General features: G+C 37.5%; 1 protein-coding gene and 1 long non-coding RNA gene across 4 annotated transcripts; one reads left to right on the top strand and one right to left on the bottom strand.

Annotated features, from left to right (window-relative positions):
- Positions 1–70846: 70846 nt before the first annotated feature.
- Positions 70847–71915, bottom strand: LOC116184493 (uncharacterized). The gene is made up of 2 exons (XR_004149249.2): positions 71801–71915; positions 70847–71080 (listed from the first exon to the last, which is right to left on the bottom strand). It is a non-coding gene; the product is annotated as an uncharacterized LOC116184493 (long non-coding RNA).
- A 36149-nt stretch (positions 71916–108064) lies between these two features.
- Positions 108065–272326, top strand: SEMA3A (semaphorin 3A). Of its 3 annotated transcripts, none has more exons than XM_031506947.2 (18): positions 108065–108101; positions 108618–108815; positions 156048–156205; positions 158708–158770; positions 175144–175263; positions 205493–205586; positions 212422–212541; positions 235131–235273; positions 236418–236532; positions 236630–236699; positions 237763–237907; positions 243664–243883; positions 248993–249084; positions 251936–251977; positions 257380–257537; positions 260744–260811; positions 266354–266496; positions 268018–272326. In XM_031506947.2, exons 2-18 carry the CDS (start codon positions 108704–108706, stop codon positions 268471–268473), a joined length of 2319 nt encoding a protein of 772 aa, XP_031362807.1. In that variant the 5' UTR covers positions 108065–108101; positions 108618–108703; the 3' UTR covers positions 268474–272326. The 3 variants fall into 3 exon arrangements, with proteins under 3 accessions (XP_031362807.1, XP_077639794.1, XP_031362806.1); XM_077783668.1 differs by lacking the exon at positions 108065–108101 and adding an exon at positions 138801–138909 and having other exon boundaries at positions 108603–108823; XM_031506946.2 differs by lacking the exon at positions 108065–108101 and having other exon boundaries at positions 108605–108815.
- The last annotated feature ends 16032 nt before the right edge of the window (positions 272327–288358 follow it).

Below are 288358 nucleotides of genomic sequence, written 5' to 3'. Positions count from 1 at the left end.
ATAAACTAGCAACACTGAATCACTAAGTTAATGCATGCTATAAATAAAATCATCCTGATAATTCATCCTGAAGGAATTTTTTTTCCTTATCAATTCTTAGAATGATAGTATAATCAAGGATGAAAAAGACCTCTAAGATCATTAAGTCCAATCATTAACCCTTTTCTGTCATGTTCACCACTAAACTGTGCCCCCAAGTGCCACAACCACACACTTTTTGTACACTTCCAGGGATCACCATTTCCCTGGGCAGCCTATCCCAATGCCTTACCATCCTTCCAGTGAATACATTTTTCCTAATATCCATTCTAAACCTCCCCTGGCACAATCTGAGTCCACTTCCTCTCTTTCTGTCACTTGTATCCTGGGGGAAGAGACTGATACCCATAGGTAGGGTTTTCTCACTCCTAAAAGAAATGGGAAAATGACCCTACCTTTTTGTATCAGGCATGGTGAGACTGGAGATGTCTGGCTAAACTTTCTGCCTGGTTTGTTCACAGCTACATTTTGAGGAGCTGAATCCAAGCTTAGATGAAAGAACAATCTGAATGATCCCGGATGCATATCATTAAGTTATGGACAAATGGGAATTCAAATTTACTTGGGAAGAGAAAAATTATTTCAGTTATTAATCTTACTCACCAATTATCTTCCTATTTTTCAGTATTTTAATTATACTTTTTATGGAATTATTGTGCTATTTATTGACGTTATAATCTTGGTTTTAGTTTGACTTACATATTTGTTATTATAACTAAAGAACTGTACAATAAGTCAATTCATATTGCAAGGATACCCATAGACCATAATCAAAACTTGGACCAAATATAATCATGTAAAATGCAGCAATTATACTGGAATTGACAGCATGCATCTAATTTGAAATGCAGGAGAAGATCTACTAGCTTGAGATAAGGTTGACTGGTATCAAATATTTTCTGAACTATGCAAAAATACATTGTTTGCTACTTCTCCCCCTTAAATTCAGCAGAAAATAACCACAAAGGTTATAAAGTGTACATCTGAGCCATTTGTTCACATCTGGGCCTTGTCCTGCAGAGTGTTTTGGGTATACACAACTGCCCAGGCTTGTTTTCATGATATTTATTTTGGAAAACCAATCCTCCATCGTAGCAATGTTACAGGAAAATCAGAACAGTAATTCCACCCTGAGCTCAATATTCTGGAAACCAGGTGGTTCAGAACTTCTATAAGTTCAAAGTTGTGCTGCCATTAGTTTGATCATATTCTACACTGACATGTCTTTGTTTTCTCTATTTCTGTCTCAGTAAATGCTGACATCACTCATCATTTGTGAAACTCCTTGGTGAACACATTATGTTTTACCAATAGCCTGCCATGTGGACTCTAAGTAGTAAATAACAAAAAGGAGTGATGTTTTCTGTTGCCCAGTACATCTGGCACTCATGTATTCACAGCACCTTTAAACATATCGGTCTGATTTTTTCTGAAGCTTGCAAAGATATTTACAGTTTCAAATTTTTGCAATACTTTCCAAATGGATCATATATATGTATTTAGTAATTGATAGGAATGGCATTTGGGGTCCTTTTCTTGGACAAGCAAAGATGCAGAGACTTTAAAAATAAATTCAGGCTGCAGAAAAATGCTGTGAATGTGGAATACTTGGAAATATCTTTCTAAAGTAGATTTAGCTATTAAATTTCAGAGATGGCATGTTGGAATGTCACATGGGAAAAGTGGTTTCATCATCATCCTACAAGGGTGGGCAGTGCAATGTAGACTACTAATATTAACCAGATTTACTTTTTGTGGAGGTTAGTCTCCTGGAGCATTGCCTAGAATGGTTTGCTTTGCTGACTGAGTGAAACAGGACAAAAGCAAATTTCACACCTCAGCCTTACTACAAAAAAACATGAGCTACATGGTAAGTGTGAACAAAAGATATGAAACAGGATGATTTCTTTCAGGATTTGCTTTGTGGGTTTTTTTCCTCTCATGAAAATCTAAGCACCATTGAGAAGGGAAAGAGTGTTAGAAAGTAGTTGTGCATAAAAGCTGGAAGGTTTTTGGAAAATAAAACTACACACAGGAGGTATGGTTTTCTTAGTGTTTCTCAGTCCACTTCCATTATAACATTTTGGGCATAGGGTTACTAATGTTTAAAATATTTTTTATTGCTCCTTTTACTTTTAAATATCTCCCTGGTTTGTTCCCTTTGTTATCTGAGACAATTAATTGAATAGGAAGATACAATGAGCAAATATTCTTCGAACTCTAAACTGAGGAATATGAGTTAATCTCACCAATGCTAGAAAGATTTGCTGCTTTTTTTAAGAAAAGTTGAGATGCTCAAGAAAATTCATGTAGTTATTTTTCTCATCAAGAAAAACTATTAATAACAGTTACTTTAAGGTCAGAAATTTTTTCTTTCATCAATCTAAAAATGGTTTTCATAGAATGTTTATCTTAAAATATTGTCTAAAATATTAATACAGTTTTGTGTTAAAAGAGGGTGGTTCTTTGGGTGTTTGTTTTTCTTTTTTTTTTATATTACTTTTGTCAAGTTGCTCTGTATTTTTAACAAAGTTACAAAGGAGGAAATAAATTTGCAATAGGAGTGCTGAATCCAATAGCAATATGTATTGCTAAGATATGGAGATTTTCCAGAAATTTCCTCAAATCAAGGGTTAATTGGTGGCAAGTAATATGAAGAAAATATTGTAAAAATTATTTTATGCATTGTACTTTTCTTTCATGAAAATATATGTTGAATAGATCTTTATTATGCAATGATGTGGTTTTCTTTCAAGGAATCATATTTACATTCACCTATTGAGACTTTGGTGACTTGCTTGGGAAAATGAGAAAACACATTTTAGAAAGTGTCATCAAATATGACTTTCCTTGTTTGAATAGAAAACTTCCTTGTATGCAAGTTCCTCTTCATCAAGCTGCTGGTGGCTTAAGATGAAATTTTTTTGTGCAGTCTATATTCAGGACTATTCACATATCTTACACTTAGTAAAAATATATATTATCAAATCCTCTGGAAGAAATAGAACATGTATGACCGCTATTATTCCTCCTGTTTAATCAAAACAAAATTAAGTAGAGTAACCAAAACTCAGAATGTTTTCTTGCAAGGAAAAGAGGTTGAATCTTATGCTGTTTTTTTTCCAGACTCTAAATTAAAGCTCATCTTGGATTGGTGCCAGTTCCCTAAAGAATCAAAGTAATTCAGATATATTCTCAATTAAATGCTTCTTATTTTCTCATTTGAATGGATTTCTCAGTATACAAAGTCTTGGTTATCTGGTTTTATATGTGGGTTTCTTTAAGGAATCTTTCTTCCTGTGACACACTTTGGATAATTATCAGAAAGACATTATTGTCTGCTCTTTAGCCAAACTTTGTGTAAAAATATCCTGCATAGGTGACCCAGTCTTTGCCATAGACATTATTCAGTCAGTTGATTTTTGAACATTTCCAGTCTTGCACTGGGTACTGCAAATCTCCAGGTTTCTTTTCTTTCTTGCCTAGCGTCAGTAAATAATATTGCTGCTAAGGAATGCACACACACACACACACATACACACACACAGATATGTGTATATAAAATAGTACTACAACATACAAATGTTAATAGTACTGTTACTTGTTTGTTTCTGTTCATGTGTTACCTTGTTCTAAGAAAAACCACTGGTCAGTTGAAGCTCTCTGGGCAGAAAAATTTTTCCTTCCTTGGAAATTATTTAGTTCAATCAGAAGGTACAAGATTTCAGAGACTGCAAGCTGGCCAGCAAGGAGTCAAATATCATAGAAATGTCCCCACACAACTGAGTGGGAGAGCTTGCTGAGAGGAGCAACAGGCAGAGACAACCAGGAATCAGAAATGAGGAAAGAAAACATCCCCAGGGGCAGAAAGAGCTGTGCCAATTTTGCTGCAACTCAAAGCTACTGAGCTGGCCAGAAGTGCCTCCCTGCAGAGGCGCTGTGAAGAGCTGTATATAAACTCTTTTTTTCTGCACTGAGTTGTGATGAGCTGTATTTACAGAGTTGTCCTAACATGCAATCTAATTAAATCTGGCTTTCTTCAGGTTAAAAGTCTTCCATACTGTCTATGCAGATCTGTCTCAAAGCATTTCCTGACTCCAAGTACTTTCAAAATATCAGAGGCTCTTATTGTAAAGCTCTGTCAGAGTTTTTTTGTGCAAGAATGAACTTTAGGCGGTACAGGCTTGTATATATGTGTTTATTTATGTATATATGTGTGTATGTCAGACATTCAGCCTAACTTTGGTGAGTTCCCTTGGTTGCAGTTTTTCTGCAACAACAGAAACTTCAGTGCAGATCAGCTTACTCTGCTTTTTTTAAAGACCTGCCTTATCTGCCCAGCTATGATTTAAATGCACCCATACACCTTTTTTAACACACACAGCTACAGATGAGAAGACACTATCATTGTGTTAGAAATACTGTCTGTTGATGTGCTATGTTTTCACTCTAAGCAATACAAAGACAGTTTCATACATAATGGAGTTTGGGGTTTTTTTTAAGTTTTTGGATGGTTTTACAAGAAAACACCCTGTGGAACTGCACTCACAAAACTGAGCCACATGTAACCATGTACAGAATTTTCAATGCAGTTAATCTTCACAATTCCATTTCCATAATGATATTTTGCATTCATTATGTCGTAGTAGCAGGAGGTGGTAGTAATGAGTGACTATTACATAAATAATCTGTTTATCTGGTTTGAATTTTGCTTTAACTATTTATTCACAGTAAATCAAGGATTCTTAACCAACCTCATTCAATATGCTTTGGAGGAGAGCCAGATTTGACCATGCTTACTCACTGGGAAGTAAGAACAGCCCAGTTAACTCTTCGAAAACAGTGTTATTAGTTGTCCAGGAAGGGGTTGCCTTAGGAGTGGCAGAGGTCTGTAGAATCCACCTCTATAAGAATAATGAGAACTAGGAATGGGATTTAAGGGTATGAAAAAAAGCTGATTTGGGATTAAATCACCTAAATTCCTTTCATATTAATCAAAAAAACCCAAGCACTGGTTCACCTTTATCAAAAATAGAAATCTATGTCTGAAAAATATTGCTTTGCTGTAAAGGAAGGATAACCAGCTCATACTTAAACATCATACCTCAAATGGTTAAAATTTGAAGGGTATCCTACCCTAAGATACACATCCATGAGACTGATGGATTAATTGGAGATTTGAAAGTTGGCTGACAAACAGGGCAGCAAGAGCTACAAGAGGACATATATATATAATTGTTACGTCCTCCCTGTTTTGTATTGATATTTTTAGTTAATGAACATTCATAACATTGAAATGCTGTACCGATATAGCAGATCAAATCTTTTGAAAACAAAAAAAAAAAGCCTGCAGTCACTTCTGTGCCCTTGCCTCTAAATTAGCATCTGTGACCCAGCTGCATAAGCAGTTTTTCTGGCCAGGATTGAAGGCTCCTTCCCACTACCCCATTGTAATTTTTGTGGAGCATAGCCATTTAGCATGGGCTGTACTTGTTCTGCAAGGGTTGGACCCAAGGCCTTTGACAAATTTTGCATTTGCAATTGATTTGCTCCCTCCTGGGCTTGAGAATAAAAAGCAATGGATGATGCCTCAAAATCAGACTTTTCATGATGAAATAATAAGGATTGGATGAACAGACAGCTTTTCTTTATAATGCTCATTAAGTCAGACATTGTTTTAATTTTTTATTGAAAAAAACTAATTTGCAAGGACTGTAGTCAGAAGAAAAAGAATTGGATGAGATACATAAGTATAGTCAAATTTTTGCATTAGGATTAGATGAAGGAACATCTCTCCCAAGCAACACAGAAAATTCATTTTTATAATGGTGATAGAAGTCCTTTTTCATTGAAACTCCAGCTGTTTTATTGGATTCATGCTCTAGAAAATATCAGTTAAACTTTGTTCTTTCTTTTGGAAGTGAAATTAAAGTTACTTTCAATCTCAATATTTCACAGCCTTTTGAAATGAAACAAACAATAACTCTAATGTCCCATGGACCAATTGTGAAATGAAAACCCCATGGCACTTTTAGGAAGAATAGGTGAGTTAGTTCCAGAGTGGTTTTGACAATTATATGCACTCTGGTTTCAGCTAACTTAATATTCAGCTCTAAAAAATATTTTCTTCACTTTCTTCAAGCTGCCATGCCATGGTTCTGCTCACTACTGAACAATCTGTGCTAAGGCCAGACAAGATGGAAGAAATAAGATAAGCAAAATTTTCTGAAATATCCATGCTGCTAAAAACTCAAATTCTGCAATTTTCACTTCCTTTTAGTAAGTTTGAATATTGTTTGTATAATATAAGTTTATAATCAAAGTATTTGGACATTAGTATGAGGATCATCTGGTGCTTATGAGCAAGGAAAAAAACTGACTAAAAACTAGATTTTTATCTACTCTAGTTCTTTATAAAGGTAGGAGCCTTAAGGGATTAGTTTATCAGAAGTGTTATGTAGTTCAATAGCCTGTGTCTAAGAAAGAACCAATCAGTCTAGTTCTAAGGGAGGCATAAGTAAATATTTTATACATGAATATCAATTAGATAGGTATAAGATATTATTTTAAAAGATATTGATATTATTTTTAATTTTCTTTCTGTAGGTTTCAGTTGTCTCAGATGAATATATATATATAAAAAAAAGGCATTACATAAAGAAGAAATATTAGCTAAGTTAATCTGGCAAAAAATTCAACTGAATGGGAAGAGTGTCTGAGTTAAGCCCTTTCAAGGAAATATTGTGACCTGCATCATAGGTGGGGTGGTAAAATCTGCTGGAAGACACATGCTGCAGATATACTCTGCATTCCTTTCAGAGCCATGGACTCTAGAGAATTTGTTACTACATCATTACAAGTCATATTTTATGTTTGAAATATTTATAATTTTATTTTATTGAAGCTTAATCTTCAGGTAGGACACTGGGACATTTTTATACGCCTCCATTTTCACAGCCTTGTGTACACAGACTACGCCTTCAGGGCAAGTTTTATTGTGCCAGTGTAACATATGTTCCCAATAGGTAAGTGACACATGAAAGGAAAGGAATGTGATTTAATGTTTCAATTTTACTGCTTGCAATTTAACATATGGCAGTGAAGAAGATACAATCAATAAAGCTACATGAATGTGAAAGCACACAATAAAAGATACCTCAGAAGGAAAGTATGATTTAAAGATCTATTGAATCTAACTAGTCAAATAATTCAACACAAAAATTGTATTTATGGTCTTGGGCTCATTTGTTGTTGGCGGCTTGCTAGTGCACAGTTAATGATTTTGCAAACTTCTTCCAGAAATTGGGTGCACATTTTGTACTTCCCCTATTTCCATTTCACATGCATAAAGAAATTGTAACACAAATCAACAGTGCACTACCACAATTGATTTTGTTCCTGCAGGAAGTTAAAATTTTCATTTTCTCATTTTGTAGCCTCTTTCAACATTCATTGATTTTCCTGATTTTCTCTTTTTTCTCCTCTATATCTCCCTCACACTATCCAAGAATTCTTTCATCAGGTTTGGCCAAACAATGTCCTGGAAAATCCTGCTTGTTTTTCTACCTTAGTTATAAATCACAAAGACCTTTTGGAAATAAAACAAAACAAGTTGATATATAGAAGCAGATATAAGAAATAACCCTCCCCCCACCCTTGTTCAAACAAAGAACAAATAAAAAAATTAATCTGATTTTTAAAATATCTCTGGTTTTACTGAAAAAATACAATGAAAATTTAAGTTTCTAAAGAGTTTTATAAAAAAAAATCTAAATTTTTTTTCGAAAGTAGAATATTCTTTTTTTCAGAATAAGCACTTTGGTGAGAAACAGTTTTATTAATAAGGGAAAAAGAAAAAACATCTTGAATTTTTCTTCTTTATGTTGCAGAGAAGTTAGATGTCGATTCTGAATCTCTTGTTTGCTTTCACTCATAATTTTACTAAGTTTTACTAAGGACAGCATTTACTGTATGTTATTAAAGCACATTCAGAAGTTACATCTCCTATAATGTTCCACACAATTAATCTGGTTACAATGAACTGAACATAAAATGATTGTGATGGGGAAATGTTAAGAGAGGATATTTTTGAAGGCAACCAAAAATTTCACTGTGCTTTCCCTTCTGTACTAAATTTTTATTTGGTGGAAGGAGAGATATTTTCTGCTCCATTTTCTCCTCTATTTATTTTATTAATCTTATTTTAGCATGCCTATATGAATGTTTGGTACACACTGTTTCTCATGTTTGGAGGACACACATAGGTGGTTCAATGAGCATATTCTAGCCATACCTGAACAGGTAACAGCATTTCATGGGAAACCAACAAAGTGTCAGCCAGATTTCAGATTTATGGGTCTATGTCTCCAGCTGCCTCAGTTTATAGGAGGTTTATATGCCTACATTGCCTGTCTCTCGGTGCTGAACATAGCTTGAGGCCAGCCTTAATTGTCTTTCTCTCTAACATCAGTCTCCATGAATCTTCTTCATTAACATTTTCCCCAGTCCACTTCCAAAAGCCTAGAAACTGCTAGTTTTCCGCCTTTCAGTCACGTAACCATTAGAAAAAACTGTTCCTAAATCACATTAGGTTCTTGGCATATGTGGAACTTATATATGAAATAGGCATTGAAAATGCACATAACTATTCTAAAAATTCTAGAGTTTCTTCATGCTTGGTATAACCTGAATCCATGCAGGTATATCACTGTGATCCCTGAGTGCCTGTAAATGTCTCTCCCATGACTGTGTAGAGCACATGGTACCTATTTGCTTTGTTGTCACATTTTATGGTTCATGAAGCTCCTTAGGATATGTCTTGCAATAAAATTTCTGTTTAAGAGATGATTGTAATTTTATATGTATGAATGTGCATATGTACACACACACAGGAAGAGAGAGGAAAGACATTTGTTAGACATCATCTGCATTCATGTGTACAGTCCCTGTCATAATGGCACTAAGGATTATCCAAAACATTTGTAAAATCTGTGGGAGAATGGCATAACTGTCAGGAATTTCCATGAGGTTCCTGTTGCTATATATCACTTCCTCTCTATCTTCTGGCTTTGGCTGACAAAAAGCCTGCTGGATTCATTCATCCTCTTCTATCTTTTAAATCCTGCTTTGTTTACCTTTGCCACAGTGGTGGGAGGTAAGACATGAAATATGTTCAGCACCAAGAGACAGTCGTAGGCACATACACCTCCCATAAACTGATGCAGCTGGAGAGCTAGACCCATAAAATTGCACTGTGTGGGTGCCATATGGAAAAAGATTCCATAATCTGTGAATCATTTGATTTGTATTAAAATTGTCAATATATATCTTCTACACTATCTGTGGAAATGAAAATTCCTTACAATGTAGCAATATTTCCTTTTAAATTTGTTTTCAAGTTGGCCACTCATGTTTCGGGCAACCACAGAAGACCAAAATGAAACTTTAATCAAATAAAAGCAATTTACATTTGCACAAAAAAAAAAGATGTCCAGTAGATTTCTGGACAAATCCCATCTGACAAGTTTTCTGTCACCATATATCAGCATCATCCTCTGCCAAGCTTAATCATTCAGCTATTGGCTAAAAATAAGTCCAATGCACCATGGTAACTGCCTAGAATTGCAAATAATGTTGCTTTTGAGATCTGAAAAGGTCAGCTGCAAAAAACACTGGGCCTTCTTCACCATGATATAATTAAAACAAAGTTATTGGCTTATTTGGGATAAGAAAAGAACCTTCTCTGTCTCTCTTACTCTAAATAAATTGGGAAGTCTCCTTTCAGCAGCTTAAATGTACTTACCCACATGTCTTTGAATAGTGCTTTCCCCAAAATTATAAGTTTGACTGAAAGACTTACCCAGTCTCACGTGCTGGGAACCTGAAACAGCAAATGTAAAGAATAAATATTTGATTACAAACATTCTTCCATGCCTGACCTTATAAGACATAACAAGGAAAATGGCTGAAAAACAAACCCCTCAACAGTTTAATCACCAGCTCTGAAATGATGCCTGCCTGATAGTTGCCATGAAAATGCCCAGCCTGCCCAACCAAAAAGCACCTCAACTATTCACCACATGTGACCAAAGCTATGGAAATTCTTTTCAGTACCTTCTCTTTTCCACAGCCCTTGCCAGCCTTCTACACAGTAGGATCCCTGGAAACAAGCGCCAAACCCTCTCCTTCTTGACACATCCCTGATGAACAGCTGTAACTCCTTAGGCACTGATTGCAGCTGCCTTGAGCTGCGCCATTGAAATAATCCAAAAAGGCAGCAAAAACTGGAAACATGTTATTGAGTACATGGTTAGTGGTCTTCGTGCATTGGCTAGATGAATAGATTCCAATTTGTCTTGCTGAGGCTGCTGGAAATCATGCACGGAACTCAAGTTCAATTCTTTTTTCACTGTTTTCACTCCAGAGTTATTTCTGGGCAAGGAAAAAGGGAAGAGATCAAACAAGAGTGTAATGCTCCCTTCTCTTCCTTCTTGGTTAAATTCTTTATTGATATTATTCCTAAAATTTTACTGTCTTCAAGGGAGCTCTGACTGCATCCAGGAGCTCAGGTGGTGGACACACTTATAAGAGTTCTGTGGTGTTTCATGATATTCAAGGAAGTTAAGATACAGAGAATAAAAGAGGCCCATTAACATTGTTTTCTGGTTAGGCTAACTGGTAGGCAGGTGAGAAATTGGTTATATCAGCTGAGAAGAGAACTTTATGAGCAACACCTGTATTCTTTCCAGCTCCTGAGGTAGCTCAAAGAGGATGATGCACTGCTGTGTTGGTACATCCCACATCACATTATGTTCTGATTTGAATTACTGGTGAAAAGGAGCTTGGCTGTAGGTAACACAGCTGCCCTGAGCTCAGCTTAGCAGTGTATGCAGGCAGGCTTAAGCCTGTACACAGAGTTTTATGAAACTCTGACTTGGCTGGTTGTTCACTGTGAGGCCTACAGCAACTCCTACCACCAACATTGTGAGGAAATAAAAGACAACTGTGTGAAAAAAAAAAAAAAAAAAAAAAAAAAAAAAAAGGATAAAAGCTATTTGTAAAAAACAATGCCCCACAGTGTTCTATTCATGACACAAAATGATCCATCTGGGAAACCTTTGCATGATTATTGCTTGAAAACATTCTTCCTATCTGATCAAGTGTTTCTTAGGAATTTCTTCATAGACTGGGGTCATAAGACAGTTTCAGAGAGATGTGATGCTGCCTGGTGCTCAGCATGGCAGCTCCAGCCCAGAGAAATGATTGGCTCTCAGCACAGGAGCCTCCTTTATTAACACATGAAAAGTATCTGAATTTCAGAAATTAGAGAAGTGATGGAGATATTTTGTTTCCTTTTGTGTTTCTATTTATATGAAGCAAGGAGGATATTTCAATTTATATGCTAGTTTATTTAACCCTTTCCTTTCTGGAAAGAGCATAAAATTATTGCGTAGTTCCATTTTCCTCTTTAAATTCAAGTAATATAAATTATCTCACTGTATATGGTTAATTTTCTCTTCAGTTGCTGAAATGCTTATTCCTAAACATCCTTTCAAGTAATTCTATAGCAGGTTCAAGTGGGAGTAAAAAATATCTAGTGCTAGTTCTTGAGAGTGTAAGTGCTTCCACAATGTAAGTTACCTATAAGTCAGTACTAAGAAATAAGAAGACAACCTGGTATTTTTTTTTTTTTTTTTCTTTGGGTGGAGGTTCTTTGGAGTTTTCAGAAATGGAAGGAGGACACATTTGAGTTTTTGCTTTAAATGCAAAGATATTTCTTGGTAAATTTGGAAAAATGGTAGTTGAAAGGTTAATAATTTTTCACTTTTGTTAACTAGGAATAGTATTTTTTCTTTGCTTTGTTTTCACTAGACTATAAGCATGAGGTGTTAAAATTTACCAAACAATGAAGTAAATTAAAATAGACTTGTAATTTGTCATCATCACAAAACCAATATATCACAAAACAAAGTTCAGGCTTTCTTCAGGATCAGTATGGCAGAAGCACAAATCTATGAGATTCATTGACATGTAAAAGTGCAGTGACATTTTAAAAATGTGCACTGACTTTTTAAGAATACTCATGCAGAGTGACTAGGAAAGAAACAGATATATCTGTTAGGGTCTTGTGAACCAGCCTTTCAGTTAGGTTGTGGATGCTGGATTTAGGCACAGGCTCACATAGTTCATTTAGAAATCAGTAATTTTGCTTGTTAAGCTGAAGGCAAGTAAAAAATAGTTTTGTTGCATTTGGGTTGAAAGATGAAAGTACCCATACCATGATTAACTATGGGTCATACCCATTCATTATTAACTATGCATCTGCTTTCAATACCAAACAAAAAAGTAATGACTTCTCACCATATATAACACCTTCCAGAAAAGAAAATCACAGTGGTCTGCAAAAACAGCGTATCTTCATAATGCTTCAAAGAGTTCTTTCCTAAAAATGCTATTTACTCTATTTTACAGGTGGAAAATGAAAGAAAATATTAGCTACAGTCAATCTTTTCAGCCATTAATTCTCTAAATTACTCCTGTTTGTCAGTCTTCAGGTCTTGTTCCAGCACTTGTCAGAATAGTAGCCAAGCTCCTCCCCTGCTAACCCAAAATGTTGGGTGTATTTCAGCTAGACATCTATAATTAGTACCTAAGCAAGCAGAACTCAAGTCATCTGCAGTTATTCATTATTGAGCAATCAGGACATACTTTAAAGCACCTACATTTACATTTAGAAATCTTCTGGCAGAAGCCAAGTAAAAGAGGAAACTTTTGGGAGTGTCGCAAAATGTCTGAGCCTGGCATCTCACAAGTACAAGGTCATTCTCCCTTTTGAAATAAAGGATAAAACAGTGCAGATAATTACATAAGACAATGAATGGACCATAAGGAATGTTTGCAATCATTTTCAAATTAATAAATTAAAATTTGTAATAAGAACATATTTCATAATTTGCTTTTCTACAGAACACTGCACAAAAAATTAAATTAATTTCTGACATTGTACTTAAATACTGAAATAAATTTTATTTATTTTTACTTATAATTATATTTCTATGATAACCCTCTGAGTTAAATTATTGTTATTACATGCAAGTACATTTTTGGCACATAGGCTAGAAAATCTTTTCTGATGAAAAAAACTGAGCAATGGGAGAGCTAACTAGTGAAACACAATAGAATCCAGACTGGTGCTGATACAGGTGCTGAAACAGACAATAATTCCTAAAAGTTGCCTTACTCTTCTCAGCATTGCAATACTCATCAAAGAAAAAGTAAATTTTAGAGATTCCTGTGGGGAAGTCTTGTAAAGTAAATTACTATTGGTCACTTCTCTTAAATTTTATTGGAAAAATTCCGTTAATATTTTCACAAATGGAGATAAGTTACTGACCTGGAAAATAACAGTTACCTCTTTTTCTACAAATTAGGGTCCATAGCTAAGCCTTTTTAAACCACATGAGTTATTGTATCAGTGTGCTGCTTGTTTCAAGGTGGGATACCTGGCAGACATTTTTCAATAAATATCATGGAACCATAGAAATGCTGATCTAGTCCAGCTTCCTGCTCAAAGTGGGATTATTGCCAACACTAACCTCCTGGATAACATTTTTTTTCTCTTAAAGTTTAAGCTGAGCCTCCCTAGCTGTAATTTCTGTTGATTGCCACTTGCTTTGCTCTTTGCTGCTACCAAGACATGTTTGTCTCCACTGTTAGTGGAACTTCCACTCACGTCTCTTTTTTTTTGTTGCTGGGTCTCCCCCTTGGGCTCTAACACTGCTGATTCTTTCCACCACTACTGACTTTGGTACTATAACAGTACGTTTGCATAATAAATCTCTGTACCATCAAATTATACAGTTCTACAAATGTTTTAATATATTTATATGAATTCTATTTCTATAACACATATTCATATACATACATAAAATTAAGGTATATTTGTGCAAAATGTCTTTCTTCAAATATTGACAGCAATTGAAATTTTAAATTTTAGTCTGGAGTGGTCATTTACCCTTGCTGTTGATAATGTAAAATATATAACTTTCAGTTCTTATATATATTTTTTTAATGTATATTAGAACTGGAAACCATATACAAACATAAACATGTGCATGTAAATATACAGATTCTCATTCCATATGTTGTCCAGACATGCCAGGCCTTGAAATATTTTATTCAGTAAACAATTTCACCATGAGATCTGTATATTTTTCCCTCTGACAAGGTTTCTTCCATGGCCTGAGCAAACTTTTGGCTTCACAGGCACCCATGGAAACATGTGCAACTATTTGTGACTACAGTGGGAATCATTTACTTCTGGGCAAAGAGACTTTTGACTAGAGATGGACATCAGCCATGCAGATCAGATCCAAATAAGGATTTCAGAAGATTGAAACTTCCACTTACTGAATGTTGGATCCAGGATTTTAAATTAATGCATTACAAAGATAGGGACTGTTTATGAAATACATGTACTGATCCATCTGGATATTATTTGCATCTGTGATTTAGTTAAGGATCTCATTTACATTTTACATTTTACATTTGAATTTAAGAAACTCTTTAAAACACTTAGCTTAGTACCACTGGGATAGAGAAATTGCTCCACCAGAATAGTGTAAGAAAGGTAGAAGGCAGCAAAATTATAAAATTATTAAAATAGTTCAAGCCACTACAACAAAGTTTTATAAAAATCAGAAAAAAACTGCTCAGAAAAAAAGCCACTTGAAATCTTTGAATAGTAAAATGTACATTTGTTTCTAGAAATAAGCCTAATCCTTTTCTCCAAGTTTTTTGTGGATGAATGAAAAACATAATCTATCTAACTTTTTGGTTACTTAAAAGTAGAGTAATGATCTTTTTTTTGTTGTTTTTCTGCACAAAACCAGACATTATTGTGTGCTACAAAAAACACATTTTTGTCTGGAGTCCAAGGGCTATTTTATTAAATGCTGAAGCAGGGACTAATATATAGGAAGAATACTGTAACATGTATAAGGACTTTTTTCCACTAGTGAGGAGGAAGATGATGCTTAAATTTTCAACAGCAGAGCTTACTTTCCTTCACCACCAGAAAGCTTAATATTTTTATCCTCATTTTACAGAGGGAGTATCTAATGTCAAAAAACCCCAATTAATTCTAATTACACTACAAAAGTTGTCATGAGATTAAGTATAACCACATGTATAATCACATGCCATGTGATGATATTTTTAACATTGTTCTTTAACCTTGCTTATTCTCAGACACTGTCAGTAAAAAGACAGTAAACCTCTCATTTATTATATAATTTACTGCTACAATAAAAGAAACTAATTCTTGGAGAAACTACACATATTAAAGGAAAATACTTTAAATCCGGTGAACCATGCATTAAAAATGCCTCCAACTTTTCAAGGAATGGCCTCAAGAAGATGAAAATCTTGTGGTGTATCATGGCAGGACCCAGTAATTGTGCAGTTTCTCCAGGACAAGAAGCCAACTTGTGGTTTGCAGCAGCAGTTGCAAGTCTTACAAAGCACCTTAGTGTGACTCATCAGATCCTAAAACCCTGGGGTGAATTGTAGCTTACCATCACAGAAATCTTTTTCAGTGTAAAACATCTGTGTTTATCCACTTCATCCTTTACTCCTTCAATCCTGTGGATGTCCCTCATGGCATTAGTAGAACTTTTTATCTTGCAATACGAGTTGTACACTGACCTTTGAATTCTTTCTGAGATTAAAAATATCCCCTACATGGACAACTATCCCTACTTGTAGCTATTGAATTATATGTACAGCATATTTTTTAGAGTATAATAATGTAATTCTATGAGTTTTCATAATACCAACACTGAAACAGGGAATATATAGACATTTTTGTCTCTCTACTGGGACAGGCCACTATTTAAAAGAACTGAAGATTATATATTATTTAGGATCATATGAGAGACACAATGAATTTAGAGCTAAATGATTATTTCTTTTCAAAAATTCTGCAATCATTATTGAAGGAATAACACACAAAAACAAGAGGCCAAGTAAATAAAGAAACACTAATTAGCACCATGACCAGCAGTAACAATTTGAAACTTTGGAAAAGATATACAGAACAGTATTTTTTTAAAAAATTTTTGGTTGCAAAATCATTTGTTTTCACAAGAAAACAAACAAACATAAAATTAAATCTATTAACAAGAACTCTGTATATTAATTGCCATATTTTTTTATCTGTGATAGTATATTGAGATAAATATAAAGGGATATAATATTTAATCAGTATGTACATCAGCACAAAATAAGAAAATAATTTCTCAGATTTATATTACATGTAGGAAAAAGATGGTGTTTTTCTGCACTGGTTTTCTCCTCAAATTTTATCAGAATTGATATTGCAGAAAACCTCAAATATTGGCCAAGAAATACAGCTGCCACATCCTGTGTTTCCATATCACACGTGGCACCGCCCGGAGAAAAAGTTTTCCATGGTGACCCTTCTCCTTTCCATGCACAGTGCTCTCACTACTAATACATAGATAGACAAACTGCTTTTAAGATTTTGGTCTTTTAAGGATGCCCTGCCAAGAGAGAAAAAAAAAAAACAGTTCAATTTTTTAATTTTTGGGACCACAGTTCCCCCCACTTTCCCCTTCAATTGGTCAATATCCAAATTGACCTCTTCCTTCCAAGAAAAATTCTTTTTCCATGTCAAACCACAACACTCTGGCAGTACCACAGCCTGAGATAAGAGTGGCTGCAAAGATTCTCAGTAGAAAAGGACCTGGTGGTGCTGATCAACAGTAGCTAAACATGAACCAGATGTGCCCATGTGGCCAAGAAGGTCAGACACATCTGGCCAATGTCAGCAATAGTGTGGCCAGCAGGACCAAGGTAGTGGTTGTGTCCCTGTACTCAGCACTGGTGAGGCCTCACCTCAAAAGCTATGCTCAGCTGTGGGCCCCTCATGACAAAAAAGACATCGTGGTGCTGGATAGAGTCCAGAGAAGGGCCACAGAGGTGGGGAGGGGTCTGGAGTACAAGCCTGATGAGGAGCAGCTGAGGGAATTGGGAGAGTTTATCCTAGAGGGACCTTATTGATATCTACAACTACCTCAAGGAGGGTGCAGCCAGGTAGGGGGTCAATCTCTTCTCCCAAATAACAAGATAGAATGAGAGGAAATTTTCTCAAGTTATACCAGGAGAGGCCTAAATTAGGTATTAGGAAAAAAAAAATTATGAAAAACTTTGACAAGCATTGGAACATGCTGCCCATGGAAGTGGTAGTCACTCTCACAGGAGGCATTTAAAAAAAAAATTCCCAGAAAAGCTGTGGATGCCCCATCCCTTCAAGCTGGATGGATCCCTTCAAGATAAGGTTGGATGGTGCTTTGAGAAACCTGGTCTAGTGAAAGGTGCCTCTGACCATGGCAGGGGAATGGAAACTACATGATCTTTAAGGTCTCTTCCAACCCATTCTATGATTCCATGATCCTATGGGATGCTTAGGGATATGGTTTAGTGATGTGCTTGGCAGTGTCAGGTTTATGGTTGCCCTCAATGATCTGAAAGGTCTTTTCCAACCAAAATGATTCTATGACTCTATGATTATTACTTAATTGAATTCCCACCAGAAATAATGTCAAGATGAAAAGGAATATGGGGAAAAGTAAGTTAGAGAAGCCAGAGATTAAATCATCCCCTCCCTACAGGCCTTTATTGAAGAGAGTGAAGTCAGAAAAGGAGCAACTGAAGGATAATTTTGCTAGCAATAAGTTTTCTCCAAAAGGGGATTGAGATGGACTGAATGTCTACATCTGCTCATTGGTTACAGCAATTTCATTAGAAAATATGGACATCTATTTAAGTCTAAGCTAAAGAATGCTTCATGATATGGGGTTGAATTGTGGTTTCTGTGGATCTGTGGCATGAAGAGTAGGAAAGGCTGCTCTGGGCTGAGAACACTCTTTATGCAGTGTCAGCAAACTAGCAAGAAATGGACATCTGATGTTCATTATTTTATTGCAGGAATTTTTACAAAGAAAGCAAATTATTTTATATGGTACAATGCATCCAGCAATGTTCTTGTTTAGAACTGATAGGATGGAGTCTGGGGAAGGATTTGTTTTAGTATGATAGATAGTCCAGGGCATCAAATGCTTGAAGCAAAGTTCTGTAATCATTTTTGAAGGAAGTTAGTCAGAAAGTGTGTTCCTTCCACCAGGTGGTTACTATAAATATCAGGGGATGTGCAACTGAGAGCAGGATGCCTGTTCCCAGCTTGTGGAGCTGGCAGAGCACTTCTGCAGTGACACAAATCCGGGAGGACCTTGGAGAAAGTGAGCATGGACATACATTTTAGGAATGACTGAGTAGGAGCAGAGAATTTAACCACACCCACCCTCTGTATTTTAAGTCATCAGTCTGAAAACACCCAACAAAAACAAAGCATGGCCCATGACATTCAAATAGTTCAGTAATGATTTTGATTTCCTAAGTTTTACTACAAGCCGACAGACCAAGAAATTCCCACTGACTTGTGTGCTATAACAACAAAGCCACTACTCATGCAGCAGGCAGAGGTTTGGTAGTGAAGCTTGCTTCTTGCATCATATTTCAAATGCAGTTTTTCCAGGCAGAACCAAGCTCCCTGTAAAGCAGCTGGCTGCATTAAGATAGCTCAGTGTCATTATGAAGGTATCTGGGCACCCACAGAGCTGGTGTTATGGCTCTGGACTTGACCATTTGCTGCAGGGTTTGGTGTTCTCATTCTGACATCCTGTGACTCAAATCACCTCAAGAAAACTGAGATCATTTCATGGGGCTCTGGGAACACCGAATGCCTGACCTTCATTGCCAGGTTGCTGGTGAGATTTCAGTAGCTCTCTGTGCCACACAGGGCACATCCACTCTCTGACTACACTCAGACCCAATCCACAGGTGGCTGCCAGGGCTGGACTCTTTATTGCAGGGTAAGGTGCACAGAGATATTTTTCCTTGTTGGAGTGACAGAGAGAGATTATTCAGTGTTTAGCTGTGCTGCTCTCAGCATGGGCAGAGAGGGAAGGACAGAGCATAAGATTATCTAAACCAGGGCTGCCCTCAGATATGTGCTCATTGCCAGGGCATGTCAGTAAGGATTAAGCACTGTGAGCATGGCAGTTTGCACAGCTGCTTGAATTGTCATCTCATCTGTGGCTTTTGAGGAAGATGTGGAGGACTCCAGCAGGGAAAATAAATGTCTGTGGCATTCAGTGAGGAAGTGTTACTCTTGGTTAAACTCTCCTGACCTGAGTGGAGCTTTGATTTCAGCCTTGATCACTTTGATATTTTGCTTAGCAGACTGAGAAGCTGGTTTCTTTAGAATTCTTCTTTTGGGAGACCTCACCCCAAGCTCAGATTAAATTAGCTTTTGAAGTATATCTTTCAAAATCTGAAGTAGCAGAGATTGCCCAGCTTCCTTCCAGTGGCAAAGCTTGCAATAAAATATTTATTTGAGCAGAGCTCCTATTGCCAGACCATTTTCAGTGACCTTGCAGACCCAAAAGACATTTATCCAGGCAAGTGTATTCACTGGCACAAAGAAGGTCAGAAAAATAGACCTTATATACCCTTCATCATCAGTTAGACCTACACTGTAGTTAGTTTTAATATTCAATTTCTGCTGAACAGAGAAAGAAGATGATTAGGCAGTCGAATGAGATGCAGTAGATATACCGGTTCTTCTTGTGTTTCAACCAATAAGAGGTTTCAGTAGGGATAAGTGAAATAACTCAATCAGCTGTTTACTTTCTGATTCCTTCAGATAGCAAAATGCATCCATGTGTTAGTGGTTAAGGTACTAGAGCCTTTGGTATTCAAACAACATCAACATAAGGAAAAAATAGGCCAGTAACTAGGCAGTGTAGTTTGCTTCCTTATTTTTGTATTATTTCCTTTTCTTTGACAACTGCATAGCTACACCCAGAGAAGTAGTAATTATATCCAGAACCCAAAGAAGTCCATCATAACATGAAAATGTTGTGACATCATAATCCATGGTTAGGGAAATTATAATGATGGCAGAGGTTAAAGCCACAGTGTAGGACAGGCAGAAAAATAGAAGAGCCTCAGAGGAGAGTTTCTTGCTCAAAAAAACTCAAAACTCTCCTGTTTTGAAGGAGAATTGTCACAAGGTAAGTCACCTTACTTTTAAAATGCTTTTTTAGATAGGGATGTTTTTGCAAATGTTTTTCAATTGGTTTAAAGTCAGTCATGGGTGAGGTAGAGGAGAGGAAATAATGAGAAACAAATTCAGTGGAAAAACAAGTGTTGATGGTGTGACAAAGCAATGAAGTAAATTTATGAACTGATTCGATCATGGATATTAGCACCTCCTTTCCTTCCAATGTGAGTCAGAATGAGCATAAACATCACAGCTATATGGAAAAATGTACCACGAGGTGGGAGGAGGGGAGCAAAGGACAATTAAAAAAAAACCTTGCTTTTTTGCAATTTTTTGTTTGCATTTTTTTTTTTTAGATTTACTAAGAAAAAACCTACGAAGTGTTGGAATAGCTTTCCCACTTCTCTTCTGACTGGGAGAAGAAAATAAGAGGCCTAAACACAGTTTGTGAAACAACAATAAATTTTGAAGATAAATGCTACTAAGACATTAGTGTTTTGTTATCTGTAGATATGCCAGTCAGCCAGTATCTTCTATGCTGTGAATTGTATTATGACAGGACAAAAGTACTTTGTATCACATTTTATTAACTTTTCAAATATTCTTGGATTGATAGAGGAAATGCTCTTCTCTACCAAATGTGATGTACTCTAACATTTTCACAGGAAAACTCACATTTCCTATCCTGTTTGTCCTTTTCTGTGGAAAGAGAAGACACCTTTATGATTGTGTTTGTAATAAAAAGCATTTGTCATGAGATTGTCTAAGAGAACCATATTATCTCCAGAAATAACAGAATATGCTAAGTTAGAAGGCTGCTATTTCAATGGTGAATTAGATGTTCACTCTGCTTTTCATTTTTAAGGAATGAAACTTAATTTGATAAGTGTCAAACACTGATGGACATTGGCCATTTCACTATGAGTTCCTCAGAAAAGTCTTAAATTTCAATTGTCCCAGCCATGTGCCTTTTCCTTTGTGCAACATAACAACCTTGTTTCTGTAAGTTGATTGGAACTGGCAAGTAACAAAGGGAGCTTGAATTCCAAAGCACAGTCAAAATTTGTTTTATACTCATGACTGATGTTAAATCTGAACTCTAAATAATAGAAATTGAGTAACCTCATGTTGATCTCTTCTTGATGCCAGCTAGTACTGGCTACAATAGCTGAGGTCAGACTACTATCCCTGATATGTGTGCTCCCCTCACAGAATTTCCTTTGGTAAGGAACTGTACTGAGGAAGAATCCCACTTCTAGTTCAGGCTGGCCTAGTAAAAGGAGTTAAAAACATCATTCACATCCTGACATTTATTAGTCCTCAAAGGCTGCAACAGGACTTAATTATTAAATTGGTATATATCCAGATACTTTCATCTATTTGTATATTCTAAAGATATTTTGATCAAATATTTTTTTTAAATATAAAATGTAGACATGTGGGTAGCAGAATATGCAATGAAAAAAATTTTATAATTATCTTAGCCCATATGAGGACTTCCCCCAAAATATGTTCTTAGAAAGACTACAAGCAGACCCAGCTATGATTAGATTTTTCTTCATAAGAGCAGAAAATTGCATGATGTAAATATTGTTTTTATTGTACAGATGTGCTGTAACAAAGAAAAATGCATACAATATTAAATTTTCTCTACTAAAAATGAAAAAAGTTACAATAAAAAAGAGTAATCCTTAGCCTGTGTTATATAAACTTAAAGAAATGGTAATCAACCTTGATGTGTGGCTAAGGCACACATCTGTCTGTATGATTTATGACAGAACGCAATCAGAGAATAAACTGTTCCTTTTTTAAAAAAAAATATCCTCCCTGTAAGAAGATATTCTGCTCTACAATGAAGCATAGATTTTTTTCCCATATTTTCTTTTTCACTAAGCTAAGAATTGTTATTCTACATCTACAAGATGTAGTTTCTTAGCAGTCATTATAGAAATCCTTACCAGTCTTGTCTGTATTGAACTCAGAGTTGTTAATGAACAGAGAAATTATTCAAACTGTTTTATTACAAAGTAAGGAAAAACCTTCTTCCTAAAAAACATAATTATAATTCTGAATTAAATGTCAAGGAAATTAAGTCTCTTTTTATTTCTATTAAAAAGATTAGTGTATGGAAATAGGGCAAGTTATTTTCATAATTATATGTATTTTTAATGCTCTTTTAGTTTGAATAGGACATTTCAAACAGCTAAAAAGAATTGCAGCTTCATGTTTATTTGATAAAATTGCCAAAGTATCAGCCACAGAAAAGACAACATGGATATTATCAGTACCGGAATTTAATGGAGACCACCTAACTAACCAGTGTAAGCTCCTGAACTATCACAAGGAGATTGGTTTTCTATTTATACAGATACAGACTGTATTTAAAGAAGACTTATCATGTTTTTGATCAGTGGATTTGATTATAAATAGAGTATTGCTTGAGTTGGAACAGAAGGGCTTCAGACACGTTCATTGAATCAAATGACAAGACTTCCACTATATTCAAGTGTAAATTAATAAGCAATTTAATGTTTTCCAATGGCCTGCAGTCCTATAATCACCTTAATTTTAGATCAAGGTCATTAATGTGGGTTGAAACTTCTCTTACTGTGCATCAGTTACCACCCCTTTAGTGCAGGAAATAACATGGCATGATAGCAGAATATTCCACTGAGTTAGAAAAACAAACCCACTCAGTGAAGAGCCTAAAATCTTTCCCTCAGTGTTGTTCTTTGTTTACAGCTGTAATGAATCACATTCAAAGGTATATCCCACCAAGTCAATTTATGCTGCTGGTGCTGGCTGGACCTGACAAACTGGCTGGCAGGGAGAATGATGCAAGAGACTCCCGTGCAAAATTTCTGGATTCCTGCCTCAGGGAGGAAACAAAGTGTGCTTATGTATTTGTCACATTTAATGGCCTTTTCAGAAGGAAATTGCATGTCCTGTGACATCTATTGGCAGGAAAGGTGACTTCATAAAGAAAGGGAAGGTCTTGCATTAGTGAGAACGAGTTGTCAATTAGTAATTCTACAGTCATGGCAAAGATATGTGATGATGTTTATGCAATACTGGATTTAGATGGGTCTGGAGGAAGCTTAAAAAGAGTAGGAGGCATGGAAGATGGATTCAGGCCCTGCCTCTGCTTTAAATCAAATACTTCACAGCATTATGTTATGTTACTCTACAATTATATCTACCTCTGCATCTCTTTCATTCATTCTGTAACATTTAACACAGGGAGATCAGAAATATCTTAAGCAATTTTGCATATGGAAGAAATGCCATTGCTCCACTTAATGGAATTTTATTTGGAAGGCATAAACCAAAAGAGATCAAAAGAGAATATTTATCACAAGAAATGATTTGTCTAATATAACACCAAAAAATAAATTTAAATACCTAAACCAAGACAACAGTTTAGAAACTACTCTCTATCCTTTTAAAGTCTGTTACATGCCATTGGAGAAGGTTTTTACTTTTTCTTCTATCTCCAAATGCTCTTATTTGTCACTGTACTGAAATGGCACACAATTTATACCAGAATGACAAGACAACTGTATTATTGATGACTCTAATTCCTTCCCAAATACCAGAATATTTAATTATCATTACATCTTAAAAAGAGGAGAAATGTATGTATGCCTGCATAGTAAAGACATAGTAGAGAGAGTAGTGCAGGGTTTAAAGGTAGCAGAGGCAAAGATTTTAAAAATATTAATTGGACACAGAATGACAGACCACACAGTCTAAATTACTTGATTGTAAGACAGGGCTACTGCCAGTGGCAAAATATCAAGTAGAGTGGAGACCTCTGCCCAAGGATATTCCAAAACCTATTACAGTCAATTTAGACTCTCTGCTGATAGACTTTCAATTGTGCCTCATCTCCATAGCAATCTTCTTGAGTGAGTTCAGGGAATGAGACTTTGAGTCAGATTTGGGAAATGCACAGTGTTGCTCTACACCAGCCCAAGGAAGAGAGAATATAGTTCCTCATGGACTCCACATGGCATCTTGCTCCTATGCCTCTGGGACCCAAAGGTAGCCATTAGATTTTTTTTTTTAATGTATCTAGAATATAAAACAGGTTTTTATATTCTTAGAAGACCACCCATGAGGTTTCCTCCTTCACTTTTACAAAGCTGTTTTTCATTGGGAATAATGTGTTTGCCCTTATATGTATCAGGCAGGAAAAGCTTTCATTAATAAGTTCAGTTCTGAAAATGCCTGTGTTCATTTTCACCAATAAGTTCTAAGACAAGGAAGTGTTTCTACATCTCTTTCCCTGCTGGTGGGTTACCAGCATTTTATGCACACACAGAATATCCATAATATAGCTTCTGAGAATGTTTTTCAACTGGAGACCACAAAACCTGACTAGCAGGAATTCTATGAACTTTCTCCAAAAATACACTGGGACTTTGCTTTTCTGAAAGTCTAATTTTGAAAAGCCAGGTTTTTAGAAAAACACCTCTGTGGGTGACTTGTACAGTAAAAATGATATATACAATAATATGCCATATATCCATTATTAGAATATTTGCAGTCAAATGCTTTCACTCTTTGTGTAATTATTATGTCTGGCATAAAGTTTATATCTGCAGAAGACAAAATTATGCTTCACATAAGCTGCAAGCAGATCTAAAGTTATCTCAAGACTTTGTGACAAACACTTCTAGCATTGGTTTAAAGCCAAACATCACCTCTTAGGGCTCCTTGCTTATGCAGATATGGATGTTTATGTCAATTAGGAATATTTTTATGAAAATGTATTCACTTGCATCTTTAGTTTTATGTACTTGATGAGATGCTGCGACAGGACACTTAAATCAGGCATAATAATGATATGAGCCTGTCCAAACCTTTATTTGAGCTAGGGAAAAATTCCCCAGACCTTCAAAGCTGTGTTTGGTTAAAAAAGAAAAAAAAAAAAAAAAAAGACTTGGAGAAAGCTCATAGGTCATAGGTGAAGGAAATTAAAGTAAGCTGGTTTGAAATCTCCCTCTTGCCCAGTATAGCTTTTACATCAAGATCTTGTTCCCAGTCAGCACTGAGATTCCTGTTACCTGGGACAAATCTACTTTTCCCTTTTTATCCATATTTGCTTGCTGCCTTTTTAAGATGTCCATGCTACAGACTCAGTCGTCTCTCTCATGCTTCCTCCTTCAACCCAGAGAACTTCTCTGAGCTGGTGGCATAGGTATGGACTCCCTAATTTGCTCTCAGGAAAAAGTCTCTCCTTCCAGGGGCTCCTGTCTCATCTCAAGCTCAGCAGTTCAGACAATGTGAGCTCATGGAATTCCCTCTTAGCTATCACTGAGACCTGTCAATTATATATTGTATATAAAATATAATAATCACATAGTGAAAAAAAAAGTTCAAACAAGAAAGAGATGCTTCATCCAAATTTGTTTATTTCAAGTGTGTATAAGCACACCAATAAAAGAGCTATCAAAACTAAAACTTCATAGGTGGAGCATTCCTCAGATGAAACTAACCTAGTGAAGTGTATCTGAAATATCTGCCTTAAAATTGCTGTATGTCTGCAAAAAATCATGGTTGAACAGTTCATTTTCAAATTAGACTTTCAATTGAGTAAAAGCTAATCACATCCACTAAAGATTCCTCTCTGCTCTCTCTCTTCCTTTTGTCTTGTAAGAAATAATAAAGTGAACAGAATTTCCTATTAAATTTTTTGCTGGTTCAACAGGGTGGTCTACTCCTTTCAATCCTGGTGCAGTTGTTAGGGGAGCAGGGAGCTAGAACTGGACTTGGCTGCTCATATTTGATTATCAGAGCCAGCTGGAAAGGGGTCAAATAGTGCCTATAAAGGACTGAGTAACCTCAGCTGTAAAAACCAGCAGGAGGTAGTTTGGCTCCTGTGATTGGCCCTGAAGTTTTGGGAGCACACAAGGAAAAAGCAGTGAGGATCCTACAAATTTTTAATAAAGATTAGTTTTTCTTCCTGCGTACCTGTGTGTGTACATGTGGGTGGGTGAGTGAGTTGATTTTCACATCTCCATCCCTGAGACATTAAAAAAACTTGTGAAGTAAAATGTCTTAAAGAGGTATAAGAATGTTGCCAGACAGTCCTGGCAAGATGACTAGCAAAGATGAAAATCAGTGGTACTTGTTCTATTTATTACTGGGATGTTTAGATTGAACTTCATATGCATTAGAAAGAAGTGCCTGCACCTGCAATCTGAATTTCACAAGGGATTAATAATGTCGGGTGCTTAAACTTTCAATGCCCCTCCTGAGAATCTGAAAAAGGCCTGACATTTTCTTTTTATTTTTTTTTAGTGTATTTTCTGTGATGCTAAAAAGTCAGTTTAAAAAAGAGGAAGAAAATCTCAACAGAAAAAAATTTAATTTATTTAATCAGGTTTTTGTGGCTTAGAGATAAACTACAGATCTTTTCCACATCTGATCTTAAAAAGTGTAGTCTTTTTAACACAGAATTTTAAGCAGAAACTTTTGTATGGAGAATGCTCTTTTGACCAGATTATAAAAATATAAAAATACAGCTCCTACTATATCTCAGGAAAGTGTTGATAGAGCTGTGGCAGAACCATCATCACAACAATAATATTTCAGTATCACACAAATTCTGCTATAATTACGAATATGCTTTATTCATCTGTTGCATGTTGAAGTCAATAGTTTAGTTAAGTGCATACATATTTCAGGAAGTAGAGAAACTTTGAACATGAGGTAGTTTAAAAGCAGTTTGTTTTGGGATGGGTGTTGTACAGCACTGTACAGAGGCTGAATTAGCAGGATGGTTACAGAGCTTGTGCAGTTACTAAGAAAACTAGCAGAATTGGAATGGTAAACCTGTTTAATTCTCAGGACACTCTCTGTTGCCTTCCCAAATAATGGTTTAGAATCAGGTTAAAAATAGACAAAACATAAGAATCCATAGAGGTATCTTTTCTGGCTTCTGTATCAGTTTACTTTTTAAGTGGTGTCTGGTAGCCTCCTCAGATCTAGATTTGTTTGGCTTGATGGCTTTGCATCAAACTTGGGCCATTGAAATGTCTTTCCACAGTCCATTGAAATGTCTTTCTTCACTGGGTTTTGTCCAGGTTTTAACACAGGGCAGAATAAGGTCTGAAATTTTTCTTTAGCCTGCAAAAAAAAAAAAAAGAAAAAAGATTACTTCTGGAGAGCAAATCAGCTATTGCTCCCTTTAGCAGATAAAGTAATTTATTTCATTTTGAATCACTGACAGTACAGGTTGCAGAAAATAAGCTCTTTTATTTTTGAGATATTGAAAGATTTTTCCTGTTTACTTCAATTGTGTGTGTTGGTTTCTGTTTGACAGTTGACATGGACAAGATCTCAACATTGATTTCTTCCACTGGATGAGTTTTCTTCTGCCAGCTCTGTAAAACTAGAGGCTAGAATGTCTCTCAGCAAACTTCTCATAATACCTTTGCACAAGAAAATTGTCCCATAATATAATTTGTTTCTTTCTTATTTCAAAATATTCTAGCCTAGTTCCTCCTGTGTCAATCACATTTAGAAAGCCAGAGCATTTCAGTGAAACTGTAAATCATGATCCAAATATAAAAAGTTTTTTTGAAAAGCATGTAGCAAACAAGACCTTGCCTAATTTTACGTGAGAATGTTGCTAGCTTATTTGCCAAGGAATGTTAGGCATTGTGCAAGCACATATTAAAATACAAACTGTATCCTAGAAATCTGTAGGGTCCCATAGCATCTGCCATCAGAAATATAACAAAATTAAACAACACAGTCAATGTGTTCCAAACAGAAATGTTTAATTTGAAATTCTCTGTAAAATGAGTCAACTGTAGATCCAACTGGGTTTAATTCCATTTGGACCTGATCTTTCATGGACACATTCCATACAGAGAGTATTGAAAAGCCTTTTTCTCTGCTCATCCATAGCCCTGTCACTCTCTAGCATCTTGACAACCAGGGTGTTTTCTAAGTCCTGGAGCAGGAAATCACATCCCAGGGTGTCTGTGTTCATGTGATGGGCATCACAGTAGTAAGTTTGTGCCAGTGCCTGAAAAGTACATTTATGTGATCAAATTTGTTGTTAACGAGTTGCAGAATTTACTACAATTTTTTTTCATTTACATTCTTCAGCCTTTTCAGGTTAAAAAGACAAAGAAGCAGACCGGATGGAGAGCAGACACTCATATAGGTGTAGAAAGGTCAATTATTTGAGTTTTTCCAGTCAAGTGTGATTCTCTTTTACAGCTGAAGTTTAAAGTTAACTGCTCTGAGCTACTCCAATTTGAACTTGGCTTTCTGATCAACTTCCTTAGCTGGAGCTTGTCTTTGTGAAAGCCCACATACATGTCTGAGTAGATATTAAAGTCCAAAAAGTGCCCAGGAGTTCTGCATGCCCCCCAGGCATTCTGTGTTGCAGAACTCGCTGGTGGCAGAGCAGGTTCCCTGGTGGCTGCCCCTGCCAGGGGGTGATGCTTGCAGTGCTGCACTCCTGCAAACCTGCAGGGCCCCTCTCCAAATGAACATCCCCTCACCCCCTGGCCTTCTCCTAGGAGAGATTTACTGAGCGGGCCATGCTAAAACTGCACTGTAATGTATCAAAAAGTGAAACTATTTTATTTCAAATCATTCACCTAAGCTTGCCTTTATAAGAAGATGTAACTTCATTCCAATGAAAATCAATGCTTTAGAGGCTCCTTGGGTTGGATTTTTTTTCCAATAATGAGACAATCCTAATAAACTCCAGTTGCAAACCAAGATGACTTCATTACAGCAAAAAAAAGGTGATATTTTATATAAGTTCAATATAACTGTGTTTCATGGCATGACCCCTGCCATGCACTTTCCCAGATCTTATTGAATTTAGAATGGTACCTGTTACACAGTCAAGACTTTGGATGCTTTTAAATGATGCTTCTTAACAATATTGTGGTAATAATGATGTTCTTATTTACTGTTCAGAAGTAGGTAAATTTTCATGGGTTTTTTTTCTGTAAACTGGTTGTATTTTTTAAATATAAAATTATTTTTCTTTAGGAGTATCAAAAGAAACATCAATCAAACTGGATAATTTTGCTTTGACCATTAAACTCTTGTGGCTGTGTGAGGTAAGATGTTTTGTTCTTATTTTTCTTTTTTTTCCCCCTTTTTTGACATACATTTAAATAAGTTAAAACTAACAGTTCCTTCCTGTTTGTTTCCCAGGGATTAAGAATTCTGTGCAAATTTAATATGTTCTTTAAAGGGCCTAAGTAGTCCTCTGAAATTCATGTAAAGGATTAGAATACTGGTTTTGTTTAATTTTCTGTTAAAACCTCACCTAGATGTTCATCCAGACACTACTGATCTGATGGAGACAGATAGATACTATGCTTTTAATAAGGCACAGGTAAATAGTTTTGGTCCTTGATTTGTGTTCTGTCAATGTCATGACTGCTTGCTGAGGTGGGACCTGGCACAAGAGGACATTGTTTGTACATTTTGATTTATTTGGGAAATTTCTGTGGATGGCCACACCAGAGACCTTGCTCCTAGGGAGCTGGGAATAGAGACTGGTATTTCTGCTTTTAGGCCAGAGATGCCCACGGTGTGAAAGTGTGATAGGATGGTAAATACACTACTACTCTGAACTGTAAATGTTGTTTTCATGCCTGGTAGTCTTGTTTTGGAAGAAGCATCATTTACAAGAGACCACTCTTACAGGTTTAGTTCTTGCCTGGATACTTGGATGTCTGAAATAGTTTCAGGTACAAAAGCTCAGTTACTGCATCTCTGATTGATTTGACTGGCACAAATTTTTATAATTAAAACTTCAGAAGGGAAAGGAAATCTATGAGGTTAATACCCTTGTGGTTTTTAATGTTCCCTTTTTGATAGGAGTTGTGACTGGTCATGGGATAATTTTCCTTGAGTAGTTACAATCACTATTTGTATAGGTTCTTCTCACAGAGGTTGGCTTTGAGCACTAGTTTTATTTAGATATTCTGAATTCTTTTTGGAGCTGCCTCTTCTACCTAATTACTGTGCTTATTGTACAGATACAATTTAATATTAAATGGTGCAAATGCTTGTTTAGAGTTGCATCCTTCCAAGATATGCTTCTGTGAAAACACTAAAGCACTTCACTGTTTTCTTGGAGACTTTTTTTCTCACCCATGTATCAGCTGTTGCATATGGAGAAAGGTGCACAAGGGTCTTTTCATATTTCTGTCCTTTACCCCTGGAGTTATAGTCACAGTGAGGGGCAAAGGGAGAGAAGATTTATCTCTCCTTTACACAACCAAGAAAGAGCTCTAATAATTTAGCCCTAAGTGTTTAAGCCATGCTCCAGTGCTGCTGAATCTGAGTTTGGCATCATTTGAAGGAGCTTGCTGAAGTGTGAAAGGCAATGATGTGAGTATGATTAAAAAGTATTGAAAAATTATAGACCACACTGCAAGAGGCCTTTATTCAGGTGGGTGAGGTCAAGGCAGGTTAATACACAAGGAACACTTTTGTAGCTGATGCCCTTTGTATGTCAGGCAAAGGCATATTAAGAGTTGTTCCATCGGGTGTATCCTCTCCTTCACCTTACTGGCCAGACTACAATTGGCAGAACAAATTTTGCAGTAATAGAAGTTGATCTCGCTATTCATAATTTTAGAAGGGATTGTTTCTGCTAATACATAACCTGTACTTAGTTCTCTCTAGTCTATATATTTGATATAAGTATTTCATTTCTGGGTAGCTGAGAACGTGAGCAATAACAGAGAAGAAAAATTGAGAGTGGGGTATTTGATGTTACCCCACAAAAAATGCAGGTGATTAAAGTTTGAAAGGTATGATAAATTTTCAAGGGGTTCCTGCTTCTTTGAGCAACTATTTCTATGTCTTAATTGAGCCTATTAAAACTGTAATATAAAGGTTTTACTTTGGGTTGATTTAAAAGTAAAAGCAGTATGTTAACAAGTGGCAAATTTCCAAGATAACCACACATTTTAGGATGGGATGAATGTAATTTCCAACACTCTGGAACTATGATTGACCCCAATTTATAGATATTTTTTTGATACTCAGTAATATTTTAGTCCCATTTTCATGACTGTATCCCAGACTATAGATGAAAGCTAAGTATCTGTTTTCTTTTTTTGGCAAACAATGATGTCCTGATTTTTCCAATCTAAATTGCCCTCCAGGGCACTAATAAAACAAGTCATGGCTCACAAAGTAAATTTCCTGTGTACTAATTGAAAACGGTTTCAAATTTATTAAGGTTTCAATCATCTGCCCAAGATCCAATGCTTGCACTCATGGTTCTCAATCTGACTGCTAATATACTTACCTGAAAGGAGAAGGAAACATTAGAGATACTTCTAAGGTATTTTAAAATAAGGTGGGGTAGAAGGGGGAATGAAAATAATAACAGAAAACCACACATATCATATTGTTGAACGTGGTTTAAGACAACATCTGAAAGTAAGTACTCATTCTCACGAAATATTCGGGTTTATTGTACTTGCCAAAACTTCCCCTATATGTGCGCCCAGACATTCGTTGTAATGCATGATCTACTAGGATTTGCTGCTAGACCTCGTTCTAAGGTGGGAGAAAATGCAGAAGAGCCACAACATTGGTTTCTTCTTTTTTGCTAGGTTTTCTCTGTCATTGCTGTGCAAACTGCAGGAGTCAGGGAGGGAGCAGGGCTGTTGAAATGTCCCAACTTTCTCTCCCTTCGAACCACATCACAAAGAAGTGTAAGTGCTGTGCAAACCATTCCACAGCAACCCGCAGAGAACCTTCTGCTCTGGGCTTCCTCTCTCCAAAATATTGTACTGGGAGGGAAGGCACTTGTCAGATTTTCTGGCACCACATTTCATAGCAGAGTTCCTCTAGCAAGGGAACCACAACTCCTTGTGCAGACTGAATTAATAACGTGACAAGAGCATTTGGCCTCCATGTGGATGAGGGCTGGCTGGAAAACTAGAACTCTGGCTTCTGAAAGATTTCAGGGTTTAGAAGTTTGTTTTATTTCCTTCATCATGCTAAATCAAATTGTGTAAAGGAAAAACAGGGTAGGAAAAAATCTTCAACCCCTATGGCCTTATTTTCCTAAAAATGCTGACATATTAATGCTCTGAAATAGTTCAATTGTTATGAAGATCACCTCTGATTAAAAAGAAAAACAAAACTCTATTTCTCTCATGTCTCCAATAAAACCTAGAATAAAATCAGTCACTTTTCATTATTTTTATTGCAATTGTTTTGGTTTGTGGAAATACTTAAATATTGAAAGATAGACTGGATGGCTTGATGGGGATGTAAAAATGAAATTTCTATGGGGAACTGTTCTGTGTCTCAGGGAATATGGGCAACCACAGCTCAAATCTCATCCATCTTTTTGGTTCATGGTGATCCCTCAGGAAGAGGATGGTGAGGCAAAACCCTGATTGTGAAGCATCTCCAAGGATGTCACTCTGTGTACCCTATGTCCTTGGAGAGACACAGTCTTTCTGATTGTCACTGCATATCTATACAAAATTATCTTCACTGGACCATGACACACATGCATTAATTCTCTATCCTCATGTTTTGTCTTAGTAAAAGTACAGTCAAGGCAAACATACTCCTTTGGGATAGTCTATCTGAGAAAGGTTTCAAACACAAACCTTCTCAAAAAGTATTCATTTTTATTAAAAGTAACAATAAAAAAATTGTTATAGCAAATCATAATTTTTAGGTAGGAAAGGGACTTTCCTGGAGAAGTCCCATCCATCTGCAATGCAGATGGCCTTTGTTCAGGGTCTGAGCCCTGGAAGCTGCATGGAACAGCAGTAAATCCTCACGAGGTGGATTCCAGCACCAGCTGTGTGTTTGTGCTGCTGCACCTACTGCACCTTTCACCCACCCTGCCTTTCCCCTTCCAGCACAAGAAGCAGCACTCAAAGCCTCCCACCCCTGCTCTACTTGGCTCCAATTCTAAACACTGTGACTTCCCTCTGCTTACAGAGGTGTGCTCTCTGCTAGCATACCTAAAGGGACCTCATTAATGTCTGATAGTTATTTTATCCAGCCAGAGATTCTCTGTCAAGTCCCATGTTCATGGCAGAGGCAGCAGAAGAGCAGATGAACAGCAGTTGCAATGCTATAAACTAATTCCCAGATGTAGGAGAGTCTAGTTGTAATGGCTGTACTGTACATGTGGAAATTAAGTCTAAACATACTGCAGTCCCCATTCGCTTGTGAGACAATTAAAGTGTCACTCATGACAGCAGCATAGTAGATACTGTGTTTCTCCTTCTGTTCTCTTGTATGCATATCATCTTGGTATGTTCATGATAATTTATGGGAAAAAAAGATAATACAGACATTTCATCATCGTATGGTTTTTGCTATGCTTAGTACAATGCTACACTTAATTCCAAGAACTTTAAGAGACACCTATTGAACTCCAGTAATAACAATTCCTTTCAACTGTTCTAAGCAGCAGTTGCACTTCTTCAGTTTTACATACTAGTATTTTCCTATAAAACTGCAGCAGATAATTTATCATTTTACAAATGTTATAATATATAATCCATGTTTTATGCAGATGCATCTTTTCCTTGGCAGTATTGTAATCCATGATTCCAGTCAGAATCATGATGTGATTATGAAATCTGTCAATAGTCAGATAATGTCTAATGAAAGAAAATCTTGACACCCATTCTGTAGATTCCTTCATATATGAGCCTAGTTTTGAAGTCATAGCAAAAATATATTTTATTCTAATAGTTTATACAGAAATGATAACATGTCTGATTTTCAGCTTTATTTCTTATCCGTATGAGAGAGTAAAATATCTTCAAAGTTAGCTTAAATTAGGTCTACTTTTGTACTATTTGCAATGATGGAACAGAATAAAGCTAAGTTGCTGCTTGAGATTTTTTAATTTAAAAATCTTAAAGTTAAAAACTCAGTCCTCTAACTAACACAGGTTATTTTACATTCAGAGAAAGTAGCATTTTCAGTTTTCCTTTGCAAATATTAGGTTTCCTCATTATCTTTCCCATGACAGAGAGCAGGAAAATAACATTTATTTAGAGGGCACTGAGGCTGAGAGAAGAAAGGGTCACAGATTCACTGTCCTCCATAGTATCATGCATTGATGAGCAGGGCTGCTTTATTTAGTGACAGGCCTTTATCTTTCAGTGAAGTTTAGCTTTTTAAGCAAGTTTGTATTTTCTTTGTCTTTAGAAGGGAAGTATTCTTACACCAAAGCCATAGTCACAGTTTCCCAACATGGAGCTTATTGAAAATACTGAAGCTTATTGAAAATACTGAAGGCAGCTGAAGGTTTCTTTTACACTGAAGAGTCAATGATCTCTTTTTCTGAGATTTCTTCCATTTCAGAGAATTTTGATTATTTAATTTGGCTAGTGAGTATCAAGCTCCTGAGAAATTCTTTCTTAGAATTAGTCTCAACTGACTGTGCTCAGTGAAAAAAAAAAGGGATGTAATAATGATATGTAGATGGAAAAGGAAAAAAATTATTTATTTCTCTACTTATGTATCACATCTTTGCATCATTCTACTAGTTTTCAAATGGGTAGTTGCAAAATTAACCACATCCTTCCTTTTTTTTTTTTTTTTCCCTTTCTTTTTAATTGAGAAGATATTTGTGCAATGTGAGTTTTGAACTAATGCAGCTCTTCAGGGAGTAGTTTGGGTGTCTGCTCTTTCTGCTGGCATTTCATACAATGTTGTTTCTCCTTACAGTTGAGCTTCACTTTCTACTTTTCTACTTGTTTAGGTCACATATCTGTGGTGCAATGTTGGGTTTAAGTATGGTGTTTGTTATTCCCAGTATCTGGGAAAAGGAAGAAGAGTAGTTCTAATAGGAGATGACTTTAATATATCAGATTATTTTGTGTACCATCAGATTCATTAGTGCTTGTCAGAAAACCATTACAAGTATTTAATGCATTTGGGTGGTATACTTATACTTCATGACAGCAGTTCATCCACCACATTTGGTTACTTTGTTGGAGTTCTTATCTCAAATATAAATTTACATGAAAATTTACTAAATCTCATTTCCAAAGACTTTTTGAAATGAGATGGGAAAATTACAATGGCATTGAGCATTCTGAACAGCATATGAGTTTGGTTTCATGGGTTTGCTCTAGTACCATTTATAATTACTTAATTCAATTATCTTCCTCAATATTATGAAATTCACTGAAGGAGAACCCCTGCTTAGATAAATAAAGAATTGTGTTTATCCCCAGATATCATAAAAAAATAGCTAGACATCAAAAGATTTTAGTATTTGGAAGCAACACATAAGAATATTAAAAATTAGGTCACCAGTGCATTTCTATTCCTACAACACTTCTATTTGTTCCAGTGGGGGTCCAAATATTTTGGAAGCTGAGTTCCATATGAATGCTGGTTAGAGAAATCTAAATGAAATAAGCTATACCTTATCCAATTACTTTGGAGCTCTCACAAAGCATTTCCCCTAAGAAAAACACACTCACCAACCCATTTAAATTTTATAATAGCACTTTAATGATATATTAGGTACAGTCAAAAATGGATGAAATAACCAAAGGAAGAAGTACGTGTTCCAATTTAGAACACAAACTTCTATAAAGTTGCTTGGAATAACTTCTGCTAGATTTATCTCCCTATTGAGTTTCTTTTTTGTCTCTGCATTCCTGTGCTAGGAATTAGGGCTGAGAGGGAAAGCTATACTCTATACTTTTAGCTTAGCCAGGGGCCAAGTACCAATCAGGCTATCTGAACATTCCTCTTCTGTTAAAGGCAAACCTCACTCTAATAGAAAATCTCAGCTATGTCCCAGGACAATGCTACTTCAAAGGTCAGCATGTCATTCATGTCTAAGCTTCAGGGACATAGTAAAACTGACATTTGAAACCTCAAGCCATAATGTTTCCTTGGGATTCTTTCTAACATGTCACCAGGAATGGCTGCAGAGTCACATAGTCAGAAATAAACTGTGCACTCAATGAAGACACAGGCATCCAAAAGGAAAGCAATAGCAAGGCAATGTGTGTAGCAAAAAAAATGTTTCTAAAATGCCAAAAGAACATAAGCTGCTATTCTGTTCTCAATATATGGTAGCTTGATTCAAGGGGGAAATATAGATTTTTAGGAATGTCAGCATGAAGATAAACATCACACTCGTAGGTCAAAGGGTTGAGGAAGAGGATATGTTCACCACATTTTCTGGCTTTCTGCCCTACCTATGAAGCTGAACATAGTTGTACAACAAGCTATATGTGGTTATGATAATCATATTTAGAGACATATTGGCTATTTTGTTATTTAAAAAGTACATCTGTATCTTCCCAGGAGGAAATGCAGATTTGTTTCTGAGCCAGCTGACATAGCAAAATGAAAATCTGGACTGTCCCTTACTCAGCTGCACAGACATCCTTTTCTCCCTGCCTGCTATTTTAAGTCAGTGTAGGATGAACTTCGTAGTTACTAAATTTGTGTTGATTGCTTTGAAGAACAGCTTGGATAGGTCTGTATGAGTGTTTTTGGTTTTTTTTTTCTGAATTAGTGTTAAGTGCCTAATTTTTCTTTTTTCATTCTTTTAGTACATTTTCTTAGTTTTACATGATTCATTATACCATAAAAATATTGAAAACTTTCAGAGGTACTCAGAGCTTATTTGTATTGCACATGTATCTAACTAATCTATCATATAGAATATATAACACACATAAATGTGTCACTTTACTTTGAAGAAGTATCTGCTCAGAATTCAATGTCATCAAAATTAGGGAGGCTTCAAACTGAGATACTATTTTGTACCAGAAAAAGGTGTCTGTAATTAGATGTAGGGAGCTTTTTTAAAAAGACCAATTAGAATTGAGTTTTTCGTTTGTTTGTTTGTTTTAATGGGGTGTGCCTACTTTAATTATTTTGATTTTGTATTTTCTACAGTTTGAAATGTTCTTCTATAGTGTAATCTTTATGCATTTTCATCTGTACCTATAGCCTACCTTGGAAATTGGAAAAAGACCTAAACAAAACAACCTCCACTTCCCATAATGAAAGTCATGTAGAACAGATATATGAGGCAACCTGTGATTGCTTCTGCTATAGATTTTTAATAGTTATATGCGGCTTCTGGGTCTCTGACCACTCTGCTTGTCAGAGAGCCGAGTCCTCGGAAGCCGGATAGCGTAATGAAATCTTCCTCTATGAAGGCGGGACGGCTCACAGGCGGCTTTATTCCAGGAGCGTTTATTGAGGAACAGCAATTCAGGGAGCGAAGGGAAAACAACCACTCCGGGAGGGAGCTCGCTCTGAGAGCGTCGAACAGGGGGCGGAATCGGGATTATAACGGGGACAAGAGAGGGAGGGTCCAGGCATGAAGCGTTCAGTGAGGGAAGGCTTCGGGGGCAGAGTCAGGGTCGAGTGGCAGGGTTATAACCAATGAGGGTAAAGGGAAAGAGCGGTTTCAGGGAAGGAACCAATGGAGGTATAAAGAACAAAGAATTTTCTAGCACCAAGGGATGACAGACATACTGATTGATAACAGGGGAGGCAGGGAACTACACACCTGTCACCTCCCAGGGTAATTCGGGGGGACAGTTTCCCAAGTCCCCTCCCACATCTCCCCCGTTCTTGTTAATTAAATAAATATTTGCCAAAGTCTTGGTAAGCGTCTTTTTGAAGATGGTTAAGGCAACTGAAATGAGAAGGACAATTATGAAAATCCAAAAGAGTCCTTTTAAAATGGAGGCTGCCCACCCGGGAATGCCCCACTGCATCAATAGTTTGTGGACGGGGTCCACAGCCGAAGTTTCTGTTTTGATGTCCTGTACTTCGGTCTGGATCCGCTGGATGTTGGCTTGGATGGAAGTGCTCCGTGATGTTAAATTGAAGCAACACAATCCTTCGAAGTCCTCGCAGCTGTGGCCATGGGCGAGCAGCAGGAAATCAATAGCCGCTCTGTTTTGTAATGTGGCTTGCCTGGTGGTTTGCTGGTCTGCCAGAAGATCGGAGAGGGCGGCAGACGAGGCGTTGGCATGCTTACTTATCCAACACTCCAGGTGAGAAAGCTCACCGAGGGCCTTAGCTGCTGCATACCATGGTAAAAAGATGGATACAGCGACCCTCTTTGTTTTTCCCCAATCGTAAATTTCGGAGTCACAATTTTCGTCGAATTGAGCATATGATCTTTTGGTGCGTGCCAATTGTCTTTCTTTTTTCCAATCTAGAATTTGAGTTCTGTTTGGAGTGAGGGTAGCAAGCTTGCCAAGGCTGCATGGGCCTCCCTGGAGCCGAGATGGAATTCCCGACCATACTCTGTCCCCACAGATAAGAAACATTCCCCTGGGCAATGTCTTGGGATGAGTGGATGAAACTGAAATCACCTGGCTAGTATAATTGCACCAGGTTTGGCTGTTATATTTTTTATTGATAGGTGTTACATCTTTCCGGTATGTGTTTTTGGCCAAGTCAATTCCGTGCCAATTTTGACTTGGCCTCCTATAATAGAATTTGACACAATATCTAGCTGTGGAGGACCCCAGTAAGTCTAATTCTTGGGGTTCCTCTTTGCTGTTGGGCAAAATTTTGGTCCACTCATCCCAAGTATCGACCGGGTTAGGCCTCCTACCCGTGGTTCGGAGCAGGTCGGAATTGGATACCGGCCAATCATCAGCTACCAAGGGGACCCCTACCAGGCAAGTGGACAGGGGATTGTCCACGTTGCCCATGGCCAGACATAGGTTATCCTGCTGCAAGGACTTTGCCAGCGTGATCCAGACGTTTTCTTTCGGCTGTGGTACCACCCAGCCATCTGCTACATGCAGCCACAGGAGGATGGAAAGCGTGGCTGCAACCAGCTGTGCGCAGTGGGACATCTTCTGTTGTTCCTTTTGGGTGAATGATGTTCTGGCAGCCATCCTAGTACTAAAATTAAACAAAACAATATTACCAACATACATTTGGTTCCCTCCCCTCCCCCAGCTCCCCCTTTTGGGTTAAAATAAAAATAAATTTCAGGACGGAGGGGTAAAGGGATGACGGGTTAGGTATGAGGGTAGAGGGAACGGCACAGGAGGGGATGGGGTGGCGGAAGTTGTTAAGTCTTGTAGAGGTAGGTATGTCCTTGTGATGAGGACCCGGGAGACGATGTTGGGTGGTCTTCCGGTCCTCTTCTTTTTTCTCCGTCGCCACGCCACTGCATTATCTGGTGGTGATTGTGATGGGGTCGCTGGGTTGCTCCTCGCTGGGGGGTCCGTGGTAGTGCTCTCCAGGTACGGTTTGACGTATTTTCCAGGAATCCATTTGGGACCCTGGGCTGTGGAAACACAAGCGTACCCTCTCCCCCACGTTATCAGAGGGTACGGCCCTGAGATGATTTTTGATTCTGGGTCTCTGATGAGGACTGGCGGACGCTCTTTCAAAACTGCCCTGGTGTTATTGCAAAAATGTCTGAGTGCAGGGGGATTCGGCTCTCGGTCAGAACAATTTAAAAAATTAAGAACATAAAGTGCCTTGCATAATCTTTCAACTGGTGTCATGGCCAGAGCCGAATCGTGTTGTTGTTCTAGCAGCCTTTTTAACTCTTTGTGGGAGCGTTCCACTATTGCCTGTCCTGTGGGGTTATGGGGAATGCCGGTGGAATGGGCAATTCCCCATTGTTGTAGAAATTGTGCGAATCTTGTCGAGGTGAATCCAGGCCCATTGTCCGTTTTGATGGCTTTTGGGACTCCTAATGTGGCAAATGCCATGAATAGATGTTTGATGATATCTTTTGTTTTCTCACCAGTGTGGAGTGACGCGAACACGGCCCCAGAAAATGTGTCTATGGACACATGCAGGTATTTCAGGCGGCCAAAAGGATTATAGTGAGTGATGTCTGTTTGCCACAGCTCCAATGCTGCCAACCCTCGGGGGTTTATCCCCGTTGGCAGCGGTGGAAGGGCGAAGGATTGACAGCTTGGGCATGTGGCTAGTATGGCTTTGGCTTGTTCTTTTGATATTTTAAATTGTCGGGCAAGGGCAGGTGCATTTTGATGGAAAAACGCATGGCTGAGCCTTGCCTGTGCAAAGATGTCTGGTAAGGTTAATGAAGGTGCAGGTGCAGAGTAATGAGATGTCATTGCAAGGAGGTCGGCCATCCGGTTCCCCTCTGCAATAGCTCCTGGCAGGTCTGTGTGAGCCCGGACGTGCATAATATAATAGAGTTGCTCTCGGTGGGAGATCAGCCAGATTAATTCCGTGAGCAAATCGAATAACTGTTTGTTTTGAACTTCTTTGAGCAGGGCGTGTTCTGCCCGTTCTGCTACCCCGGCAACATAAGCCGAATCTGTTACCAGATTGAAAGGTTGCTGAAATTTTTTGAATGCTCTCACGACCGCAGCAAGTTCTGCGATCTGGGGGGAACCCTCAACCAGTTGGATGTCAGACTCCCACTTCTGACTCTCCGGGTCCTTCCAAGTGATCACCGATTTGTGGGATTTTCCCGACCCATCGGTGAACACCGTGAGAGCACCTTTAATAGGTGTTTTATTTTTGAATGACTTTGGGGCCAAATATAACGTGTCTTTGAATATTTTATGTTTAGGGTAATGAATGGAAATCTGTCCAGGGTAACTGTCTAAAGCAATTTGCAAACTTTCGTTTGTCTGAAGCAGGGATTCCAATTGTTCCAAATTAAGAGGTAGGTAAATGCACGCTGGGTCACACCCTGCGAGGGTCCGGAGGCGTTGTCTGGCTTTTATTATTATTCTAGCCATTAACTCTGCAGGAGTTGAAATAGTTTTCACTGGCTGGTGCGGGAGAAACAGCCACTCAATGATAAGGAGTGGGTCCTTCCGCCCAGCGTCCCATTGAAAAAGCAGACCATGGAAGTTTGGGCACTTACCCAGTATGGCAAGGGTGACGGGAAGGAGCCGATCCACACGGTGGGCCTGACGGGATCGTATGGCCTCAGCGACTCTCTCCAGGGCTCCTTTGGCGGCAGGTGTTAGCTCGCGAGGGGAAGCTAGGTCGCCATCTCCTCGTAGCAGGTTGAAGAGCGGCGCCAGCTCCTCCGTGGTGAGTCCCAGGAGAGGTCGGATCCACGTGATGGTACCGCAGATCTGCTGGAGATCCCGCAGGGTCCGTGGGTCGTCTTTGACGGTGACAGATTGGGGCGCGACAGTCCTTCCCGTAATGTGAAAGCCCAAATACTTCCATGGCGCTGACAGCTGGATCTTTTCTTCAGCAATTTCAAACCCTGCAGCTTTAATGGCCTTAACAGTTTTGGAAAGTGTGATCTGCAGATAAGCTTGTGTTTCAGCGCAGATCAAGACATCATCCATATAATGCAGGATGATCGCTTCAGGGAACAGCTTTCTGATCGGCGAAAGCACCTGGGCCACAAAAGTTTGGCAGAGCACCGGAGAATTTTTCACTCCCTGGGGCAAAGTGGCCCATTGGTATCTCTTATAAGGCTCCGCCCTATTGATGGAAGGAACGGAGAACGCAAATCTGGGGGCATCTCCGGGATACAATGGGATGTTGAAAAAACAGTCCTTGATGTCAATGACTGCGAGCTGCCAATCCCGGGGAAGCATGGAGGGTGAGGGAAGGCCAGGCTGTAGGGGGCCCATGTCCTCGATTACCTCATTGACCCTGCGCAGGTCTTGGAGCAGGCGCCATTTGTCTTTGCCAGGTTTTTTAATAACAAAGACAGGAGTGTTCCAGGGGCTGGTGGAGGGTATTAAATGCCCCAGGCGGACCTGCTCCTCTACTAATTCATGGAGCGCTTTTAATTTCTCCTCCACAAGGGGCCACTGGTCCACCCACACTGGAACATCGGTCTTCCAATTCAGCGGTGGGGAGGTGCGCTCCGCAGTGGCCCATACTAAAAATCCCATGCAGGGCTAGGGATATCGAGGCGGGCACCCCATTGGGACAAAACGTCCCTGCCTAATAACATGATGTTAGATGAAACAACAAAAGGCCGAATGGTGGCAATCTGTCCCTCAGGGCCCTCCACACTTACCAGGTGTTTGCTGCGCATGGAGTTGACAGCTCCTCCCACTCCGGAGATTGTGCCACAAGGAGGCACCAACTCCCAGTCGCGGGGCCACTTTGACCGGGGTATGATGGTGACGTCTGCCCCGGTGTCTGCCATCAGGTCCAGTTTGATGGACTTTCCCTGAAGCGATAAAACAGTCTCAATCATTGGTCTGGATTTGCAAACATTTTGTGTGAGGAAGACAAAATTGTCTTCCCCGGAGTCATGTCCAGCGAAATAGTCCTGTGCTGGTGGATCGGTGAGGTCGGCCACGTCGAGGAGGTACATGGCAGCGAAGGGGAGCCCCTTGGTGATGGTGCAAGGTGGTTGATGGCAGACGACTGAGACGGTGACCTCGGACCCCGGCTGAAAACACACCACTTCAGGAACGACGGTAACACGGTCTGGTGTGAGCCTGCAATCTCCGAGTATTAACACTGTTACCTCACAATTACGGTAAGGGGGTTCCAGGAACCCAGCGGGAACTCTCACCAGGTCCTCATCCTGGAGAGTCACAGTGATGGAGCTTTTGAGGACCCGGTGAGTGTCTGAATCTAAGTTGCGGATTCTACGGAAGAGGCGGAGCCCGTCGTCGTGGCTCCGCCAACCCTCCGGAACTGTCCGCTGGGCCACCGGTCCTCCCGGATGGTGGGGAGGCCTGGGCGCTGTGAGGGGCCACTTGTTGTCCTTGCGCGGCCCCTCCCCGCGCTCCGCGACCCGTTTCCCGCCTGCTGATGGTAGGGCATCGGGTTCCTGGGTATTGGTCTTGGGGAGGGTGTGTACGAGTAGTGTGGTTGCTCCGGGGGCCAGTATGGGCAGTTGGCTTGTATGTGGCCCATCTGGCCACACCTGAAGCACCGGATGGTGTTCATCGTCAACATCGCCTCCCCAATCCCCTTACTTACTGCAAGGGCGACAGTGGTCTCGGTGGAGGCGGCTTTCGTGCAGGCCTCCACCATCTGTGCGATGGTGGGTTCGGGGTCTTGAGGTAAAGTCCTTAATATCTTCTTTGTCTCGGCTGTCGCGTTGGTCATGGCCATCTTTCTCAGGAGCTCTTCCCTCGCTGCAGGATGGTCTATCTGCCGGTCGATGGCCTCCCTCAGCCGGTCCACGAATTTTATGAAAGATTCCTCTGGGCCCTGGGTAATAGCTGAAAAGTTCTGGAGCGGGGTTTTCCCATCGGGGATTTTTAACAGTGCCGCTCGGCCAGCCTCCTTGATGTCATCTAGGACCTCCGTGGGTAACAGTATTTGGTCCTCTGGCTGGCTGAACTCCCCCTCCCCTGCCAGGGCTTCTATGGCTTCCTCTCCCTCTCCAATTGCCTCTGCTAAATTGTGTTTTTTCAGAAGAGGCTTGAGGAGCTTTCTCCATTGAATGTCCCACAATAAAAGCTCGGTGGGAGTGAGCAGGGACTTGGCAATATATTTAACGTCATGCTGGACCAATGTATGGCCCGAGAAAGTGAGGTCCAATACATTCTTAAAGAAAGGAGAGTCTCGACCATAGTCTTTGGCAGCCTTCCTCAGTTCTTTAATCTCCACATATGGGAGTTGCTCCCAGTGTGGCCGCTGCCCCCTGGTCCTCACCACAGGTGCTGCGAACGGCCCCAGATCTTTTGCGAGTTCTAAATCCCCATCCTTAATTGCCTCTGCCCTGATCCGGGCCCACCCACCTCCCGGCCTAGGTGTGTGCCGGGGGCTGTCGCTGTCCTCATCCTCATCGGAGGATGAGGCAGGACGAGCAAGGGCTCGGACCTTCCCCTTGGCCGGTGGGCTTCGGTGGCATGAAGCCCGGCAGGCCAAGATGGCCTGCTTCCGGCCAGGCCGACTTCCGGTTCCGGTGGCGTGGGAACCAGAAGAGGCCTGAGGGGAGGCGTGGCCAGGCTCACCCACCGGGGCGTGGCCTTCCGGCAGGGGGTTCCCTCCCACAGGGGCGTGGCCTTCCTGCAGGCCGGTCCCTCCCGCCGGGGCGTGGCCTTCCGGCAGGGGGTTCCCTCCCACCGGGGCGTGGCCTTCCTGCAGGCCGGTCCCTCCCACCGGGGCGTGGCCTTCCTGCAGGCCGGTCCCTCCCACCGGGGCGTGGCCTTCCTGCAGGCCGGTCCCTCCCACAGGGGCGTGGCCTTCCTGCAGGCCGGTCCCTCCCACCGGGGGCCCACCCAGGGGTGTGGCCATGGGGGCTGGAGGGGCGGGTCCCGACGACGTAACAATCGACGCGGTGGTAGGGGCGGGACCCGACGCAGGGGCGGCACTCGACGGAGGTGGAGCCTGAGGGGGACTGGCAGGGGCCCGGAGGGAGTGGGGAGGTGGAGAGGAGGCGCCATTTTGTCTCTCGGTGGCGGGCTGCTCGGCCATGTGGCCGGCGCCATTTTGTGAGGTGTGGTGACAGAGATCAGGAATCGAATAACATGGTTTTAAACTGGGTACAGGGGTTTGAGGGCTTTGGGGAGAGGAAAGAGTCGCACTGGGATGGCCAGTCCCAGGACGAGGAGAGGACAGAGTGGGGCGGGGAGCAGCAGGGAGACGGTAGCAGCCCTGTGCCTGGTTATGGCAGGATCTGCTGCCCGACCCACCCTTAGGGGAAACCGGGTTAGGAGTGGGGGGGGCGGAATGAGGGTTAGGAGAACCGGGAACCCAACTCTCACCCTTTTGTTTAAATAAAGTGTAAATAGAATGAAAAAGTGGAAAAAAATGCCCCACAGAAAAATTCCCCTTTACTTGTAATGCGTATAACAGTTTCCCAATATTTCCCCAGAAAATAAGAGAAGAAAAATCATCCCTGGAGGTGTCAGGGAAGTTATCGAAAATAAGATTAACAAAAGCCTTAAGGTCTCTCTTTTTAAAAGAAATGTTACCCAAAACAAGGGAGGATTTAACGTGGAGGTAAAAATCCCGCCGGGCAGGAGACAAGCGGTTGCCCATTCTCACTGCAGAAAAAAGGGAAATCCCCAAAGAGACAAAGAGAGAAACGAAAAGGAAAAGAGACAGGGTCGGGTGCCAGACAGGGCACCAGGAACTCACCACAAAAAGACCGCTGTTAAAACGAAAAAGCCTCTGAGGGGGAGAGGAAGCGCTGCAGATCTCATCCCGTTCGGAGTCTGCTCCCAAACTCGAAGTCGAACCAGGACGAGGTGTCTGCAGCCCGCGAGGTAGGCGATCTTCTTCAACGAAGAGCAGCCGCTCGTGGAACTGGCGGCGAACGGCGCTTTTCGTCCTCGGGCAGCCGGATCACAGAGCCGATGCAGCCGAGGAGACGCTCTGCGGCTGACTCCTGAGAGGGGCCAGTCTGTTCGGGCGCCAGTTGAGGCTTCTGGGTCTCTGACCACTCTGCTTGTCAGAGAGCCGAGTCCTCGGAAGCCGGATAGCGTAATGAAATCTTCCTCTATGAAGGCGGGACGGCTCACAGGCGGCTTTATTCCAGGAGCGTTTATTGAGGAACAGCAATTCAGGGAGCGAAGGGAAAACAACCACTCCGGGAGGGAGCTCGCTCTGAGAGCGTCGAACAGGGGGCGGAATCGGGATTATAACGGGGACAAGAGAGGGAGGGTCCAGGCATGAAGCGTTCAGTGAGGGAAGGCTTCGGGGGCAGAGTCAGGGTCGAGTGGCAGGGTTATAACCAATGAGGGTAAAGGGAAAGAGCGGTTTCAGGGAAGGAACCAATGGAGGTATAAAGAACAAAGAATTTTCTAGCACCAAGGGATGACAGACATACTGATTGATAACAGGGGAGGCAGGGAACTACACACCTGTCACCTCCCAGGGTAATTCGGGGGGACAGTTTCCCAAGTCCCCTCCCACAGTTATATGGGCATCAAGTCTTCCCTTTCTACAATTACAGACGGGAAAATGAACTGTCTATGATAAGACACAATGATCAAGAAACAGTTTATTTATGCAGAAATCTCTGGATCTTGGTCTGTTATGGATGCTAAGTAACAATTTAGGAAAGCTGCACAAACAAATGAATACACATTCTCAACTCCCCTGTCAGTGAAACTCCTCTTGATTTCTGAATTGGAATAGACAATTAAGCTGTCTTAGCTCTCTCATAAAGCTTGTCTTCCCAGTTGGAGCTGTGTGAAAGGAAGCAGTGAGAAATATTAAGAAAAATAGGGCAAAGAAAGAGATATAAAGATTGATTTCTTTTCCCTTAGTGAGCGTTAGCAATTAGGTAAACTGATTTTCAGTGAAGTCATCTGTCACAATTGGAAGCTAATTTGAAAATGGATTAGTTTAGGAAGTAGCAATTTTTGCTCAATGGGATTCTGCAGCAAGTGATTCAATTCTGTAAGAGAGCTCATAAACTGGCTGAGATCAATGCCCACCTAATGTGCCATTACACCCCGGGCACACTTCAGTGACAGCACAGGCAGCCGTGGCTGCAGGGATTTTCCCTGCTGGGTTTCCCCCGCTCCACACTGTTCCACAGGTGTATTAGCTGATTATTCTGCCTAAGGGAATAAACAGTTTAGGAGAATTAGAAAGGGTGAAACTGTTGCCCCCTCTCTTGAGAATGAGTTTTGTAGTCCGAGATCAGTAGCAGCAAGTGAGAAGGATTAGCTGGCACACCCTTTTTTTAGGAAAGGGCTGTGTCTGCCATGTGAATGCAGGATTCTGCAGCAGCACAGCAGAGACTAATACTCGATCTCCTGGAATTTCCAGTGACAAATGACCTGAGTCTGGCCAGATTTCTGGGGCTGTGTGTGCAAACTGGTAGAGAAAAATAATCTCCTGTCCCAAGAAGACTCCCAATACCATTCTGTCATCTTCTCTGAAATATTTTGTCTCCTGAAAATCAGTACAGCCCTACTACCCCATCTATCCTTCCTAGCTGCCCATCCTCTTTCCCAGCCAAGCTCGGGTGCAGCTGAATTCCCTGCACTGTGATCCCAGCAGGTTACAGAGGTTGCAGCCTGTGACCTCACATGGTCAGCAAGCAGATGGTGATGGCAGTGACCTGAAGTTGCTCAGGCACTTTACACCAGTTACCTCTGATGAATATGGAGATGTTTGTGTAGCTGCTCATGTGAGAAACTGAATGTGTTAATTGCCATCAATCCAGGGATAGTGACCCGTGGTGGTCTGAAGGGATTCAGGTGTATGGTTCAAGTAAGCTTTGCTGGGACAAGATTGAAAACCAGACCCATGGTCCTCATGGGGAGAAACATCTGAAAGAGTTTTGAACACTGCCACTGGGAGGAATTCTAGAATTCAAGGTCAGGCTGAAGCCTGGAGGAATATAGTTGTCTTACAGTGAGAATTTTTAATATTTTTGAGAATTTTTCTCTCTAAGCTTGGTAACGATCTCTGGGCCAATACATTTAAAATATTTTATATTAAAAGTCCAGCTGGATAAATGAAGAATCTTTGTTGTGATATTTGTATAGTGTTTCCTTGAAATTAATTCTGACATCTTAAAATGCATATAGGATGAGTGCTGTAGAAGACTAGATTTTGAAATGGAAATTAATCTTGCGGAAAGGGAGGGAATCTTTCAGTTAAAAATGTGAAAAAGCCAACAATTCTGAAACTTAAAATGAAAGTCTATAAAAATAACTTATCTATTTTCTGACAAATACTTTTAACAATCTTTCTAAACAATAAAGATAAATTATCACCTAGTTATTGACCTGTAGTGAGAATATAAATTTGAAAGCAAAAAATTATGAATAATTTAAGCAGATAAAATATTAAGCTTCACACGCTACTCTCAGGGCATGTGCAATTTATGCTTTCATTTTACAATGGCATAACCAGAAACAATGCAAACACCAAGAATTAAGATTTCTACAATTGAGACTCTGTTCACCCAGATATTTGTGGCTGTATAAATACCACAGCCTCACATACAGCAATGAATCACATTTTTACTTCAGACCCTTAGATACAGTTGCTAACACTGCTTTTGTCAAAGAATTATTCAGAAAGATGCAATTGAAATCTTAGGATAAAATTCAAAATTCAAATGGGGTCCTTAGGAATATGAAATGTTTCTATTACCAAACAGTAAACTCTTAGGAACCCATCTGATTACTGCTTTTTTTTAGGGTAATATGGGTAGAGTCTGGTCACACATGACCAAGCCATTTTTAAAAGTGGATTTTAATCTGAAAAGTGGCATCTAAGAATTTTTTTGTGGTATTTGGAAAAAACATAAACAAAATCTGGAAAATCAAAGTTAATATGGTCTGTCTAAAGCATCAGAGCCATATAAAGATGACACTCACATGCACTTCCTTCCTTGCCATGCTTTCCTTGGAAAGGAAGCACATCCTCCTGGAACAGCGCAGAGTCATGGTGTGCTCTGCTTTGTCTTGCTTAGTAGCCAGCTGAGGAATCAGGGTTCCAGGGAACAGCATATTTCATGCAGTCTAGATACATACTTAAAAATTGTCTCTTGTGCTATTTTAGCTTCTATTTTCCTATGTAAGTACCAATTTTAATGCATAAAATTTAATAATTTCATGGAATTTTAGAGTAGATATTTCATATAAGTGTGAAAATATGTTGTTTCTTTGTTTTAATTGTATTTTTACCTATTGAATTCTTTATAATGTCAGGTTTCAGAAACAGTTATTCCATAACACTCTCTGAAAGAAAAATTAGTATCTTCACTCCACTGTGCTTGGAATCTACCATTGAAACAAGAGAAATAAAATACCAAACAGAATGATGAAAATAAATGGAAATCAAATATTAGGGGACAAAAATCCAACTAATTTTAGTGTGAAGCCTACCAAGTTTCTAAGAGAATTGTATCATGTCAATGACTACAATAACAATATAGATATTGACACTCAGGATTCTCTCTGGTGTTTTGTACCCAGCTGTGCCTTTCTGCATCTTCACAGCAGCACATACACTTTTTTCCTGTTTCACTATTTCTTTATAAATTTTCTAGTGTGATAATTGTAAGAAAGAACCATAAAAACAAATCCCTGGTTTTATTTCTGAAGTGAATACTATGTATTATTTCCAGAGATGGCTTTGAAAAGGCTGTGTAACCAACATTAATATATCTTTCTCTTAACAATTTATATGACTTAGAAGTTCTCTGGTTCACCTCCTGTCACACTGGTGCAGCATTCAGCTTGACTTTAGCAGCAGAGTGTTGAGTTTAGCAACTGGATGGAGCTGCACTTGTTTTTAGTACAAGAAGTGACATTATTTAAGTCAAACCTAACCTGCCAGTAATTGCTAGGACTGGACTGTGGGGTCACTCTCACACTGCAATTGTATGTCAACATACAGTTAATAAACAAAGTGACACTTTGTGATTATTGCACAGCAAGTTAGAAGTGAGGTGAAATTTCCTGCCTTTTCTGTAGAAGAAAATCTATGATGTCAGTGACACCAGCTCCCATTTTTTTTAACCATAAAAACTGAAAGAGGCTGGTTGGGTGATTAGATGTAGGAAAATTAGTTTTTGATGAAGTGTTGGCTAAACATGCCAAGTAAAATTCACCCCTACTCTATGTCCATTGAGCACATGGGAATAACACCAAAGACTAAATTTTTCTAACCTTGAGCCCAAAATTTTCTTTTACTTCTTAACTCTAGCCCTCAAAAATCCTAACTGAAGTTCAACTTTTCAGCATGCCTGATTCTTCTACATAGTGAAAGAACTTTGCAGCAGTCACTTCGAGGCAAATTGGCTTTTTAACACAAGGCATATTAGCAGATGAGAAATTCTCTTGTCCTTTGTTCATGAAAGTCACAAGTGCTCGAGTATTTTGCTGACATCTTGCAGAATGGAGCCATCAACAACACTGGAGTGGGAACATCCATCTCCACATAAACAGCTGAGGCTTTATTACTCTTTACAGATGGGCATTGTGTCCATGGCATTTCTCAATCCTCCTTCTAGGCAGGGAGGATTTGGGATACTCAATCTGTAACTAACTGTGACTCACCAAATCTTTAACTTATCAAGGGTGTTGTCAGATACATCCACAACTCAGGATGTAAAATGAAATACATATGCTGCCTGATCAATTTTGCAGAGAAGTGAAGGTGCCCAACTTGTGTTAGCTGACCCAGTTTCACTGAGGTAGATGGAGGTGGGATGATCTATAGCATCAGCATGTAAGCTGTGTGGTGCTTAGATTGAACATCTGGTCTTGTGTACTTAGAGAAAAGTAATAATTATTCTGTTACCTGGCCACACTATAGTATACTAGGCATGTGCTAGTTGTGGTAAATGTTGAAGCTTCAAAAAGAATGAAGGAGTTCAAGCCAGCCTGAATATCTCCTTACTCAAAGGTTCTTAAAGAATGTGTGTGACTCACTCTGTAAATCAGGTTGGAACTTTTGTCATTTTACTGTGAGTATCACCGTATTTCACGGAGACTGGTCATCAAATTAAGCTTCTACTGACTTGAAATATTATGGGAGGAATGAAAGCATATCACATATCATTGCTGTATATGCTCTGCCATACCTTCCCACCAGCTAACCACCCTGAAGATATGTTTGTTTCCTAAGATATTCTAAAGTCAAATTCTCAATGTTATTGTTCTTGTGTTGTTTTTTTTTTTTTGTTCTATTTTTTGTGCCTAGTAACTTCAAAGAGAGAATTATATCATGGCTGTTTGCATAAAAAATATTTTAGCTTCATATACACATGGAAATATTTAAAATTAAATACTGGTTCAGATAGCTGGAGAAACACCAAGTTCTTGTTATGTATGCTTCTTGGTTTCTCTGTACAAACACAAATCTAAAGCAAACCAATAAGCATTTGTATACGAGCTTTCCTCTGAGCTTCTTTAGAGACCATTTCAAATCCACTATGTGTATTAAATTATGAACCATAACTTACTTCCCCATATCAAATCCAACATCCACAAGTAACTGTTCAGTTATTTAATGCAACTCAGATGAAAAAAACAGCATGTCTTATTCATGTCAAAAAGTATCACTGGAGAAAATAGTCCCCCACAGTCAAAGCCAGCAGAATACTCAATTTATGTTGATGAGTATAACTCAAACTTTTGTATCCTATTGGATCACAGATGTTATAGGATCAAGAGAAATGCATACTGGCTAGTAGACATTTTTAAGCAGTTACAACTCTCTTTCTTAATAGGAGAAGAGTACACTAGGTTTCAGAAGGCAAAATGCAGAGACATTTCAGACACCAGTTCCCCCAAACTCTTTCTTTTAAAATCCTTTGGATGTTTTCTTTACTTGAAGGAGAGCCAATATTCATACACTCCTTATAATCTCCTTTACATCTGAGGAGCCCACAGGTATAGTTTTTACTTGATTGCTTTTGCTTTTGTAACTTCACAAACTTTGTTTTGGGGATTTGGCTTGTAGTCACTGAAGTCTTGGATAGCCACACTTCTTTCTTTGTAAATAACGACTCACCAGGATTAATCCTCTGACAGATTGTATTGAGAGTAAACTAAGTGGAATCAGAAATCAAGATGTTAAATAACAACCTATTGGATTCATAAGAGACTTCCAAGAACCTTGAACACAGTCTCTTTCCAACAGACTTAACAGAGTCAGCCAAAAGATTTACACACCAAGATTAGGTATTAACTGGGTGTCCAATCTATAGTTACTATCTAAATCAGCATCCCATCATGTATAGAATGGATAAACACACCACTCCCAGTACTCAGCTAAGCACACACAATACAGTCAGGCGAACTTCAGATTGTTTATACAGTGATTTTCACATGAATAAACTCTGGAATCTGCCCTGAGATAAACTCTTCTGACTTAAAAAAATGTAACAAAAATCCTTTATCTTTCTTCACAGATCATATTTTTTTCATTCACCCTAGTGATTCAGAGCACTGGTGTGCACCCTCAGGCCTGCCATAGCTGTGTTCAACACAAGTTTCTAAGACTGGAGAACAAAAGTGATTTTTTTTTTTTTTTTTTTTTTTTTAGTGCTTAAGGAAGAGGTTTGATACCAGCAAAGACAGAATTCATATCCCACAGTCTGGTGGCTTTGTTTGAAGTGATGAGCCAACTGGGTTTAACATGTGGCACATCCCGTTAACCCTTGATGTGTTCAGCTCCTTTGCTGACAAGGTATAAGATAGGCAAAATTTTCCTAGCCAGGCAGGTCCATGATGGAGCATTACAAGCTCCTGAACGTTTATGCTTCCATGTGCTCAGAAACCTGCTGTGTTTTCTGCACGTGTACAGCCATAGATTGTCCAGAACTTACAGCACATGCTTGCCTTGCCTGCCCTGCCTGCTTTATCATGATGCATGTAATTACACAGGTCTTTTAAAAGGTAAATCTGATATTTTTAATAAGCCCTTTGAATTCACTACTTCAGGTAATTTTCTAGTTATTGGCTGTCTGTTCATTATTTTGGGTACCTCTTTTAAAAATTATGACTGCTATGCACTTGCACTGCAATATTTTGTTTAGTAGTGGGGTTTTTTTACTTGTTCTATTAAACACGCTCTAAAATATAACTTTTTTTCCCCACATGCAGGTGTTATGAAGGTTATTTGTATCCTAAAGCTGTTTATAGTATATACCTGACTGAAATTTCATATTCTCCTCTCCTTCCAAAAAAAAAAAGGTTATTAATCATGGTTTAAATTTGTCTATTTAATGCATCTCCCAGGAACTTGAAACACCTGCTGTGTTAACCTATGCCTTATAAGAATAGAGAGGTTATATATTAGATTTAGGCCTGTGGATTAAAATAAAGCTTTTCTTTATAGGACTTCCACCTGGGAATGGCTGCACTACATTTCTATAAAAACCATGAGAAAATTTGTTTCCAGCCCAAACAACTTCACAAAATAGAAGACATTAACCTGAAAATGTAACTGAAACAAATTGACAGAAAAACTAAGTGCCATGGGAGAATCACAAATTTCACCCTGCCAATAACATTTTGAGACCTGTTGTTTTTCCTCTAGGTGTCCACATGGCTCTGATTTTCCCCTGATTAGAAAAAACCATAAACATTGGCAAAGGCAGTGAAGAAAGAGTGCTGACCCCACTCTGTGAACTAGCACTTGATGCTGTCTGCCTTGGTTGAGTCTCAGTTTGACTATAAATATATATTCATTTGGTTTTAATTTGAGAAAATTTTATATTTCAATAAAATCAAAATTAAACTCTCTTTGTTCAGATTAGTAAATTCTGACATAGATTTGTTGACAGTTAACCATGGCTCTGTCACTGCTTCAGCTGTCTTTTTTTGTTAATGTTTAAACAAAAATAAATAATTTTGTCAAGAATATTAAAAAAAAATAAAGAAAAATGGAGGAAATCTATAGAACACTAAATCAACACTTTTCAATTTTCTCTGTAGCTTGTGTACAATGAGAGAATCGAATTTAAGGTCATATTCACTTCTGTAGGCAGCTACTTGCAAGAGACCAGGTGACAAATTTAGTCTTAGAAAACTTTGGCCTCCTGGTATTGTGGCTGCAGTTGTTATTTGGCTAAGTTGTGGTGTTGGCAGTGAGAACAGATTTATGCACATAAAGCTGCCATTCTATCAGGGCTTTTATAACACAAAGTGCACTTCTCAAGTTGTACCTTGGTCTGAAAAGAGCTGAAAGAAAGAAGCAATTGAGCACTGGGAGAATGGTACCAGATGCTGGCCTTTGACACCAACCAGTGGGCCATGGCTGAGCACTTCCTCAGCAAACCCTGCTCGCAGCCACTTCAGCTACCTAAAGAAATCCTCATAATAAAAAACACTATCAAAACCAAGGAGTTTCATGAGCTCCATGTGACAACAAAAAGAAAAGGGTAAAAAGAAGACGTAGCTAAAGAAGAAGGTGAAAAAACAAAGCATGCTGCTGTATTTGGGTTCCAAGCTAGCTGTAGGTTTTTAAAAGACTGTTTTTACCTTTCTAACAGCAGTAGAAATCAGTAATTAAACTGAGCAGTGGGAGGATTGTAGAGAGACTCTGCTAACTAGAATCTCATCTAAGTTATGCACTTGGGATGGTCTTTAAGAGATCTGTCTTTACATCCGTGTGTCTGCTGCTCCTTTTCTGTGTATCCTAAAACAAATATGTTGTTCATGTTTGAGTTCCTTCTCTGTAAAATAGGGATGAAAATTTTAAAATTCTTCTAGCCTTTCATCTGTACTGTCTGCTCAGGTGTTAAGTTCTTTGGGGCTGAGTGTGTTTTTTATTTCTCAAATTCCACAAGGGCAAGGTGAAAAACCTGCTCATAAACACAGAGATGCACATTAGGAATTGACTCCTGTAATTTCAGTTAACTTCTTTACACTTTTACAGGACCTTTTAGCCAAAAATCTCCAAGTAGTTTACAAACTACGACAATGCTATGTTCAACCTCACAATACTCTTATGACTTCATTAAAAATTATTGTGGTTCTGTAGATGGAAAAAACAGGGGCACATAGTGACAGAAAAATCATTAGGCCACAGATTTTTCAAAGTGCTCTGTCATAGTGAATGCTAAAAAATCTACCATCCCTTCTCCCTTGCCCTCCGCCAACATATTTGCAAATAATTGCATGGAGAGAGAGTAGAGAGGTGTCAAGGCATAAGTGATGCTCCCTCTCTAACAAAACCCACAAGCAAATATTGCTGTATTATTACACCACCAAGATGCAAATACTGAGTCATGAAATATATGGAAATCAGTTTCAATGGTAGAAGTTGAGCACACCCTTCCATGGTTTTGACAGAGAGAGAGAGAGAGATACTCTTCTTTAAGGTAGTAAAGGCTCCCTTATGTAGCTGTGTAAACTTCATCCTTAGAATTAGAGGGGTAGAATGAAGTGAAAATGGGTGACTGAAGGGCAGAAATAGAGTGAAGGTGGAGACATCCAGTTGCAAACTGTTGATGTCTTCAACACTATTCTGTAGATGCCTCCCCAAAATAGATACAATACCCTAACCCTTTCTTTTCCCTGCAAAAGAAATTTATTTTTAGAGGTGAGATTAGTTAATTATATTTCTTTGTTACACTATACATTCTTCATTATATTACATAAGTCTATATTATATATTTTGCACTATATTACATAGTGTTTCTTCAGGGAAAGAAATGATGTCATACTGAAAGCTGAAATCTTGAGACCTGGGTTAAGTTCCTGCCTCTGCCACAGGCATCTTATGTCACTTAATTAAATCCTCTCAGGTTTTATTCTTTCTCTTGCTCTGTATGTTACATAATTCCTTCGAAAATGCCATAACCAGTTAAAGCTGAAAAATATTTCCTTCTGCTAAAAAGACTATTCCAGTGCAACTCTAAATATGTTCATGTGTATTTATCTGTATTTTTCCATATCCAAGCAATCAGCACAAAAACCCAGACTCATAAGTGTGCACATCTGCATAACTTTATAGAAATGGGGAAATTCGGCCAGCTCTCAGACACAGACTGGTAGATATTTTCTGCTGGCAATGTTTCTCAAGGAAGAGAAAGTGAAGAATAGCTTCTACGGTTAGGACCTCTTGGAGAATCGAAGGCAGCATGATATCATTACGTAAGCTGGAAGCAAGCCAGGACCCCGGGGTTAACACCCCTGCTCAAGTGAAAGGAGTCAGGGGACCATTCACAGCTATAAAAGTGGTCAAGAGCCGTGGTTTTAGTTACATCCTAAATGCAGGTAACTCAAGGACATTGCTAAATGCATCACACTGAGTACAAGTTTAACTTTTGTAGAATAGCATAGCATATTTTTAATATTTATGAATACTTGAAGCAAGTTTTTCAGTTGTTACTGTTTGTGATACATAAAAGTGAAGAAGTTAAAGGCAGAAGGGGAAGTTATATTATGTCCAAACAAGCATTCAGCTGTGATCCTGGCAAAACTACTGGGACATTTTCCTACTATTGAGAAAAGCAGCAGATATGGTTTCAGTTTTATTGTGCACTGTTAGATGCCTAGCAAATACAATGTGAGTCTTTCTGTATAGATATCTCTACATGATGAGTATGTTTTCAGTTTTGTTTTCTGTCTTCTCTCTGTTTTCTAAACACATACAAAACTTGCTTGGGAATAATATGTTGTTATGCTAAAAGCAGCTGTACAGTAAAACTTCAAAGCATTTAAAATTTTTATATAAGGTTTAGGAAAGAGATTCATTGTTCTGTTGAGTATTTTCATTAACTTTCTTGCCTTTGCTCAGGTGAACTAAGATTGTTTGGGGTTCAGAAAATGCATGCCCTAAATGAAATATTCTCATGGACTTGTCAAACACCTTTAGATCACATCTAACTGGACTAGCTTAAAGCAGTACTGGCATATCTTCTGATGTAATTACCAATCATTGCAGTATTGCTTCAGGAAAGACAGGACTCCTTGCTTCAACACCACAGTGGAGGTCTTTCAGTCACTGTCTTTTGTGATGTGTTCTGGGGGAAGGGATTTTTAATCTCTCCTGATAGATTATGACTAGAAATGCAGGAACAGGGGTCACAATTCTTAGGTGTCCATCTCTAGAAATCAGAACACTCAGCTGAGAAGTGGAGTCCTGTTTCTATGGTAAAGTCTGCTCCTCATCGCCTACATTATTTTTGTCAACCTAGTGATGTGAAATGAGAAATTAATTTATGTAAACTGTCTAATCCTCCCTAATAAAATAGCTAGCTTTTAGTGAATAGTACAGGGCTTCCTTGACTGACCCGAGTGATTTTTCTCAAGAGGATGCACAGTACTTTTGTGCTCTGTTCCAGAGCCACTGGCTCATATTAGTGTTGCCTATAAAGTGATGGGACAATAATACCTCACAGTGGGACAGCTGCTTCCTCAGGGGAAGTCAGATCACAAATTACATAAACTGTGGAGATGTGCTGTACTGACGGACAACAAGGGATACTACGCACTTTCAGAGAGGAAATGACTGTGCAGAAGTCTTTGGAAAATGTCCATGAGTGATGCTTGTCTTCCATGGATTTGAACCTCCTTGAATTTTGCTGCCTTTCCCCTCTTTCCCAGCCAGAAATGCTCAGTGTGGCAGAACTCTGGCATGTACACCATGGAAACTTTAGTAGTCCACGTACAGCTGTGCTCAACACACACACAGGTACTTCTGCCTGTACTTTCTGTCTTGCCAACACTCAATGTGTTGGCAATGTATTTTTAAAGACATTTTTGGCAATCCCACTCAGATTTTCTGCAGCTAAATGCTGAGTGGAGCCCACCCAGGAAGAACAAGTGAAATCATCCTTGTTCCTCACTGACTTCCTGGTCACTCTCAGCCTTTGAGGAAGAAGTCAGAGGGGTCAGTTGAATCACTGAGGAAATGTTTTTTTATTAGCATGCTTATTTTGCTGTTTTGTAGCTTAGCCTGGAAGGCCTGGGCACAGCATCTGGTGTGCAGTGAGGTCCTGCCTTTCCCCAGTGGTGCTGTTGGATTGCTGAGTCTCACAGAGGTCAAGAGACTGTCCACAAGGTCATCCAATGACTCAATGCCTCAGTTCAAACTCAGTCCCAGCATTTGCTAGACTCTTGATATTTTGTTCTGTCCAGGAGACTCACACAAAATTAATTGGTGGAGAATTCAGTGCTAGTTGGATTAAGTAGATCCTTTTATGTTTGTGACAATTGTATGTCAGTGCTTTCATGATGACTAGAGGAAATCTGGTATGCAGCATCAATCCCTACAGAAAAATTCAGTCCTATTAGGATGATCAAGCTTCAGAAACTCAAACAACAACACATACACAAACAAAGGAGAGACAGTCTTGGGGCTATTTATTGAACCAGTTAAAGGCAAGTTTTCTTTGCTAATAGCTCTTGTGCTTCTGAGGCATTTTCTACTGTGACCAAGGTAAGCACAATATGTCAGAAACCTCTGGTAAGAAAGAATGGTGTCAGTGCTGGTTTGTATCGTTCCCTTTTTCTTTTCTCATGGCATTTTGAACCTGGATGGATGCAAGGTGCTCATCAAAGCCTCTGTATCACTCCCCTCCTCAGCTGAACAGAAGAGAGAAAAATAAAATGTTCATGAGTAGATAAGGGCAGGGAGAAATCGCTCATGAATAACTGTTACAGGCAGAACAGACCTGACTTAGGGAAAATTAGCTCAATTTATTACCAATGAAAATCAGAGTAGGATAATGAAAAGTAAAACAAAACTTAAAAAACACCTTGCCCCACCACTCCCTTCTTCCTAGGCTTTAATTTATTCTTGGTTCTCAGCCTTGGGCATGGATGGGTACATCCTGAAGTCAGCTGTTGTTGGCTATGTTGGACATGGAGGCAGAGAAGCCACCCCTAGACCTCTCTCCCTCTCATTACCAGACCCTTGCTATGGAAACCCAATATATATCTAAATATTTTTTTTTACTCTTTCGTTCTTTAAAAATAAAGGTTACACTAAAGTTATGTCTAAAATCCTTCTTAAAGTCCTGATAATGTGAATATTCAAAGTTTGAGAATGTAATGCTTCTTCTCAAAAGAGGTCTTTAAGGCACAGAAAAAAAGAAAAAAGTACTCACCTTGATTTACAGATTTGTTATATTGTTTTATGACAATACACAGCTCTGTTAAATGTGGGGTTGATTTGTTATTCCATCAACAAGCTGACATCGTCCAGGACAAATTGCTAAAGGGAAGAAGCTAAAACTATTTTTTTTTTATTAACGGAGTTTCTTGAAGTCTGCCTTTTAAGCCATTAGACCTTTTGAAGAAACTAGGAGTTTCAATCTTACTAATATTTAATTGTTTTTATTTAGTGAATGCTTTCAGGTTGTCAGTGTCAGACAGGAACAAGTTTTTGGGAATGGGAGTTCCTAAGAGGATGGAGTAACTTGAGGTCATGGGGTGTTTGTACATCGCCAGCTCTTGAAAGAGAATTTCACAGGTTTATCATGTGGTATTGAGGACATAGCATCTTAAATCAAGAATATTTGTTTCTCTTGTAGGAGAGGAAGGTAATATTACACTTTGCCTTTAAATGCCACCTTTTCTTTCTATCCTTCCTGGAGCCAAAAAATTGAGCTCTGCTCTAGATTAATCTCAGTGTGTAAATTACATGTACACAAACCATGAGAAATCTCACTCCTTCCTGGCAATATTCCTCCCTGCCTTCCTCCATAGATTTTGAACAGTGTGGGCACTTTGAACTCTCACAAAGCAACACAACAAAGTTCTGGGGAGAAAGCAGAGAGAAGTCACCTATGGCAGGTGTCTGTCATATTGCTTGATGCAATTTGGAGAGAGACTATGTTCCTGAAATGATAGGTGTCAAGAGCTTAGAAAGACTATAGCAGAGTTTCTAGGCCTTTGCAATCTACTTTAACAAATAGATCATTTTGATCATATCTTTCAGACACATTTTTATGGTTTATTTTTTGCTGCAACCACACTCTATAACCCCTTGTTATCCTCCTGTTTTTTAAGATTTAATTTCGAGGTATGTGACTAAGTTTCAAAAAGTTAGAAGCATCTAAACTTTTTGTATTCTCAGATGATCCCATGCATACTTTTCCCTCTTTAAATAAGTATTTTTAAGCAGTTTCTCATTCAACTTTTTACTAGCTGTTTTTAAATGCCTGGGAATGAAATAGTCTGCTTGCAACTAAGTGGCAGCACTTGTCCTGGAAATGAAATTCACATTGCTAAAGTGTTTATGGAATACCTGGAATGAGAGCATATAAATCATGGTCTCTCTATGTACAGTTCAAAAACAGTAATTTTAAACATTGCAGGTATTACAGTGAGTTGTGCTGAAAAATAAGGCACCATTTCATGAAGGGATGTGGGATGATACTGACAAAATTCTTACCATGTGTACCAAAAACTATCTAATTTTATGTGCACCTAAATAAAAATACACTCAATCAAACTTCACTCTTTTAAAAACTTCAAAGATACCACTTATCACAGCACTGAGACATTGGTGGTCTGAAGATCACACAGTCTCAATTAGCTCTTCGTTTAAAAAGGGAAAATAGAACATCTTAATTATAGTAAGAGAAATAACTAAATTTCCATGAAGAATGACTCAGAGTTGAACAATTTTTTTTCTGTTCTAATGTTGGGAAAACAGTCAATTAGTTCTGATCTTTTGATTAATTTGATTTTTCCAACAAAAGATGCAAGTGGCCAGATGAGATTATAATGATGTCTATTCTACTGAATTTATAAATGAATTATTCATTTCCAAAAATGGTGTAGAAAGGCTGGTTTTGTGAATGCAGTTCTCAGCAGACGTAATCAGATGGAAAGAAATAGCAGTTTCAATGGGTAGAAAATAAAAATTATTTGTCACAAACTTCATATTTGAGACTCTAAAAGAATGAACTCTGCTGTAGACATAAATATAACTTTTTATAGTATTGCTTCAAATAGCATAATTAGTTTATACTTTTGAACTAGAAGGTTGTCCAGACTGTTTTTTGATTCTCCTTATCTTCCATTTTTTTATAAAAATGGACTGCAGTTTCAAGCCAAGAATACCTGAAGTTGGTTTCCACATGCTGTTCCCAATTGCTGCTAGATAACTGTTCAACAGGAGAGTCTTTGGTTCCTCACTGTACAGTATATAAATCTTATGCAATTGCTGTTTCAATTTTTCTCTTTCCTTTGAACTTTTGAATGGAGGGAAAGAATTTCTTAAAGAGTTCAGTAGGAATGTCCCATTACGAAACATCAATCATCAAATGCCTATTGTACATGGAAACTGAGGTGACTGTAATAAAATTGACATAACTAAGCAAGCAGCATCTGACCTTTAGGAGCCAGAGCTTATGATCAGAAGACCCAGTCTTCCAAACCTTTAGGAGTTAAGAGTTATCATCTCCTGCAAAAAATACCTCAGTAAATGAAGTGCTACATATGAATGTGTGTGATAAAAGAGGTGGAATAAATTTTTCCCTGACCCTTAGTAGGGGAGTGTTGACAGAACAGAGGTAGAGAGTGATTTTTGAAAGGAAGGAAAAAAGGAATGTATCTTTGGGTCTAGATGGGAGCAGCTGCTCCCCTTATCCTACATCAGTGTTAAAGTAGTTGCTGTTCCTGCCGTGTCAGCCAAGTCACAACACAGCGTGCAATGCTGCCTGCAGTTGATGCAAAGACCCAATGGGTACCGTGAAAACATTTTATCCACAATATGAACATAAATCTTTTGCTTTGTCAACCTGTTTGCTTTTGTCTATGCCCTGTTTTCCATGTAGCATGTTGTCACTACCATATTAGTCTTGATCTTGCTGGTTCTCCAAGTATTTCCAGGGCTGGTTAGAGGAGACAGAGCCACTGAGAGTTCTGACTCAGCATCAGGCTGCTGAATTAATGTCTTTTTTGTACCTGATTTTTTTGTTTAATTTCTCCCTCCTTTGCCATTTTATTTATGAGGAGCCAACTATATACACAAGTGATGATTTGTGCAGACCAAAACATTTGATGTTTTAAAACTTAGCAGAAGGCCTCAACTGACCCTGGAAGGGATTGCCCTTCCCATTCAGGTGCTGCATACTTTTGTAAAAATGAGCGGCCATAGAGCAGGATGCAGCTGACCCCATCCATATGCTTTGACAAGAACATAAATATTACACGGTTACACCAGTCTCCTTCTAAAGCTTTTATGTATATTTATATTATTAGTAGAATGAAAATGACAGGAATTTAGAATTTAATATTTCCATAAATGCTTGAGACAGTTCTCTCCCCACATGGAGCCCCTACTTAAATAATCTCTGAGTCAAATATTTAAGCTTTTGATTAGATAACCCATTAAGTCAATATAAAATGGACTTTCATTGTAAAATAAAAATTTCAAATGTTTAAAAAGTTCAATTTCTAGAACAACTTTAAAAAAAATCTCCAAAAGTTTGATTTTGATGTGTGCTTGATATTTATTACTTCTTTTAGGTTATTCTGTTAGAAATAGTCTGGTGATTTAGGATGACTTGACTACTAGCTTCTGAGGTGGTAAGCAATATTTCCTTATTACTCCTTGATCTGTGAACGAGGATGGAGATACCAGAGTGAGAAGAAAGAAGTAACAGTTAAATCTTTCTATTCTTCCACCTTGCCCTGAGAAATATTAAATGCAAAGAAAGAAAAAGGGTAGGTTTTTGTGTCTTTCCCTCCTCCCTCTGTCTCCATGTTGACATGACCTCCACTCCTGAGGTACTACAGGAGGATCTGACAGTCCACATAACAAATTCAGAGAGCATTTTCTGGCAGAGAGTTACTATGGTCTCTGTTTTGCAAACAGGAAACTGGAACTAAACTGCAGAGCAGATCATCCAAGTAAGCCATAAACAGGGCAGTACATTAAATTCTTCCTTGGTCCATCAGTAAAGTTCTACTTGAAAGAGCACTTCAGGAAGTGCTTATCTGGTTCTCTCTCTACTTTTTCCCCAAACACACTTTTTTTTACCCATGGAGCACAATATTACAAAAAAGATCTTTCACTTGGCCTGGCTTGATAGTGCTTGTGTTCAGGGACTGATTATTCAGTTTCAGAATTAAGGATATTTATATCTCACAAACAAGTTTATGAACAAAACAAAAAGAGGAACTAACCATATGCCATCTTCCAGTTTGTGTTGTTAGAGAATGTATTTCCAAGAGCTCTTTGAACTTGAGAGCTAACATGCATTTTTTACTCTGCAGATGTTCCAGCAAACTATAACCCAGCGCTGCTTCTCTGGAGTGTGGTGTACTATGGCTTTAATTCAGCCAAGTACAGCATGTCAAATGTCAGCTTGTTATGACAGCAATAAACTTGTGATTCCCTTGAAGCAGATGTTTTAATTTGTTAGGTGTTTTTTTGGGAAAAAATCTGCTTGCATTTAAATAGATGTTCAGCTTGAGAATGGAATTTTCTTGAAAACATCTTTTCCACCTGTATGAAAACTATATCAGGGAGGCTTATGACACATGTGTGAAGCGGTGAGAGAAATCATCACAAAGATGGCCAAAGTAGAGAAATCTCCTTCACACCTGAAAGATGACCTTTCTGAAGTCACTTCAGTATAGGAATCAGATCTGGACCATGGAGAACCCTGTTTCATGCATTTCATATTGCAAAAGAAGACTGAAATTCAGAGTCTGCTGAGGCATCTTCTTCCAGAGGTGGTCCTTGCTGCTGTGAATTACCACCATACTCTTCTGATCTTTCCCTTTCTAGTGTGCTATTGGTCTTACCCCTTTTTGGAATGATCAGTGAGGACTACAGTTTTAAAGCAAATGTCAAAGGAAAAACCTTTGATGGTTTTCAAAGACACGGAAGAATTATGCACCTGTCTGAGCTTCAGGTAATGAATGTTACAGCTGTAGGAGTACTATTTCAGATAATTAATTTATCTCACTTTGCAGTGAAATATTGGACCTTACTCTGTCCTCAGAAAAGGGTAGGATTTTCCCCAGGCATAAATTTGAGATTAAAGTACGTATCTTGCTGAATCCCCATGGAAAGCAAAAATTTAGGGAAATTTTGCCACATTAAACAGTACAGAGACAGATGCACTCCAAAGATCAGTCTAGAATTCCTCTTTTTCTGGGATTCCATGCTTCACACGTGTTCGTTATTGTTTCATATACATTGGCAGTTCACATTTTTTGCTCTAGTTCTTTATACGAGCTGGTGAAGTCCCGGCTGCTGAGGAACAAAAGCTCTTTAAATTTTACTTTTTTTCCTTTCTAAAATCTGGTAACTCCCAAAAAAGTAAGAAAATTTAAGCCTAAAACCAGTCATGAACTTTTCTAGAGTTTCCTTTAAAGAAACACAAAACAAAATGAAACCCTGCTTTGTTCAATGAGTCTCTTCTTTCTGATAAAGTTTTTAGTTCACTCCAGTTCACTTAGGCTTAAAACAATTCAGCAGAAGAAACTGTGTGGAGTTAAAGCCTCACAAACTCACATAATTTAGCCCAGGGTAGACTGATCCCAGAATCACACACTCAGCAGCATTGTAGGGGGAATGTAGATCCATCAGCATTGGGAATACAAGAATTCCTCCACATTATTTTGATTTATTTGCTGATATGTCTGCCTACTAGATACTCTAATAACTAAGAAGTGGGCCAAGTCACATGGTTGAATATCTTTTTTTTCCTTATGTTTAAACAATTCTTGCATGTTCTTTTCATCTCAAAAATTCTGACCATTCATACTGGAAAGGAATGGTTAAATCTTGCAGCAACAGCCACAGAGCCAGAATAGCCAAAGGCTTTGGAAAGAAATTTACCTTTTTCTTGTTTTGAAATGTGTTTGAAAGAAGAATTTGGGTAATATGAAGCACTAATATTAACTTAATGGCAATTTACTTTGGAAACTTCATTTTCACTACACAATATGGCTAATATGTTTCCAAAGACAGCAGTCTTGACAAAAGACAGATTTAAGGAGAGGGAGCTCTCTCATTTCTGCTTTCTCCCCTACCCAGGAATGCCCACACATCTGTGGGAGTTTGAGGATTTTAAAACTTTACTAAATGGATGGCCTCGCAGATCCATGCATCATTGCTGTTTTGCTGTTAGCGTGTTTATAATTAAAAATCATGACATGTGACCTTTAGTCCATGGCCACAGCATAATTACATTCACCTTACCTTATTTATGAATGCAAATCAAGTCAATTTAACTCAGCAATATGTTTACTCTGCATCTTTTTAAAAGACATTTCTTGCCACAGCATGTCTTTCTCCCAGCCTCCTTCACTTTGCGGTAATTGCAGAGCAGGCTGTCACACTGGAATTGCAGGTATGGATAGTTTGAGTGGTGATGGGGTTTGAGTGGTCTGGAGATGCCTTGGATCTGTCAGCAACCAAAAGTGATGAGAGAATTTAAATGGCACAGCTTTTTCTTTGAATGGCTAACAATACTCCAGAATGAGCTTTAATGCAACTGATATACCCTGGCAATAAAATGAATACATCTCAAATGAAGTTACTTGTGCTAGTCGAGGATCAATCTCCCAGCTTGTTATACAGGAGAGGAGGATGCAGGTTTTGGAAGGCTCTGCCCCCAGAACTTGTCTATGGAAAGCCATTCTTCATTGTGCCTTTGAACCCACACCATGCCTCAAGGTAAACTCCTCCCAAGTGCCAGTGGATTAAATAACCCTTGTATGGAGGTACATGGGGAAAAGCAAGGGGAATTTCAACTGGTCGTTATCAATCACAGAGCACAAACAGTTTGGAGAAGTAATCAGTCTCTCTGTCCTTCACACAAAGAGGTTTACAACACCAGAGGAGTTTATTATTATTGCTGGCCTAAGATCATCAAAGTCATTTTGTTTCGTCTTGAACAGTAGTCAGAGGGGTTAAAGGGAGGTTAAACTGCCTAAACAAAATGGAAGCAATTACACAGTGGGATCATGGATGACTGTTTGCTTTAGCCCTCACTAACAAAAAAGGTACTATAAGAAAAAACTTTCCCAACTCTTCACAATCATTAAAAGCATCTGTCTATTTAAGTTCATGCCAAGCTTCTTCACCTAAATCTTCGGGGGAATGTCAGTGCTTTAAACACTATCAGCTTCCTCACAGTTCCCCACACAGCCCCCATTCAGTGTCTGATCTTTGCAGTATTGTCATCACTTTCCAAGCCGCTGTGCAGGGCAGGACTTACATGGTGCTAGCGATGTGCCTGTAAAAGCTGTGACTCTGCTTTTCTACTTGGAGACTTGGCAGGGAAAGACAAAGCTCTGTGGAACAGCAGTATGATGGGGAATGCAGATTTGGCCTGCTCCAAACTTTAGATTGCAAGAAGGGAATTGATTCTTCTACTCCATTCAAGGTTATATCACAGCCGAGTTGTCGAGCTTGGCCTTCCACTGACCTGCAGCATATGAGGGGATGAGATCTGCCCCTCACTAGTTTTGGTTTTTTCTGTTCCTCAAATATGGAAGGTAGTAGCATAAACAACTTTCACTTGTAGCATGAACACTGCTGCTATTGTGGGGCTAAATGCTGTATTGAAGTCTTTATTCCCTGTAGCTCCACCTGTGTTAAGGAGAAAAACACTTTAAATAGTCCTGGAAACATGATATGTTTAAAGAAAGCATAGGAAAAAGGTTTTAATTCCATAAGCAGGCATTGAAACAGTGTTTATTGAAACTTGTCTTTCTGAAAGGTAACTAGGGCTTCTACAGATAACCCAGATGAAGAATTGCATGTCTAATTTTATCATTATGTAAGACACTTGCAAAATATACCCTGGAGGAATGTTACTGAAATTGCTTCTTTATTGATGTAAATCTTTGCAAAGTTAATGGTGAAATATTTCTGTGATCCTGTGTCACACCTCCAAACATGAGGTGACTCCTTCAAAGAGTTCTCTATATCCTGTGAAGTGTTTCTCTTGTTTGAGCTTGTTGCAAGGCTTAAGGAAAAAATAATCAGGGAATAGAATAGGAGGAAAGCACTGGATTTACAATTTTAAAAGAACTTACATATGCATGGCATATCTTCTGTTGAAAAAAAACCCTCAAAAACAACAAAGCAACAACAAAAAGCAAACAAACAAACAAAAAAAAAACCCTAAATGCCAACAAACAAACAAAAAAAAATCAGTCCAATATTTTTTTTAATAAAGAGAAAGCAATAAAAACCGCTTGTCAATGGAGCCAAGAGGTTAAAGCACAAAAAATATTTAACAGATTCACAGAAAGAGGTTGCACAGGGATAAATCAGGCTCTTACTTCTCAAAACATTACTGTAAATGGTAAAGACTAAATAATATTCTTAGACAAATATATGTGCATCTCTGATAATTAACCACAGCCTGCACATGAAGGAACATTTTTCGGTATGTCTTGCTGTAGATTTAAAGGAATGGAAAGCTGTCAGAGTCAATGGGACTATTCTTTGTTTGAAACTCTAAAGCTGCATTGTGCTATTAGAATAGGCTTATCATTTGTGAACATCTGCTATGAAAAGGTTGAAACTATAAATAAAAATACAGGTAAAGTCATCTAAAAGGCCACTTATTTGGCTGAGGTTCTGAGTGGATGGAGGCAAAGGCTGGCACCTGTCCTATATGTTAAAGAAAATAAGAATCTGATTTTTTTTCTGACTTGTCTGAGACAAGGCAATATGAAGACCTAGTGGAAATGTGCTTTCTGTTACAATTCAGAAGCATTTGAATGTGAATAGTTAATACAAAAATGTCAGCTGACTGTGTAATAACAGTGTACTATGCCACTTGCTTAATTAAATAAATTTCCTTTCTTTCTTCCAGATTAATAGAGTACTGGGCCATGTAGTGATTTATGCATCCTCTTATGCAAGAAGGACATAAATGTGATAGTGCAGGCATTGTTTTACAGAAAAACAGACAACTAGATATGAAAACACAAATAGGAAATGCTTCCATCATATAGCAAACCTGATGTCAAGACACTTTTTTTTGTGTCATGTCAGTGTAGTGTAGGGAGAACCTTAATCTTTTTTTGCCTCCAAAAGCAGGATATGCAAAAGATGTGTAAAGCTGCACCTGTGCTAGGAAACCTGCACAAGTTCATATTCAGCAGCTTGTTTAATCACAGGATCTTTCAGTCACATTTCCATCAATACTTTTCCCTTGTACAGTGCTAAAATATAAATTTTATTAGCCAGAATAGAACTGAATGCTCCCCTGGAAGGTAATTCAGCCTGACAGGGGTCAGTGGTGTTTAGTGACGCTCAGGCTGTAAGTTATTGTCACTGTCTCACTGCTGACAGCAGAAAAAAGAGTGACTGAATTGCCCTGCATCTTTCTGTCACTGCTGCACCTCCTCCTGCTCAACCCACCTCCCCACTGCTGCCTTGCTTAGGTAAAAGGCCACTGTAAGTTACTGTGCTGTACAAAATAAACTTAGATCAGAATAGGAGGCACCAGGAAATGCTGTTGTACAGACTAAAGTTACTGGCAGGAATCAATTCTTGAGGCAAAAAACATCTCTGAGAATAGCATGTGGGTAGTGTATTCCAGTCTCCCAAAGATGAAATTTCCCAAACTTTCACTGAGGACAGATGCTGGGTATCTGATGCTGCAAAATTAGGTTACTCTCAGCAAGCCCTGAGTGTTACTAATTTTGCTGCTCTGTATGAGTTGGACATCATCTTCTGTAAGCAAGAGATCAGAGTGGTTGTGTTGCACTCAGGATGAGGGACAGTATTTTGTTCTTCATTCTAGCACCAAGAGATGGATTTATTTAGAAGAGAAAAAGGAGTCATTTTTCATTTGAGGTCTTTTACTCCTGAGGCACACTAACTTGTGCAGAGAGGAGAGATGGGACTTTTGGACTGCTCCCCAATAATTTGTTGGGATTTCATTCTTTCCCCTTAAATGGGCAGGGAGGACAAGACTGATAGATATTTTCAGGGCACTGCTTTGAATTAATAGTTCCAGTAGCAGCTATTATAAACAGCCAGTCTGGGTTAGGATTTCTGATCTCACTTTCTCTTTAGAAGCTCTGAGGCCAGCCAATCTTTTTCTTCTTCTTTTCTTTTTCTTCTTTTATTTTTTTAAAATATTTTATTTCCTTTCACAAACTGATTCCAAAGGATTCCTAAACTATAAAAATGAAATTGCTCCCTATAAAATATAATTGGAGCTGCCTTGTAGTTCAAGTGACAACCAGATGCTGGAAAAGAAACCAGCAAACTGTCGGTCCAATTATATAAGTTTCTTAGTACTCACTGCACGAAGTCTGGTCCAAAAGAGATTTGCTTCTGCTAAGACCTTGCTGGTAATTTTTATTCATTCTTAACAGCCTTTTGAAAGCTTTTCTCCTTCTGTATCTACATGTTTTCTTAATATTCAGACACTAAAACTTGTGTGTGTTCTGTAGGCTGGGAAGCAAATTCAGAAGTGCAATAGGTATGAGAGCAGTTTATATAAAAGCAATAGTGGCAACTACAGGGGCTGTATTCTCACCATCCCTTAAAACACACAAGCTACCTCACCAGGTCAATGGATGTCCATCCATGTCTAACAAATGCAAATCAAATAAAATCAAACCACTTATGTTTGCAAATCTGCATCTTTTTATTGAGTGAAAAAAAGTGTGGGTTTCCTGCTAATTAAATACAGTGGGGTTTGCTTTTTTGTACTGTGAAGAATTCCAGTCTCTGGCTTTGAGTGGCTGCACAATCTACCCAAATTCTGTTACAACTTATCTAGTTATCTGAGATGAAAACAGAGTTAGAAAATTTGCTTATTTCCAGGTAGTGGCAACAAGCTGCGTAGAATGGTTGCCCTGGCATTTTTAGCATCACTGAGCTGGTGGCAATTTTTTTTCCCAAAGATTTGGAATTTGTGTGTTTAACTCCAGCACTGGATACAGGTATAACAGGATGAAGTTGCAATGGAGATTTTTGGACTTTCCACTGTCTAACTCCAAGTTCCTTCCATTTGGTCATGAATTAGTCCAAGGTTAGTGAAAGGGACTGTAAAAACTCAGTGTAAATACTGGGAACATTTTGATGAGAGAAGACATTGGAGTGATTAGACTCTTGCAGTCCCAAATCCAATGATAGTCCAAGTGAAAGTAAATGTCCTTTTTTCAAGTGGTAATTTCAAAGACAACTGGTATTACCTAAGGTCAAAACTATAATATAAAAATATAGCCTAGAATGCTTCAATTTGTGCTTAGTATCAAAGTTGTTTCTGTATTATATATTTCTTGTAATACTGCATTAGAAGCAGTTTCAGAGTGCTTCATAGGTATAGTCAGAGAAGAAGAGCTGAGTAATAATTCAATTGTAAGTTAATAAAGACATGAGTAGTGGTTGGATGGCTGGAGTCCCAAGGCAGGTGTCACATCCTGTGCCTAAGCATGTGTGTGCCCTTTGCAACCACTGCTCTCTGGACGCAGCAGTGCAGTTTGCTGAGCTCAGTGGACAAGTTCAAGGGCCTTTGGAGAGCTCAGGATTTCACCCTTCTCATTAACTGAGTGTTCATACAACTCTCCTGTGTCTCTTGAAGCACACAGAGGTGACCACAATGTCTTTCAGTTTCTGCAGGCCTGGAATAATTTTTTTTACTAAGAGGGGAGAAAATGTTAGAAATGGGTGAGTGTAAAAAGATGGATGTTGACCTTGGGCTGCTTTTGAATGAACTTTAACAATGAGGACTGCAAAACCACAAACGTCCAACTGACAACAAAGAAAAATCAGAACCATTGGTTTTCTGGTGACTGAGGTGACTTGGTATCTGATGTCAGAAGTAGCATTAAAACAGGAGAAATAATTCTAAGAAAAAAAAAAAAGAGAAAAAAAACAAACCAAGAACGGCAAATTGCTTTGCATGGTCAACAGGGTATGTGACATTTCTTTGCAAGTGTTTATTATCTATATGATATACACCCTCTGCAGCATGAGGTATAAACAACCAAAAGCAGAATCAGGAATGCATTTGCTGTGTTTTTAACAGGACTTCTTGAGTATTTTTTTATTTCATACTTCTTGATCATTTTAGCAGGGCAACTTGTAACCAGCAGTGCAGACCAACCTAACCCTATCAAATACTGACACTGGAAACACGTTGTCTTCTATGTCCCTCCAAAACTGTATGAGATTGGTGGTGCATCACGTTAAGCAATGTGACATACTCTTCATATCCCTGCATAACTGCCCAGTGTGTCCCTGGGAATTTGTCTTCTATAAAACTCTCTTGCTAAGGGTGACTAGGGACAACACCCACCCCCTTTACGGATTGGCCTAAATGATCTTCAATGATACATTCCAACCTAAATCATCCTATGTTTCTAAGAAAAGAAAATCAAGGAACTCAGAATATTCAAAGCAGAATTTTGGAATTTATTTTTAGAGTGACAGCATCATCATCTGCATCTGGCTGAAAGTTTGAAATTTATATGTGGAAGAGGATCTTGCTTGACAAGATTTAATGATCATTCTGTTTACTTCCTTAAAGTCTCAGTGGTGAATGGTAGACATTTTTCATTTGTCTTTTCTGATTCCAAATGCTACTGCCTTCAGCTCTCAGGCTCAAGCAACTACTTGCTTTGATATCTGTAGGTATAAAGAAAAAGTCTCAGTTATGCACTAATGGTTCAGAGGTTTATATTGCAAATTATTTGGGGCAGGAATTCTATATTCCTTGGTGTATGTAACAACTGAGTCTCTGAGGACCCTGGGTCCCAGTGTTCAGTGAAAACAATTGGAATATAATATTTTGCTTAACTGGGTTTTAGATGAGGCTGTCTTGTTAACTGAAATGCAAAATAAAAATAGAATTAATTTTTTTTTCACTCACCCTTTCCAAGGAGTGCCTATAATCAGAATGTTCTTTGTCTTAAAGTCAGTAATAAATTTTATGACAGCATACATACCAGAGAGCTTTGCACATAGACACATTTCTCTGTTGTCAATAGTGGTTTGTGTCACAGTAGGAAATTTGACTGCTGTCTTCAACACTCAAATATAAGTGGCAGAACCACAATTCACAGTCATAATTTTATGAATAAATTTACCTTCTCTTCAGATCTCAGGGAAATTACTTATTTTGTTTGGACTGAGCACAAGCTCTTTTGGATGGCTTATATTTAAATTCAAGACAGTTCATTCATATGCAAATACTGTGCTAGGGGCAAGTAGAACAAAGTCTCTGACATCCTGTTTTGCTACCCAAAAGCTGGTCCACGAGGCCATGTTTCCACTCCTACTTAACAAAAGTGCCCCTGTAGCACTTATTTCAGAAGTGATAATACCATTCTCACATTTAAAAAATACCTGTATCCTTCCCTATATTCTGATATAAACCACATGCCATGGACTGATGGTAATCCTTTTCACAGGTCATCCTAAAATACACAGCTTCTGAAAGTCACATTCTTGTCCTTCCCATCCCATAAACTCATAGTGTAGCTGAAACACAGAACAACAGAAATACAATATATCATCAAGATGGTTGTGATTGCCACAAAATATGACAATATCTCAGTATGAATCTATCCAGGATCATTTTTTCCCCCCTTAGACATTCACGAATGCATCAGATAGAAACTCTTTCAAGTGTTTGCCAAGTGAATATAAATATGAACAGCTGGGGCCAGGGAGGGAACCTTTCCTTTTATTTTCCACTCTGTTATGCATCAGTATTTGATTGGTTTGTTTATCTGCTTTTGGACCTTTTGTTTTGCTTGTTTGTAGATGTATAAATTTTAATGAGCAAAGCACTCTGGTATGAACCCAATATCTGGAGACAGCACAGAGCAGTGGTTAAAAGACAGTGTCAGTGTTTAGGTTGTGTAGATCCCATTTCATGACCTCTCACCTCTGAAAAATCTCTTAATTCTGTTCTAAGCACATGCCCATCACCAATATTTCTCTCATTTCTGGTTTTGCTTATCATGTTTTCAACAATTCTCTTTATCCCTAGTTTTTGCTACACCTTGTTCCACTGTTTGGCCTTTTCTTGCCTTGCCCAGTTCAGGTCCTTTAACCCAAAAGGGTATAGAAAAAGTCAAATTTTGCTTAACTTAGGGCTTAGGAGACTGCAGCAAAATTACAAGCTAATACACCTTTTTTAAATGAGGTATCTTTCTGCACATCCTAAAATGGCATAATTTGAAGCCAAATGCTACTGGCTTTTGAGTCAAATAAGTGAAGAATAAATGGCATAAAGCAAAAAAAAAAAAAAAAAAAAAAAAAAAAAAAACCACAACAACATGAAGAAGAGCCCTACCAGCTGTGCCCTCAGAAAATCTGATTATACTTTGCTGGGAACATAGTTCCCTTTTTCTTTCCATTTTTCTTATAATGTTTCCATAAATGTCCACTGAAGTTTTTCACAGAAAGGAACTGGGCTCTTGATCTGAACAGCTATGGCAGCTTTTAAAGTTTTAAGTACAAAAAGATTATAGGAAAAAATGTGATTATCAAGGTGAGGAAGATATTCTATCTTCATTAAATAGCTATAGGAAGAAATCTACAAGAAAAACAAAGCAAAGGGAAGAAAAATTACAAGGCTCCACCAAAAAATATTCCAGTTGTCTTGTCACATACCCGGTTTAGACTTATTCCTGCCAATAAATTTCTTATAAAGAGACCAAACTGAAACACAGATGTCCCATCTCATCAAATGTATATCATGACTGGCCTTAAGCCATGCTGGATTCTTGCTCATAACTGATTGGGCATTTCAGAAATCCCTGTGTCTCAATTGGAACAAACAGCTTTAGGAGTAAGAATGTGCATGACCGGGAGCTGCCCTTCAAATACTGCTGCTGGCTTTTTTTTTTTACCATGTACAAGTGAGGCCAACCATAGCCTGAATCTAAAGACACTGTGGAGTTGAAACCTGGAAGTTAAAACCTGCACAGCCCTGATGAAGCTGTGTCTGGACTGTGCAGTTCAATTTCACAGTACTTTTTCAATGATAGCAGGAAAATATATTGTGTGTCTTTCCACGTCCTTGCTGAAGAGTATTTGAGAGAACTTGCTCTCACTCCCACTCTTTAGATAGGCTGGCCCTGCAGATCACAGCTGACTTTGTGGGTCCTATGACTTCAAATGTCTTACAAGAGGTTATACAGGAGCAGAAAACCCTTTTTTTTCTTTTTTTTCCTGTAGTAACATGATTATCGGGGTGAACTTTTGTAGCACAAATAGTGCTTTTGTGAGGATAGAAAATGCCCCAGTAGGTTTCTCTAATCCTTCTTGAGAGAGACATCCTGGGGCAATCAACTCATTTATACATTCTCTACATTTTTCCCCCCCTTTTTCTTGAGGAAAAGAGCTGGTTTGCTGCCAAGACCTGTTTAAGTGGTAACCTATGCAATTCATTCTAAAAACACTCATTTATCACACCCAAATTAATCTTGTAACAGGATAGCTGCTCTTATTTTCATTGTCATTTTGCCCTTTGGATAAGAGATCATAAACACATAGATATCCAACTCAAAGATTCTAAAAAGCATATATAAAAGAAGGAAAATAGGAATGGCATTGCTATAATTATAAACAGAAACAAGTAGCCATACATCTTCATTTTTCACATATCACATCTATTAATAATAGAATGAAATGTAATTTGTGCTGAATATAGCTCAGAGTCTTGTGCCAGAAGCATAATTGTTTTCAATCAGATTGGTAGTTGGAAGGAAAAGGCTTTTTTTAAACCTACAGTAAACACAATTTATGCAAAATGATTAAAATATTATATATTCCATTTTTTTCTGGAACACAGAATGCATTTTGACATGAAAAATTATATAAACAGCAAAGAATTTGGTATGCAACTACTGTACAGAATTTTAAAACTATATATGCATGCTGTTGTATATAAAAAATAATATCTTGGCACTGGCAAGAACAGCTTGCTACAATGAAAATGTTATAGATGTAATTTTTTACTGCAAGCACACAGCCTTTTTAAACCTATGTCTTGTAAAAGCATTGCAGACAAATTTAAACGAAGGGTCGAGGTTTCTGTGGCAGGCTTGGACTCTTGATTCTTCCTTTTTTGGGGGGGTGGGTGTAAAATTTTATGGGTTCTGCTCACACACTTAGAGGCTTTTCTCTCAAAGGACTTTCTTGTAGAGGAACACACTGCAAAATGTGTGATTTCTGACACCTCTCCTGTTCCCAGCAGCACAGGCCTAAATTTATGTTCTCTGTCCTGCATCCCACTCTTCAGGGACATGAAGAAAATAATGTCTTATTTTTCCTTCATTTCCCCACACACCCCCTTTTCCCTTATGTGCCATCATATCTCTTCAAACTGACTTTCCTTGTCTGTGGATATTGGATATCTCTAAGTGTTTTGGAAAGATGGTCCATATCTCCTTGCATAGTTGAAAGGGTTTGAAATTGTGGTTTTTCAAGCAGATTCTAAAGTGAGAAGCATTCACCAAACCCACTAAACCGTGATTCTTTCCACTGACTACAATGAGCTTCAGACCAAGACTCGATCTTCATTCTTCGTCATTAATTTCTTTAAAAAATGAATTTCTTCTCTAAACTGTGAGTTGTGATTCTTTAAACAGTTTATGCAAACAATTTTAAGCTCATTGATTTTTTTATGCATTTTATTTTCAAGTTCGAATTTGCTTTCTCTCTCCATCACTGTCTGCTCACTGGTTTGTCTGTGATGGGTCACTGAGGTCAGTGGTACTTTTGCTGCTCCATGAATGGAACGACTCAAGTGTTTGAAAGAGACTAATGACTCTAATAGCCAACAAAGGATGAATTTGCTTATGTATAAACATCTTTGTTTGTGTGCCAGTTAGGACATTTATGCACAGTACATCTATTCTCCCACCATAGGTGTATGCAAATTGAAATAAAGCTGGGGGGGAAATGGCAAATGGAGCTTGAATTTCAGATGGAGAGACTTGGGAGCAGCCCAACTCCCTGGCGTGGTACAGTAGGCGCCTCCGGTCCCCCTGTCTGTGCTCTGGGTTGCCCACAAAAGAAAATTGCTGCAGGTCCCATCCAGTCTGCGTGTGGCAACAAGTCCCTAGTTAGGGTGTTTGGAGCAGAAGAACTGCAGGGCACAGCACCACACAGGCCCACAGGTCACATTATAATGAGCTGGAGATGATCAGAGAGATATACTGGACACCTCCAATTCCCGAAAACAGCTTGAGTGTGTTTCTGATGTGCATTAGAAAAAGAAAAAAAACAAGCATAAAAGCAAAAGCCTTTCAGAAGTCTCTGCCATGCCTCCAGAGTTGCAAATGCTGTAAAACATATTTTCCTATCATAAGGGTCTGCTTTTCAGTACTTCCTCCCTCCTCTTCAATTTTTTTTTACTTCTCTCATCAGAAAATGACCACAGAAACCTTGAAATTTAAAAATATCATCAAGATAGAGATGCTTCTGTGGAACACCTTTGTTTAAACAGGCTAGCACATATTGACTAAATTCTCTTTGGGTGAAAGTGTTCCAACTATATACAAAGGCAACCCTCTTCCAAAATTATTTTTCAATTGAAAACATAGAAATTATCATTTTTCATTCTCTTGTGGGTTATTTTCTTCTGTCTTTGCATAGTTTGAATTATTTGTATTGGTTTGTTTGTTTTCTCAGACATCTGATTTCTTTTTACAAGTGTATCCATGCAAATGTTACATTAAAAAAGAAAAGAGAGGAAATATCTTACTCTAGACCAGAGACTACTTTGGAGGCAGGGGGTAAAATTAAACTTAAAATTATTGCTGCATGTCTGAGGCACAAGCAGCAAAAAAGAAAATTAAATATATTCTATTGAAAAAATATTTGCATTCATTCTGCGTTGAGTGCTTTCTGATATGTTTTTGTCACATAGCACACTTCCTTGGTAAACCACAAAGCAGATATTGGAGCTCACATCTTAGAACCTTCTAGGGCCCCTAGGGCCAGGCAAAGCTTTTAAGAAGCAGAAGTGGAAGCAGCAGTGAAGGACCCGGCCAGGTGAGAGCATCCCATACCCAGCCCCCACTCACGCCATCAGCTGAGGGCAGCACTGCTGAGGGCCCTTACAGAGGGACAAATGATGCCTATTAGTGCTTCAAGTCAGACCTGCCACATCCTAAGATCTGTGTGAAGTGAAGCATCTCTTTGGAGTTGAGCAGAAGCATTTTCTGAGATAAGCAGGATAAGACTGCCAGGAGCGTGGCCCACCATCTCCTCTGGCTCATTGGGATGCCTGTCTGCCTTCACAGCACATCCAAGCCAATGGACTCAACACTCTGGAGCCCAGAGTTCCAGTCCAGGGAAAGCTTAATGTAGATATTTCCATAGAATGCCTTTTTTTTTTTATTCAGTAGTGGTGATTCCAAGCTTCCACCTACAGCCTGCTTTAATGACAGTACTGTGGAGGACAGTGACGCCCACAGTTTGCTACCAAGTCTGTTGTCAGCTCTCAAAGTTTCTCAGAGAGTTGAGCTCAGCTATTTAGGGCTGATGAGATCATGCTGTTTAATAGACCAGAGACCACATACGGATGATTTACCAGCACACTGGAGAACCACAGTTTGAAAATTGTTGAGCACAGCTAATCCCAGAACTTGATTCTGGCAGGTAAGATCGGTCACTGGAATTGCTCCTGTCTAAGAGGTGCAAAAAGCCTTGACTAAAGCAGTATTTTCTGGATTTACTTTTATAACACTGTTATGACTTCATTGATGCCTGCAGTAATGTATGGGAATGAGAGAACAAAACCAGCCATGATTACCACAGATCCTGTTTTTGGCACTGGTGCTTTCAGAAATGTACACTTCTTGTTTGGTACCTGCTCTCAGTGTCTCTGAAGATGCCTTTTTCTTACAAGCCTCTGCTACGCCTTGTCCATTACTGAATGGTGCTATGAATTCCCCACAAGAAGGGATCTATCCCTCCTGGCTGAGCAGATATTGCTGGCATTGTATAAACAAAAAACTATAGGAGTTACTGTGTTATAGGTGACTTCTCACAGCTGAGGGTGCTTGGTCATGCTGGGTGTCGAGAGAAGAGGATCTGGCTTTCTTGTCAGTTGTCAGTGAGCACTGTGGATGTTTCTGCAGCAGGATCAGTGCAGGTGCCTGTGCTCCTGTGGGTTTCCATGCAGAGACCTCAGGGCTGGGTACACATAAAGCCCCACAGCTGCTGAGTTTGCCTAATGATGTTCAGTGCAGATCCCAGCCAGAGCTCGGATTTGTGGCTGGGCTTGGAGCCTGCAAAACTAAGGATTCAGGATTTGGCTTGCATCTGTCTGTGTATTTATATGAAGACAGAAAAAGCAAATTCCTTACAAGCAAATATGAGTCAAAATAAAAACACTGTGAAGGTCAGCTGAGCACAGCAGTGAGATGATGTTATCCCAGCCACACTTCAACTCTTAAACTGCCTGACCAGCCAGAGGAACTCCTGGCAAAAGTCCTAAGAAGATGCCAGCTGGGAAACCACCCACCAACACCCAGCTGGCTGCTCAAAACAACTGGAGCCTCAGCGTTTGACACTCTGCTCCAGGCACAGCTGCTGGGCTATGCCCAGCCACAGAGCAATACCAAGGGCTTCTCATCAAGTTTTCCAAAAGAAATACTGCACATGGGAAACACTGTTACAAATCCTAATTGGTAAGGATTTCCTTTTCTTAAATAAGATGAACAGCAATATATTTAAGGCTAATATTTTTTTTTCAAGCTAGCTGGCATAATATTAATCCAGCAAGTCAAACTCTGGTTTGGGTTCCTTTTTTTCCTATAAATGTATTGGTTAGCATCTCGCTTTCAGCTGAGATACTATAAACAACTCACAGACAGATCCAGTCCAGAGTTAATTAAGGCTGATCAAAGCTTATGTGCAGCCCAGTGCTGAGGATAAAAGTAGAGGTCTTTGTTAAGGATGTGGTGTCATTGGAAATATATATCTCCTCCTTATTTGTTTGGAATTAATTTAATTTCATTGTAACCTCATGTCTATAAACGCCCTTCCATTAAGTAATAACAATCTCTATGCAATTCTTCTTGGAAAAGTTTTGAAACTGTCTAGAGGCATTCACCGTAAGTGTGTATTTCATTTTTAGAGATGTAGTAATGTGTTGACTGTAGTAATTTTGAGAAGTTACATTGCATTGTGATCATTTTTCTTGCATGAAGGCTCCAGATTTGACCAGTTCCAGTGAGTTAGGCACTACTTAGACACAATCAATATCTGGAAAAGTTTCCAGGCAACATGAACAAGACAAGCAGGAAGTCCTGTGCACATTCTACAAACTGAATGTAGAGGCATCAGGGCTGAATCTAGAATTAAAATCTAAAGTCCTGGCAAGAGGGTTCTCTGCCCACCCTCCATCTGGGCAAAGCACCAGATGGACATGCACCAGCCACCTACACTTGTGTTTTTCAGGTGAATGAGAACCAAACCCAGCAAGGGGAGGAGAATTTAGCAAACAGCAGCTGTTGCAAATAATTTGCAATTTGCATGCTACATATTTGCCATTCTGTTTAGAGAAAGCCAAATCAGTTAAAATCTGGACTTCTGATACCCTTGTTTCTTCAATGGCAGAATAAGTAAGTTGGTCATTGCCTCCAGTATGCACCAGCTTTGTCTCTAAACTGGGTTGCCTTTAGTAGATAGAGACTCTTCATACAGATAATAAAGGCACTTCAGAGTCCCAGGTAACAATTGCACATTACCAGAAGTCAATAACCTCTGCATTACTGCCTAGCAGGTCCTAAACCATGCTCATCTTTATGACCTTCAGACTATTGTGGGCCTAGAGTAGGTTTGTCCCTGAAGGGCTGTACAGAGAATGAACATTCTCTATTCAGGAGAGCAGTTTTGTCCGTGAGGGCAGAATCTGGCATGGAATTGCCCTGTGCCCCCTCTTTCCACAGGACAAGCGCTCACATGCAGTAGCCCACAAAAGAGCTCTTTTGTGTTATGTACAACTATGTACCAGATGTTTTACCCTGATAAAATGCAGATCAGGTTCTATTTATGATTATGTTGGAGGTCAGCTTCTCATCAAGTTGGTGTGATAAAAAATCAATAATTTTGGCTGCATATAGTCCTCTCACAGAAATGGAAAATAGAAAATCTTCTATCCAGCCTTGCTCACGCCTTGTAAATGGGGCAGGAAACCTCTCCAAAGACAGTAAAATTGGTCCATTTTTCTTTTATGCCCATATACTAAATGACACAGATATTTTGCTTTACTTTTTCATCACTTTTTCTCATGTATGAGTTTTGCCCATCCAGTTATCTTCCAGACAAACTCTCCTTACTCGATAGCGTGGGTAGTTCCTCACAGTACTTCCATCATGTGTTGAGGTAACTAAGTATTCTATTCCCACTATTAAGATTTTTCAGTATGCCCCTGAGGGCTTGATAAACATCCTCAGCACATGAGCACATGGGACACTGAAGGCCATCTCTGCCCAAAGCAGAGTTTCCATTTGGAAATGGAATATGATTTTGAACTTGGAACTCAGAAGCAGAAGAATTTTAATTCCTATTGTTCTTAGCCTTTCATTGGTCTTAAAGTGGAAAAAAAGATTATGGTAAAGTGCAAAGTAAAATGTCAGATTTTATTGCCTGCCAGGTTTTGTTGTTGTAATAGGAGCTGAACAAATTGGTAATGGGTAGAAGCCTTGTGCTCATAGTTACAAGAGAGCCAAAAGAATTGGTGAACTTTGTGTTCTGCCTAAAAATCACTCTGGACTATGTGGCTACTATTTTACTGTGTAGAATTTTTTTTTTCCTTAACTGTTGAAGCAACAGAAGTATTCTCTTCTGCCATGGGAAAAAAATTAGAATGATTCCATCACTTTGTTAACAGCAAATCTTAAGTATTTAATAAATTGTAATTTCCCTTAGGTTATATTTAAGGAAATACACCAAGTCCTTGGGTTTGGATGAATTTGCACTTGGGAAAAGTGATTCTATTATCTATTGAAGATAAGTGAAAAATCACAAATGGAAACATGACACAACAAAATGTCATGCCAAGTTTCAAATTTGAAATAGGATAAAGTGCATTTTTTTTCAGAAGATTTTTTCCATCTAGATTTTTCTGAGAAGACAGTTTCTGCTTACTTTAAGATTAATTTCTGGTTTTGCTTTCCATTATAAATTACTTATTATCTATTAGTCCTCTCTTGCCCATAATCTGCAAGAACAGTTCTATATACATGTGAATTCTTCTGATGTTTTAATTGGATGTGTCTCCAGTGTGATACCATAAGTCTCTCATTTAGCATCAGCAGTTTAACATCCTTTGGAGCAAAGTGAACCAATGACTTAATTAACTTCCACTTGGGCAGTTATCTGCTCTGGGAACCTGCAGGAAGTATTATTCTATTTGAGGGTGACAAATGAACATACATGAGGTACCACACGCCACCCAGTGGGAGATCTGACAAGAAACATAATTTATTTCATTAGTGGTGCCAAAATGGGCTTTCAAGCTGAAAACCTAAACATGTCGCAGTGTCTTAGAAGAAGAAACAGCATGGGCTTTGTCTGAAATAATTGATTGTGTACAGTTCACAACATATATTTCCATGGGATAGTTTAAGTTTTGTGACAGTCTTCATCCATCGTATTGAAGTTTGTTAGATGTCAACCTAAGTGGTGTATCAAACAAACAATCATAAATAGTTTTGGATTTGGTAATACTTATCAATTACATTATGAAATATAGATTTAAAATAAAATAACTAGCTTTGATTCAGAATTAACTTTGGGGTTTTAGAACATATTTATAATTGCTCTGAGTATTGTAGATTTCAAAACATGGCTACAGTCTCCAACATCCTTGGCTTTCTTCAGTTTTATTGTAATTTATAGAGTAAAAGTTAGTGGCAGCCTCTAATTACCCACAGAACCAAAGTTTCCTGAATGAAAACTTGAGATCAAAGGGCATGAATAATAGCCTTAAAGGCATCTCCCCTTACACAGGCTACTCTTAGCCCCTCTGCTGTCCTTTGGTATAAATTAAGCACCTTAGGATGAATAAAACATGAAGCACAGAAGGTTTAGATTTCACAGAAGATGAATGGTTGGATTATTGATGGGAAAAGGAGCATGGGAAAGTATAAACCATGTAGATCTAAAAATTTTAAACTCTGTAAGCAATCACCTTTGCTTTAGTAATTTTTTTAAATTTATTTTTGTCATTTTGTTCAAATCCTTTCTGTTGATAAGGCAGCTGGGTTGTTCTGTGTCACTGAGCTGCACTTTTAAGCAAGCTCAGAAGCCTTTCACAGTTCATTCTGTTGATTTCAGTGGGCATATGACCAGGCCATAAAACCACAAGAGCAATCACTGGTTGTTAAAAACCATACAAGCACTTACATTCAATTATAATGAAAAAGGTGCATACCTCTTGTGTCTCATGAAACTCAGACTTGAAGGCTGTTTGATTCCTCTTATATATAGCATGAATCCAGTTCCTTCCTGATGTAAAGTTCATTGCCTTTCACTAGTGTTACACATGCTGAATTTAATTCATTTCATAACCCATCATGGTATAAATGTGCATAACCGTAGGAATTAGGAAAACAGGATCAAAGCCCTTTCTAATGTAGATGGTTATTCAGAGACAAAGATTTTCCAAGATGAATGGGTACATGAGGCAAAAGCTGTTTTGTTTGTTTTGAGCAAAATTCTGTATTTGCTTGCTGTGAAGAATGTTTCCTTTGAAGGAAAAAAATAAGTACAAAAAGAAAAATCAGTAACAGATTTGGGAAATGGTAAAATAAAATGTTTCTCCATGAGCTGTGAAAATGGTGGGCTCTTCATCTTGGCCTTAATTTGTTAAGAATCAAAATATTAACTTTCTGAAATTTAGACATTTGAAAGTGATTATTTTTCTTGTGTATACCTGAATTGAAAGTGATTTTAAAAAGTGGTCAAATGCCCAAATTACCTTCCTTTGTAAACCAGGGAGATGTCTATTATAATCATATCTCATTCAGTCCTACAGCCCAGGTATCAGGGCAGTGAGGTAAGCCCAGGAAAAGGGGCTCACATACTCCTTACACTTAATTAATGTGTGGGCTTTGAACAAAGCTCATCTGGTTTCTAGGAAGTTGAGTCAGGCTTTGTCTCTCCTCTTAGGGCTGTTCCACTTTTTAGAACACAATTAAAAATTCATTGGCTTGGAAAGGAAACCCAAGTGTCTCACATCCCCTGGGATGGGTCTAACCACTGTCTTAGACAGTCATTTTCACGGTCTCTTGCTGTTTCAATAAATACCAAAATATTTTATGCAGAACGAAGGACCCTCTGTATGAGTAATGGAGAAAAAAATGCATTCAAAGATTGCTGTAGATTGTGATGGTTGCAGCAGCCTTGGAGAAGGATGGAGTCCTGCCTTTGACCCTTGCCTTGAACTAGGAAAAAAGAGGTTTGAACCTCACTCTCCTCATTTTGGAGTGTGCTTATTTTTGGAAACTGGATTAAAAAAATGGAAATGTAAACAAAAATGTGCACTACGAAGATCTTGTGCTACTTCTCTGGCTGTCCTCATTCCAAATGCAGAAAAAAATACTATTTAGAAAATTGTAATGGCAAGGTTAGGGGTGTGGGTTTTTTTTTTTGTTTGGGGCATGTTGGAATTTGGGATAAAATTTCTGTTTGGTTCAGTTTAAGAAAAAAGTCTTAGAGTAACCTAAATAACACTTCTTCATATAAATATTTGTTTTTCTTTAAAGAAAATAAATACATAATCAACTAAAAAAGTGATCAAGAACATTTCCTTGCCTTTTCTATGCTTTCAATTTTTTTTTCCTCAGGTCCATTTATTTGAAGGAAGAGCTGTGGGTTGAAGTTTTTTGATTATAGCCAAAAAATTGGGTTTTTTTCCCCTGTGAAGTATGACAGGAAAAAGTACCATTTTTCAAATAGTTTTAATCTTATCTATGAATAGGTGTAGTTGTACTTAAATTGTCAGGTTTCAGGAAAACTTTGAGCTCCCAAAGCTGAACCAAAGCCCTCTGAGTAGGTGACAGTCTTTCTGTTGACTTAAACTGTCTATAGAGGGGAAGCTATCTGAGCTAAAACCCACGGACTGAGAATTTGTGCCTGTGTAATCTAAATTATTAAGACAAAGGTTTACAGGAAGGAGAGATACCTCAAAGTTATCTTAATATTGCAGAAATTTGATTAATTATGCTTTGAAGTACAGATACTTTTATTTACTGTGTGTTTTTGGGGTTTTTTCCTCCCTGCTGTATTCTGGATATAACACATTGATGGTGAGGACACTGCAGAGGCCAATGAATTCTGATCAATGTGAATGCTCAGAAACCCTCAGCAGCTAAAGAGCTCTGGCAAACAAAGCCATTTTATAATGCATCGGCACAGGCTTCACTTTGCCCTGAGGAATAGAAGGGTAGTTAGTTTAGGCAATCATGAAAAAATAAATCTCAAGGAGCAAATATTCTCACTTACAACAGTTTTCTGACAATAAGGCCATTTCTGACGGGAAGGGAGTTCACAGGTCATTCTTATTAAGTGCTTGACTGATTTATTTTTACAAAACGCTCCCTTCTGCTGGAGCTGGGAGAACTGAGGTGTATTTTTCCTCCAGAAAAGCCTTCTAATGTTGTGCTGTGCTGCTGAGTGGAAAGGGTGAGCACTGCTATCCCATCGTATCAATTGCAGTATGCTTCCATCAATGCAGCCAAACTGCTCCAGAAGGGAGAATTCTCCAGCTTGAATCCACTTGCTGACTCTCCCTGACCTCTGGAGTTTGCCAAGTGCTCTTTTAGGAACAGTTAGGTGGTAGTTGTGCTTGTCCTTGCAAACTGGATAACCTGTTCTTTCTACCCCTGCATTTTACTACAATATTTATTTAAGGAGTTAGGAACAGTCCAATTCTCCCTCTAGAAGATGCCAATTTTAAATTTGCCTTAAAGCATTTGTGATGTTTCTCAAAGCCAGACTGTACTGAATATAAAAGACATCATATGGGGTAATATTCCTCACTCATATTATAAACTATATCTTTTGGGACCCCAGCTTTGCTTCTAATTACATCGTTACCCTAATTATCTTATTAACATCCATCCATTTATGGAAGAATAAAATAAAGGCTTTTTTCTTTGCCCCCGCAGCAGGCTCATGATCAAATATTTGGAAACTGTTACGCTAATCATAACCATTTCACTGTTACCTTCCACTTTGCCCATCTGTTTGCCTATATCCACTTTCTTCCTGCCACAGCCTTCTGACTGGGGTGTGTGGGTGGTAGAACTGTTACAGTGATAGATTTGTTTTCCACTATGTTATCAGTAACATAGTTGCATTGTATTAAGTTGTAATATTTTTGCCAATGCATTTTCTGACAATGCATTTGCCGATGCATTTTCTTTTCTTATAAACTTGGATACTGTGTACCATCTCCAAAACAATTAGGAGCAGCAATTTATTTATTAATTAAACAGATTGATAAATAGCAACTGAAGCACTTTGGGTACAATAAGGGCAAATGTTCTGTCCTTTAGTGATAGACAATCATGAGTTCAACACACTTTGCAGAAATGGAAGCAATGAAAAGAGAATTTGATTATGTGTTGTCACTCCAATTCATTCTTCTCACTTCTCACAATTAGCTTAGGCCCTTCATCTATTCATGTCATCCATGCAACACTTCTATGCTTGTTGTTTATCATCTCCCTCTTTTATTCCTGCTTTGCAAATGGGAAATTTTTGCCATATTGCTTCAGAGGAAATTATAGATCAGACTAGACAGTCACATTTTTTTTTTCTTTCCTTTCATTTATAGCAAGAAGAAATATGAATTGAAATCCATGTTCATCAAAGAAAGCATTGGGTTGAGAACACTAGATGCTGGTTGCAGTAGTAAAGGAGTACAAGCTGAAAATATGATACAGCTGTGCAGATAGCTTTGTGATTATTTTGAAAAGCTGGCTATCTGCCCCATCTGACAGTCTGTGAGCATGGCAAACAATTTAACATTCATGCTGCTCCTGTTTTGGCATTATATATATGAATCATGTGGTCACCACTTTCCAAATTGGTAGTAGATCAGAAAAGAGTTAATGACTAAAGTTTTGGTCATGACTTGTTCCATTGTTCCATAATAAAAAACATTGTAAAATGAAATATCAAGGCATAAAGGACATTTGTGTCATGACTCATAGGTCATGGAGAGCTTTTTTTTTAGTACATCTGAAGGAGTTATTTCTAACTTCAGAAGTTTCCTGAAGAGTTGATCAATTGCTGAATGCCAGGAATTGTATGGATTCTTTATTGACACTATAGATTTCTACACCCCCAAATAACCAGTTATTTACTGTCACTTCTGTGAGCTGGAAGAGAATATGCAAAGTCTTATTTCATCTACGCTTGAAAATTCCATGGAAGATTTTCAATTAGATTTTCTCAATTAAAAAAAAAAAAAAATAAAAAGCAACTGTTTATTATTTTCCTGAATTTTGGGTTTGGGTTTTTTTTTTTGTGTCACTGAAATATGTGAGAAGGGAAGCCCTCATTAAGTTACATGGTGAAAGGATGGTTTTTATCCTGTTGGCTTTATCCTCTTTGCTCCAGCAAGGAGGTGGAGGCTTTTCATTACACTTACACCACTTGTGTTAAGGAGTTTGAGTGTGAAAATCCCCCCGTGGTGTTGCACTCTTTATCCTAAGTCCACCTGGGCACTGTGCTTACGTGCTGTCACTTTGGAGCAAAGCTGATAACATAATTATCACCTGCTGGGTGATTCTCAACACAGCAGTGAGGCAAACCACCTCACCACTCCTTCCTCCATGATTCAACATTTTCTCTGAGCACATGGGCGACCCCCAAGCTGTCTTGACATGAGCTTCTCACTATCAGCATCAAAAAATTGTCCTCTTAGACAATCATGAGTGTCTGCTGATCTGAATTTTAGCTTTTGTTTGTTGTTATGGCTGGACTAGCAAAAGGTAAAAGCAGGGGTTTGTGCAAAGACAGTTAAAGTTAGACTTCATGCCAAGTAAACCTGGAGTTTTCAGGGCAGGGAAAGCACAAAAGGAGAGTGAATACTGATCGAGCTATGGGAGATATGGCCTGTACTGATTGCCTGCTTTGCAATCAGATATGTCATAAGATCATGAGAGAATATCACATTTACAAACAGGGACAGGAATAGGTTATCTTTATACCCATTAGTGCAATATCGAATTTCTTTCCTTATCTGCCCTAGAAAGAAGCAAACACAGTCCAGGCTTTTGAATGCACAGGGAACAAGGAGGTAGAAAACAGTGTCACCAGCCTTGCTAGTGACACCATGGCAGAGCTACCCTGCATTTCAGACTAAATCTTGTGAGCCACGATGCCACAGCCTCTTCAAAGGCACTGTGGGAATTCAGATGTCTCACCACTACCCAAATACTTGTCTGCTTATTTTGTCACACAAGGTTCCTCACTTGCTAGCTGTTTGTGCAGAACACATGGATACACCTGCCAGACATTTCACATCAAAGGCATTGTGGAGCTTATGTTCCAAAGCAAATATACAACTGATAGCAAAACACAGCAATCAAAAGCAGACAGTTCTTCAATTTGATGCAATGTAAAAAACATGAATTTGTATGAACTACACTGATTTTATTTTTGTCTTCTACTGCTATACAAAAATATTCTTTTGATGATAATTTGAGCAAAGAAGAAGTCTGTTGAAACTTCTGTAGTTAGAATGGCAGGAATTGGATAACAGTTTTGGCTTGTGGAATTGTTTGCTTGTTTGTTTTTGTTACTGGTGGCAACTGGAAATGTTCATGTTACCCAAAGTGACAGGGAAAATTGTCAGCATTGCAGCAGTACCCATTGCTCCCCTCCATGAAGAAAAACATTCTCCTTATCCATCTGAGAAAATTCAGCTTTGATTGGAGATTTACAAAGTCAGGTGCTTAGGACTAACAATGTTGCTAAGAATTGCATGAGGCTTGGAATCCTTGATTCAGATTTTATCCACCTGATATACCCAATCTGTTTTACCTCTCTCTAAATAGAAATTTACCTGCCATATCTAGGATTAAAATAACTCCTGAGCCATACAATAGACATTAGAAAGATTTTAACATAAATGGAAACAGCCTAAAATTTAAGGGATCGCTTTAGATTCCTGATGTAGCAAATTCTATTTCTGACTGGAAGATTAATAAAAGGAAATAATGATTTAAAGCTTAGAAATTTAACAATTCCTTGAAGTTGTCTTTACATGAAGATTTTTTTTTTAATTCAGTAGTTAGCTCTGTCAACATTTCCCTTTCAAAATATCATATTGGTCTGAAAATAGCAAAGAAAAAGGCACAAAAGCAAAGGTTTTTTTTAACTTCGAAATTAATCACCATAGAAATATGGAACTCCCAGCAGAAATGAGTAAGAAATCAATAAAAGGACTGAAGTGATAAAACACAATTGTCAGGACAGGAGGTCTTGAAGTGCTATTTAGTCACTGTAGTGGGATTTTTTTTTTGTCTGCACATAGCAGTCAAATGAATAAGATTCTATACTATAGAGGAAATTCAATTCATTTCATCTTCAACATACTAGTTGGTATATAATTACCATACATACACACATTAAACTGTAACTAGATCATCTTCAAACACAGTTTTGAAACCCTGGTTATACAGCAGGAGAATGAGGATTAAATGGTTTAACCGTAGTCAGCAACTAATTACCATGCAGCTGCTTGTATGGTAATATTAAAAAAAAAAAAAACAAAAAACAAAACAACAACAACAACAACAAAACCACAAAATAAACAATGGTAAAAGTAAAGAAAAGAAAAAGTGGGAAAAAAAAAAAAAGAGAAAGAAAACCCAAGACAAGTGCTGCAGAATGCAATTGCTCACCATGCACTCGCCAGCCTGTCCCCAGGCAGCTCCTGACCAGTTTCCCCCAGTTTTCTGTGCTGGACATGATGCTCCATGGTATGGGATGTCCCTTGGTCAGCTGAGGTCAGCTGTCCTGGCCATGCTTCCCCCTCAGATTCTTGTGCACCTGCCCACTGGCAGAGCCTGGGAAACTGAAAAGTCCTGAATTTAGACTAAGAATTACTTAGCAACAACTAAAACATGTGTGTGTTTTCAACATTTATTCTCATAAAGAATCCAAAACATAGCTCTCTACCAGCTATAAGAAGAAAATTAACTCTATCCCAGCTTTTTTATGTATTAAATCAAAACTGAGCAGAATTTTTATTAATGATCTGAGGATGCAAAGATAGGAGGCTATCAGTGATACTTCACTGTAGGATAAAACCTTCAGTTATGTGAAATGCAGAAGCTACTACCTGAGAAGCTACTACTACTGCATTTACAAGCAGCTGAGATGATGATGATGATGGAAGCAGAATACTAGCCAATTTTAGACTCCTATACCAAATGCCAATTTTTAAAAGTTAGATATAGCTTGATATGACGGTGAATGAAAGGCCTGAAAACAATATATGAAACAACTGCAGCAATTCTGGGAGAGATATTTCTTTATAAAATTAGTGGCTTGAAGATTCATTCTCAGGAATATCAGAGGTAAAAATCTATCTAATCTACACTACCAGTAATACTCACAGTGGGATTTAAAGAAGCAGAAACTGATTCATCCTGAACCAGCCATGTTTACCCTGGTGATGCTAATGCTACAGAAAGAAAACTGGGAAAGCAAATTATAGAAAGAATTTGCTAGGGGAGTCAGAGTAGCATTTTTCAAATGTTTTCAGAAGCAGTACTAAATATTTCTAAAGTTATCAAGGGTATAGGGAATTTTTTTAGATAAGATTAAGTGGGTTGTCTGGGACTCAGATATTTTTATTTTTGTGTTGCCCTGGCTCCTTTATTGCTGATATTTTAACCATGAACTTGAGTCCGTTAATCTATTTTTTTTATGCTTTTCTTAAAACTCACTCTCAGGTGAACAAGAGATGTGAAATTATATTGCCCCATCTCTTTTATAACTTTATTATTGCTGTAGTCTTCAAAATTGCCCAGAGTTCAGATATTTGAGTAAACTGATGTTTTAGCTCCTGATGTTTTGAACTGAGCAGTACTCCTTGTATCAGATACCACGTAAATTTAGCTCTATCTCAACATACATGTGAAAAGACTTATTGAAAACTCAGAATCTTACTTCTTTTCCCAGCAGAACATTAAAAACATCAAAAATCATCATTAAAATAACCCAGAATTTCAGATATACATAACCTCTTTTTATTTATATTGTATTAATTAGTTGTAAGTGATCTAAAGTGACCGGCAGCCTTTGACATGCTGTCCCAGAAAACTTCATGCTTTCCCATTGGGACCATCAGTCCCATTTATTTTTTGTTATGCCATGCCCACAGATTTCACTGTGTCAATTTTCTGCTACTCTTACTCAAGTGACACTTCCTTAGAGAAAATGACCTTTTCAAACATCTCTCCAGAACTTGTAAAGACATCACCCTTTCTCTAAAGTTTGTGTCAGTTTGGCTGTACAGTTTCACCCAAAGTATGCACTGGTGACTCTCCCAGTCTCACAACATATTCTCATTCCATTTCAATAAAATGGTCATTTCTCTTGGTGGCACCAGGTTTGCATTTTTTCCAGTCTCTACTTTTAGTGTCGGGTCTGACAGACAATCAATGTCTTCTATTCCCTGTGGAACAAATAACACTTCATGGCACACTCATCATAGCACCCCACAAGTTAGTCATGCTTAGCATTGTTAGGAGCATGACTCTACAGGTTTTTTATTAGTTTCAGGGGTTTTGGGGTTTCAGTTTGGGTTTTTGGGCTTGGTTGTTTTTTTTGGGGATTTTTTTTTTTTTTGGCAACATTTTCTTGCTTACCTATAACATTAGGGATAATATCAATTAGAGGTTGAATTTTATACCTATAATGAAAGTGCTTAAAATAACATTAAATTCTGGCAGAATTTACTATGCAACAGGTTTCTATTAGATGTAGAGCTGGTTTAGCAAAAAATTACTTAGTACATGTAGCTACATGTTCAGCTGCAGTATTTTCTCTGACAGTCATCTCCTGAGATGACTTATATTGTCAGAATTATATTTTAATACAAGTATATTTACACTTGGCAACTCAAGCAATAGCATCTATGTGTGTTTTCCTTCAAGGTGCTAATTTTCCTTTATCATTAGCAGGAATTTATCACTCACTTAGTTTTGGCACAGGTGGTAATCTCTGCCAGTGTTCTTTACTTCACTGTTCACTTTAAATTGTTATAAAATATTTTTGTGATTCCTCTAAGGTGTTTTTGGACCATCACATGACTTTAAGTGCCCTTTTGAATACATATATTCCTTAACACCCTAGAAATTGTGAGGTCCTTTAACCAAAAACCCGTCTAGAAGTGAATAGGCTTCCTTGCAAAGCTCTTGGAAAATTCTGATCCTACCATCCCATGCTGGATGATTTCCCACAGTTCTATCTTAGATGTAGTTCTGGCAATTTCAGTCCTCATCTATCCTAAGACCTGAATTTGTTCATGTGTTGGCAGCTCCATAACTAAGTTATAGACATTGTTCCACTGCATGTTTGCCCCAGCAGAGCTGCTGCAGATATTAAATCTTTTCCCCTTTTTTTACCAGTTTGACTACAAAACTTTGTATCTGAGAATCTAATAATTTTCAAGTTCTCAAATACTGGAGCAGTTTTCCAGATTCCCATCTGATAGCAATAAGTAATGGCTGACCAATTTAATATTAAAAGAGCATAAAGAGTTAGAAAGAATGAGTTGAAGCTTTTTAGTTCCGTTGCTTAAGGTCAATGCCTTCTTTTGAGCAGACCGATTCTCAGTTTTGGTTAGTGGTTACTGTGGTTAGTGTGATACATGAGCCATGGGTGATCATTTTCAATCACACTACTGTAAGTAGACTTTGCCAGAGCTCTTCCTAGAGCTTTCATTAAAAAAAAAAAATAAATTTCTGCTTTCTGGCATAGTAGGTATGTATTATTGTGTCCTTTAACAAACACATCAGTTTCAGAACCTCTTTAAGCTTCTCCTTGATAGTCATTAGATTTACTTTGTACAGTTTAACTTAGTAAGGAACATTTATCACAAATTTCCTGGTCTGATTTATCATTGAGAAGAACTTGGAAAGCTTTATGTGGCAACAGGCATTTCACTGATAACTTCAGCTTTATTATAAACTGCACAAATACCTAGTTGTGTTAAGGTCTGGTTGTGTTATGTTATGTACGACTATGAATATTCAGATTTGGGCCACAATCTCTGTTTCTTTTCAAAATTCCAACAGCTCAGAGCTGTTAGTCGTGGCTAATGTTTTATTTTTCTTTTCTAAAGCAAATATTACTTGGACAGGCCCTAGTATTGTCTATAGCACAGATGTACAACTTGTACTATATAAACCAGCTATGTACAACCTAAAGAAATATATCATTTAGTCCATGGCCCCTTTATATGTTTTCTCTTTTCCAGGATAAGCTGATAAAAGTCTAATGCAAGACAGAAGGATTTCCCAGATGATGTACTAGTCTAGGTCTTTACCTTCCTCAAGAGTCTCTTAGGTCATTCTCTCTGTCATGTCATTTAATATGTGCATAATGAATGTAATTACTTTTTTGAAGTGATCTGTAAATCCATTTTTGGTCAGGAAAACCAGTTTTAATGAAGATGCACTGTGCTTTGGTTCTGCATTTACACAATAAATCCGATATTCCTGGGAAGAGTGTACAGTATATCTGGAGAATGAGCACAGCAAACAAAGGCCTCGCATTGCTCATCTTTTAAGAGTGGGTGCTACATCAGCTCAGTGGTGACAGGGACAAATATTCAAATATACCCCAAGAAGACAGAAGGGGAAGCAGACAGAGAGCTCCATGAATGCTGTCTTTTCATAAAACCTTCTTTTTCTTGGAGTTCTTCATGTAAGGGTGATAGGGGAATCATTCTGCTTTCACTAAAACCTTGATTTTTACTACTCCATGCCTCTTTGAGGAGGAAATATCGACCCAAGCATTTAGTAACCAAATATATAAACTCTGATATCAGTGTTAATTATTCTGCTAAAGTTAAAAATGTAGATTTCTGTCCAGGTTTACATTGGAAAATTCCCCCTCATTTTAAAATCTTTAAAAATATCAACTTAAAATTTAAAATTGTTGTGCTTTTGCTCAGATATACATGTTCAAATGATTTGTGAGTCTCACTGTGTAGGGTGGGAACATTTAATGTGAAGCCAATTTAAAAACTCTTCCTTCCTAAGTTTTCCCACACCCACATTTATTCAGCTACTGGAGCTGTACTGCTCATAGTTATTCCAGATTTCTTTGGCTCCACTACTGCACATGATTCCTTTATGTTATGGGACATAGTAAATTCAATACACAGATTATTCATGGTAGCGTCAGAAGCTCCATGGTGACCTGGTACCTCTATCCTCAAAAATTAGAGGTGACTGAGAGGGCAGGATGTAGGTTGGATATCGATGACATTATTTATCACAACTTAGATTTTTTTTTTTCTGGTGTTTTTGGTCTCCCTTTCAGGTATCACAGTTTCCTATTAAGGCTACAGTTCTTGCATATGGCAGGTGAATTATTTCTCCTGAGCATAAATAGGATCAACTTTCTAATCCTGCTATATTTTATATCCATATCTCAGAGCCATCTCCACATACAAATGAACAGAGAAATTAATCTGTTCTTCAAAGTAAAACTGTAAGACAGCTTTTACTTAAGCAATCAAATTTCCCTGATATACACTGTTAATTACTACTTTTCATTGCATTAAGGTGATTCATAGAAATGCCACCTGACAGTAGTATTCCTTTTGTGTTAAATTTACATAGTTCACAACAAATAGTTCACACAGCATTTTGCTCTGCTGCTAAAAAATATTACAGAGAATATATCATATGCATAACACAGTTAACTAAAGGCTGAAATTAATAAAAAACTCTTTAAAAATAGTGATTAAATTTTTATTTGTACTTATAGAACTTTATTTGTTGTGAAATAGCCCAGATTCCAAAGGGTGTTGGAAGAAGATAGAGATTATTCTTTATTGTTGATTTTTTAAACTATCTGCCTCCCCAGAGCTGAAGGCTGTTTATCTCAGGCCAGTAGAAACACAGAGCAGAAACAGAGAAGCTGTGGTAACAGTAGGAAGAGAGAATCTAGACATGATATTCTTTTCTACTGAACTGATTCTTCATGCTCCTGAGATATTGGGGAAACAGTTTTACTTTTGAATAATAGGTGAAAATGAGTGCATTAAATGTTCTTCATAAAAGACAAATTCAGTGAACCTAGGGTAGTTTTTGAAAGGGAATTTATTACTCACTGAAGAATAACATCCTTTTAAATACATAGCAAGAAGCAGCAGAAATATAGATAGCAGTGTGAACACTGAATCTTGTCCCATTCACTAAGTGTGTTGTGGATTCATCACCTTCTGCTAATAAAGCATAAGAAAGTATTTAGGCTTGTACAGTTTTTGTTTCTCCTTTGACAATCAGTGCTATACAGATTGCTTTGTAGCGTGAATTGTTGTCACAGAAAAAGCAGAATAAAATCCTTTAAATTATAAACTCCATCTGCCTTGGCCACACTCTTTAGCTGACTGATGATCTGTAACCCATACTATTGGCTGCTCTGAGGTGAAGTTTGTGTTACTTCTTTATCAGTACATTAACCTGTCTTATTCCAGACACTGCTGATATTCTCCTTTACATGTGTATAACAAAGGCTGCCTTCTGGAATGAGAGGTGTCCCAACATAAATTGCTGAAATTAAATTGCAGCATGTCCACTAACTCCCAACTGCTGTGAAGGAGGCAGAGCCCTCCTTTTCTCTCTAACATATTTTTCTTGGTTCTTGAAATCAGCTTTTATCTGATGCTAACTGTGGTAGTAAAAATCCCAAGTCGGAAGTGGATAACAGCCAACTCTTCCACTTGTGCACAAGATAAGTATGCCATTAACTATGTCTCTTAGAGTTATTTATCTCATCCAAGCAAATGAGTTCAAAGCCTTCCATTTACTGTTATATGATTGTAGATATCTGCTGTCTGGTCTTCACTGGCTAAAGCTGGGCTCTTGACAGGGACAGAAGCAGAGTATGGCCCACAAATATAGATTTTTTTGCAAAATAATATGGCAGCTGGTGAAAAACATATGCCCACTTTCTCTCTTTTTTCTCCTCGCTCTCTAGGTGTATACAAAGCACAGTATCAGCAGCAGCCCTCTCCTTGACAGGTATGTGTCCTGTAAATTGTGCTTTCCTCCATCAACTTGAGAGTTCTCAGAGACACAAGATGGACTAATGTATAGAATACTCTCATTGATCTGAGTTTATAGCATCTCATGGGATAATTTCTTCAGCTCTGTTTTTCTCATCATCTGTCTCTTTCAGACTTTTTTTCTCTTAGAGAATGTACAGGATATAGTAGAAATATCAGCTCAATGTCAGTACGAACCACAACATTCTCCAGAAGGAGCTTCAATTTCTTTTCCCACCACTTGGTCTCTGAATTTAGAAAGCTAGGTTTTGGGGATTTTTATCAATTCTTTTCTGCATCATCTTACTTTCTGCTTCTGATGAGATTTCCAGCTAGACTCTTTAGTGATGGGCAAATTGCTTCTGCACTGTGCTGCATTGACAAGAATAAGGCTTCAGCAGTGAATAGTTACTATGCAGTAGAGGCAAAAGTAGATCCAAACCTATTTTCTTGCATTGATGGCAGAGGTATGAGCTCACACATTTTTACCATGAACTAAGCACAGGCTGTGTTCACATAATCAGATGTTGCATAACAACTCACAGTCACACAGCACTGTACCTCAGCCCTACAGCCTAAGTCTCAAAACATGCAGCCTGCTGAGTAGCCGTAAGATGTTCCATATGGCAGAAAAATCCCCTATATATAACTATCCATGTACTAAACTACCTGTTCTGCTCCCCAGGTTGTTTCCATACACCTGGAGCTCTTCCTAGGCAGGTAACCTTAGTCCCATTAAAGCCTGATGTCCAAAGGAGGTTGCTGCCCCCCACTTAGGGTGAAAAAATACTCCTGATGACCTTGAATGTAATTCCATGCCCTAAATCTTTCCGTGTCTTGCTTTAACCTGAATTTAGCTTTGAATAGGCCTTTGGTGCTCTAGCTTGCATGAATAATAAAATCATAAAATGGTTTGAGTTGGGAGGGACCTAAAAGATCATCTAGTTTCAACCCACCTGCTGTGGGCAGAGACCCTTTCCACCAGATTGCTCAAACCACTATCCACCCTTACCTTGAGGGATCTGAAAACTTCTGTGAGCAACAGGTTCCAGTCCCTGACCACTGTCATAATAAACAATTTCTTTCTAATATCCAACGTAAATCTACTTTCTTTCAGTTTGATGCCATTCCCCCTTGTCCTAGCACTACACACCTTTGGGACAAGTCCCTCTCCAGTTCCCTTGTAGCCCCTTCAGGTACCAGAAGGCTGCACTAATGTCTCCCTGGAGCCTTACGTTTTCCAGACTGAACAATCCAAATCCCAGCCTTTCCACATAGGAGAAATGCTCCATCACCTTAGTCATCTTTATGGCCTTCCTCTGTACCTGCTCCAAGAAGTCTGTGTCCTTCTTGTGCTGACCACCCCAAAGCTGGATGCAGAACTCCAGATGGGTTCCCACACAATGAAACCTATGAATGTAAAGGAAAGGTTTTCACAGAAGGTACCAAAAGTCCATAGAGAAATATGTTCCTTGTAATGTCAGATACTGAAAAGAAGACCCTTCCTTATTTGTCTGCCTGCATATAGAGACACCATAGGACAGAATTTTAAATATCTTAATTCCCCAAATTTAAACCCACAATTAATGCTTTCCAAGGGATTTCCAGACATGGTAGCTAACTGTATTTGGCTCCAAATGTAACATTCTATGAAAAACAGTTTTTAGGACACCCATTACTGCAAATTCAGGATCTTTTAATTTGGTTCAGATGGAGGCACTCAGAATTAATACATACTTTTGAAGATGATGGTAGATATTGCACAAGAGCAGATGTGTCAAGGGGGCCTATGTAATACATTTCTCAGCTGCCAGCAAGAGGATGCTAATGATGTGATTGTCAGCAACTACATTGTTTTAATGTAGCTTCTCAGGGATTTTTACCTGTAACATGGTAGGTACAACCACCATAATGCTAAGCAAGAAAAATGCTTGAAATAACCATAATAGTAAAAATAAGAGTATCACTTTACATATCTAATCCAAATGTTAGAAAAAAATAAGATTTTTTCCTAGATCATACACAAATAAAGGATCTAGAATGTTTTATAACATAAATCAGCACAAGATAAAATTGAGGTCAAATGTGTGAGGAAGAAATAGCGTGCACAGAAACTTGCTAACTTTTTTCTAGTTTCCAGACTTGAAAATGGCAGAGAACATGTGGCAATTACAGAACCACTTTTATTGCTTTAAAGCAACACAGTTTAATTGGTTTGATATAAACATAGGAGCATATCTCAACTATGAGCAAAGCAGTGTACTCAGTCATGTTACTTTTAATGGAAATAGTCTTGAAAATAGATTGTGTAAGAAACATTTGTCATAATGGCTGGTCTAGAGAATCATGCAAACACAACTAGATAAATAAGGTAATGTGTCCTGCCACTTGTAACTTAATCCTCCAGTGTATTTCACTAGAAGGATCTTAATTTTCATCTGAATGTCTCTGCCTTAACGAGAATGAGACTCGAGTTTGGCTGGGGCCCAGATCAATTTCATGCAAAAACAACAGTAACCATCTCAAACTTTGCCTTTCCAGTAATTGAACTATATAATATGTTAAAAAAAAAGAGGAACTACACAAACAAGAGAACAACTTAATCTCTCTCCTAAAATATACTTTGAAAACCTTTTTCCAGGAATCCTGAAAACACAATCAGTGAAGAAATACAGCTTTTGAAGCAGTGGCTGTTTCAGATTCAAAATGTTGGAAGAGATTAGTGAAATAGCTTTTGCATTTTTCATGCTGATTCCATTGGAGATGTGCTGAAAGCCATAAAGATATGCCTCTTTCTCCAACTCATTTATTTCATATATACAATAATTTGCGGTCAATAAATCTAGGATGGATTTGCATGGTGAGGCATTGGTGTGGCAAACAGAATGGATAATAACTTTATCCATAATATGGTTGTGGTATTTTTATAATCAGTTTTGTAATGTGATATTACTGGAGAGTATCATCAACCAGTATTCAATATGAAACAAAGTTTTCCGAAGCAACACATGCTATGTACTAATTCATGTCACCAGAGATCCATCTTCTGCTCTGTGAGACTCATCTTGTGTGCACATGGCTTTCATGGAGATGATAGCACAGAGAAATTTGCTTTAACAGTTCTATAGCTGGGCACTCCAGATGGATCATTTTACAATAGCAGGACATCTTACCTGAAAACTCCTTCACAGGCCAGAGTTTTCTTGATTTTGCAATATAAAATTTGTGGAAGGGTGGAAACTTCTGAGATCTTTAATGATAAATAACAAGTTTAAAATAGAAACTATTAAAAAACTATAAGTTTACTTCTTTCATGTGTTCATTTGTATGTTTAGTGTCTTACAAAAAGCAGAATATTTAAATTAAGGAAGTAATTTCCTTAGAAATATCTGTTATAGATGAAAACATTGAAATCCAGTCCTTTAAAAAAAACAGAGTTTAATATTTGTTAAAAATAACTTACAGTTCAAATCTTGGCAGAATGGTCTACTTGCACATGAAAATGAAACTTTGCGATTCTAGAAATCTTGGTCCTGCATCTAGCTGATTTAGTCAGTAGGCTTAAGTTTTAAGTTTAAGTTGTTTTAAGTTTTTAAGCAGTTTTAAGGCTGCTTAAGTTTAAGCAGTCTTTAATATTCAAGTACTATCAGCTATCAAGAAGGTAAGGTTTAGTTTACACACTGTCTGATAACCTGCTTCCTTAGATACCTATTTTTCCCAGAGGTCCTTCCTTGATGTTTGAAGTGCACTAGAAAAGAAAACTTGGCTCTCCCTGATTCTGGATTGTGCTGTCTGTCCTACTCTTTACAAAATTTCAACACACATAGGCACAGATCCAGCAAACCATGTGCATAATTTGAAACCCATGAATAACTCCAGTTAAAGCTGCCAAAGATGGTAGGATGAACAGAGAAACCACTGAATTTCAGAGCAAAAATACAGGATGAAACTGTATCCTCAAACGTAAGACTGAAAACTTTAGAAGGGTACTCACTCAGCACTTGTCAAGAAGGATGTTGCTTTTCAAGTTATTCACATAAATCACTATGGTATCTGAAATTCATTGAACAATTCATGAGAAATATATTTGCATTTGATTTTCCTTTCCTTAAGCTTCTGTTTGTCGCAAATTTTAACTCCTGTGGGAGACTGGACTGAACTGTATATGCAATGTTTTCTTCTTCAACAGAATCATTAGACTTTTATCACCAAGCATTGGGCAGAAAGTGGAAATATTTTTAAAGGTCAAATCATAAAACTGTGAAGTCTGGAGGAATTTATCTCTAGGGAGTTATACCAAGTGTACCACTCCCTTGTATGAAAACTTAATTGATGTCACTTGGTTGAAATTATTATCTCTTGAGACAAAATTTGATATGACGTTATGTAAGATATCAGAGTAAAAGGCATTTTTTGGATCAGATTTTAAGCCCAGCTTGTAGAATCACAATCAGTCATTGTAAAAATGATTATTATATCACAACCAAGAGGATTATGATGTCAGATGGGGAAAAGTGCAGAAACAGATAAATTCTTAGGAAACAACAGTGATTCTGTTATAAAACACTGTCTTCAGAAAAAATGACCAGAAGAAAAGAAGTACAGGGAAATAGACTGCACAGAAGAGTGCTTCTTTCCAAATAAGATATTTCATAAGTTTTCCATAAGGTGACAGCTGCTTTTTCAAGCACCATATTCTTCTCTCCATTACATCAGTGTGAATCCAGAGGAATTGTATTTTAATTGTTTTGCTAGGGACTGACATCAGTGTAACTGACAGTAAAATTTGGCTTTAATACATTTTCTCAGAAATAGAACCCATTTATTCACTTCAAAATAGAGAAGGGAGAATTACCACACATCATGTGATGTCATGTATCATTCAACACTTTGGAAGAAAAATGGGAGGCAAAATTCATTTGAAGTGCGGAGTACTATTTTTCTCCTGTTATCCTTCCAAATTTATTGTGAAAGCCCCTGTTCTGAAGCACAGAATAGACCTTTTGGGCATGAATCAGCTCTCCTAACAGTCAGGTCTGCCACTACAATAAAACCTTTAAGGACACTAATTCTATGCTTAGGCACACTGTTCCTTGTTAGCTCCATCACAGAAGTAGTTTCGAGGCTCTTGATCAGCAGCTAAAAGGGTGTGTTTAGAACAAAATTGTCATCGGTAAACATAAGTCTGACATGGAACATTGCTGCAAATGGGTAAACACTGAGTTTTTGCATGCATTGCGTGTTGCAATTTCAACCTTCCTGGAGTGGCAGTGTTTTCTTTAACTTTATCCTGTGGTGGAGGGGGAGAGGAGCAGAGTGAGGTTTCAGTCACTAAAAGCAAATGACAAGTAGCTTCAGAACCTGAGAACTCACACACCAACATGCTGCCTTCATTTGTATTCAAAAGATGCCTCAGTTTTTTCCCCCTCACTGCCTAGTCTGTGCTGATCAGTACAAACAATGGAATTTTTTGTCTTTATGAACATATTTTTGTTCTGTTTGTCTCTACTTGAAGGTAGAGACAAATATTAAAAAAAAGAAAGAAAATATAGAAGAAAAGCAATCTTCATAGATACATTTATAATTTAAAGAATTGATTGGTAAAACTTTAAGAAAAAAAATACCAAAAAGGAAAACCTGAGAGATTAATCTCTGAGATATTGTAAAGTGCAGGGGAATTTAAAATGGCTAATTATGCTAATTATGATCTACTACCAATATGGAACATGTAATGTCTTTACGTGTATATATATAGATACATATATTATATATATACACATAATGTACATATATACATAGTGTGTCTGTATGAGTCCAGCCTTTTTCCATTACTCTTTTAGTATAATATAATATAACACATTTTTTAATTAAACTACTTTGCATGAACAGAGAAGCTGGCTTATTAGTATATAATTTTTTTCCTTCCTATTCTGATCACAAGTCACTAAGGTGTTGCTAAGTAGCTAATTCTGGTCCAAAATTAAGAATTTCCACTGTTGTGGGAAATATTTACTGGCAGTGCCAGCATCTTTGTCTTTTCTTCTCCTCAGTTAAAGGAAATTACAGACAGGGCAGGCTCTGAGAGAGCAAGAAGTTACACAGTGTCAGCAGAGCTCCATTACATACAATCTCCAACAAGGTGTCAGGCTGGTTTGGTGCTGCACTCCACCCTACAACTGGCCATATGTTCTCTTTCCTTTGCCACATTTACACCTCTACCAATACTGTTAGTCTCCACTCACAGGGTGAGATGCTCCAGAGAGTTCTGAGCAGCTTCATATCCTGCCTGGAAAGAAAAGAGGGACGGGGGACTGCAACTGTTCAGACTTGGGTTTGACTACACTTTCTCCAAGACGAAGTACTGGTGTAAAAATCCTCATTGTAGATTCAGGGATGTTTGTTTTGCTACCTGATGCTCTTTGTACTGATTCTCTCTGTGTGAACATACAATCATCACAGTACCAAAGTACTTGAAGTATTTCTAGAATTCCTGAGAAACAGAAACCAAGCTGCTTTTTCAGTTATTCTCCTAGAAAATTGCTCTAATGGTATATGTATGTGCATGTGTCCAACCTACGTTTGGATTTCCACAAACAAGATTTATGTGACTGACTGGTTCAGCTCCATCCCATCTTTGTTTTGGATTTCAACACTTCAGGAGAGAGGAGCCTTTCTTTCCAATGTCTATATTTACCTGACTAAAATATCACGGAATCTGATGTCAGAAAAGCAAATAGAAAAATAATGTAGTGTAAAGATTTTCTGAAACAGTTACAAATGCAATCTAGAGGAGGTATAAAGTTCCCCTCCCCTGCTGAAATCCCTAATCACTGGGGATTCAGAGAGGGAAAGAGAGAGTTAGTTAATGCTTTCTTAGAGCTTGTTTTTCTTTGAATTCCCCTCTCTCCTCTTCTAGCACACATTTGCACATATTGCTGACTCTAAAAGTAATCCCAGAGGTCAAATTATTGAAAACTCAACCAAGTTTTCCTAAGCTATCACAGTTTACACAGTTTACTTACCATTCCCAGTTTCCACAGGCTATCTGAGCAGTGATTAAATACCTATCAGTTTTAGAATCAGAAGCCATAAACTGACTCTTTAGCCCCTATGTTTGTGTGATATTGTTTGATCTTCCAAAGACAATTTGCACCCACAGGATCTATTCAACAGAATCTGACTTGCAATTTGTCTATGAAAAGAAGCATCCTTATGAAAATGTTTTACAGTCTAGCAAATCAAATAGGGATTATATATGAAGATGACAGTTGGTGGTTACGTTTTTATTGGGTTTGAATCTTTGTCATATACTAATGAACCAGCCAGCACAAGAAGAAAAAAAAAAAAATAGAAGAAATGTTCAGAAAAGAATGATGATCTTAGCAGATGCTGCACATGCTTGCAGTTTGTGGTTTGCTGCAATTCACCTGGACTATTTAAAAACCTGTGATGAATGGGTGGCACAAAAGATAGCGTTGTGTCTTTCAAGCCTTTGACAGTTGCAACTAAATGTAACTAAGCAAAATTACATAGGGCCAAAAGGTTGGCCATGATGGATCCCAGATACAATTAGAACTGGGAATTTTCTGTATACGGAGTGATAAGGAGGGACTTTTAGGGTTGACAGGAATGACTTGCATCCTATGACAAATGAAGAGGTAAGGATGTGGCTGTTGGTATAGTGCGCGAGAAACGCGGGATCAATTTCTCGTCACGTTAACGTCTCAGTGTGCGGCCTTGAGGAAATCCCTCAGGATCAGACCTTGAAAGGTATACAGGGGCCTAAAGATGCAAATCAGAACAGAAGATGACTTTCAAAGACAAGCAGTAAATCCTGACCTTATTTATGCCTTATTTTCCTGATCATAGTAGTTTGTTGGGTTTTGTGCAGGAAAATATGTTATGTATTGTCAGTTGTTACAGTTTGGAAAAAAGTGGGTGATAAAAGCCAAAATTGGCTTTTGTAACTGAATGTTTAACCCATTTGTGTGTACTGCAACTTGCAAGTTGTCTCTACAGCAAGTAGTGGAGAAAAGGACATAACTGGTTTATAATCTATCTTTTCAGAGATCCACTAACCATTAAATCTGTTGGGATAGATGAGCAAGTGATTCTGCAGCTGGTCATTTGGGAGGAGACCTTCCGGCTTGATTAGACTTCCCCCAACAAGCTGCTGTTTCTTTTGTTTTCCCTTTCCCTTTTCCCTTCCCCTTGATTTTTCTTGAATTGGCTTTTTTTCTGAAGAATTAGAACATCAAATATTTCTCTGAATTTCCCTCATCTCCTGTAAAAAAAAACATATGTCCAGTATTTCCTCAGCGAAGGCTCAACAGCCAATGAACATAAGCAATTAGAGAGACAGAAGTCTGTGCTTGGAAGTTAAAAGACTTGGAAGTTTTGTTCAATTTGCATGCGTACCCTGCAGTTAATCCATTGAAAACAGAAGCTACTGACCCATACCAGGAATTGGGGAAAATAAACTTTTTGTAACTCTTATTAAAGTCACATGCCTGGCACTGAGCTGTTAAGGTGGGTTTCTTACCATGGCTCTGGACATCACAGGTGCTGTACATCTGTGTTTGAGATAAACATCAGGCAGCAGAGGCCAAGGGAATAGAAAAGATTTGTTTAGGTTTGAAGAGCAATCTGAAAACGTTGCTGTTCAGACAGGCATATAACCTGTCTACAGAACAGGATGCAAAGAAAATTTTTGAAGAATTTAATGAGGTGTTTAATAGACCTGAATGCATTGTGAATAAAACACATCATACTGATACAGATCCCATTATGCTGCCAAAAGTACTAGCATCACATAGAGTACAGTCTCATTAGTCCTGAGAAATGAAGGAAAAGTTGATTGTGACAAGATGGTAAGATGCAGTGTTATTGAGAGAACACAGACACTGACTGGTGTGGTTAGCAACCCAATCATATTCAATATTAAGAAATGTTACAGATTTATGTAGATTGAAGAGATTTGAATAAAGCTACCAAATGCAACATAGCCCAAGGGAAAGCTGGAAAAAGACATGTCTAGACTTCCAAAAGTAAGAATATTTCCAGATCTAAATGCAAGCCTGTGATTTTGGCAACTCCAGTTTCACAAAATTTTAAACTCTACACCTGAACATCTCTTTTTGCTGATGCATTTTTAAATAACTTTGCTCTGTGATTGCTTCAGAACTCAAAAAGTGCCATTCAACAGAATTTTAAATCTCCTACAAAACAGGTGGAAACCGATACTTATAATCACTCGAGCTAATGCGATAATCATCAACACTAAAAATAATAGCTGATATCCAGTTCAGTAGGCCTGATTATCAGAAGCATTTTTCTTCAATGTATAGGCCTTCTATAGTTTTCCACCTTTTTTGTTTTGTTTTTGTTTTGTTTTGTTTTTGTTTGGTTTTTTGTTTTGCCTTTTTTGTTTGTTTGGTTTGGTTTGGTTTTTTGTTTTGTTTTGTTTGTTTGTTTGTGGGGTTTTTTTTTTGTTTTTTTGTTCCACGAGAGAAAGAGAACAACTGTGTCAGTGATAAGCCTCATGTCAAATAGATTCCAGATCTAGATTCCTGTCTTACATAGGCAAAGGACTTGAACTTCAGAGGTGGAACTTCATGACATGTTTCCTTCAGGAGAGTGGCCAACATCCGAAGTTCCTCTGCACTGTTGTTTTTTCACAGCACCACTTGATGATTTTTTTTACTCCATTAGCAGGTGCATGCACTGAAACTGTGTGAAAAACAACCCCTTTCATATGCCCAAAAGGATTATTTCTAGACATTCTTGTTCACCATGCATCTAGAAGTCTGTAGCATCCCACATGAGAGAGTGGCAGTGTGGACATAAGGGTAAAATGTGGTAGATGATGCCTGGATATTCTTACAGGAGATTTTGCTTTTGAAGTCATTAGGTTGTGACACTGCATTCTGGGTCTGTCACACATCAAATGAAAAATGCACTTACTTAAGATAGTTTTCTAGACTAAGCCTCCTTTTGGACCGATAATGATTCAGTTATTTGAGAGCACTTTCAGAGAATCATTATATTTACAGCTGGAGAATTTCAGAGGGACCCTTTGCAGAACTGTAAATATTCTGCTTATCAAGCAATTCACCTGCTATAGACAAAAATAGCAGGGAGTTTATCTGAGTTAAGATTTCACATTTCCTGCATGACTGTGCTCACTAAGGAGGTTTTTAGCAATCAGATGCAGAATGAAAAGGTTTGGGGTTTTTTCTCTGATTTTAGACAGAAATTGCACACTCGACCCAAGAAATCTTTATCTCAAAGATTAGTGCATTAGTATCAAGTGTCAGAACTGGATTCTGGTAATTTCTGCGTAGTTTTGAGAAGGACCTGATCACATCCACATAAACAAGTAATGACTCATCCAAAACACAGGAAACTATCCTCAAAACAGAAGTACATTTCTAAAACAAACTAATGACTTGCTTAGAGCAGTTAAGCTTTCAAGAGCTTCTAAGCATAAAATTCGCAGCAAGCAGCAAGGTTTGAAGTAATCATGAGTCAAGTAGCACTATTTCTGAGTAATGAGAAGCACCAAACGATGCCAAATTGTAAGTGATTGTTAGAGTAATTCTGCATGGATGGTCAACAGTGAAAGCCCAGAACCATCCAAGTATAACTTTTTGTGAGCTCTATCAATGTGAAGTTGCTGCACATATTGGAAGGTGGCATAAAAAACCTCCAAATTATAATGCAACACAGCATGAGAGCAGAAATGTTAAACAGAGCTCACAAGGGCCTATCTGGTGTTTGAAACATAAAACACTATATAGAATGTCTTATAAATACCATTACAGAAAATAAAATCTGCAACAAATATGGGAAAAAATGTAGAAGAACTGTTATTCCTTTAGAACTTGCTTCCCAATAATATAAAAATTCATTAAGCTAATAACAGTGGTCTTCATTTCTTCAGAGGCAAAGGGTATTATATGAAGAAATGAGAAAGTTTGGATTTTGCTTTTTTGCCTCTCTCTAAATTCAGCAGCTTTTAAAAGACCAAAGAAAAAAGGTGAATAGATTGTTATTTGAGAGTGAGTTGTTGCCCACCCTAAATTCCCAGAGTTGATGTTTCTGGCACTGGCTGTACGAGCGTTGGCCAAGTCATTCCTTCCAAGCAGAGCCCAGCTTCGCCTTGGCAGAAGCACCATAAGGCAATGGGTGCCTGTGGGATATAAAGCCTCTTCAAGCACCACTGAAGTGCTGCCATTGCCCCTCTCCTTATAAGGGGGTGCAGCGTATGCTCTCCTGACTATCTGATTAGCACTACTTAGAGCTAAGTAGCAGAAGGATCAGGCTTTACCCTTCTCTATGTCTTTGGACTGTCATATCCCACTGAGGAAGGCAAAAAGTGAGTGGTCTCTCACATGAAGGATGTAAAAACTCTCTGTCATCTCTCCTTAAATAATGCTGTATTATATTTCTCAGATGTAATCTTGCATAAACTAGTGTTCATTATATCTAATTCATATGTTTTCTGAGGAAAATATATATTGACTGGGGACGTGGTTTGTTTATTTGATTGATGTAAAATAGTCTGGAGTGTTACGCTTTCATTCAACATGAGAAAGATAGGTTTTTAGCTTGGTGTTATCTTCTTATAAGAAAAAAAAGAACTATCTGTGCCTTCTTTATGCAACTAGAAGTAAATTGAGTGTAACAACATCATGGTAAAATGATGTGCTCTATAAAGTCCTGAATATGGTGCATCTTTTGTGTTTTGTTTCTAATTGTTTTCTCAATACAAAAGGATAATTCATTAGGCCAATTCTCCAAATAATCTCAAAGTGACATGAATTCCTTTGCAGTGTGAATGTCTGTAGCAAGTAATCCATGGAAAACAGACAGGCGTCTCTTGTCATTTTGGAGCTCTAATCCACTGCCTGGAGCATGAAAATGCTCAGGATAACAAGTGTGGGAATGACCAAAATCAACATTATTTTTTATTTTCTTTTCTTAACAATGCTGCTGATCAATAGAGTTGCTGAATCTGGCAGATACAATGCCACAGGATTAATGAATTAAGCTCAGGAAGCAGAAGAATTTGTTAAAAAGGAGAGGGAAAAAGCCCCTTCTTTTCCACTGGTGTGTGAATATCAAGCAAAGAAAGCAGCAATGACAGAATTTTACCATAGTACCAAGCCTTGTTCTGCACAAGTCTTTACATTTTAATTAGAACTATACTGACACCCGCTTTTTCAACTATGAACTTCACTTCTAAATTGAAAACTATTTCCTAAGTGATTGCTTAGCAGCTAGGTCTGAACACAGAAGAGAGATGCTGTGTTTGTGTAATTCAGTGTGTAGTGTGGTCACCATCAGTGGAACTAGATAACTGCTTTTTAAACCACAATAAATAGGGGTAAAAGGAAGGAAGAGACTCCCACTATGTCACCATAAAGCACTCCCATGCTCTGGAAAACCGAAGAATGAAATACACAGGGGTCATCACACTTTGTTGATGACAATGTCTTAGAAAAGTCAATTGCCAGTGTTTCTGTCAATACTGCATTAGGAATGTAACACAGGGAAAATATCTGTGTAAGACATTATATTCCAAAATACACATTACATTGATATTCAGCACAGCATGGAGATTTTAATAAACCACCACTGACTAGAAGGGGTTTGTTCAGATATGTGGGAGGGGAGGACTTGAGTTTGTTTATATGTTTGAATTTACACCACCTTAAAGACCTCTGGGGATTTTGTGTGTCCTTTTGTCTAAACAAACAAACAAAAAATCTTTATCTAGTTTAATTGCACAAAACTATATTACAAAAATCACGCAGTCCTAGAAATTGGAAGGTTTGGAACATTTTCAACTTATAAGAACACTTCAGAGAATACTCCTGTGTAATTTATGAGCCCCTATAGACCTGTCCATGTCTTGAACTGATTGTTGAAGTGGGCTTTACTAGGAATTTCTTTTCTTGAATTGGAGTAGTGCTGGAGGTGGGGAGGAGGGAGGTTAGAGGAACCTTCCCTAACAAGGCTTTAAAAGCTTCACTGTAAAGTTATGCTGATGGGAGACTTTGTTACTTGTTTTTAACTGGGAACAATCCGAAGAAGATTACGCTACGGGCAGGAGCTGTTATTTAAGTGGGTGGCAACGTCGTGGGCTGTGTTGTGCCGTTGTTGTTTTTAAAGTGGGACGTGCATCTTTTGATAAGAACTGTAAAACGGCTTAAAAAGACCCAAAACCCCCGAACAACCAACCAAACCAACCCCACTTATAACCCAAACCAAGCAAAACCAAACCGAACAACCCGGACAATGACATGAAACAGCTGGTGGAATGTCTAGCTCCGCGCCTTCCCCGAGCGCGGCGGAGCGGAGGTTTCTCTCATCTCTGCCGCGATGTGTTTCCTTTTTTTTTTCTTTTTTTTTTTCCCTTTTTTCGTAGCTCCTTGCATGTGCGGTGACAGCCGGGGAAGGGGGTGGGTGCGGCGGGGGGGTCGCGCTGCCGGCGCTCCCATTGTCAGGCGCTCCGGGAGCGCGGGCAGCGCCGCCGTGCCCCGCGGCCGGCGCAGCGCGGGGCCGCCCCCGCCGCCGGGACCCGCCCGCCGCGCGGGGAGCGGAGCGAGCGGGGCCCGCCCCGGCCCGGCCCGGCCCGGCCCGGCCCGGCCCCTGCCCCCGGCCCGCGCCGCCGCCGCCGCCCGCACCATGCCGCCCCCCCGCCGCACGCCGCCCGGGGGCTGCCTCCCTTTCCGGCCCGCGGCGTGTGCGTGAGAGGGGCTCCGAGCTGCCCCGGCGGCGGCGGCGGCGAGCGGGGGGCCGGGGCGGCAGCGGCGGCGGGGCGCGGCGGGCGCGGAGCGGAGCCCACCCCCATCACCTGTTACCTCCGCTCCCCAGGTTGCCTGAAGTTCCCCGGCGGCGCCCGGCAGGACGGGGAGCGCCACGGCTGCGGCTGGCGGGGACCCTACGGTGGCTGCTGCAGCATGGGCTGGCTCAGGGGGATTGCCTTGCTTTCCTTGGGAGTATTACTAGCGGGAAGAGTCAACTGCCAGCATGTGAAGAATAATGTGCCGAGGCTCAAATTATCGTATAAAGGTAAGTCTGTTGTTCCCTCTTATTCTCGCTTTTCCTCCGAACCTCTGTTCTCCTTGCCCCGTCGCTCCCTCCCTTCTCACCTTCCTCACTGCTTTTCCTTATCTTGCAAAGGGGAAACTGACATTGGAAGAAATTCCTGAAAACGTTTTCTTGAAAAGCCCCTCTGTGCTGCGGTCGGTACCAGGCAGTTTAAACCCAGACAAAGAAGAGTTAGTTGCGATTGCAGACGAGGACTCCGGATCGTGCTGATCCCTGTTAGAGCATTTTTTCAGTCTTGTGCTATTTCACCGGACTTTACTCTTCAAGACGATGAGTCGCGTTTGGCCACCCAGTTCACCTCCCCCCGTGCTGGGCATGCAGTGCAGCCACAATTCCAGATCTGCTTTAAACATCATGGAATGGATAAAGATTTATATATATATTTAAATTTTATATTTTAGGCATGAAGTGGTTAATTTTCCAGTCATGAATATTCAGTTTGTACAAATCTGACAATCAGATGCCTAACATAAGCAGTAGATGGTGGGTTTGCCAAGAAACTATAAACTGAAAGGAACAAATCAGTCCAGAAAAGGAGGAGAGGACTGCTAGGCACCAGAAAATGCTGCCTATGGATGTTTAATGCAGTGCGATTTATTTGAGCCGGGGTTGTTTTCGGTGTAGTCTGATGTGTGTCATTGGAGATCACAGGGAAGGTGTAACTGAAGAAAGAGAGCTGTGAGATTACGTTTATGTTTGAAATTGTGTAATGCCACTCACACTGCAGTTGTCAGTAATTAACTTTTGTATAATAGTGCCAGTATTAAAGGAGAACAGTGAAGTAGAAGGCTCTTCTCTTTATCAGCATAGTTCCACTCTAAGTGCATTTTCAGAACAATTCATTAAATCTGGAGAATGTACAACTGGGAAAGAAGTTTAGAATGTAAGAGCTGTATCTTTTTTAAACGGAGAGCTGTACACCTAGGTACATACACATCTCTCGGAAGAGCTGCCTCCTCATAATTCTTAGATTATTGATGGCTGAGAGAAGGAGCTGCAGCTACAGTTCTGAAAGGAGAGAAGAAAAATGACACATTGCTTCTATAGAGGGAAAAAGAGAACATGTGTGTGCATGCCTGGTCATAGATGTCAATCTCAGTTTACGGCATAGTGTCAGTAAATCTCTTGCCAGTAGAAATACGCTTTCCTTCTTTTTTTCATCTTTCTAGTGCTGCAAATGAGAGGGGGAAGTCCTCGGATACAGGGCAGGCGTCATTTCACACTCCAGATGAAATAAAGAATTAAGCACCTGCAAAACTTGGATGCTTTGTGTGAAATAAATGCATGTGCTGGGTTTCTTAAAGAACACATATGTGCATTTTTATGTGTATTTAAACTTGAAAATACATGAATGAAAAGAACACTTTAAGGGGTTCAGATTCTGCTAATGAGAAAAAAATATATTTAACACAAAATTGGTTTTTTTTGAGTAATGAAGTCTGAAGAAAGCTTCTACATTAACTACATGTCATCTCAGAAAACTCATTAAAAAAAACTCTTAATTGCTTCCAAACTTCTACAATCATATTGAAACTCAGATTAGTATACAGAAGCATAAATGCTATAAAAATATCATGTAAAGGGGTTTAATGATTAATTAATTATGGTTGGGGTTTTTTTCACCCTTTTAAAGTTTATCTATGGCTCAAGTCTGCTACCCCTGCTCATATTGGATAAATGCACAGAAACTAATTTCAAAGAGTTGCCAAATGTGACTGATGGTGGTTTTCTTCCTTTCTTGTCTCTTTTTTTCTCTTAGTTTTTTTTTTCCACCCTGCTGGTGCTGGATCTATGGACCCTTTAAAAAATGTTTTGCTACTCTGCCTATTGGTTGTTTTCCAGTTCTGCTCTTGATGGGATAAAGAGTCTCATTGTCATTTTTTAAAATATCAGATATCAAATTTTGCTATGTGGCCAGTCCTATATGAACAAAACAGGAAACTGAGTTGAACATCAAAACTCTTTCATACTTGGTCAGTCATTGTGCAACAAAAATGTGTTCAAATGGTGAGCAACCCTGTTTCCTATCTAGTGAAGACAGTAACTGTGTACTTAATCCAAAGCAAGTTGAAATCTGAAGGAATTCACAGTGTAGCCTTTGATTCACATATTTGATTTCAAACGTGTAACTCTAAAAATCAGATCGGACTGCTCACATACTTAATGTTAAGTTCTGGTGTAAGTGCTTGGCCAGGTCAATAGGAGAGTGCTGCAGCATTGGTCCCCAGGTATGGGGATATCATTATTAATCAGAGAAGACTAATCCTTGTTAGCTGGTGCTTTTCTAGACAAATTTTGCTTCCAGCAAAGTGCTCAGTGCACAGATCAATGTTAACACCTTGCGTAGGAACATCCTTAAGCGCTGTGGGTATTGAAAATACGTCTTCTAGGCACTGACAGAATACCTCACATGCTAATACTTATTTCTCTGGATATACTTCACCGCCATGTGACTGCGTGATACCAAGTGATTCATCTCTATTTAAACTGCTTACAAGTAGAAAAAGAAGCTACTCAGTTTCTTACCCATTTGTCATCTCCATGAAGAGATGTGGTTGAGTAAAATAAACTTACAATATTGGGAAAAAAAACCCCAAACGTGCAAGGTAAAAAGAGTGACCCGGTGACTTCACTTTTCTGTGACCATCGTTGTGCTTTCTTTTAAGATGTATGCTTGTTGTTTGGCTAAACAAATACCTTGGAGCTAATTGTCGGTGCTTTATTTCAAAAGAAAATCAAGGATGTATTTTAACTTCTTGTTTGTCTCGACTAATTAGATGTCAAACATGGTTAAAAAGTTCAGGCATTTGCTTTAAAAATTAGCAAAATGAGCCATGAAGGGTTAAATCCCTGCCAACCTTGATTTCCTATGGTCACTGGCTTTCAAAGGCCTAGTATTAGCTCTGCCATTTCCCTGGTTGCTGGACAGAAGTTTTGGTGAACTCCTGTTTTTACTTCCTCTTAGCTTCTCACTGTACAGTCTTGCAGAAGATTAAAAGTGTCCTATGGCACATGGTATGGATGGGAAATGACAGAGAAGGTGTATAAATGCATCGTTAAGGCCACATCTGTGATCTGAAAAGGTTCTTTCTGTTCATTGTGAAAAAGAGTGCTGGTTATTTGGTTTGCATCACCTGGATTCTGCTGGCATATTAAAGAAAAGAAAATTGAGGAGAGCAGTAGGGAAATCCTTGTCCACCTGGAATCTGTGGTGAAGCTCCTGTTCAGTAGCTTATGGGTTTTGCCCTGTACTTTATAAAGCTTCCAAGCATTTTCATCTTTGTGCATGGATTGGAAAGGTTTTGCTCAGATGATACTCATGTCCTTATTTCAGTCAAAAGGAATTAATATGATTAAAAGCCTGATTAAAAACCTGATCCAAAGTTCATTGAAGTCACTAAATGCTGGATCATAGCCTAAATGTGGTAAAACCAGCCATAAAACTGAAAGCTCAGTTGAGCTCTTCAACCACTGAGCTCCTCTTCTTGTGTCTTTCAAAGACTTTGTGTCCTTATTGTAGAGTAACAAGAAATGTCATTGTTGATATATCAAAAGAAAAAGAATCTTCCCTTGAAGAGTGTAGGGAGCTTTGTTCTTGCCTTTTTTTGTGTGTGTTTTTTCTAATATCATTGACTTCAATTCTGATGTTGGTTTTAAGTCTCTATATTGTGTCACCAGGTCACAGATTCTGTTCAGGAAACTCCTATTGAGCGCAGAGTTCTCAGAAAGATGGTGATCAAGTTGAGTGTGCGAAGTTTAAAACAATAAATACAACCTTAACTCCAGATGGATTTCTTATATAATTTATTGTTTTGTATTTTCTTTTGCTGTCCTCTGCATGGGGAGGTAACAGCACAAACTGAGATGGAACCAGCTATGGTACTCTTTAAATATAAACAAATAAGCCCAATGAAAGTTTCCATTAACAATTCCTTGATTTCCAGATTTTTTTCATAAAGCAGCCCTGATTTTTGCCTCCACATGAGTAAATCTTGTCAACCCAATTTTCTCAAATCCATCTGTCACGTCTTATTTGTCTATTGAAAATTACTAAATGCTGTAAGTATGTTTTGCAAGAGTACATGTGTGGTTCTCCTTTGTTATTGTTGCTCAATTGGATACATATTACTTGAGAAAAAGTAAGTGGAAAAGCATTGCACACAGATTTAGCTGTATTGCTCCCTGGCTTCAATTCAAGCCATATTAAAAGTAAGTGTCTTGTTTAAAGTTGCAGTGATAGTGACAACTACTCCATCCTTGATGTGCAATTGATTTACAATTTTATAGCATGGATTTTCATCCAGATGAAATCCTGGCCCTAGTGAAAGCAATGGCAAAACTTCTGTCTGTTTCAATCTGTCCCACGTGGGGTGATGAGGGTGGAATGGCACCACACTGAATTACCTGTATGCACACTAATGTAAATATGATACCTGGCTTGTAGTTTGTTCACCCAGTCTGGTTGTAGTTGATGACCTGCCAGTGGGTTTGATTGTGGTTTTTCCTTTCCTTCAAACTTTATAACTCACAATTCAATACCTCTACAAATATTGAGAAAGCAGGACAAAGTGGGAGAAGGAAATGGGGAGAGAAATATTGGCAGGGGAGCCTGTTTCTCTTGAGCTGGGACCAGTATTGGAGTTTGTCTCAGATTTCAAGGTGTCTGCTTAAAAACCTTCGCTTAAACTATCTTGTAAGAATACTGTCTGAGGGAAAAGCCTCTCTGACATGCCTGAAAGTGAGAGAACAGCCCTGTCTTAGGAGGAAGACTGTGAAGGAAAGTAAACCAGCGTCATCGGCATCTCTACCTTCCACCATTCATGACAACATTTCTGCACAGCTCCAGTGCTCTTAGACTTCACAGTTCAGTCAGTGCAGGAGGCTGCAGGACAGTGAAGGTACCAGATGCATCCACAGCCACATCAGCTTTTTTTTTTTTTTTTCCCCAAAATAATGAGTCTTTCAGGGAAGATCTCTGTGTATTGGTCTTTCTATCAACTGGTTGATTGGGGTCTTGCGAAGACCTGGAAAATCTCAGGGAGATGGTAGGACTACCCTGCCTGGCTCTGACAGCTCACAGGCTGACAGGAGGGAAAAGCTGATGAAGGAAGTGCCTAAGCTCAGATCTTGCCTATATAGGGAAATTTTCAGCTAGCTAATTAGGGCCTGAGACAGGCAGTGTAATTGGAACAAGGAGGGTGAAAACCTAGCCCAGCATTCTCATTTTGCATTTCTAACTTTCCCATTTAATTCCAGTGGAAAAAGTGGTTTCTGAATTACAGAGCCTCCCTTTTCTAAGAAGCTGGAGTTCTATATAATTATTTTTACTGTATGGCTTGCAAATGACTGTATTATTCATGGAAGGTGCTGTATTGCCAGCCATGGAAACTCTACTCTTGCTGCAGTCAAGGTGTGCAGCACCTACTTGTATGGTTTGTAACAGCATCTTTAAAACTCTGACATAGTAGGAAATTTAAATATCCACAGTTACACTGAGCTCAGTGAATCTTCTGATATGTGAAATCTGCCTTAAAATTGACTTCTATGCTTCAAGATTTTGATCAGGACTGAGGTACTTATCTATTTGCTTAGAGTTTATTCAGGTGTATACTTATTCCATAACATTTAGCAAAACAGTGTTTAAAATGAGAAACCCAGTCATAGCAGGTTGTTACAATGTAAATGGGTTATTTTTATAATCTCTCCTGCAGGCGACTCTGTATGCACAGAAAGCATTTCCATGGAGTTCCCACCTGAAAAGAAACCATGAAATGATTTGTATTTTTAACTCATTCTTTCTTCTTGGAAGTGTTTTTCAGTTTTAATTTAATGTATTGCTATACTGTGATCCTTTTAATATGGTTTTGGTTTTCTTAATCACTGATTCTGCATATGGCCTTTAATGCCCACAGCTGCTGCTAGAGAATCTTCTTTATTTACTTCCTCTGGCCTACAGACTTTTCCCTCGTGTACACCTGGAACACTACAATGGAAGCGCCTTCAATACAAAGTTATTCCAGTATTTTCAACATTTTCTTCATCAGTTGGAGCCTGAGTTGACCCCATTCAATCTGAAGACAAATCACATCTTCACCTGAGGCAGTGCCTAAGTGACTGAGAAGAAAACAAATCCTTCTAAGTGGTGTCAATGGTTGTGACATTTTCCAGTTGTTTGAAAGCTAAAAAGGGTAAAATTGTTTTCAGGCTCCCACGCACTTATTTTTAAGCAAATGTGTGGGGTGGACCCTGGGAGCATTATGTCAAACTTTTAAATGGAGGTACTGTAACCTGTATGGTGCTCTTGTTAGCTAAGGCTACATGTAAAAATTGTTGCTGCTGTTGTGCTGGTGGGCAATTCAGCGAATTCCTTCCCTTGCAGGATTAAAGCTCCCTTCAGAAATGTCTGCAAGTTCACGGTCCTCCCACATAGAGCCTTCATATAGGTTAGCTGCTCTCTTCCAGTAACAGCTGTGAATAGTGAGAATAACTGTGTGGATAGTACTTTTACTTGACTTTTCCTATTTTTTTTTTCAAATGGGATAGTGTCTGAATATACAAGAGAGAAAAAAGGATGGCCACAGCTGTTGAGAGCATCAGAAATCTTCAGTCTTGTAACCTTTCTCTTGCACCACAGGAGGTTCTCTGTGGTGTCTTTCTCTTTCTTTGTGACTGACACAGTCAGCCACTTTAGGCTCTTTTCACTCTCAGGGGAAGGAGAGGTGCCTCCAGAGAGCTAATCTTGGGTTAGACAGACTGAATGAGACTTTAAGGGTGCTCATCACTTGTCATTGAGTGTAACAGGAATTAAGCTTCTTGTTCATTTATTTAGTTTCTTTCTCTCTGGGAATGTATCAAAAGAAGGTACTAATGCACTGCTACAGAAGAACTTAGTCTGTATTCTGATCTAAATCTTCCTAATTTAAGAAAGTGTTTTTGCCTAAATGAGTATATAAGCAGTGTAAAAATTGAGCTGATTTAACATACATACAACCTCAGTATCTGTGATCTTGAGGTCACCAGTGACTGTGTCTAAATTTGCACCAAACTTACAGTATAGATAGAAATAAACAGTACCACTACAATTTTCATATTCTTAAAACAATTACCTAATTTGCTTCTCACATTTCCCATGTCTCTCCTCCTTAATAAGCTCATCCCAAATCCAGTGACACATGCTGGAAGTGACTGTCTGGGGCTACAGAGCTTTACTAATTTAAAGGCTTAATCATTTAGAGCTTTCAATAAGCTGTCCCCTGGCTAGCTCCGTTACCATCTGAATGTTTCTGTGCTTTAAAGAGAAAAACATATTCAAGATTCAGTTTCATAAAGCGTGGTTTGCAAATAAAATCTGTGTGGATATGTGCAATTCAAAGGACAGGTGTCTTTACCCCGAGTCTACATTTTTTCAGCTGAACTATTTCAATAGTGAGAGTGGGATGAAACCTAATTTATTGATTTCTAAAAATTCTAAATAGTTTTAAAGTTTGGGGGATTCTTTTCTCCCTTTGGGGATTACAGATCCCCCTTGAACTAGACATATCTACAGCAATCTGTGAAATGTGTGAGCACTACTCTACTTTGTGTCACATCTCGTTTTCATCCTTTGCTGTTTGATAGCCAAATGCAGTAAAGTCAGAAGTTTTTGCCATTCTTCTAATGATTTAAAATTGTTTGACATTTATTGGGCTGCCTGCTTATCTCTCCAGCTGGATGTTGCAGAAACTTTAGAAGCAAGCAGTCAAATAAAATTCTCATCTCTTATAATAAATATTTTCATGCAAAGCTGGATCTTGCAGGGAGCAATCTGAGGAATGAAGTAGTTATTTGCTTTCATCTAACTTGTGGAAGGAGGAAAAAGAAAGCTGTCCTTTACTCCTCACTCTAATGAAGCAAAGCTCATGTTGGTTCTGACAGCCCCTCTTTGCTCCTTTTGAAATTCCAGCCTTGTATGAGAAAAGGACACAAAAAAGCTCTGTGAGATAATTTAAAGGATTTAGAGTTGCCTTTCAAGGGAGATGGGTTGGTGGTCTTTTCTAGAGGAATCACATGATAAATACAGCTCACAAACATCCAAAAGAGCTGCAGAGAGTGCAGGGTACAGCTTTCATCTCCAGCTGATGCTGTAATAGCAGTAACTCTCCTTTGCTAGACACAGATCCCATGTGAGGCCAGGGCACAGAGTGAGGTCCCTTAAGATGAAGTGGTGATTTCAGGGTGTTAATAGTACATTGAATTTTTTCATGGGTTTCCTAGTGCAACTTCATTGCTTTTTCATGAATGTGGAGTCTGAAATGGTTCTGACTCCTAAGGAAGCTCTTTTTCTCAAAGCACAACAAAGGTCATATCAGTAATGATTAGTGTTGCTCTGTGGTATCTGTAGACCAACTTTGAATCTCCTCCACTACACCGGGTCCTTTCCAAGGTCTTCATCCTGCTAGGTCCATGTTACAAATCCAGTTCCTGTCGAGTGATAGGAGGTACAGCAGAAATGATGTCTGGGAATTTGGGAAAAACAACTTTATCTTCAAGACTGGGTTTTTCCCCACATTCACTTCTACTACAGCAAATGAACTCTATCAAAACTTAGTCATTCTTGCTCTGATGGCCTTGTAGACAGCAACATAAATGTTGAGGTACCTGCAAATTGTTAGGAAATTGCTTCATTCTGAATTGCTGCTCTTCCAAGAAGTGTCGAGAGTCTACCCAACAAGATCAAGTGTATATTCAGTTGTACAGAAAGATGTGATAACATTTTCAAAGAGCTCTAGTTGTCACTTCTCTGCAAGGTCACAAACATCAGCAAAGCTGTATTCCAGGGTGTTGGCTGTTGGGTTATCAGTATGATAAACCTCAGTTTACATTTTTATTCCAAATGTGTATCCTTAGTTGTTTGTTCTCTAGCCATAAAAACTGACCTGCAACAAGTTGGCAAGTGAGAGCTCTTCTCAAGTGAAAAGATGCAGGAATCTGTTAAAATTGAAGGAAACTTTTCATACCTCATTTTAAAGTTTTATGAAGTAAAGTATTAACAACAATATTATATGATTAATATTTTGCTTTTCTCTACAGCTTGTAGTATTGAGACCAAATTTTTAATTCTGATTGTTCAGATTTTTTTTTTTTTTTCATCTGCAGTTAGAAATTACCTTATATTCTACATCCTTTTCTTGTATACTTTTACAAATTTGTGTGTTTCACCATTCTTTAAACCTGAATTGTGACTCATTTCTTTACTGGACAATAGTCATAAATCAGGAAAGATTTTTTTTAATCTCACCTACATCACCTACAAATGGAGGTTAGACATTTACAGAAACCCAGCACCACAGCTGATGATACATAGAGACTCTGTACTGTGAAGAGAATCAAAGAAAGTACCATAGATGTGAAATCCTATTAAGTCCTTGGCTGTTCTCTGTCAGCTTCTTCACCTGTAAAGTGTTATTAAGTGATTTTGTGAGGAATTGCTGGAGGTCAGAGACTTGCCATGCTTATTCAGAGCTATATCCTACTTCAGAATAATCCCATTCATGTGTGTATTCAAAGTTCAGTCAGAATTTATTTTTGATCAACATATAAAGGCCTTACAGGTACTTTAAAGTGATTATAATAGTAATATTCACAGCTGTGTGTAACTATGACATGAAACACATCCCTATTATCCAGGAAGCATATTTAATTCAATTCTATTTGGGTATTCCAGACAATTTTAGACAGGACCTCTTCAAAATGTTTTTTGGAGTATTCACCTCACTTGGGACATTTTCTCCCTTTCTAATCAGTCTGAACATACTTTACCAAGCCACTAGTGCTAAACACTCCCTGGCTCCTTCAGGTGTATGTGTTTCCTTCCCAAGAGATTTTGGACAAAAACTTTCTCTTTCTTTGGGCATACATCCTTTTTTATGACTTTCCATATCCCAAGTATTCCCCAATCTTCTCCAGGATGAGGGCAACCTTTCCTAGACATTTGGGGAAGTATTCAGTAATCAGTTGAGTCAGTTATAATTGCCTATCATTTGTGACTCACTCACTGGAAAACTGTTTGACAGCCCTAGTTCAGACCTAATAATGAGGATAAACTGCTGTAATAAATTCATAAGTAGAATTTTGCATCTCAGAAAGATTCACATCCTCATTCCTAAAATAAATAAGAAAGCACCTGTTCCCTTTATCAGCCTACTCTATTAAAATAAAATTTGTGTTTCATATATTCCACAAACCTTAAATGCAGCATTTAAATTTTATCTTCAGTGAATTATCTCAAGGAATGTTTGTCTTTGCTTTTATACTTCCTCATGCCACTTACATGATGTAATTGTTGTTTCGAATAGCATTCTTTTTCCATAACAAGCTGACCATTTTTATGCCATTAATTAAGAAGTACACAGAAAATATAATTTTTTGTGTGATTTTGATGTACTTTTGAACTTCAGATGCAAGTTGGTAGTTTAACATGTTAAACCATGTTGGCTTACTTGTTCACATGCTACATTGTTTTGGGGTTGAGGGTTTTTTTTCCTTACAGGTTTGCTGGTGCTAGAATAGCCAAGTTCAATTCTTGAGGTTGGCAAATAGGCCAGCTGAGAGCAATGGGAAAGGTTCTGTTTACTGTTGTCAAAAGACTTTTTCATACATTTGCAGAGAGACAGATGTCAAGTGTCATGTGTATTGTTATCATATATTAGAAATTTTAAGCAGCTATGGACTATTCTGGTATAAACCAAATGTAACATCATAACTGTGACTGCAGTGCTGCATGTTTAAACCCCTGATTCTGGTAATTGACATTTTACCAAAGGGAATGAGGACATGTCTGAGCAATGCATCTTGTAGCTTTTTAATACAATTTCCATAGCTGAGACCATAAACAGCCCCTTAAGGTTGTTTCTCGTAATTGCCACTCTCTTAAAATTTTTTTTCTGCCAGTATGTAGGAATATGATAAATACTGAATTTTGTTTCACTGTAGGTTCACCCCCATTACTATGCATAGAAACTATTTTACCTTATGCCAGACATATGGAAGTGATCAATGTATGTAAATTGTATGAGGAGAGGTGAAATACAGCTTTCTAGACAAGGAAATGTGTACTTGTTTCTGGTTATAGGATACTGAGAATGCACCAGAAGAGACTTTAAGTCTTAAGACAAGTTTTCATTTAAAAGTAAAAATTGGTGAGAGGGGAGAATAGTGGTGTTTTTTGATAATCACCATGAAAGCACAGTTTTGTCCTGAGCTGAACTGCCCAGTCAGGTCTCGGGGTTTAAGAGGCAATTGCTTGCATGTGCAGGGCCAGGCCATGGACCTCCTCCTGAAATGCAGAGGTGAATTGTTCTGGGACCCACGGTGCTCAGTAGTACAAGGCGAGTTTCTTCAAACACAGGGTTTAACTGTTTAAATGTCTACTTTTTATTTTCCTCCTCTGATGTCATGGTGCCCACAGTGCAATGACTTGAGCCTATTCTAAAAAACAGGTTTTGAGGGGCTGAGTTATTTTTTGGAGGAAAAACCAAGAGTTTACTTCAGTTATGCTTTTCAAATATGTTTTAAACTTAGTGTCCCCCAGATGGTGACTAAGAAATCAATACTTATTTTATGACTAATAAGCATTCACTGTGCTCCCCAAATTTTCCATTCCAATAAAGTTGGATTTTTTTTCATATTCAGTATTGCAGAATAGGAAACTAATCTAGAGTCTGGCAGGCTTTTATTCTAAGGCATTGTCATAGCTTTCATTCTGAGTTGAAAAATGGACAGATCATTGGATTTCATATATGTGTGGAGGAGCTGTCAAAGTTCCCATTTGCATGTGAATGGTCAGCTGAGGTAGGAAGGGGGATATGTAAATAATTCTCTAGCTAGCTCCTGGCAAAGATCATTGTATTTCAAAGTACTGTGAAAAGCAGCACCATAAAACTTTAACCTATTCACTGGTATGGAAACTCCCACACCTTAAATTGATCTACACTAATAATGACCACTTGGGGAAAAATGAATCTTAAAAAGCAATATCAGGTCTCCAAGTGCTATACATTTTCTACCTCTTTTAATATTTCATAAAAGATAAGCTAAAAAAAGCCACTCTTTCTTCTCCCCCAATGAAGGGGAGAGAAAAAAGGGAAAAAAAACTGGACAAGATCTAAGCAGTAAGCAGATGTAGCCCTTCATTGAAAATCTGGCAGATAAGTGTGATAGGAGTGAAAGAAATGTAAACTATTTGAGTATTATTCTGTATTATGTCAGTATCTGACCTAGGAGCCACCCAAAAAAACCATTATTATAATCTTCCTTACAAACTGCCCATCATTTCACTATTCTGTTCTGCTGCTGTAATTCAGTACATGCTCAGCTAGATAAATCTGAATGTTGTAGTTTAAAATCAAATGTGTCCTTCAAAATATACAGTTCTTCATGTATCCAAAAAAGCAAAAAAGTAAAAGCAAACAGTAGAAAAATGAGGAACATGGAGAAAAACAAAATCTTAATAGGCTCGGAATCAGACAGTTTTCTACATATTTTTTTGTGCCTCATATCTGTTTAGATAGAATTGGCATGCGTATATATGGAAAGACAATGTTTTACTAAGCCCTTTATGCCTGAAATAGCTTCAAAACCTGTGATTAGGCAGGCACAGGGTCTACAAAATGTTTCCAAAGTAAAGTTCACCTCCAAAATTGATATGGGTTATGAACCTACCCCTGATAACGAGATAGCTTGGGACTGTTGCTGTAGTTTTATAATTTCCCTGGTATTGTTTTGTAGTCTCCATCTACTTACCTTAAAATACCATGATGTATTTCATTCAACCTCCATATTTCAGAAAATAATTATTGTCACCTCTGTAATCCTTTACAGCGCACTCTTTCTTTCTCACAAAGCTTCTGTGCACTTACTTGGTCTGGTTATACTGTTCCAAAAAACTTACAAAGTTAAATGCATTTTAATTCACTAAATTTACAAAGGGCAGTTATTCAATTGCTCTGGGCTTTGTTCTATTACATAATATTCATGTAATGAAATGTGATTTGTCTTGGTATTTACCAGGAGATTAAAAACAACAACATAAAAGGACTAACAGATTCCTACTTACATGAGTAGTCCTTTTGATTTCAATGTACCTGGCCCTTGTGGTGTGAAGTGCCCTTTTGAAATGCTATGCAAGTTATTCTTCACTTGGAAAATAATCAACCAACGAACCCAAGCAATTGTAGAAATAACTTGAAATTTTTTTTCAGCCCATGTAATGGGAAGAAATTATGCAAAAACTGTTCAAAATGTAGTTTTCCTCAAATGAAAGTTTTTATTCAGTAATAATGCCTCTTGATCTGTTTTATCCCATGTTTCTGCTGTGCTCCACTAGAGGAGGATTCCCTGCCTTGCTGTGGTTGATTGTATCCTCATGTCCAGTGGGATAAAACATTAGTTAAAGTCACTATGAAAGACCCTTAGTCTGGTAGATATTTGAGTAGGAATATGAAATGTGATCTGATTTTTTGAATGGCCAGGCAATTTTAAACTGAGTTTTTGAGGAAAGGAATGTCATATCTTATCCAAGCCCTGTCCCATTTTCCTTGTTAATGGGTCTTTCCATTAAACCTTCTGTGCTGAAGCCCATCTGTTGACTATGTGGAGCACACATTAGGCAGTTCTGCTGATTCAAGCACAGTAACTTTTGGTAAAGTAATACCACAATATTGGAATGTGGTTTCCACAATGCAGCAGTTCTGTTTCAATAACCATTCCTAATCCATCAAAAAAGGACACAGCATTGTGGGAACTTATATCCTTTTACTGGATTATTACTTATTTATTGTAGCTAAGGCTCCAGGCACTTTGAGTGAAAGTTGCTCTGACTTCTTCTCACACGAGCTCGTTGGAGAGAGCCCAGGAGATCTCCCCACGGCAGGAAACTCCAGAGCTGCTTTCCTGCCACTCCAAATAGCTGCTAAGGCTAGCAACTGAGCAAGGAATCCCTGCTCCTTTTCAAACATCAGTCTGACAAAGTGGGACAGCGAGCACGGGGCCATGTGCTCCCTCACCCCAGACATCTTGTCAGTGGGCTCTCAGTGCTCTTTGCAAAACAGCAAGAGGAATCTCAGATTGCAACTACTCAGATGTAGCCACTTGTGCAGACACTTCTATTACCCTAAAATTTATTGTGGTTTGTGTCACATGTTAAAGAAACGCAGAAAGTCTCAAATGCAGTAGAGGGTGGTGAGGCAATAAAATTTTTCACATTTTATGATAGGTGTGCATTTAAAGAAGGAAGCAAAAATAATATTTTCTATTAAAAACAGGACCATAAACCATTTGTGGCATAGAATCCAATGGGAAACACATTTACAAAACTTCTGGTTATGGTGCTGTTGACTGTGAAGTTCTTCAGTAGACTGTAAGGGGCATCAATTTAATTAATGAGAGCTGTTGTTTAAATTATGTTAGCAATCAGTGAACAGCCCACAGAGTAGCTCATGAGTTAGTCTATGATGTCTTGGAACAGAAGCATCCTAATGCTTCTTTAATGCTGGCCATGGATGATGTTGGAAGGCAGAAATTGCATTTATTATTACCATACATGCAAGAGATTCACATACAAGAAAGGCCACGTGCTGTAAGGGAGCCCCTGAGCCTGTTCAAGTGATAACTAAAGTACACGTGACCAGCAGACATCTGTACAAAACTGTCAGCCCAGTGGGGTGATGGAGTACATCACCAGGGTACATGGAGTGTAAAGGCAGCATGAGACGCTCCTTCCTTCTCCTGTTGTGTCCTGCTGAGACCAGAAGCTCTCTCCCACTTCACTGCTCTTGCAAAGGGAATTTTTTTGGGTCTGGCTAGGCGCAAGCTATCCCTCTGTGATGCCAAGCAGAGGGAAGAAACGTACCAAATTCTGAACTGTGGAAATATCCTTAGGTGCATGCATGCATTTGTCTACATAATGTATATAAATATGAAGCTATTTACACACCCATACTTGGCCCAGATCCACAGACAATGCAAAATTACACCACACCCCACTGCAAGTTATTTTTAGCTCCTCCTCAATGTAAATGTCTAGTTCATAATTAAGTTTCAAAATAATGAATGATGTGTCTTGTGTTTCAGTGGGTATAAGCATTTGCATTGCATAGTGAATGATTTAAGCATGAAAGGTCTTGCATTCCTAAATCTGTTACAGAATGTGGGTGGGAGGTGGATCTTTGCTCATACCAGGAAACAAAGACTGAATGAATATTTGTCATGATGTTTCATCGAAGCAGTGTTAATGTTGAAGATACCTTGTGGCAAGACTGAGAGCTTGCTTACTGTAAAGTTTTCTGAAAACTGGGGCATTTTAGTGTTTGTAATGGGTATTGGTTGGTGCTGTAGCCACCCAGCCATGAGCCTTATGCAATAGGCAATTAATTAAGCCAGAAATGAGGGAGATCAAATGCTATTAAACCACCCTCCCTAAAAAAAAACAACCCAAAACTCAAACCAAAGAACAAAAAAAACACCTGAAAAAACCCAGCACAATTTTCTCTAAGTTTGACATTAGGGCTGCTAGGAATTATGTCTTGTCATGTCCTCATGTTCTTTCCTTCATCATTTGTGGCTGGTCTTCAGTATTAGGGTGGCTTCCTCATGAGGCTGCCTTTTGGTCCAGCTGGATAGCCCTGTTCTGGTGTTCCCATCTCCAAGATCAGTGTGGACATTTTGCCATAAGTTCATGTAATGAGTCTTGCACCTAGAGACAAGATGATCCCCATGTACACCTGCTAAAGAGAAATTGCAAGACCAAAGAAGGAAAGAAAGAAAAGAAAAATCAAGAAAAAAAAAAGAAAGGAAGAAAGAATAATAAGAATAAAAAGTTGTTTTCTTTATTTTCTTCAGCAGTGTCTGTATGTCTTAAACTGGATTGTAATGGAATGTTATCCTTACATGCATTGAAAAAAACAGTACAAAACAAAACCCACAACAACAACAACAACGAAAACCCCAAGGAGAGCTATTTCTAATAAAAACATTACTCATACTAGGATCATAGCCCTGACCTTACATTTATTGGCATACATGCAAACTTAGAAAGCTGTGTGGATGTTGGCCATATGCAAATCCATCCATCCATAAATCAGCATACAGACTGGAGACTGCACAGCTGAAGTGACTGTAATGGTAAATGAAACCTTTCACCACCAGGTCAAATGCAGTTCAGCATATGTGGTAAATGGAAAAGCACTATCATGCAGGAATTGATCTGTGGCGTGTGTAAAACGAGCGACTGACCAGTTCATGCTGTTTACCACCACAGCTGGCTCCCCATGTCGGACCTGGCAGATAAGTTGGAGCTGCAGTGGCAAAGCAGTGAAGCAACCTGGCAGAGAATTTGCCTTATGGGACTGTCTGGTAGTGCATTACAAGGATTAGGCAGGCGTTTTTCATCAAAATGAATTGTCAATGAAAAAGGAAGTTTCCGTTTAATCCAAATTTTCCACCAGTTCTATCCAAATGAAAACATTACTTTGGACTGTGGTGCTGATCTAAGACACATAATATTATATTCATCTGACATTAACCTCTGTGTGTTCAGGGTAGCAGCAGGGTTTGTAAAAGGTTCGTGTGGTTTTCCTGCTTTCTTGCCCAGTCTTTTCTGAACAGGACAGTTAACTCCCATTAAAATCTTTGAGAGTGCTCAGAGATCAGCATAAGGCTTATATGATAGCAGGATAGCAAAAACCATATAGCTCTGTCTCAAATCCTGGGCAAGAGGTTCAAATCAGGGATGAGGCAGGTTCATCACTTGTATAAGGTGGAATTCACTGTCAGGGGTTGCCATGTGAGACAGGACACACCCAGAAGCATTTCCAGGCTTACTGATTCTGGGATATGACTTGGCCACGGCTGAACTGTGGAGTGTATTTTTCCTCCTTACAATCTAAGGAAGTTGGACACCCTGACCAGAAAAAACATAGATAAAATTATAAAAACCAAGAATCACACATTCCTGGATTTTTTTTTTTCCTAAGTTGTCACTCTGAGAAGTTCAGTATTTTGACTGTTTGAATTAATTTGAAAACAGATGTTGGAATATTGTAATTTCCCTTGAGACAAAAAAAAAAAAATAAATCCTTTTCTCAGCTTTCTTTATTTCTGCTATGAAACCATGTTTTCACAGAGAAACAGTGCTTCATAAAGCTCCTATGTGAGTTGTGAAGCTCTAAACCAGCTTGACACATTCAGCTATGTGTTAATGTCAAAACATAGTTCTCAACATTTATTGCAGCTAAAACAGCATTAAAAATTTATGTCTGAGTCTTTGATATAATTCAATACATTATTTTAAAAATGAGTATTGTTACTGATTATAATTTGCTTAACAGAGCATTTGCTCTACTTTTAAAGAATAAATCTTTTAAGACATTGATAAGTTGAGATATGTGTTCACCTTCATGTTTCAAGGATGTTAATAATGCCAGGAAGATTAGTCTTGTGGCTAATGTGTGAATGGATAGATGTTCTTCAGTTCCAGGATCTTACACAAACATTTTCAGTAATGTCAGACAATATCCCTGTGCCCCAGCTTCTAATCTGTACAGGCTTTTTGTTTTATTTTCAGTGACACTGTATGTGTTTTGAAGGCAAGGACTATGCTTTTGCGCAATGAAATTCTATCTGGACTTTTCAGAACAAGTAGTACAACTGATAAATAACAGGGTTATTTAGTTCAAGGCTCAAACAAACATCTGAGAAAATTACTCTTACTCTTGCTTTCTGGTATAAATAAATATTTTTTTTATTATTTTTGAAAATTCCTTAACAGTATAATCAGATTAATTCCACAAATCCAAGAAATTTAGTTACTTTAGCAGCTTTACTTACATTTCTTGCCTGATACCTTTTTGATTGCATTGTTTTTGCTACTGAGAAGTGAATGTCTTTAGGAACTTACTCCTTTTAGTGGGAGTCAAAAAAAAAGTGGTTTTAGTTAAAAAGGTTACTTTTTCCTTCTGTCTTAAAGATTCTTTAATTGATAACGCCACTATATATAAAATGCAAATCTGACAATTTTCCTCCTCAAAATTTTTCCCTTACAGTCTTTTTCACGTTATGCAATTCTCTGGATATAAAGACTGGAAAACTATTCAAGTTTGTTGCACACATACATTCATTCCAATATGAAGAGATATGTCTGTCTTACATTTCTGGTGAGGAGAGGCAGTTCCCATTTCATTTTGATTGGTGCTGAAACTCTTTCTTTGTGCATTCTCTTTCTTCTTCCTTTTTTTTTTTTTTAATTTTAGTCTGTGGTTTCAGGTGTAGTTTGTCATATCAGTCGACTGGAACACTATAGATTATCAGGGGACTTCCAGGTGTCACACAAGAAGAATGACTGTTTTCCAAAACAAGCTGTGCAGTCCTCTAGGCTCTGGCATAGATGAATATGTGAGTGTTACTACGCATAGAAAACAGTTCTGAAAAGGTAATCCCATGTTGAATTTGAATGTTAAGGAAACCACCTATTCATTCTGAGGGGCTTAACCTTTCTTCAGGAGGTAAGTCTGGAACAATGGCCCTTATTTACAAAAGGTTTCCTTTATTTTCCATAAGGAATACAAAACCAGAATTTCTCCCGTGCTAGAGTTGCTCCTTCCTTGCTGTAAGTACGCATTGCCATTGTTGATTCACTCAAATAGAGATTATTACAGTAATAATTAGTGACAAGTTATGTGTTATTTTGAAATAACACACATTATGGTTCACATCATGTCTTCAGAGACCCAAGCAATGTGTTGTTTCACAGTGACAAATGCTAGAAAGTGTTTGCACTTATGAATAAAATATTCTCCATGCATTTTGACTTTCAAGTGTGCTTTGTGCAAGAGCATTAGGATGTGGCGTCATCACAGGCATCCTAAACTCTGTGACCTCCTGCCTGGATTACTGCTCTCCCTTCTGTGACACTTGTTGCAAGCTTTTGGAAAACATCAGTGGACTTTGATCAGTCCTTTAAACTGGTTGTGCCTCTGCCTTGAACCATTTGAGGTTCTGGATGGGATTCAAGTCCTCAGTATTGTTCTTTGGAGGTGCAATCTGAAGCCTATTGAACTCAGTAAGAATTTTCCTACTAATTTTGGTGCCTTGTAAACGAGGCCACAGTCTTTAGTTATAGCTGATGTTCCAACATGCCTTCTCTTTCTGACCTCAGCCCCAAGAGCTTGCCTTACCTGCAGGGACAGCCCAAGGTGTGATACTATTTGCTTGCCTGGGCTTTCTGACAAACTCTTTTAGGTGATATATCAACAGCTATGCGAGCTGGAAAGTGCTTTAACATACAGGAATGATGCGAGTGCCAATTTTTGCACATTCGCTTGCCAGCTAAATGCAGCCCTTGCTTTGGTCTCCTGGAACTGAGCTATTATGTGTGTGTGACAGCTGAAAATTAAGAATGGTAACATAAAGCAGTGTAGGACCTGGTGTTACACAAGCTACCCCAGGCCTGGAGTGAAATGTGTTGTGTCACTGTGTCTTTCATTAGACTGTTCAGGATGCTGCAGGTCTGCTGGGGCAGATCAACGTTCAGTCCAAGTGTAGCCAGTGGAGCCTTTTCCATTGGACTGCTGGTGAATTTATTCTCACTCAAGAAATATCCAGGACTGTATTTTGTAGCAAAATCCAGAAAAAATGTGAATCAAATCATAAGCACATCTTTTCCAGTTCCAGTGCAATTTACCTCCTACATAATGTTTCGAATATAGAAAGTATTTCAAGAGGAAAATCTCACATGGATTAATGTTTGTTGGTTGCCAAGGCAATAGTTTGGAGACCTTTCTAGCACAAAACAGATAATATTGTATGCAGAAGTAGATTATTATGAGGAGAAAATTGATTGATGTTAGGGAAGACAACGAGTGAGTGTCTGTTTTACCTTTTAGAGATCATATTAATTTTGCCTTGGTCAGTTTTCCACTCATTGACATACTTCTGTGCTGTTACTTGAATGTCAGGAGAAATTAAATTTCCCCATGAAGGCTGGATGCCACTGTACAATGGAAAACAGTGTTTCTGTGTGGAAAACCTGACAGTTCATTTAACAAGTCAGCCCTAAGGTAGGCTGGGAGCTGAGACGCTGTCGAAATAATGGTCATGCCAAGGTCATACTGTGACTCCTTGGGAGACATGGGGAAAGGACACAACCACATTTGTCCTCAGTTATTCAAATCTTGAACAGGCAGAAACTAAAAAAAGCCAACCTGGACTCAGCCAGGAAAAAAAAAAAAAAAAAAAAAAAAAAAGTGATCTATTTTAATTATGAGGAATAAAATGTAAGGTACATTAGCAGATGCTACAAGATTGAAAACTGACAAAAAGCAGTTGATATATAAAGATGGAAAATAAACTGAGAATTTCTGTATTTATTTATTGTTAGCAAGTTGTGTCTTTAAATTCTCTTCTGTAATCATAAAAGAGCATCAGTATTTTGAACTTTTCCAAACCAAACATGACCAGGGACCTGACCAAAAGAAGGCATCTAGACAGCATTGACTCCCAATCATTTCAAGTCTAGCAAGAGATTACAAGGGCATTTCTGACACGAATGGGAGCTGTATCCTGCACAGTTCTGTTCCAGAATACATCTGTAGCAGCTCTTCCTCCCTTTTTTTATAGTCTTCCTACCATCATGATCCAGTCCACATTCTAGAAGGTGTAAAGTAACCATATTCCTTTCTGGTTGAACATCCTTGACTCCTTGCCATTTACTACTTGGTTTTGTCTCTGCCATTGTACCTCTACAGCTCTCTTTACAGCTCTTCTAAGCAAAGACAGGACAAAGTGATAATGAATTTTTATATTCTTTGATTGACTGATTTCAAGTTATATTCAGTTTTATCTACACCCTTTGATATTTCTAAAGCACATCAGAACCTCAGTTTTTCAAAGGTAACTTGTCAGCAGAAGTGTTGGATGTTTAACACCTTTGAAAGTACTGTCTTTTGAAAGACAAACCATATCAAAATAATATTGTTCATTCATCCTTTAAAAGTTATGTGTTCTTCTCATCTCTGCCCCACACTATACATTTTTAAAATCAAGTCCATAGATCAATTAGATCAATTTTAATCAGATGTCCCAGTAGTCTCTGTGCCTTCTAGTGTATATTCTGATATATATAGTATAAAGTAAGATAAAAATGTTGCAAGTACATTATATTGCAATGTCTCCTGGATACTAGAGAGAAATAGAACCAAAAAAGAATAATAATAAAAAAAAATCTTGAGACTTTTACCAGAAATCCAAGCAAAATTTTTCAGACTTTGAAACATATTAAAGTTTTTGGTTTTTTTCTGTAGTATTTTCTTTTACTTGCTGTAGTGGTTTTCACTGACCTGAAGAAGTAGGCCATACCAGTTTTCTGATATTTTCCACTCCACTGGATCAGAGGGCTGCTAATCTCTCTTGCCATGAGATTCTCTTTGTATCTCAAGTAAGAATTTTCTGTCTTGGCATCTTAATTATTTACCTGAGAGACTTATTATTTACCTGAGAGACTTTCAGGTGATATCATATCACTGCCTTCATCAGAGAGATCTGGCAAGGTGCTAATGTTGTCTAGCATTTTCCAAGGACGATGCACAGACAGTATCCTCACAGAGTCTAACACATTTTGATATGTAATTATCAGAGAACTCAGACATGGGATGCTTTCTGACTCAAGAACTGAAGGTTTTACAAATTTTATTTGTACAGAGGTTCCTTAATTGTTCATTACTGCAGACTCCTACTCCTCATCTGTAATTATGTTGCACCAGCAGGTGTTTGTTTTCTCCTGCTGCTTCTGCTCCAGATGAATTTGGCACATTTTTCCCTGGAATGTGGGGGGCTGTTTCTGTTTCCATTGTGGGTATGGGTCAAGGTCATATTTGGTCAATCTGGAGACAGTGGCACCAGGCATGCACTGAAGTTAGAAATGTTTGCACTCCATAACCCAGATGTCCTGTCCTTAATCGTGATACCTGTGTAAGAGTAGCCTCCCAGCATGATTGTCTGTTATGGACTATGACTGGTTTTTTGCTGGACAAATAAGATGTGTATGAAGGTCACAAGGATTCCAGACAGGGCTGCCAGAATAAACTGTGTATTACAGTGGTCTGGGAAAGCTTGATTCAGGATCCAGTCATGCCACTGTTAAGATCCTGTATATGCAGTGAACATTATATTTTCTTGCATGAGGTGTAGAAAATTACCCTAGATGTCAGTCTGTCACGCTTGGTAGGAAATATATATAGGCATGTTACAATATTCCCTGTGATCACAAAACTCCCAGGAAATGTGTGGCATTGTGCCAGCTGCATTCAGTGCAGCTGCAAAATGTACTCAAAGATCAACCATGAGGTTACCAAGACAGCTCATGTAGTTGTCAGGAAGTTTTTGATTACAAAATGCTCAAAGAATAAGGAACTTCTTCTAGTATTCTTTCTGTGAACAGTCATACTAAGCCCAGAGTTTTGGAAATTATTCCAGTTATCCTGTCTCTGCTGGTGGTGTCTGATGAAATAGGTGTTGACTAATGGTCAGGGCTAGCAATGCATATGGACTGACATTGATCACCCCATCCCTGTGGGGCATGAGGTAAGGAAAAGCAGCAAGAAACAAAATAGGGCACAGTGATCTGTAATAAGATATACAGGCCTAAAATATTCCTATGCATGCATATACAGTTTTTCTACATAGGTCTTGAAATAAAATAATTTTTAGAAAGTAGAAATGGGTAGTGTGAACTTTAGGAATATGATCCTATATTATAAAAATCCAGAATAAAGTGAAACCAGACACTGGATTCCCCATGTCTCTATTAAAAGCAAGTGCAAAAGGAGTGTATGGGCTTTACAATATGACTTTTCCATAGAGGTTAAAGCAGCAGGCTCCCAGAAGTAGGGTGCAAGTCTTCAGACCAGTTTTCAAGAAGAGGAGCCGAGTCTCAAACCATGATTTGTACCCTCAAAACCAAATTAAATTTAATGTTTCAACTGTTAAGTGGAGATAGTGCTACCAGATCATCTTTGAACCGTGTCTGGAGGCTAAAGAGTGAAAAGTATTGATATTTTTAATAATAAATAATAATAGACCTTACAGATGATTTGTCTTCACTAATTTAACTAAAACTCTCTTGAGATGATTACACTGATATTAGACTCTGTTTGTTTACCACATAGTGCTGTGCTTTGGAGGAACACTAAGTTAAGAAAGAGGAGAACATTGTGAAGACAAAGAATTTACAGTATCTGAAAATTAAACCTCTCTACCACAATTGATAAAGTACTAAAGGGCCTGTGACTTAAATGCTGATCAGATCACATTAGAAAATGGAAACATTATTACTGAAGAGTTAAACTGTGAATTCCTGAAAAGTTATATATCTGTTTACCAGGGCAAAGTTTGACATTGTGATATTACTTCTGAAAGTAGGGACACCTTGCACAGCGTTCACATGAACACGTTACACTTTTTTCTTAAATGTGTTGATTTTTAACAGTAACAGTTTTTTGTTTCCAAAGTCTAAAAATATAAACAAAGTAAGAAACTTTAAAGTAAAAACTTTAAAAAAAAAAACCTGGAAGGATGGGAAAATGTTGTTAAGGCTTTAGGCACACACATGTATAGACCTTCAAATCTGCCGTAGGAAGTAAGGACTATTAAAAAAGAAAAGTATGAGATTTTTGACTGATTTTACAATACTATACATTTTAGAACATTACTACTAGAACATCTGGCTTTTGGGTGAAGACAGTGAAAAGGGCACCTTTTCACTTTTTTGCATCTCTTTTACATGGCCTTGGATTTCTGTTTTGAATTCATGTCAGGATCTGTATTGAAAATAAAAGCTCTAAAAAAATAGAGTATAAACCAAAATAATCAGATACGAACTTCAACAATATGAACCTCTTATACTGGGTGTAAGAGCCTATTTAACGGGATTTCTGTTCATCATGCTTTATAATTCAGTGTGATATTGTATTCCATCACCAGCAGCTTAATTTATTTCTTTCACCATCTGCTCTTTTTTTTTATTCTTCCATGCCAAAAATTCAATAGCACTCAATGAGCAAAGCAAAACTATTCTGTATTTCAACTAAATTTGTTTTATGCTGTTGTTATTGAGAATATATTGGCCTATTTCTTATACCGGTTTGTTTAGCTAACCGAGCCTTTTGTTTACTAAACCAGCAAAATGTGAAACAGTAAATACTGTGTGAGATATTAGTGCCAGCACTTCTATAGCTGTTACTTTATGAGACAAATATCAGGCCAGTTGTTTTTTAATTACAGGCAATAGCTGAAGCTTAATAAGTGTGACTGTCCTTGCCACAGCTCTGTCCAGCCCATCCCTTGCACAGAGCAGGCTGAGCCACATGCACAAACACAGACCAGTAGTCAAAGCACTCTCCATGCCAAGCCTTGGTAATCTATCAATATCTCAAAATGTCCTTTGTATGTTCCCTGAGCCGCCAAAATAATTATGTAAGTTTTGTGAGCTCTCATTAACACCTTCTGTTCCTGTGGAGATGGAGAGATGTACGAGTCTTCAGAATACAAAGTTTTAGATCAGACCACTTTGTTCAATACAGGACTAAATGAAAATTAAAATCAGTAACACACGAACTTTCTTGGAGGTCTGAAATGGAGCAGGGGTAAGGACCACTTCAAGGCAGTATCCATCCATCTGTGATAGGCGTACATAAAGGGTTTCATGTCACATATTGCAAAGAAATGATGGAAAATAAGTTTAGAAACTTTGCTTTGTGGCTTCCAAACTGCCATTGCTGCTCTGGTCTGAATTGGAATATATTGGACCTAGGCCATTTTATCATTCATGTCCCACAAAGCACTATAGTACTTAGGTTGGGTTGGACATTAAATTCTATAACCTTAATCTTGTTTCTTCTTTCACATAACATGATGCCATTAAATTTCGCATCATGGTATCTTTAAGTTAGTACTTTCAGCTGACTAGTTCTGAATGACATGCAAATGATAGAGTATATGATCTGTCCAAAAATGGCATGGCAGAACTCTTGTAGTTCTTCCAGGAAAGGACTCATGCTCTTTTGTATCGGGAACAAAGGATAATAAAATATGTTTTACTAGGGAAAATAGAACTAGCTGCACAGAATTCCTTTCCATAGGAACTTATAATTTAATACAATTCTTTCTTCTACTAAATACTATTACTGTAATGCCAGGAATTATGTTGGATTTTGGGTTCATATCCCAACTGTACAATTCAGGATATGCTTCAGACCTGTGTATTCAAATAATTTTATTCAGACTGTGGCTAACATAAACAGAGAAGCAATTTAAAGAAACTTGACGCAGGTTAGTCTGAAAGTCTAGTAGACATAATGATTAATATTTCCAGGAAGGCTGATGATTAGGAAAAATAATGATATAGAGAAGAGCTTAGAGGAAAAAAAAAAAGAGAAAAAAAAAAAAGATGGAAAAGTACTCTTACTGAAAATTATTGGTAACCTAAACCATCTGAAAAAATAGGGTTTGTAGTAGAAGCCCTTAAAGTTATAACAGAAGTAAAAATAACACAATTATTAAATTAAGGATAATTGAGAGATAAAATAATGTGATTGATAAGTGGCTCTTGTTTTTCCTCTCCGATTTCAAACAGAGCACAATATTAATTTAGGATTCATCAAACACATGTGATGAAAGACAAAGAACTAGTAGGAAAAATATGTCGTGCCTTACACAGTCATCATTATAAGATGTAGCTCTTTGTCAGCTACCAATTTATCAGCACTGAGAGTGCTTGCCTGCTGCACCTAACAACATCCTCATGCCAACAGTGCTGTTTTCTCTTGAAGTCTCATTTATCTTCCTACACAGGTCATTAAAGTTTGAACCTGCTTGCTTGAAGTTGTGTCTATGGTTGCCACTTTCTCTGTATCCACCCCCACAGTGTTCTTGTGCTCCTGAGATATCTTTATTTTAACAACAGCAGCAAAATTACTGGCATTTTCACTGACAGAAAATTGGGGAAAGCTTTTGTCTTAGTTTTATCTCAGTTTGTAATTTTAACTAGTTGCAATAGTTTTCTCTTAACTACAGGATCTCAGTTTTAGGGGACTTGGTCAACCTTAGAGTTTCTTCTCTCAGCTGAATAACACATGGCACACATACACTGCTATTATCTTAGGTGTCTTAGCTTGTTTTACCCCACTGATTCTACTTTAGGTGCCTGTGTGCCCTGACATAAATCCCTAATTCATCATTGTGATTGTTCCTTCCTACTTGAGGAAAGAAGTTTACCATGTAGACTGCCGTAGAAATGGCAGGATATGTATGTTAAAAAAAAAAAAAAAATGCCTGTGTGAAAACAACAGTAGCTGCTAAAAAAAGTAAGCGCTTGCTTTACCCTTATAGATTATGATAGTGGGCAGGTGTATCTTTAAAAAATCAGAGTATTTTGGTTGGAAGGGGCTGCTGCAAGTCCGTGGGTTTAACATCCAGCCCCTGCCCCCAGCAAGGCTGACTAAATCAGGTTGTCCAGGGCTCTCTCCAGGCAACTTTAGAGTATCTTCAAGTTGGAAATTCCAGAGCCTCTCTCTAGCCTTCTGTGCCAGTGGTTGACATTGAAGAAGCTTGATCTGGTTTGTAACTAAAATTTGCTGTGCTGACTCTTGTCACTGGGCACTTTAGTATCAACCTTTTCTGCAGCCTCCCATTGAGTAGTTCAGGCCAGCGATGAGATGTTGCCTTAGCAGACAACCATTTTGTGTATTTAGGGATCAGTACTGTAATATACTCTAGCAGAAAGTAATTGTAAAGATTACAGGAGATCAGCTAGTACAGAAAGTGCCAGCACAGTTTCTGACTGGGAAAGAATAATTATCCATGTTCTGTACTGATACTCTCACTGCTGAATGACATACAAACTAAATTCCTTGAATTGAAAGCAGACAGCATTTAATTATAATATAATTCTATATTATTATTATTTTTAATAAAAATGTAACTGGATTCCTGTAAAACTTAGGTATTTGAACATTTTCCTAGTCCTCTTTGTTTTGATAGACATAGTGTGTATTTTGATTCCATGCTTTTTTTCCTAGTGTTATGCTGCTCGAGTTGTTTGGCACATGACTGTTCCAAATGACTGGCTACCTGTATTCCATCTCTGGATCACATATACTGTATATATGAGATCTGATTATTCTGGCACTGCTGGGGCTGCATCTGGCTTCTGGGTAACATCACCTCTTCCTGAACATAAATTGGATGGAGTGAAACCAACAGTCCCTCAGTTCCTTCATGCTGTCATTGCTCATTTTGATTTCTCTTTGTGCAGTGTAACTTTTGATACCAATACCTGCTTACCAGGGTGGACAGTGGGGTTATTGTAACTTGTGTGTCTGGTGTGGAGGAGCTTAATTCTTACAGTTTTCTCTTTTACTAGACTGCTTAGTTAGGTAAAATGAAAATAAATCTTATTAATAGTAGAGACAGGTTTGTTTCTCGTTCTGGCTCAGAGTTCTGGAGATGCTGAAGGAAGACAGCTGGTATAGACATACAGTCCAGTAAGTCAAGGAATTGAGGAAGAACATCTGTAGGAGATACAAGAATATTTGATTTCAATAAGGCAGACATAGCAGTGTCATCTACTCTTCTTAGCCAAATGACTTAAGAAAAATTTGAGAACATTACTATATGTTATGCCCTTTGGAACAGTATGTGGGAGTAATTCAGAAGAATCTGAACGTGCAAACTGAGTGCTCTGCTCTCCTCCACATGAATGCTTTTTAATTACAGGTTACTGGAATAGGCAAAAATGCACAGCAAAATCTAGCTTCTGTGGCACATGCCTTTAAATGTGGTAAAGAGGAGCTCAGGTGTGCCTTATTAGAGCTCTAAAAATACTACATACTCAAAGCATTCCAAGATTTCTTGGCTTTATGAGACCACAGTTGGCAAATACCACATGAAGTCAGGCCTTATTTCCTCCTGCCTTCATTTTATATCCTTTGTTCAAGAACCCAGCTAGGAATGTTCGTCTCTCCTGGAACCACAGTACAAATTTTTTTTTGGTAAAAGAGCTTTTACTCTCTAGCAGTTTGCTTTTTCATACCATGTATTCATAGAGATTTCCTTTTTAGTAGGTAAAATGATCACTTGAAGAGCTATGGAAAATCCTCGTTTCTGCTGTGATCCTAGTGATGATGTTACCCCATGCTCTATTCTATTTCCCAAGAAAAAGTCGGAGGTTTTGATTTTTATTGGGTCATCTACTTCACATTTTTTGCCACAATCACAGAATTTACTTTCCCAGGGGGAAATCAGACAGCAAAATTTTATTTCTTTTTAAAATTAGTTTAAAAGAGTAAGACATCTTGAGAGATGTCTTCTTCAGATTGTTGATACAAATCAAGTTGATGCAATACTGATGCAGTACATGTTGATTACGTCTTTTCTAGGCAAGGCTGAGGCTGTGAGAGCTCAGATTTTGAGAAGCTGCTGTCTCAGAAATTTTCATGGGAACTATATGGGAATCAGTCCTTCACACCTAGTGTCGTGCCTTATCAAATCTTGCAAGCTTTTAAAAATATCATTAGGAGCCACATTTCCATTGTGAGGATTTGTTCATCACCAGAACTACCATCCACGGCAAATGACAGTAGAAACATTTATTAACCTTGAACAAATCTGTTCCTTCAAAACATATCTCTCTAACTGTTGCTATGAGCCCTGCTTCCACTGCTGCAGAATCTATCAGGAGTCTGAACTGTCAAAGGAATTTAAGACTGGTTGAGCCTGCTCTTCCCTGTATACCTCTGTGTGTGGGAGTCAGGAGAGGGTGAGATCATTCAGTGCTCAGCAGAGCCCCAACAAAACTTACGGGGTCTGAACTGACATTTGTGGGTCTAACACACACCCCAGAGTGAAACTGCCAGAAACAGTCTCCTCTCAGCTGTTCTTTGCTAAGTGATTCTTCTTTTGGTATCTCTAAGGTAACTGGAATCTTTGTGCTTCTTATCTTCTAGCACATCAAATATATCAGGTAATAGTTAAGTCAGAACAATAAGAGATGAGATGCTGTGTCAGCATGTGGGCTGCAAATGGAACAAGAGTTTTCTTAAATTCAGTATGTTCTGAAAATACAAAGTGGCAGTGTTCAGCCTTGCAGTAACAGGCCATAAAAGGAAAAGGAGTTAAACTCTTTACACTGCAGTTCTTTTGTCTTTCTGTATCAACATTCCCTTGTTTTTTAAATAGCCACAACAAATTACACTCTGAACTCTCTAAGTACCTTCACTATTTCTTCCAGATTATTCTTCTGCAAAACAGACTGTGAAACCATGTTTGTTAAGTCTCATTGTGTTCTTTATGACTGTGGTGCACATGCTGTCCAGCAGCTGGAGTGAGATTTGGGGAATGCTGAAGTCAAAAGGACACAAATGTTTTCAGTGCGTTAGAGATTGTTACTTAATCACCATTAGGGTGATGTTTACCTGTGCCCCATTTATTTGCTGTTTACCACTTTGTCTCATGAAAATTTTTCACAGGTATCTGTAATGTGGTCATATAATAAGCAAACAGCACTGATACATAAAGGACTATTTTGTACAAAATATCAATCCAGAGGAACTATTGCCTGTTCATGTTTGCATGCTTTTAAATGCTGTTACTTAAAAAGAGATTGTGTTGTGAATATATGAGGGCCCAACAAATGAAAACGTGATAAGTAGATTAAAATCTACATAGCTATGTTGCCATCTATTATTCTGTTTGAGAATCTTGCCAAATTTGGATCTGAATTCCTATATTTGACATATCTATCATGCATAAACTGCAATACATTTTGCATTTTAATCCTCTTTTTGGAAAAGCTCATTTGCTCAGCGGAAGCTGTAGTATTTATGCTCCACTGTAGCCCCCAGCTGCTTTACAAGGACCAAGGTGTGCCATATCTTCTGTTGCCCATTTGGTTGCTTTCTGCTCTTACTTTCTGTAAGACAATTCTTACCCTCAGGAGCATCTCAGGAAAAATCAGCTTTAAGAGAGATTAATAAGTTTTGGATTTTTTTTTGTTTGTTTTAATAACAAAAGGAACTTGCCAATAATGCCCTGGAGCAGGGGGAGGGGTTTGTGTTTTTGTTTTTGTTTGTTTGTCATTATCTCCTAATTTATCACAGCTAAATCAATATATTAATATGCATAGGGAAAAAATATGATTGAAAGGTTCTAATTCAACCTCCTGCTTAAAGCAAGGTTAAATTCAGAATTAGATAGGGTGTTTTGTGTCTAATTGTGTCAAGTTTTGACGATATCCAAGGGTAAAGACTGTAAACTCTCTGCTTATTGTTGCAGTCAAGACTTTTTTCTGCATATCACATTCAGCATTTCCCTGACTCAAATTGTGCATGTTATCTCTTGCTCTTTGACTGTGCCCAACAGGTAATCAAAGACAACACTTAGATCACCCCTTAGCCATCTCTTTTTCTCCACAGACATTACTCACTCAGGCTCACCAAGTTTCAATCTTGTGGTGCTGTGCCAGCCTGAAATGGCCCTTGGTTTTTGCGGTTCAGCATGGTTCAGGTCAGCACAACTTTAGGATTTTTTCCTTCATGTCATGGAGATAACCCACAATTAGGATAGTACAAGAAAGGTTTAAAACATTTATGTAAATCTTGAAACTTTTCTACACTGCCCATATAAGTGACTGACAATGAGACTTGGGTCCTGTTGTTTATTAGATTGTGGTTAGATCTTTGCATGAAGGTTAATGCACAGTGTAATTAGTATTATTAACTGTGAAAATACAAATGTTTACTAAACTGGCATCTAATACACCTGGACTATAAATTATGCTCTTTCTCTCACACAAAATTCTCATCTTCATATTTACACCTCATGGGTAGTCCAATGAATCAGACTCTGGAGTGAAAGGTTTGGACACAATTAGAGTATTAATTTTAGATAGTAATTGCCAGCATAGTTAAATGTTGGTTTATTTAAATTTAGCCACCAAATTATAATGGGCTCTAATGTATGGAAGTGAATTGTAGTCTTGCTGTGTTCAGTGAATACTTAGCTATATCCTTTATGTAAACATCCTACTCACGGTAATCCAGTAAGGACATAAGGTAGAGTCTGTTTATTTTAAGAGGTAAACCACTCAGGATTATACAGGAATTAGGATGTGCATGCATATATGGAAGTTTCTGATGTGAGGAAACTACAGGTTGTCCATTTCACTCTGCTTTTACTCCATGGTAAAATGTGGATTGTGGTCCCCTACTTACTGAAAATATGTATTCCTGACTTACAGAAACATTTTAGTGTGTAAAATGTAAATTGGAATTTAAATTCTGAATTCAGAAGAAAGGTGTGTTAAGTAAGTTTAAAGGCTAGAAGTCATACATTTCCTCATAGTAAATGCCTTATTATTTGAACACTAACTGACTGCCTGGTATTTCCTGTGATAAATTGATGTTTTTAGTTTCTCAAAATGTGTAACACTCTGGGTTGAAAGTTTGCATGGTGATTGTCTTGCTTCTTTCTATTTGGAAATTTTTGGCCAACACATTCACTTTGGATGGGAATCTGTGACTTAGAGCCTGGACTACTAATAAGTCTGAATTCTGGAGAGGAAACCTTTTTCTCCTCACACAACTGGAGAATTCAGCAGCCCATTTCATATGCAGAAGTACCTTGCAACCTTTAATTACACTTTTTTTTCCCTGTTATTTCTATGGCATTTTTGCATCTCTTGAGCAGAATAAGGCTGGGTAAAGCAGCAAGGTGAGATCTGTTTGTAACACCCCTACTTCATTTATTGCAGATTCTAATCTGATGAGTAAGACGGGACAAACAGATTCCTACTGTTCTCAAATACTGGGGGTTGATGAGTCAGATCGAATGCTATTAGTTTAGGATAATATTGTTTTCTCTCTTCTTGTGCCTATATAAGTTAGGAATCAGAACAGCTTATTTTCAATTGAATCATGAAGAAACATGACACAGATTTTTGCCTTGGTAGAGGTGAAAAGCAGTTTAATAATTCCCCATTCCAGAACAGCATTTGAAGGGTGTGTAGTCATTAGGAGAAATAATGAAAAGCTCAAAAACAAAGATAAATTTGATGTTTCATCTATTCTGCACATTGAACAAAGTAAGGATAACATAAAAAAAACATGCATTTGAATCTGTCATAATAATAAATGAATATCTGCTGTTAAAATACAGCATTCCAGCTTAATGCTGAGGTCTCTGTTGCAGAATAAAATGGTAGTTGATTAATTTATATTCTTAAATATAGGCTGATTTGATCTCTTTATGGAGATCCTCAGGGGCACCTTGCAACTTCCACTGACCTACATTAACACTTATTTTCAGCAAACTGCTCTGTGACATAACTAAAACTTGGGCCCAGATCAGGCATCCAGGTTGGGTGAAGTGCACACCATTTGTTATTTTAGTATTATTCTGAAACTGAGGTCCCAAATAGCATGGCAGACAGTGGGACATGCAAGGAACATACATGAACCAACACCAAATCCTGCTTCCTAAAGCCCACTGCAGTTCAGGTGAGTTGGACTAAAGCAAAATAGAAAATTCCCGCTGCTTGTATTTTCTTTACAGAGATCATTGCAAAGCATGTCAGCTTGAACGTTTAATCACAAAATGAGGAATGTATTTGGAGCTCTGTGCTTAAGAGTGTTACCTAGTGACATCCATTGGGACCCTGTGTTTTAGCTTAAAGTACATACTTTAAAAAAAGTTTCAGAGGTTATAAGGGTAAATGTTTTGGAGGAGGTTCCTGAAAACATAGGTCCTGTAGGAATCATACCCTTAATCCATTGGCTTGATGCAGTTTTCAGCACAATCAGTAAAATCCCACTGCCTTTGCTTGGCTTTGGATTAGACCTCAAGGGTCACAAACTGGTTGAACTAAGCAGTGGAGCAGATGCGAGCTTCCTCAACTTGAAGACCTTTCTACCAGATTCCTGTTCAGACTTGTTAGCATCTGAGTCTCAGGAGTGCTTTCTGGAATATACATCTGCAGAAACCAGCAAACGTGTAAATTATTCTCTTAAATCTCAAAGTTTTACTTCTAAAAAGTTCCTTTTAAGGAACTCGGTACTACATTCACTTACACCTCCAAGCTTAAAGACCTCCTCTTTTGTGGGGTGTTTATGCACTCCTTATGCAGCTGTCACACAACAGTTTAATTAAGCAATACTGCACTGAAACTGCAGTCAGCCACTATGGCCAGGGTATGTTTCCTCTGCCCACCGCGGAGAGTTGGCTGTTCTAATTTCATTTGTTCAAATTAATGTGTTAACTCCCTCTGAGGAGGTAAGTAGTGTGTCACAGCTGGAGGCAGGACCTCTGCACATGAATCCTGTTAGTTCATAGCAGGATTCAGGCATGCAAATGTTGACATTTTGAAATTGTTTCCCCAGAAGGTCAAATTAGTATAACTGGCTACAAAAAGAAAACACATCTACCCTGATGCCGTTCATAATTAGACTGGCTAGAAATAAACCCAAGTGTTTGCCATTATACTCAAAGCCGTGTCAGTTGCTACTGGAATTACATTTGTTTATGGAAAAAAAATAAAGACTTGATTTTGAAAATTTATTTGACTTTACAGGAAACAAATGGTTGAAATAAGTTTTGAAAACTTTGTAAAAAGTAGGGTATTTGTTGTACACTGATGCACTGTTTTCAAGACTGTGAGATACCCATTCCTGAAGTTTTTCAAATATATGAGTCAGTAGAAAACTTCTTCATCATCAGGACAAGGAGTCATTTTCCCAGCTATCTTAGAAGTATGAATGTGGTCTGAAACAGAATGTCATGATGCTGCTTTGTAATGTCTTTCTTGGGTATTACTTAGTCTTCAAACATTATAAACATGCAGGAACTATATGATGACATTATTTTACTCCAAATTTAACCAAAATCTTTATAGAAAATAAGAAGTTTTAGAGACATGTTAGTACATTTCACTTGGAATGTTTAACTTACATCCACATTTGCTGTAAATTAATTTGGGTGTACTAAAAGCAATAAAGCAATAGTTATATCAGTTTCTAGTCTGCTGAAATGTGTCTTCAGAACTTAATTGGAACAACCCAGTGCTGCTTTAATTTGGAAACACTGAATCAGTGTCCTGTTCAATTTTAGGTGAATTGAAACTTCATTTTTTTTAATTCCCCCCCTCGCCCCCAACAAATCTCAGGAGTGTACCATTAACCACAATGTGTTAGTGTATGAGCATCAAGGAAAAAATGTGATTTCTCCTTTAACTTTCACCGGGGATTTTGTGTGAATGTTCCTCATCTGTCAACAGTGACTCATGGTATCTTGGATCAATGTGGGCATTTGGAAGCCTGTGTGGCAGTTGACATACACATACACTGGAATATTGCACCCAAAGGAGCATTCTTTTAGAGGGAAATTAGTAGAGTAGACAGTGGAGCTGCTGAGAATGAATAATATCATTGGGTCTGGAAGGGGAACTGGAAAGTGCCCTGCCTTTTCCCCCACAACATTCCAAGCTTTAATGCGCCCTTCACATGAACCAAACTTAAACTGAGGCTACATAATGTGTGTGAGAAATTCATTAAATTCACATTGTGCTGGCATGGCAATATGGTGCCAGTGAACAATGTTTCCTAAATCTAGGTGAAAAATGGCCCTGCTTCAAAACATACATACATAAATAAAATGCAGAGTGTGGAAAAATAAACTAGGTCAAAATTTGCAGTACATTTTGCAAAAATTGTTAGATATTGGTAATTCTCATTTTACATAGTAAAGATAAGAAGGCAAACTCTGCTTTCCATTTCAGTGTGCCTGGACCATTTCACTGATACCTTCAGTCTACAGATCAGTCTCCAAAGGCTTTTGTTCTGACAGGGACACAAAGTAAATGATATGAATGTGAGCTCTGAGTTCTGTCTTCATAAGAAAAGTGCAGTTTTTGTGGTGTGTGGAAAAATAATATAACGATTCTCATTTATGTTCCACTGGAGCTTAAGAAATAAAAATTTCCATTATTTTTCTTTCCTGATCCTAAGGATAACGATGCTATTGTGTAGATACAAGAAGAGCTACTATTTATTTAGAATGATGAGACACCTAGGATCAGTGGTGTAGACTAGATCACCTTTCTGGTAGTTCAAAGAGAGTAGAAAAGAATAAAATCTCTGCAAAAAGATGGACATTTAGCACGGCAGGCAGCCACACCAGCAACAACACCTCCCCTCCAAGTTAATTTAATTGAACATAATATTGCTTGGTTTTTGTTACTTTTGGAACAGTACTTTCACTTTTTCAGTGCTAATTTGTATGCTTGTCACCTCCCCCTTACTGACATTTGCTGCAGGAGGTGGGAGGAGATGTGGCTGGACGTGCTGCAGTTGGGCCATGTCAGCTGAGAGCGGCCACCAGGAACCTGCCACGAGCCAGTTCAGGTGGAACTGGCTGAGTGGTCTTGGAGTCAAAACATCATAAAGTTACTTTCAGTTGTCTTTGGATCCCCTTCTGAGGCTGCTCTAAATAGAGGCTGATGTACCAGTGATTAGTTGTTCAAACAAATCCAACTGTATTTACGTTGTGTGTCTTTGAGCAAGTGAACCTGTGCTCTGAGGTCAAGCACTGTGAAGTTGTATCCAAACCTCATTGTGCATTAAACCCAGCCAGACAGGAGGTGCTACCTGAGTGCTGCTGATAATCCACTCAATTTTCTCTTCCACCTCTACTGGAAATTGCTGATGGATCTTCTGAAGTAAAAGATCCAATATAGACAAGTTATTTCAAAACAAAAATCATTTAGAAGAAATTAGGGGTTGAAATGCTGTTACAGAAACTGAATTCAATCATTATGAAATTATGCTCTTTGCAGATACTTCCACTCACCCGGGAGTGAGCCCAAAGGCTTGAAGAGGGGAGGTGGAATGGAGAGGAGGAAGGATGAGGGAGGTTCCGTGGCCAGCTGAGAAAGGAGTTGCAGCAGTCATTTTGCTGAATTAGATTTCAGGTTTTGCATCTTCACTTTCCTTGTCAAAACTCAGGTCATGGCTGCATTTTTATCCACACACGATTAGGAGGGAAATATGTTGTCTCTAGCCACAGCCAAAGCAAGCACACAGTATGGTGTTTCCATAGCCAGAGTTCTCCACAGTAGAAGATAACAGGATTAGGTCAATCAGACAGTGAGAGTTCCCCAGAATACTCTCTGAGTTTTCTGCAAGTTGAATTTCTGAACTTGGTGAACTAGAGACTGAGTCTCTAAATTTAATAGCCTCTTAAAGATTTCTTTTTCTTGATTTTGCTACTTATCCCTTGAAACTATAATCAATTTTACCATTTACAACAGCCCATCAAGAATTTCTACAGCTTAACTTTGTGTTTTGTGAAGTGGATTAAGGCAAATTTCGTGTGATTTTAAAATTATTTAAAGCTCTTCGCACTATAGCTTCTTGGTGTTGTCAGAATTACAGTTGCAAGTTTGTTTCTATGTAGTGAAATTGTAGGTAAAAATGCATTCCTCCCAGCCCCTTTAGAGTGTGCCCAGAACCCAAAAAAATAATGTAGAAATTGTAATGTTTACTTTCCATTTTGAATGTAGCAGTTAATTATAAATATTTTGTTCCTTATTTGAGTAACAATTATTAAAATAATGAAAGTAGATCAAGTTTGGTTTGTGTAACTTGAAAAACATTTAAAATTTTGATTGATAGAGCAGTATCAGTCAAGAGGAAATTCATTTTGATTTGAGAAATGGGGGTTTGCTGCTGACTGATTAATTATGCTTATGACATTTGGATGGAAAGGAAAAACTGAAAATTCCTTTTTGATGCACAGAAGATTGTAGGTGCAACTGGAAACATTTGATAAATAATGTTTACTAATTTGTTCTAATGAACAGTAAATATATTACACACATTGCAGAACTACCACAATCAGAATGTTTTATCCATAGTGTAAATCCAGTGATTTTCATTAGGATAAATTAAGAGCAAAATTGGGCATCATCACTTTATTTTGGCATAGAAGTCTATGCAAGGAGTGTCAGGGGTTAGAAATCCCTGCTGTATTTTCCTCCAATTAAAGTGCACAATGGAGCTGTGTGTATCTGTATGTGAGCTACACAGACTGCTTAGCTGCAGTCCTTGCTTTCAGCCCCCTACTGAAACTCATCCAAAACCTCACTTACAGATTAGAAGAAACAAGAACTATCAGAAGAGAGAAGGATGTAAATCCAAGCATGAATTTTACTCATCCATTCCATTAATGTTAAAAGACAATTCCTTTAAGTGCTGGATATGTGATAAAAGTCAAGGGTAGATCCATTCTGGAAAAACAAAATTTTAACAGAAGGAGTGTTGATAGCTATGTCTGAAATTAAGAGTATGAGGTCACTGATATGTTCCCATATATGAAAACCTGGACACAGTCCATCTAAGCCAGCTGCTATATAAATTATAATTATTATAATGATTTACCTAGCAGTAGGACTAACCCAAGGCCCTTTTTGCATCTTATTAATCCAAGGACATTGAAGAGTTGTTACACAGATAGAGACAAGACTTTCACACATGATTTTTGAGCATAAAAAGACCTTTTTTGAAGCAGGTCAGATGCATTTTCAATCATAAATCTGCTGAAAACACAAGTGTTACTTATTCTATTTTGTTGTTTTGCATATGCAACTAAATTTCAAGGGAATCTTCCTAACCCTATTGTGTATATTAAATAATTCATCTTAGTAAATAATTTGTGCAGGTTTTATATTGTCAGTTCAGTAATAAAAATAAAATGCATGAGAGAAGGACTTTATAGAAACATAGGATAGTTTGTGTTTAAAAAGACCTTGTAGATCATCTAGTTCCAAGAGTGTGGGACACCCTGCCATGAGCAGGAACACCTTGCACTAGACCAGATTGCTCAAAGCCCCATCCAATGTGGCCTTGACCAGTTTCAGGGATGGAAAGTTTCAGTTTCATCCACATCTTCTCTGAACAACCTGGGCCTGTGTCTTACCACCTTCTAGCAAAGAATTTCTTGCTCCTATCAAATCTAAACCTGCCTGTCATCAGTTTAGATCTTGTTTAATTTCAGATTGAATCTACCTCTGCTGGGTTTCCTCCATCCCAGTGTTTGAAGCTGTAGAGACACTCTCCCTTGCAGCCTCTTAAGGCAGTGGAAGCACTGACACTCTCACTTACTGATGGCTCACCCTCTGCAGGTCACCCTCATTCTTACACTGTCTCAATTTTGACATCTAAATCATTTACAGACCTACCCCATTAGTCTTTCCAAGAGTCAATGCTTGTCAAACAGCAAAGTTGCACTTGAAAATAAAACCACCAATCTTTTAAAAAATTTACTCTGATATCCCTATGAAACTTAACAGCTCATATTTGCTAGTTCTTCTAAATGAGCTAACTTATTTTTGAAGTACATTGATTTGTTATCTGAAAGCAGGATTTTTTTAAGAGTTAAAAAATACTTTAATACTTTTGCCCTGGGAAAGAAATACACTTGCATGAGGAAGGGTTTTATCATAACTGCAACTCCAGTACACATATGAATATTATTGTTACTTTTGACTCCTAATTGTCCATTGTGTGTAAATCACAAAATCAGTCATTGTAAATTGCACTGACTGGGTTTTTGACTTTCAGGTTCAGTTGTTAGGAGATTTCCTTTTCAGAATGGAATTTTCTAAAACAGCATTGTATTTAAGTAATTTTTTAATGTAATAGCCCCCAGACATCATGACAGGTTCTGGCATTATCAGTTTTATGTCTGAGTTTTTACTCAGAAACAATGATTCTTTGGAAGATGGATTGACTTTAATAATGATAAATAAATGAACCTGAAACTTCTCAGATTGTACTTGTACAAAAGTAATCATGTGGACATTTTGTCCTTCCATACTGTATATCTGGCTTGTCATAATTATGACAAAATAAAATCATATATTTTGAGCTAACTTCCAAGTAGCTTGCCTGAGAAAACACCTTAAAAATTAAACATGTAGCTTCATTGAGTAACAGTTAGATGAAGAGCAAAATCAATTAATCTTTCCTAGCTTCTTAGCCAGTGTTGTTGGATACTGTGGGTACTTAAATGAGTTTCAGGGTAACTCAGGTGCACTTATATTTCAGCATGGTCAATGTCTGGAGCAAGTATCTGTGCCTATAGAGAGCAGCAGCTCTTTTCCTGCCTTGTTTTTGTTCTGGCAGAAAAAGGTCATGAATTCTTGCTTTATTCCGGAACAGTCAGTGAGTAAGAACTGTGCTCTGTACCACACTTGGACCCAACATGTAGCTCAAGCATGCAGGGGATGGGGTGTGACAGACTTCCCACCTCATTCCTGCTTGGAACAACTGTCTCTGTGTTAGTCCCTGCAAAGGTGATTGTGCCTCTGTGCTATGATATTTAATATCATAAGAGACAAGGCCAGTGCTGTTTATAGATAAGGTAATCACTCCTTGAAGTTACAGCTGCCCACAGTTTTACTTAATTGATAACCAGTACCGGTTCTGCTCGCTGGAGACGAACTTCATAGAAGTATCATAGAGAGAGTTGAAAATTGATTAACTTCTAACTAGATCTGATAACTGAGTTATTTAATGAATAGGATTTAGCTGGCTGCTTACCTGTGCTAGCTCAGATGGTGCAATTTCAGGTCACGTAGTGCTACTTTGGGCTAACCAAACTCAGAGGGCTGAGTTAATATGCCTGCAGTGTTTTTAGTATTTGCATTTGAATGTTTATGAACTTTGCATTAGATCATTATTTTGTCATATTATTGCCACATTTTAAAGAACCTTGATAGTTATAGATCTCAAGATCTGGGTGCTCATTAGTGTGATGCATCAATTTCATTATTTCTCCTGAGCAGTTTTTATACTAGCACAAATGTGAGGTAACAAAGATGTTACCTACTCAAATCTGAAGACAGATGAATTTTCCCTTAGACAGACAATGTCTTAGTAAAACCAGATTAGGGTCTCCTTTTGCCATTATATATTCTGGCCTGGTGCATCACACACAAAAAAATGCTGTAGGTAGTATAGGTAGTGTGTGTGTAACAATGTTGGACTTAAATACTTGAGAAGGTCATGGTTAAATGTGTGCCATAACCTTTCTCACAAAGCCAAATTAATAATATGGGATGTTATAGTAATTTTACAAATGTATGAGATCAAGCTTTATGAGTCTTTGTTTAGCTCATATGTTAATATTTCTCATGTTTTATAAGAAAACAGCTGAGCCATTGGGATAATCTGGATTCACTTTCAGAGACCAAAAGGACAAATAATGCAAATAATAAAGGGAAAACAGGTTGGTTTTAAAAATCTAAATGTTTTATGTCTTTGAAATATCATGTGACCCCTTCAATTACTCAAACCAAAAACACTTTAATGGCTGTCATGTAGCTAAATAGTGCTGACATTAATGAGCTAAAATCTTCTCTCAGTTTTACAGTATAAAAAACATATGCATCAGTATTTTGAAGTCAAAGGATTCCATGCTTATACTGGTGCAACTGAAACAAAACATGGGTGCAACATTCCTTTGTCCAGGTATCTGGTTTTAATCAAACTATACTCCTGGCCCTCAAGTTTTCTTTGCTGCAGTGAAAGGTAGGCAGGAGTGTTTCATTTAAAGTGCTTGGTTTACATCACAATTGCACAAAAATCTGTATATCTTGTCCTAGCTACCTCTAATTGATAAATTGTAATAATTCCCTGAACTGTGTTTCTGAACTACGTGTTCTCTTAGAAGCAAAAGTTTTGCTCAAAAACAAATACGAATATGGTACTGTTTTTTTTTTTTTCTCCTTTTAGTAGAGTTTAGTGAAACCAGGTGATTGGCAACTGTTATGATAAGGTAGATGAAGAGGATGAAAGCTAGGACTGATTGAACAGCTGTGAGGGGCTCTGTTCCAATTGTATTTTGATTACTGATAAGATAACCCTCCCTTTTCTCCCAGTGATTTATCTCATTCAAATTACAATAACACTGAATTGCCATCAACAACAAACCCTGTGTAGTTTCAAGTTTCTGTGACTCTAGTGTAGCAAAAACCCAAAGGTGCTGATTACAAGTTTTCGTGTTAAGTTTCTAAAAATGGATAAATCACTTACTGCCCTATGTGATCTCATACACTTCATAAGCCTGTTTTTTGTTTCATTTGAGATAAAACTGATCACTTTCTGTTATTTCCAAGCAGCATAATTCTAAAATTATCTGAAAGCATAAATTGTCAGGTTTTTGATTTTTTTTTTTTTTTTTTTTTTTTTTGGGTGGGGGGCTGGGTATTGATAATTTGTATGTCTCTTTATTCTTCTGCTCCTAAATATGAAATCAAAGACTTATTGGCACAAATAGTTTGGAAATACTGTAACAGTTTTGAATATAACTGAAAGACATATAATCTGACCAGTTAAACTAAAAGATGTCACAAAACAAATGTTTCTGCAATTATTTCCCCCCACCTCCCCAGGTGAAATGCTAAAAAGAAAAAAAGGGCAAATTTATTTTCCTTGTTTTGTTTTACAGAAGTTTGAATTGTACCACAAACTGTTGGCAAGTTATTTTTAATTAGGGTGGGTGACTGAACCATTCTCTTCATTGAGGTCCCAGAGATGTGTCAATGAAAGAAAACAATTGTGGTATTAGGTAGTTAAATCCTTGGTGAGGGGGAAAGTAATATCCTCCAGGCTATTGGCCATTTTGCTAAGTATTAGACCTGGCATGGGTCCATGGGACCTGATTTCAGACTAGGGTCTTCCATTATATATGGAAATATTCCACTGAAGTGTCTCACTGTATGACAGCCATTGTCTCATCTGATGGGGACTGGACTCCCAACAAGTACAGTGCCTTTTCCATGCTTATACTGCTGGTTTTGCCACATAGCTCTGCTGGCTCATGCCTTGCAGGAAGCTCTCTTGATTTCCTGCCAGTCCCTGTCTTTTCCATAACTATTTGACTGGGGCACAACTCACCATCTGCACTCACAGCAATGAAATGGGGAAGCTACAGGAGAGGTTGGAAGTTAAAATACCCACTCCTTTCCTTGCATGTATCTAAGAATTCAGCAAATGATTACTCAAAGAGTAATGACTAATTTACACCTGGGATTATTTACAAAGATACACATGCTGATATACAGAACAGGCACAATATGCATCTGTGTAAGCAAGAAATACATGTGCAAACATGTGGCCACCTGATCCTCTGTAGCCAAAGTAGAAGCCTGGCGAGAGAAGAAGGAAATGTTCTAGCATGACGTTGTGGGAGGCACTGCTCACAGTTCAGCAAAATCCCTGTTTGATGGCATAATGGCATTGACTCATCTTTTACCTACTGCTGGGAGATCTCCAGCGAGATCTTATTGCTGCTGGCAGAGGAATGCAGGTCGAGAGTTTTGTGCAACCAGCAGCCCACTCATTGGCTTCAGGAGCGTGTTGTGACGAGCAGCACTCCCTGTATGATCCAGTTGCTCTGCAGAGTCACCAGGAATAGGACAGGACCAGATTTGAATCCTGTTGAGGAAACTAGGTAACCTTCCCTCTGGTTTTTAGAGAAATTGATGTGCCCTTTTGACCCTTATCAACAAAAACAGTCTTGGCTGGTATGTGTCATTGTGAAGTCTGTAACAGGGACGTAGGCCAAAGCCCACAAATTTTCTAAGTTGCTACACAGACAAACTCCCTCTTGCTAAAAAGATTAAAGACAGTTTGATTGCTAGTAGATAAGTGAAAAATAAGATGGTTTTCTTTTGTTATGTTCTTCTCCTGACAAACTCCACTGAGGGAACACAGACATAAAAGAAGGTTTACAGTGGAATACCAACCATGGATAAAGAAAACTTCAAGATCTGCATGACTGTATTCATCTTAGCTATAGCTGTGGTTTTCTGGCTTCTTCTTTAATGAAGAAGTGTGATAAAAATAAACCAAATCTACATTCCTTGTGCATGCATATCTCGATGGATTTCACAGCAGGAATTTGGCCCTCTGTGTATATATACTATTAAGTTACAATTCCATTAGCAAATTAAATAACCACACATTAAAACGAAGGCAAGAGTAAGGAACTGGTTTTCTTCTGTAAATTTGCCAGCTCTCTCTGGCAAAGTGAATGTTCTGACACAAGTCAGACTGGATCAACATACACATCAGTTAATAGAAGAAAGACCATGCAGAGTCTACAGAAAAACACATTGGAAAAGGTCAAATACTTCAGGCTTCAACACTGGCAGAGAAAGTAGACTAAGATGGAGCAAGTAAGTCAGGAATGTGAATTAAAGCTAGTTGAAGTGGTTATTGGGTGCATCTAGCCCACAAACCCTGAGAAATTCAACCTCCATCTGGTTTCAGTGATCATCACATTCATTATAATATGATTATTTTTTAAGATATGTCGCATTTGAAACTATTAGTTTTGGTCACCTGCAATACTTAATAAATGTGGGAATGAAGCAGCAATAACAAAAGCAATGACGTCTCTTTTACCTGCAAAATACCACCACCCACTTTAAATCTACCTCATACAGCATTTCACAGACAATGCTGGTTGTACAGTGGTTAGCTGTATAGGGCTCATTCATTCCTGTCCAAAGCTACAGGTGTGACTACAGCTGAGGATGTGTTAAAAGGAAATGAGAAAATTATCTCAGGGCAATTACTGAAGAAATTCTCTGGGAAATTACTGAAGAAACAGTGGAGCAATATTACATCTGTGCAATAAAAATAACTGCACAGATCATAGAGGAAGTAAAAAAGGAAAAAGACTTTATGAATGGGCAGACATTACCTGTCTGCATAGAACATGTCTAGGCCAACATTTAATAATAAGAAAAAAAAAGGAAAGTATTTAGGCTATGCTAGTAAAAAATATTAATTTCATTGATTCATTGAATGCATTCTTCATTTCCTCTTGTCATTACAATGCAATCTTTGTTGTAAATCTTGGTTGATGTTATCACTGATCATCTAGTAACCTTGCCAGCATGAGTGATGGACTCTCAGTAGAATTGATGGATGCCAGTGTCCTTCTGGGATTGAGCCCTGTCTTTGCTCTTTCTCTCAGCAATAGACACTCATTGGATACTGAAGACACTGGATAGTAAACACTTTAAAATTAATGAATTTGAGGAGGTGGAATACTTAATTTGTATTGATTGTGCAAATGCCATTGCTTTGCTCTTCAACACCCTGTTCCAGGGTGGCCTGTAAAGCCACATCCATCACTGAATGAATACGTATTAGTTATAATTAACAGCAGAGGAACTGCAAAAATTATTTAGGATTTCTCCTCCTACTTGTGATGTAGCTCAAACCTACCTAAATAAGTAGTGATTGAGAATCATCAACACATAAATGACATTTTTCTCCTCAGCCTATATTTTTGACCAGCTCCCTGACGGAGAAACCTGATGTCAACTGCTTTAAAATAGACTGCTTGGAGCATGTCTAGGGCTAATCTTTTGGGCAACAGATCCCAGAAATCCAGTTGTCATCTGAAAAAGTCAGTAATGTGACAATATGACACATACTGAATTGAAACCTAGAAGAAATGTCCCATTCTTAGAGAAGGAAATGGAATTCTGCTTTTAGTTAGACTTTGAATTGCATGTTCATGAAAAACCCGACAGTGTTTGGGTTGCATGCTCTGAAAGTCACAGAAAATTAAAATGAAAAAAAACCCCTATTATATAGTTCCCTACACAGCCACACCTGGTCCTTTTAAGTTTTACTGTGGAGACTTATGAACAGTGAAGATGATGATGTAATTTACTCTTGGCCATAATAAACCTTAGACTCTAATGCTATGATCTCACATTTTTCATGAATATTAGAAAGAAAAGAAAACATCAATCACCATCTGTAGATGTGAATATTTAGAACTCTGCATTAGCAAAATCGTATCAGGATTCTTTTAAGCCAAGTAGCTTGTGCCTAACTGATCTCATTTTAATTTTTATCAGTTTTACCTTTGTGTAACATTGACTTCAGCAGACATTTGTCTTTACGCTGCAGTCACAAAGGGCAGACTCATACATATACAAGTTCAAACCAACAAAGATGAAAAAATTACAAAGGTTTTTGACAGCTGTATTATAAGAAAAATGATCAGATACAGATGACAGCAGAGCATTTCTAGCCAAGAGAGAGTTTTAAGACAAGTTAAGCAATCAATCATCTACATCACTCACTATTCAGCGAGTCGACATTCAACATCTGAATCAGTCATTACAGAGTAAAGAGAATTAGTAAAGTCTCTTACAAAATGCAAATAAGTGAACTGGAGGACAATAGAGTTAAATTCTAGAACTTGGCAGGAAGCCATAAGAATTATTTTGACAAGACTGCTTGAGGTAATTTGATTGTTACATTTAAAAGAAAAATAATTTTTTAAAAGTGAGCTTCAGTCTTGAGCAGTACAATTTGTGATATAAATGTATAGTTATATTTAGTGACAAAAAGTGTAGAATAAGGAACAAAATATGGTGTCTGCTCTGATGCTTTGCTAAACTGCTACTTGAATTAGCTATTTTTGGTGATAGTGAGAGCTTTTCCAAATAAACACAAAGAATACTAAATGCTATCCCAAATGGTATACAACTAACAGTGTTTGTTTTCTTTGAGTATGTTGCCTACTAATGTTTTTGCAGTTTCAACCTGCTTATCCACCTGGTGTAAGTGAACATCAAAAATAGGTTTAACATCTGCAGAGCTACAAAGCTGCAGGTGTTCTGTAAAATCATAAGTATCACTATAGCCTAGGTCCAAAAAATCCCCACCTAACATCTTCCTTTTTAATACAAAAGAACAAGTTAAAAAGAAGGAAAATGAGTTGAAAATTAGGCAGAAACTTCTAACAGTAGTTTCTCCCTGATTTCTATCATTATATGGGATGCTATCTTATACTCACTTCTCAGCTGGAATAAATGGTGGAAAATAGGAGTGGTCTTACTGAAAACTGAAAAGCCATAGAAGGTAGCTGCACTGATTCAAATGCCTGCATGTCCAGGCATTTGGCATGTCGTCTGAGAGGAGTTACATGCATCTTTGTCTTGCACATGTAGCATAATTGATGCAGATATTACATACCTGAAGCTCAGGCCATGCCCTCCGGCCTTCAGCCCTTGGGATGTGATGTTTTCACTCCCTTTCTCATCTGTCTTCATGGCTCCATCAATGGAACTGCTCCTGCTCCTAAAGCTGGATGTTTTCCTTCTTAATTCACAAGCTCGGGGCTTGAACCATGTAGGATTTGTAGGAAAACTTTCTTATTATTATCCATGTAGGAAACTTTCTTATTGATGACTTACTAGTGAAGACATGCCTTAAAATGCTAGAGATGGTTTGGTTTTGGTCCTGATATTAATATAGATAGGCATAAAGAAAGTGCATTCTCATGAATATTTATACTATTATGGTCTGTATTAACTTATGGTAAAGTATTCTTCAGGAAAATGTATATGACTTTGTTAATGTTTGAATAGCTAAGATAATTCTGTGGATCCTTCTACTTTAAAAAATCCTGTCTATGGCAAATGCAAATCTCTGTGAGGGATACCAGAACTAGAAAATTACTCTTGAGTTTAAAGAGAAGGAAGCTTACTTTCTCTAGTTAAATTCTTGTTCCAAGCAGGGGAACAACATGCTGCCTGTGTGAGAAAGCTCAGAAGATAACACATTTAAGAATAGGTGCTACATGTTATTTTATCTCATCAGCTAGTCATTTTTATCCCTTTTCTCATGACTTATCTTTATGAAATGTTTTTTTCTGCTGGAAATAGATTTTGTGTTTAGATGTGGTTATCAGGCAGTTATCCCCAGGTTTATCTTTGCAAATACCTATTGATTGAATAAAATTGAACTTTGTCCAATAGTTGAGGAGCTACTTTACCACCTAAGTGCTCATACAGGTTTTTAATTGATTTCACTGTTGTTTCGACATCTTTGTAGAGCTGAATCTCACAAGATTCATGAATGTTTGTTCATACCAAATGTTCAGGGGCCCAGGTAAATAATGCTTTCACTTGTTTCTCCACCGTAAGTGCAAATTCCTAAAATGATATATTTACAAGTCAAAATAAAAGTCTCTCTTTCATTTGACCATATTAACAACAGAAATATTGCCTTTATCTTACAGAAATGTTGGAATCCAACAATGTAATCAATTTCAATGGACTAGCTAATAGCTCCAGTTACCATACTTTCCTCTTGGATGAGGAGCGTGGTCGGCTGTATGTTGGAGCAAAGGATCACATATTTTCTTTCAACCTGGTTAACATCAAGGAATATCAAAAGGTACGTTCATTCATGTTCTGTACAATGTTAATATATACTTTTAAGGTTAAAGACTCATTATTGCTCAGACTATGTTGTGCACTGTTGGAATTAAATAGTGTTTGGATGTCAGGAGTACTGTTACGACAAAAATATTTGCTGACTCTGTGAAAAGAAATTTATAATGAGCCTGTGACCTTTGACTATATAATCTACAATATTTTATTTTCAGACTACAAAAAAGAAGTAATGATAAGTGAATAATCCAGCTATTTCCCAAACAAGACATACTTTCATGGCAACTGCTAAAAAAGCCAAGCATCTGTTATGACAGTTTAAACAGAAAGGCCTTACTGCTCTGTATTTGTCTGCAGATAAAAGAAGCTATTTAGGAGTCCAAGTGTTGATTTTTCTTCTTTAACTCAGCACTTGTAGGCACTCTGCTCTGCTGCTTTTGAACCAAAACAGTTCCAGTATTATTAAAGGAGGAACAAGTCCATTAAATATTGCTGTTCTTGATGGAGATTGTAATTTTCCAGTAAAAGTTGGTCACTAATTAAAAGCTGACAAGCAGTTTAGTGTCATTCTTTTATTGGAGTCCAAATAAATAATTAAATTTTCCTTTATTTTAGTAAGACAAAATGCCGAGAAGTTAAATAATGGGATGGAGGTTTCATTTGTTATATTAAGTATTTTGATGGCACATTTTAAAATCCAGAGAGTACCCTTTTATGAGAGATATATTGCTTCAATACCCAGGGATTATTTTTTTTTCTTAGTGTTCCTGACCTTTTGGCCGTTTGACTATTAGCTTCCTAAGATGATAGCAATAAATACCTTGTGTTTTCTGTTCAGAGGGAAGACAGCCTATTCATTTGTATTCTCTAAGGATAAGAGGATAAAAGGAAAACTGAGTATTTTCTTTTCTATTCTCTTTAGAGCAGCTATAAAGGAAACTAGCTATTTATTTGAATTCTCTGAGGGATCAATAGCTTAATGTGCAAAACATCTGGAATAATTAAAGGAAAGAAGGTGTTTCCATTGCAGAAAACAGCTCTGTAGAATGGGAGTGATTGTATTTTACATACTTACATATTCAGATACTTTTAGAACACTATTTGAATTTATATACAAATATTAATAGATTAAATAAAGAACCATCAGTAACATGGAAATGTATGTTAGCAAGAGACTTAGAGAATTTAGACTAGATTTAAGAATATGCAAAAGGCTTTAAGAGTTTTATTATAGATAGGAGAGTCGTGTAAGACACTTCAATCAAAATTACAATGCAGCCAGTGCTGCACTTGAGCTCAAGCTCACTAGTTACTGCTTCTGCCATCTAAGAAAACTCCTCAGGTTTCTGTCTAAATGCTGATGGCAGCATCAAAACTCAAAAAGCCAAATTTTTGAATGTGCTAAAACCAGTTTGACTTAGCTGTTTTTTAAACCAAATTAGAGGAAAAGGTTTTACTGTGAAACTAAGGAGAAAGAACATCTGTCTTGAAATACACTGGTTTGAAAAATACTCAGATTTTTGCCCAAAACTTGAACTAAACTTGAACCGGTCCTTTTGGGATATCTGAGAAGTTTGGTTAATGTTTTTCAACCTAGTAAATTTAAATTTTCACATCTCTGCACATTTTAAGCTGAGAATAGCAACAGGAAGTTGTGGGAATCCTCTGAGACAGAGAATGTGCTCATAAAATTTTCAGCCTTATTTTATACACTTACAATGTTTGATTGCTGTTTGGATTTCATTAAGAAAATTTTGAATTTAAAAAATGTTGCAAACTCTATTTTCAAATATCATCTACAGCATCTCCTTTGACCCTTCAGTCATCTGCAGTGCATCTTTTTTTTTTTTTTTTTTTAATATTTTGCCTTTTGCTTTCTACTAACAAACTATATTGAACACCAAGACTGTAATCCAGACTTAAGGCCATTCATATTGCATTATCTGAGGCTCCCAAATGAATAGCCTGGCATTTTATGGGAAGATCATGTTTTATTCTATATGTAATTCCTAAAAGCTTTTCAAAGAAACATGAATAATTGACTGTGAGGGTCTCTGGATTTTCTCTGTATGAGGTGAGATCCATTTTCTCCTAAGCAAACACTACAGAAAACCTATATTTAGGATTAGTTGTGTTAGGGTGGCTCTATAGAAACAGCATAAACATTTATATTTTGATGGTGCAATGCTTGTCAAATACCATGGCTCCTTTTTCATTATTTAATTAACCAAACTAGCGAAATAGTGAACTATTAGATGCACTGGAGAAGCAATGATGCTGGGAATCTAATGTGAGATTGTATTTCCCTTATGTGAGATGTAAAAGATTAAAAGAACACTCAGTCAATGGAGAGCCAACCCTCTTAGCATTAGGACTGGAGATTCTCAGCTGAAATTCACAATGCAGACGTCAAGATTGATAAAGGGACTCTGTAAGCATTTGGCCTGCAATTTGTGAATCCTGAAGCATGAAATAACACAATGTGATTTTTGTTTTGTGTCTTTAGATTGTTTGGCCTGTATCACATTCCCGAAGGGATGAGTGCAAGTGGGCTGGAAAAGATATTGTGGTAAGTACAAATCTTTTTTAGCATTTTTTTTTTCCTTTTATAAAACACTGTAAATATTTTATTATGTCCTACTGTGTTAATTCTTGAAGTATTTTTCCTACTCTGTAAGGTCACACATCAGATCATAACTTCACTCTTGAGTTTTCTCAATCCTCTTATATAGAAGAGTTATTATATTACCAAGGGTTTCAATTTATAAATGGAAATCATGCAGATGAAATAGAATTTATATACCAAAGAGAAAAGAATTTAGTAAGAGAGAAAAAAAATATCAGAATGAGAAGTATTAGCCCTTGAATACTCATCTCCTGATGAAAAGGTACATAATGTTTTGACCCATTTTTTGCCCTGCTCCAGGTCCCAGTTCTCAAGGGAGTTCCAAGAAATGCTTTCTCTTTGTAGCATCTCTCTGGAGCCAATGGGTTCCCCAGAGCCCTTTCCTGCATGGAGTTCATAGCAATATTGAGGTCAAGGTGGTGTAAACATTCTGATTCAGTTTTGATGCCTAGGAAAGATGCTGCTACACCAGGAATCATTTTCTGAACATTTTCCCTCATTCCTGTGTACATCGTATTCCCTGTATTTATGAGGTAAGAGAGACATAGCCAGTAGCCCCCAAATAGCAATCATTCCACACTGACAGTAACTGTCTTCTTTATAGGAGCAGTGTGGGAAATAGGGCTGAAGAAGGGGGGAAGACAGATAAAAAATACATGTATGCAAGAAGCCAAACAAATACTTGCATAGCAAAGCCAAATGGGAAATCATTGTGGTTGCCAAGGTATAAGTGAGAGTGGAACTTGGCCCCGTGTGTATATGCTATTGGCCTGATTTTCAGAGATGATTCTGTAAAATATTCATAATGCCAACCATATGCCTCTAGAGAGCTCCATTTGAATAATTTCCTAGGTCATAATAAAAATAGTCTCATCAGTCTTTACCTAGGCCATAGAGGACAGTTGTCTTCAAAAAATGCCATCTGGGAACAGTAGAGGTAGATTGGGTAAAAGTAAGAAATATGGGCTAAGCTAAATATGTGATGGGACAGCTGAAATGCCAGATACCCAGGCTATCTCATTACACAGAAATAATGCATTTAAATTAATCCGAGCTCATGTCCACAAATAATTTTCAGGAGTACTTTGCAAAGTGAAGCCTAGAATATCGAATATTCAAGGTTAAAAAAAGGGCCAGTGTTAAATATATGAGCAAATTAACTAACCTTCCTGCTTCATCTCATGTGAAGTATTATGATATTACATTAAGTAGATTTTTTTTTTTTAAGACCAGAGCAAAAACCTAGAAAACTAATAAAAGATTCAGTACCTAGCATAAAAGTTGTAGGTTTTTTTTTAAATAATTATTTTTAGAAATTCACCATAGTAAAAAAGAGTATGCTTTATACATTTCACTAAGTTAATTCTAATTCAGCTTAGTTGTTTAAAATTGTAGAGACACACATTCTGGAGTAAGCTGAGAGGTCCCCATCTGACTGTGGTGAGCTTGAGAGGACTGCTTATACTGTAACTTGTATTCACCTTGATTCTTTTGCTTCCTGTTATACTAGGACAGCTACTCCTGCTGATCATGAGTAGGTGAAGCCCACACCACTGTGCAGTGCAGTGTGTGACCCTGGCAGTAGACTTTGTAGGGTTAGATCCTATAAGGTTGTTTGGGATTATTTTGATTTTTTTTGTGTTTTTTTTTGGAGGGTTTTGGGGTTTTTTTGGGGGGGGTAATTTTATGGATCTCTACAGGAGTAGGTGAGAAATAAAATAAGCATGTAGGTGACTGTAAAGAGAGAATACATTTATTGATGTGATCAGAACATTATCTTTAAATATTTAGAGCTACCATGCCAAAAACCAGTGCATTACAAGCAACATATGTAATACAGCTTCTTTAACCCTAATTACGCATAATTTAAAAAAATTTATTTTTCCTCTCTTATTTATTTTTTAATGCCATTGTCAGTACCTTGGGAGTGTGAAATATAAAGACCATAAAAATAACTCAACAGACTTTCATTATATGGAACAGGAGAAAAAGACGACAAATAAAGTGACATATAAACCAGGCTTGCTATAATACTGCTTTCAGCATGCAACACTTCTAAGATATTATATACTCCTCACTTCTGATGGTTCAAAACTTTGTACATGACAGTCTATACTTCTGCATTGAGGTCTTTTTTTTAAAAAAAAAAAAACTCCTTTTAATTATTGATCTCCAGGGTAAGTCGGTGCTGAAAATGCAGCCCCCACTAATGGGCCAGGTGCGCTGCAGCAGCTGCAGCACAAGCACAACCCCGGCCCTGCCCCACTGCTGACCTCAGCCATGACCTCGGAGATTTCCTCTCATAATTAGAAGAGGTAATTCAGCGTTGTTTTACTCCTTCAGAGGGATTCCTTATCCTGATGCTGTCAGTCATGCCCGTCTCAGCACAGCGGCTTCGTGCCTCAGGATGGTCCACGCGGGATTTGGGATTTGAGGAGAGCAGCCAGTGGGGCCTATTCCTGCTCTCCTGCTGCTCCTTTGTTACTTAGTCATTTTAATTTCTGTTTTTAAAGGACTTAGTATATATTCATTACTTAAGCTTTACTCACTGTTTAGGTAGATGAAACTTTTGAATCCATACTTTTACTTGTATGGATTTTTTTCCATACAAGTAAACTGGGAAGAGTTGCTGAAAGACTCCCCCCCAGCTATTCAATACTTACTTAAAGCAGAACTTCTCTGAAAAAGGTTAACTGCTAAAATATAGATTTTTTTTTCCAATAAAATTGTAATTACTGACCCATGTAAGTACTTTGTATTACAATATATTTCCATTTCCTCAGTATAGAGTATCACAAGCACCAAAGTAGCATTGTTCATGAAAAATTAAAGGCTATAAATAAAAAATAGGATATTTGCTTACGTAATTCAACTAAATGAGTAATTCTGTGAGGATTTCTTGCTATTCTGACTTCAGTGTCTTATTTGATCTATTCTGGTTTCTGTTAGTCCTGTGAATATTTCTTATGATTCCTGGCCAGACCTTAGTAATGATCAAAGAAGACGAAGTCTTTACAGAATAATTCTCAGCTTTTATACTAAACTTACAGAACAGTCATGTTGCTAGTCATATTCCTCACTAGTGAGCCTCAATATTTCATTTATAAATACAACAGTCACCTACAAATGCACATGGCAACCTCTGCATTAAATGTGGGATAAATAACAGGTAACTAACAGAAAAATAATAATAAAAAAAAAAAGTGGCTACAATTCCATTCTGACATTCCTGGGATATCATAAACCAGCAGAGCAGAGCTTGGTGGTTTGCAAAAATTATCAGAAACACTCGTTAGTTTTGCAGGTAGGCATAGAGCAAGGATACATTCCTGGCTGGAAACCTCATTTAGTCCTTAAACTGTTAATTTGTCATTGCTTTGAAAGTTTTGGGTGCTTTGGCTGTTTAGTTGATACATGTCTGCATTAGATTTGCACTGTAGCAGTAGTTCACAAAATACACAATTAATCAGAGAAATTCCTATTAAGGGGTACAATGGGTTTCTATGACCTGAAAGCTTAATAAATATGTTTTTGAAGGGCACCTTAGGATGTTACTTTCAAGTATGAGTTGACTATTCAATTTATTTAGCCACTTTTAAAGATTCCAGGTCAAATTACATTGTTGAAACCGTCCCTTCTGGCCTTGACATGTATAAATGTATAAAATTTCAGTAGGTGCTTTAATAAAGTCACATAGGACAAGCTGCACGATGACAGACACACACTTTGCACACTGTGAGATATCAGCTTCTCCCTGGATGTTTCTGGTGAGAAATCTACATTGATGTACAAACAGATACAAAGAGTACCAAGTACTTTTACCAGCAAGTTTCTACATCTGCTCTGTCACATGAACATAGAGTTACTCCATCCAGGTCCAGAAAGAATTACACGTCTGTGTGCACAGCTGAAGTGTACCAGCCCATTTGCATGTGGGTAAGCACTGACTGTATTATAATAATAAAAGGAGATAGGCTATTTAATTGGAATTAAATTTTACCTAGTTATTATCTCTCACCTGATTCCAACTGAGCTTAATTTTTTATACTTAATAGTTCTCTTGACAGCAATTTGGAATCACTTTAGGTCAGAAACCTATTTCCAGTGACAAAGCAGCAAGGCTCTTTACACATATTTAATGCCATAGCCATTTTCTGTGCATGCTTCTTTGCATTCAAGTGTGGCTAACACTTGATTATTCAATTTATTGTTCATGCAAGTACAATCACATTACTGTAATGTAATTCTAATTCACCATCTCATTTGTTACAGTAGTATTTAAAGCCAAAATGTTCATATGTGATCTTAGTATGGTTTCTGTAAAGTTTTCCATCCCCTCCCTAAAATATAGGAAAGCAGAGGACTGATCTGTAGGTTTATGGATCCATCAGTATGCAATGATTTAATTTGGAAAGAAATAAAGAAAAATCAAAAGAACCCAGAAAGTAAAAAGTGACTCAACAAGTGTCCCTCAGCCATATCTGGTGATACTTTGGAAAAAACATAGCTGGCTATAATTGAACATGAGTCCCTTTAACTCATTTTATTACTGTTGTTGCCTTAGGGAAAACAGAAGAACATAGAGGCAGAAAGTAAAAGTAATTCTTTTCATCTGCTATTGTAAACAAAGATCTGAAGACGGAATCTGAAAATTAAATATACAATGCTGGCTGGATCTAGAAAGCATGTTTCTAAATTCATCTGACAGGCACAGTTTTTCCAGTCAAATTACCTCTGGCCCTTTGGGTGTGCCAAAGTTCATTCCTTTCTGTCAGGGTTCTTCCTTTGCAGGACATCTACAGCCAAATTTCCAGCTTTTCTCCCACCAACCTTCATTGCCATCCCTTTTTCCTTTCTGGCTTCTTGTCTCCAGCACAGCAGTAAAATTCTTTAGCAAAGCCTAAAGACCCAGAATGCCCATCCAGCCTGGGGAAAAGAGAAAGGTGAATGTCTCCTGGGATGAGGGGAAAAAAAACCAAAAAAAAACCAATTGGTCTCAAATGAGTTTGGGGACAGAATTTATTCTCAGTAAAACCTACTAGAAGAAGAAAAGTGTTTTCTGTGACGTGTAAGATAAATAGTGCTGGATCATATTCCTTTGTGCTCTCAGCTGTCCCAGTTAGTGTGCTGGGTTTTTCAGCTTGAGGGCTGCTCACCCCTTCTTCTTGTCTGTGTTCATTACATGGACACAATTTCCTAGCAAAGCATTCCTTACTCTTTGGGAGATGAGAGAGTGAGACATTTGTAAGCAGTGTGCAGCTGTAATACTGCTGCTTTGGAAAACTGCTGTGCATAGACTACAGACAAAAGAAAAAGGGGGGAAAAAACCTCAAAACCTACAACCACTTCACTCAGAGGTGAACTGGGCTTAGTAAGAAAGGAATTAAGGACATTGGAATCTTTCAAAGTCCCGTGGAGCTCTCAAACAGACCTGTTTCCCCCCAGGAGCTTCTGATTGTGCCAGCTCCAGTTCTTGGATGGACCCCCACAACGCACTAGCATAAAGCCTTATTTATGGTGTATTTCAGATGTTGATCCTACAGCTTGTGTTCATTATGCATTTGCATATATTTCTTTCTATGAACTGACCAAGGAAAATCAGTTACTGTAAGGTAATAACTTATGTCCTTATACAGAGGAAGAATTAAGTTGGCAGTTGTTCATGTGTTCATATTTTACCCATTTATGTATCATGGGAAGTAAATTAAGTCTTTCAGTTAGGGGGAAAAATTGATATAGATCAAGGGGAAAGCTAATTTTCCAATTTTGGGCTTATTTTTCTGTTATAGGTGTGACTATAGAAATTTGCTTCTGAAGGAAATTTAATATTCAGCAGATTTAATGCAGTCATGCGGAAATGTTTTCTTTAGAATACAGAGTCAGAGTTAGAAAAGGGCAAGTAAAAGAGGAATGAAGGAAAAAAATTCTTTCCAAAGTTATGGGGTTTAATTTTCTATCAATGTGTGTTCCTCATGAGCCCTCATTTGGCCTTGGCAAAGTCTGAGAATTATTTATGGCTGAGTTTCCAGCTATTGCTATTTCAAAATGTTGTTGGGTAATTCCATGTTATGATTTACTGCACCCCAAGATGGACAGAGTAAATTTATTCTCCATACGATTCTTTCTAGAAAAACACATTAACTGGATGACTGGTAGAAATGATAGATATGTTTAGTCCCTGTTTTGTTTCAGGACTTCAGTCTGAAGCTCATGAAGTTAAAGAAAAGCCTTTTCTTTGGTGCCAGTCACATTTTTATTTTCTTAAATTTGTTTCACATTATGTCTATTTTCTTTTTTATTATCTATTGTTTCAATAAAAGTTAATTTTAAAATTAAGGATAGGTCTGCTCTGAAAGATAACATATCACAGTTCCTCTATACTCAAGACGTGGTCACTATAGGAACTATTAATTTAGGCCACAACTTAATTTTCTGTAGTTCTCTTGCTTACATATACCAAAAATAGGTCTACTAAATTTCTCCCTGCTGCACACAAGTTAAAATATTATCTTTTTTTCTTCTGTAGTAACTCAGAGAACTAAAGGGAAAATTCTTTAAATAACCTAGGCAATAATATGTTATTTTTTCTTCTTACTTTTTTTTTTTTTTTTTAATTCTTCTTCTGACTGAATGGTAGAATCTCTGTTGTTTTAAATAGTCTAATAATATCTTATTCCCTTAGATAATTCCTTTCGGATTAACATTTTCCAAAGCCTTTAGGTTACTATACATGCATCATAAATATATATTTAGACAGAGAAACAAAATCCAGCCAACAAAAAGATGACAAAAAACCCACCAAAACCATTCAACAAATTCACATTTCACTCGAATACCAAGTTTTTACTGAGTGGGAATTTTAAACTTCTGTCATTTAAGGTTTCTCTGGTTTAGCATCTCTCTGTGGCGTCAAAGCAGTTTAATATCCCCACAGAAATTTCCAGCTTCCCACAGTGAGACATGTGTAAACTCCTAGAGTAGCTTACACAGTGTATTTATTTACAGTCATACACACTGCTCAGCAACTGCCTCTTTTGCCTCATTTCAACACTTCATGGCTTTACCTTCACTTTCAGCACACAATTTTGGAGTGTGCTTATCTGAGGTGGCTGTGAGTGGAAGTCATTAGAGGATATGTCTATACTGTGCTGAAAAAAAGGCAAGCTGACTGATCTGGATCCTTCATATCTTATGTGCCTGTAACAGGCTTGGCAACCTGTTTGTCTGAAATACTCCACCCAATTAGCAGGTGTTGATCCAATTCGGAAAGGAGGGGTGTAATCTGATTTCTCCAGGAGACAGGTGATTACTCCACCCAGATGGAAGAGATAGATGAGAGAGACTCCTTAGATCTAGGCTGTGGTTGCAATTTAAATTGCTGCTGGGCTTGCTGAGACTGTGTGAGCTGAAATCCAACTTTAGTGTTCATTTCTTTGCTAATAAAGCTGTGCTGATATTATGGGGCAAGTTTACTCCATAGAACAAAAGAGATTTTTAAAAGTTATGGTCAGAAAAGAACTGGCTTCTGCTTGACCTCAAAGCTTCCCAGTATTTTGAGTTATTTCTAAAATACTCTTCTGTTCCTTAAATTAATTTATTCTGTTCTGTAGGAAGTGCAAATTGCTGAAAAACTTAACAATTCAAAACAGAGAAAGCTTGCTAGAACTCATGGAAAGGTTTCATATACAACAGTCATCCTATGCCTGCAAAACCCAAAAACCCACTTGTTTGTTGGACTGCATCCACAGAAGACCTTGGTTTGTCTTGTTAACTATGCATTAACCAGATGTAAAACAAAATATGACATAGTCATTAAATCAGGAATTTTGTGCTGAAGCCTTTTCTTGGCATCCCTCTAGCTGTTCACAGGTCTGGAAAATTTATTATATACATCTTCTAAATGAAAATTTCAGGGCTTGATACATGTCTTGTAGTTTGAACATACTGAATGCAGAAAAAGTTGTAAAAATTTTGCTTTGGAAGATCACTGGGTCAAATGGTTAGTGCTAATGACAAAGGTTTAGAGGTCTGATGTGTCAGGGGAGGCATCTACAAAGCATGGCTTCTAATGGCTTCTGGATTAAGATTGTTTTCAGGATAGACCCTAGGGAATATCCCACCCAGCTCAGCTACCTCCATGCTTAGCCTTACTGGTAAACCCTGGGCCAAATTATCAAATACCAGTGGTGACCCAGATTTGCAGGTGGGTAGGTAGAGAGGCAGGGAGACATTTTGTGTTTGCCCTCACTAACACAAAAGCAGAACCAGAGAAGCTTTCCATCTGCTGTGCAAGTGTACTGACAGCACAACTGTTTGCTAATATGGCTTGCAGTTTTCTGGAAATATTCCTTCTGGCTTGAAGGAATCAGGATATATCTGCCTATTTTTTCTTTCTTTCTTTTTTTTTTTTCTTTTTCTTTTTTTTTTTTTTTTGGCTGGCTTTTTTTAATCATCTGCTTTTTTCTCTTTTCTTGCCTTGATGCTTTAATGGTTTAAATTCATGCAGACATCCTGCAACTTGAGTGAATTAAACACTTTAATATTCTCAAGAACTCTTGTCATATCAAAAAATCAGATAACAGACATAACTTATTTGGAAAGATAACTGGAAGCACAGTATATATCTGTACACAGTGTACATCTGAAATACACAACCAAAAATGTCTTATCAGCCCTCATCAGTCTGAAGTTTCTCAGGGCATATCTTGTCAGCAGAGGAAAATTTAGGTATGAAACTAATCAATGGTTCCTGTGCAATGCTGGCAGCAATTGCCGTGCCTAAGAGTAGAGTCATTTATGACATCTCCAAAGGAGTCAGATCCCCCAAGTCACAATACCATATAAAGACCTGTAGACTACTGCCCTGCGTAAGGGCCACTGAATCTGGGGATCTCTCAGCTTTGAAAAATTAGGTGAAATCTTGGTTTCTATTGGATTTGTGTGTGTGTGTGTGTGAGAGAGAGAGATGAAATGTGTGCTGCTTGTAAGGCTATGAAAAATGAGTGATGTAGCTACCAAGAGTAAGTTAATAGAGACCCCTTTCTGTAACACAGACCCCAATACTTCAACAGCTCAACTTGCTTTACTCAGCACTGCAGACTGGCTTTTTCAGAGGGTAGGACTATAAAACATTGATCTTGCTAATTGCAAGGAACAATAATGACAAAAAGGGGATGTAAATGATGTTATTGATCCCAGCTGCGAAGGGTACACAATCATAAATTACATTTTCAGACGTTTTCATGCCAGCTGTCCTCCCCCACTCTAAAATCATGCACCTGCCTATACAGGTTCAGCTGGAAGGTTATCTCATAGAGTACAGGTGCCAGGCAGGATTTCCCCACCCATCAGGGCCTGTACACAGCTCCCAGTGCTTGGGGACTTTCCTGTTCCTGCCAGCATTAACGCAATAGCTTTGCAGCACTGTTGCCAACCAGCTTACTCCAATAAAATAAAATTTTAAAAGACCATTTCATTTTAACAGGACTCAAATAATTTGCTTTGCTCACTGCTTATTCTGGACCTGTTTAAGCCAACTGTCTACTTGGACCAGTATTTTTCCAAATGTTACTGTAATAAAAAAAGGGACACAGCAATAATTTTAAAATAATGTTATCACATTTTACAAAATCTTGCACCCAAACAAGAGGAGCTGTGAAAGCACACTTGGTGCAGAGCTCACCCTGAGGAGTTTTCCTCACCCATGCTTACTGACATGTTGAAGTCTTTCCCAGGTCTAGCTGAGAATCCATCATCTGTGTACATGGCAATCACACATATATTTATTGCACTAACACTTCGGAAATATTTTCCCTGAAACAATGCTGCTCCATGCTGAAAAAGATATCTGCCAGTACTGACTGGAGTGATGGCAGTCAGCAGTAGCCCACCAGCAAAAGAGAGAAATTAAAAAGCTCCCTGATAAGTCCAGAATATCTTTCAGCAGTGTGATAAATTTGAATGACAGCAGTAATATCGGGGATTACTTATTCTCCGTTGATATCCCTGACCTCATCACTTGAAAATTCAACTAATGGGACAGAAGAAGGAAGAAAAAGAGTAAACATAATAATTAACCTCATGCATGGGACTTTATATGAAAGCTGTCCATCCATTTTAAGACAAAACACATATTTATTTTGCTTGTCCAGCTGTTAGATGATAGTTCTAAATCCTCTTGTCCATCCAGTTCAGACAAAATTTTATGATATTTTAATCACTTGGTTATGTGGGAAGACTGATATAAAGGAAGAATGTATTACTGGGTCTGATGCTTATCTGGATTAAATCAGCAGAAAACTGTTGAAGCTAATGATCCCGTAAAGGATCATTTAGCCTTCTACTTATTGCCCTGCATAATCTGGCCATTTGCATTTGCTGCAATATCTGAGAAGCAGTATGGGCATCACTATTGGTTTAAAAAAATGAAACATCTTTCTTAAAATAAGGAGAAAAATCTGGATATTAGTTAGTCACAGGGACTTATCCTTCAACTTAAAAAGATGTCATTAAAAACTCTTTGCTGCATTAGTAATCCAGATCGAAGGACGTAACTTCCAGGCTTCTGGAGAAGAGGTAATTACTGGAAACTCATAAAATCCACCTAAATTCTGTTTTAATTTTCATACGCAGAGCAGATGTTTTGACAGATGGATGGACTTTATTTTTGTAACTGTCCGGGAAAAGTCTGCATAACACAGCCTAATCAGTGTTACATATCTTTACTGTTTGTTTTTCAATCTTTCTACATTTGGCTCTTATTCTTTTGGTTGCAGACATTTTCTTTCTAATTTATTTTTTCAGGCTAATCTCTCTCTGCATAAGCCCTTCTATCAACTTGATGTATAAATATTAGAAAACTCTTAAAAAATAAATCTGTGTGTTTGGTTTGTAAGTCAGATACATTGATCTTCATATAGTGGGTACCTTTCTGGAAAACTTAATTAACACTTTATCTCCTCTTCAAGACAGGCCCTCTGCCCTTGTAGCTGCTACAGAATTTGGAATTAAAATTTTGAGGTAACATACTTGTCCAGACATACTGGACCTCTTTGACTTTAATTCACACTCTGAATGTAAGTGACAGTCTAATAATTTCTTAACTTCTTTTACACGTAGGACTTTAACACAGGAGAATTTGCAGCTGAAGTAGTACGGTGGCTGCATTACAATAGTATGATGCAAACTCTTTTAACCACTTTCATTTCAATAGATCATCAACATGGAACTGAGGATCTGAACCCCAAAGCCTCCTCAGTCTGGTCTGGAGGAAGTGTAAAAATGTTTATGTTAACTGAAGTTCAAACCTTTTTCTCACTCAAGAATGCCTAGTGAACTTCTGGGGCAGGTTCCCTCAGGTGGCCAAATGTACCTTTAAATCCCAGATGCAAGGCAGAATGGCTTCAGGGGTATACCCTGGTGCACTTTTGCACCAAACTAACTCCAGGAAACTGTGGGAGCTGCTTGGGCTTTGGTGAAGTTTATGGTCCACAGCCCTTCAAACAAAGAAACAAACTGCATTGTGCTTGAGGTTTGTGGTGACTGCTTCAGCTACTGCACATCACCATTTCTTTGGCCATCCTTTGTAGGTTATTGGCAATCACAACTATTTGCAGACACATATCCAGCAGATCCAGTCCTATACACAAAAAAGTAGCTATCTAAAGAAGTTCTCTGCATCAGAAAAGAAAGAGGAAGACCTTGCAGGCTGCACTAGAAGTTCTCAGATGTGATTTAGGGATTTAGTTTCCTGGATTTTAAGATAGCAGTACTTGTGTACAAGGCCAAAGGAAAAACCTACAGCTCTTGTGGAAACCTTAGAGCATTTATTGAAATATAAATGAAGATTAATCCTCTCTAGGGGTAGGTAGATAAATAAATGGGTATTTTTGAGGACTGCAGTAACTCCCACATGATGTACCTAATTTTCCCTTTGAATATCTACTTCAAACATTCTATGCCATATGTGAGCACACGTGCTTTCTGCTCTGTGTATGTATATATAAACTCAAGCTTTAGGGCATAAACCACTGTTTAGCTTCATATAGACAAGAAAGGTTTCCTAATATTAAGCTACTCACTATAATGAAAAAGCCTATTAGGAGCAAGAATTTATAATGATTCCCTCTGATGATCCCAGTGCTCCTCTTCTTTAACATTTACTTTTATAACTAATCCAAGTAATACTTTCCTGCCTACAGAGAACTTTTCAAACCTTGCATTAACTTTTATTCACGTTATTAGGCTAAAAGTATTTAAACTCCCACAACACCCTTGTCTTGGGTTTAGAAAAAAACATATTTCCACATGGAAAAGAATTTTTTAAAGTCTGATTTTCTTTCTTCATCTGTTTTACTTGACAAAGAACAATATCCAAAGGATTTTGATATGTCCAGAATATATTGCCTTTGAACAACATTCCTTTCTTGGGGTAAATAAAAATGGATACAAAAGCACTGGGACTCGCACACAGGCACTGTGTTGAACTTCCCTGAGAATTTGTTCCTTACAACTTCTGCCTCTGGGTTACCTCCTCTTCCTCTGGTGGGTGCTTTCTCCTGTCTGCTGTATTTTGTGAGACACTACATGCCTTTTGTTGCCTTTGTCTCCCTTCCAGTGCCTTACACTCTGCAGTCATGCAGTGAAATGCCTCGTCCTGCTGGCACAGACCTCCACACCAACAATACAGCACTAGCCTGGGGGTCTGGCAGGGGGAGATGCTGATGCCAAGTGGGGCAAGCTCAGCTGGAGACACCCAAGTCATTCCAGGCCTCCAGCCAAGGGGGCTGGGGAGCTGCTTTGTAGTTGAGTTGACGTAGCCGCCAGTGTCGGGACCAGCAGAGCTGCCGGCCAGGTTTCACAAGCTGTGGTGCCTGAATGCCACTGAAGCAGTTGCCCTGTGAGAGCAGGAATGGGGAGACAGGCACCCAAGCCTACATGGTGGGAGACCCAAATTGCATTCAGTGCACACACACTTTCCCTGGTGCCTTCTTTGTCATACCCATGTGCTGAGATTTAGAGTCGCTGCAAATCATTCAAATCTGTTGAAATTGGTCTATTACAGATCTGTGGGAAGCTTTTTTGTCCCAGAGTCACATAAACCAGGAAGACCCAATATTCACCAAAGCAAACTCTTGCTAAGTTCAGAATATCAAAGGACCAGACACGACATTTCCACACATAATGGTGTACCTGTGCAGCTGTGCTTGAGCACAGTTAGACAAAGGAAGGAGTCTGAGATGGAAATCAATGTGCCTGTTGCTATTGTTCCAGGGAGAATAGCACCGTATCCCAGGCAGGGCAGAAACTTCACTTTGAACTTCCTGAGTTGACAAGGGCTTAAATCAGAACTGTAACTTTACTTTGATGTCATTTATTGTAGTTTAATACCCCTCTTTATTTATTTTTTTACTACCATGTAAAATATATAAAGAAACCTAATCTGCTAGAGAGGTGTATGAGAATTTACTGAATAGACCTTAATGGTTCCTTTATGCAGCTATAAAACAGAGGGGAGCTGTAAGAGCAGTCTGAACTGGACTAGGAACGTTAAATGTTATATAAATTGATTCATCATAGTCAAAGGTTTATTGCTGTAGGTATTTGTCTTCCCCATTGTTTAACTAGGTTGTGCATTTCTCAGACATCTAAGGTAGAAAACATCCTGTACAAGGAATTAGGTGAGCTTGAAAAGAAGGATGAATAAGATAAATCTGCCTTTGGAAATACATTGTAAATTTGAAGTCACTTGACTGATATTTACTCATTTGCACTACTATCAATCCTGAACACTGGATGTTCAAACATGGCTATGATAGGGTTAACCCACCTTCTCCCACAGGCTGATCTGGACTAATTCAGTGAAGGTGGTGATAGAACTTTTCTTAATTTCATCCGCAGAAATCAAAGAAGACTCCTGCCCATAATCTAAGTAGGGTTTTTCCATCCCACCTTTATGGCATTAGCTATCTAATACCTTCTTGCTGTATGTTATAGATAAGCTGAATGGCCTCAGTGGGTTGGAGGATGGTGTTAATAACACCAAGGCTGTGTGTTCAGGCCCCATGTGGGCCATTCACTGAGGGGCTGGACTTGATGATCCTTGTGGGTCCCTTCCAACTCAGAATATTCTGTGATTATGTGATTCTGAGTGCATATACAGTCACAGGTGGTATGTTGCTGTAAATCAGAATAATTCCTCTAAAATCAGCACAATTTACTCATACTGGCTCTAGGTCCTGCCCAGCTACTCACAGCATTTTGTCTGTGGCCACCATCCTCTAACACTTCATGTTCTTCAGGTAGACAATTTTAAAAACTTTAGTAAAGGGTAGTAGTAGATCATAATATCATGATACATTAGACTTAAGGCAAAGCACTGTCTTAGAGAAAAAGTGTTGTGTTTATATCAGGCCAGATACAACTCTTAAGTGAGAAATTTCTGATTTATTTAATAATGCACGCACATCATTGCTCAGTTTTAAATTATATGGAGTCAAAGTCAGATGCTCCATCTGAAACACAGAATGTCAGAATTCAAGAAAGGATCGATTTCAATTTTGTTAATGTTACATGAATTTGGGGTATTTGCCCATTTTACTCTTGTAGACATTGAATTTTTAATACACTTTCCTGGGTTCTCCATATTTCTTTTACTTAAAGCAGCAAAGAACAAGAGCATTAATAAAAATATAGAAACATTTTTTATTATGGATGCCCAGTATTTGCTTAGTACTTTATATGACAGTGGAAAGCAGTCTGTGGATAAACATAAATATAATAAATGTATGCTCATGCTCATACTTGTGTGTGGGAAGAATAAGAATGGACCAGAAATTGTGTGCTTTCATTAAGACAGGTCAGAATGGAAAGAATTAAGAGTAACATCAATTTCTATTTCTTTCAATTTCCTGTTGGATTACCTTAATTATCTCTTATGTTTTCTCTTCCATCTCTGTTGAAAAGATATCAGCAATAAGTCAGGACTGCAGTAAGATCCTGGATGCTTTTCTTTGGGTGCTCTTTTTAATACATCGCCATTGCCTGTTATGCAAATATACAATAAAATTGTAAAAGCAATGTCATTCCAGCACAGTCCTTTGTGTGAGGCAGGGAATCAGTGTTTCATCTGTGTAAGTTCACTGCTTTTCCCTGTGGAGGCCTAAGGCATGCCTCAAACTGTACATGCATTTTCCTGGCAGAGCCTTTATTTTGTGTTTGGGGGTATCTGGTTTGATTAGGAAGTGAGTTACAGAGAGGGGGGATGTCAGTCAAGGAGATTTCTGTGGATGCTGTAGCTCAGGTGGTGTTTCCACCCTCATCCCCTTGGAAGGGTAGAGCTGAGCATTGTATCAAAAGTCATCAAATACACAGAGAAAAATTTTCCTCATCTTAAACACAGACTTTACTGGAAATACTTAATTTCAGTCTTCTTATTTTCCTTTTGTTTGAAGTCCATTTTTTCAATTGTTTCAGTAGACAAACTTGCAGGCATTGACATATTTCTTTTCTTTATTAGACCTGATTGAAATAAAAATATTAAATAAATGGAAAAAGTTGTCATCTTGACTATCCATTTTAATAACATCAGGTATTAGTAATGACAGTTTTGTTAACAGGTAATAGGTAATGTTTGTACTAGGGACTGTTAGTGTTGCTATTAAGCTTTTATTTGCTGAGAACTAAAATAACTCATAAAGGATAATTAGGAAGAAAACATAAAGTCCAAGTCTTGAAAAGCTTTTATTCTAGGGGCTGTCAATGACTGTATGGGAGTTTAACATATGTATTCATATGTGTAAGACTGGCCCATAGATACAGGCAGTGGGGGTGGGGCAGCATTCATATGATTGTTAAAAATGCTGTATCAATGACTTAGTTTTCATCAACTCCTTCCATCTGGCTCATTTTTCTTCTAATTGTTACTTAATTGAATACAAGCAAGCAGTTGGTCCATTTTTCTTCATTATTTCATTCTGACACATTTCTATAAATGGGTTTTGTCTTACAAACACAGCAATAGCATAAATTACAAAGATGAAGCATGTCTGAAACAAAAACTAGGGGTTTTTTTTTCTGTAATCTTTTCTTTGGGGTTGGATGCTTTATTAAATAGCAACCAAAGATATTAAAATGAGAAATTAAATCAGGCTATTTATTAAAAGCTTAGCAGTAAACAATCCTATGAACAGCATGAAATGATAAGACTTTACAAATCTGTTCATTCAGCCATGTATCTCTAACACGGAAGAGCTCCCATTAGTCAGAATCACTGAATTAACTCTATGAATTTTTTTTTTTTCTCCTTTTCTTTGCAGAGAGAATGTGCTAATTTTATCAAGGTGCTTAAGGCTTACAACCAAACCCACCTGTACGCTTGTGGAACAGGGGCTTTTCATCCAGTCTGCACCTATATTGAAGTTGGAAGCCATCCTGAGGTAAACTATCTTAAAACAATATTTTTCTTTTTCCTCTTTTTAATCTTTATTGGTGTTTAGCCATGATCTCTTCCTGCCAAAATGCATTCTCACTAGTTTCTGTGGTTGGGAAGCAGATCTGGTAAGACCTGCTCCAGAATCAGGTGCTGATTTGCTGATTGATAAATCACAGCAGTATATCTAACTTATCTCCCCTGCACAGCATCTCTTCCTCTAGGGGCTTAAATAAGTATAAGTAAGCCCATTCTACCTGGCTCATGAAGTTAGAAAGCACTATTTTTTTCTAATTGAGACAAATATTGGGTATAAGAGGCACTGTGTTTATTCAGGGGCCACCACTGTTTTTAGTTTCTTCCCAGTCAGTACAGTCTGACACCACTTTCTCCCAGCTGAGAATTAAAATAGTGTCACACCTTCATAAATCCCCCTTCTCAGCTTTGTCCTAACATACTAGCAGTTTTTCATTTGTCACTTAGGTTTTGTTTCCTTAGTATTTTTGAAAAATAAATCACTCTCTTTTTGCCCATTTCTTTAATCTCTTGCTGATTTTTGCTTAGTATTGCAGAATTCTTGCAGTAGCTCTTGTACTATTTTGTCAGTGATCATCATAACCAAATAGATGAGCAGAATCTTCCCTGGTAAAATGCAGAATCACTCAAAGGAAGTCATGGGACTCAGTTGGTTTTGCTGGCTGAAGATTTGACTAGAACGTCTCTGTGCCCCCCTTCAATACTTTTTCTCTCCAGAGCAGGCTATCTCTTATTTTTCTGTTAAGTATGTAATATAAATTAGTCTCCTTTACTATGTTTTCTGCCTGCCTTACATGAGTATTGCTCAATGGACTGTTTCAGTTTAGCAGTTCAGACTCCTGATGTGCTTTCAGCATTTATGGATATGTTTTACTAGTGAATTCATAATTGTGTTACTTGTAGCTTCTGTGATCTTCAAAAAACCAGCTCTTTCAAGTTACCTTATGCTTTTGCAATTCAGGTTTGCAGATTTCCTTGAAAATAAAGACATCATTGTTGAATGAATGATGACTATTTCTTCTCATAGAAAAATTAACAGAGCCTTTGAGTGTTGACTTCATAGTCTGGGAACTATTTTTCCCTGTGAAAATGTCTTTTGATATTTGAAACATAAATCTTTAAAATGCCTTAAGAACAAGGTTTTGAAGGGATAAGGGAGCTGCAGAGCAGAAAGGGTTTTGTTCATATTCTTTAATGCTTTATTACAATGCATTCTTGGCAATTAGTGATTGTCTCTTGACCACACACAGTATGTCATTGCTTACTGCATTAAACAGATTCTCTGCTTCCTGAGATCCATTTGGGAATTGGTAGACATATTAATTAACTCTAGTTCCGTAAGATGTGTGTCAATCAATCCTTGGCTATCTGCCAAGGGAATCTATCTGCACAGAGATAGCTCGTATGAGGTCATTTACTTCTACATTTGGCTGGTTTATTGCTGTACCATAAAACTAACACACACTATATCAAGGATTTATAGAAAGGATGATCAGAGATGAGAGGCCAGATCTAACCTTGGTTTAACATTCTGAGTTTTTAAAGTCTTGACTCAGTGATTTGTTTGGCCCTGGAGTGAAAGAGGAGTCTTATTTTAGCTTCTTTTTAGCAGTCCCTAACTATAAACAAAATCTAAATTTTTGGGGGTGTTTTTTAGTTTGGGTTTTTTTCTTTTTCATGTATGCAGTAAATTTGTAAGTCTTCTTTATTCTGAATCATTCTCATGACCCTTGATTTAATCTTTGAAAATGAGGGAAAACAGGAGTGTGTTTATCTGAATTGCCTCAGATACCATTGGCTTTTGTTTTATTTTTCATACTTAAAATCATCTTTACCTGCCCTTCCAGTGGCACAAGTTTCTGTGTCCTCTGAATAGTTGTGCAGGAGAGTTTACTGCTTTCTCAGGTCAGGTCTGCCCATGTAGAGAGAAAGTGAGGCAGGCAGGATGCAGTGTACCCACCTCTTCTTGGGCTTTGAAAAATCCAACAGTCAGCCTGGGTTCTGTCCCTTGAAAGGGTGAAAATCAAATAAATAAATTAATTTATTAGATCTGCAGGGAAAAATAATTTGTCCTTTCTCTCAGCTATAGCCTTCTCCTACCTAGCCAGGAATTTCAAATGTGCTTCTGTGGGAGACGAGGAAGAGGAGGGTGCTTGATTGACAGCAGCTATTAGAGACAGCATGAACGAGGGGGATACAATCTTAACCCCTGCACGCCTGCACACTGCATCTGTGAGAGCCAGATGGTTTATGTTCTGTGTCAGACAGCAGCACTGGACGTGTCAAAGGGCCATTGCTTCCGTATCATGTAGAGTTTATACCTCCCTAGCATACTAAAGAAGGTAATAGTATAAGCAGAGACAAGCAGTTGATTCTGAGTTAAAAATTGCCATCTAAAATACTTCCTGAAGATTTCTTTTCTGCCACAACACTTGTGGAAAATTGACTGATTTCACCATCTGCTTTTTTATTTTTCAAGCACTTAAAAAGGTAAATGTGAACTGGTTAGGGGAATATGCTCTCTCATATGACTGCTTGTTTATCTGAGCTCTGAATGTAACCCACCTGCCTGAATCCAAAGAAGAGGAAATCAGTGTGTGCCAAACTAGAGAGGGTGGAGGAGTGAAATTTAAAGAAAAGAGTGGTAAGTGATAGAGAAGACTCTGGAAGCAATTGGAGTAGGCTGCAGGAGGCTGGAACATGGTACAATTTTTATGACTGGGAAAAGGAAATAAATTACTTTGCATGACAGTCATAAAGTAATGGGAATAGGAATTATTATATCTGTTGAATATGTCTTTGATATGAAGCAGTGTATCACAACCCCATTCCATACCTGAAGAAAATAATTTCTGGTGATGGAACTAGACAGGTTTAATTGAGTCTGTGAAGTACAGTATCAGAAGTAATAATAAAAAGCTAAAGGATATGAATGGCATGCTGTGCATCTGATTAAAAATGATGTGCACAAATGTATACAACCTAATATGTTGTGAATTACACCGCAGTCTGAGGAGTAAAGCAGACTAATCTTTGCTTAAATCCATTCCAGATGTGTAAGCTGAATAACCATAGTATTTAGAGGGAAGAATAAAGTTAATGTTTCAATAGGCTTTAAGCACGTAAACCATGAGGAAGAAGGAAAGAATATATTTAGTGAGAACATAGTGTGTGGATATGCAGAAAATACCTGAGGGCAGCCAAATGTAAAGCTTGATATCATCCATTTTATGTACATGAGTTTAGGGGAGATGACCTAACGCAGACACCTACACAAACTTCAGGGATCTGGTGTTAGGCAATATGTGGCATTCTGTCCTTATAATGTGATATAATACAAGAAACCAATTACCAGACACAGGCAAGACAGTGATTAGTAAAGCTATGTTTTGCACCCACTGACTTCTGAGGAAACAGGGCTGGATGTGTAGGAGTGTTGTACTTAACGGTTGCAAAATTAAACAAGTCAGATCTGTGCTGGAAAGGAACAAATCCAACTGCAGGGAGACACAGAGGTGCATTAAAGCCCCTAGAAAATCACAACAGGATGCAGAATGCACCTGCCTATGCATGCCTGAGCAGGGGGAAGGAGCCCTGCTCCCTTTCCCTGGGGCTCCCTTTGGGGCAGTTTGAGTGAACCAGCAGGGAACAGTCCTGTTTCAGTAAGAACAGGATTTTCCATTTACTTAACCCTTACACACAGGTGGAGGTGTAGAGAATGCCCTATGGTACCTTTTTATTTTTTTTTTTTTTTTTTTAATGCTTAGACAGGCATTGCAAGAGCTTTACAAAATTGTTTGCCAGATTCTCAGCAGGAATATATTAGGGTTTGTTCAGCAGAGGTAAATCACTTACACTGTCTGAAGAACTAAACCAGCTTCTTTTATTGTCTCCTAATTCCAAATTTCTTGTCATTGTTCAACAGATTAAAACTCATTTTTAAGTGCATGAACTTAAAAGATCTGGGATTACTTTACTTGCAGGTTATTTCTCAATCAATAAAGAAGGTTTAAATTCAGTTTAGATTTATGATGTACATAAAACATTAAGTTATTGCATATGAAGTTATATAATGCTACCACCTGTAACATATTTGCTTTTTCCGGACTCTGGGTGTTTTGAAAATCTTTGGTTCAACTCATAAAATTTTGCTGAAATATACTTTCCACTATTTTTTATCCCTTCTTTTCTTCATATTAGAAAGAGGTCCAGAGTGCATTTCCTAAGTAATGTACATCCTGTTCTGACACATTTATGCATCTATCAGTTTGTCTCTCTGTATATATTGTATATATAGTGATGGAAGAGCATTTTTTTCCTGAAAGAACAGCTTTGAAGAAACACACTAATTGAAGGATCAATGCTACTACTGCAATAAACGTGTGGTGTTTATCTAATGTAAAAAATCAGGATGAAACATTGATTTCAGTAATAGTAGATGTGGCATAAATTAGCCTGATTTCATCAAAAACAGCAGACCTGTGTCAATTTATGTCAGTCAATATTCTGAGCTGTGGCTTTAAGTGAAACATTAGAGAAAATGATTTTTTAAGTTAAAAATCACCTGAGGCTAGTTTTCTTTCTATCTAATTAGCTATAACTTTATATGGTATTTATGTGCTTATATAGAGGAAGTATGAAGGAAAAGGATACTGTTAAAGGATTATTCTCATTTGACTTTGAACAGTTACGTGTGGTATGCTCATTCTAAGCATCACTACAATTACAGAGAAATGCCATTAAAAGATGATCAGGTTTACAGACTGTAATAGCCTTCTTTAGTTCACAGGTGCCTCAACCTTTCAAACTTCCAGATATCCTGTTACTATAGTACAAGAAAACAAAACTAAAGAGACAGAAGGTACAGTGTAGGTACCTTTTAGAGCACTTCTTTCCATTGCATGAGTAGTTTTACCATGGAGAAAAAGAATACATCTCTTAAATCTTTAAAGATTGATGTACTTCACCTTGTGTTGTAAAAAGCTGAAAAGTGATTTTGCCATACAGGGAAATCCCAGGCACTAGAAAATTTTGCTTGTATTGGTGTTCTTGTCTGTGGAGTATGGCAGGTAACAGAATAATCAGTGCTAGGCACACATCTGTCCAGGCATCTCACAGGATCAGTGGCCAAAATCACAAAACAAAGGGGCTGGATTCCTCTGAAGGTGATGAGACTGTAAACCATCACTTCTGCTGCTCCACATGACATTGATTTCTAGTCCCTTAGGCTACCCTATGTAAAAATTCCTCACACAAAATCAGGCTTTTGACACATGTACAATTTACCTCCACTTGTTAAAAAAAGAATAAATCTTGTCATAGCTATCACCTTCCTAGCATATTTTAAGTGTATAGTTTTATATACAATTACATGTAGCTATATCTCGCGTGTAATTCTTTTTCCAAGGCAAAATTCATTTTATGGCATTGTTTGGGAAGGGATGTGATATGTTATTTTTTCAATGACCAAATTTAACATTTACAAGAGGAGCAGAGGGAAAGAGCAGAGAACATGACAGTCCTTTCTCATATAACAATCTAAGTGAATCTGTTGTTATGGTAAGGTCTGACAAATATTTCAGTAAGGAAACCAGGATGTGTTGCTGGAAGCTCTGCATGTTTTTAAGCACCATCATGCAGAAGTACACATTTCTTACAGTCTGACTGCTTTGTTCCAAATGGCACCTCTCCTTACATTGCATTCTCATGTGATAAAGTTACAGAAGTAGAAGGTCACCATAAAAAAGTAACCTGATTCCCATTTAAAAGACTTTTTGAAAAACTCCATAAACCCCTTTGTAAACAAATATTAATCAGGTTCATGGTTAAATGCTATTATTTAGGAAGGCCTGTCTTTGAATACACTGCAGATCTCCTTTGACTTTAACTGTATTTTGAACACTTGCTTTGCTAAAAGAGTAGTTAAACCAGGAAAACTCAGATTTTTCAAAACTTCATCCTGTCATCCCCAAGCAAAATATATTTCCAATAAACATTTATTTCCAGAGCAGATCCTTTAAAGTAGGTCTGTTAGGCCTTATGCAATAATTTAGTTGTCGGAATGGTTTAATTTATGAAGTAAACTTTTCTCAACTGAATAGCACACGTGGCAGCATGGCTGACATTTTTCCTACCCCTCACTGTTGGGAAAGTCTACAGAGCTGCAGTGGATATTTCATCCTCAGCAAAGAGGAACACTAAAACAAAATATTTTGAATTTTTTCCCCCTAAGTAGTATCTTATTTTATCAAAAGAGGAATCTATTTCCTAATAAAAATGTTAATTCATACTAACCTTAATGTAAAAAACACCATGAAAGTAGGATAAATTAAATATGTAGCCACTGTTTTTTATCCTGGTATATATTCAATTAAGGAGGATGTGCATTTTTGACAGCTGAAGGCTTGATAGCTAGCTGATCAATTTGACCTTCCATTTACCTATTTAAAGGTGTATTTGTAAGAATAGGGATATTCCAAATCATAAGTATGCAAAGGATGTGGCTCAGTATCTTAAAATTCAGATGTGGTACAAATACCATTTTTGGAAGTGAAGTATTTAGCAAAGGGGTCATGGTTTAATCACTGACAGGAAATATGAACATTGTAGGTTTTCAGCTGTCATTTAATGCATCCAGTCCTGCCCTTTCATATTTCATAATTACACCTAAGCAATTTGGAATATATTTATGTCTAAAGTGACAAAGTTAGTAATTATGTCTGCAGCTCACTATGAGATTTACAGGTTGAACATTTACATGCAGGAAATGAAATCAAGTTTTAAACTAACACAAATGAGAACAGTGTGGTGGCTATTTTATTTCTTCACCTTTATTCCTCAGACTACATGGCTGAGGGTAAAATGGAAGAACAGTTCTTTAGTAAGTCATGCTGAGAAGAGGTATAAGATATGATGAGAAACAGAACAAAGACATGGAATTTACAACTGCAAGGGCCATTTGTTGCACAGCAGAAACCACCAATGAAACTCTAATCACTATTCAAGTCTGATCATTTCAGTTATTCAGAAACTAACTTTTGTTTAGGACTTGATAAATATATCCAAATTACTATGGCAGACCTCCCAGTTTAGTCTTAAGAAACGAAGCCAAAGCAAACTAAAAAACAAACTCCAGAGCAATATTAATTTAATATTACTTTATACAGGCCTTTAAAAAAAAAATGTAAGTGGAAGTCATCCTGCAAGTGATATTCTAGCATTCTAGAGTATGGTTTTAATTGAACCAAATAAAAGTCTGAGATGAGGGAGTACTATTAAGGATATGGTCTGGAGACAGTGTTGGTGTTTCTGTGGATCTGGTCTGATCTCTGTAGGTATGCAGTGGCACAAGAGGAAGCTTGGAACTGGCAAGATATTGCATCTTGTCCTGCACTGTTGGAAAAAAAACAACTCTAACAAATTAATTGATAACATAGGCTGTTTTTTTTCACATTTTCCCAATGCAGAAAGAGTCCAATGTGAGTGATAGTGTCAAATTTGAACCCCCAGCTGCCTAATGAGAGGAATCTCTGCAGTAGACAGCTTCCAGTGAGATAACTGAGGAGACCATTGTTCCCTCTCTGTACATGGCTTTCGTCCTTGGTGGCTGAGCAATGCTGGTTGATTACAGTGGAGAGCTGTATACAGTGTGCCACAGCTGAATGGCTTCCATGAATAAGAAACCAAAGCCAGTCAACATATTCATTAGGTTCAAAGAAGTAAGTCTCAGAACTGTGGGAAAACTTTTGTTTATGTTGCTGGAGGGGAGAAAAAAAGACTGAGATAGAGAGAGACCTCCATGGAAGTAAATTTGCGGAGCGGAGCGTGCACATGTGCACACACAGAACCACTGGGTGGACTTTCACTGATACCACATGTGATGTCTTGTTTTGTGAGTCCATGTCTTAAAACCACGGGTATCTTTGAATATGCTCTGATAATGAGTGATTCAAGTTAAAGACCCTCTTAGGATCTGGGTTTAATTTATTCTTTTAAAGTATGGGATGTTTTTTCCTAGACCTATTTGTCTTCAGTGGAGTTCCCTATGACTTACACTGGGGTAGCTAAAACTGAGGTGCACTTTTTCTTTTCACGGTCACAGGGAAAAAATGCTTTAATTTCTATCCCTGTTAGAAGGATTACTCAGAATTTTGTCACTACTTGAAGGAAATTCACTTTATTGATCACTACCTGAGGAGCTGAAAATACACCCACTGTTTGCATTTGGATGTTCATTGTTTCTCCTATCAGTTAAAGGATGTTATGATGAATTATTTATTCCCGTAATACAAATATTCCCACAGACACATGGTTACCTTACTCTACCATGAGATGATACAGTTTTTCTAATTCATTACAGATGTAGATTGTACTTTTAAGAGGTATGGCAATCATATTGAGATGTTGATCCAATTTTCTGGGTGGGAATATTATGTTGGCTCATCAACAGAGCCTATAATGTTTCTAGTAACACAGAAGTTTAGCATTTGGGTCTTGTTAGAATAACAATTGAAAACATGAACCCAACTTCACAGTCATGCAACATATGCAAAATTTCATCCACACACCTCCTGAAACAAAAGGCTAAATCCTTTGATCTCTTGACCAATATGGGGGAGAAAAAAATAAAATAACAAACCACCATCTGTTGGGAAACCAATGTCATAAAAACAGTGGAATGCCAGCTTTATAATATAGACTGGCTTAATTGAGGAAATTACTTATAATTAGAATTATTTCTTGGTTTAGAAGCGCAGGAGGAAACAAAACTGAAAGAAGGAGTTACGAGTTCAGGTTTGGATAGATGAGCATCAAAGCAGCATTATTCATTGTGGGATTCACGTCACAAGGCTCCAGTTGACAGAGGCTGACCTTATGAAGAAGAATCATAAATGTGATTTCTGCCACTGAAGGAAGTGACTGCATTATGTTTGTAGCTCAGTACCACATCTTGTCAAATAATCCTTAGACAGTCAAGGTCACAATGCAGCAGGTTTTAGCTGTGGGTGATGCTCCACATACAGACCACAGTGCTGTGAAATGCTGAACAGCAAACTAGCCAGTTATATATTAAATACTTAGGCATGAGAATCTAACAAAGGCCTTACTGGTGAACTAATTTCACTGGTCTTTGCCTACAATTTTATGACAGCTGGCGTGCCGTGGAGTGCCTTTCAGGCATTTTTTAAAGTCTTTGTGATATATTTAACTCTCAGAGACATGTGAGTCTGAAAGCACTGCCTTTTCCCATGCTTTCAGACCAACCTAACATTCATAGTTTCTGCATGTTCACATTATATGAGTTTAATGGTAAACTGCCATGGTGAATGGCCTGCAGTTAGACCCAGCAAGGGCCCAGGGAGGCTGAGTATGGCCATGACACAGCCTGCTCAGCAGTGATGGAGAAGTTCATGCCTGATCTCCTCAAAACCTGTTTCTGATGTTGTTTCTGACCACATGACTCTCACTGATTCAGAATTCCCAAAAAAGGGGGAATTTCCCCAAAGGAAAAGTGAGAACACTCATGGATATAGAAGCTTTCAAACAGTTTCAGGGAAGAAAAATAATTTTTTACAATGGAAGGCCACCTTGGTGTGCTTTCAAGTCCCTTAGACATCTCTTTCTTTCACCAGCAGCTGCAGTTGGCATGACAAAAGTGGCTTCTCCACAATGATTAAATCTTACCTCTTTTTTAATGAAAAGCAAAGCAACTACAGGTGAAGCTGTTATTTCTGTGAGTAAACAGCAGGACACAGGTATTTCCAGCAGTTGCCTGGTGGAACAGGAAATGTTCTTCTGTCTAGACCATCCTTACTTTTATTTACAGACTCATGTTGATATTATAAAAAGCCTTCAGAATACTTTCCAGATGCTTCCTTACCTTTAAAAGATTTTATGACTGAGTCTCTTCTCCACCGTGTTATACATGGACTGTCTTAAATTTGTTGCCATCTAAATTAGTTTAAATCATAAAATTCCACTACTCCATAGTTCAGTAAGAAAACAGTATGTATTTGACTAGTAGTTATTACTTTACTTCCTAAGGAAAAAAATTACTAAATCATGTAAGAAAGTGAATAAGGATTAATCCCATATATGCCAGACACAGAGAGAAGATGGCTGGAAGAAGAAGGATCTCTGCAAAATAAGAGCACATATATTTTACTCCTGTACACTTTGTAACTTTGCTAAATACCCTTACCAAGTATAAAGAATATGTTTCTTTGCCAGTATACATACAGCCTTTCATCTTTTTTACATAGCATGTTTTGCTGGCATAAGATTACACAAATAAACTAACAGTCAGTTATGTCAAGATCTCCAAAGTCTTATAAGAGGAAAAATCCTTCATCCTTCTTTAAACAATTCTTTTGTGAGTATAGACACCATGTACAGGGATGTAATGCTGGACTGCTGCAATACAACCTCAGAGCAGGAAGAAAATGAAGTTTAAGGAACACGTCATGGCTTAGACAGACACTGTTTTGTGCAGGGAAGGAACATGGGGCTGTGCACAGAATTAACTGAAAAGAACAGATACAAAAGCAGTGTATAGACATAAATAATTATCTCCCTTTTAAATTAGTCCATGTATCTTCTGCCATGAAGAGTTAATCAATTTACTGCTGAAATGCTGTGGGAGATTAAGAATAGTTGTGAAACAGGCAGTGTTTTAAATATTTGTGCTTGTCCCATATGCCTACAGCTTGTGTGATGCTGGAAATCATACTAAGTGATGCAGCAACTCTTTCTGTTCTCAAAATCTAAGAATAAGCCCACTGGAAGTCACTTAGAAAAAGAATTGTTTACTCTTCCATTCATGCTGAGTTCCTGCTTACATATCTTGTAACAACTTGTTTTCTGTTTATGGCACTTGGTAAGTCTGGAAATGTGCCGGCTTCTCTTGGAGCTCCTGAGCATGAGCCATATAGAATCTCTGCATCTTCCCTCAAATACCCTGCCTGTTAGGGAAGTGTTCTGTCCTTCCTTCACCTCTCCCTCATTCATGTAAGAAAAATAATGTCATGAGTATGACCTGACTCAGATGAAAGATATTCCTCTGACTCGTTAATGCCTCTGTGGATTTGGAGTAAATTAGTTTATTTCCTAACTCACTTCATTGGAAAAGGGTGAGTAACTTTGCAACATTTCTTGGGAACTCAAGGAAAGACTAGTTAATGCCTGCTTTTTCTTTCTCTTCAGCTTCTGTGTTACTTGCTGTAGACAATTCATATATGGTTATTTTTATTTTTTTCCTAGAAAAAAGGTTTGTTTTTAAAAATATTTTTTCTGTAGCTGAGTGAGTCAAAAATAATGTGAGAAACATTTGGATAAAAAAACAGTCACCATTGGAAAACTTAGCTAAAAAGAAGTATTATGCAGAATAAATAAATATTATCATGATGAATTCACGCCTGTTAGAATTGATGATGACTTGCTATGTCATCTAATCTATTTTAATTTGTGTATGTTTGCAGTCATCTACAAGTCTGGACTGTCTTCTCACCTGTAGTGATATAAATCACAACTAGTGATTCTTGCAGTGCAGCATTAATTTACATTTAATTATTTCAGTTTCAAATCTTGCACTGCTAATAGTAATTGTACACACTGTCCATCCCTAAGCAATTTCCTATTTAGAGCTCATATCAAGTAGGTCCAGAAGAGCTGTCGTGCAGCTTCTCTCCTGTATGATTGTATATAGTTTAGTTAAGAAATGCTTCCTGATTTATGAAAATCTATGGATTCCTCCAAGTTGCAACATGGTCACATTCAGAGAGATATAGTAATAAGTGTTTGCAAGTACATAATCAGATGAGAACACAATACTCTCCATTAATGAAATATGATCCATAATGAATCTTGCATGGGACTGCTAATAACTACCTTTAGGTTAAAGTGCTCAGATGTTACAGTATAACAATATCTGTCTTAGATGTGTATCATTATGGCAAGTAATTAAAGGTTACTTAGCTGTTAAATGGTTACTTTGGAGGCATCCTTCAGCAACATGGCTTCAAACATGCCTTCACAATGAAATTAATTAAGTAAATTAAATATCAGCTTGGAGTAATTATTGTATGTGCAGAATATCAGGCATATATTGGTCAGAGGACTTGAAGATGTATCCATTTGCTATTAAGCATAAAACAAATCTTGCTCATTCTTACATGTAGAATAAAGCTGATGCATGTTAAAAAGAACAGTGACAAGACAGATGAAGAGAAATGGAATGTCAAAATTATCACAGTGATGTTCCATGTGCTGCGTAAGTGCAACGCTCAAGTAGCAGCATTCTGATGAGGGAAGTATTAAAATTCACTTGGTCTTTTTCACACCTCTGCTGCTACATGGAGTTAAAAACCTGGTACCAAATGACTTGAGTTTTGCCAGCAGCTCAGTCTGACTCATCACAAGGATCCTTTCAGGGATTACTAAATTGCTGCCTTCTTCTGTATTTAATATAAACCACACTAGAAAAGTTGAGCAAGTGGCTTGATGTGGATATAAACATTTTTCACCACCTCTTAAAGTAGAAATATGACATGGGCCATATCAGTGACAGATTTCGACTTAAAAAAAAAATTCTTAGCACTATGTAAACTGGCAGTGACAAATACAAATAAAGCAGTACATTCTGCTTTATCTATTCTTTGTTTAAAGAGAAACAATCTATTAGATAAATAGATCCTTCATCTGAGACCTTTTCATATGTAAGCAAGAAGATGTAAAGTTCAGATCTCTGCTGTCCTCCTGAAACACTGGCTTTGCTCCAGGCAATGATATTATTAACATACCTTAAGTTTACTCTTTAAATGTTTTGCCTAATTATGTCTTCTGATGAAACAGAAAAGAAATATGGAAAGAAATACGTTTTATGCTGCAGAAAACTTTACTCACAAAACAGAAAGTATTAGCTCTGAAAGTATTAGAAACAGGAAAAGAAACACAAAGAATTTGTGGCAGAAATCTAGGGATTTTTCAGGTTCTGTTTTTTTTTTGTTTTTTTTTTTTTTTATGCCAGTGAGATAATAAACAGTGGTGACACCTTCTTATCTGTGATATGGAAAACTGCTGCACATTTTGGTTGAGGATAACAACAGTGTTAGGGGTTCTTCTCTAGTTCTCAGGCTTCTGCCCAGGGCAAGTTGTTTGGCCTTAGTTAGTTTTGCTGTCTACAATTCAGATTTCTTAAAAGTTGAAGCTTCAATCATTGTCATGTGAAAATTGTCCTGTGTCCCTGGGCCAAAAAGAGTCCCCAGAGAAGGTAACTAGAAGTGGTGGAACTATTTTTCTGCCAGATAATCTTTAGATGCTTCTCTGCACACTTACGGGCCAAGCCTACAGGAAGTTATCATGTGCAAAAGTGAAAAAAAAGTCTTAGTATTCAGAGTCTCATAGAATTGGTCAGTTCTCTGTGCTGTAGCTTCTCAGATAATACAGATTTTTACCTCTAGCACAGTAAAAATTTACTGATTGATTCAGCCTGGTTCCAAACTTGGAAACAGTTTTTGAAGGAGGATTAGAAACCACCAATCTAAGAGAGGAGGGAAATTAGAAAACAAACAGTGTAAGAAAGGAAGATTATCTTCCAGTGAGTTCTTTTGCCCTGAGGTACGAGGGGTTTTTTTTGTTGTTTTGGCTTTTTTTTTTTTTTTAATTACAAACCAGTAATCAGAAAAACAAATGGCATTGATTACTTTTCTAAAGCAGTGGTCATTTCATCTATACTTCTAACTTGTTTGAAATATGGAACCAGCATAAAACCTGAAAGCATTTGCCATTTGTATAAATCAACATTGCTAACATTACTCTGTGTAGCCAGTGTTTATTTACAAGCTTGCAAAGGGTTTCATAAGGGATATTTGTGCACCTACAATACAAACCATGTGTCAAACAGCAGAAAATTGCAGAGCAATAGCACTGGTTTTTTTCCTCTTTACTTGATCCAAGTTTCATTTTTTGTTTGGTTGAGCATCAATGGTCATGAAGGTGATATATCAACAATAGTCATGGTGGCATATTTAATCTAATTATAGCTGGTTGAATTGCTTAATTTCATTGACTCTGAATAACAATTTATTTTATTCTGTTTTAACAAACCTTTCTGTTTATGCATTTCATCATCTTTTGTTAAGAAACAGGGATCTCATTTCATTATTTAAGTGCAGGAGTAATGAAAAAGTAAGTCTTCGTCAACTTACTGCTTCTGTACCAAGGGCCTTTTTCTGGAATACTTACCAAAGAACAAATCCCTTGAAGTCTGTAGAGTATAGTCTAGACCATCAATTTTGATACCTAACTAAAAATCTGTGGGACTTATACTGAATTTAGAATATGGAAAGATTGGGCATCATTTATCATAAAATGGTTTGGGTTGGAAGGGGTGTTAAATATCATCTGGTTCCAACCCCCATGCCATAGCACCTTCCATTAGACCAAGTTGCTCAGATTACCATTCAGCCTGGTCTCAAAAGAAAATTACTGCCAATTAACATAGAAAAAGGCCACGTTTTTCCAAAAGGTATAATATAATAGTCAATGATTCAGACTCAAGTACAAGATTTAGGTATTCTTTAAAAGACTGGCGAGGATAAACAGAAAATTAATGGGTAAAGTTGACTTTGTTTAACCTCAGTCAAGAAAGGAAATGAAAAAATGAGAATTTGGACAACAAAATGGAAGCATTGATTGTGAAAGAGCTCTCTGCATGACTTTAGCCTTGTCCATAAGGAAACTTGTGAATGAATTCTTACGAATTCAGTGCAAATCCCTGCACAGATATTCTCATTTCAGTTAAAGTAGCATTTCAGATCTGGTCTGAGCTGCTTGAAAGTAGCTGAAAATAAGCTGCTCTTAAACTGAGCTCACTGTGACACAGAGTGCATGTGTTTACTGGAATCTCATTACATTCAAACATAGGGATACAAGTCTGCAGATTAGTGCTTGCCCTGAAAAGGCTGTTTAGCCTTTCAAAGGATTTTGCAGGAAAGCAAGCTGGAATACAAGCCCTTTCTGCTTGTCATTTGTAGGTTTGTGGATTTGGCTTTTATTTCTTTGTGCAAATGTGTTTTCATACAGACAGTGAAAAGCCATGACCCTCTGTAAAAAGGATTACCTCAAAGGGAGATAGTAAGACTACAGTGTAAAGGATGGTTAATACAGAAATGCTAAATCTTTGCTGTACAAAGATTATAGCACAATAAATTTTTTAACTCAAGGTACTTTCCTGACATTATAAAAACAGTAACATATCAGAATCACAAAATAAAGGTCTTCAAGACAGGCCGTAAAGAAAATAAAGGAAAATATCTGCAATTATTTTTTTTTTTAGAAAGATGATATAGAATCCCTTAAAAATATGTTTTATTTTAACTGACATTTTAGCAAGTAGTTTAGATAACATTTAGTGACTTAGATATTATTTTTACAATCAGTGTATTTCATGGGGTATTAAAGATAATAAATAAGTAAATACTTTAAAACAGATAATAGGAGAACATAAAGAAAGCTGAAGATTTCAGTTGCTTATAAAAAGCCTGGCATCTTACTTATATGGAACAATGACCCACTGCCACATGACCCATTTGAATAAGAGGAATCAAATCCCAGTGCAGAATTGTTTCTTTGGTGGAAAAGTTCCCAAAAAGAAGAGGGGTGTTTTTAAACTTATTCCTAGAATTTTTTTTCTTTTTTGTTTGCCTGAGTAGTAAGCAGTATGGTCAGAAAAAAATCCAAAATTAGCCCTTCTAAAACTTCCCAAAGAGATAAAAGCAATATACTTTGGGGCCAACTAGGATTTCAATTACTGCAAGATTTTATCTGGGGCAGTAGTTAAATAACTGTGTTGAGTCTCCTAAGCTTCCCTAGCTGATTTTTCTCTTTTGGGACTGCTGCTTCTAAATCATTTGGTCTCCTCGAGGCTCACAAGACTAAAGTAAATTTCCAAAAAAAGGGTGTGATAAACTGCAACAGCAGCTGCAACTGCACCCAAAGTCTTCACCTAAAAAGCAGAAATGACGTAGTTGAAGCCAGTTTGCTGAACAGAGGGGAAAAGAAGGTTGGATTTGAAGGTTTGTGCTTAATGTAAGGAGGATTTTAAATGTAGTAGCCATCTGGTAAGATGTGAGATGAGATCTAACAAAAAGTATAAATAGCTACCACTCTCATTGATTAATGAATGAACCATCATACTGAATTTAATTGCAATAGCCAAACTTTCAGGTTATTTCATTAAAAAGAGATGGCAATATTTTGTCAAGATATTTCAGTGAACAATTGGAGACAATGAATATGAGTACTACATATTTGCTTTTAAAGTTGCCTTTAAAGCTGAATCTGATGCAGTGTCATCACTGACTACTTTTTATTTTCTGTAGAGCTAGCATTAGGCTTTATGTGCCAGCGTCAAATTAGAGCATTAATTACCCATGTAGTTAAGTGTCCAGTAAGGTGCTTTAATAAAGAGCAGCCTCAAAACCTCATTCAGAAGGAACTTAAGTAAATTATTTCAATGTTTTCAGGGAGATTGCTCATATATGTGAAGTAAAACTGACACTGACAATTTTCAGCATTTAGATGCTTCAAAAGAGCAACATAGTTTTGAGTTTTATAGACTCTCCATAGGCAGCATCACATGGAGGACACTCTGAACAGGTAAAGGAGAGAGATTTGGGGTTTCTTACAGTGGCAGAGAATACAGGTCATGAAATGGAGGGAAAAGACAGTGAGAAAGATGAATAGGGAAGTATGTCAGAAGACTGGAAGTGTTCCAGGCTTATCCTTAGGCAATGTAGAGAATTCTGCATCTTCAGAAACAGTACTTATCCTTCACATCTACCACAGCACCTGAGACGTTAATGAAATAAAAATAATAAAATAAAATGAAATGAGGCAGCCACTCAGAAGCAGTGCATTTCAGAAAAGTTCCCAGATATCGATTTATATTTCTCTGAACTAGAAAGAATAAAATTATACATATTGAATCCAAGAAGGGAACTCAGGAAGCAGTATGAAATTTGAGTTGCAATTTAATTGTACAATACTTGAGGCAAATTATTGTCCATCCTAAAACAATCCACACCAGTCATCCAAAAACAACATGGACTTAAGTATTCTGTCAGACCTAGATTTTAAAGTTCAAACTCTTGACATGTAAATCTACTAGAAGTCTTTGGAGTTCTTCCACAGACATTGTCACCAAAGACAGTTGATCAAATCCTCATGTTGAATATTGTATAAATAGCTGAAAAAGGTAGATAGAAGCAGGCCATTGTAAGCAAGCCTGGTGTGTTTTGCATCCTGTTATTGTTACTTCATTTTCTGTTTGCAACTTGCAGTTATTAATTTTCTACCAGTAATCTTCTACTTTAGCTGCTCTGTAAGCGAGTATCCTCATCATAGTGCAATTTGTAATAAATGAGTTTTTAACTTCTTATATTGGTTAAGAAGATTAACAGTGCAGAATTTAAAACCTGTGACTAAAATTTGATGAAACGACTTAAAATTAATGACATTTGAGATAGAAAGAGGCTTCTGAATACCAACAGACAAAATCCAGACAGAAGGAAAATAAGGTTAAAACATTCTATCTGAAGCCATTTCACAAAAAAAAGAGAGGAAATGTGTGACATATGGTATCGAGTGAGGCACTTGAAGTTGAGTCTAAAAATGTTTAAAAAGACAGCTGTTAGCTTGCATGATTAAAAAGGGGAAAGGAAGGATATTATGATACATCAAGAAGTAAGGAAGTTATGAAACCAGAGGTGGACTTGTTGGATGTTTGTTTGCATTTCTTATCCAGTGGTTTCTAATGTTTTTATTAAATTTATCTTCAAATTCAACCTCCACCTCTATCTTCCGTTCTGTTTCTCCCAGTGACATCAGTGCTGGCTATTAACACAAAAACTGGGTGGGTCCTTGAACTCTGAAACCAAATCAAAGAACAGTTTAGGGAAGGAGATAATTGCATATCAGCTCTTCTTCCCTACAATATGTTTCAATAGATTAGATTATTTTAATAAGCATTGGAAGAGATGGTAACATTTAGAATAATATTGTCACATCAATCTCCACTGGGTGTATATGAATCATAGAAGTCAGTGAAAAAAAACCCAAATTTGTGTCTATGAAATATTGTTGTATGCATTTTCTGATTGTTATTCTAAGCTAAATGACTTATTTATTTTAAATATTTCTTTATATGATAGTTTGGTTAATTAAGTTCCTTTAGAGCAGGAAATCTGTGTGAGGGATTTTTTTGCTTCCGCTGCTAGTTTTTGTAAAACTCCAGTGAATAGAAAACAAGTGGCAATTTGCATATGGCAATTTGTCCATGCATGGGGAACCCAACAGAGATATTCCTTGGGAATCACAGGAAGACTAAAGGCTAACTGTGCACAAAAGCTGATGTATGCTCCCCATCACAAGTGATCCTTCCTTGGCACAGTTGTGCATAGCTTTGCATGTGCTGAGTAAGCTCAGTTGCCATGTGCCTGACTGGGATTTCAGGCAGGACTATATACTTTTGTTTATGGCACTGGGCAAGGCTCAGGAACTAGAACATTAGCTTTTTGCTTTGGCATAGATTTCCTGGCTAAATTACCTAATTTCTCTCTGCCTCATTTCATAAGAACAGTCCAATCTGTTCAGACCAAAGGCTCATTTAGCCCAGGACCTTGGTTCTCACCAGGTCCCATAATGAATGTCAGCAGAGGAGAATGAACGAGCAGGAGCAGTGCTTAGTGATATCGTCTCCCAGGCTCCAGCACTGCTTGTTCAGGGATTTCCTGAACCGGGGTGGAATCTCTGTCTTTAATGCTTTTCAATGACTTGGTTTTGATAAATTAGTACTGGCATTTCTTGAGCTCATATATCTTTTAAGTCTCCATAGGATCCCAAGCCCTACAAATTGCAACATGGGAGGAACATCCCTTTATTTTATTTTAAACCTTCTGGCTGCCAGTTTCTCATTTTGGGAAAAAAAAACCTGAGAGTACTGTTCTTTTCTTCTTATTTCCTTCAATGGGTATGTTTTCTGAGTTAGAGGACTGTAACTTCATGCAGTACTGAAAATGCAGGAGTGCCATGCATTTAAAGAGGCATAAACACACTGTTGGTTTTGTTTATTTCATTCCTAAAAATTCTGTGCATGAAACTTGCTTTTTCTGACTGTTACTGGGCATTAACATCATTCATTAAAAAAAAAACAATCACAACTTTAAGACATTGAATTTGATCTATTAAATATGAACTGCACTATTGTTTGTGGAATTGTTTTCTGTGAAAAGATACAGAAGGAAACCATGAACACAGCTTTGCATAAAGTGCACAAGTTGTTCTGGTCTATTTTAGCTGAATAGAAACACTGAAACATGAGAGAAGAGTAGCCTGGGCTGAATGGCTTTTGGGGGAGATGCTTGGTATGAGAATAAAATGCCAATCTTGCGATTTAACTTCTTTGCTACTGCTAACACCTCCTCAAACAGAAAGACAGCTGGGCTATTATATTTTGAATTCCATTTGTGTTAATTTTAATGCCCTCAAACAAAAGGAGGGGAAAGATGGACCTCATTCCCACATGTTTTCTGTGCATCTCTAAATGTGCAGTGTGGCCCCAGTGGACCTTTCTGGCCCTGTGAGACTTGGCTTACAAGGGATCTCCAGCACCTTCCAGGCTTTTGGTCACTTTTCCTACAAGGCCATGTCTCTGAGTTCTTCCCCTTCAAGGGAATTACATTTCAGGAACCAATTATGGTTAATAATGTTTCAAAAACTGTCTCCTATTTCTCAGGGGCCTGTAATCAGTGTTCAAATCTGAGGTAAACAAAGTTTTGTCTCTAAAGAGAAGATAAGCTTAGCAGAATTCAGAAGGTGCCTCAAACAGCACAAACACCTTCTCCTGTTGAAATGTTTATGTCCAAGGTGATAGAAAACTGAGCAGCATTATCTTGCAGATGGCCTGAGAAGATTTTATTAAATAAATACAAGGCATGTTTTTCTTACCTACCAGTTAGGTTCAAAATTTCCAGATTCGGGGCTAAGTTAAAGCAAGGAAACCATCTAGCTGTAAAAGTAAGACAAGAAGCAACCCAATCATTTAGAAGTTATACCTATGTTGTGGATATGCAAAAAACATATAGATCATTCTGATATTTGTTCTTCTTGATAATATCCAAAGCTGACTTTGTTCTTTAGCTCTGTTAGCTTTCACTAGGGTTGCACAAGCATTGCTGAGGAGAGAACCCAAATCATTGTGCTTTTGCTCATGAATAACAAATTAAAAGGGTGATTTGGCACAGTAGGTGAGATGATCAATATTTCGGGTCTTATTATTTTTGTTTGGATATATGTGTTTGTGTGTAATTATACATTTCAAGGATGAACAGCTAAATGCAGTTAAATGTTTACCATTTATCTGAATAAATGCAAATGAAACTTGCATTGTAGAACAAGTAATTGGTATGGATTAAGAGCACATATGATTTTTCTTCTCAGTGTTTATTGCCATTACTTTAAAGATGACAAAAAGCAGAAGGGTGGTGGTACAGATGCAGGTTTAGAAATCATATATTCATCAGTTCAAACCTTTTAAATTGGTGGTGATGGAGAACAACTGTTTTAATTCATACTCATTTGGAAGGATTTGCCATGACCTCGAGTTAACATGTAAACATGACAAGGGATATGAGAAAGATTCCTCTGGTGTTCACTGAACTTGAAAGGAATCTTTCTGTGACTTCAGTGGGCTCCATGCTGAAGCCCTGAGAGCAGGGCCAGAGAAGATACCCATGGAAGCCTCAGGATCTCAGCACATCTGGAATGACACCAGTCTGTGGTGTTTAGTGCTTTAAGTGTACTTAACCCTGTGCAGAGTACAGGTCCTTCATAACTCAGTTCATGACCACAACCACTCCTCACAGTGTCTGTGATCTGGTGGGAGAGGGTGAAAAATGAAATAATCAGAATTCCAGTTTTCTTTGTCAATAAAAACAAACAAAAAACAACAACAACAACAACAAAAAAAAAACCCAAAATAAAAACCCACCAAAAAATCCCGGTAGATGTGTTTGTCAGTTTGTTTTAACCAACAAAGTCAATATTATGTTGTACTAACAATACTAAACTATACTGTACTACACTACACCCTACTATATAATGAGCCAGGATTTGGAGCCAACCAAAGTGTTGTTAAATGAAAGGCTGCATTTCTTTTTCAAAAATATAAATATCAGTAATTGGTTGGATGCCGATTAGCCCTGCTGACATGATTCTGTCCTATTTAAGAATGTACATATATACATATATGAGCTCAGTGTATCAAATATTCTTGCCAATGTCACTGACTCTCACCTTCTGGGGGCTCCTGGGTGCTAGAAAAGCAGGAAAAATAGTGAATAAATAAGTGAATTTTAAAATACTTTTTTCAGTCACCCTGAATCAAAACCACTTAAATCCATATGTTACTGTGTCAGCGAAGTTTGTGTTGCACTGAGAAAAGAATATCAAATATTCTTAACTTTTTAAATAAACCCCCGCAACCGGTATGAGGAATGCATTGCTCTTAGACACAGTGCCATGAGGAATAATTGCAGCTTGTCACAGAGAGAGGTTATAATTATGTCTACTGTTAGTTATGTCTCCATGTGCACAATAAAGTTACCTTTTCAAATGCATTGTTCTCTAATGCAATACCAGTTATTAAAATTTGACGATATTATTACTTGATAATGAAGAAAAATGAAATGAGGCTGCAGAAAGTCTGGGTGCTGTAACACTGAAAGCATGTGGAGGGAACAAAGAGGAAAGAGAAGTGCTTATTGCAGAGATTTCACATCTAAGCTTTGCCTCAGGAAAAGCAAAATTGCCCAAAGGGTCTGAATTTCAGGTTCTGTATTTCAGACTTGTTTATGTCTTTTTAAAACTCTGAATATGTGTCAAACACTGGTCTAGATCTGACACTTCATAGGCACCTCTGCAAGAAATGCTGCAAATCGATTGCAATGTCTTAGAGACAAAAATAAAGTTTAATAGTTGTTGCAGTAGTTGCTTTGATGTACTTCTCTACCCCTTTGTTACTTGCACAAATTCTCTGAAAGTATGTTCATAAAGTCTTATTTTAGGGAGAAAAAATTAATTGTATTTTTCTAGGTTTGCTCCTTATTCTGTCACTCATTTACAGTCAGATTTTTGAAACCTTTAATTTAGATCATGTGTTCATATTAGAGACTTTTCCCTGGGAATTAAAAGGCAGATAGGATAAAAAGCAGTGCAGACATATGCTTCATATCTAACAGCTCCAAGTATCAGAATTTTAAATTGCCCAGGAAAGTATTTGCTGAAAATCAGAGCCCTTCAGCAAGTTTTAAATTGGGTGCCCAACTTATGAGTGTGCAAAATCACTTGGGAAATTATAAAATCTCAGCCATATGCTTATATGTGAACGCCGCTTGACTAAGTCCTTTCTGTATGTTGCTTCCCTAATTTGCAGTTGTTTTTGTGTTGTAAATAAGATATCCTTGACTCAGACTTGAAAGTTCCCCAGGAAAACTGGAGATCCCTTCTCTTGTTAAACAGCACCCTAATTACAGAAGCAATTTTGCAAACAATCCCCTGAGGTGAAACATTTCTGTTCTCATCAGGAAGGCTCTTGAATAAAAGAACACCTTTGCTAACTTCATTTATTTACAACAGGACACAAGTCTGAGGCTGGGTTAGATTTATTGCCATTACATCACTGATGCTCAGTAATTCATAAAACATTGGGTCTAGGAGTCAGCACTGCTGTTATTTCCTCTGATGCCTGACCTCACCACAGTCTAATAACATACAGGAAATCCAGAAGACAAAGGGGGAAAGAAGTGGTCTTGAATGCTAAAAATAACCATAGAAAACTTGTACAATCATGTAATAGAGTATGGCCCAATAATTTATTTAACATAATAGTAGAATCTGCTAAAGCAATTAGAATCTGGTCCAAATGTTTTTAATGGAAAATATGTTAGGGGCAAGAATAAGAACACTTAAAGAATGGATACTTTTAGGTTATGTAGTTCAGTTACATGTACTGGTTTTAGGTTTGTATATCTTGTTTCTTACATATGCAGACCACTTAACAACTTGACTAGAACAGACAGTCATTGTATGGTGGTTATATTTCCAGAGGTCATCCTATATGAGCCAGACAGTCATCTTAGGTGATGTATTACACTTGACAACCCAGAAAGTTGCAATACAACGGCATTTAATTCTCAGTGTCCTCTGAGAATTATTCAATATCCTTGATGGTATCTAGTGTCTGGTATGCCATTGGGATGACATTTTTGGTGTCTTTACTAATCAGTCAAGGTTAACATGTCATTCACATTAAGTGTGTTTAGTTTGTTTTGAGTTGTTTTCTTTTTTCTAATCACTCTATACTTGCAGGAATTTCTAAAGCAATAAATAGTATAATGGCACTATAATGAAACTCATCTCTGCTCATTTACTTGCTGTAGAATTAGAACACATTATCCAAAATAGGCAGAAATTTAAAATTGGTGGAAATAGATAAATTACGCCATCAGGGAAAAACAAAACCAAACCCAAAAAGCTGTTGCATGAAAGTCAGGTAAGTGTGGTGAATTTCGTTTGTGAAATATTGCAAAAACAAGTTCACAAACATACATCTTTTTTGAACAGCTGCTCGGTTTGACTGTGCCTGCCCTCCATTTTATTTACATATGTTGCACAGTGATTTGGAAGAGGCTATTATTCTCATAAATACCAATATTAGTATGCAGACTGGTATGTTCAGGTGTGAACAAGTCTTCACCATTTGACATTGACACTTGGTTTCTCTCCCAGTCGGAAGCAGAAGCACTTACTGATCATGAGCTAGGAATAATGAATAGATTGAACCAGCTGTTCCTCAAGAGCCCAGTTGGCTGATTTCCCTTTCATTAAATTCATTGGATTATAATTAGATAGATAGATAGATAGATAGATAGATAGATAGATAGATAGATAGATAACATTTCCCTTTTTGCAAAGGTGTAAGGTAAATTAATAAATATTGATAGATTTAATTTCAGAAGAAAGCAAAGTAATGTGGCGTGTTTTATAATTGACTGAAAGACAGTTACTGAGAGTGTGAGTTGTCCAAATTCAGTCTAGGGAGTCAGAATTTCAAAATTTGTGCTTTTCAGAACTGTCTAATGTATTTTAAGGCATCTTCTGAAGATCAGAAGCTAGGAAAACTTTCCAGTAGAAGTTATGCATAGGGATAAAAGAATAAATAGAAATCTGTTTTTCTTTCATTAATCTACAGAAATGAAGCATGGAGCTGGTTATCATCACAGCAGCTCTTTTGTTTTGATTTTAAAAGTAAGATTTTCAGGCACCAAAATGCCAGTGAATATCCACAGGTATAGAGGAAAGAATATCTCTTGAGTCTGAAGAAGAGGACACAGATTAATGCAGGGACTGTTTGAAAGGTCTTGTAGTGATCAGGAAACTGAGCAAACTGCCTGTGGGAGGCACAGAGAGGTGGGCAGATCTTCATAGCTCAAGGTCAGTTTTGCAGGTAAATACTCCTCAATGAAGCTCCTCCTCTGTGCCCTTTAGCACAGTACAGCACAGCCATCCCAGAAAGTTCCAGTTCCAGATCCTACAGAAGCTGGAGTCCTTTCTTTGGGAACACTGTTTCACTAAAGATCTGTCACTTAGAGTGATTTCCCATAGGATTTTAAAACTGATTTTCATAATTCAATTCCGCTAAGCCTCAAGTTGGAAAAACAAAATGTAATAAAGGTGTTCCAGAGCCCAGTGTCCTCCAGATGTTGCAGGTAAAACCCTGTAGCACATGGAGCCTGAAGATGAAAAGTCAGAAACCCACTGTGTGCACTTATTTTTTTTTATTTTTTCCTTTTTTCTTTTTTTTTCTTCTAATAATTAATAAATTAAAGCAGTTGCATTATTGTTTCAATCACTTTTCACCTATTTCCCTCATGGTTACCACTTGCCTCAACATCTACATTTGTTTTAATATTTGTATTTTTTGCATAATTTCTCACATTATATTTATTTGCACTTGAACTTTTTAAAAAATAAACCATTCCATGGGGATAAATTTAATAAAAGTTTCTCATTAAAAGTTCTGTAACAGCATGATTCCCAAACCTGAAACCAAAGTCCTAATATTTAACAGTTTTCATGACTCAATAGATTAAGTGTGAAATAGGAAATATAATAACAATAACATAGCCATATCCTGCACAGTTGTTTCACTTAAAATTATTCTTGAAAAGTAACATAATTCATACATGAATCAATTCTCACAGAGTGAAAGTTGCTCAAAAGACTCTCTGAAATAGCCTTGATGTAGTTATTTAATGTGTGCACAGAAAGTTGTATGGACAAGAGGAGAATCAAAAATTAACTAGTATTAATATATTGGAAGGCAGGAGAAAAAAAAGAAAAAAGGGGAAAAAAAAACGAAGGAAATTTCTGCTTTGTAAAAGTCTCTAATCAGCTGTCTTTGTAGTATTCATTTCAGAAAGATTCTTAGCTCAGGCCTAACTTCATGTGAAGGTTCCTCTGTGGTCAATGACGAGATCTTGCCCTTGGGAGTTCTGAGCTGCTCTGACTCCTCATTCAGAGGGACCTGGAGCCTTCTGCTGTGACCAGGGCAGCAAATTCAGCCACCTCAACTAATTCCTCTACACAGAGGAGAGAAATACAAACCTTAACAAGTCTGAAAGTTTTCCCTTGAGCAGGAAGTGGAGCTTTGCCTTTTGAACTTTCCAGTACTGAACAATGCAGAGAACAAAACATTTCCATGCCAGCAATATCTTACTCAGTTAAGAGACATTGCCACTGGCTTTAAAGTCCTCCAATGCACAATGGATGCATTGTTATACTCCAGGCATTCTGAAAATATTTTGGAGCTATTTTTTTTTTTCTGGGGTGTTGGGTCGGGGTTTAGCACCTTTTTTTTCTTGATCAGTTTGTTTTATGAAATACTTGTTTGTGTAAATAATAAGGGGAATGTCAACATCAAAAAATCTCACAGCTATGGCCAACTCTACCTTTTTTATTAAACAAAGATTGTGACGGGTCCTAAGGCTCTTGCATATTTATGGACCATTCTTTGTTCATCAACTTCTTGTGAAAATCATTTAGTCCCTGAAAGATACCCTGGAAATGTGTTCCCTTCTATTTGTGGTTTGAGGGTTACAAGAGTAAGGATATGAGTTCATTCCATTGCACTAGAATGGCTGGGGAGCTTCACTGCTGTCATTCCATGCCTAATAATTTAAACAAGTAGTAACTCCACAGTAGTTGTACACAGTCCATCAACAAAGTCTATTCAGACTATTTGCATGCACTGTGTTTATTCATTATTGACCAGCAGTGGTTTTGCTGCATTAAGCTCTGCAGTTCTGGGATTTCTGTGAGAATTACCAGAAAAATTACAGGACAAAAATCCCCCTGAAATTCAGTAGTTAGTGCTGTCCAGTCTTAGGATAGTAGGTAGGTTAATGCTTCCTCACTGGCCACAAGTTCTCCTGCAATGCAGTAGTACTAAACTGGGAAATAAAATATATATTTACCAATAACAGCTAATTTAAGTTGTCATATCCCTTATCTTTGTTATGTTGATACAGTACTGAATGGGCTAGGTGTAGGCAGACATAAAAAATATTGTTAAAGAGATTATAATACTGGGTATAAATATATATATATGTATATGTCTAAATAGCTATAGAGTTGTTATGTTTATGTATACACAGCATTATGTTTTATTGGCTCACTGGCTGACTGGACTTATTCAATAACAAGATGTGAACTGTCTAGTCAGATAGCAATGTCTTGTCACCACTCAGTGTCATGATATGCCACATTGTTTCAGTATTTCATCTGTTTGGAAGCAAGTCACTGGAGCCTGGAAGTGGCAGATCATCGGGAATCACAACAATTCTTTCCTTCGTTTCTAGGACTGAACTGTAACTCTTTTTGGCTAAAAAATCTTGCCATCTATCACACTGTCTGCTACAGGAAAACATATGTTTTAAGGAGCTAGAAGCATTATCTCCTACCATGCAAGGCATTTACTAGGTGAAACAATTCATGTCATACCATGATCCAGCAGTCAGTTGTTTTTATGGGTTTGTGGAATTTCAAGACCTAAACAATCTCATTTTCAGTGGTTTTACTACGGATTATAAAGAAGCATCAATGAGATATAAACTTAGTGTTTAATAACCCATAAAACATGCCACAGCAAGGTTTTTAGCTACAAGGATCTGTAAAGAAGGTTTGAAGTACATTGTAATATCCTTTTGGAATGTCAGTGCAACTAATGAAGGGGTTTAGACAATAAATTGGGCTAATTACTGAGTTACAAAGGCCTTTCTTTGAATTTTGTTTTTCTTTTTGCATTTCTTGAAAATTTTCTCCCACCTGGCAATCTTGCTTTGTCATGAATTCCTGTCCTTGATTCTGTAATAACCCTCATAAAACTTTGCAATATTGAGCATTTGTATAATGCAGAGGGGGTTTTGCTGTCTATGGCTCAGGCATTTGCTGACTCACTGCAGTACCATTCTTTGTATTCAATTAACTGCAAAACCCAAGCAGCAGCAAAATTATTAGCTGATCTGAATTTTTCTGAAAACAGTGTGCATTCTTTCCATCTGACAGCTCTTGTCTGTAATGTACAAAAGAGGGCCACACTCATATAAAGACCCCCTAAATCTCTGAGCAGAGCCTTGTTCTCCAGGCAGACGGATGAAATCTGTCACAGACAAGTCACTAGTGTGCTCAAATACCTATCTCAAATCATATTGCTTCTTAGGCTTTTAAAATGGCAGGTGGTATGTAGAAAAGATTTTATTTCTCTGTTGCCTTTATGTTCTGTTGGTTTGTAGATAGAGGTGGATTGATTTCAGCACCCAAAAAACTGTTTGGGCAAGTTGCCCTGTTCGTGACATGTTTGACTTCCTACAGAATGTTTATCAGACCTCTTGAGGCTCCAGACTAACCATGATACATTTATTTGTCACTTAACAATGATGTATTTATTGTCATTATTACTCACTCATAAATTTGGAAACTTACAGTACTTGTCTCTTCATTGCTTTTTAACTGAAATGTGGAAACACTGTGGGATTTCCCTTACAGGCCTCTTATTTCAATTGTTTTATTCCACAAACACAAAGAGAAGGGTAGATCATCTCTGATTTAGGTTGACCTGGGTCTTCACTTGTTCTTGCTTTCTACACACCAATATCAGTAGAGTTACAGTGACATAAACCAGAAAACAGTCCAAAATCAGATCCTTCCTACACCAAATCACTTTCCACATCTGTTTCCTATTTGTTTTATAATGACATATGGGATTATTTTGGGAATATATTCTGCTTTAACTGTCATGCCACTGACTCTGTAGCCTTATCAGATCTTAATTGGTATGCAGGTTGAGCAATTATCATCTACTAAGGAGAAATGCCAAGACAATGTAGATTGATAATAACATTTTTCAATAATATCTTGTAGCATTAGTGCCATCTTCTATTATTGTAGTTGAGGTTTAGTATTCTCATCAATTTACTACTTTTATTTATTGTGCAAGATCTAGATATGGACCCTACAGTAGAATTCCAGAAATGCTTTTCTGTTTGGTTTTTTATTAATCTCTGGTTAGAAGGAGCAAAGACAGAAAACTGGAGAGAACCAAGGAATGTGTCTGGATTATTAAGAACCAGAAAGGAAGACGACAGAAGAGAGAGAAATGTTAATACTTTGTCAGATATTACAGATATAGGATGACTGTATAAACATAGTCAGGCAGGTTACATGTTTAAGAACATGCCTTAGGAGATTGTGCTTGAATTCTGGGATCAAACTTCACGAAGCTGTGTCCAACCTTTTCCTTTTACAATGCAGTAAGCCATAGATGGCTATCCTCCTAACAGTTCATTCTCCCTTCATGATTTCTTCAGAGAATGGAAGGAAATGTGAAATCCATCTCATGTGCTTTGAACATATGTAATAAGTACACACAGATTCGTGCTTGTGTGATGTAATTGAACAAGCCTGTAATAAAATCTGTAGTCTGTGGCTTACAGAATCATGAACACAGTAGGTTTAAAATAACACTATTTGGGAGTAAATTTGGTCACTAGCCTGGCCCGTGCCTGGGTTCAGTATGGATGAGATATACAGGGAAGGAAGGGAGTCAAGGAGGATGCTGCTTCCAAGGTGGAGGTCGATCTCTTCTCTTTGGGGCTCCTGTACTTAATTAGGTGTCAGTGCAAATCGACCACAATGCAGGTATGAAATGGAAATCCCAGGTTTTTCGGAGGTCTTCGCAAGCCTTCTGTGAATGTTGAGGACTTCTCTTCTTCTGGTTTTATCCTCAGTGCAAAATGTAAGATAAACATACTATTCAAATTGATTGGCAACTTGGTCCCCCAGTTAAAATTAATTAAATGTACTGAAAAGCCCATTGCTTTGGATTTATTTACCTTCATTTGACTTGGTGTTGACTGAGGCTCTTTTTAATCTTAGTTTATATTCCCCTATGACTTGCCCTCAGCCTGTATATTTTAAAAGTTTCATCTCAAGGTATTGAGTAGTAGTAGTAGTAATAATAATAATAATAATAATAATAATAATAATAATAATAATAACTGCTTTCCTGATGCAATTGAAATAAAATTTGATGATATACTCAGGCTAGGAAAAGTGGAATTTAGCATCATGTTATATATTAATCTACAGTGGTGGCACATTTCAGAAAATAATAATCAGTAGAAAATAGATTTTATCTTTTTTTCAGATAAAAGTTTCAAATTCCTGCTTCTTCAGTTACTGTTACTCAGATGTATTCTCAGTGAAAGCAAAAAGAATTCAATAAACCCATGAAAATTAATATGAAAATAAATTATATATAGAGTGGAACAGAAGAGACACAAGCTGTTTATGTGTATTTTTGCCTTTGACTAGCATTCAGCACAAACTGACTAGGAAATGGGCACTTTTACCAGATCCTCACCCAGTGCAATTTGACTTCTCTGAAGCCACAAACCCCACTAGGACTCACATACACTGAACTCTTCTTGAACACAGTTCAAATTATTTCTTAGTTTTAATCAAATAGTGTTGCATTTACCTTTTTAAATTTTTTAAAATTTTTAATTTTTTTTTTTGTTTCACAGGACAACATTTTTAGAATGGAAGAATCACATTTTGAAAATGGGCGGGGGAAAAGCCCTTATGATCCCAAGCTGCTGACAGCTTCACTTTTAGTAGGTAGGTGCCACATAACAAGTTCAACAAGATGTGCATTCACTGTAAATAATTTGTCAGTTTTCTGCTTTTTTTTTCCCTCCTTGCAGCACCTACAACAGGCATTTGTTTTATGCAGTTTATTTCCAGGTTAAAGTAATTCTGGTTTACTTTTAATACAGTTGACCCAAGTGTTCTGAGGTATAAACCAAGATTCAGGTGTCACAAGAGCTGCTTTATACCCCTGGGGGACCCTGATTCTGCTAAGTGGTTTTCCTTCTCACATCTTGGTGGAAGCATTTTAGTCACCCAGTTTACAGACTGGCCGTGCTGCTGGTCACACAAGCACAGCTGAGAGCTAAGTGAGAGCAGGAATAAATAATTCCTGACATCAGTTTTTCTGCTGAGGAATGTCTGTCACCCAACTTTACCTTGCATGGAAGCTGGAGCTCAATTAACAGCCACTGGTCTAGGCCCTAAGGTGATGTTTCAGCTGAAGAGATATGTCTGACAGTAAATAAAGTTAAATTCCTGGCCAGATCAAAAAGAAATAAATTAAGTATTTCTGAATTAGTAATACTTCATTTCATGGAATATGTAAATACGGAGCAACTGGTCTGTGTCAATCTAATTGAACTAATGCAATTGATTTAATTTATGTAATTGATTTAAGTTATCTAATTAAATTAAATATGTTCATTGTTATTACTTCACCTTCACAAAAAAGGCAAAAAGATGTTTTGTGAGACTAAGTTAGAAGGAAACAGATTCTTCTTTCCCTACACCTCTGCTTAGTTGTAGCAACCCTATCTTTAACATCTTTACATGTAACTTTCTGGCAATTTATTACAACTTCAAATCCAACAATAGTTTGAGAAAATTGGAGATTTTCATATCTCAGAAGTCTTCAGGAAATGACACATAATGAGATACATTGGTTTATTCAGGCCTTTGTCCATATTGCTAGCCTAGGGCCTTGCTTACTGTCTGCCCTTATTCTATTTACTTTGCATTTAAAAATTAAGCTATTCAAAATAGACAGCAACAAAAATTTAGTCCTAAGTGTGCCTCATTTCCTGATCTTAAAAGCCCATAATGATCCCAGGTGATGAGCTAACCTGGGGACACACACTTTTTAACAGGAAAAACAGGAAAGACATCCACAGCTTGCTCCAACTTGTACCCTGTACAAACAAAGAAAAAAAAGAGTGTGTAAAAGGCCAGTGTATAAATTGGTGCCTGGAGCAACTTGAATTTGTGACAGAGCTAGTCTCAGGAGAATAGCTTTGCTATTTACTTTAATATACAATAAAGAAGAGAATGATGACAAGCCAGTATTACATGGTATAACTGGTATGCAATTGCACTAAGTCAACAGCATCTAGATTTTCACATTCCTTTTTTTTTTTCTCACTCAGTCCGTCACAAATATGATTATTTTACTTCCCTTGACTTAGATTTCATGTCTTTAAAACATCTTTGCTTTCTTGAGCCCACTTCCTGTCACTATAATTTTCACTCCATGTATATTTTCTTCTAATAAGGAATAGACTGAGCATGATTATTTGTTTTCAATCAGGCCTCAGTTAGAGCCACTGGATGTAAAAACACAATAGAAAATGGTGCAAATTGAGCACTCAAAGCCAATGAAAAATTTCTGCTTCAGTCACACAAAACTCAGGGTGAAGCTAAAATTAGCATTCTTGCATCCTGAACACGAGCAGCCTTCTTTCTCTGCTTTAAACTCCTTTTAGTTGCCTCACAGCCACATTACATTACTTGCAAAACACACTGCAAAAATTACTGATTACTGATTATGATGTTACATTTTTTGCATTTTGCTGCGACCCTTTTCTGCAGAGTGTTTCTTGCAGAGGGTGTATGCCAAATTCACTGCTGGTTCTTTGCCTAAAAATAACTTATCTTTGCCAGAAAACCCCTTGCTTTTTATGGCAAAATGATGACCCAAGCCAAAATATTTCCTCCCCACCCCAGACAGTTGAGAAACAGGGGATGAAGTGGAGTGAAGCATGGGTGGGCATGAAGGCCAGAGGAGCATCTTAACCACAAAGGTGTCACAACAGGAGCATGGATACGCTGCTGCTTCTCTTCTCCTGGGCTCAGCTGTAACTCAGCTACTCCTGGCCCTTCATGGGGCAGAATATTTGTCCTTGTAAGTCAACATGGTTTATCTAAGATTTAAAAGTGTAGTTATGCAAAAAAAATGCCCAGCATTCATTAAAATACAATGTTATAATTAGTAATTCACACTATCCGGAAAGTAAAAAAAAAAAGGCTGAGAAGACTGATTTAGATGGTTACTTACAGGAGGGAAATGTCTCTCTTCTTCATCAGAAGCATTAAACAGATATTTGCAAAGTGTGGAAGGAGAATATGTTTTTGACACCATAATTAGAAAGTAAAATGTGGAATTTAGTTAAGTGAAATGTAGGAATTTGGGCAAAATATGAATATTAATTTGCAAAAAAAGTAACTTCAGGTCTTTAATAGCCATTATTACCCAGGAGGCCTGTTCTGTATTTCATCTGAAACAAACTTACCAGTGTAAAGAGCATCTTCAGTTTTCCCTCTCCCCTAAAAAAAATCAATAGTATTTGAAAAAAAAAACCCACTAAAGCAAAGCAAAAATAAACAGTTCATCATTATTAAATTGTTCCAATATTTTTCCAGTATACATTCCTTGTTCCATCCACCTGCAAACATTTTTCATTGTTTTTTTAACAGTTGTTCATTAAAGTTGGTTATTGCTACCCTACTCTAAAGTAAATGCCAGCTGGGAACATGATACAAGTAGTTCCTAGTAATGTAAGACACTGTGCAGCCATTCCCATCTTTGCTGCTAACTAAGCAGTCTCCATTTGAGTGGGATAATGCATGAAATGTGGAGACTAAGAAATCCCTGGGCACCACTCACAAGTATGCCAGGGCAGGAGGAAAATGAGAAGCAGCATGGTTTCCAAGGAATATAATCACAGAAGAAAATATCACTAAATGTGTTAGACTAAAGGAATTGCATTGGGACAGTTGAAAAAAAAATGAAACCTTCAGAGAAGGAGGCGGCATTGTCCCAACAACAGTTTGTTTAAGAAAATGACCATTTGGGATTTTCAGAAACTTTGGTTTTCCAGAATCTTCAAAGCTTTTTATGCTCCTGTGTCTCACTGTTTTTGATTTTTTTTTTTTTTTATTTTACAATTCACAATTCCTTTTTGATTTTAACAGTTTTTAATTTTTCATTTTTAAAAATCAGTTTAGGTGCCTTGATGCTCCAAAATATGTATTAATATGATCAGAAAGACAATGACTTTTCACTAGTTAAAACTTTAGTTAAAAGTCTATTAAAAAAAAAAAAAAAAACCAAAACAAAAAACTAGTTACAATTCTATTTCTTAGAAATTAGCTAGTAAGTACATATGAGGTTCAAGATTTTAAAATTACTGTACTTTCTAGGAAGTTTTAGTTATTGACTTCAAAAGAAGTGCATACCTCTATGTCTGAAAATCTCAACTTTAGTGAATAAACCTTTTAAACAAAGATAGATTTTATTTGTGAACCCTTTTATCGTTGAGAGCAATTGTGACATTCAGGGTTTGGTTTTGCCTGTATTCCTTATTCATTCAACTTCCTTACTATTTTGAAAGCAAAGTTTACAGTTTTTTTACCCTTCACAAATTATTTTCTTTCAGAATGCAATCTTACTTAAAAGCTGAACAGAAAGAATTTATCAAATACATCCATATTGCATAATTTTCAACATCTTTGTATCTCATAACCTTGAGGAGTTACTCAGAGTTCTGTGCCATTTATGTAAATGGTTCTTCCCCTCCAAAAATCAGCATTACTATGGACTTTAATTGTTGCCTCTTTATTTAGTAAAGTCAACGTATGTATCTCTGATTACATTTGTGTGTCAGCATGCTACTCCTTCACAATAGGTGTTTTTTGTCCAAAACATATTTTTTACCTATGCAAACAACTGAAGGATATCCTTTAGTTCTGGACAGTGGTTCCTTTGTATTACCGGGCTGGAAATGCAAAGTGATTAGTTTTTTTCTTTTTTTCTTTTTTTTCCTCCTTTATTCTTTCCATTTGATAAATGTTTGTCAATTTTCAAACAATTAATTTTTACCTTATTATTAAAGTTTATAAAACTTCTTTTAAAACTGCTGACAGTAGAAGTAACACAGTGAAGACTATCTGTGACATTAAAAAATCATTTTCCAGACTAGCAGTGAATAAATTTCAGTCCAAAAGAAGGTATGCACAGGGAAATAAAGATGAATGTACTTCTATCTAGACAGGAGGCAAAATCCTCATATAGCTTTTGCATAGTACTAACGCAAAGGATGTACACATCTGGGACATGACTTGAGGCTCACCCTGAATTTTGCAAAAATTATCTAAAGCCTTACAAAAATAAATGGTGTTCCTTGGTATTTCTGTCTGGAAGAAGTCAAAATCTCCTTTTTGCATGACTACAGCAGATCAGTTCAAACTGCAGGCACTGGTTTAGTATCCTGAAACTCAGAGGGGCTGTAGTAGCGATGATAAAAAAGTCAGACAGTTTTCTACAGACTCTTCCTCATTTAAACATGCTGAAGCCAGTTATTGGCAAAACTCTTATCCTGTCACTACTGAAGAAAAAGTATCAGCCACAAGAGCCTTGTGGTGTCCTCTTGGGTTGAGCTGAAGGCAGCCTGGAAAATATGTTCATATCCAGTGGTGTTTATATATCAAGTTATAAACAGAGATGCAAAAAATACCTACAGTTCTAAATATTTCAAATATACAATTTTCATTTGTTTTCAAATTGTATTTGGTTAAATTTAGGAATATAGTATTAAATATAGAGTTTTTTTTTTTCTTGACTGATTGACCTTTAGATCTGTTGATAGCTAAGAAGAAAAATAGGCCTTGTTGGTTTTTCCTTTCTGCTTTGATTTCTATTGATTTATCAGAACTCACTGGGGATTGAAAGACAAGAAAATGAAGATAGGGTTAAAGAAAGGTTAAGCATAGCATCAAAGCCCTTTTCACAGGCAAAAAGGTTTTATGATCTTTAGAATTTCAGCCGCATACTCTGTACATAATAATAACTACAATTAAGTGATTGTCTCCCCTTCAAAAAAAGTTGAAAATGACATAAAAGTATGGTAAATCGTTAATTAATGATATGCTGTTCTGTTTCCCTTCTGATTACACCTCCTGCTGGGCATGACTGGTCTATTTGCTTCTAATCTCTGCTGTGAATTCATTCAATTCCACGCCTTTCCGCTATCATGTTTTCACCCTTCCTGACTTTCACAACCACCAGATGGTTACAGAGCCACTCTGGGTTCAGTCAGTGATTTCATGGTGTCAGTGTTCGGGGGAAAAGATGCCAGTGATATCCAATAGGCATGCTTGGATCTGGTTGTCCTGCCCTGGAAATACCAAAAATCGCCATGAAAATGATAAACATGTTCCTAAAAGAGTGTTTTAAAATGAGGATATGGTAGAGTTCATCATGACCATGAAAAATGTATTACCTTAGCTAAAGAAAGAGTTACTTTATCCTCAAACTTGACTTTTTCACAAGGGACCTGTGTAATATGGGTAGTTTGAAAGGAGTAGCTGGAAGGAATAATGCTTTTTAATTCCATTTTAACAATATCGGGTAGGTTATCTCATTTCACATACAGATGTAGAATACAGTCCTAAAAATGCATTTTTAGCATTTTTGATTCTGTGATTTCATGGACAAGCTGTAAATTAATGTCAGAAAGATATGTGTTGTACTTTTCTGGTTCTTTTCTGTGGGTCTCATTGCAATGTCATTATTATTATTGCACTCTCTTCCAGCTGGCAGGTATTTAACTTGACCTGCTCCTTAGAATTTAGACAGTCTCTCTCTCTCTCTCTCTCTCTCTCTTTCCCCACTCTCTCTGTCTCTGTGGCACTTTTGGCTGGCTGAGGGGGGACACACTGGGATGAGGTTCATCTCCAGTTAGGCTGTGTATGTGCCATTTATGGGCTGAAGTATCATAGGTCAATTTTTAGTTCAGTTTTTCACTGTGAAATGCGTGGGGGTCAAGGTAGCAGGGAACAATCTCGTTTATTCTCTCCCATAGCTGTTGCCCTTTGCCAGTACCGCAGTTAAAGGTGGCCAAAGGAGAGAGGCATGTTCTGTCTTTCCTGTAAAATATAATGTTTTCTGAGGATTTGCTGAGAAAAATAAAAAAGTAAAAAAGCAAGCCGTAACAAAACGGCAACAAGAAGAAGAAAAAAACTCACCACCAACAACAAATCCCAAACCAAAAATGCAAAACAAAACAAAAAAGCCCTTCAAACCAACCAAAGTAAAAATTTCTATAGGAAATAGAATAATTCCTACAGGAAAAATTAAAGGGACCTAAGGACTTTCTGAACCAAAAGTGACTGAGCTGGACTCTTCAGTTCCCAGAGTCACATAAACCCAGTAGGATGGAAGGTCTCCAAACCAAACTCCTGTTCTAAAGAGGGCAATTTCACAGTCAGGTAGGTTTTCTGAGGCTGCATACTCCTGCCTGCCAGAGTAGGTGCAGTGGCTGCCAGTGTTACAGCCTAAGAATTCAAACACATTTTGCAAAGCTCACCAGCAGTCTGCAGATACAGCTCATTTGCAAGAGGTTACAATTAAGCTCTGCAGTGAGAAATTTGGTTTAATCTCTATTTTCAATGACAATACATTGCATATGGCTTGTTATTTTGTAATTTACTCATTATCCCTATTAGTGAAATATGAACATATGACAGCTTTCTCTGACTTGCCATGACTGGAAAATTGAGGAATATTGCTTGCAATTATGTCCTCCCACAGATGGAGAACTGTACTCTGGCACAGCAGCAGACTTCATGGGCAGGGACTTTGCCATTTTCCGAACTCTGGGGCATCACCATCCCATCAGAACAGAGCAGCACGACTCCCGGTGGCTAAATGGTATGTAAAATGTACATTTCTCTGGTTACACTCATCCAGCCATTAAAGACTACCACACAGCTCCATTCCAGCAACATCTGTGACATATACACTCCTCTTTTATTTGGGGCAGAATTCTGTCTTAAACCAGTTAAACTAATCAAAAGTGATTTATAAAGAAGCATTTTTGGTTTAATTACACTGAGATTTGTGGGGTGTGATTAAATTTAAAACACACACAGACATGCAAGTTGGATATGAGCAGCATAGTCATGCAAGTTGGATAGAAACTCAAGGCTTGGGGCATCAGCCACACATGAACACAAAGTAGTTCCAGAGCTTTGGGCAGGATTGTGCCTTGTACAAGGTTTAATTTTTTCTGGGTTGAAGGGGACACTGGCCACATCCAGCAGACAGTCAACCAGCAGAACCTCATGAGCAAGCCAAAGTTGTCAGGAGTTTGGAAAAAGAGAAGAGGGTCCAGGGGATTCCAAGTTATTTGGTTTCAAAATATCCAATAGTTTAGCAAAGCACAATAGCTGCATTATTGTATGGATGTTAGTAATCAAGCCTGTGGTTGTTTATTTGCATGTCTGAGGAGGGAAAGATAGTTTCAGAGAAAATTTGATTTTGGCTTCATGTACCAATATATTTTCGAATGCATCTGAGTACTCTATCCAAGTTCTACCGAAGTCAAATTGCCAATAGCTCAAATGGAATTACACTTGGCTTTAACTGTACAAGGTTACAAGCATTTTAGAAATGAGAATTCATTGTCTGAAAAATCTGACATTTGAATTAAGTAATACTTACTGTAGTTGCTGAGTTAATTTAAATTTAAATTTTTAAGAGTTAACTAGCTCTGCTTTTGCTGTACATACTGCTTGCACCTGTAGTCTTGTTTTTGAATTCACAAATTATTTTATTCTTAGACCTTTTTCACTTCTAGCCATATTATTTATGTCTCTGCTGAGGTTCAGGCTTTCTTATGTGGTTTTACAATTTAGTGCAAACTGTTCACACAAATTTTAATGTGTAAGATCAGAGTATGTTTAAAAACTAAGTTTGTTATTAGCTAGTCAAGACCTTCTAATATCAAACTGGATGTCACATTAGCTGTATATACATCCATAACAACATCAGCCCCTGACTCATAATTAAAACCACGAGATGCAATTGCAAGTTGGATTAACTCTATATATAACATACGTTAGATACAAGTATCATATGTGTATGTATATTACAAGTTTATGAATCTATTGCATATTGTGTTAAATTTAGTTTTGCTGCAATTCATGTGGACAACTATCTGTCTGGAGAACAGATTCAGGTCTACAATATTTCAGTTCTACAATCTGTATTTATCCAGTAACAGAAAAATTGTATTCATTGGGTTATTTTATTATGACAGTAAACAAGATTTCTGGTCTTGAGGAAACAGTAAAGTACAAGGGTTATAGACATACCCATCTATCTTGATACCTGGTGGAGTAATAATGTGTTAAAGATGACCAACATCAACTTTAGTTATGATAGTCATGATGACATTTTAAACTCAGTCATGCAATCAAAATCTGCTTTTGTGCAGTAGATTTGCACAATGACAGCTGAGTCAGGAGGATTTATGCAGTGGGAAAACACAGCCATTGTCCACAGGCCCTGTACTCACTGCTGAAATTGTGTCATTCCGTTGTGGATTCGGTTATCAGTCTTTCAGCACTAAATGTGAGAACTGCTTTTCCCAAATTAGCACTAAGGTTACATCTGACGATGCAGAAACCACAGCTGCTTTGTGCTCAAGGTGGGGAGCTGATGAGCCTCAAGCTTTCTTGAATTTTACAAAATTATATTTTACAAAATGAGCATAAGAATAGAAAGCATTTTTTGTATCCCAGGGTGAAAGAGATTTCCAACTCATAAGTAAAGTTGTTGCACTATATTACTGTATGGAAAGTTTCAAACTTAATTTAAAACAAGATAAGAATCAAATTGAAACCTTTAAAAATTATTCTCATAACTGTCCATAATTTAATAGAGAGCGATCCTTAAGTACATTTTTGAAATCTTTCTCTCCACTGCAACTTAATACATTTACCTTCCTAATATGGAAAGATTGGCCTAAAATCTGCACTACAACATTCCTATTAGAGGCTCTGAGGCTTTACTGTTAATTTCCCAGTGATAAGATCCTGACATCCTTTTCACACAGCTCTCCTAATTTCAGCATCTAACATGGAAATCCAAAATTGATAACAGTTTGGGTTTGAAATTCTGCAGGCATGCTGGTCCTTTGGTTATTGTTTTTAATTTGTCATTTTTCTTTTAAAAATATAATTACAAAAGAAGCTTTGTGTTTGCACGTTGTTAAAGTGGATATGCTTTTAATGAAACAAGCTCTCATTGAAGATTGAGATGTTCACTGCTTTCTTAAAGATCTGTAAAAACTATTTTTGAACCTTAAGTTTGCAGACCTTTATAAATTTTTTAGTAAATACATGGATTTCTATGTAGGGGTGGGTTTACTTTCCTAGTTGCTTTTTACAGTGTGCTTAGCCTCAGGTAAAAAACCAGTATTCTAAGGGACATATACTGAAAGCTGCAGAACAGTTCTGGTCAAACTTAGAGACAAATTCTCATCTCTGTAGAGTTTAATAGTTAGGTGGTGAGACATCTAGTTCTAAGGCCTTGCTAGTGTTTACTTCAGTCAGAGCAGCAGCTAAATTGTTTTTTTTTTTCCATGTTGAGGCTAAGGTCAGAGCTGACAGGGTGCAGAAAACACAGCTGGTTGGTACCAAAAATGGAGAGGAGAAGACAGTTGCACGTGAAGAGCTTGCAAACTTTTCCCAGAAACTGTCTTGCCCTGAGCTGGCATAAAAGTAGAACAACATTGCACACAGTGATTATGTTTTAGGGATTTAAGCAGGAACACAGAGTTCCTACAGACATCACACAGTCACATTCTGGAGATGCTCAACCTTCTTACAGACATTGTATGTTTTGGGGAAGAGAACTCTGCCCAGCTCAAGGGAAGGTGCTGACCAGCAGCTCTTAAAGACTTCTTAAGTCTCTTAGATATATTAAATACTCACAGGCTTCTAAAGCTTTCATTTTGAATAAATAATTAAACAGTCACCAAGCCAAATAAAACAAGGGAGACTGATTCTATAGCCATGTAGTTAGGGCATTCATCTAGAAGCTAGGGAACTATACATCAGTCAGTGTAGCAGTGTATATTTAATTATTGATACAGAGCTGGCCAGATGTGACAAGGAAGCATTTGCAAAAACACAGTAAAATAAGCTGGTGCTCAGGGAAATCATCTTGGACATGAAAAGCTGCAGTTCAGTGCCCCAGACTGAATCATGTGCTTTATTATAAGCCATGTTCGTGCACGCATGGAACATTACTGGCTCCTCTGGTATGTGCATGGAGTTTTCTCTGCACAAAAGAAGCTTTGGCAATCTTACACAGTCCCAGTGAGGGTCAAGAATTGTTTTGAACCCTCAGAAAAAAAATAATTCTGGTGTTGAAAAATATCTTCTATACAGCTTTACTATAAGGAACAACGGCCTTGATGTTACATATATATCTTACAAAGTCTTGCCTATCGGCAAGTACACGATTCCCTTGAAACGTGCCATTGCCTCTCATAGTACAGAGGCATAAAGTTATTTTGAAGAAGCATGGATCATGTCCTGCTTCCATGAACTGCTGCAGAAGTTGAACAAAAAGATGAGTAGAGGCCTGTGCAGGTGGGAGCAGCTTCTCGCGGTGCCAGGGAGTTCCCTGCTGCCCAGCAGGCAGCCTTTGCTGTACACCAGCCCCACGCCTTCAGCAAGGGCTGAGGGCATGGCTGGGGGCAAGAAGGCAGAACTGGCAGTGCAGTCCACCAGAGCAAATGCTGAGCAATGCAAAGGCAATGCACCCAAGGCAGTTTTCAAGCTGAAGATTAGAGGAGTGGAAAGAGAGAGATTAAAGCTGCTCTCATCTTCTCTGACTTGAGCACAGGGGATCTGGCCTTAAACTGTTAACATTTTGTAAAATGAATAACCATAAATATTTATTTTAAAAGCAAAGCAGGATTGGGCTGAGCAAAATCTGAAAGGAAATGAAATCACAAAAGCTGCATTAGGATAGTATTATGAATCTGGTTTGCACCCCAGAAATACTGGCCTCACTCACCCTCTTTACTAGACATGGGGTTAAGAGAGATTGTCAGTCTGGATTTCCAGACTTGGCTTGGAATTTCCTTGCTTTTTATGGGTTTAAACTACTCTGTGATATTATTTTAGCATACTTTCCATGGCTTAATTTTTAAAGTGGAGTAGTAACTGTGCTTAGTTCCCTGAGGTTATTGTCCTTGGTAATCTTTGATTTACAGTTACATAAACAGCTGAGAGTTATAGAAGCTGAGCGACTGTTCAATAAAAAAGAAAATGCCCTCTTAAATTTAACAGGGTCCAAGGCAGGAAACACAGACTTGATATTCTCCTGGCATTCCAACAGAACTGTAGACATCACTTTGTGTTTTTTCCACTTCAGACACTTTGTTGAATGTCCCAACACTGTCATTATACACACATGATATTGAGTATATATGTGTTGCACAGCAGACTAATGTATGACAACAGAAATAAAAGATTGCAGATAGTTTACAGAATTTTTACCTCTGTAATAAAATGCATTAAATTCATCAAAAAGTTAGAAATTAATTACTCTTGCTGAGACTTGGGTGTGTACATATTCTGATCCTTAAACCTATAATTAGTCTTTGGTCAACCACACCAAACCCTTTTCCTAGCTATGCATAACCACTGATGGCTCCCTCTGCTGTGCCACTCCCTTGTTCCTAAATGCCTCTCTAGCTTCCCATTTTCCAACTCACCTCCTACACATTCTCAATCCAGATATACAGCATGCAGTAAAATACAGGTATCAGCTGTGGAAAGGAGCCACAGAACTCAACCATCCTGGTACCTGGGGTTGTTTCATAAAATGCATCTGAGATATTATTGGAGCAAGGAGATGAGGGCTGCTACAAGTACAATAAATCTCCATTGAGAGAAGAGCTGCTTAAACAAAGGATATTAAAAAAACCCAACTGTGAACTGCATATGAATTTATTTAGTCTTCAAATTAGAAGTCTTAAACTATGATGGGAATGAAATTACAAAAAAGCTGTCCAACAGAAGTAGTCAGTGAGGCAGCCTAGCTGGTTTTAAGAGGAACTCAGGTAACATTTTATGTGTTGTTATATAGCACACTTGTCTGACATCCCAAGAGACTACAGTGAGCAGACTAAGAAGTCTCTTCCAAGCCTGCATTACCATGAATTTACAAGGACATATTTAAACAACCTTTTGAGTGAAAACAGTGAGGGAATTTTTTGTGTTTGTCATTTTTTTGTTGTTCTTTTGCTGTTAATTTTCCTGTGAAAGGATCTCTTACATTTAAAATAAGCATTTCTATATTTGAACAGCTGATACATCCTATCATGCAGGCTGTAGTGTGGACTGAGTTCCACACTTCCCCACCGTGGCTTGCAGAAGCATGAACAACTCCGACCCTTGTGGAACAAAACATGTCCATATATGCAAGTCTCATTTCTCACTCAATAATTCCTCCCACCCCACTACCCCCTCCACCATTCCCACTATCTTTATTGCTAAGAATAGTAATAAATAATTTCACAGTGATAAATTCCATGTGTGACAAATGCTAATGTTACCTAACGCAGTGCTAGGAAGTGCTCAGAAACTATGGTGACGGTGGCATAATACTGTGAACAGAATGGCACACAAACTCAATTTACAAGGTTCGTTTTTTTTTCTCCTTAAGTCTGTAGATCCATATTTGAGAGATTGAGTATGAATTTTAACTTGTTTTTCTCATTGCAATCTAACAAGCTTTATCTATATACATATTTTGCTGCAACCAATTCTTTTTTTCTTGGAAGAAACGCAGAATTTCTGAAATCAGAAAATAAAGGGCTCTTTCTTATTGTTATTACTTGACATTTGTCCTGTCCCTAATCTGAAATGGTTACAGTTCAGGAAACCAAAGGCCCTTCTGAACACTTGACCAGAAGATATTCATGTATTTGAACCAGCTGATTCAGTTGAACTGTCTGAAAACTGTTCCCTGTATCTTTATGCAAAGTAAGAGAAGCATTTGGTTCAGAAATCAAAGACCAAGTGGCAATTAGAATGTGCTTAACAGTTTTTCTGGATGTGAGAAAGGTCATGAAGATGGTAGATGGAGACAACCAGAAAATATAAAATCTTCCCATCAAGTGGCCTAAATTAAATAATTTTGATTTCATTTGGCCTATTTGAAATCATTCTAGGAAAGAGATCTTTCTCATTCTTTATCACTCCTATGCCCCCTAGGATTAGGTAATTTTCTTCATTAAATATCAGTGCTGTGGATGATATTTTGTTCTGTTTAGGTTGAAAAGATGGTAAAAGTAGCCAAAGGACAAATTTCTAGGTTGGAGTGGAAAAAGGGGATAGGAAAGGTGAAGCAGCAGAGAACATTCTCCTGGTCTGACTGCACATCTTGAAGGTTTCCTGCCACTATAGAGAATATAACCTGGAGCAGGAAGACTTGCATCAGTAAACATATTGGTCTGAGCTACAGCCACAGTGTGCTCCAGGAAGTTAGGATACAAGTTAGTCCAGGAACCTGACTTAGGATATGTGTATATTACATGGTTAACCATGAGCTCATTTATAGGTTTTAACTTGGTCAGCCTTACTATCCACACCAAAAAAATGTAATAGCTGGGAGTATAGATTAGAAGCCATGCTTTGCTGCAATTCATTCATTCAGTTACTCTCTTTATAGCACATATAAGATCAAAAATAATAGTAGAGCTTAGAGTTCTTTGTTCACTGTTTCCAGTAGAGACCAGAGACGTTTCTCTGCTGCATAAAGTACAGTTTTAGGAAAGAAGTTCATAGTTCTCAAAACAGTGTGGGATATGACCCCAGTCCCAATCAGATCACTGCAGAATAGTCTTTCTAAAAAGAAACTTGCCAGTGATGGACAGTTTGAGATCTGCACTCACTCTTATGCACTGAGTTGGTCAATTGGTAATTGGTGATGTGCCTTAAAATTGCTAAATTTTAAGGTTTTAATTTCAATTGTGAATCGAAAGGCCAACATTCAACATATATCAACAATATAGCAACCCAGTAAATCCTGATGAGTCTCATCAGGGGTGAGAGTTGAGAGTGCAGCCATTCCCATCACCTTCTCTGGAAGGCAATTGGATGAAGGAGCCAGAAAAAGCTCTGGAGAGATTCTGGATGTGGATAAATCAGTTTAGCTCTGTAGTGGGTAAAATTGGTGATCTCATTGAGGTGTTCAGATTCAAATTTGATGATGCCGGTGAGTTAATTTCTATAGTCACCCTTTAGAAAAATAAATCCAAGTCTGGTCTGCTTTCAGCAGCAGGAGCTGTGTAGAAATCCATCTGCATGAGCACACTCCAGGAGAACATTCAGTTGGAGGAGTAAGGCTCTGTGCCCTTCTCACACTGATAAAAAACACCTGAAATTTTCCAATTACCAATAGTCCCAGTGATATTCTACTGCCTCTAAAAAGCATTTTTTCTTTTTTTTTTTTTTTACCCTAAGATGGAATGTTTTTTCTATGAACTTGTTTCATTGGATAACTTACAGAGTTGGCAGTGGATGGCTTTGTAAAGTGATGGTCTGCCCACTTAAGGTGACAAACATAGTATATTATTCAAGCAGTGGCAATAACCTCTTCTAGAAAGCTTAGTGTACTACTTTCAGTTAATGTATGATTAGAAAGATCATTTCTATGTATATATTTATCTATCTATCTATGTTACCCACATGCATTACTTCATAAGAAGACTCTCCCTTTTCCCTGGAGATAGGTCTCAGTAGGAAAAAAAAGTCATTTGTCCAAAAAATGTGTAGTGTTTGGGTTCTAAGTTTGCATTTTACTTTGCTTTTGGTACAGAACCCACTTTAAATTACACAACACCAGTTTCTTTGCAATTATTATTTTTGCAGAGATCCAAATCAGCTTAAGCAAAAGGAAAGTTCAGATTAAGTGGCCAGATTCCAAAGACAAAGCCTCTGTGTTATAGACCTTGCAAATTCAAGTAGGTTTCCCATGATCTCTGTGAGAGCTCATCACAGCTCTGATGCTTGAAAACCAGTGACTTTTAACTACCAAATTGTGCCTTCTTTCTTGTTCACAAAAGTCATTAACCAGTTTTTCAGACAAGTTAAGCAGAAATCTGTTTGTAGGAGTCACACAGCAGAATACTAATTGATTTAAACAAAGGAGGAGTGGGTCTGTTACAGACCCCTTTATTGGGATATGACATACATCCGAATTTTCTTTTTGCATTCTTGTGTTGTTTTGTGGTTTTTTTCCTTCTGCTCTAGCCATCAATTTAATGAGTGTTGACCCTGTCAATACCAATTTCCTCTTCTCAGGCCACCACGTTCAGAGTTTGGTGGGCATTCAATAGAGATTTACTGTTGGCTGGGTAATTTGAGTTCATGTGTGTGGTGAAAAATTAGTGAGAAGAATTACCCAGAAAAGTGGATGCCATGACAATGCATGTCACCATGGTGTGACCAGCTCTGCTGACATAGGCTTCAAAAGCTCTCCCCCTGTGAAAATAGGGCCTGTTTGCAAATTAATTAGTTTCTGGCAGCAGCTTGATTGTTGACCCAAAGTTTGTAGAGTGGAAAAACAATCAGATTAGTGTGTTCAATATAAAGGCCCAGCGCGGCGCTCGAGTGCAGTTTGCCAAACTCTTGAGGCTGTGAATAGAGTGAGACAAATTCTTCTTTGAAAAGCCAAGGCAAAGGTTAAGTGTGATGTGACTGGAGCACGCTGGCCGTGGGGCGGTGGGGAGAGAATTAAAGGTTTCAGCCACACAAAAATAGAGAGTGCTGAGCGAGTTGCATAGAATTTAATGAAATTCACAGCTTCAGACGCAAAAGTGTTTGGCAATGTTTTAGTCTGTGTTAAAGGGAGAAATAAGATGGCTTTGTTTTAAGAAGTTTTCTTTGTATATCCATGTGAGACACCGGGGACTGAGCCTCTAAAGGGTATTAGAGAGACTTCCTGATCCTGCACACTGAGTACCTGCAGACTGAGATTTGTACCAGCTCCTCCCACTCCCCACCACACACTTACTCCTTTTATCTCAAATTATTAAATCCAAACGTTCCCTTCATCACCTCCAACTTTTGGGCAGGGTTCTTCTTTTAAATAGTGCTGGTGTGGGGGCTCATGGACAAATATATTAGAAATCCATGTTTATGAATAAATGACTGGCTAAAGCTTGTTATTGAGGTAATGAGTCAAAAGATAGACCCCAAAAAATACAACAAGCCAGATCTCTAGCTGATGACAATGACTCTATGCAGCCAAGATCTGATTTCTGATCTCATTATTGTGCTCATTAATGAAATGCTTACTCTTCATTCCTACAATGACTGTTTTTTTATATATGCTTGCCCTTCATCATATCTTTTTGGCATTCAGTGTTACTATCACCCTTGTAGTATTTTCTTTATATCAGACAATTCCTATGCATATTTAAAACTATTGTTTTCCAACTATGACAAATAGAAAGAAAGAAAATTCCAACTATTGTGTAGAAGCCCATTTTCGTGGGCAGTTGAGGTATCTCCTTTTGGACCAATGTCTTAGCCCCGTTGGCCTGGATCAGAATTCCTGGCAGACCCAAGGAATTGGGCCTTGGGAAAATATGAAGGGCTCCACACAGCCCACCACATAGCCCTCACTCCATCAATTAACTGAGGTGCCCAACAGAGTTAATGATGTGAGGATATAGCCCCTTAGTCTGTTCCCACCTCTTTCCCCCATTCCATAAAATTCCAACTCTTAGCCTGCGACCTGTGCGAACTCTGTGATTTGCTCTCGGTAATGGGGCTGAACCTACCCCCTTCACACTAACATTCCTGAACCGTGAATTGCTTGTCCCAAAAGGCATTTAGTGTTGCTTGCAATTAACGCAACTGATTGCTCAAAGCCGGCACCTGAGGTGGCATGGAGCCAGCTGGAAGCATAATTGGCTCCTTAGCTGGAGAAACATCCACTTCACAGTGGAGTCTGTGCTGATGGAATTATTAGTTCAGAGGAAGCCAGGTATGTGAATACCTGTTCTATGCATTAAAGCCTCCACTAGCACTAGACACAGATGAATTATCGCAGACTCAAAGCCTCCCTTTCTCTCTGTCTCCGGAACTTCCCCTTCTCTTTGTTCCTGAAATCGCTGAAATTTCAGCCTGAATATTTGTAGGGCTGAGTAATTGCTTTTGTTCTTTGGGTTATTTAATTACAAATCTCAGTAGATGACAGGTCCTCTGCTCTAAAGGAAGACATCACATTTGCACAGTTACAGAATCCCAACACAAATGTGTGTGGCAAATCAGTGACTGCAGATTTATTCATGCCCTCTGGGACCTGCACTGCCTTTTCAGCTTAGCATGCAATATGATTTAAATTACAGCTTGTGCAGAGCTGTGCCTTGGGATTACACTCCATGTTTCCAACTGTTTATAGTTCAGTGAGCTTTAACCTCTGTGATTCTGAAAATTAAATAATGTCACGGCTGATATCAAATTGATGGCTGGTACTAGAATGCTAAACACTGTGTAGTATTAAAAGCCTATTTTTACAACGAAGTGGAAACATCATTATATTTAAAACATTGATAACACATTCAGGTAGTTCAAAAACACAAATAAAAAGTTACACAAGCAAAAGAACGGCAGAGATAATATTAAACCCCATTATCAAGGATATTGTTTCAACTCCTGTATTTAACAGAGTTGTGCCTGTGAACTTTGCTGGAGCAGGACTGAGCCTAGTACAGGGCTTTGTGATGACACAAAGATTGTGTAAGATCAATAAATGTAGATAGAACATCTGTTGTGGTTAAATCCACATTTGTTAATTCCTTGCAGAAGTTCCATTATTTCTGAAATACTGTGATATATCAAATGTTACATCTTGAAGATGTTTTTGTGCTGTAACTGTGGACATCTTAATATTTCTGTAGGCTTTGAAGAGAAGCAGAGGAAACACCTAATTAGAAAGCTCTGTATTTAATATGACATGTAATTTCCCTTCAGATTACATTCCATTATTTGCAAGGGTTTAGTTGATGCAAAAACATTTAGATTTTTTTCTCCATTTAGTTCTGCAAACCCATGTTTCCAGGAGAGAAACTGTTCCAGTCCCACTTGAGCAACTTCACCAAGTTCCTCCCCAGGCTCCGTTAAGGCAACACTGTGAAACAAAAGGGTCAAACTGATGTCACCAACAGCATCATTTAGGGCACAGACCCTCATTCATGACTGTAGTGTAAAGAAGGGGGAACAGGAAGAGAAAAGGACAAATGGGAGAGACAAATGGATACTTATTTTTCACTTGTAAAAGCAGCATGTTGAAGTAAATAACAGAAAATAAAAAAGAATTCACACAATTTCAGTTACCAGATATGATGGACAGATCAAAGACACACAAAGTGTTTGAGAAGTGGATCCTCATTTGATGCCTTTAGATTTTGACAGTAGAATAGAGCCTGAACAACCCATTTTGCTGCATTGCCAAAGTGATGCTTCTTTTTCCCCTTGACTTTTAGAATGCCCTATACTATTTATTTCAGGCTTCAACGTCCAGCTCTTAGCTATCAAAGTGGTATCAGGAGTATCCCATCCATTGTTATTGCATTGGATTCCATGTGTTTGTGTAAATTCATCTGTCTTGAGAAGTGGCAGTTAAATTTGATTTTTTAAAAAAATTTAGCTAAGTGCTTTTACATACCATATGGTAAAAAAAAATATGGTAAAGTGTATAGTAACATTTAAGAGATCAAAGTATGAAGGTGATCACCAGCTAATAGTTGATAGTCAGAAGCAGTGAATGGCACAGATGATGTGCTGGTGTACAGATAACATTTCTGTTGAGAATCTCAAGATCAGTCTCAAATGTAGCAATGTTCTCCAAAAAACTGTTGAGAGTGACCCACCAAAACTGAGGCTGATAAGCCTTTTTTTGCTCTTTTTCCTTCTGTTCTGAGATCACTGTATCACTGTATCTATAGGCTGAATGTTTCTATTAGTAAGGTGAGCTGCCTTGTTGTATTACCAAGGAAAATTACCTCTTTCAAAGGCAAGGGTTAAACTGTAAATCCTTGAGATCACTATTTATTGTACAACATCCAGCAGATTTTGATGTTCCAGAACACTTAGAGCTGCCACAAACACACTCAGTAATTGAAGACAAAATAGTTCCCTGTCTGATTTACCTTTTAAAGTGATAAGTTGGCCTGTGGTTTTGTTAGGTTCCTGGATTATGGAAAAGAGTATTTTTAACATATCTTTATGTATATAAATTTAATTTCCTTTTGGTAGGCTTTAAGGATTTCTGTTCAGATAAGTACAGCAAGATTTGTGGAAATTTGGTATAAGCGGAAACAAGATAACCTTTCAGAGACAGCTTTTGTACAGATCATCATTCAGAAAAAACAGAAGAAAAGTTACTTTGAAGACTGGATTCATGTTTTTCCCATTTGCTGCAGAGGTCTTACAAAATAGTTGCAAGCATGCAGTGATAATACATTGTATCTGTTAATATTTCCACATATCTGAGGATTGGTGTTTATTGATTTTTTTACTGTTGTTTGGGCAAAATTCAATATCCTTGTAAGTCAGAAATATTCTGCTGATGTCAGAGAGATTATTCATATTTCCTGAGCTCTATAATAACATTTGTCACACTGTAAAATTTGTAGTCATGGGACACAGCTCTCTTAAGTTACCCGCTCCTTCAGTCTCTGTGTCCTGTTCTCCTGTTTCTCTGAAGAAACTTCCAGTAAGGGCAGAAAAAAGAGGAAGATACAAAACCTCTCTGTGTAGGGTTTTATGTGGACTTGTGGATCATCAGCTTTTTCATAAGGTTGTGTAAATGGGTTGTCATTATCGATTCTCAGTTCTGTTCCATGTTTGACATACTGTCAGTTTTAATATTTTGTGCCAGACCTGTTGGTAGAAAGCATTCTTTTTTAAAAAAATCCAGTTTCTGGTTTATTACAAGGTCTTTATTTTTTATTGCATTTCTTTCTTTTATTACTTTTTAAATACTTCTGTTAAACTTTCTGCCAGTTCCTCTTGCTGTGATTTATGTATCATAAGCACAGTCCCCCGTCACTGCTTTTAAAAACCAAAAAAATTTTGAGTCTGAGACAATGAAATTTTCATTCTTAAAAGTCACAGAAATTACATAAAATAATTTTTAAGGAGTGTCAGTGAATAATAATATAAATTAAAATAGTGAAAATAAGAAAAGAGTTTGCTTGTACAGAATTAAAGTATAAGACAATGAAATGATGTTTGAGAAGAAAAACTTTCTGACAGTGCAGGTACTTTCCTATCTGAAGCAACTTCACAGTTTTCATCTTACCTGTGCTATCAAATATCTTTTGTTATTCTTTTTTAATGAACAGAAATAAGTTTCACATTAACAATGAATGAGTACATTATTTCAGTTGTGCAAAACCCTGTTAATAGCTTATGTTGACTGAAGCTAGATTAAGTTGGAAACACATAGTGCTCACATGACTACTAAAAGAGGTTGTCATAACTGATGCTATCATACTGAATACCTTAGGTTGTGCTGAGGGGTTTTGCTTCCTCTTACAGATGCCTTATTGCATTTTGTGTTGCTGTGCTACACTGACACATGAGCTAAAACGAGTCATTCGTCCAGCCCTTTCCTCAGTCTTTGCTGCCATCCCTCATTAATCCTATTTTAATGGATTTTGTGTCAAGTTGCTTTACACTAGCTGTAAAAGTTCATTATACCAACAAAATGTTTCTTGTAGTTTGACAAAATTACCTCAGTTCTTTAGCCAAATCTAAAGGATTTAACAAAGAAATTAAATTACAGGAGATCAGAAAGGTTGGGAAATTGCTGCAGGAGAGTTCTCTACTGGATGACTTCTTGGGAGCTGGTGTGGGCTGATGATCATTTCCAAATGAAGGAACATCCCTCACTGAGAGTTGAGACTATGGTAGAGGCCTGTCCAGTTTTTGATGTGACATCAGGGAGATTTTTTTTGCAGCTACACAATCCCTTCTACACACTTCAAATTGAACCTGGCAGTACAAAATTTGGTGTTTTTCTTCCTGTTTTCAAAATAGGTGATTTTTGACGCAAAGGACATACTTTTTCACTTTTTTAAGCAGAAAAAAATAGTATTTCTGTGGGAAAATGGTTCTGGAGACAGCGTTGTGCACTGCGTGGAGCTGACAGAGAAATATTACCTTTCAGGAGACAGAGGCTGAAGATATGCTTGTTAAGCCAGTGCTGTTCAGCTTTTTCCACTCGTACTGCTGAGGGCTGTCCCATTTTCCCTACACTGGAATATGTTTGCCATGTTAATCCCCAGCTATTCCTCACACTCAGCCAGGTATTTGCCTCCTGCAAAGAGCTGTGTCAGGAGCTTGGCTACAGCATGTTTCCTCAGCCTTCAGGACACCTTCTTGTAAACTTAATTTACAAGTGACAATGAGGGAGAATATTCCACCAAGACATAAGCACACATCTCTCAGCATTCTGAAAGGCCTGAGAAAATCACATTAATGAAGAGGAACAGGTTTTGGTTTCTGACTTCTAGGATCAACTGCCATAAACTCAGCATCTCCAGGGACTTGTGCTCCACCTGTGAATCTTCAGAGCTTACAAAAGGCAGGCTTGCAGCATGGCTTTATATGCCAAAAGTCTGTAACACCCCAAATCAGAAACATCTTTTGTCTTCAGTGCCTCCACGCTCCACTTCCTCCCCTAATACATCACATTTTAGCATAAAGACTCTGGTATTTAGTTCTTGTCACTCATCCAGAGCTCTAAAGATGTAGGTTACACAGTTAAGGCACAGGCTTTCTAGTGTTTTTATTTCCAAACATCAATGTCAAAAATTTCAGATAAATGACTGAGAAAGGAAGAAACAGGCTCTTAGCTGGAACTCTCATTACCTTTAAGAAGTACAAAAAATTGAGATTAAAGTATTCCTAAATGGAGGCAGTGTGCTGCAAGCCTCACTTTCTGTTCTGTGATGGACACTAGTTTTCTCAGTTGCCCAATTACTCTCTCTGAGGGACAAGTAAATAAGTTTAAAATTAATTGTGTTGATAGATATACAATAACCCTAAAACACTGTTAGTAACAGAAAAGAGGTGTTAATTTTGCTTGTTGTTCTGTAAGGAGATAATAATCACCTCTTTTAATTAAATAGGGTGGATAGATCATAAGCATTGTTTTGTGAGAAATCTATTTTATGTTGAGCATTAAGCTATAATTTTACTGAACTTCTGTATTCACTTTTCTTCACCATATAATTAGTCTTTAACAAGGAATCAAAACTATTGTTGTCTCTTTAAAACAAAGGCTTCAGAAACTGATAATTGCATCAGAGATCAACATTTTTCTCCCTTCTGTTTCCTGTGGGAGCTAAAATGTCATTCCCAAGATATTTTGATGCTGAATTATGCCTCTAAGGCAGAGGAGATGAGGGATCTTGGGGTGGTGGCATTGTCTTGGCAGGTACTCAGGGACTCATTTATGATACTCTAGGAGGTGCTGAGCACCCCAGACTGAGGTTGTGCTCCTCTTACCCTGCATCACTGCCAGCCCCCAGGAGGGCACCCATGGCTCAGTCCCCAGCCTGGCCTTGCCAAGTATTCACTTCTGCTAGCGGCCCCCAGCATGGATCCCGAATGCTTTAGGATGTTACAACACACTTGCCCTTTTTTGCTTCTGCCTCAAATACAGATCAGTAATTCCTTAAAAAACTCCATCATTTAAATTCAATTTTATCATCTCTCACAATGAGAATGATGCATGGATGACACTTGTGGTCAAGCCACTGTAAATGCCACAAGGGCTAGACTCCAGTTGCTGTATGTGTGACTGTACCACTGCAGAATTTACATGTGTAAAAATATGGTGTGTCTTTTTTAATGCACATCTTTTGTGTGTTACATTGCTGCTGTACCCATGTATTGAAATGACAGAAGAGTGATATGTTGTTGCTACTTTTAATACCTTTCATCCTTGAAAGTCTGTAATCTCTTCATGTCACACAAGTCACCAATGAAGCATAGCAGTTGGATTCTGCAGAGGAAAGGTTTGTTGGTTTAAGGTTGTTTTTTTTTTTTTGTTTGGTTGGTTTTGTTTTTGTTTTTTAATTATAAAAGAATTTGGATTTTTTTTTAAACTACACAATTGAAATTAAAAGAAATGTTAGTGTAACTTTGCACTTATTAGTGTGTTTTATAATCTGTCTCACAAAAATTGCCTTTACTAATATTTGGAAAATTGATAAAAAATAGGATATCCCTTCCAAGAAGGAGAAAGTAGCTGACATATCTAATGCATCTTGACTCAAAGATAAGCCATTTGATGATTATCATCAGTCTTTAAAACTCTTTCTGATGGGAATTTCCATTGCAAAATCAGTGAGGGACCATAGGGCTTCTTACCTTGCAATAACAGCTGACAGCTTGATCATGCATGGCCTGCATGTCACACATCCTCCTGACTTTGTAAACAGCATCTTAAAATGACATCTCTACTCTGTGGTCTGTCCTTTCTGTGCTAGCATCTGACAATAAATTACCACAAAACCCTCATATTAGTTCCATAATAGCCACAAGTTATCCCTTGTGCAAACAGCTGTCCCTCTTTGAGGGCGTGGTATGATGCCATCCATGTTATTGAGGAGCTTCACTAGAAGCCGTGAATCCATGGGAGCTCTGCTGCATTTGCCTGAGTCAACAGCAGCAAGAGGAATGTGAAAGTTGAGGAATTTAAATGAAGGGACTTTGAAAGAACACCACTAAAAGCTTTGGTGTTTTGTAAACGACATTTGAGTGTGTAAAACCACAAACCATCTTAGCTCTCTCATCACCACATATTAACAGCTTTGTCCTCCGGTGACCTTGCTGAGGCAGAAGCTTTGCTCTGCACATTTGTGACTGGAGCTGCAAGTCTCCTCTCTGTGGGTAGTAGGGCTCACAGTGACAGCAAGTTTTGATTTTGTGAGGACAGTGTTTGGCTCTCTGTGCTGGGTCTCAGCGGACAGGTGCTGTACGTGGTTATGAAGTCTTGAGTAGCTGTCTATTTTTGTTGTTCTTAAAATTTTAATTTCATCTTCTCTAGCTTTCCTCTCCTCAGGGTCCCAGTCACCCTCCAGTACTTTTCATTAAATTACAGCAATTGTAGTTTTACTGAGCATAAAACTTCCCTAGTTTCCTAGAATTTTCTTGCTGTGAACTGATAAATTAGTCATTTTGACCATAAATATACAATAATAGGGGCATCCAGTTCAAACTCTTTACAAAGCATTTCCTAAGAGAACTGCCCTTTGGTTCTTGTCAAGTGATGAAGAGATGACCCCAGCTTCTGTTCCTTCAGCTTACTCAATCTTGACAGCTAAAGGTAATTTCTGTGCCTTCAAGTTTATAGATCTTCATTAAAATGCTAATACAATTCACTTAGAAAGCCAATTTCTGACTTTTATTGTTTCCTGCTCTTGGGTGTGTGTGTGTGTATTTATGCGGTTATTGTTGCTAAAGACTAACATTTGTTAAAGGACCAGTGCAGATCGATTTACCTTCGCTCTTCCTCAACCTGAAATGCTGAGACAGGCAAAACATGTTTCCATTAGTTAAATAAGCAAACAATGGCAAATAAATCATAAAGACAGCTGGACCAAGGTGTCGTTTCCATAAAGAGCCAGATTTCTCAGAAAGGACAGTTTAATGGGCTGCTGCCAGTGAAATGTCTGCAGAGGTGGTAATTGCAGGAGGGCACACAAAGCGGTGTACAAAGGTGTCATGTGGGATCTGAGGAGTAGCACCACAGACAGCTGGAAAAAAGAGATTGAAAAAGGTGTGGACTTTAATAATTTGCTTCTTAAAGGCTGATTGTTTTAAATAAAAATCTAAGTTTTTATTTTTAGCTTGTTCACTTTGGCTGCAAGATCAGAGAAGTGTTTTTAGCTGTAATTTTATTTTGATCATGTTTATGCTGGGGCTTTGTTTCTCCTTTGATCATGCTAAAACACGTTTCAGAAATGTTTGTTTGATGTATGCTGTTTTTTATAGCAGTCTTCCACATTGTCTGCCTGTGTTTTTTAAAAGCACTAAATCATTGCAAAATATTTGCTGTAAAATTATTTTTTAAATCCATTTTCCCAAAACAAGCTTTCTGGACTTCTAACCAATGGGAGACAGCTTTCAAACATGAAAGTGTTGAACTGTTGTTACAGCATTTCTGAGGGCTACATGGATTGGAGGCAGTTTTAGGGTTGCAGAATACTCCATAATTCATACTCAGAAATTTGAAGTCATTCCATCTATCCCCAATAGCTGCAGTGCACTGACTTTTACAATTGTTACTGGTGGGTTTGGATCAAAGTCCTACTTCCCATTCAGTGAATCTTGCTTTAAGTTCATTCCAGCATTTCTTTTGTGGCTGTGTTGTGTTGAATGTATGAAATAGGTCAACCCTGACTGAATTATTTTAAACTTCCCATGGGGACCCCTTGATACAAAACCTGTTTAAATTTGCAGGGTAAGGCAGGGCAGTCTCGATACTTGAACATACACATTCCTGGATGACATTCTTTCTTCTGCTGCATGGCTGAGCAATTAGGAGAGTCAAGGAGAAGTCCCTAATTCCCTCATCTGTGGATATCTCCCTTCAAATCCTCAAAGAAGAGCAATAAAAAAGTGCTGTGCAGTCCATGGAGAGGGCTGTGTTGCGTGACTGCCGGCCATCTGGCTGATTGACTCATCAAGACCCTCAGCAGCCAGTAGTGAGCATGGTCTGAAGCCCTGGGGCTGAATGCAAGTGTGCATCAAGCCTCAGGCAAGTCAAGCAGCCCCTGTGCTAGTGAAGCAGTAAAGAACACACTACAGATCACATCTTAGCTTTATAACCCATGAAATTATCAAGCACTTTTCTCGCTCTCTCCCCACACATGGTGTCATGATGTTGTTTCTATAACCATTACATTCATTCTAAACAGAAATTAATCTATTTCTATATGTAACAGAACACATGTAGCCTGCTCTTCATTTATTTGGTTCACTGCATAGACATAAATCTGTTAGATGGCAGAGGGGGAAAAGCCCAAGCACCACCAGGTAACAAGAGCAAGGGCCCTATAACATGAAGAACCACTCTTTTATTGACTAAAACATATTGATTTAACTAGGTGGCAAAACAATCCAAGGTGTGCTCAGTAAGAAATCTTGTTCAAGAAAAGCTGTTCCATGATGTACAAAGGATGTGTTACTAATATGAGGTTGTGTGACTACTTCATTTGCAGGGATGTAGTTAGGATTATTAATCACTCATTGAAAATCTGAATCCATCTCAGATGAACACTGGTAAAAGTGTATGGAAAGCATACTGACATGTGCTCTAGTTGTGGCATTAGTTTTATCTGCCTGCCTCACAACTCTCTTCTCTGCTATCACTCTGACAGAATCATTTAAAATACATATTTTCAATTTATTGAGCTATTTCTCTATCATTGTTGCATCAGTGCTGCTTTAATTTGAAACTGTCTTACTATTTCTGGTTCACTTGCAAAATTATGAGAGGGAAAGAAAAGAATAATAATATGCTAACCGAGGGCAAGTTTATATAACCAGTGCTATATCAGCAATATTTTTGACTCAAAGTGGAGCTCCCCACAATATCTTCACAGGCCAATGTAAAGTTAGATTTTTGACACCTGATAATATAGTGATTTATTTTAGAACTTGATATCTTGTGATTTACAAAACCCATTGTGCTAGTAACAAATCATTCAACCATTTGGGAATGTGTTTAGGTTTTGGTTGAATATTTTTTTTACCCTTTGTCATTAAGACCTTAAGGATGGAAAAGCAAGATATTCAGAAAAGGAGTTCTCCAGATCCAGTAGCCAAGAACACTGTCTTCTAATGGGTATCTTCTTTCTCTGATGGATCTTCCCTCAGACTGCAGTGCAGATATTTTTATGCTGTTACCTTTGTTTCTTGAGATTCAAGTTGTTTGCAAAGCCCTAGTATATCACATAAAAAATAGTTGAGATATTATTTATCTTGGGGCTTGTGTAACTTGAAGGCTATTAAATGCATGCTACAAAGAAAGGAAGGACATTTAATAGTTTGCATTACTGGGGTTTGGGGTTGAGAGCTTAATATCTCAGATTTTTCATGTTCTCAGATGTCTAAAAATGTTTATTTTAAGAGACAATAGGTGGTAGACAGTTTCACAGAGATCTGTTGTGTGGCCTGTGTTGTTCAACACGTTCATGAATAACCTGAAAAAGAGGTTGAATGAGAAGTTGTTTTTTTTTCACATGAACCTAAGTTATTCAGCAGAGTGAGACAAAGGAAGACTGTGAAGGATCACAAAAGGATCTTAATGCAATTGGGTAGCTAAGCAATCACATGACAAATTAAATTATTCTTGATAAATTATGTAGTGATAAACTATGGAGGAAACTATGAGGAGAACACATCTATCTTCACATATAAAAGAATGGGCTATGGACAGGGCACCACCAGTGAGTGAGGTTCTGGGTAAATTCCATGACAATTTCAGATTACTGTTTACGAGCTGTCAAATCCATATTAACTGCTAGGAATTAATAGGAAAAAAAGAAAAAAGAAAAAAGAAAAAAGAAAAAAGAAAAATCAGCAACACAGAATTCAAAAAAGAGAGTTGCTCCTTGTTAAAGAGTACAGTTCATCCACATCTTGATCACTCAGCATTTTTCCAATACAGGAATTGAGAGAATCTAAATGAAGTTATTAAGATTAATGTTCAAAACACAAAATCAGAAGTAAATTTTAGTTCATTACATTGTGTAGGTGAGGAACAAATTCCAAAAGGATGTGCTGAATTCTGGGAATCTGCATGGGTTCCAGAAGAAACTAGACATATAACTGGATTTGAAGTCTATTGAGAGTTAACTAAGGACGCAGTAGCAATAAAGCTCAGGAGTCAGCTATACTGAAGACAACCGAAGGAAGAGACTTTATTCTTGGAGAGTATTATTTGTAATCACCATATTCTTTCTTGTCTTGAATAATTACTTCTGGATGATCATGGAGGCTGTGTATTGATCTAAGTAAACTTTGATCTGAGCTAGTAGAGCATTCTTCTGTATTTATGTGTATGTGTATATATATATATGTATGTATGTATGCACGTACGTACACAAGTACATGAGAATATATACATATATATACACACAGAGTACATGACAATACACATACACACAAAATCATGCCGTATATACTCCTACAATAGAAACATCTAAACTTCTATATGCATAACCTGTCAAAGTATGCTGCTTAAAAACACTGCCATCCTTAATAAGGAAATGGGTTGCACAGGCCAGCTAGTGCAAACTGGCAAAACATAGCAAAGTTCATTATTTCCATGGCTAAATACCAATCAACATACACTGAAAAGATGTTAATACAGACACTAAAATGGATTACAATTTCACATAGGAACAGGACTCTGAGTAGTTAAATATAGTTCTTCTACAGTTAATTATCCCAGCAGGATGTAGAATGGTTATAAAACAGATTGGTGAATCTGTTGGATATGCCTTCTTTTTCCAAATATAGTGAATGATACCAGCTGAAGTATCTCGGTAAAATACAGCAATGAGCCAGATGCTCCACTGGTATGAATTTATTGATGTGAATTCTATAAAATTCTCTCTCTCAAAATTTCTTTACAGTATTTTTTATGTAACCCTTCCATACATCCACATTATATATATTTTCACTGGTTGATGTATCATTTTGCCACCAAATAAAGTTGTCACTCTTATCATTAAGAAATAAAGGCTATGTACATAAAAATAATATTTCACAAAAATAGTAAGACAAAGTATTTAAACAATTTGTGTAAAAATTCTAAAATATATTTCTATTCTGAAAAGAATACAAGAATTTGGGAATTTGAAGTATCATGTGGAAATCGTATCAATCAAAATCTGTTTTACAACTTAATTTTTTTTTTTTACAGTAATACACTAATAATTTTCTAGGTGCAATTTTTTTTAATTTCTAAAATGAGAACTTTACATTTGTCTCCATAATTCTTTCATTTTAATTGTGATTTATACAGAAAGACTAACTGAAGTCCAGACATCCAATGAACAAGAAAAATGTCAGTAATAAAGACACAGAATTATGAAACCATTCTGTAATGTTATACAAACATTTTTTAAAGAGATTTCATAAACATTTAATTGCTCCAATAATAAAGTTAAGATTTGTTCATTAAATACCTGTAGCAAACACCTCTCTGTATTAATGACAGGAGGAATGTAAATATCTGTCACATACTAGCAGGTGTTGATGTCCCTAATATATACATATTTGCCATGGGATGCAATGATGGTGTTTTGGGAAGAAAAATGATAGTTCATTTATGTAAGGAAGAGAAATGATACAGCTTGTGGAATAGTAACGTGCACAATGGCATTTTCTTCTCAGATCCCAGATTTGTCAGTGCTCACCTGATACCAGAGAGCGACAATCCAGAAGATGACAAAATTTACTTCTTCTTCCGTGAAAATGCAATTGATGGAGAGCACACTGGAAAAGCCACTCATGCCAGAATAGGGCAGATCTGCAAGGTTAGATGATGAATTCTTGCTGTGACACTGAATGCACTTGCAAGCAATTTTAAAACTGTGTTTTCTCACCTGTGAACTACTCAGTATTAACATTGGAATTGTTCTAAAGTAGGGGTCATCCCAAGAGAAAAATAGTGCAAGCATGACATACAGAAATTAATATCATTCACTTCTTCTTTTGGGTGGAAACTTCACAAACTCTGATGTTGGGTTTAAAAAGTCACAGGTATCTTCTGAGGCTTAGAGAATGTCTGCAAAAGAAAGTCTTTTACAGGAAATGTGATACTTCCAGGTAGGCCAAAAACATTTGAAGAATTTGCTTTTTAAGTGTTAATACCTTTCAATTGCCACATTAAAACCCTTAAAATAGAGGCAAATGAAGATACAGAAAAATAATTGTTTAAGGTTAGCTGTAGAAATGGGCAGCCATTCGAAAGACCCTTAGTGTCTGCAGGATGAATCATTTGTTCACACTGATAAATGTCCAGATGGTTTTCTGACAGACTTCCAAAAACATTTCTGCTAATGAAATTATATTAAAAAATGTTGTAGCTTTGGCAACTGTGGTGTTTACAGTAACATTTTATGTTAATCCATAAGCACAACTTCAGTTTACATCCTTGAATTCAGAGGTTCCTACTTTTAAACCTATTACGCCACAAGTATGAAATCCTCAGGGCTCTTTGTTTCTGTGTTTTGCAGATATACAGCTGACCCCACTGTTCTGGCATTTTTGTCTACTTTGTTCCATTGCAAGTTTCATTTCTACTTTGTTGCTACCCAGTTAAGCATAATAAACACCCTCAGCTTTTCCAGGACATGGCAGACTGGGAGCTTTGGAGCAAGATATTCTGCTAATTTCTTTTTTCCCAGTGTTGAATATATATAAAGTTATATAGAGAGATTTGAGGGTTTCTGTTTTTAAATTATGGACTAGTATGAAATATGACACAATCAATGTAAAATAAAAATTATTCAGATTTTGTGTCATTGCAACATAATATTGCTTTTGTACGTAGAGGGTGAATTCTTCTCTCTTGTTTTCTCTAAATGTCATTTTATTTGCTGTATTTTCTCTGTATTCTGTTGATACTTCAAACAAAGACTGTTGCTAAATATTAATGCAAAACATTTTTGCTATTAGAATGACTTTGGTGGACACAGGAGCCTTGTTAACAAATGGACAACTTTCCTCAAAGCACGTCTGATTTGTTCTGTACCAGGACCCAATGGCATTGACACGCACTTTGATGAACTACGTAAGTAGCAGAAATGGCTAGAATATAAAAATGTCTTTGGATATTACCTGTATGAATTTAACCTGATTTTCTTTCCTTTTTCTTGTTATCATTACAGAGGATGTGTTCCTAATGAACTCAAAAGACCCTAAAAATCCAATAGTCTATGGAGTGTTTACAACTTCCAGGTACAGAGCATATAATTTTCTTTCATGGAAACTTGGGTGGCTGCTTGTTTTAGAGAGGTCTCTTTGTTAAAAGTGTTTTTAAAAAACACAAAATTTTCTTAACCTTTGAACTGAGAAGTCAGTGTCAGTAAGAACTAATGAATTAGGTTTCTTTCTTATGAGCCATGTACATCATCACCCTGAAGCTAGCAAACACAAAGACTATCAGTTTCCCAGGCTGGTCTTGCCATTGAATTGGCTTTTTGTAGCAGGGATCAGCATTTGTAGCCCTTTCCACACAGATTTGGAAAATGAATGCAAGCATAAATAAACTTGTTTGAGGGCAGTGTAAAATAGGAAATCTATGGAGTGAGAAATTAGCTAGTCAAGGAGATATTAATAAAAAAATTGCTGAAATCTGGAAAGGCTAATGATCTTTCAAAAGTTCTGTTATTGAATTAACTGTGACTTGAGTGTTTTTGTTACATTGTGCTTTCACCAAGAACAAAATATACTTGTAGCTTTGGTCTGATGAAGGTTTGCAGCACTGGTTGTATTGCCGCATTTATCTGTGAAAGAAACAAATTTTAGTTTCTAAACAGAAAGAATGTTGCTAGAGATACCAGGCATAGAAGAGGAAGATTTACAAGTCCTTACTGTCTTCTGTAAAAAATGTCAGGGTAAGAAACAACCCTGAAGTTTGCACTTGTGCTGCCCAAATGATGGAAGAGACTGCTAAAAAAAAAAAAAAATTGTGGAGTGTAGGAAAGAATAGAATAGTTCTCTAGGGAAAGCCTTATTGAAATTTACTCAAATTTGGTCTTTGGCCTTCTGGGGACAAGATGTTTTAAATAGTGAAATAGCAGCCATCTGCTAAGGAAAATGTCTGGGAGATCATATCAGTTTTGCTGAACTTTCACAGGAGGTGAGTGAGGATTGCTCTGAGAGCATGTCAGAGGTTTGATTATCATCACATGCAATAAATTAGAAAGCATCAAGCTGCTATTCCCATAGCTCTAGCACTTGATTAAATCGACTGATAATTTAAAGAAACTGATTTGATTTCTTCTCCCTTCCTTTTCAGTAATATCTTCAAGGGATCAGCTGTGTGTATGTACAGCATGACTGATGTCAGGAGGGTATTTCTTGGTCCCTACGCCCACCGAGATGGCCCAAACTACCAGTGGGTTCCCTACCAAGGGCGAGTGCCTTACCCACGGCCAGGAACTGTAAGTACCCTAGGAAATCTGAGCTGGAACAACTGTGGAAAATATTTTCACACATTACATGGTCCTTGAGCTTAGATCCAGGAAAGAAACTGACACAGATAACAAAATGGATAGAGTGGCAGAAGGGAAAACTAACAGTTCCTCCAGGTCCAGAATGTACTGATTTTCTTGTAACATATAAAACTGCAGTAAAAACTTCATTTGGATTTTAATTTTGGCGTTCATATTAACAACTTCAAAAAAAATTTTGGTAATGGCTGGAGAATTTTACTGGAAGTCAAGTATTTCATAAATTATATTGCATTATCCTTTCCTTGGAATCTGTTTTTTTTCCAAATATTGGCTGACTGAGCCATTCTTAGTGAGAAGAATGGAAAACAGAGGATTTGTGTCACTGTTAGGAACTTTCAGTCAACATTAAATCTAGGAGCCATTCTTAGTGAGAAGAATGGAAAACAGAGGATTTGTGTCACTGTTAGGAACTTTCAGTCAACATTAAATCTAGGACAGTGAAACAGATATTTCTGCAATAGATGATAGAATGATACAATAGTTTCTAACTTCCACTGGAAATTTTTAAAATATCTGGTTTTATCTGATTCTCTGTTTCTGGTTTATAAATTATTAAAATATAATTCCATATAAGATATCCATATTTCAACTGATATCATCATGTTGTAGAAATATTTAACTGCCTCTGAAATTTCCAGTAGTCTAAGAAGATGGGACATTTATGAAACAAGCATTAATTGGATACGTTGGGCTCACTCCTTAGTTTGTATAAGTCAGCTTGACCCATTTATATTGAGAAGTGTCATTGCAGAAGATTACATATATATGTGCACATGTATACATAAAAATGTATATGTGTAAATAATATATATGTCTACAACATTCTTCTCAAAGTCTTCTTAAATATAAGGCACAAAAGAAAGCAGGAATAATTTTGCTTCTTTAGTTCATCATATTTTCTACATTGGTATGTTTGAAATTGTCTTTTCAAATCTGATCTTTCAACTGATATATATGCTCAGTTAATGAAAATTACTTCCTAAGTAAAAAAAAACAGTGGCTCCCTGACAGCTGGATTTCTCAGCACTCCTCACTCCTTTGCTGTGACTAAAGGAATTTCTAATTTTTTCCAGAGTTAAAATATGAGCTCTGCAGCATAAAAGAGGTTTCATTTCTCATCTGATGGTGAAGCTTTTTTCCCCGAATATTGCAGTTAACTAGTTCCCGATTATTACAGTTAATTCTGTTATGTCAGGGGTTTTTTGAAGTTCTATTGTGTTATAATGCTAGAAAATGTGAATGAGTAGATATTTTTGGTATTTCTTGTATAGCTATTCTCACCTTTTCAGTTTAGCAGATTCACTGTTCATTATTCTGATCCATTATACTCCTTTTTAATTGCAGTTTAATTAACCTTTCTGAACAAACACAGATACTAGATATCATGTAGAACTATGGACAAAGAAGAATGTTGCATGTTTCTATTACAGAAATAGACTGAGATAAAGAACTGACTGCTGCACGCAGGCTCTGTTGCATTCATTCCTTTGCAGAGATCAGATGCATCTCTGTTGAGATTCTAGATACACAACTCAAATACTTGCTCTCGAGACTGCAGTTCTGTGTCCTGAGACACAGTTCTGGCCTCAGTTCTGCCTGGGGGTTACTCCACAACTTCTCTGAGGGTCTTGATCTGAGTTGCATATGAGAATAGACTAACTTGATCAAGTTCCCCAGAATAAGGATAAAAAACAAGGGCCAGAACCCAGCACTTAAGTGATGAACTGAACTAAGACACCAGAGCCTTTGTCAAAGTAAGGAAATGCAGTTAGGTTACAGATACTTTTGTTTCTGGCTACCTTTTCAGAATGCAGTTTACCTTTTTGATTTCATTATAAAATGCTTTTATTAAGATTTACAAAGTGCAAATTTGTTCAGATTCCACCATAAGCTGTTTTCTTGCCTAAAATCAAATGTAATCCCAAATTGTACAGGTCTGTTTAGCTGCACAGATGTAGTGCAGGAGGCCATGCCACTGTAGAAGTTGTTAGAGTGACTGAGGCAGCAGTTTGGCCTAGCACAATGCCAGGACTCTAATCCTGGGTTCTGCCACTTTGAAAAAAAGAGGAGTGCCCTCACAGTTGCTAAAATCATTCTGTTGTATTAATAGCATAAAACTGAATTTTAAAATGAGGTGCATTTCTGGCTGGAAAGAAGTTTTTGTTTATAAAGTGATGAAGTTGCGTGTGTTTCCAATTATTTGAAGATCTGTTGAGAATAAAGAAAAAGATTTTTGAAGTTCCTCAGATGTCAGACCTTTGGAGTCCTTTTCCAAGAAATGCAGAAAGAGATGAGAGAAAAAACATGATCTTAGAGTAATTCATTTTCAGATTGCACTGCAGGTAAACGGAGCTGAATTATCTCAGGAATATAATAGGTGAGGTGCCAGTAAGCTTCTTGAGGATCTGGTGATTTTCCTAGTATGAGTAAAAGAAAACAAAAGTAAGTTGTTTTTGAAAAACCAGAAACCTTTGTAAGAAATTCTACATCAGCTTCACATGCAACAAAGAAATTGACAGAATTTTTCCTGTAAGATCTACAGGAGTTGGTTTTCATTGTTTCTTTTATTTTTTTTTTTCTTTTGTAATCTTAAAGTATCTGGGAGAGGAGGGAGGAATTTTGTGGATACTTCATCTTAACTCAGGTAGCTCATCCTGAATTCCTATCTGAATTTTTGTGATTTCAGCTACAGAGCTCAACTTTTCTCTGCTTCAAGGCACCAAGAGTTATGACCAAAGAGCTTTTTCTTCCTACCAAAATGTAGATACTGATTTGTTTTGTTGGATTCCTTACTGGGCCTGGTCCTGGTAATGCACTTTAAACTTCACATGTAAAGACACAGGGTTACAGTAGGTTTTTTATTCTCAGAAAAGCAGGGGATCCAAAGAGTAACAGGGGTCTCAGAATTGAGAGTCTTATTCAAACACACAGAATTATGACTCTTAATTCTAGTTTATGAATTTTCTGCACAAAGCACATCTTTGTCAATAGAATGATAGAATATCCTGAGTTGGAAGGGAACCACAAGGGTCACTGACTCCACTCCTGGCTCTGAACAGAACAGTCCCAAGGTCTACACCATGTGCCCGAGAGTATTGTACAAATGCTTCCTGAGCTCTGGCACTCTTGGTGCTGTGACCACTTCCCTCGGGAGCTTGTTTCATATTGCTGCTAGTAAAGTCCTTTGTTAGAAAATGAGCCAGAAAGTATTCAAGCAGTTGAAACACAGCTGAAATTCATTTGCCTAAAATTGAAATAAACATTAATTTCGTATTTTTTTCAGTGTTTGCCCAGCTGCAATTAACAATACACAATTATTGTGTAGTGATTTTTATACATAGATTACTTTACAGCTATTACTTAATTAATTGTTAGCTAATTTATCCAAGTAATTAGTATTGAACTGTAGTTATAATATTAATTGAGATGTAAACCAAGTTTAAGTGTAGCATTTGAAACAGTATTTTTGAGACAGACAATGGTTTGGCCAATAATCTTGAAAATCCATCTGTTTTTCTCTTCATAATATTTTTGTACAAAAGAGCGAGAACATATAATAATAAGAAAAAGGTTAAAAAATCTTGAAAAAATAAAATAGATAGCTAATTTGCTTTCTGTTTTTTCTGCTCCACATGTCTTAATCAAATATTCTTCTTCCTTCCTCTCTTTTCTCTTCCATAGAAACAGAATGCAGGAATTTGCTTACTAACAAATATACCAGCAAGGGACAATTTACATTTTATATGTCCATGCTGGAAGTGTCTCCTTGCTGAGTACAGCAACTACTCTTTTTGACATTGATTTTTAAATTTTATTTCTGTTGACTTATTAATAATTTGGATCAAGGTGATAGCAAAGACTATTGATTTCTTCTGTTGAGCATCCTGCAAGGTCTGGATTCCTGCTTAATAAGATCTTGTCCGATAGGTTTTTAATTTAATTGGAAGGTATTTTAGACCTGGATATAAAGGGCAAATTACCTCAGGCATTTTAACACCAGTTGTTTATATTTGAAGGTCAGATACTGCAAAGTTATTAATTTCAGCTGGGATTCAGTGTTTTGTATGTCTTCAGGAGTTATCTGAACAGCAAATGGGGTCCCCAAGATCTTTGCAAGTATCTTTGACTTGGTGTCGTGGCTCATTTCCTTCACCCATTCAACAGTACTAATTAACAGTACTGCTAATGCTTATGTTAATGTTACAGGTAACTGTTCATTAAATACTTACCAATTCTCTAGAAGAGATGAGGGCAAATGGTGGTGGTCAGCCACAGTTCTTGAGTCTCCTGATGGGGATATGTAATAGCTGAAAGTGGAGGAATACTTTTGTGGCTACCAACACCATGGTCTTACCTCCCCTTTCCAGCCTCTGGTTTTGCTTACAGTGAGAGAACATAAGCTAAATGTGAAAAGTAGAGCCCTGTGGTTCTCACAGATGGGAGACAAAACTGTCTGGCTTATCCCTGGGTATATACAGGGAAAAAGTAACTTTTTTCTGTCTTACATCATGGGACCAGATTCATCCCAATGGGACACCAGTTGTTCCTGCACCAGCTGTGAAGGACAGTGAGGGGTTACTGCAGTTCCTTAATGAGATCCTCTCACCCAAAAGTTCACATGGACAGTATGATGAGTAACATTCACAGAAGGCTTTCTTTAGAATCAGAGGGGAGAAAAAAAAGGTACATTTAAGACATGACTCAGTAGATTGGATTTAGTGTAACAGGATCCGCAGTATCAGGACTACATGGAGGACACAGAGTTGTTGAGACAAGCAGGGGTTTGAAAAGTCAGTAGAAGAGGGCATTGTCCCAGGATTTAAGGATTTGGTTCCTCATGTAGCAATTTGGACTTCCAGTCAACTTCTGAAGACAATAGTTTGAAACAAAGATGATGGTGTGATAGATGAGCAATGTGATCGCTGACTCTCACAATTAAAAGGCAAATATTATGTATATATGTTAAGAGAAGTTTTATAGACTTAGAGTTATGTTTTACCCACCCTTGTGTTGTTATCAGGGGGTGGCCTGGGTTTGGGACATTTGGGACAGTTGGCTTGTTGGTATGGCAACATCTGACTGCCAATCAAGATTTAAGGAAGCAAACTCCACTGGACAGTGAAAAAGCAGTCGATGGACAGAACTTTGGGAGGGGCTAAAGCGTTAAAAGGTGGAACATCCATTTGGATGAGCACATGGTGGGAAAGATCCTCTTCTCCTGGAGCCATAAGATTTTCTTTATTCAGTCTTCTGTTGTATTTTTGATAAGGGTTTAATAAACCTTTTAAATTTTTTGAGAGTGTCATTTCTCACAATGACATAAGTAATCAATTTTGTGTTGTATACATAACCAAATACTAAATGGCTTGCATTGTATTGAATGATTTATATATTTCAAGATTTTTTCCTTCTGACAATTAAAGACTAATACTAATCACAAGTGGACTTAAAAGCCTTTTGCACTGAAAAGGAGTAAGAAAAGTGATGTATGAGGATTATTTGCATCCTGTTAACCATATTGGTTTAAATCCAAAATAAATTAAAACATAGAGACTATGAGTGACAGAATTGACTTTTGCTGTCTGTCACAAAACACTTAGATTCCCTGACATATTTAATTATAGACTGCCGTAGATGGGATGATAAATAATCAAATGTAAAACATTTCCCTTTTGTTTTCCTAGTGTCCCAGTAAAACATTTGGAGGATTTGATTCCACCAAGGACCTTCCTGATGAAGTTATCACATTTGCCAGAAGTCATCCCGCCATGTACAACCCAGTGTTCCCCATCAACAACCGCCCAATCATGATTAAAACAGATGTGGATTACCAGTTCACACAGATCGTGGTAGATCGAGTAGATGCAGAAGATGGCCAATACGATGTGATGTTCATTGGCACAGGTGAGAGGTCTTGAATCCTGTATGCTCCTTCAGTATTGATGGAAACCTAGAGCAGATAAAAATTCACACTCTGAAAGATGGAAGATTGACTGAAGGATGGTGTAGACCTGTGAAAATTTAGGGCAGGACCCAAAACTGTGCGTGTGGAAAGGTCTTTGTTACAAATATTTACTGTTGCAGGTTCAGACTGTAGCCTGCGCAGCTTAATTCTTTAGGAATTTTGCCATCTGGATTAAGATCAAACCACCCTCTTTCCAACTACTGCTATTAGGGCTTTTTATTAGAAATATCTTGCCTTACTAATTATAATTTAGTATTAAAATTAGGGGTTTGAGGTGCCTATTTTGAAGTGCAGCATAAAAAGTATTAACATGAATGAGGCAAATATCCAGATATGGTAAAAGTCTTTAGTGCCTTTCAAGTATTTCAAGTATTGCCTTGAGACGCTTAGCTGTTCAGCCAAGAGGGTGCATCATTTTACTTAAGATGAAGATATCTGGCACAAATGGAGTGTTTTCAGAAGAGCTGGTATTCAAATAGAAAGATGATATCCTTTCCAAAGCATTTGCAGAATCATACAGCTTGGCCATCTTAGAGAAGTGTAAATATGCCCTGAGAAAATACATTTTTTTCCAGAAAGGTAATAATGAGAAAGAGTGTCCAAAAATTAGCTGATATGCATTTTCTTAAATTCAGTGGTTTGAAAACTCTGCTGAGTAGCTTGGATCTCATGGATCTGTTTCTTCATCTGTGAAAATTTTACATTAGTTGGCTGATGTTTCAGTTATGTTGAATAAAAGTGTTTTAAACTTCTACTGAACATAATTACTAGTAATTAGACATTGGCATCATGAAGCCAAACTAAATCAAACCATACTGCTTCTTTTTAGCATCAGACCAAAAAAATACCTCTCTGTCTGTCTTATAACAGTCCAACTTTTTACATAGTTTGGATACAGTTCTGGTACTCTAAACCTGGGGTCAGATTTCCAAAGCAATAAATGTAAGATCTCTTTCATGTTGATGCCTGAAATGTATTATGAGTCAACTGAGAGCTTGTGAAGCTTTGTGTACCAAACACAGCGCAAGCATAAAAATTCAGAACATTTACTGCAGAAAACACAGCTCTGCAGGAAGGGTTAAAGCACTTCAAAACTGTAAACTGAGTTATTAGATACCAGTGCTACAGTATGTTCTTACATAAAATATTGAAAAGTATTTTCATATGATTTCACACAACATATATTTTTTGTCACACATTAGAGACTTCAATGTCATTCACAATTCAGTGTTTGGTGCCTTTCAACAAGTCCTCTATGACCTGATTTGGCCCACAAAAAACAAATTAATGGTGTACATGGTATGATGCTGAACAAACATAAGGAAATTATTTAAGTATATTTCTTGAGCAAAATATGTGGTATTTAACTCTCCAAAGCTTAGCCTGTGGGCTAAGAAAGATGCATTGGTTTCTGCAAGGGAAAACAAAAAATTTTTCCAGAGATTCACTGTACTTTCTTCAAGACTTCTGTTAGAGTAGGATGGAAAGTAAGACAGAAGTTCCTTTGTTTCTGACAGTGAAGGAAGGTGTGCTTAAAGCTGAGCTCCAGCTTCTAAATAGTTACCATTACATATACTGGTTATTTAGTTATTATTATGTCTAGAAGTTCTTATGTAAATCAGTCAAGCAAGGTCTCCCTCTAAAAGAACTTAAATGATAATTTTTACCTCTGAGTTTAGGGTTTTCCTAAACCACTAATATTCAGGTGTGTGGTAAATGCTTAGGATTCCATCCAATGCTGGTGATAGCCCTGCCCACAAACTATAAGAAAAGTGTTGAAACATTATTACTTAACATTATTTTGGCACTTACTAAAAGATATTTCAGCACTAAAATCCCGTCTTTCTAAGAGCAGAGTGTAATTATTTTTTGAAATAGTGCTTTTGCCCATAGAAACCATTCTTCTTCCAGCATGAGGTTGTATCCTTATGGGACAAGAGCAGGCATTACAACACCCATGCCTGTAGCTGGTGCACAAAAGCTGCTTCATATTCCTCTGAGCTCACTGTGCTTATTGTGGTTTTCAGAATCAGGAAAAGTTGTCTTCCATGTGGGGGAATGGTAAAGAGGCAGTACTGAGGTTCTGTCTGCCTTCTGCCAGAGAGCTGCACTGAGCCAGCTGCTCAGAGTCAGAGCAATCAGAAGCAGATACACAATCAGCATGTATTACTTCTTCCCAAGCAAAGAACTAACTGGGAAGCAGATTAGGGACTCTAGTCACAGTCCATTTTCCCACTTGGTGATCTGAACCTATGACAAAGCCAGAATTAAGCTCCCTGGGGCATGACTGGGTTTTTCTGTACAGGTCTGTCCCATCAGATTAGATAATATTTCTCTGTATTTTCCCATTGCTGTTAGAGCAATCTGCATTATTCCCATGTGCTGCTGAACTGCAGTATGTTGAAGAAATACTTTTTTTCCTTTTCATTGAATAACTGATGATAATTGAGCACAACATAATTAATAGCCATCCAGCGTGGTCACATTTTCCGTTCCTGTGGGGGAAATCTTGAGCTGAGCAGTTTCTTTCCCATTCTGATTGTACCAGTGTGTTTCACAATGAAAGTAAAATCCTATCAGCATGCTTGAAAGTAATCAGAAAAAAACAGGATTTCATGGATATCCTGATGGTCTAATGTTTGGCATCCTTTGGCACAGTTAAAGTACCTCTGTCAGTAGAGCTAATTAATAACAGTAATCTTATCTTACTAAGCAGAGCCTATTGATCCTAAAGGAGACGCCTGATTCTGTTTGTGTGAAATTGTTTGAAATACTACTCTGTAAAACTTGATGTAGAAGTCAGATAAAGCTCCACTTTGGTACTTGTAGTCTGACCAGAGTCTCCACAGTGATTAACTCAGTGGATCTTTGACCTCAGAGGCTTTCTTGAGATCAGGCAACTGTAATTGTTGCAGGAGCTGCTTAAAAGTCTGACCTTTTGTTGAAACAACACGATAAGAAACTTGTGTCTGCTCAATGCCCACTCATTCTGTTTTATGAAAAATCTCCCTTTATTTCTAGGATATGGCATTTCATAGATTGTGACTGAGGACAGTCCTAGTCCAACACAGAATACAGTTGTGACACCGCTACACTGCTATATTTATTATGTCAAAGCTCCCTGTTCTTCACCCTTAAAATGTATTTTCCTCAAAACCACAGTCATCATGTTATCAGGATAATTAAGGAAATTAGATCATCAATTAAATTGCAAATATAACTACTGTTAGATTATCTGTTATTTTGAATTACTCCATAGTAGAAATGTGGAATTTTTTCTTATTATTTTAAAGTTTACATTGCATTTGTTCTGTAACATTCTTAATATTTCTTGTTTTAAAAATGGTCAATTAGTAGCAGTGATCATAATGAAAACCAATCCAAATCCACTTATCTAGTATTTTTTACTAGCTTAATTTGTACACGTAGAAACCTAAATAAAAAGAAATATGTGCTTTGTTGCTTTAAGAAATAAAGAAATAACTGTTGGTTTGTGTTTTTTAAAAGAATATATGAATATTTGGCTAATGAAAGAAAACAGTGATGTACATATTCCAGGGGAAAAGAAATTGCTTGGATCTAAAATTCCAAAAATATGTATCTAGAAACCAACATCTGCTTAAAGGGAAGCAGATGGAAAAATGAAAAATCTCATTTCTACAGGATATTCCAGGTTTTCTAGAATATTTAAATACAAAATCATGCAAAAAAAGTTAAGTACCAGAATTTTTTTATTTAATCAATAGCTTTTAAGTCAGTTGCTCTATAAAAACATTTCTAATGCATGTGATCTCTTTGTCTCAGTTTTATGTACATTTTAGATATAGAAGTAGAGAGTTGTCACTTTTTTTATTCAAAAATTTCACCTAACACCCACAAAATATATATACTTATAGAATGTGTGTATATATGTATACATAAATATATGTATATATATATATATATATATATATATGCTTTTGTGTAATTGATGGTTAAGTTCTTGTTTTAAGAATGTCAATCTTTATAGTTATTTGAGAACTTATGCACTTAAGATGCCTTGTGTTTTCCTTAACCATTAAAGCTGTAGGATGTGCAACATGAAGAGTCCTTGGGGACATAGTTATTCTACCTGTGATACATTTACATAGCACTACACTTGACTAGTTAAAAAGAAAAGTTGCATACAGATTGTTTCCATTTCAGAGAGTCTGCAGTGATGTGTGCCAACCTAGAAATGGTTCTTTGTGCTTTTGTTGTTTCCTGGAAATTGTGTTCATAGAAACAAAGAAATAAATTACAGATGCAGAAGCTGGTTTTTAGTCTCAACTATGTTCACAAAACAAAAGCCTGTGGCTCTGGAATTTCAAGTGCTGCCCTTGTTCATTTTAAAGCTTGTTGCAAAACTCAAAAAATGTAATTTGATATTACACTAAAATGCTGGCACACACCTATTTCTAAACCAAAGGCACAAACTGTATGCTTTTCACCCCTCATTGAAGAACCAGCTTCTTACACACATAGAAATACAGATGCCCTAAGGGGCTTATACATCTTAGGTACTTTGTTTGACACAGGGAAGATCGCAGGTACTTAAGAGACCTAACATCTTCATCTGTCTAAGAATGTTTGTCCAGATGGTTTTATAGCCATACTGCAGTATCTTCACATGCATTTTAAGAAAGAAAAACATAATCAAAATGGACTATAAAACACACCTGGGTAAATTCAGAGCATTTCCTTCCCCAGTCATGAATCTGTCATTTTATACTGTCACTTAAGTAGTATTTCAGTGCTGTCTATCCTTAATAACTATAATAGTATGCATTTTCTTTGTTGCATTTTGATAATTCAAATACTTAAATGTCCTACTGAAAATCATTGTTTTCTGAGGTTATTTTAAATAGCAGTTCTTTTGAATGAGTGCTGAGAGATAAGTAGCTTCATAGTCTTTATATGTGAAATAATTATATACTACAAGAAATTCTGGCTGCTACAAAGCAGAAGTATTCATCTTAAGCACCTGAAAACCTTTGGTGTTTTGTTTTGTTTTTTTTTCCCTTGTCAAGATATTGGAACAGTTCTTAAAGTGGTTTCAATTCCTAAGGAGACTTGGCACGAATTAGAGGAAGTCTTGCTGGAAGAAATGACAGTCTTTCGGGTAAGTGCAGCTAAATTTCAAGTGTCAGGTTGTAGATTTCTCTGTGGACAGCTGCAAACTCAACTTCTTGCAGTCTAGCCAAGGAATAGCCTGGCATACCCCTCTAATTAGCTTGTCATTTAGAGACCCCAACACTAGTCAAAATAAACTTTCAGTGCGAGCTGGAGGTTAATGATAAAAGAAATGGCATTCTGGGCTCTTGTTCAGTGGTTTAAAAAGTAAATTAGTATTTCTAAATCTTAGAGCTGTTACTTGCTGGAGTTAAATATCTACCTGTGTGGGTCTGGGAATAATGCCTGTTTTCTCCCCATGATATGCAATATATGAATTTATGGTATGCAATATACTAATTTATATGCAATATTTGAATGCTATATATGCAATACAAAATATGCAATATGCATATTTGTTATATGCAATATACAAATTTATAATTGCATATGCAATTATTTGCATATTGCATATGCTATATACAAATTGTCATATGCAACATACAAGTTTATAATTGTGATATGCAATATATGAATTTATAATTGCATAAACTCTCAAAACTATTTAGACTATCAGCATATTGTAACTAAGAAGATACTTTAGGTAAAACAGTGATTTGTCCAGATTTCTTATGCTTAATAATCTGAGGAACAAAGTGTTTATATTTTCAAAAGTCACTTTGGGGTCTCAGTTTCATGGTTTGATATAAGGCACCATAAACACCCCTAACTCTAAGACTTTTTGGTGAAATCAGTCTTCTCCATTTATTTCTTGTTTGAGCCATCTAAAAAATACAGCATCCCGTAGGCAGCCCTGCAAGGCAGGGCTGAGTAAACTTTTCAAACACTTCCCAGACAGAACCCAGGGATGTCTCGTGTTTTGTACACAACAAGGAATCATTTACATTCCCCACGTTTCTCTTCCTGTCAGTGCCGTTTTATGGCACCATTTCTTTCCCTGTCTCCAAGCAGCTGGGGGTTATCCTGGCTGGGAGCTCAGGGTTGGTGTGACAGTGTGAGGATGCTGCTGGCGTGCTCCAGGAGCCTCCTGTGCTGACAGGGACCATGCCCCAGCCCTGCCAGGGGGCTCAGCCACCACGTCCTCATCAAACTCCGTTGCCATCCCTTCACCCTTTTTTTCTGAGCAGAGACAAGATAGCTAAACAGAGCTTCTTATGGGCATTCCTGCTGTTACTGGTACAAGTCATGCTCAGAAACCTCTGCTTTGAGTGCAAGATACCTCTGAAAAATGTGTGTCCCTGTTCTTGCAATCCATGGGGTTTTTTGAAGACAGAAATCTAGGGTACTTTTTTTGTTAACATTAAATTAGAAACTGTGAGAAGAAAATGAGACAACTTTCTTTCATTTTTATGCATGCAAAAATACATTACACGAACACAGGGTAATTTGGAAATTGTTGATAATATATGAGTCTCTTCCCTGAAACAGATAGAAGTGCCAAGCTAAAGGAGATAAGAGAAATATTAAAGTGAAAGAAGGAAAATAAATGGAATTAATTTTACTTCAGGAAGGTTTTGCTGAAGTAGAATAGTTAATGGCAAATTCAAATTTGGAATTTTAGTTTACATTTTTTTTTTCATTGCACGACAGTATTTTTTTGTTCTGATTTACTTGAAAGCTCAGTTATCTCTTTATACATTCATTTAAGCCTTAAAGAAGTAATTTATGTATTTCAGTGGAATAAGCAGAATATTTGAGCATAAGATATGAATCTTTCAATAGGGAATTTCCAACAGATTTTACATGTACCTCATCCAAATGTGACTTTTCTTGATTTGCAAAGAGTATATGTGCATCATGTACAATGTATTTTGATGTTAAGCTGCAATGTGCTGAGTACAATGCTTTTCATTTAAAATTCCACAAAGCTGAAAGTCTTTCATATCTGTTACATTGTTAACAAATGCCTCTTTAAGCCCCATTTGTGCAATATTTCTCTGAACAGCTGAGCAAACAAACTAATGAGTTCAATTTTCATTCAAATGTTCCATTTAATTGATGATTTCTAATATAAGGTCTATTAACCTCTCTGTAAAGGCAAGTCCATGCTTACCATCCACTGACCCATATAAAATTCTCTCAGGATAAGCAAGTAGAAAACTATACAAGTGTAAAAGCTTAATAAGTACTTTATTAATGTACACAACCAAAAGTATGATGTGTAGGATCAATTGCAGATTTCTTGATGGAATAAAGTTCATACATGTGGTCTAATTATGCCACTTTTAAAATTAAAATCCATCCAAGAACCTGGACCTAGAAGTTGTAACAGTGATTAAATGATGGATATTCCAGAGTGCTAAGAACCTCTTTCTCATATTGGTTTCATGGTCTGAAAATACATATATCTTCTTTGTAAGTGAATAGTGTGGAGCAGTTAAAAATATTATACCTGGGATTAAAACTTGTTCTTATGAATAAAATAGCACAGGAATGGGGTTTTCACCTCCATACACTTAAAACAAGTTGCTTATTTCAGTGTTATTACCTTTAATAGATAGTATCTGTGAATTGTCATATAGCCATTATTATTTTCATGTTACCTGGGAAGTTCTTGAAATGCAATTAGGTGTAGATAATTTCAAGATGTGGAACTAGTGAAAAAGTGATCGCAATTAACTGTATTCATAATGGAAAATTAAATATCTACAATCAACATAGTAATCAAAGATGCACCCAGATATGTACATGCCTTCTAATTCCTTTACAGCTAGAAATTATTCCACTGCAAATGACAAGAAGGACTATTACTTGATAGAGAGTTTCTAGTTTAATTTCAGGGTTTCTACCTTGTACAAATGGCATTATAATATATTTTTTTATGTTTTGTTTTTCCCTAGGAACCCACTGTTATTTCAGCAATGAAGATTTCCACAAAGCAGGTACTGTGTGCACAAGTTTTAAATCCCATTCAAATATTTATTGGTCTCTGTCTTCTAGAGACAGTAACTTGGCAGTCAGCAGAGACATATTAATTGCAGCAGCAGCATCCCATCCCTTTACATAAACAGCAGTAGTTTCTCAGGAAAATGTGATGCGCAATGGGGAAAGGAAAAGCTTAGTTTGTGTTTCTTACTGGTAAGGTAGAAACTAAATACAAACTAACCAGCTATATGGTGGCTCTCTAGGAAAAAAACAATAATTAAAAATACACATTATAGAATGCTTCCATGACAGAGAGACTGTTCAAAAGGAGTGGCCAAACTTGGTGCCTTTCTTTAATGGGACAAGTTCTAGTTGCTGTAGAATAGTCTGGTACAAAATGCAGATGGTGGAAGCAAAGGATGGAAATGAGACATCCTGCTGTCTTTCTGTCCTATGCCCATTCCATTCCCATCATTCAGCTTTGACAAAAGATCAACAGATCTGATGCAGTCCAAATTTTCCATGGTCTTCTGGTTCAGTGATGTGGTTAAGACAAGAGCTTCACACTCCAAAATTTATATTTCCTACTTTCTGTTGAGTATAGTAATAGCTAACTGCTTATAGAAAAGGTATGTATTATAAAACGAGACCACAACTAAAATGAACTGAACTTTTTGATGGATTGAGGTAAGGTTTTGTCTGACTTACAGTAAAGGTAATTCCTGTATTTCTAAGCAAATCTGTGAAGCAGTTGATAAATTATGTGGTTGTGCAAAGAACTTAGGTTTGCAGTCCAGGAATGAAGTGGGTATTAGGGGCCTATCTTCCAGCTTTGCCTGGAATTAGGTGGATGGATCCCAGCCACTGTCATTTCCTGTCATTTCCTGTCTCAGGAGTCTGAGACATAAAATCTAGTGTCAAAGTTAACCTTTTTTTTTTTTTTTCATATATGTGCTGATCTGGAGGCTAATTTGATAAATATAAGGAACTTCTTTTCATTCATGTCATTGTCAGGAAAGAGGAGATTTGGTATTACTTTCAGGACTAGATGCACTATAAATTATGCACGTTATAAGTAAAATTTTGTAAATTCTACCTCACTCTATACATTATTAAAGAGAAGTTGAATTCGTTCTGTAATGGACAGAGCCCAATATTATGTTTGAAATGCTGCATATTTAACTCTGAATTCACTATCTTTAGGAAAGTTGTCTGAAAGCATTCATGTATTTGACAGAAAATGTTTGGGGGGGGACACTGTTCTAACAGTTTACCACCTAAATCAGCAAAACTGGCAGGACAAAGAGAAAGGTACTATTGAATACTGGGATATTTAAAAACAGACCTGTCAAGTTGTATATATGTTCACATCATACCAAAATGCTCTGCTTTGGATTATTTTTATAAGTGCATTCCCTTAAAGCAGCCAATCATATTTGAAAATTGACCATGCATTTTCATACAGCTTTTCCTCCAAATCATCTTTAGTTATTCAGAAGAGATTACAATTTTTTCTGAGTTTTCTGAAAACAAATTTACACTGCTAAAATTGTCAGAAGCTAAAAAAGAGCATAAACCACAAGTTATTCAGGCAGAGTAAAACTCATGAAAAATCAAACAGCCTCAGGCTAAAAATGACAGAATCATGATACACTATGACAAGCTTTTGGCAGTATGTATGAAATTAGTATATGACAACATGTTTCCATTTTACATTTATGATTTTGAAATACTGTAGTTCTATAACTCAAACACTTTACTCATTGTGTTCTGATAAGCAGGGTGGTTTTCATATAAACAGCACAATAATTCTATGCATTGTGGAAAGCCAGAGCATGAAAAGTAAATAGTAAAACCAGCATGTTCTATTGAATGCCTTAAAAATAATCACTTCATTTTATTTTTTCACTAACAAATCTTTCATCCAATTTTAAAAACATGGTACAGGGAGTTTCTCCTTAATTCTAAATGTTTTACTACTCTGGTTCTTCAAAGCTACGTCTTTTGCCATCATGCCAATATGTTATGTTACAAATTACTCTTCCTAAAGAACAAAATCTACAAATTCTTCAGAAGCGGAACTTAGCTTAGGATTTAAATTGTATTAAGCTCTAAAGCTCCTGTCTTTCTGTCTCTCTCTCTTAGTCTGCATTTGGCCCTTGAGGAAGAGTGGCTTTGAGCAAGGAAATTTAGCTTTTATGTGCAAGCCTAAGCCTTAATACATTCTTTCTCCACTCTGTTGTCTTTAACTCACAGGAATTATATTTTCTCACTGAAGCTTCACGTTCCTCCTGATTGTGTTCAGAGTCCTAGCCTTGTGTAACCTTATCACTTAAACAGTTTATGCTTTGTTACCAATGGACACAAACCTTCAGAGCATCCTTGAGCCACTGCAGCACCCTGCAGCTGCCTCAGCCCACAGTTCTGTGGGAGACATGGTACCTCTTGGCTTTGAGCCTGCCAGGTGAAGCTCCATAGTTTTTCCCTTACAAACATGGAAGTAAGCCAAAAAGTCCAACCTGGGTTTCAATCAAAGGTGACTTTTTGCAGAGCAATTTCTTACCTTTTTCTCAGAATCAGATTTGTGATGCTCCTTGAAAAAACTGTTGTATTTGTTGTGACGTGGGAAAGGGACAAGAAGATCCTTAGCTGAACAAGTCCTTGTCTGGTGAATTGCTACAAAGAACTTTGTTTCTCTTGTATAAAATTTTCAAGCAAAGGCAAGGCAGAAATATCTTAGTGACTACTTTTGTAGTACAAAGTACTGAATTTTATTCAGAGATAAACATTTCTGTTCATAGTGAGTATACAGAAAGGACCAGCTCAAAATGAATATATCACTTAAACAGTGTACTGAACTATTCTGCATTGATTCTCAAGACATTAAATTAATCAAATGGTACTTGAATCTCATGCTTCCTAAAGTTCCTTTAAAAATTCTGTGTAAGTTCTTCCTCTTAAGCATTACATCTTCCGAATTCTGTTATCCCTTTGTCTGACTTTGTCTGGGGAAAGACTGCTTTTTTTGGGCAGCAATGTGGGGCCAACAGAAACCGCTGGATTGCTTAAAATATTAGTGTCCTCAGTTTTTCTTGAGTTCTGATACTAGTGCAAGAATTTTTAGAGGACAACTTTTTTTTTTTTTTTGACTCTCTGGTTTTATCTGATAATCTCATTCATTAAATTAACAATGTCTTGGAAGAGACAGCTGAAAAGGCAGTTTGACTGTTGTATGGCAAAGTAAGGTCAGACCACTGATGCAAATAATTCTATTTCTATTTTCTGAATTTCATACTGCCTGGATTTTTTATATTGTTAGTGTCCAGAATAATGATCACCAGCTGGAGTCTAAAACCATGATCAGAAGAGCAGCAGACAAGGCAGCAGCCTTAAGGCTGTGCAGCACCTGAAACATATGCTGCAGTTCACTGACTGAACTATGAACTTATCTACAAGGAATATAGTTTTTAAGTAACCCTTTTTTGGCCTCATTTTTTTTTTTTTTTCTTAGGTTTCTGGTCATTCTTTAATTCTAAAGACATTTATTAGAAATCAGGGAGGGGATTTTTATAAAATAAAATTGGTTACAGAGGTACATAGGAAACCATTACACCATTCTTTATTTTCCCATGTGCATTCTCTGGGTTGATTTTTATATTAGTTGCACTACACGTTCCTACATGCTTATACAGATATTAATGCCCCAATTACACAGGACTCAGATCAATACCATCTGGACATTTAAGATACTTAATTGAAGCTCTAATTTGACCTATGCTGCCTCCATAATCAGTAAAGGGAAGAGGAGTCCCTTGAGAAGCAGTTAGGTCACCTAAGATTTGGATTGCTGCTCTTTTTACTGCAGGATGTAGCCCTAAGGTGGGTACTTGATTAAGTCACTTCAGTGAGAGAGAAGCAGCTCATCCTGTCTGTTGCCTGTCCTCTCTTCTCAAGGCTACAACACCAACTGGGATGGGTTTGTGTAGCTCAGGCTTTGTGTAAAGCCCTGTGTGGTCAGAGACTTTTGCCTGGAGAATGTGGGTTTATAACCCAGCTATGAAACTATAATAGATGGAAGCAGCTGCTTAGAAAGGGTTTAGTTTTCAATCTGCCAGTGAATTTTCCTCTGGGGCTTTCCTTGTCATATTTTCCTTGAGAAAATACCGGTGTTTATATAAATGCACGGGATGTTTCTGTTACAATTAATATGTCTGTATAAACTTTCAAGCTGCTGTCTCTGAAAGAAGTTAACACAACACCTCTTATGAGTGTTTTTGGTGTTGCTACCTCCTGTTATCCAGTGCTCATTAGGTCTAGATGGTAGGTTACCATAGCCATCTTCCATCCCTGAATTCCCTGAAAATGGTGCCTCTGGGACATTGAAATGCAGGAGATAAAGAATTCTGATATAATTTCTTGAAATCCTATTTTTTCACACCACCTTTATGTTCTCAAAAAAAAAAAAAAAGAATACATATTTGTATTTTCTTCATGGGACTGCATGGAGTAGGACCTTGAAGAAAGGTATTCATCAGTCCACTGTGGGTGCTGAGTGACAAGGTTTGATAGCAAAATGTCAGTGTTTCCAAACCAGGATAATACCCTTGAATTTTTGTGTATCTATTTATTTAGTGTTCCTCTAGTTTTGCGTCCCACTAAATTTGTTTTCTTTGTGAATTATTCCTAATCTGAAATATCTCTCTTTGGGCTTTCACATGGGATCAGAAGTTCAGTTTTCTCATATCCCTCTGGGGGCCAAGTTCCCTAGTGGACCACATTAATTTGATATCAGAGAGGAAATTGAGAGAGACAAGATATTCTATTGTGATGCCATGCAAAGCTGTATTTCATTTTGTATGCATGTTTTGTTATTTACTTCTGCATTTGAACTGCATCTTCTACTCAACACTGGTTTTTATCCAAAATAAAACAAAGCCTCTCCCATCACTAAAGATATGTTCCAGTTAAATCATGTGATTTATAGAAAAGAGTACAAAACATTGGAATTACCAGACATACAAAGAAGTGCATGCATAGTACCGTTTCCAAACTGAAATATCGTATCATCAGTCTGAAATAATTTACTTTGGGTTTCCCCCTCACATACATACATAAATTGAGGTAATGCTTAGGAAATGTATGTTGAAGGTTTTCTTTTTGTTCACATTCAAAAGCATGTTCTTCATTGCATTCTGTCACTGACTTTGGGTGTTTTCCCAGTGATTTTTTTTTTTTTTTACCCTGGGGACAATTCTGTTCTCATTCCTTTAGCATACAACATGATCATGATCCTTTATTGTATTTGGAAGGATCCTAACAGATGATTATATAACATTTTAATGCTTTCCTAGAAAAAGAAAATTGTAATTTGCAATATTTTTTAAACTGTTTTTGTTTTTTTTTTTCATTTTTACAACAGCAACAGCTCTACATTGGCTCAGCCACTGGAGTTTCACAGCTTCCTTTGCACCGCTGTGATGTGTATGGAAAAGCTTGTGCTGAGTGTTGCCTTGCAAGGGACCCTTACTGTGCCTGGGACGGCTCCTCCTGCTCACGTTACTTCCCCACTGCTAAGAGGTAGGGACAATTCTGCATGTCTGCATGTCTGCATGGTTTGCTATTTGTTTTAACTGATGGTCTCAATATGACCAGAGGGCTTTGGGGATTTTTTTAAGGGATGGTTAACTGGAGCCCTTTCCCTTCCAAAGAAAACATCATTGTGGGAGCTACATGCAATATGAAGTCTTGGTTGATTTAAAGTGACCACTGCTACTTCTTGGGTTGGCTTAAAAAGCTCCTGTAGGAAAATTTTCAGACAAGAGTTGTCTCTGAAATAACTCCTAACTTTATATTCATTGGTAAACAGCAAAAAAAAAAAAAAAAAAAAAAAAAAAAATTCTCTAACATAAGGAGTTAATAGGAGAAAAGCTTTTTGTGAAATTCATTAGAAACTAAAGGACTCATTCCAGGAGAAGAGCCAGTCAAATTTTCTCAGCTACATGGGCTAAGTTCCTATTTTTCTGATACTATGGCAGTTTCTCTGGAGGAGGAAGAAAAGGAGAGGGAACAGTGAGGTTTTCAAGGAGAGTCTGAAAGACTGATTTGTTCTGAAAAGTTCTTTAGTATTAGAAATCAATATGGTTGAGTATTGCCTCTGAGCTCAAGGAGACAGTAACACGAGGAGTCACTGAATCACTGTTTTCTGCTACTCTCTATCCCTGAACCTCATCTTTTCTCAGCATTCCTAGTACAAATTCCTGCTCCCAGCCAATCTCAAGATCCATAGAGCAGCACATCATCCTGTCATTCCTCTGCTTACACTGATGGAAGAAATAGGGCTCTTTGTCTTTTCCTTATCTCTCCAACTTACTGCTACAGATGGAGCTCATATTGGCATGGGGCTAAAGTGTCTGGGACCTCTTCTTACAGGAATTAAGAGGTGGGGGTTACTGGGGCCAAACTGGATTGCACAGCTACAGGAAAAACTTGGGGTGCAGAATTTACTTTTCTGGAGGCCACTGTGAAAGAAAAAGTTAGTTCTGGGAAGCTGGGATCTGAAAAATGCCTAAGAAAAGCCTGCTGTGTCTGCCACTTCCCCTCAGTTTCCCTTTGGCAGCAGCAGCAGAGTACAGGTCTGTGCTACTGGGAGAGAGGATCCTCTGTTCACCTGGTACCTGATGTACACATTGCCTCAAGCCAGCTCAGAATGCATTGATGACTAAATCAGCATTGCTGGAAACAGCTTAAATGTCAACATTATCCTAATAATAAATTCTTGTAATTTTAGGCTCCAGAAATATTGGGAAAATTGATTCCTGAGGCAATTGTACAGATGTTTTACTCATAGTTGTGTTTAGGGTTTGGGGTTTTGTTTGTTTCTTTTTCTTCTTCTTCTTCTTCTTCTTTGTTTTTTAAGTGAGATTTTATAAGGCATGACTTTATTTGCTTTTCTTTCTTTGTGGATTTTACAAGTGTAAATGACAGTTCAGAGCTCCTGTAGTGTGACCACTTCTCTTTACCCTGTGCAGATGTGTTCTGGTTCATATTTCATAAATTATTGTGTTGATACAACGGTGATACATACAACATTTTTCTGAGATCTCAACTAAATATTTCATTCAAACTCCATTGACAGTAATATGAGTCTTTCTACAGAGTTTATTTTTGCAAATTGTATCCTACAAATATGCTTTTTCAAAATTTAGGAAGGGATAGCAAATTTTTATGGTTCCTTATATCTTGGGTGTGATTTTGTCATTGGTAATGAGTAATATGAAGATATTGGAAATAATGATTCGTACACTTTTTAATCATATATCATTCAGCAGAAGATTCCTTCTTACTAAAGTGTGCTAAGATGTCCTAACTCATAATTTTAATAAAAATGCTCATCTAAGTTTTTTTTTTTTTTCTAAGAAAAGAAAGCTTTTGCTGCACTTCACACAATTTCAAGTTTAACGTTTTAGTAGCTTTCAATGGAAAAGAGTTTGGTTGAAATCTTTCAGGCAGAGGACTCAGCTGTGCAGTTGTGCTTCTGTGAGAGCTCCTGGTATGTGCTGATGCTGGGCTGTTAGTGAGAGCCTGCAAATAGGGCTGGTGTGGAGAAGAGACTGCTGCAGAACAATGGCTTTTAAAAATGTGGGCTGTTGTCACAAGGGAGGGACCAACAGGGCTTTTTACAAGGCTACTTGACTTTTGCATATCCGTTGCTGGATACCATAATCTGAAATCCCAGCACTGTTCAGCAGCCTAATCCTCTTTGTTCTCCTCTAATTTTGCAAGCCCTCAGGCTTTCTCCGATTCCTAAAGTAAAGTACTCACACTTGAAACACATCTTTGTTTGCCTCCTTTTTTTTCTTTTTCACATGAAACGCTTTTCTTTGGCTCAGTTGAATTTTGTTTCACAGCTATTTAAACAAAACTAACAGCAGACAAAGACAGAAAAACACATGCAAAACAAAACTGTATTAAAAAGCTCTCTTCATTGAAATACAATATTTTTTTAGCACAGATCAACATGCTTTTCAAAAGAGCCAGTAGAATTCAAACTAGGAGAAGAATATACTGAGTTAAAAAGACATTCAATCAAAGGTAGAATTCAGACTCAAGCTACAAAAGATAGAATAAATGGCATTTCAAAATCTTCCTTTTCAAGTTTTTGTTTTTTCTAGAGGCAATTTAGAACAGTTTTGTAAAGATTTTATCAGAAATGTTTCGGTAAAACCCATGGTGGCTGAAATTATGTACGCTTTTTACTTTAGATTTTGTAGAAAATACAGCACTACCATTCCTTCAAATCCACCCATCTTAACATTTCATCTATCTAAAAGATGCTGCAATACTCAATGTATTCTGTACTTGCAAAATTGTGTACTTTTGATACATGTTAAACTTTACAGTATATTTTCTAATCCTTCAGCAGTCCCTGTATCTGTGAATCAAGTAATGAATTTAATGAATTTATCTGTGACCAATATTGCCCACACAGTTAAAATAGATTTAATTTTTTATTTTATTTGGTATTTAATACTAATAATTAGCATTGAACATTATTTATTTCTTTAGTATCTCTGTGCAAGAGGCATGTATTCTGAAGGCTTCACCTGTAAGAATAAAGCCTGAGTCTACAAAATGATAATGCACAGAATGTAGTAGTAACAATATGATTTCCTTCCTAGTGTTGTTTAGGTGCACTTGTGACCTCTGTAATTATATGAATGTTCCATTTGTTGCTGCTGAGCCCTGGGAAAGGCACTAACAGATTTCAAACGTGATCTTTGCAGGCGCACCAGACGACAAGACATCCGAAATGGGGACCCGCTCACCCACTGCTCAGACCTGCAGCATCACAGTGAGTTATGGGCACAACTGAACTGCAGCTCATTTGTATGTCATTTACAGACTCTGCACAAGTAGGGTAGGAAGCACGTGAATGATTTGTTGGTGAAATTGTCTTGAACATCTGCAAAAGATGAATATAATACATCATTATCCCAATTTAAATAGCTTATAATGGCCTGGATCAGACACTAAAGTCTATTTGGGTTTGAGGTTTTTTTTGGTTTGGTTGGGGGCTTTTTTGGGTTTTTTTTGGTGTGTTTTTTTTTTTTTTTTTTTTTTTTTTTTGTTGTTGTTGTTGTTGTTTTTGTTTTGTTTTGTTTTCCTCAGATAAACAGTTTAAGCATTTTAATTTTCCTGCTTCTCTTCCCTGATAATACCATATCATCACATTAGGCATATTATATCAGAAAGGAATTGTATTTCCTTCATGACATCAAGAAATATGTCCAAATCTACATTGCTGTACATAGTTTGCATAAGATGATAACAAAATCAAATTACAAACCAAATGTGTTTGTAACTATCTTGGCAAAACATGGAGTGACCTTTGTGGCAATTGTCAGACTAAAAGCTCTGAAGATCAGGATGCTCTTGCAGCAGGCATCTCCCCATGTGCTTTCAGCTTGGGTTTTCTGAGACATATTTTGGTTTGCTTTTTTGTCAGCTGTTTCATTTTCACAGTGTATTGATCAGCTTCCTTTTTTGACTTGTTTGACTGACAAACTTCTCACAGTTACTGATTTGTTGCCAAACTTTTCAGAAGACCTTCACTCAGAAAATTAAAAACGCCCTATTTTGCTGTAAGGCAAGGGAATACTTAGGCAATGCTTCCCTCTGCTGGAAAAAAGTGATTCCTCATGATTGTGGTACATCTACAGGAACTTTTCATGTAGAATATTCTGAGTTTGAACTGAATGGCCCATACAGGGCTCCTCAAGCCCTCAACCCTGGTGTTATTAGCACCATGCTCTAACCTGCTGACCTAATCTCAGGGTTAAACCACTGGAAAAACAAAAAGGTGGCTGAAAATGCAGATACCTCAAAATCATCTTGTCCTTCCAGTCCATGTAATAGCAAAAATGGTAAATAGTTCTAAATGTTACTTTTGTGTTAGCTATAATTCACTACCAATAGTAGCTTTCTCTGTCTTCATTTCAATCATTTGAAACTCACAGCTGACGGTACTATGGCTTTTCTTTTCACTTCTGATTGGCAGATTCAGGCCAAATTGATCAGAGGGAAAAAGGAGTTTTGAAAGTGTATGAATAGACTGTGGTCAGTATATAGTTGTCGCATTTTGAGAACTCATGAATTAGAACTACTTTAGATTTGAAATAGTCAATTGTGACTAGTAGAAAGCTCACAAATTTCCTAATGCATGATATCAGATAATACTTACACAGTAAAGATAAGACAATCCTTATATTGAGAATGAGATTTTCAGTTCCACAATGAGAAAGTTTCACCAGCCACTAAACACTGATTTTAATACCAGCAGAAGCATTTCTTAGCTTTATGTTTTTAGTCGTTGAACATTTTAGTCCTAAAAACTATTAACTGGTCTACTACCACAGGTCTCTTTATTTTAGTGCTCTATAACCTTTGCTAGCTGTGTTTTATACAACTGTAGGTCTATTCTTTATTTTCATAGATGAAAAATACATTTCAAAACACTTTGGGTTTATATCTTCCAATATTTGGCAAGCATTTTTGTCTGAAAAAGATACTTTCTGTCCAAAGGGAAGAGAGTATTCCAGTTTTACAGTAATCCAGAAATGCAGTTTTTTCATTGATACAATCATGAGAACTCAAGGTCTGGACAAAGTTATTATATGGCAGACTTGATCAAAAGGAGTTTTAATACAGCTTTGCCAAAATGAGCAAAGCAAATATGAAACAAGATAAGACAGCTGTAGAAGGATCAGTAAGTTACAAAAAATAGCGAGGGAATCCATTTCTGGATCCTAGACTTGAAAGATGCACTGTCATAAAACATTTACAAAAGTAAATAGTGCAGATGACTGCATGGCCTATAAATTTCCTATGCCAATTTATGCTGTTTTTTCTTTGTTTGTGACCAGTAGTTCCCTTTACAACAGATGAAGAATTGGTTTTATCTATAGCCAAAAGGCAAGCCTAAAAAATCATTTACTACTTGTCTAGAGATTCATTTACAGGAAGTGTCAATTGATTCTCCATCTGCACCAACAAAACCATGGAAAAAGAATATAGTCTTAGAGTATAACTTTTAAGGACATTGCAGAAACCAACTTTGCAATCAGTCTGAAGCAATAATGTTTTAAATAAGGTTTATGTAGCATTTTCGGTTGCTCTTTGATGTAAATATATAAGAAGTATAATATGACTGCACAGAAACATTAGAGAGTGCTGAGGATCCTTCACTGTACAGCTGTTTGCCCAGACATTAATGTTTAAATCTAAAAGTGTGGTCACCTTTCTGGCAGCTAAAGGAGAATGTTACATAAAGTGTAACATACTAGAGCTATCAAGAAATAATAAAGTTTGGGGTGCTTTGAAAAAGAACTTGTTAAAGAAGAGGTGCTTTTTTATTAACATGATTTATCCCAGGGGAAGTTCAAAAAATCACTCTGAATAAACTGTATTGTGAGATTCATTCATCTGCAAAGCCATCTTGGTATAGGTACTTAGCCTTTCATACTTCTTTGTTTATGTCAGAAATTATGTGTTCTTAAAGGATATTTATCAGGGTAGTAAACTGATACTGCTGTTGGGTTCATTTTGGGAATTACTGCTTTCAGACAGGATTTTGGGCTGAATTTCATTACCAACTTCATGACTTCTATAATTTTCTAATTCCTCCAGCTGCTTTTCTGAACTTCTTAGACTTACATTCTTCCAAGCAGTCTCTTCAGCTTCTCAGTCCCAAAGCTGCATTCTGATCCTATGATTATTCCATCACTGCTTACTTTCTTGCACTCCATGTGCTCAATATTACATGAACTTCATGGACATTTCTGCACCTGCCTTCTGCTCCTTCAAACCATGGAACTGGAAATTGAAAGCTCTCTAAAAGGCTTCCTCTCTCAATGTGTGTCTGTCACCCATATTGTGTTGTCTGTAGCTGTGAAGAAATGTAAAGAGGACTTCAGTTGCCATGGTTTTCTCTAACACAATAGAATGTCATAGACCAGTTCCAAGGAAACAGAAGTTTGAAATTGTGTCAGATTCTTAGATACTAAGAACATTCTAGGTACCTAAGTTTTCCAGCATAAACTTCTCTATGTACTTAAAAACATGCTGCTACTCATGGGCCATAAGACTTTTACCAAAGAAATACCTGGGTTTGTCCTTTTGGCTGATATGTATGATTTAGAAAACTGCCTCACCTGGGTCTAATGAGAACAGTGTAACATATGCTCTGCCCCATGTAATTCACTTGAACTAAGCCATGTTCAGGAAAATAGAATGAAGTGGAGCTGCAAGCCCCCTAATGAGTAATCTGCTGGTTAAATTGTCCTTTTAGGATGCTGAAGATGAGGACTCACAGTTCACTTAGTTTTAGAAATTTGACTTGATATTCTTACTTCCAATACAAATACCCAAACTATCAGATTGCTATTGTTGAAGATGGGAGCCTGAGACAGAGTATGCATCCTAGGGTGAAACCCCTGTGATTCCATTTTTTATTATGGAAGTCTGTAAATCACTGTTTCCCAGAAACACATCACTGGAGTAGTAACATATATGTCCCAGGCTATAAAAGGGGGTATTTTCTACTGTCTTATGCTGAAGGCCTATATGTGCTGTCTGTTGTGGATCCCAGTTCAGATATCAAGCAGCTTTTCTTTGCGTGAGGATATCTGACTGCCTGCTCAGCCGTGCAAATTTTGTTCCTAACTTGAAACAGAAGAGTTCAGTACATCAGTCAGCCATTCACAGTGTTAAATCTGGAGCCATCAGTTATCATTTCCAATCTTTATCTTATCACTTCTAACTTTATTCAGCTAATCTCGTCACATGTTTCCAGTTCCTCTGTTTCAGTGACACAAATTGACACCTGTGTTCCATCTCAGACCTCACCACCTTGGCTAGAGCAGCTGTTTTACTTTCTCTTGTTCCTTTGCTTTCTAATTCATTCCTTCACTGCTCCCTGTCTTCCTGACCCATTGCTGTACTGATTTTCTTCGTGGGAATATGGTTTATGAGAGATGTCATAAAAGTTGTTTCACTCAGTTTTTAATAGAACACCCCACTCCCTTGGTTAAAAGGTCTGCAATCCAGCAGAAGAAGGCAAGCATTTCTTGTTTTATTGTTAATAGGCCATTTGATGGTTACTGGGCAAGCACCGATCCTTATTCTGCTCCACATCCCCTCTGCCATCCTTTCTCAGGGCTGAAAGTCACATGTGATTCTGTATCAGCATAAGTCAGGAGCTCAATTTTACTTTTACCTTTGTCACAGACATCTAAAAAACAGCCTGTGCTTGCTAAACAACATGGCCAGTGGGAGAAAGGCACAGTTGGGAGCAAAACTGGACAATAGATTTCTCTTTAAATAGGATTTTAAATAGACATAATTTTCCTGTTAAAGCATATCAAAACTAGTTCCTTAGTTTTCCAGTGCTAAAAATCAAATGTGAAAAATGGAAAGAAAGACAAAGAGATTGGCAAGGAGTCAGGAAACCTCATAAAACCAACACAGTTCCTCCCCATCCCTTTCCTCCTGATCTACTCTTCAGGATTATTGTTCTGTTGCCACTTAAGTCCATACCAGCATTTCAGAGAGCTAAAAGGTGGAGTTGAAACATGATGCCTTAAAGCCTCTGTGGTACTGGAGAAGAATCAAATACCATATAAGTCCTATAGCTATGTGATATTTCCAGCAAGTTGATGAATATCTTGAAACATTGTTGTTACAAAAGGAAGTAATTTATTTAACTTTCTTTTTCCCCCTCCCATAATGTCTGGTTTATTAACCTCATTACATTTCCATAAATTATATCAGTATGAGAGGAAATGATTAATTGAAAATCGTTTCCTCAAAAACATTATTCCTGGTCATTAACAGTTTCAGCAAACTGCATGTCACATAATCTAAACACATTATTCTACTTTTAAATAGCCTCATGTTTTATTACTTTGCTCTAAAGTATTATGACCATAGAGCCCAGGAGGCATCATTACAAACATTCTGCAACTACACCCTGAGTTTTCTCATTGCATACAGTTTGCTATTAAAAATTCCTGTCATGGCCTACATGTTTTCCTTGATGAATAATAATGAGACTTACAAAAAATTTCACAATTAAATTAATTAACTTCATTTATTGAGATGTTAACAGCTGTTAAGATTTAAAATACAATAAGAAAAAAAAGAAAAACAGTAAGCCAAAAAACCTACCATAGTCCTTACAAAGATAGAGGTGTTGATGGAGATTTTTCAAATGGTATACTGATATGAAAATTTTTAGAGTTTTTATCTTTGTTTTTATCTAAACAAAAAAGAAATACATAGCAATTAAGGGTTAGTTTCATGGCAATTTTTTTTCTTTTTTTTTTAATGCCTAACAGATAACCCAAGTGGTCAGGCCCTGGAGGAAAAGATTATCTATGGAGTAGAGAATAGCAGCACTTTCCTTGAGTGCAGTCCAAAATCTCAGCGTGCCGTAGTCTACTGGCAATTCCAGAAGCAAAATGATGATCGCAAAGAAGAGGTACAGTACAAAAAAAAGAAAAAAAGATACAACTAATTTTCTCTATAAAGATAGAATTTAGTCTGTGTCCTTCCCAGAATAATTTAAGTTGAGCAGAACGTCTCTGGAATGTATGATTTCCATTGTTCTTCAGCATATTCTCACTCTTATTACCATAAAATCCTGTAAGGTCCCTGATAGGTTTTACAGATTGTTATAGCAGCAAGCATTCATATCCTCTCCTTGCTCAGACTCCCTGCACAAAACACTGGTTTATATCAGAGATTTCAGAAACAGAAAAAGCTATCCAACTGTCACCTGAAACATCATATAAAGATAATAACTTAAATATCACAAAGGCCTTAAAATTGCCTTTGGGAAAAAGCTTACCTGCTTTCCCCTAATCATATTGTTTGACTGAAGCACAGTCTGGCAGGAGCATCCCATGTGCTGCATGCTCTGAGACTTTATTGCAGATAGTGTCAAAATGAAGAACTGAGAACTTTAGTGGACACAAGATTATAGAAACTTTTATTTTTCTCAAAAGCAGTGTTCTTTGAGGCAGAAACACTTATTTTCCCCTGTTTGCATTACAGTAAGCTGATACTTTCTTTTTCTCATTTTCTTGTCACCAAGATTCTTATGTTATTAATCACCCAAATTTTCAAGTTTGAAAATTTCAAGTTCGAGCCAGGTCACAGATATCTTAAGAGAGCAATCTACTCTGGTAGGTAAGGAGGTCAAACTAGGGAATGAGAACTTTTATGTTGAATTGAAATATTTGTAAGTATACATACATATATTTAAAGCATGTTCAGACTTGTTACATTAGCTGCTTTAAGTATTTTTGCTTTGTTTGAATATTATTAAGAATTTATTCTGAGTTGAGAGAACAGCAAACAGCTCTATGCGCAGGTTCTGTTCTGACTGCAGCACCATTTGCATTTAGAGAATGAAGTTACATCCTAGATATGAATTAATTAAAAAAACCCCCACACAGTATTTTGAACAGCTGATTTTTTTAATATTAAAATTTTTAGATTTGATCCTTAGTTGCTTGTTTGTCAATTTTCCACTTAGGCAGAACCCACTTCTATGCATGACCGTTTTTGTAGTAAGGAGCAACAGGAAGACAAAGAACCTTTCCTGCAAATGGATCTAGATTTGACTAACAGATAACGAGACCTCAGTAATACAGCCAAATGAATCCATGTTTACTCTGATGATTATAGGCTCAGATCTTCCGTAATCTTTCCAGCAACTCCATCTGACATAGTTCAAACAGATCTTTGTTCAGCAGCAGTAGTTACTAAGGAGTAAATTCCTAATTCCCCAAACTCTTGGCATTATATCAGTTTTTCCAAAATATTTGAGCCTTTCATGGTAACAAATGACTGGCAAAGGGTTTTTTGTGGGTTTTGGAATTCTTGGCCAAGTCTTACCAGTTAAAAGGAGCAGTAATAAAGAAGTAGGATGGTTAGAGGATAATTTGGCAAATGTATGAAAAATAACCATTGAAATTTCCACTTTTTCCCAATACAGATAAAAGTGGGTGATCACATGATCCGGACAGAACAGGGCCTCTTGCTACGAAGTCTTCACCGGAGAGACTCTGGTGTTTATTTTTGCCATGCTGTGGAGCACGGCTTCATGCAAACCTTGCTCAAGGTGACCCTGGAGGTGATCGATAATGACCACCTGGAAGAGCTGCTCCATAAAGAAGAAGATGGTGATGGCTCCAAGATCAAGGATGCGACCAACAGCATGACCCCCAGCCAAAAGATCTGGTACAGAGACTTCATGCAGTTGATCAACCACCCCAATCTGAACACAATGGATGAGTTCTGTGAGCAGGTTTGGAAAAGAGACCGCAAACAGCGCCGGCAAAGGCCTGCCAACGCGCAGGTGAACACAAATAAGTGGAAGCACCTACAAGAGAACAAAAAAGGTAGAAACAGGAGGACCCATGAATTTGAGAGGGCACCACGGAGTGTCTGAGCTACATTACCTCTAGGAACCTCATCCAAGTAGAAACTTGTATAGACAGATAACTGGAAAAAAATGCAATATTCATGAACTTTTTCATGGCATTATGTGGATGTTTACAAGAGTGGAAAGTTCAAACTAGTTTCCACTAAGTTTAAATTAAATCCATTTTTAATTTTCCTAGCAAGTCCTTCCTCTCTGCTCTGATTCTAAGACCAGAAAGACCAGAGTTTCAAGGATGATAACTCACCTGGACCTAGGTTACTGCTCAAAAACTTCTGCAAGTATTCAGCAGGCAAGCTTTGCTTTCTCTTTTGATGGAGATATAAATAAAATAGTGTATTTCATGCTGTCATCTTACAGGAAAGAAAAACAAGTCCCACCTATCATCATCAGGACTACCATTTCTAGACATTTATAAAACTGCATGAACTCATTAAGTTGATGAACATCTAAACACATGATTGGACACAAGGATTTTGTTCTTGTTTTGTCTACCAGCTCTCCTGTTTATATGTGCTAGAAGAGGAAAAACAATACTGAATGAGATTAATTGTGGAAATCTGAACAACATAAGCCATCCATCATCTGGACAGAAAAAAATGTGGAGTACACTGGCCTACTACTGATGACTTCTTTCAGCTTTGATCTAAAGATGTATTTTATTAAAAGTATAATTTAAATGTACCATGAAAAAATATGCAGCAAACATTAGCTCCTTTCTAAAATAGATTAGACTTTTTGTCTTAGAAATGTTGTACTTTCTAATTATTGATTTAGAGGAAAAAAGACAACTTCCAATTATGACTGCTTTACTTTTTGTTTGGGAAAACTTCCAGGGGAGCTGGTCACAGTGCAATTAACCTCCTCCCCTGTCAATAATCTATATGACATGTAACTTCAAAGCAATTTTAAAACTAAGCTATTTTAACATGAAAGTCACTGTATAGCATGGAAGTATTCTGCATTCTGTTTTTCTAAGTATGGTATTTGAAATTATTCAACTTGTTAATACCTTGCTATAGATTGAACCAATGAAGAGGAGAGCATTGATTTTCAGTTGTATATTTTTTTTAATTAAAAAAACAAATAGCATTAAAATACCCTCGGCTAATTACACTCTTGCTTTCTCGGTTCATACTTGTGAATGCTAATATTTAAATACTGATGCTCATAGACTGTCATATATCCATGAGCAGAGCTCACATTCAGTTTAAGGAGTTGTGCTCCCAGCTCTGTGGTAGGGATTTGTCCACACTACTGACTCTCAGTGCTCTGTTCTTTCTGTGGGCCAGATCACCAAAATGCACAGAAACAGCACTAAACAGGCCATGTAAATAACAACCCTAAAGCCAGCTCCCCATTTTAAGAGCTGAGGGAAAATTTTACCTGTGGGTGAAATCAGATGAAGTAGTAAATAGGTGAAGTTCATCTTAATGACTAGTTTATACTGACAGAAAATTTGGTCCTGCACTTCTGTCTTGTTCTATATACAGGAGGGCAACAGAGTGAAACAGACAATGTACTTGCATCACGAGTGTCAGTTTAGAGTTATAAGTAGTGGATTTATTCACCTCAGCACAGATGTGCCTTTGGTCCCCAGTTCTATGGTGTCCAGTTCTTTTGAAATCATCTTTCTCCAGCCTCCCATATTTTATCTTGGTAGAGTCTGTAAATGACATAATTTCAAGTATAATGTCATTGTGGGGAAAATTACTAGAACAAAATCCTTAGTTTGCTAAAGGAGCTTTTATATTAAAGTGTGTCTACACTGATGACTGATCTGTTTTTTGTTATTCACTCTGTGGTATTTAATTTATCAATTTATTTCTACACTATCAACCAGCCTTATCAGACACAATATAACACAACTGATGTGACAGCATCTCTCACAATGTGCCCCAGCCTCCTTGCCACTTACTAATTCAAGTATCCTTCTCCTTAGTGAAGCCTTGGCTTCTTGCCTCTGTAGAAATTGGATTTTCACTAAGATTCGAGTTACTTCAGTCCCCTTTGAATGCTTTGGAGGGGATGAATTTGCAGGATTTTTTTTGTCATTTATTTCTTCAGGAAAAAGTCATTGAATAATCTAGGACAAGGCTGTACGGCCATGATTTAAGAAAGCACTTGGGAATTTATTTTCAAAGCAGCTTTAAGTCTCTGTTATGTTTAACCTGACTCTTGTGACCTTCAGTTTGCTGGTAAATTCCCATTATTTCATGATGTGCTGAATATGGATTAATTAAAATATATGTTCAACTTTTCTGAGCAGAAGTATTAATTTTTTAACTCAGCATATGGTTTATTTCTGAGCACTGTTGTCAAATGAATTATTTAATTTTAATCACAGAACATTCTCTAGCTTTTTGTGAATGGCTGTTGTCTACCATCTAGTTACGACAATACTTTTTCTTACAAAAGGAAACAGTTCTAAAATAAACCTCAGAGAATTCAGTGGGAAAACATCCAATTGATTTCAATAGAACCCAAATCACTTTGTTTCCTTTTTTACAAATTCATGGAATTTCTATGTAACTTTTTTTTTCTCTTCCGTGTTCATAGCAACTGGTTCTATAGGAACTCTTTAAAATAAACTGAACCAAATGCCTCCTTCACAATGTCTGAAGAGGAAAGTAAAGTCATAATTATAAGATATGTTTTTCTATACTGAGAGAGATAATCTGTGGGAACAAAATTACGGAAGTTGCAACATTTTTTCTATGACCTGGCAGTCTCATTAAACAATTGATATGATCATATCTTACAAACTTCAGCCCAGTCCTCACTGACATGAATAGTCTTGTTTAAGTTTTTGTGTTTGTTTATATAAAGAAGAAGGCAAAAGATCAAGCTAACAGTGAAAACTTTTGATTTTTAAGTTCATGTTATGGTCAAGTTAAAGCAACATTTAATACTGATGTGAAATTAACTTATTTTCAAAAAGCATAGGCCTTAATGAATTAATGTATAGAAAGGTGCTCTGCAGCTTCAGTAAGATTCATACCCCCATTTATGTCATTATTGTTAAAAGCAACACAAAGTTTGAAAATAAAAATTAAAATGGTATTTCTGTAAATAACCAATAAAACCCTTTAAACCTCTAGTTACAGACTTTAGAAGAAGTAAGTAAAAAGTTGTGTTTAAGCTGGAGAGAAATAAAGGACTTCATTTATAACCGGAAAGATCTATTTTCATTGTTTTAAGGTATCCATCTGCAAGGAAAAAAATATATTTAATTTTATTCTTATACATCTACTCTTTGCACTTGCACAGATCACTGAAATGGGAATTCATTCTATGGCTCCTAAAAACTGTATGGTTATGTTAAACTATAACATCAAACTGAGAAAACATGCATCTTTGCAAAACAAAGTTAAATCTCCATGACCCAATAAAGTCACTATGTAAAAAAAATTAAATTAAATGCATGTGAATGCGCATTTACTGTTCCTTTTTATGTATTATTTAGTGAATATCAATGGTATGTGTTTAATAGTTCAGTTTTTGCTACCTACACATTAGTCAAAAGAGATGTAAATATTTTTGACTAGATAAGGAGGTACAGTGTAAAGTACTGTTATCTAGAGGTACTCCGTTTCGGTGTGTTCAGCAAAATACTTAAATGCAAGATTTTGCCACACAGGTGATAAGGTGGTTTATTTGCTATACCAGTGTCTGAGTTGTGCGCTTGTTCTTTAAACAACTATTTCTCACTGGGTAGTAAATAATTCCACTTCTGTATTTATCACTTCAATTCAGATGGGAACTAGAAAACTGGAGAGAAAGTGTAATGAAACTGCTGCTGTAAATTATTTCTTTTAGCATGTATTCAGTTGTTAAATAAACATTCTTCCAAATATTTGAAGTTCAGTGTCTTGACTGTTTACACGGAAATGTGCCCTGTAACCTCCACGAGCATATGAAGTGCATTGTTGTCAGTATAATGCTATCAATGTGTATGAGCTCTGTTTATTAGGCCAGAAGGATTGCTATTAGTATTAATGGCATTTTTTGTTTCTTTTTTGAAAGCTGCAAACTAATAAGCCTGAAATGAAAGGCATGAACTTATCTTCAGCCTATCTTTTGGCATAGCTGCTGAGCTTGTGCAGATAGAGCCACACATATACACACCCCCATTGTCCACTCTGTCCATGAACCAAACTGTAAATCAGCCTGAAAGCCAAATGAATATGACCAAGTTGCTGTACTTGATGAAATTTCACTCTGTGCAATTCTAATGGCTATGGACAGCTATGCTGATTCCCTTTGGAAAGTGGCTTGCACAGAAAGCAAATGGAATAAATCAGGTTCTGTCTGTTACCAACATACTCTTGTATCCTTCGGTAAACTTAGCAGCTGTTTGGAAGTGCTTAGGGGCTCCATCTAAAAGTAATATGCTGTGGCACTAAGCACTGTGCAAACAGTTAAAAAGACAAATGGCTGCTCTGCAAAGCCTGAAGTTTAAATACACTAGACAAGAAGTGGAGGAAGGAAAGTATCGTTATTTCCATTTGGCATGTACAGAGCTGAAGAATCAACCAGTAGTACTGAGCTGTCGCTAATCCATTCAGCCTCGCCCATGCTCCTTCCTGTAGAGCAAGGGTAGAGGAGTACAGTTCAAAGGGTCCTGTAAGGATATTTTATGGTTACTACTGCTTTCTGAAAATGGAAATAAGCCCTCAGCAGCAGCCAAGCGACTCAGTCTGTTACAAAAGATGCTGCAAATACAAAAAGGACAAAATTAATATGTCAAGCCATGAATTCGCTTATTGCAAATGCAGCATTTTTGTATTTCTATGGCCAGTGCACAGCTTAGAAATACAAAGGAAGACCCTTGTTTCTGGATACAGCCACACTGTGTCCTTTGCTAGAATTCCCTGCAGAGCACAGCTAAAATGAGTATTCTCTGCCATTACTCTGTACATTGCCAAGAACGTACAATGGCTAGGGGCCACCTTCAATGACAGTGAGTGGGAGGACAGTAGAAACATTTCAGATGTCATACTTATATGCTCTTATATACAAATGCACAGATAGGTAGATATACATTTAAACAGTCAGCTTTCACTGAGATGAAATCCTCTTTTAAGGATTTGAGGCTCTAGATGCAATTCTAGTACATCTCTGAATATGTTTGGTGGCTTCAGCTATAAATTTTTCTAAATGTTTCCTCTGTGAAGACTGAAACACTCTGTTTCCCTACAGGCCACATTCACTGAGCTCCCCATCAAACATCAATTAAATGGAAAGCAAAGTTATGATGTTTTTTCCAAAGCATAAAATAAAGACTATTATCCTTAGAGTGCTCAGTAACAGGACACGAGCAGATCAGAGTATTCAGCCAGCTTCTTTGCTCCCCATAAATACTTGCATGAAAGGTTGGAGGAGCTTCATAGAAAAACTAGAAACTGTGGAGAAAAGACCTTATTTGGTAACTTTTTTTCCTGGAATTTATAAAAAGTTAACTTTTTGGAGAACTTCAGGATGATCCGAACTAAATCTCAGAGCTCTAGGGAAGCAGTATCCAAAATGAAAAGGTTTCACTTAGTTTAAGAAAGCAAATTCCCATCTCTCTCTTAGAAATTTTTCACCCCTCAGGCTTCTGCTTGCCTCAATATTAACCTGAAGAAGTCATTATATGGTTTCTATAGTCCTTGTTGAAGGTTACTGTTTTTAACACACCCGGGGAACCCCATTTCTGGCAATTATCCCTCCTTGAGCTGCTTCTCTTGTAACATCTATTAGTACTAGGCCTAAAAAACATCCTGTTCTCATGCACAGGTATAAAATCAGGCCTTGGTGGGCCGCAAAAAAACATGTCTTCAATGACCTATGAGGTACCATGTTGGAAGATTCCTGTCAGGAAGATTTAAGGGATGGAAAGTTTCTGGTCTGGGGGCACTAAGGGGTCTCTCAGAACCTTCCAGCCAGAGCTTGACCCCCACATCCAGGACAGGGCAGGCAACGGGGATAAGCTGGGGCAGCTCCAGCCCCTGGCTCCAGACACATCTGAGCATCAACCCCCAGGTGGATCTGGCTTGCCACAGCCTATGGGCAGGGTTGTGTGGGATTGCAGATGGAATCCTACAGCCTCTCTGGGGCAGGCACTGAGTGCCAGGGGCTGCAGCTGGGTCCAGAGCAGCTGTGGGCAGGGTGGGATGAGCCCTGGACTGGGCTGGGTCATTTAGGCTCCTGAGTGCAGACAGATGAACCTGGTGCTTGCAGCCAAGGAGTCTCAAACACCCTTCCTGATTTGCTTCTAATCACCTGAGGTCACTTGTCTTCCACTTTCAGAGTCAGTTCTCTGCCTTCTGAAAGCCTACAATAAACCAACAGTACCATGACAGCACAATTTGTTTCCAATTTGATTGGATCAGGCTAGTTGATGTTGAAATAAAAAGGTAAATTTACACCAGACACTTACTAAGGATTAATGTGCACAGGATTATAACACTTTTCCCTTAATCAGAGACAACCTTGTGAAAATAAAGATCTGGCCTTCTCCCCACATATGAGCCTGCCAGGTCTGCCTGCGCACAGCCGCATTCCACACAGCTGCATCTGAGGCACCTGGGACAGGTTTTGAAGGATGAATCTGATTTCATGAGCAGGCCCAGTAGTTTTTCAGGCCATTCCACTTTACAGCCTGGTGTAAATCAAATATGATCCTGTGTCCTGGGAACAAAACTTTTCACTTCTCAACATGGGGTACCCCTGCAGCCTGTATTACATTTATGCTTTATCCACATATAATGTATTCATTTCTCTATAAGTTTCATGGTCATCTTTTCTTGTAAGCATGTTAGCATGAATTATGATTGTTTATGCAGAGGTAAATGGAGATGCATGTTTCTACATGGAAAAGGATAAAAAGACTATGGTAATTCTGTTAGATCTACTACATCAAGTAAATATCAAATATGGCTTGAACATCTCATTTCTTGCTATGGCTGCAGGCAGGAGAGGAAAAGAACAGACAAAAGAAATGCAGACATTTCAGCTATATTGTGCAGTCATCATTTCCTTAAGCCCTTAAGTTTCATATGTCACTTTTTTTCTGGGCTTGTAGCACTACATAGAGAGCACGCATTCCTACAAACTGTTTTTGCTGAACAATGCCACACTGAATAGCTCCATAAATCAGAACAGACAGACTGTGCCAGTTCCTCTGAAGAAGGCTTAACTTACCTCTTCTGTTTGTTATTTTTATTATTATAGCAGGACTGCTGCTTCTCTTTTTGTAAGCGTTTTGTCAGCACTTTTATTCTAAAGCTCTATTGTTAGGGCTTTATAACTTTGTCTTCAAATTAAAGATTTTAAGTAGCAGCTTTTAATCAACAAATAATTTACAGTACCTTAAAATAAATTGCTAGACTCTGATCAGAATTCCATTTTGAAAACAAACTAAAAGAAGATTACAACTTTAGCCATGTCAGGTAGGTGTTTTAGTGACTGCACTGCAAAAAAATCATGAGTGGGATAAAGCTTAGTGAGCAAAATGAAAAGCTGCTCACTTCACTGGACTTTGTTATAGAAACATCTGTGTGCTTTTCAGAGGTCCTGAATGAGACAGCTGCTTAAGCACATTCTTCTCTATTTATTTGTGACTTAATCATACGTGGCTGTTCCTAAGGTGTATCCTGGGCTAGAATGTTTTCTTAGGTCATGCCTGTCTCTTCATTTAAGCTGATTTGTAGTTTCTGTTCTATGTGAAGATAATGTAGACTCAGTTCTTTCCCCAGTTTAATAGATGTCTGATGTCCACTACAGAGGAGTAGTACTGATTGTGCTGATTTGCATTCTAGTTACTTATTTGAAAGAATTTGAAATTTAAAGGATGGAACAGATCTGGATCTGTCAGAGCACTGTGGAATTTTTCACTGTATTTCCCTTTAGTAATGAAAGATGTGCACACACCACTCTTATAAACATGCCAATATTCCTAGAAATCAGCAAGTTGTATTTTTTTTTTGTCTTTAATGCTAACCAGTGTACTTAGCTAGATCCTCACCCAAATAAATAAAGCTGTGTGCTCCAGCACCATTTCTGTTGACTGGAATCCATCAAACAGTCAGGGTACTGAAAGGTATGAATTAAATCCTTGTGCTATTCACTATGGCTCAAAATGTTACTTATGAAAGCTAAACAGTTCGATACCAGTGTAAAACAATTGAATATAACAGGGCTTCAAGCTATGACAAATGTTTCACATCTGTATCTGTGATCTTCACAAGCTGGAGGGGGAGAAACCTCTGAATGTAGGAAAATTAAATGACTCGTAGTTAAGTTCATGGTTGCATGTCAAAACAGCAGACAAAATGCTGCTGAAAAAAAATTCATTGGACACTGAGTGGATCACAGGCATGCTTGGCATATAATGTTTGTCTCCTAGAAATTCTCCTGTTTGGCATTCACTGTGCTTTCACAATATGTTGGCAGTTGTACATACTGTTGCCTGACAGAAAAGTATTTCTGCAAATATTTGGATCTATTGTTAACACTAAATCCTTTTTTTTTAGCTCTTGGATTTGAAAGAAGCTGAAACCTTAAGTAGAGCTCCAGGGTTATTTCCAGGTATGGTGCAATCACAAATTACATCTTGCTTATAATCTCTGTGTAAATCATGATAAATCTTTCTAGAACCATTAAAGGGTTAGAGGTGGTCTGTGGATGGAAATGAAAAATACCACAACATAATATCTGGATGCTTTTTATTCAGAAAAAAAAAACAACACATCATTTTAGTATAAATAGGAAACAAGAACACAAAATTCAGTTTTCTTTTCAATTCTCACTGTCTTCTATATTTTATTTTATTTTACTTTTATCTTATTTTTATATTTTGTCTCAAGTATGAATGTTGCTTCTATTACAAGCATTGAACATTTTTGTGTTCCTTGCAAGACAGTTAAAAATAAATGCCACTAAGAAAAGAAATGCTTACCAAGTCTATAAAATAGACTGTATAACTGTTAAACCTTGACTCTTACACTAGTTGGGTCAGTTAGATTTATATAGTAGAACCAGCACATATAGCACAAAGGTAATGTGATCTGTTGAGGAATACTCACTCCTTTTCTCAAGGAAAGGCTGTGTACTACTATTTCCTCCCTTCAAGTGACTTCCCAAAGTGGAACTTAATTTGGTATTGCCAAGAAATTTCATCCTTAATCCTTTATTCCAATGGCTACTACCAGACAGTTGATCCTGAATGAAGCCTGCAGTATTTTACCCCTGTCACTCCTTCAAGCCAGGAATTTGCCCCAACACCAGAGACTCCATTAAGATTCATCCAAATCATCAATGTAGTATTAGAACTACAATGCTAAAATAATTAAAAATGTGAACTATTTCCATAATATATATAAGAAGCAGTTACAATTACTGCTTTTATGCTTTATCCAAATATATTGTGTTCATTTCTCTGTGAGATTAATGGTCATCTTTTCTTCTAAGCATGTTAATATACTCTATAGACCCAGTTTTCTATTACAAGGATAAAAGGGTACATGCTTATGCACTGGGCTCTTCCAGTTCATTCAAGTATTACAGGCATAATGAACTACTAAAAACCAGGAAAAGTTTTTGGAAGCGAGTGAAATCTGCTTCTATCATAGCTCTTGGAAATTCCACCATTGTCTTTAATGGAACAGCATCAAGCCAGGATTTGCATTTCCTACCATGAGTCACTAAAACCAATGACTTGAGGCATTCAAAGTCAGGGTCTGTATGCAAACATGTTTTGGTAGCAAATTAAAAGAAGGAGGTGCAGAAGCAGTATTTCTTGAAATGAAATTAATCTTCATTTCATTCTATGAAATGAAGCTGCAATAGATAAGACATGCTTTAATCCTGATTCTGCATTTGAATTTTAGGTACAATGGCAATAAGTGTTTATTTGAACTCCCTATTTGCTTCACATAAAAGTTTACTTTTTTTCTCACTCTGGAATTGTGTGTCAGCCTGTGGTCATTCAGAAAGGTGACTGATAACACTTTCAACACCATACAATGACTCCCCCAGATCTCTGTGGAAGATTTTGATATTTGAAATAGACTTGGAGAAGAAAACTGAAGAGAACTGTCAGTTTTTTATATAAACACCTCTGGGGAGTATAAGCTTCTAGTGTTACTAAGAAGGATATTTTCACATCATAAAAAGAGCTCAGACTGAATTTTAAGCCAACTGTTTCAAGTCTGGGTTTTTTCTTTCAGCATCTTCTTGGAAATGATGCTTTATAAAAATGGATTTATATAGAAAGTGCAATACTTGTCTTAAATAATTGATGTGTGTCACTCAGTTCCATGTTTCAGGAAAGAAGTACAAATTGCCTCAGAGAAAAAACTGTTCTTCAAGGGTAGTAAAGAGATAAGCTGCTCACAGGGGTACTTTGTTCCTAGTGTTCATCATAAGTTACTTTACAATTTAAATTTTCAAGGAGAGTTTTCTCTTTCTGGAGGAATGTAGAAATGTAGGTTGTTTGGATATGTTCAGGGCTGTTCACTCAGAGTTAGAAATAATCATGTCAAGAGCTTTGAGAGGCTGAAATAAATCTGAAACACATTAATTAGTTCATAGGTTATTATGAAAATACTGCAAACCAAGGTTTCCTTATGCTGGACTGAATATCTTTTTGGATAACATGGTAAATTTCTGTATTATTTTCATGAAGCAGGTGTGTCATTGTTTATCTGTTTTGTCAGATAAATGGTGGTTTAGGCTGTATATTAGAAAAAATGTCTTCACTGAATGGATTGTCAAGATTCAGAACAGGCTTCAAAGGGAAGTGCTTGAATGGTTAAATCCCTGGAGGTATTTAAAAGATTTGGAGATGTGGTGATTAGGGGTGTGGTTTAGTGGTGGACTTGGCAGGGTTTGGTTTACAGTTGGACTATACAAAAAGACATTTTCCAACCTAAATTACTCTACAGTTCTATAAATTCTAAGTTGCAAATCTTCACTATTAGGACCCAAGAATTCATTCTTATTAACTCTTCATAACATAAGAGTATAATGATCTTGCCCAACGACCTGTCTGAAACACTGGTAGAAGGTCAATGTGGACATAAGACTATTAAAAAAAAAAAAAATCCCAAACAAATACAAGGATCATTCCCCAGAATAATCTCCTGCCTTTCAACTGTTTGAGATCTGATAAATTCATATAATGCCCTCCTGTTACTTTTTCTAGGACAGCTCTTGAGTAATCCATCTGCAGTCATCCTCTGTTTGCCTCCTTTAAATAATGATATTAAAAAATTCACCTAGGCTTTCTTTTCTACCCCTAATTTCTTATGAAGTTTCTTATTTTCCAACCTCTAAATTCTTATGATGTTTGCTAATTGCATTCTGTCAGTCTGATATTCAATTTATGCCTATGTAGGTTAAATGCTGTTTTGGTTCTTGTTTCAGCATTAATAATATTTGCTGTAGTTTATCAATTCTTCTGCTTCAAATTGAATAATCTGATTTTTAAATATAAGATCCCAATGTACACGCTATGTCTCCACATTGAGAAGTATTTTGCAGGTTAATATATAAACATAACTATCAGATATTGAGGGATAACAGATATTTAAATCTCCTGGGTAGTATTCAGTGCTAGTTTTTATTTGCTGGTATATTGCAAGCTTGTAAAAAGACTTATGAATTACAATATTTAATCATACAATACACAATTAAGAAGATGACTTGTACCAAAATGGTAATTATAGCCTAAAGCAAGAAAGAGCAGGTCAATACAATAGTCAGCTGGGAAGAACCACCAGACAATACCAAGATACTACTGATTAGTCTAATAATTGCTTTATCACAATAGCTAACAAGCTATTGCTGAGCATTGTCTTATGAAATGCCAAAAACATTTCCACTGAAGACTGTGAGAAAACCAATTGCACAGCTGAAACTCTGTAGAACAATGCAAAAAACAGGATTATACTTCTTCTATCATTATCCATTTTATTTTTATAAGCATGATGGGAAACCAATTATGATGACAGCTGTGATAAGTCTTCTTTTAAAATTATACTGATTATGTCTTGTTTCCCATTACCCATATGAGGAATAGCTAGAAAGAAAAATAAACCTGATCCTACATGCACAGTACAGACCAGTGTCTTCTTAATTCACTCTAACAGCTGTTTAAAAACAACCGAATTCAGTGAATAATCAAGTTAAAACTATATAAGTAACCACTTTGTTTCTAGAAGTACGATTCAAATAAATAAAAATTAGGATTTTTTAATGTTGTTTATTATATGCATTGTTCTTCCAACCTATGTAACTTCTAAAATGCCCTCATGGATTTATTGTTTCGGGTATGAGCTTGTGTGTTTTCAGTGATAGGGGTGAAGGTTGCAGTGGATGTCAGTGTATATATGTGAACATTTAGCACATTGCCCACAATCAGAATTTGGAATTGGAATGTAATAACAGATGAGTGAAAGAGGAAAGACATCTGTATATATTTGAATCCACAGTGATTATTTATCTTGGCATTTGTTCATAACTAGTAGATTAAAAGTACCTCTTCCATAAAAAATCAAATAATTTTTTTAACTAAATTGAAGGATTATTTATTAGATCCTTATCAAGCATTAGCTTTTAAAATTTATTAATGAGAGCAAAAATTACTTCAATATTTTATTAAAAATCATGTATGTTTTTCTTAACTTCTTTTATGAATGGTCTTTCATTTAATGGACTCCTTTTAATATTACAAGAAATGGCACAGCTTTTTGTAGAGAAAGAGTAATAACTGAAAAATCCCTTTTTAAAAAAACTTTTAATTTCTCCTAGAAATCTTCTTTCTTCCTAGAAATACTATTTTCCTCAAACTGGAACTTAGAGTTATCATATCTTGACAAAACTAAATGTTATTAATTAATTTATTAATTATAAGCAATCATAGCAAAATTTTCAGACATATAATGAGAATGGGATGATCTATACAGGCGCTCAGATATCCTATTTTTTCATGCCTTTGATAACAGGTTTCTTTCTTCCTTGTGTCACATGTAGGAAACAGTGCTCTCACTGCTCTGCAGCTGAGAACTCAGGCTAAGGGTAACTCAAGTGGATGAGTAACAGTGCCTGAGTGCCTTAACCAGAAAATGAACCCAGCTTTTTCAAGCCTGAAACCACAAAACTGCTTGTTCTTCTTTAGTAAGAAGAACAAGCAATATATATTTCCACATGCTTTTTGTTTGCACTATCCCAGAATCATTCACAAAATAACCTAATCATCGACAAAATGACTTAAATTCCTTACCCCAATTTCTGTTTGATATGATACTAACTACTTTTCTGTGTGTGTGTATAATATAGCTTTTCAATATTTTTTTTCATATTCTCACTCATTTTATAACATATCTTGTTTCATAGCAAAAATTATATGTGGTATGAGTTCAAGCCAGCTCTATTTAAACTACTCAATGTCTTTCAAACATATGAAATATATTTGATCAACTATCTGGGAAATATGATTTTTCCATATGGCTTAGTTTTCACATAAGGGAGTTTAGTGTTTCTTTGGCGAACATAATATGCTCAGACAATTATAATAAGTAAAGAGTTGCAAACCAGAGAGTGGGAGAAGCAGGTGTCCAGCTGGATTTTCACATAGGAAGGTCATGAAGGTCACTGATAGTGATGATGTCTCAGAGATTCCCAAATCTGCATAAAGCTATTCCTTCCTTTCCCAATACACTAATCTCTTATTACTCTTGATAATCCAGTGACTCAGGAAGCAAGGCCTGTTTTTTTTCCCTTTTGTTTGTCAGAAGAAGACTGAATGACAACAATTTTCTGTATTGCTATTTATTAGGGTAGAACAAGAGCGTTCACAAAGGTCACCACCCAGAAGAATATTCATTCATTGATGTATCAATATTTGTCTTCCTGCTGTCAGACTAGAGTCTCCAGAGAACAAAAACATAATGGTAGTAAAATTTACAGCCAGGTATGACTTTCTCCACTGCCCTAAAATGGGAACACAAACAATTTGATACCCTTGTCTGGCAGAGAACCAAGTGATGTCAGCTTATTATAAAGGGAATACTTCATGGTCACTTCCTTCTGCTTTCCATTTCCCACAAAGGGATGACTTTCATCCACATGAGTTGCTTGATCTTTTTCAGTTATATTTTATTATCTCTTGTCTTTTTTTTCTGTTTATATGATTCAGCTTTATTTATGATCCAAAATAAGGTTTTTCTTGGTGTTTTCCTCCACCTGTTCTCTTTATAAATTACCCTTCCCCCCATGATGTACTCAGATACCTTCATCTGAAGATTGTTCCCACAAAAGAGAATACAACCACTGAAGGGAATGGTCTGAGGAAGAAGAACATGGAACAAATAATATAGCCTTCTTTGATAATTTTATTACTTTTATTTCTCATTCTCAATGCAGCAGGCTTGGAACAACTTGTAATACTAATGAGCATTGTAAATAGTACTACTTTTTTATTTCATGGAGGTAATATATGAAGAACACTCTACAGATGCACAGAACTTTTCAGCTAGTCTCAGTCAGCAGCCTCAGTTTTCAGACAACCTCAGCTGGCAGGCTCTGATGTTTTCAGATTCAGCCTTTGGTAAATCTGCATCTGGATTTTCACAGTAAAAATTGGCTAAAAGGAAGAACTATGAATATCCTTTCTCACATATAATAAGAGAACCCACATCCCTCCAGAAGTACTGCCCTTTGAAAGGAAGATGAGAGCTAAACCACATCTCAGATCAGTTAGGATTTGAGGAATGACAGACAGGGACACTGTTGGAGAAGAGGGAGCAGATCCAGGACATAAGAATCGGAAAGATACTGCTCTATCTCATTTGTGGGATTTGTATCATGTCTGTTGTTAAGAAGTTCTGTTGTCAAGCAGTTCTAAATAGCCAAAAATGAAAGTACAGCATCAGGTGGAGGAATACATTCAACTGAAAGCAGAAAAGAGCTGAAGTGGAAAAGATGGGCCACTAGAGCCCTGTAAGGGATAAAGCTGCACTAATGAGGGTCTTGGATTTGTGTTGACAAGACTCAAGAAGGATGTGCAAGATGGTATTTTTTTGCACATAAATAAACATTTTCAGAATGCTTATCCATTTCCACATTGTTACAGGATAAGCATAGTAACAGCCTTTCCCTTATTATAACAATAAATTAGGTAAATTAGTTCACTTAGCTAGACAGTGTAAACAATCTCAAATTCTACCACATAAAGAGTGGAGGTGTATACCTTTGCCCAAAACAGTGGCATAGTAAAAACATCTTATGGTCTTGGCACTGGTTTGTTTAAATTTGGAAGAAATTATCATTGAAAAATCAAAGAAATGGAAGAGAAGAAAAAGTAAAAGAAGAAAAAAAATCTAAAAAATAAATTATTGAAATGTGACTCAGAAATCCTACAAGAAACACTAAGTGTTTTCAGTGCTATATGTGGTGCTGCTTCTAATTATTTAACTCTTTCTGTTGTGGAAAACAAGGCTTTGAACATTCTTTGTAGATTATAAATACATTTGAAGAAACAAAAAAAAAGGAAAAAAGAAAAAAGTAAATGAAAAGGAAAGGAAAAATAAAAAAGTAAAGGAAAATAAATGGAAAAATAAAAATGTGAAGACAAAGAAAAAGGGGAAAAAAAGAAGAAAATGTTTGTAGTATCATTGATGATTCATCCCATTCAAGAGAAATCATGGCCTGAGGTCTGATCTTGAACTGGTCACCACTCCAGTAGTCCAGATTAAGAGGTCTGGCCTATGTTAAAAGCAGAAAAGTAAAGGCTGAACCTTGATGCAAGTGGTTTGTTGCTTTCACAGATCCCAGGCACTACAGGCTGGCTCAAAATTTGAATAAGTAGCATTTCCCGAAATGGAAATTTTTATATTCTGGGTAGTCATTGTATTGTAAACACATTTTATTATGTGGTAAGAAAAACAAGACCAAAGGTCATAACTAATAAAGTTATACTTTATTAGTTATTAGTATGACAAAGGTCATACTAATAAAGTCTATTTTATACATGTTTGCTTTACTCAGTTATGTGTCCTTTATAGTCATCATCACTGCACTGAAGGAGTATGTTACTTGCTGACGACTTAAAGAGCATTTTCACTATTTAAAAAAAAATGTTGAAAAAGTGATCTCTTGTCACTGCCAAACCTTCCTTAGCTTGGCCCAGCTGATGTTTACAGTAACCTAGGATATTAAGGGTGAAAAGATATTTTTTGTTACTTCCATAAGATTTTATCACCTATCATTTATAAATAGAAGGATTACTATGAGGCAATGGCACATAAGATCTGATAAGATGTTTTTAGCCTTAGGCAGAGTGCAGGGTGGATGACAGATTTGCCTCTTTAGGTGAGGTCTATCAACAGAGTCACTGAGGGTATGGACCTCTTTCACTAGGCACGACAGGCATGAGCCTAAAACAGTGACAGTGGCTCAGATTTCCTTTGGCACTCCTTGTGCACTGTACTTTGTGGTGTGCTTGGAAAGAAGCTGGTATGTGCTTTGGACATGTCTCAGTGAAGGGTTGGTGCTTGTCTGGGGTTGTATTTCAGACGTGGTAACTCTCTTTGAAAAGGGCATTTTTGTGCTCACTAATGCAGAGTTGGGCTCCAGGGTGGCTCGTGTTCAGGTTGCTGTGATAAAGTGAGAGAGGATTGTTTGCTCTCAGTCTCAGCTGTGCTGAAGTGTTGTAGTAACTTGTTGTGGAGGATTTTATATTCATCTGATTGTGTTTTCTGCTGAGGCTCCCTCCGGAGGAACAGGAGCGATAGCTGCACATTCTACAGGCAAATCCAAAGCTCTCAAGAGGCAGCCACCTGGCCAGGCTTGAAGTTTTGAACATGTTACATCTGCAGCACAATATAATACTTTACCATGTGCTAAACAAATGCACAGGAATGGAAAATCAGTAAGTATCACAGAAATATGCAGTACGATTTGGATAGAAACATTCAGATCTTGACATCTTCATACGATACGTGAAAAAGGAAATAGTCTTCACACTGTGGTTTTAGACATCTAATTTAAGTGACTAAATGATACCCTAGGCACTCTTCTCCACTCAGCAGAGGTCTGGGTCACCAGTTCACTGCCTCAAGCACCTCATCTGCATAGTTCAGCTGAAATGGTGTGAATTCTTTACATTGTCTCAGGCCTTCACCCCATATGAGAACTATGAGATACAGATACTGAATGTTTTTAAAATTGCCGTGTCTTTTTCCCAGTAACAGATATTTCATTTCACAGGCCTAAATGAGGGAAGAACATGCTTGTGTAGCACACAACTTCATTTTGTGAAAACTTCATTTTGCGAAAACTTCATTTTGCTAAGAATGTTACCCTCTGTTATGGCAGAGGGTTGCCATAAAGTGGAACAAGTATGCATAAAATAGAACAAGTATTTTCTTCCTTAGACTAAGACTTGGAAACTTGTATGTAATTTCATTCTTTGATGCAGATTCTCCTTCACTTGGAACAGCAGATTGATGTTTTTGGAGCAATGAAGAAGTAGGAACAGTCTTGCTTCTTGCTTGGGATTTTTCATGAGCTTGCTGTAATGGTCTTATTATGTGTATATCGGCTCTGGAATTGCCACCAGTACTAAAACATTGAATGAATTTCCATTACATGACACACACAAAGGAGGGTGAAGAGCTCATTCACAAGCAGATTACTTTTTCTTTCAGTGGAAAATGGATGGGGAGACAGGGCAGCAGTCTCCTTACTAATCCTCACTGATGAAGCAGTGTCCTTTCTCTGTTGGGAAAAAAAACTTCTTTTAAGTTCTAAATAGCAATGTGAGGCCACACAGAAACATGCAGAAACCTTTACTGACCATGGATTTGCTCTAGTAGTTCAGAGAGATGAGAAGATTTCAGAACAGGTTCTACTTCCTTGGGGCTGAAATGCCAAACACCAAAAGGTCAGCAGTCAAGCAGACAGCAGCATGGTAAATCAGAGGGTGATAATATTTCTGCTTACAGGGTGACAGACACAACAGGGAAAGCTTCTGTGCCAGCTGGAAGAAGGAGGTCATGAAGGAGGGATATCTTGGCCTTTGGCAGGGGAAAGCGACTTGGGAGAGGTAATTGAATGCACCACTTGTCCAAGGCAGTAGAGATGAGATTTCTTCAGCCATAATCTTACCAACAAGCTGAGAACTGCACCAAGATCACTTTTATTACTGAGGCACCTGATCCGATGAAGATTTTTTACATTTTGCAGTATGTTTATCTTCCTACTCTGACTTACCCTTTGTCTCCATTTAGCAATCTGGAGAAAGTCATCTCACAGAAGCATGAACAGATCTAACTATTGTAGAAGCAGTAGATTATTGTTGTTTCAAAATATAACTTTCTCATACAAAGATTCAGTATCAAAGTCAGTAAGGTAAAGTTCCACATGATGCCAGCAGGTTTGTAGGAATGACAGCAATAGGATACGTGGCATCTTGGCAGAACTCCCCAGTTGTTTCAAGGAGAATGTGGAATTGTATAGGGAACTTTTGGTCAGCCTTTTCCAGAAAGTCTGGAGAACTTATTCCCATCTGGGGAACTTGGTCCTCCCGACTAATTTGGAGAACAGGAAAAAGGAAATTGCACACTGGCAGGGTTTACGGTAGACAATGGAGCAATCTCCTTATTGCTTAAACATTCAAGCTGGATACTTTTGACTCTACCTCTCTTTTGTTGTGGCACCCCCTTCCTCCCCCAAAAAGCTGAATAAACATGAAAGATCAGCGGATGTATTACATTTTACACAACAAAGTGTGGCTTTATAGGGCTTTGTTACATCTTGAAAAGATTAAGTGCACCTGCATGTGAAGAGTCTCCACGCCTCTGAACAATCAGGCAAAGGTGCCTCGGTTATAGGGGCACAGGCCAGGGACACACTTGGGTTGCTGGTTTGTAGCAAAGCTTGCTCAGCCAAGGTTGCAGCCTCTAATTTCTAAGGAGCAAGGCTGCCATCCAGTGGCTCTTCTCCAGCACAAAACTGAATTTAACAGCAACAGGTTTGGAGAAAATGTCATGTTTTCTTGATTTAAATGGGAATCTGTGAATCTGCTAATTTCTCTTCTGTTTTAATCTTTGACACAGACTACACACCAGCAGCAAATTACATGGGGAAAAGAAAGGTTATGAGCTTACTCTAAACTATCACTAGCTTTTTTTCTTGTTGACTAGGATTTAAAATTTATAACTTGATAATCTTTCTGCCTACATGAAACAGTAGATAAGCAAAAAATAATTTTAAAAAATTCCTCTCTGTGAAATAATAGTGCTCAATTAGTGTATGCATAGCATTTTAAAATGGAAGACACATTTATGCATAATTCAAAGCTGGTAAGAATAATTTCATTCTTCAACAGGCTTTGAATCGGGTCCTCTTTGAATAGAAAGGAAATTTGAAGTTATGCAATGTGGAGGAAACTTATCATGCATATTAAATATATTCATCTCTGGGGACTGACAGGTAGCATTAGAAGGAAATTTCCTGAAGTTTATCCCCTTGCAGATCCACTCAAGCATAAATGTTTTTATCTACTGAAAAGCTGAAGCTCAGGCTGGTGCATAAGGCAGAAGGATAATCTGCTCCTGAGGCAAATCATATAAATTCCCTTTGCCTCCATTTCCCTCTGTCTAAAACAGGGATAAGGCTTGTCTAGCTTCCAGGCAAGATGTGAGATTCAATACACTGTGAATTACAAAGGATTTCAAGCTCCTCAGAAACAAGAGAGTGTTTGTGTACTTCTTAATACTGTTTATACAAGACAAAACCTATCAAAGTCTTGAAGGAGGCTGCATTGCCCAGCTTCTTCCACTCTGCCTCTCCCCAGCTAATACTTCTTAGCAGACCCCCTGTCTCCCAGGGCAGCAGTGAAGGTGGG

This window comes from Lonchura striata, chromosome 5, assembly GCF_046129695.1.
Source record: "Lonchura striata isolate bLonStr1 chromosome 5, bLonStr1.mat, whole genome shotgun sequence".
Classification (NCBI taxonomy): domain Eukaryota; kingdom Metazoa; phylum Chordata; class Aves; order Passeriformes; family Estrildidae; genus Lonchura; species Lonchura striata.
This window is presented reverse-complemented; position numbering and strand designations above follow the sequence as displayed.

What these genes read in the sequence shown, in the direction of transcription:
- SEMA3A (XM_077783668.1), top strand. Translation starts at nt 108,704, where the DNA reads ATGGGCTGGCTCAGGGGGATTGCCTTGCTTTCCTTGGGAGTATTACTA. An exon ending in CACGCACTTTGATGAACTAC is followed by an intron (nt 236,533 to 236,629) that starts GTAAGTAGCAGA and finishes TTATCATTACAG; the next exon opens with AGGATGTGTTCCTAATGAAC. An exon ending in TGTGATGTTCATTGGCACAG is followed by an intron (nt 243,884 to 248,992) that starts GTGAGAGGTCTT and finishes TCCCTTGTCAAG; the next exon opens with ATATTGGAACAGTTCTTAAA.